Here is a 288,358-nt window from a genome sequence, read left to right on the forward strand (position 1 = left end):
TGTTTCCTTCCCCCTTGGGTGGGTGGGAGGGGAGAACCAAGCTTTCAGTTCAACATTTTCCCTGAATTAGGAGGAAATGTTCCTTTTTTATTCTGGAATGACACTTAGGATTTGGTGTATAGAGTTGCCTCAAATAATTTTAACAGAACATCTGGGATTTTGCTACTGGATTCCCAACTTGGTTTCTTTACTCTTGGCCACCAAAACAGATTTTGTAATTCCACTCAAATCAAGGGCTTCTTTTCCCTCTAGATAAATTCACTGTTGCCTCTGACTGAACACTCGGTTTGCCCTTTTTAGTAGTTGTGGAAATAAATAGCATGCTAGGCTAGCGTCCTACCACTGAGCTATACCTCCAACTCCCTGGTTTGTTTGAATCTTTGCATTGCACAGTTAAATCAAGGTGTAAGGCTGATCTACGATATGGCGAATTCTCTCCCAGAAGACACTCTAAATAATGCAGGCCTCGCCCCATTCCTCCCACTTCCTTGACAAAGCCACCTCCATCCACACGAGGGTCAAAGAAAAGTGAGTAGAGAAAGTAGGACCAATTGCGGTGAGTGGGTGTGGCTTCGAGTAGAGGTTTCCGAATACTCAGAGTTTTTGAAATTCAGGGTTTGGGAATCTAGTCCCTGAGCTGCTGAATCAGAATTTCTGGTGAGGCTGGTATGAAATAGGAGCTGAATTTTTCATTTTATCAAATTCTCCAGGGGGGAAAGGTCCCTGGAGAATGAAGAATTCAGGTGTTACATCCATCCCACCAACCCTTACCCCACGGGAGGCCAGGCCAGCTCTCAGTGTGCCAGGGTCAGAGGTCTAGGCCGTCCGTTTGCTCATCCAGGAATTATATATACATCGATCTCCAGCCTCAGTTCTAAACATTAGGATACAGCATAGGACAAAACTGCCATTAGCCATCCTCGCCCTCTCGAGGTGATAGAGCGCTGTAGCTCACTTGATCTTTTCGGCTTTAATAGCAGGTGCAGACCTGTTTCTGCCAGCACGCCCCACTGGGCAGAAAACTACCACAGTTTTGACCCGAGGGCTATAGGGCCAAGCGGGTGCAGGTGCGAGACAGGTAGCCTAAGAACAGTTTGACACCGGCGCACCCTGCCACCCGCTCTCGACCCTGGGTCGCACTGTCACTGTCTTCCAGGCCGCAGTTGCGCGTGCCCTGACTCAGGGAGAGCAAAGAGAACTCGCGGATTGGAGCCGGACGTGGGAGGCTTTTACAGGAGGAATGCAGGGTTGGGAAATTTAAAGTGGGGAGGGGGCATTAGAAACGTCAACTGGCCCCTCCTCACTCCAAACAAGGAAAACAAAAAAGGCTTCTGAGCTAAAAATACATTTAGAATGTCCCGGTGCGCAAGCGGGCGGCGCGTTCCAGCTGGCGGCCTGGCCCAGGGAGGACTTGGCCGCGCAGCCGCCGATTACACCCAGCTCGGCTGGGATGGCTCCGAGCCGTCTGCCCTGACGTCAGCGAGGCTCCGGGTCCCGCCGCCGCGAGATAGGCAAGCGCGGCCGGGCGCGGGCGCGGGCACTAATCACTCCCAGATGGCCCTAATAGCGGAGATAAAGACGGACGGAGCAGCCGGGAATAAATTTGTAATCAAGGCTCTACCATCTGATCATCAAAGCGACCCAAATGCCGGGAGAATATGGAGGAAATGTGCATGTAGGGGGTTGCGTTTTGGAGAAAAAAGGGGGCGCGCTCCTGGATGGACTGACTTGGGCAGGGTGCGCGACAGGAATGGAGAGATAAGTTTAAACTTCTGGGCGCATGTAACTCAGATTCTCGGTATACTTTAACTTTCTATAGCCCCACAGGTCGAAGCCACTTAGCAGTTACAAGCTAATTAGAACTGGCCAGTTGAGGTGCGGGAAGTACGCGTTGCTGCGTCCGTTGGGTGGTAAGGCAGCGTGCTTAGAACTCTCCGGCCCCCGGAAACGTGGGGTTGGTTTCCTCTCCCGGAGTGGTCCCTCCTCACTTTTTTAAACAGTTAAAAAAAAATGCATACTCTTTCCCCCATCCCCATAATCTCTACAGCAGCAATTCATTGCACTGCGGAGCTTTTTAGGGAGAGGACTGCTGAGGCCTCCAGCGGAGTTATGTGCCCTTTTTTTGAGGGAGGCTTCTAGGTTTTCTCTCCTCGGAGAGAAAGAAGGGCTCGGACAGGACCAGAGTCGGTTGTGTCCGGAAGACTCGTTAGCGCCCCCTCCTTGAGATCTGAATCTTAGGAAACAGGTTCCTCAAAACAACAGAATAGATGAGCATTGCTTAAGGTCCAGATTCAGTATTCTGAGGGGGAGCGCCACAAGCTTCCTTCCAGACCACCTCTGTTTTGGCATCCCACAGCCAGTCCCTTTTCTAACTCCAGGTACGTGGTGGAACTCACGCACCAGAGAGAGGTAGGGGAAACCGCCAAGGTAGCTGTGGAAGAGAAAACTGAGCTGAGCACGCAAAGTTAGAAACAGCGGTTGGTTAAAGCTCCAGGAACAGCGGTCTCCCTCCTTTCGTAGACCCGCTTTGAAAATGTAACCCTGGCTTTCCTGGCATCCTTTGCTGTCTACAGTCCCCTTACATACAGACAAGGGACCTCTTCAGGCCCCTTCAGGCCCTTCCAAATGGCCCGGGTTTCTCTGAAAAGGAATAGTCTCAGAAGGAATCCTGAGGCCACCTTCTGTTCCCTGTCTTTGCATTTGAAACACACACTTACCTTCCACACTTCATCGTGAGAATTCCGAGGGTGCCCAACTCTCACTCTCAGGTTACCTTAACACCTTTGAGAGTCTAGGCCCTCCATTCTCACCATCTCGATGCAACAGCCAGCAGTGTCACAGGTTAAAGGGATGGCACTGAGCCATCCTTTACTCCCATTCTTGCACTTAGTGTTTTCCAAAAGGTCGAGAGGCTACTCTGTGCCTTGCCACTGCTGCAATCCATCTCATTGCTGAAACAACCAGGTCACTGGTTCCTCCTACACCTGATTAGGGTAACGTAGGCTGGGAGAACCACCTTTGCTAGATGCCTGCTGCCTGATGACTATCCCACCCCAGAGCCGAAGCTCCATTTTCCCTCAGCCTCCAGAGTGTGGCTCTGGGAATTTAGAAGGCAAGCAGAACCCTAAGTGATTCTGGTTGTTATCTCAGAGTATCAGACTAAAAAAAATCCCCAAAACTGCTGTCAGTGCTCTGGCTGGGGTAAAAAGCCTGGAAAATTGAGACTGGGTGCAGGGAGTACGGTTGGGGCCCTACACTGTACTTTCCCAGAGTTCTTCACAAGCTAAGATTGGGTCTACAGAAGTACACACACACACAACACTCACAACCACAACAGGAAGAGCCCTCGGCCTGCCGGTGTTTCAGGGTTATCAGGCCTTCGGCCTGTGCAGCAGTCTGGGGCCCAGCCCTGACAGCCAGATCTACCATCAATTTACCTTCCGCCTCTTCCAGCTTCCCATTTAGCTTTTAACGTCAAATCCTACATTTTTGTCGGCTCCGGCCCTGTCTAGAGTGCTTGTGATTTCGCTGCAGGAGTGATTGCTCTTAACAAAATGGCAGCAACCACATTATCCAAGCAATTAAAACAGAGGCCTTTTAGACAGTCCCCACAAGCAGAAGCTTGGAAACTTTTTTTTTTTAACAAAGAAAAGGAATTGAAAGAGAAAGAAATATGTAGAAGAAAAAAGCATGGAAGTGTAAAGGAAACATACCCAACACACCACTCCCTTCTCTGGGATGTTGACAACAAGGGGACAGGTACTTTGGGTGGCTGAGGGCATTGGGACAATTGGATGTCTATTGACTGAGGTAAGGGATAATCTGGGGTGTCCTGTTGACAGTGGTTCAGGCCAGTTGGATTGTGCCTCCAGTTAGAGGAAGCCTGAAATGTCTGGACAGCCGGAGTCTTCTGCTTGCTGTGGTATGAGTCTGCTGGGTTTTTTGGCTGGCTGGAATGGCAAAAAGTATAGTGTGTGAGGACCTGGGCCAGAGGGAAGCAGAGGCTGGCAGGAGAGAGAGGAGGTGGACAGTACCTGACAAAAAGGCTGGGTATGGAACGTGGGCTTAAAAGCATGTATGCTGGCAGCTGCTACACAGCGTTCACGGTGCCACCAGGGTCTTTGGTTCCCCTCTATGGGTATTTAATAAATCAGGAAAAAAAAAAAAAAAAAAAAGCGCGTTAAACCAGCAGAGGTGCGTCAAGGCCCAGCTGGGAAGATCCCCTACCAAGGCATTGACAGGTACACGTGCATGATGAAGAGAATTCCTTTCTGGTTCATGTTTTTTAAAACCTCGCGGCTTCCTCCACCGTTCACTTCATCATTTTGGTAGTGACTCCTTTCTTCCACCTCTAGGACCTGGAGATTTTCTCCTAAGTGGATAAAAATAAAGAGGCAGACGGCAGCTGGAAGCAAGAAAGGGAGGGAGTCACTCAGTCAAACGACAAGAATGGCAAGAGCGAACGAAAACCTGGGCGCGCCTATCCCGCCCCCCCACCCTCGTGCTATAAACCAAAGACAAGTGTCTGTAAACACAGCCCCTTGCCCACCGGGTCGGCCCAGCGCCCGCTGACCTGCGGGTGAGAAAGTCAGATCGCTTTGGCCGAGTTGTTCAACCCCTCGCCCTCGCGTTGTCAGCCGCCTGCAGAAGTCCTCAGAGCCACCTCGCTCGTCTCTCCCGGGGCGTTTGCGAATTCGCCCACGCCGGCCTCATTGGCCGGCTGCAAGCGACCAGGTTAGAGTAGGCACCGGAGAGGCGTGGGACACCCTTGGGATATCGCAGGAGGGTCTGTGCCCGCAGGCGAGGTGCGAACATCACCCCAAGGATGGGTTTCCAAGATGGAAACCCCTCTGGCAAGCCTCTCCGGACACCAGATTTATATACGTGGCCGCTTCATGAAACAAACCGCTTTTTAATACGTTTCACCTTTCTTCCCTCCTCCCGAATCCCCCACCCCTTCTCCTGCACCTCCTCCCCACAGGCTGCAGAGTCTGTTCTTTATGGCACTTCAGTTTCTCTGGTTTCTAGGGCAGAGATTCAAGCTCTAGTCAAGCCCGCGGGAAAAGCAGGCCGCCAGGGACTTTCTTCCGCGATATTACAGGACTCCGGGAGAGCAAAACCCCCGACGGGGTGAAGTCCTGCGGCGGTTGGTAGCCAGGGGAGGGTGCCGCTTGCTCTCTTCTGGGCTGCGACCGGGAAGACTTCAGACACAGCAGTTAATATTGAGTTCCCTTGTAGTCCTTGTAAATCTAACCCACCCCTGGCCCCCCTTTAAATCTGTGGTCTGTTCGCGATTTCTTACTTGACGTAAAATTCCTTGTTACCTAATCATAGTTTTTTCAAAAGTCCCCCCTACCGCCCCCAATCGAGCTTGCCAGAAGAGAAGCCTCTGATCTAGACTACAAGCAATACGGCCTCCTTTCTTTCTTTTTTTCCCCCAATCCTTTCCCCACCCTGGGTAAAAGCCCTACATTTGAACTAAACCGCCCTTAGACTATTTCCTGCGGCTGCAAAAACACCCGGGATCGTCCTTACACCTCTTCATCAGAAATGCGCTCCCCAAACACCAAACCCAAGTCCCACAAATGGCATCTGATAGATTTCAGGAAACAAGACACCTTTCCACCTTCCCAGCCAACTGTAGCCATTCTCTGGTCCAGAGCCTCCTTCTAAAGACCACTCAGTGGTCTCCTGGGAGCTGGGGGTGGGTAGAGGGAAGAATACACCACTGGGATAGGGGCCCAGGCCCTTGGGCAGATTTCACCAGGAGCTTCTCTTCAACAGCACCTCCTCGCCTCTAGCACCGCAAGTCACCTTGATTGATTGAACCACTGACTCTTTCAAATAAAGTTGGAGGCAATTATGATAATTTAGTTACTTCTGAATATTTTAAATATCATGAAAACAAGTATAACAGCTTTGTTTTCAAAACTCTTTTGAGGTATCAACCATTAAAAGATTAGGGGTTTTGTAAAAAAAAAACACACACAGTGGTTTATTGAATACTTACAACGTTTACACCTTCAATATAATTAAATTCCACTTAGTTTTAGAGGACGGAAGTGCACAAACAGTAGCTGTTGGAAACATCTTTGAATAGGGAACACCACATATGAAACAACAGCACTAGGATACCGGACCCCATCGGAAATGCTAGCGGCCCTGTTTTCTGCTTTGAAATAAAACTTTATAATCCCCAGAATATTTATATCCAAAGGCCAAGTATTAAGGATACACTTCACACCACGCACTAGTGTCCGCTGTCTTTATCTGGAAGGAGCAGGGGAGGCAAGGAGGGGGCAATGCTGGTGTCTACACAGCCAGAGGGAACATTCAACACACAGAATCTAGGAGCCGACGGGATCCCTTACCACGCAGGAGTGTCCTCTTCATATTAAAATATGGAATGCTTTTCTTCAGATATCCACTTTGTTTTTGGAGGGGGAAGTGGGGAGCGGATGCCTCAAAGGGGGCCAAAGAGAGGGGGAAGGAAATTGCACATAAATAAACCGGATGATCCCAAATGCAAGAAGTCCTCAGAGCCGAGCTGGAGAGCTTGCAGGGAGTCCTGGGTCTGCTTCTGGCGCCTTGGACCCGACTCACTCATTTCTCTCCTCCTTCTCCTCTTCTTCACTGCTTGAGCTCCAGGGCCCAGACATGCTGTGGCCAGCCTGTCCCGGCCTTTGGTTTTCTTGTCATTGCGCTCACTGTGCTTTTCAAGATTTCGTTTCTGGGCAGAAAGGAAGTGAGGGCGAGAAAAGTGAAGAGAAATTCAGGGAGGATACTGATCCCCGACCACCCTAGCACTCCTGGGTCAGAGGACAACAGTGAAAGAGGGAGGAAAGGCTGGGTTTTGGGGGGGGAGGGTTTCAAATCCCAGTTCCTGAAGTAAGGCTGTGAAGGTCTGCAATGCCCTGGCTACCGCCAAGGCCTCCACGCTTGCAGGGCTCAACTACTGGATGGTGAATTTATAAACAACCGCCCGTTTTCCAGTCGTTTATGGAGGAACTAGGGATCTTTTTTCTGACTCCTTTTCTGACTTTCAGTGTGTGTAGGGGAGGGCAGCGGGGGTTCATGCTAAGTCTATCTTCTGTTTTCAAAAGCAATCCCAGATCCACTCTCTAGGAAAATTGGGGTGAAGGGCCCTCTGTTCTGGCCTGGGCCTCTAGTCCAGCAGCACTCAGTCTGCATCTCAGCGGTGCCGCTCTGCCAAGGCCTCTGAAATCTCTGGTTATTCAAGAGGTCACTCGGTTATGCAGGGATCAAAGGGCCGCAAGCCCCTAAGGAGAAATCTAGCAAATGGAATTACTTTTCAGGACCTTCGTGGCAATAGCCCTGTCCTGAACATCACCGCTATGAGCACTTGGTAGGAAACTCAGAAAAACTTTTAAGGGCTCAGTGTAATTTTGAGTTACTGCTAGTAACAATGACCATAGTAATATTTACTTTTTTGGTCTTAAATGTACAGGCTCATAAAACAAGAAATAGTGGTGGAGTATACGGATCTTGGAAATTACATCGTAGCCAGAGAGAAACTGGAGCTGTATTTTGAGGTTTAAGTACTTATTTAATGTTTACCTTTAGGTCTTTTGGGCATAATAATGAGAGCAACCATAAACTTTCTTAAGGCTCAGAATCAGTGGCAAACTCGTTTTTGGAGGAAGAAATGGGGTCAATAGTGAAATGATTGTAATGGAGAGTTTCTGGGTGACTTACTTTAGAAATAACTGAATGCAAGGTCGGATTGGAGGCCAAATGAAGGCTCTAACGGAAAGTGAATGAGAGGTCCGGACCGGTGCGACCGGGAGATGGATCCGGAACCAAGAGTTTGGGAGGCCGGTCCTAAGTGCCTGGGGGAGCAGCGATAACCGGAGGGAAGATCAGAGGCTCGAAGCGACTCTTAAGACCTTCTCCTCCTCCTGCTGATATCCTCCCCCATCTCCTCTACTTAAGCAGGAAACCATCCCACCACAACCTGGTGCAAACAACCTTGGCGCCGGACGCAGCCAAAGAATTCGGGCTGCCATTCTTCAGCCCAGTTGGAAAGAAGCGAGAGCAGCTAGCTGTTCCCTATTGCCCCGCAACCCTTACCGCCCTCTGTCCCACGGTACTGACCAGCTCCTTCTTCCTCTTCTCCTCTTTCACGTCTGTCTTTCTTGATCTCCGCCTTGAAGGCCTCTGCCTCGCCGTTCTGGTCGTCCTTGGCCAACAGGTCCATGAGGTAGGCGATTGTAGCTGGTGGCCAGGCGCAGCGTCTTGATCTTGGAGAGTTTTGTGTCGGCGGGCACATTGGGGATGCACTCGCGCAGTTCGGCGAAGGCGCTGTTGATGCTTTGAGTCCTGCGCCGCTCCTTGCGGTTGGCGGTGCCCCGGGCGCTTCAACGGGCGCGGCCCCCCCAGGCCCGGAGGCCCCGCGCCGGGCGGCACTCCCCGTAATGGGAGTGGTCCAGACCGGCTGCGCCGCTGGCCCTACTCGGGGCTGTAGGACAGGGCCATGCTGTAGTCGGGGGGCGACATCTCGGGGTGACCAATAAGCCAGCCATGGAAGTAGGGGTTCTCCTCGTGGCTGCAGCGGCTGGCGGCAGCGGCGGCGGCTGCGGCAGCAGCGGCGGCGAAAGGATAGCCCTCATGGTGCACACGGGGTGGTGGGGAAAACCCCGACCCAGACTCATTTCGCCCTCTGCAACCCTCCACGCGCCCCAGCGTGCGCGCAGCCCCGCCGCGCCCTTCCGCCCGGGCCCCTGCTTCGGCGCTCCGCGTCCTCCCCCACCCCCCACCCCCCAGACCCGGGGCGCCCGGGCCGGCCCGGCAGCCGCAGTGGGGGCTGCTGCAGCCCGGGCCCCGGCCCGCGCCTGGCCAGCCGGGCCGCCTCAGCAGCGCTGCGGCCACCAGCTCCCCATGGGGCGCGGCGAGCTGGTCCCGGCACCGTGCGCCCCTGGACGCTGCCGCCGCTGCGCGGGCTCCCCGCCTTCCTCTACAGCCGGCGCGCCGGCTCCTGCTTCCCCAGCTGCTGCGCGCAGGCAGAATCCTCTGGTGCTCATGCAAAAGTGCCTGGGCTCCTGCAAGGCTGCTTCGCGGAGTCGCGGGACTCCAACCACGCTCGGGACGCGTTCCAGGCACTGAAGCTAACCGGAATCCGGGGGCGAGTCCGAGCCCCAGGCTGGAGAGCCGGCCGGCTCCGCGGGGAGGCGGAGGGGTCGACAGCTCACTGCAAAGCTACCTCCATGCGACCCTCCTCTTCCCGCCCCTTCCCTCCTCCCCACCAGCCGATCTGGGTTCTTGGGCGCTTATTGTTTTAATGAAATTTTTGGTTGTTGTTTTGGTCCTTGAATGTGATTTTTAGCTGCGGGTAACGTGTCCTCACTCCTCTCAGGATCTCCCGGAGGGTATTCAGAGAGGTCTCAGTGCATCCATTTTCTCAGATCCTCTCCTTTCAGGGCAATGATTTGGTGCCCGGAAGGCGACTTGGAGCTTGAAGGCAGTGGCTTGGGCTCTCGAAGGGGTCTGCGCGGTGGTAGAGGGAGCTCCCGGGTGGCGGCGGCTGTTCTCCTGGGCTGGACGCCGTGAGGGGAGCAAGCGGATTTTCCCCGCAAGATCTCCATGTACAGTTACATCTTTAGGGCCGCTCGGGTTAATATATGTCGTCAGAGGCTCCTCACGCCAATCCCGGGGCGGTGGGGGCGGCGCTCGCGCACTCCGCAATAAAACTTTTGATGTTCACGTTGCTAATTGCTGAGGTCCTCTTCCAGGATTGGCTGTCCCTTCATAACCATAAGATAATTGAAACAAGGGGGGGGGGAAGGTTAAAAAAACTTTTTTTTTTTTTTATCAGCCAGAGGTTAATGCAAGTGTTAACAGATGCCTTCACTATTAAATATTTCCCCCCAAGTCTCACAATATTGGAGAATCTCAAATCAGTATAGTATCACTCTATTTCTTTCTGGTTAAAAAAGAAATGAACTCAGATAATACTTTCCGAATACTTTTGTAGGTAACAGAGACAGGAAAGTGAGCAGGAAGCCTAATACGGTTTTGTGAGGGAGACCGGAGAGCCGAGCAGCAGGGCGCGAGGACCCCTATGAAGGGGTGGCTGGTAGCCAACAAGTTCTTTTTGCGGAGGAGGATACACCGCGCGGCTGGGAAGGGTGCTTCCTTTGACCTGGCACAGGTCGGAAGCGCCAGACTCAGTGGCTTTTTACTTAGCCATTGCCGTTACCTCGGTCAGAGCTGTTTGGAGTGGCTCAGGTTATTGTGACAACTTGGGCAGATCACGGTTGGGACCCCCGGGGCAACGGTCATACTGATTGTAAATGCTCTCATTTCCACATTCTTCAGGGACACCAGCCCCAATCGGAGGACTTTGGAAGATTTCAAAGTGCTGGGTACCTCGATCCCCGAATCTGTGGTGTGGACGGTATCGGTGTTCCCTGGTTTAACTAGCCTGTTTGGTAAGTAACTGAATATTTTTTACAGCGTGTTCAGAGCTTATTTTCCAGTTTTTATGAACAAACACATAAATATATCTCTGCATTCCTGCCTCTCCCATAAAAGCGGGCATCTGTGGAAAGCAGGTTTAGTTATCGGAGGGGAACCATTAAACGCCAGTTTAAGAGGCAGGCCGAGAGGACGGCTCGTGGATGTTTAGACTGCTGGCCTTGGTGATCTTGAACGCATTATAAGAGAAAATGGATCTCCACTTGTAAGTCACCGGGCGGCGGGGCACCCGGGCCGCGGCGCCCGCGTGGCGTGAGCGTCTTGAGAAAGCTCTCCAGCGGCAAGGGGTGGGGTGGTCATTGGCGGGCGCTGAAATCATCCTTGATGCTTGGCCACAGCAGCAAAGAGAGGCCGATGTGTGTCTGAGGATTCTCCCCGCCGGATGGAGTTCAGGTGTGAAAAGGGTGTCAACGGAGCCCTCGGGCTGTAAATTAGAAGGAGTCGAAGGGCAGATGTTCAGAGGTTGGCGCGGGCGGGGACGGCCTTGGACCTCGCCAGGTAGCCCAAGAGAGACCAATGACTCCACCTTGGGAATCGCTTTTTGGGCGCAGGCACAGCCCAGCCCCAGGCCTCTAAGGGAACTTCACTCGAAGGATTCCTTTAGAATAGCTCTTTCCTTGCCCGTCGGCCCCTCGCACTGACCGTGTGGTTTTGGGCTGGGAGACAGGCCAGCACGAACTGGATAGCGTCCAACTCAGGGGCCCAGGCCCTGCCTGCCACTATTTCCCGAGAAGGAGCACCTAGAAATAGTTTGTTTTCAGGCTTGCGGGGCTGGGCAGGTAGTGGGAGGGAACTCAGAGAGGGATGTAAAAATCTCGGTTTGAGAGTCCATTCTTCCTTTCGGTAAGGGGTCAGTTTCCCTCGACGCCCCCCGCAGAGCGTTTTGAGGCCAGAACAGAGCACCGGAGTAGCTGAACCCAGGCTGGCTGGTAAGACCACGGGCTTGCATTTGGTATCAGAACAGAATAGCCACCTACACATAGCGCTAAACTCCAACTTGAGTGGGTTTGCAGTTTGGGGTACAAGGAGAGTCTTTTTAAGAACTGTTTCTCCAATGAAAGAATACAGGTAGTGTGGTCGGGGACTCTGTTTACATTTTCACCAGGAGGCAAACCGGGAATGTGTAAATACTGGTAGTTCAATCCTCTGACATTTGATACATTTAAAAAGTCTGTTTATAAAAACACATTTAGGCCTTGGGAGCAGGTAGACAAGTAAGATGGTTGCACTGGGAACAGATAAAAGTTTAGGGAAAGTAGCTGTTTGTCTGTTTCAGAAATGGAGTTTGGGGGGATTGAAGGAAGGTAGAAGAATTCAGAGGAAGACTGGGTTGGGGATTGAGAAAATGTTCATCACAGGCAAGTGGCCTCAATTGTGAAGAATCACAATTTGCTACTTTTAGTTTTCTCGTCCCTTTAAAATTGAAACCAAAAAAATGGGTGAGTCGATTTGTGGCCTCAGATAACACCTCAAGTGATAAAAGAAATGGACAATATGGGACAGAAAGCGGTGGTCATAAAAGATGCTAATCTGAACATCACCCCTGACAGCATCATTATCAGCTAATTACCATGATCTAGGGGTCTAAAGCTTCATGTTATCTCAATAACCCAAACCCAGGGGTTAGAGCCTTAGAAAGGTGACCCCTAAGTGGCTTAGAAAGAGGAGACAAATGGATGAACTCTCATGGTGTACCTAACTGTACCAACTGCTTCAGGGAGGCCAAACTGGTCCCGATCAACTGAACTCTAATCTGAGTGCATAGCTGTACACATTCACTTTTTCCTTTGAATGTCAACTGGGACATTTTGCTCCAGGAATCCCAGAATGCTGGGGTTAACCTGCTGCTTTGGGAAACTGTAAGACTAAGATGCCCGCTTAATTTTGCCCCAATTTTAGTGGCCTACCCATGTAGGAAGTAGCGATGGAGTCAGTGGTGGTGGTCGAGGAGAGGTTGGTGTGGTGATGAAGGGGTGTAACTTAGCTGTCAGCCTTGGAGCCCCACTCCTGGGCTGTCCTTGTGTGGCCTCTGCTATGCTACTACCCAAAAGATGCATATTCATAGTTTTCAAAGGGCTCAAGGAACTGTAAAGATGTGGTTGGGACTGCCCTGGGTGCTTTGGGAGAAATTCTAGGGAGTGGATGCTTTTTTTTTTTCTCCATCGGAGCTGAGGGCTCACCCAGGGTTTGAGATTGAGTCACAGCGAGGCATCCTAGGTTCAGGGGAGTGTGTGTGATTCTGGGTCCCACAGTTTGCCTGTGGCTGATGCCATACCCACTGTGCTGCCTTACATCTGCCTCCAGACAAAAAAGAAGAGCAGCATTATTTTGTGCCCATGTCTCTTGTCACTTTACATATATCCCACTGCTTTCCCTGGAAAGTATTCAAGGAGCATGAGAAAGGCTGAGCATTCCCTTGCAAACGTTTTGGTCTTGTGAGATACTACTTTTAAAACCAATCTGGTTTAAACTAAATTTTTTTTTTAAAACTTCAGTCTGTTTTTAGGGAAAATACAGATCTTTTCAAGGTATTTATTATTTCAAAGGCAAGGGTAATTTTGTATCTTGTGTTTTGCTCATGAGAATTCAAAATAAACTGAACCTGAGAAGGACCAGGCCAGAAGGCCATAAACACACATTTTATATTTACAGGAATTATGGCTCAATTCCCTTCATCATCTTTCAAATCTCTTTTCACCTGTTTTCCTAACTGAAGTAGTAGAAATAATTTTGAGCATTTCTTCGAAATATCTATAATAAAGTGGACTTCAGAACATGCTAAGAAGCTGAGAAAGAATGTCAAACCTGGATGGTGGTAGAAAACCAGAGTTCTTAAGGATGTCATCTCAGCCCCACCTGCTGAAAGGACAGTGCTTCTGGTGACACTGATGGCTCTGCATTCCTGTTTTGTACTGTGGTGGGACTGAGTCATTTTACATGTTAGCCACTTAGTCCCAGAATGTTTAGGACATCCAGAACAACAAGGCATATATCATCTGAGTGGTGGCAAAGGACTCCCTCTAACTGGGGTTTTGAAATCCCTCCTTTCTTGTTTTCCTTTTGGGAAGTGGTTTTTCTATTAACCTGGCAAATGACAATGACTCAAGTACACATCTACAAATAAAATCAAGTTCGATTGTACTTTTATGAATATTTTTAAAATGAAGGGCATGAGAAGCTGCCTCGGATTCTATGTCGTTTTGTTTCTTCCAGACAATTTCATTTTGGATTTTGGGGGGAGGGTGGCATTTTGGGAGTGGCTGTCTTCCCTCCAGTTCCCATTCCAGAGTAGCTGGGGAGGGGGAGGGACTGGTTCAGCTGTACTGATGGTTGTGGAGGACTGATGCTTGGGAATCCTTCAGTCTAGTTCTGATTAAGAAACACTTAAGTCAGTGGAGAAAACCAGGACTTGCTAAGTGCCTGTACATTTCTCCCTTCTCCCCCATCTTTCCTTTCTCCCACCTTCTCTCCTTCCTTCCCTTATAACTTACCCGGCAGCAGTGTTGGATTTACAAGATTTTTCCTGTGACTGAACCTGAGATTGGTATGAAAGAATGAGATACTGGTTCATTCATAAGATTTTAAATAAAATCTTAATATCTGGTATCACAGGCAGTAGAATTTCCATTTTCTCCAAGTAATCCAGGATGAGATCCCCATATTAACCTAGATTTGTTGCTACTCTGGAGTTTTCATTGATAAAGAAGGACTAACTCTTTGACAGATATTCAAGTCTATCTGTAAAGCTAAACACTTAGTCAGACTAAAGGCAAAGGATAATGCTACAAAAGGGACTCTCATAGCATAATGTATATACAAGGTAGATTTTATTAATGTTAGACTACTAGTCCTAAGAGGTATGATTAATCTGATCTTTGCTAATTCTTGGAACTTTGTAATAAAATATAGTAAAATATAGAGTTTAGAGCAACAGTGCCTAAGAAACTATATCCCACAGGATTTGTGTTGGTTACCCTCATTATTGTTTTAAGCAAATTACATACACACAGAAATATTTTGGGGGATGATGGTATAACTCAGGGGTAGAATGTGTGCCTAGCATGTGCCTGGTCCTGGGTTCCATTCTCAGCACTGAAAAAGGTTAAAAATTAAAAGTAATAATTTTTTTTCTTCCAAGCCGGGAGGAAATCATTTAGAATTCAGATGAGAAAGTAAATGTGATTTTGCGTACACACTGTATGGAAATAGTCATGAACATCAACAGCATGCACTGTAGTCTGGAGTTCAGAATAAAATACGAACGAAAATGGTAACTTAAAATGTGGGACTTTGGAGAAACTGTTATGTGACCAAAAGATTTACTTGTGACTTGAGGCCTCTGAGCTTTCCCAGTTCTAACAGTGGTGTTGCGCTCATTCCTGGGAATTTCTATTGTGTAGCTTCCTTTGCAAATGTACGTAGATGGATTTCTTTATCTATGATAGTTCCTTCCAACCTTTTCTACATTCTATAGGGTCTTTGCTTATAGAAAAAGGACTTGAGCCAGGATGGTTAGGTTTCAGGTTAACAAAAAGAAACACTTTTATTGTCAATATTAATGGCAAACCTCGATTTTTACAAGGGTTGGGTTTAGCAGCATGAGCAGATCAAAAGCAGCTTGGCTTGATTTCTCAATATTCTCTGGAGCTTAGACAATTAACTGCAATTTTGCTCCTAATGAAACAACACAAAAAAATGTTAGTTACAGAAATGTTAAAGTTAGCCTTTTGACAGACACTTTTACCTGTGTATAACATCTCATAATCTAGTGAATTTATCCACTCAATTCAATTTGAAATTTGAAGGAAAATTCTTTAAGAAAGTGTGTATGAGCAGTGTCCTCATTTGCAATGCCAGGAGCCTGTTTCAGTGTGTGCATTCCTTGCTTGCCTTTCTGGCCGGGTAAGGATCCGACAGACTGAGGTCTCCCTGGTAATTTGGGTACACCGAGTCTCCAGTTAATGATAGATAATCAGCCTTTGGGTCATTCGGTCATTCTCTTATTACAAACCCCTCCTGCTCTCTCTGATCTCCTTTCAAACTAAATTTCACACAAACAAATAAAGCAAGACAGGGACAAGTTCTTAAAAAAGAGGGAGAAATATTAGAAACTTCTGATACAGAACTCTAAACAAGGAAAGGCAAACTAAAAGAGGATAGGAAAGAAACATCTTATCAAAATGAACATGTTGTGTACAAAACATTAAAAGAAAAGGCTCTGGTTTCTGTTAAAGTGACAGAAAATTAAATAAAAATAATTGCAGGCAGAAAAGTTATAATATAAACAGAGAAGGCGGGATTGCTTGCTGGGAAATGCGCAGCACTAGGAGGCTAATTTGTTGTTACAGATTATGTTTCTCTGCTGTGATTGGAGAAGCACTACTTTCTTCCATTTTCCAGAACAGAATGGTTTTCCTTTTAAATACTTGTGTGAGTGCCCATTTAAGTTAACACAGGCCAAAACCTCGAGGAACGAAAAATGGAATTGCATTCTGCTTGCAGAGCATCTAACTTCAAACGAAGAAATTGGTCGCATACAGAAAAAGCAGAATTCCATTCAGAATACATTTGGAGACTTCACTAAATGGGTGTGACTGATGCTTTTTTCTGTTTTGCTGACAGAAGGCGCAGTTCATTCTTAGGGAAGTACAACTGAAACCAGTCCTCCCTACCCTCCTGGGGGTCTTCGCCTTTCCATTCTACATCTGCCTGTGACTTCAGCAAGAAACTTGATTGGCCAAGGTACACCTCAGATCAGAAAAGCCCGGGAATATGTGGCTCTGGTAGTTAAGCTTTCTGGTGAGAGCGCCCCTAGTGCCATTTTCCTGTCTCTGTCCTTGGCAGTAAGTACACTTTGGCCTAACCCAAGGCTCCAGAAGGGTCAAAGACTACCCATCAGGGTTACCCCCAAGCTTAGGGTTTTCAACTGTATGTGGGACTGAAGTTTTGGTTCAGGGTTTGATCAACCTGTGATTATTTAAGTTAGAAGGGCAGCCAGGAGATGGCAGTAGGTGGTGACTCCATAGTCCCCATCTGCGGGTCTGGAACCTGTGGATTTGCCAGCATCTCTCGCAAACAACTCATCTCCCTCCCATGTTGGAGAATCCATACTTTGTTGCTTACAGGCCCAACCTAAGTGTCACCTCCTCTAGGAAGCTTTTCTAGATAAGTGCTTCCTTCTTTTCCTAAATCAAGTCTATGCTTTTCCTTTGAGCTCCTTTCTCATTCATATTCTCTTTGGTAGTTCTCTGTACACCTATTTGTTGCCTCCTGCCACCTGTTTCTTTTTTGACAACCTGATTACTGTTCTGCACCAAAAGATGCCTTAGACACCCACCCCCCGACTCCCAAAAAGAGGTGTAGGGAATCTGGTATCCTATTTGCAGTCAGATTGGTTTCTTTTATTTGGAAATGTCTGGGGTGGGTGAGGAATGCGAGTGGTTTATTAGAGAACAGACCTTCATCCTCAAGTCTTTGGGAGAACTGGGGAAAGCTTCTTCCAGATCAGTTGGGCCTGCAGCATGCCTGGTCTGGTCCGGCCTCTCTTGTACCCACTCCCAGCACCCTGAGCTCCAAAATCGGAGCTGGGCAGGACCACCTCTCCATTCTGTGCGGACTGGATGTGATCATGCTCAGTGGCTCTAAGCTTAGTTTCCCCACTGGCACAATAGGGATAATGACAGAGACTTGGGAGTGTGTATGCCAGGTTAAATGAGATCAAGGCGCTCTCGATAGTGAGTCGCCTGATACACAGGCTGCGCTCAATAAGTATTCATGTTTTTCTCTTCCTGCCTCTTCGTTTTTTCTCACCCTTCAGCTACCAGAAGATCCAGCCTGACAGCGATTGGTGCCAGTCGGCCAGGTGTGTCCTTCCCGCGCCTCTACCTCTCGCCAGGGCATCTCTTCTGGCGGACTCGCAGTATCCATGCTCGCTGCCCTGAAGCCGCACAAAACCGCGGCTCCGCGACGATCGTCCGGGCCTCAGCCCTGCTGGATGATGGGCATAGGGCAGCAAGATGCAGGGCTGCGGTAGCGGCCCGGGAATGTCGGGTGGCAAGAGGCGCGGCCAGAGCTTGCGTCTCAGATTTAGACTCCGGCTCCCCAGCCACTGCTGTGGCTTCTGGGCCGCCCCCCTTCCTTCTGGTTAAATTCTCCTTTTGATCCCCACCCTCTCGGTACCCGACACGGAGGAGGCGAGTTATCCGCCCTTAGGCCAGGGGAGGTCACCGCTCGGGGAGGGGTGGACCCTCTGCTTCGCTAGCGCATCTCTGAGGACTTTTCGCCCTAGGCGGGCAGGAAGGGGTTAATGGCTCCCCTTTCCCACCCTAACTTCGGAGCCCCTGGTGCTGGGCGAAGGCCACTGCTTCCCTCTTGAGGTCTCATTAGGGAAACCCTCACCGCTATTTTCAACATTTCCTCAATCAAGTGCCTTTAAATAGAGCTGCACAAACAAATTGGCGGCAAAAGCGTAGATCTTGTCACGATTGAGACCAATCCAATATTTCAGCCTTGTTTGCTTTGCAATTACGGGTTGGCTTGTGGCTGCGGTGCCACCGGGGCAAATCTGCAGCCGTCCGCTTTCTCCTCCGCACCCTGCCTGGGTGGGTGGAGGAAGCGACCCGAGGAGGCAGTGCTGGGAGAGGAGGGGGCGGCGCGGGAGAGGCAGGCGGTGGGCGGGGGCGCCTTTCTGGACCCCCTTGCAAAGGGCGCGCAGAGCAGTGTCAGAGGAGACAGACATTTTAGGTTCCTGACTGAGCCACTGAGGTAGATACAATAACAATAAAGTGCATCCTTCACACATGCAAATCAGTGTTGTGGTCCTTATCAGCCTCCTTTCTGCCCTCTGCCCTCCTTCCCGTCCTCTACCCTTGTTAAGCTTTTCTTCAGTGTAAGTCAGTGGTTACTGGATTTCCCTTTTCTCCCTTGCTGTTCAACTTCTAGCATGATTTGTTATATTTTCCATAGCTGCTTATTCTTGTTTGACTTTTTGTGCAAAGTCACTTTAAATCTGCTGCAGGAATCAAGCTCCAAACCCTTTGGATGGGCTCCTGCAGGCATGTGGCTGCCTTCAGCCCACTCTTAATTCTTTCGGTGCAGCTTTTCTGTGTAAATCAGCCTCTTGGTGCCTTCGATCACCACGCAGGCTAGTCTAGTTTGTATCAGCTGAACAGTAGTTAACTCAAATCAGGGCCTAAGCCTTGTATTTCACAGACAATTAAATCTTGGCTCCCGTTTAACAAAATTGTAATATTTATTCAGCTCTATACTAAGAAGTACTTTTAAAGTAAAAAACAAATACTACATTTCCAAAAGAAGATCTGATAATAAATCTCTTTTTATGGATTCTTTCTGCCTAAGTGGAAACAACATGATTTACATTCCCAACAATCCCACACCCCTTTTCAAGCACAGCTGAAGTTATAAGATACTGGTTTTTCTTTTTCTTTTCTTTACTGGTTTTTATGTTTTCCCTCTCTCCTTCCCTTCCCTTCCCTTGCCGTCCATTCCTTTCTCTATTTTTTTTTCTTTCTTGTTTTTTGTTTTCTTTTTGCAACACTGGGGATTGAATCCAAGAGTGCTCTACCACGGAGCCACATCCCAGCCTTTTTAAATTTTGAGGCAAATGTCTTGTTAAATTGCCCAGGCTGGCCTCAATTTGCCATCCTCCTGTCTCAGTCTTCCTTGTACCTGGGATTACAAGTGTGAGCCATGGCTCCAAACAAGATGCTGCATTATTCATGGGTGTGCGTGTGCGTGTATGTGTGTGTGTGCATTTGTTATATTCAATTGAGTTTCAAGGGTTCACACCTCATCCTGACCCATATGATATGTAACAAGGATTATTAAACAATAAGATCTTGGAAGTGAAATCTTTTTTACATTGATTCAAGAACCATGGGTGTGAGGATAATTATTTTATGATTTTATACAACTTTCCTAATGAATATCCCCTTTCTTGTCAACTTCTGAAGGATGAGGAAAGTTGAGGCAGAGAAATATTCTTATGAGATTCTTGAGCACATATTAAAATATTCTTGATTATTTAAGAATGTGTGAGGTATATATCCACATTTGTTTGTCAGTGATCATATACTAAATTTGTAGTCATTGACCAGTAAATAATCCTTTTACACTTAAAAAAATTGTTTGATTTGTAAACTCTCCTGGATTGTATCTTCACTATCATGTATCACCCTTCTATTCTAATATTTTGATTTGCACTCATTCAAAGCAAATCTCGAAAATGATGGCTTCATAAATTTTTCAGTGACAAAGCTACAGGATAATATTCAAAGTCCATAAAGTCATGCTTACTGATGTATATTTCTCATATTTTCTAGCCAACTGATTGCTTTAGCATTTTAAGAAATAGGAAGCAGTAACTGGAAAGGGTACCATTTAATAAGAATTCTCTTCTCCCCAAAAGAATTGGTCTGGCATATTATTCAATGCACAAATTATACTATTACTTTTATGTGTGTTAATCTGTTTGGTATTAAAACTGTGGAGGGTCTTAACCATTAACATGTTTTGCCACACCACTTTCAAATGGGTGATCTCAGATAATTATGAAGATGTTGATGTTAATATCATGCTAAGTGAACAACTATGAAAATAACCTTAAAGCATTATTAGTCTCATATAAATGCCAACAAACACAATTGCACAGGAACAGGATCAGTTTTTTTTTTTTTTTAACCTGATATTATCCTATAAGGATATGGCTATATTTATTCCCTTTAAAATTAGAGCAGTTTTCCATTACTTTTTAACAGAACTTTCTTTTTCAACATAGTATTTTGCAATACCCATAAACCACTGCAACTTGATACTGACAGATATGTATTTTTCTACATTATTATTAACTTCTTTGCAAACTCACTAAAATTGAATAATATTTAAAAATATCAACATATAATGAACAATTATTAGGTTCTACATATTTATTTAGGTAAGCCAATGTTATTAAAATTAAAAACATGTGCTTGGCATATAAATGCTTCTTTAGAAAAAATTTTTTTTGGATGCACAGTTATTATTTTTTAAACTGACTCTGATTTTCAAATTCTGAGTTTGCACGCTGAACAGGCATTACATTGTTTTAAACAGTAGCTCCTGGAACAATATCTTCTTTAGAATTTTAGACTTTCAAACAATTGGAATTGGATAAATGCTTTCAGCTGGGAACACTTTCCTAATACCTTTGTAGGTAATAGGATTCTGTGTTTGTGCTGGGTGACAAACAGACAGTGTCTGGACAGACTGCCTACCCTGTGCAAATTGTACCAGAATTTGAAAATTTTTCTATGAGATTGCTTGTGACCCATTTTTTTAAAAAAAAATCTGTTAAAATGTGAAATTAGAGAAAATGCTCAAGTGCTTTTCTAATTACAGTTATAGAATGATGACTTAGGTAGGTAAAAAATAAGAAAGGAAGAATGCAGAAACTCAAAATTTAAAAAAGAAAGTGTGCTTAGGCAGGATCTGACTGTCTTTATCTTTAAATAGAAGAGTGAGGTATTAAATCCAAGTAGCCAAGTAAGTTTGGTTTTTGTTTTCTTCAATTCAGTGACTTTTAAAATTATTTTTTAATCATTGAAGAAACGAAACCAAGGAAATATATGTTCATTCTTGTATATGAGAAAATACTAGCTTACTTGATTTTCAATATTAGGTTAAAATGTAAAGACTCTAATTACAATGCCATTGTTTTTTCTAAACCAATGCTTGATGCAACAATTCTTGTCTAAAAGAATTTTTTTTTTTCCAAATGGGGATTGAATTGGAAAAATAAAGTGTATTCATGAGATGATGTCCATAAAATCCAACTTGCTGAAGAAAAAAATGAAAAAGCTTTTTGTGGAAGAAACAAGGTAATTTAGCTGTGATCAATTTGGGATAAACAAAGCAGGAAACTGCCTCCTTATATTCCTAGTAATTCTTTCTGTTTTTCCAAACGTTGTTAGGTTCTATGCATCTTGTGCTATTCAAGTAAAGATGATGTCAGTAATCAAATTGCTGAATCTAATCAAGTGACTATTTTTGCTTTATTACAAAATTTATGTATCATATTGGGCGGTTGAATCACTTAGTTGCATGAATGCTGAATTTTTCTTTTTTCAGATAGAGTGATATTTAATGAAGTGCTTATAAAGATAAATATCATGGTTTATCAAAGTTCACATAGTCATAGTAACGAAGTAGCATTTGTGCCTGTGTGGTGTGGACTGTGCTTTGTAAATTACGCTGCTTTAAAATCATGACCTAGAAATTTAAAATAGGGACATCTGAGAAGAGAAACTCAAGTCCTCAATTTACACAGCCAAGAACACACAATCATGTAAGAGAAATTGCACTCAGAAGCATTTCTCTATGGGCCTTGGCATTTCCTTTTCTTTCCAATAGTTCTATTTGCTGTTTTTTCACTACAAAGTTACAGAATTAGGAGTGACTGCTGTAACTCACTGGACTTTTCTCTGCCTAAACACCTCAATATCATGTGGTATTCATATAGCTACATTACAATTGAAAAGTTCCGTCAGATGTCCGTGAGTGTGTGTGTGTGTGTTTGTGTGTGTGTTTTTTTTTTCTCCTGTTGTTAAGTAGCTAGATATTTGGAAATTTTTCTCATTGCCTTGGATGCTAGTAGTTTTAACTTAAAACCTCAGATGCATCTGAGTAAATAATAAGCTGTATTACCTTTTATTTTATTGTTATTTATGTTCTGCTTAGTGTCGGAAATAATTTAAAACAGTTGTTTCAAGAATTGGTATGATGAATTTTTCAAAATCTCTTTGTAAGAATAATTCCTATAAATACAATTGTAATTTACTTTTGATGTTTAGAAAAAGATCAGTGATGTGTTCTGGAAATATTTTGATCCCAAGAGGAAACAAGATCACAATTAGAATGCAGCAGGATTTTAAAATTAGTTATGTCATAAAGAAATCTTAAAGATATTCCATATAGCTATTGTGGTATATGTAAAGCAGTTTAACATTGTGATTAAGAGCAGGGTCCCAGGAGACAGAGGCAAAGTTTTGAATCTTGACTACGAAAGTTATCAGCTGTATGATCTTGAGAAAATTATTTAGCCATTTTCTGCTTCAGGAATCACATCCATAAAAGGTTCTTATTTATTGCAGACTGGGTCATATTATCATAAGGAACATTTAGTAAGATGATTCACGCAAGGCTCTTAGTAAAGGGTCTGAAATAGTGTTTAATATGTGTCAGCCAATCTCTTTTGCATAACTGTGTGATATTCAAGACTGGCATGCCACAGGTACCTTTCTGAGAACCTTTAGGTGTGACAACGTTGACAGTACATGGATTTCATGAGAGTTGTATTGAGGAGCCTGTGTTGGTTTCCAGCCCTGAGGTTGACATGGTCAAGACAAAGCTTGCTGTCTTTAGACACTCAAGAAAGATAAAGGGAGAAGGTCTTAGAGATAGTAACTCACCAGACTGCCCCTGGAAATCTAGTTTTATGCCACCTTCATCAGGTGTATGGTCTATTAGTACCTGACACAAAGGTCTACTCTGGGGAAAATAACACCTTAAAGGAGTGAAATACCCTAGGTCAATGGTATTCCCACTTTTTATTACAAACTCTGGCAGTAATATAGCATGCACATTATTATATAATACATATTATGCACATTATAAACCTGTGCAAAAAAAAAAAAACCTAATACAGGGTAAGTTAGCGAAGAATTAGAGAATAGATTTAAATATTTAAGTGATATGCAGCACTATCAGCACTGGCTGAAAATCTACATTTCAAATGGTCTTGGTTATTTAAGAATACTTGACTTACTGCTGGAAGTATGTTGTGTTTCTTCCTTATTTTGTTGCTGGTTTAAAGCTCTTAACTGTGAGGAGGAGCAGAGTCATTTCTGCCGTTCTCTTCTTGATGGTTTATTCCTGCACTATTTGAATAATCTATAATCAACAGCTCTTTGTAGGAATATTTTTAAGCCCCTTGTCCATGGTGCAGATTTGTTTAGTGAAAACAGAATTATGTAATCTCCTTCCACCTAAGCGAGTCAGGTAATTTGTAACACATCTCAGCCTCTGAGACTACTTCTGAGATGGTAACTGCGTTATATTTAAAAATCTTCCTGCAAGTTTTTGTCTCACATTTGATCCCCAGCTTTGGCTAAAAATCAATCATGACAACACAAAATGCTGGCAAGGATGCAAAGAAACTGGAACACTATACACTGCTGGTGGGAATTTAAAATGGCATAGCCTCTGGAAGAGAGTTTGGCAGATTCTTAAAAAAGGAAACATGCAACCACTATGTGACTCAGCAATTGCACTTCTGAGCATTTATCCCAGATAAATGATGACTTACGTCCACTCAGAATGCATACAGCAGCTTTATTCATAAGAGCCAACAACTGGAAACAGCCCAGATGTCCTTCAATGGGTAAACAACTGTTGGCCATTCTGTTAACATTTAAGCATGTACTATTAACCACTAGTAGTACATCTATACTACTCAGCAATAAGAAGAAACAAATTATTGATAAGGGCAAGAACCTGAATGAATAGGGAATTGTGCTGGATGAAAACCAACCCCCAAAGATCACATTACTGTATGTTTTCATATAATGATCTTGGAATAGAAAAATTAAAGAAATGGAGAAAGAATTGGCATATAACAAGAATTAGTGAGCAGTGTGGGGTGGAAGGGAAGTGGGTGTGGCTATAAAATAAAGGGCAACGGAAAGGACAGGATGATGGAAGAGTAATGGATTTTAACTGTATCCATGTCATATCCTGGTGTACTAGGCTTCCCACATGTTACCATTGGGAGTAGCTGGTTAAAGGGTATGTGGGATTTCTATTCTCACAACTGCATGGGAATTTTAAATTATCTTAAAATAAAAAGTTAATTAAAAATGTCAACAAATCTTCAGGGAGTTCAATTCTGTACCTTCCAGAACTGACCTGAAAATAGGAGGAGGATGAGATTGAGAACAGGGGTTGTAAACTTTAGAAAGATTTTCAATATACTACTCAAACTCTTCTGAATTTTTTCTCTCTGATTTTTTTTTTTTTTGAGGGTACCATGGATTGTACCCAGGGGCACTTAACCCCTGAACCTCATCCCCATCCCATTTTATTTTTTATTTTGAGACAGATTTTCACTAAGTTGCTGAGGCTGTCCTGGAAGTTGTAATCCTCCTTTGTCAGCCTCTCAAGTCTGGGCTCACAGATGTACGCCACCAGGCCTGGCTTCCTCTGATTTTTATTGTAGATTCTAGCGCTATTTTGAGGAAGAAGAAAGAAAAATGCTGCCCATCAGAGAACTTTGGCTTTCCATAGGATTTTAAAAGCCATCAGCTGATTGCTTTACACATTAGAAAATGAAACTAGATTACATTAGATCTGTCACAGTCTATTTTTAAAGTCAATCAGAGAAGAGTTATACATTTTCATTTATTGTGGTTTAGATAAGAGTTGTCTGCCAAAAGCTCATGTGTGAGAAAATGCAAGAAAGTTCAGAGGTAAAATGATTGACTTATGAGAGCCTTGACCTAATTAGTGCATTAATCCACTGATGAGGATTAACTGGGTGGTAACTGTAGGCAGGTTGGGTGTGGCTGAGGTAGGGTAACTGTAGGCAGGTAGGGTGGGTCATGGAGGATGTGCATTTGGGGGTTCTATTTTGTCCTTGTTGAGTACAGCAATCTCTCTCTACATCCTGGTGGCATGTTCCCAGCTGCTTTCCTCGGTCATACTCCTCCATCATGATGTTCTGCCTCATCTCAGGCCCAGATCAAAGGGATCGGCCATCTATGGACTGAGACCTCTGATACCTTGAGTGTCAAATAAACTTTTCCTCCTCTAAAATTTTTCTGGTAGGTTCTTTTGGTTAAGCAGCAGAAAAGCTGACTAAAACATCATTTTAGTCTCTTCCTGACATAGTTCAATTTCTTCTTTTGTTGCCTTATTCTATTTGAATTCACTTCCCCCATATACTATTTAATCTAAAAACTAGTAAGTGTGCTTATTGATTAAATTAGAAAAGCCACACATTATTATATGCTTGCAGTATGCTTGGGTGTTCTTATTTTCAGAGAGTAGTGGAGATTATAAGAGTTAGTTAACAAATTTACTGGTGGTTTGTCGAGAAGACAAAGTAACAGCAACAGTGCAGAGGGTTGGTCTCACTTTTCCAGGCCTCCAGGGCAATCAAAAGCCTTTTGCAAACACCCGGCAGTACCGGAGAGTGATTTAGTCATTGGAGGGGAGCTGCTGCCATGACAAATAGGGGTTAAATTGTGAGAATTTTGGGACATATTTGGGTGAAGGATTAAATAAATCAGAGGACTTGCTGACAGCAAATAGTGTCTTTGAGTGACTGATTTGAAACACAGAATCAGAGAATTGAGATGCATCCCAGGTGGTTGTTGGGAGTTGGAAGAAGTCCCAATGAGTTGGCTGGCTGCACAGCTTCATTTCAGCGTCATTAGATAATCCTTAAGTGATGGTGTATTAATTGTTGCTCTAAGAAAAGATTATGCTAAAGAGAATGGTAGAATCAAGGCATATTCATTTAGGCAGCATTGGCTTCCAATGATTACTCCAATGATTAATAGGAGCTTTGGAAGGCTCTAGAACTGCTTTAATCAACTTAAAGGGCATTAATACTTTTTTTAAAAAAATGCATTTTTCGTTGTTGATGGACCTTTAATTAATTAATTAGTTAATCTGTTTATTTATATGCGGTGCTGAGAATTGAACCCAGTGTCTCACACATGCCAGGCAAGCGCTCTTCCACTGAGCCAACCCTCATTAATTCTTAACTGTCAAAAACAAGAAGAATTTTTTTTTTTTTTATTCCGACGAGGCATTTAAACTCTTTTACAATAGTGACTGATGAATACCTGGTGGAGGTAAGAATGAAGTATTTTCACTCAACTAACTTGCAGTGGAATGAGAGGTGTCTGGAGGGGAAACTGGTACCCCAGAGCCTAAAAAAAGTATCCAGCACTCATGGGCATTTCCAGGTGCTTACCAAGAGGAAGTGACTTGTACAGCAGAGGCTATGAAACAGGAGGACGCTCTGGGACAAAAATTCCCAATTCTATGTCTTTTCTGGTGAACTTAGTATGGCTTCACTTTATAGTTTTCCCAGAAAAAATACAAAGGAAGCAGAACAAAAACAAAAACTATCAAAATTTCAAAATTAATAACAATATGACCCAAACTAGAAGATGAAACCAGACAAGCGTTTGACCAGTGTTATTATGAGGTTGAGTTGAAGTCAGGAAAAGAATGATAAACTTTTGAGAGGAAGGAGGAAATCATCAAAGCCAAGAGAAGCTCAAAGTGGGTTTAATAGCCGCTATCCGATTGCGCCTCAGCCTTGGCCACTTCTGATGCAGCTGTTTCATTTTACGATGTTCTTGTTCCTATTCCACTCACGTGGCCCTCCACAGTGACCCAGGTGCACACTCCCAGGCATGCAGGCCACTCTCGATGGCCATAAAGCCCTCAGAGAGTTATGGCCAGGGCAGGGGTAGTGGAAATGCTAATTCAATATAATGGCTAGCTGAATCATCATCTGAAGTTAAGCCCAGTGAACAATTAGCAATATTGGGAGGGGGTCTCTTTGGATCTGTGAAAATTGCACTGATGGCATTTTGTACAAATTATATGTGTAGGTAAGTTATTTTTTAAATTTTTTGGCAGTAGTAGGAATTGAACCTGGGGTGCTTTCCCACTGGGCTATACCCCCAGTCCTTTAAAATTATTTAAAAATTATTTTATATATATGTACTTTTGGTAATAGGCTTGAACCCAGTGGTGCTTTGCCACTGATCTATATGCCTAGCCCTTACATATTTTTTTTTTACAAAAAGTTTTTGAGACAGCCTCTTGGTGAGTTACTGAGTCTGGCCTTGAACTCTGCCTCAGCTTTCTGAGTCACTGGGATTATAGGCATGCACCATGGGGTGAACCTGAGAAATTATTCATTTATTTGTTTGATATCAGGGATTCCAGGGAAGCTTGACCACTGAGCAACATTCCCCAGCCCTTTTAATTTTTTGTTTTGACACAGAGTCACACTAAGTCACTTAAGGCCTCACTAAGTTGCAGAGGCTGGTCTTGAACTTGCAATCCTCTTCTTTCAGACTCCTGGGTCACTGGGATTATGGGCATGTGCCACCACACTTGACTTGAGAAGTTATTTTTTGATGGAATTTGGAGAGTAGCATGGACTCAATTTTTTTTTTCCTTTTTAGTACTTAAGGGCAAGGGTAATTTCAGCTTCTCACTCCAGGAGATCATTTTTAACATTGCAAAACATCAGACCTTTTGGAAAATTCATTTTATTGAGTGGTGAGCTTTGTCTTTTCATTCACAAAAGGAGGATGATCTATGTTAGAGACAAATGTGCTTGCTGGGTGATGAACACCTGTATGGGATTGCACAAATTTTCAGAAGTTGGTCAAAGTCTGTTCCACCTTATGCTAGAAATTAGAGGTAATAATAATAATAATAGCAAAAATGATACTGGTGCTTCCTATGTGCTGGACTAAGTGCATTTCTCATATTAACTCATTATTTTTTCATAGTCAATGAAAAACTGAGGCACACAGAAGTGATCAGGGTGACACATTAGCAGGCGGGAATGAAAGCCACAAGGACTGGCTCCCTGGTGTGTTCTCTTATCTTCTCTCATTCACTCATCCATCACATACTTATTGAGCATGTAATGTACAAAAACCATTGGGCTTTATGCAGACAAAACTATAGTGAATCCAGAGAGGTGTCTTTGCCTTTGAATTTACAGGTTATTTGGCTTAATAAAGGCTAATGACTCACTTTAAAAGGAACTTGATGCTGTGAGAGGGTATCAATCAATGTTTGTGTGTATGCCCACTTTGACATGAGTTCCTTACTGAAAATAGAGAGCCTGGCTTCTGTACAGACTTGGTTGAGTGTGGGAAGATTGGCTCATTTCAGCATGCTGTGTGCATGTATGAATATGCTAACGGGAACCCACTATTTTGTATATTTATTATGAACCAATAAACATAAATACACTTGAAAGTTACAAAAATATGAATCCTCAATGTCATGTTTCTTCTTTGCTTTCTGCTGGTGTTTCAGGTTACAAGCTCCATGAGCAAGTTTCTCACCTGGGTATGATGGTTCAGGTGGCAATAGATGTACCTATACACAGTAGGAGTGGGAGTTGGGGGTGGGTGATCTTAGAACGCACTCTTGGTATTAACTCCTTTTTGCTTTGTTTTGATGTCCAGCTGTGCGACACTGGAATACGACTCTGGGCATACTAATTCAAGAATTGCCTCACAAGGGGATTTAGGAGATTGTCCCAACAACTTTCTTCTTTTATTCAAAGGAAGGTCCAAGCTATTTCTTCAAAAGATAGAGTCACATCTACTATCTTTGACTTCTTCTTAACCATTTTTTTCTGGATTATAATTATTATTATTAATTTATTTCTAGGAATCTAACCCAGGGCCTCTTGCAAGCTAGGTAAGCACTCTGTCACTGAGCTATATCCCTAATCCTGTAGGGATCTTTTGAAAACCTTAAGGCTATTTATTCCTGGGATTCAAACTCAGAATTAAGTGGAATACCTACATGAGGTAGGTAAGAACTTAATTTTTAAGACGATTATCTTGAATTTTGTCTGGAATCTCCTGTAGAGTAACTTCTTTGTAATTATGGGTTGGGTTCCCAAATTTGGGTGGTTGGAAATTCCTTCACTCATTCTTTGATAAATGTTTTTTTGAGACCTACAATAAAGTAAATCTGAGATTTTGGGGTTCACTGACTTTTAAAAAAATTCTAAAAAGGAAAATGGTAACTTTAGATTCATGTTAGTATTTAAGATTAGAAAGGAAAGCAGTGATTCAAATATTGTGCAGGAAAAAATTCATGACTTATTCTGCTCTGGAGGAGAATATTTAATTCTAATGCAAACTGATATGTAAAAACACATTTGGTAATAAGACAACATAATTTTTGTGAGAACATGCCAAATCATGAACAGTGAGGTCCAGCCCTGTCCGAATGTGTAAACATCAGGGTTATTCATACTCATGATAATGGGAGTGATATATGTATATAGCAAATCCACCATTGGAGGCCCAGCCATGTGAGCAGCTGTGTTCTGTGGGTTTTCACACTTGTGAGTGATTAAACCCTGCAGAATATAGTCTGTCCCCAAGTATTTGGTTCATGAAGAAAACTGGTAAAGTGAAATTGAATAAATCATCTCATTTCTCAAAAAGTAAGACCACTGGCCTGACACCTTCCTAACTTGCTACTGTCAACATGTTCAGTTTGGTTCTAATGGGAGCTATGATGGAGAAGGGGCACATTTTTAGGAAAGGTGATGTAGTATTAATAAGAATCAGATTCTGTTTGATATTCTCTGCAGTTATGTGTTATCTTTTAAATTATGTGTTCTTTATGTTTAAAGAAATGGAACCTTTCAAAAATAATAAATCCTTCTTTTCTGTAGCCTCAAAATGACAAAGATTTTGGATGATCAAAAAAAAATTGTCCTAAAGGTATCCCTGCTTCTAGCCCAACCTTAGTTGCTGGTGCTGATTTATAGCCAAAAGCACCACTTCATATTTTTTCCAAGCATCAAAGTCATAATGTGTTTCACAAATACTCAAAAGTGCTTAAAATCCATGAACCTCCATATTCCTATTTTTCATTCTTCTGTAAGTATGTATTTAAATTGGTTAAACAGATGGCTTTCTATTTTTGAAAAAGAAAACTGCTAAGAATATTCATCTCAAAATGGAGAACTCATAGGTTAAGTTTCATTTTGGAGTGCCCTTTTAAAACCACATAATTAACCTTTGGAAATGGGGGTATTTGAAGGAACAAGGAAAATCATAAAAAGATGATCTGACTAACACTGCTGTGGTAGACTTCTCAGGAGCAGAGATAATAATTCAATAATTTAATAATTCAAGACTTTGGAAAAATGTAAGAATCTATTAGTCCACAGATCAATGAAGAGTCGGAAGGGAGCATAGGAAAGAAACTACAGTGTGCAGGCAGGCCATGATTAATTGTTATCTAACAGTGAGTTAGTGAAGCTAAGTTAAAAAATACTAGAGTACCATGGGATAGAGAGGCAATTCAAATGAACAAGGAGAAGGGGCTTAAGCACAGAACTCATCCTGAAATTAAAAAAAAAAAAATGACTTTGAAACCACTCATTTTGCACTTGTGGTTGAATTTCTCATCTACCCTGGGCTTTTCCACATAGGATGAGTATTGCACTGAATCTATAAACTTGTCCATTCTTAGAAGTTGGCACCAGAATAAACATCTATTTCAAGACTAAGAAGAAAGAATACAAGCAACGATAGGTGTTGGAGAGAATGTGGGGAAAAAGGTACACTCATACATTGCTGGTGGGGATGCAAATTAGTGCAGCCACTCTGCAAAGCAGTGTGGAGATTCCCTAGAAAACTTGGAATGGAACCACCATTTGACCCAGCTATCCCACTCCTCGGCCTATACCCAAAGGACTTAAAATCAGCATACTACAGAGATACAGCCACATCAATGTTCATAGCTGCTCAATTCACTATAGCCAGATTGTGGAATCAACCTAGATGCCCTTCAGTTGATGAATGGATAAAGAAACTGTGGCATATATATACAATGGAATATTACTCCGCCATGAAGAATAATAAATTATGGCATTTGCAGGCAAATGGATGAAATTGGAGGATATCATGCTAAGTGAGATAAGCCAATCTCAAAAAACTAAAGGACGAATGATCTCGCTGATAAGTGGATGAGGACACATAAGGGGGGGTGGGAGGGGGGCAAGAATGGAGGAAGGAGGGACTGTATAGAGAGAAAAGAGGGGTGAGAGGGGTGGGTGGGAAGGAGAAAATAACAGAATGAATCAAACATCATTACCCTATGTTAATGTATGACTACGCAAATGGTATGCTATGTACAAACAGAAACAACATGTATTCCATTTGTTTACAATAAAAATAAATTAAAAAAAAAAGACTAAGAAGAAAAGAAATGTGGGAATCTAGGTTTCTGGACATCAGTGACTTAACCCATGAATGTGTTTGTTCTGAGTGGAATGTCCTCCCTGTTGGTAGAACTCTGTAACCAGAGGTCCTCAGACACACAAAACACACTAGATACTCAATGAAAGTTTTGGACTGATTGATGGACTATAGATTTTTTTTTTTCCCTCATGGAGCTTTGCTTGGACAGTTGCATTTCTGGTTCTATCAACTACTCTTCTTGTTTCTACTTCCCCTTTTAGCCTAAGGCTCAGAAGAACCCACGTCAAAGAGAGATCTCCTAATACATCTCACCAGGTAGTAATTACAATGGTTAATGACTTTATTTCCAAGTTGGTACCATATGAATTGTGTTTCAGAACTGAAGTTAGATCTCTCTGGAGGTGGTCATATTTTGGTTTCATATTTTGGTATTTGGCTTTGAAAATGCCACTGGGGCATGAGATACAACATATATAATTTATAGAAGGACAAAACACCCTACTTTAAAAACTTATTTTTTATCACAGCATTATAGTTACACATAGTAGTTGGGTTTCAATAATGTCATACATACATGGAATTTGATTTACTCTACTTTAATCCCCATTCCCCCAACTTTTATCTACCCTTGTCCCTCTCCCTTCTCCTCCCTCTACTCTACTGATCTTTCTTTCACTCATTTATTTATTTATTTTTGATTGGTGCTTTTTATATATACATAAAGGTGGAATTCCCTGTGGTACATTTATACATGCACATAGCATGATTTTGTTAGATTCATTTCACATTTCCTCTCCTTTCCTGTCCTTCCTCCCTTCCTTTTGATCTCCCTTTTCTATTTCACTGATCTTGCCTACATTTTTGTGATATCTGATCCCTATCCCCCTTTTTCTTTATTTAGGTCCAGTTTCTGCATGTGGGAGAAAACCTTTGACACTTGATTTTCTGAGTCTGGCTTATTTCACTCTATTTCTACCCATTTATCAGCAAATGCCATAATTTCATTCTTCTTTATGGCTGAGTAAAATTCATACATACCACATTTTCTTAATTCATTCATTTATTGACAGACAACTGGGTTGCTTCCATTATTTGGCTATTGTGAGTTGTGCTGCTATAAACATTGATATAGCTATATGCTATCACATGCTGATTTTAGATCTTTTGGATATATACTTGAGGAGTGGGATAGCTGGGACATATGGTGGTTCCATTTCCACGTATTAGAGGAATCATTATACTGCTTTCCAGAGTGATTGTACTATTTGCAGTTCCAACAATGTATGTGTGCCTTTTTCTCCATGTTCTCACCAGCATTTATTATTTGTATTCTTGTTAATTGCCATTCTGACTGGTGTGAGATGAATTCTTAGGCAACATCTCCTTTAATGCTTAAATACCAGCTCTATGTCTGTAGTTGGGTATAAGTTATGCTTGGCTGTGACACCTACACGTAGACATCTATCTACACAGCATTCAATTTTTTCTTTTTTGGTGGCTATTTAGCTCAGGTGGTCAGGGCACTGAACTAATGAGAACAAGGTCACAGGTTCAGTCTTTGTGTGGGCCAGCAAGGTTTGCTTTGTTCCATGGCCACAGACCTGGTCCAGCCAGCTGTCTAGCATATGTCTGCCCTGGGTCATAAGAGGACAGGGTAGGAGGCTGTGGATGGACAAGAGCAAATCCATCACCACCATTAGAAAAAGTCAAGCCAAGCACGTGTCCTACTAATGGGGGTCAATAATGTCTCATTTAAATGAGGTTGACATTTTATTACCTCTTGCTGAGAGGGTCTTTTGAACACCAAATTTAAACATTGTTGCTTTTTTTGTGTGGATTCATTTCTAATAAATGGAAAGCTGTACAAGGCCTCAGAGGAATAGGTTCCCAAATACACATTAATGACTTAAACACTTATTTTTAAAAATTTTTTTTAGTTGTAGATGAACACATACCTTTATTTTATTTATTTATTTTTACGTGGTGCTGAGGACCAAACCTGGTGCCTCACATGTGCTAGGCAAGCACTCTACCACTGAGCCACAATCCCAGCCCCCTAATGACTTACATATTTAACAAATTGATTTAGCATTAAGAAAAAAAAAGTTCAGTATGACCATTTGGTAGCCTTCCCTTTTTCTTAAACTATGTTTAGGATAGCGAAATGAAAATGCATTAATTCTTTACAGTGTTGATAATCACTGTTTTCATTCAAGAATGAAAACATTTTATTTGTTTCTCTCTCTCTCCCTTTTTTTTTTTTTTTTTTGTTGTTGTTCTGGGAATCAAACTCAGGGCCTCACACATGCTAGACAAATGCTGTACCACTGAGCTACATCCTTAGCCCAAGAATTAAAACACTTGAATTAAATTTTCTGATAATTAGACCATGAAATATTAGCAAGAAGTAGGTACGATTAATTCTGTACTCTTCAAGTTTTGGGCCATTACTCTGCTAGCACATTCCAGCTTTCACTTTTAGGCAAACATGTTCCCTAAACTACTTCATTATTTAGCATCAGATCTTGTTAGATTTCAAATTGGATCGAATACGATTCCATTCCAAAGTGCTCTGCCTCAGCTGTGTCCTCAGCTGGGTCTTTGTGAATGCTGCAAGTCATTTGATGTAGAAAGAAAAGGACAGAAAACAGAAGGAAAATTTGGCAAGAGAATTATCTATTGAGAATTCTTTTAAAGTTAATTTATTAAACATTGTGTCCGTGATAATAGAAATACATACAATTCTTTAAATAAGCAATATATTCATAAGGAGAAAAACTAGAAATATAAAATGGCATTGTGAAGAGTTTTGCCCCATCTCCTGTCCCCCAAATACCCAATTCTACCTCCCCAGTATAGCCATTTTTATCAGGTTTTATGTGCATTTTTCCAGAATTTCTTTGTGTCTTAAATTCTCCTTCTCTTAATAGCAAAAGTTAGCATAAATGTTGTTCTTAATTTTGCTTTTGCTACTTAGCAAATTATCTCAGAAAATTTTCCACATAATGAATTGCTTTGGAAGGCAGCAGGTAGAAAGCATCCTCATTCATTTTTAACATTTACCTATTTTTGTTACTTTGAATAGCAATGATGTAATTTACTTATCTAGTCCCTTAATGATGGACATTAAACTTCCAAGCTTTTATTTTTATGGAAAATGTAATAATAAATAGCCTTTATATGTATTCTATTACCTAAGTGCAGATAAATATATGTAGAATTAATTCCTACAAGTCAGATCTTCAGGTAAAAATGGAAATTTTAAAGAAGTAAAAGTCATCAAACACATATCACATTATAAAATCAAATATCTTCACTTTCAAGCTCTCTCAAGCTGTTGTTTCCTGGTTGTGGAAGATAAATTATTTTGCTTTTCCCACTTGACATTATAATATAGAAATTTGAAAGATACTATTTTTTTAATGGTACTGGGGCTTGAATTCAGGGGTGCTCTACCCCTGAGCCACATCCCCAGCTCTTTTTGTCTTTATTTTGATACAGGGTCTTGATAAGTTGCCTAGGCTGGCCTTGAACTTGCTATCATCCTGCCTCAGCCTCCTGAGTCACTGGAATTATAGACTTGTGCCATCTCACTGGGCTTGAAAGATATTAATTCTTAAACTGTAATAAAAATTTAAAAGGATAAGAGAACTACAATAAAGAAACTTTAACGACATGAGACCAGGGGTCATGATTGTCCTTCAGGTAATATCAGAGCCATACAACATTTTTATAATTAGACAAATTTAGGCTGGGCATGTTGGCACACACACGGTGGCTCGAAAGGCTAAGACAGAAGGACCGTGAGTTCAAAACCAGCCTCAGCAACTTAAGTGAGGCCCTAAGCAACTCAGTGGGACCCTGTCTCTAAATAAAATGCAAAAAAGGCCTGGAGTTGTGGCTCAGTGGTTAAGTGCTCCTGAATTTAATCCCTGGTGCCAAAAAAAAAAAAAAAAAAAAAAAAGTTTGTGTAACCTACTTACAATGATAGAAAACACTTATACAAGAAGTGTGAGTCCATGACACCTGCTTAATTGAAATATTTAGATGTGAGTAATGTTTTCCAGTTATGGACAATTTTCAGATATATTTATTATTATTATATTTTCAGATATATTTTACCTTTGGGTAAGGGGGGGACTCTTCTTTTATTGAATTGGAAATTTTATGAGAAAATAAGTACTAATAACTATTAATATTGAACATCTATAATATAAAAATGCCACATACAGATAATTTTATTTGAACTCAATAAAGTATGATATCAAGAATTGTAACAACTGTTCTAAATGAAAAAGCAGTAAGCAGAAATGAAGGTACAATTCAGAGAATGTAACCAATATTCCTTAGTGGTTCTTAACCTGTTCTATATATCAACAACACATTCTTGTAGCTAATGTTGTTGCTGGGCATTTACTGTTATGTATGACACTTCCTTTTAAAGTAAGGAGATTTAAGTAAGCCATGATGAAAGATAGGGTGAAGGTGGGGCACTGTAAGCCTGGGCTTTTTGGGGGCTATAGCAATCAGACTCCTTATTGAGTATTTATTGATAGATCTGCTCATTCACTGCATTGATTCATCCATTCCTTATCATATTTCATATTTATTGGGTTGCTAGTATGCTACTTATTGTGCTCAGATGTTGGAAAATGTAAGAATTACAAGGTGCAGATCATATTTTAGAATCTTGCAGGGGAAGTAAGCAATGGACAAGATATAATATGAGTGCATGATAAGTACCTCATTAATGGTATGAAGTGCTACAATAGCTTCAAGGAAGAAGACAATACTTTCAGTAGATAAGAAAAGATGATGTACTGGGTATGCTAGTGCATACCTGTAATCTCAGTGACTTCTCATGATGAGGCAGGAGGATTGCAAGTCTGAGACCTACTTCGGCAACTTAATGTGGCCCTAAGTGACTTAGTGAGACCCTATTTCACAATAAAAACTAAAAATGAGCTAGTGATATAGCTTGGTGGTTAAGCATCCCTTGGTTCAATCTCCTGTATCAAAAAAAAAAAAAAAAAAAAAAAAAAAAGATGGTGGTATTCGTCCTGGAATGTAAGGCAATTGGAATATCAAAAATAACACAATAGATTTAACTTCCAATGCAGAGATGTATTAGAAGGTTACACTGGTAGTTCATTGCTGGAAACTGTCCAACAGAAGTAGATGAAGGGTCTACTACTCTGCCAACTGCCCACCTTTCCTTGAAGCTGTGACTGATCATTCACACACTTCCATAGTCTGGTTCCCTGTTGTCACTGGGGTGGTATAATATTTTGGGCAGAGGATTTCAGTATTTTTCTAGGTGCACATGAAGGGGAAGTTTGCCTCAACTTTGTTAATGGCCCAAAAGATCTTTCTTTCACAATTTATTATATAATCTCATGTTGGTCAACTTTGCTATTACCTTTTTATGTAGTCCTCGCTTCAAAAAAATCACCAAGTAGCTTTAGTGTATTTGATAGTGCAAGCAAGCAGGTACCTGGGCATGTTTTCTTATGCATTCTCTTTAAACAACCCATTCTGACTCCCATTGCTAAGCTATTATGGTGCTTCTGGATGTAGTTCTTACCAGTTTTGCAACAGAAAAACTGTGGAAAAGATCTTTTTATGAATTGTTTGTTTTATTTAGTTATACATGACAGCAGAATGCATTTTGATTCATTGTACAACAATTGAGTACAACTTTTAATTTCTCTGGTTGTATGGAAAAGATCTTGATGAATTTGGAGCTGGAGAAAGGTGCAGGGGGAAAGAGGAATCTTTCTAAGAAGAAGAAACATGACAAGCAAAATTATGCACACAAGAAAGTTTCACTTTTCATGATAATGGTAGATATTACGTTTCTGTTTTTCAACTTGCTGCTATAATCATTATTCTTGTTGCTGTATTTTGCTAAGAAAGGCATTTGTAAATGAATATCATTAAAAATAACATTGTATTTGTTTTATATGAATTATGACACTTAAATCTGGCAATTCAGTAAGAATAATATGCTCAACTGAAGTTGATTGGATCTGTTGGCATATCACAAGGACAACTATGATGTTTAAGATAGCACTCTAGACCAGGTCTGTCTTGGCAATGATAAAATTTTCCATATCAACTTTTGGCAAATATACAAATTTTTGTAGCTGAAATGGGGCTAATGTAAATAAGGAACTGAATTTTAAATTTTCTTTAATTTTAGTTATTTTAAATTTGAATTTAGATGGCCCCCATGTGAGTGAATGGCTACTATATTGGACAGTATAGCTCTAAACAAAGGTTTTGAATGTATAGAATCATAGCATTTAAGAGCTGGGTTAGAGTTGACCTCATCCAGTACTGATGAAACCCTTTGTCCAAGGGCCCTGGGTAGTAGAATTAGAACCTGACCTTTTGATGTTCTGACTTCTACCTAGCTTGGTAGATTTTGGATCCCACCATGCTTTTCTTTCTAGTTATGCCAGTAGGGCTGTGGCTTTACCCAGTTAAAGATGGTTGGTTGATGGATTGAGAAAGTAAGGCCAAGCTTAGTATTTCAAATCAACCAACCAAGGTTTATTTGCTGGACAGGATACCAGGCATTAAGATTGGGAAGGAGGTTGTTGGACAGAAAGGACTGTAAAATGACATAAAGAAACCACAGTCCATTGAGGAAAACAGGATGCAGATAGATATATCTCTAAATGGTTTTTCTCAATGAACTCACACATGTACATGAACACACACGTGTATATATTCATATATTTCCATCTCATATGTGCATGTAATTACACACACATACACACACACACACACACACACACACCACATCTGGTAGAAGACAGTCCACGCGGACCAGATGAGAAAAATCCCAGTCAGGGTTATAGAAATTTAGGGAGTTCACTATGGGTAAGTGTTCAGGGACAGCTTTAGGGGCAAGATAAGGCTATATGTATATAACATGGATATATGTCTATAAAATATGGATATATATAAAATATGTGTATGCATATACATGCACACATATATGTATTTATTTATTAATTAGTGCACTATAGTTATACATAATAGTGGGGTTCATTCTGATATATTCATAAATACATATTAAGCATAGTTTTCTCCATTTCGATCCCCAGTACTTTATCTTTCCCTCCCTTCCTCCCTGTCCCCATCTCCTGATTCCCTTCCTCTATTCTATTGGTCTTCCTTGGTACCTTATAGTTATATATGAAATTGAAATGAATTGTGATATATTCATACATGCACATAGCATAATTTGGTCAACTTCATTCCCCAGTTCTGCCCCTTTCTCTCCCCCTTGGTTCCCCACTTCTACTTTTCTGATTTCCCTTCTATTTTCATGAAATATCCCCATTTTAATTCCTTTTTTTCCTGTCTAGCCTCTGCATATGAGAGAAAACATTCAACTTTTTGCTTTCTGGGTCTGACTTATTTCATTTAACATGTTCTCCAATTCCATCCATTTACCAGCAAATATCATAATTTCATTCTTCTTTATGCCTAAGTAAATCTCCAAACTGTATAGATAGTACATTTTCTTTATCTATTCATCTATTGATGAGTATCTAGACTGGTTTCGTAACTTGGCTATTGTAGATTGTGCGGATATAAACATTGGTGAGTATTTATCACTATAGAATGCTGATTTTGGTTCTTTTGGATAAATACATAAGAGGGAATAGCTGGGTCATATGATGGTTTCATTCATTTTGAGGAATCTCCATACTATTTTCCAAAGTAAGGTTTAACCTATATTAAAGAGTCTAAGAGAGGAGGTAAAAGATGACACAATGTCATTCAAATTCAATAGCGGTTAATAATGAAGCAAACCTTTGCTCCACAGTCAATTTTATATTCTTGCTTTCTGTATTAATTACACATTTATTTATACATCCCAATCAGTTCTATTGTCCATGGAGTTTTAAAATATGAACATAAAATAGTTTCTTTTAGGATTATTTTCAGAGTAGAAATTATATATAATTAATCAGCATTAAATTTATGTTTGTATTATTAAGTCATCAAGGCAAATGGTCATATTTTACTACATTTTTAAACTAGGAAAAACATATTGGCTATTATTATCTTGTAGGCATAATTGGGAGATCAAATTCTCACTTAGCTTACTAAAGTTTTAATTTAATACTACACAACAATATTGTCAGGGATTCTTTTCTCCATCATTGGCAAAACAAATAAGACTCAAGAGCTCAGGGAATATTCCAGAGTCAACAAAAATGGAAAGTATTAGAAACTTGATTGTGTTAGGTAAGGGAGACATAAATGTAAATAAAATGGGTAACAAAAAATCCTCTATGTAGATGTTTCTTAAAATCTTTTGCTTTTATTAATTGATTGATAACTGTGGTTCCGGGGATTGAATCTAGGGCCTCACACATGCTAATCAAGCACTCCACACCAAGCTACAAAACCTCCCTACAAAAATCTTTTGTTTTTATAATCTGAAAATATAGTATGTTCTTATTGAATGCACCTAGGAAAATAAAAGATAAGGAAGCAACTAAAAATTCCTCTTCATCTCACACAGAGCCATTGTTAATCTTTCTTTTCCTTCTTTACAAATATCCAGTTTTAAGTGTTTACTGTCTGCTTCCACTGCCTCTTGTGCCCAAGCTTGAGTTGTGAGAGCTGCCAGTTCAGGAAACACTGAGCTCACCAGGTTGGCCAGAACCAGAACCCTCCTACTGTTGGCTTTATTTATGGAGATCTAATTTGTTCTGGGGTCCTTCTGGAGTGGATTTCAAGGGTCATTTCTATTTTCAATTAAAAAAATTTATGTAATCATGTTGTTTTTATTTTTTGGACTTTCTCTGTGCCATGTAAATGGTTGAAAATAACTTCGTGCACTTTTTTGTTCTGTTTTGTTTAGTCTCAAGAAAGGCTTCCTGGCTTGTCGATTTGGTAATTTTTCTAGTGTTTGTTTCTGCCACAAATGGTCTCTTTGGGGATAATGCCAAAAATATTTGATCCAACTTAGGATACCTAAAATGATACTCAGTACTTACTAATCTTAAACTTTATAAATCAGTTTCTCATCCTCAGAGGAATTTTTAAAGATGTTGTTTCCTGCACAATTATAGCCTCCTTTGATCTCACACTACATTTGGTCTTTCAGATAAGGAGACCAATAATTCCTCAGCTATAACTTCAGCAACATAGATAACTATCATGCATCATGTGACATGCAGTTCATTATTCAGTTGTGAATAACCACCGTGGTCCTTACAGTAAATGTTTTACAGCCCATCTCTTCATGGCTCACTGAGTTAATATAACACTTATGACTATTATTGTGTCTAAGAGGGATAAAAGATTCTTTATAGCATTTAATGGCATGTAGTAATCAAATTAAAAACATTTTAAGATATCTTAGTAGAAGAGAATAATTATAGTGAAGTAAATCTACACGTGTTGCTTAGAGGGCCTCCTCTCTTTGATGTAATGAGTAATTCTCACTATTGCCTTTTGGATAAACTGAATGAATATGAAGCAGCAAGATTCAGTCTTCATAGATCTCATACTCAGTGTTTTCTGATGTTCTATCATTCCTTTATCCATTTTACAATGTCCTGTTGAGTTATTTGCCCTGCATAAAGACTTCTTTGGAATGTGGTAGAAAACAAAAGATTTTTTCAAGATCTGATCACATACTTAAGGACAATCTTCCTACAGTTTTCGGTTCACCAAATAAAGAATTAGCAGTTTGGCGATGGCTGGAAGAGCAGTTTTCTAATCTTGAGTCTTTGGCAAGCTGAAATTCCACCTGCTAAAGTTTAACAGTGTACAGATTGTTGTCGTGCAGATATTTTTTGCAACTTTCTGTTTGGTGCTCAATAAAGCAGATTGTATTACTGTGAGGGAAAAATTTAACTTGCTGCTTATTTGAGTATTAATCTATCAAAATATTTCCTGGACTTACTTTACAGTTGAACAAAAGAGCTATTGTACATTTACCATCAGCAAGTTCTTAGTTCATATTGATATTTTTAATTTCTTAATTGAATGGTTTTGCTTCCTAGCTTAATGTAGACCTTATTTTCAGATTATTAGTGAGGTAAGAAAAGGTTAATTTGTAGCTTGAATTGGATTTTTGTTACCATCTGAAAAGCCTTTTTGTAGACCAAGAGCATGTTTTCCCCTGGACTTTATTCTGACCACGACTCCCTCTCACCCACTACCCTCAAATGAGACTCCACCATTCCTTCATTTCTACTTCTAATCCAGCATGACAGCTACTTTCTCTGATAGTGCCCTCTCATTTTTTAGGAACAGTTGTTTCTCAAACACTTCAGGAGGGATGCAGATGTTTAATATGATAGCAAAAGAGAAAGGATGATGAGAGCCCCCAATTTTTTGTTATGGATATCAGAATAAAAATCTGGTCACAGCATAAATGTGAACTCCTGCTCAAAAAGACTTTTGTATTTTTTTCTGAAAAATCAATTCCGTGATAGTATACATTAGGTTTTTTTCTAATGACCATAGTTAGTGTAAAATTCAGATCAAAGTCTTTTAAAATTTGTTGTTTTTTTTTTCTCCAATCATCTCTGGGTCCTGTATGTTGTTGCTGTTGTTGTTTTCACTTCCCTTTGTGCAAAATTTTTAGTAGGAGAGGTTCAAAGTTTGATTCAATTTGGAAACTAATTAAAAAATTAGTTTGGACTAATTTCAACCTTAAAAAGACAAAATAAGAATTGACCTTAAATTCTACTGTTCTTCTGTACTTCTGTTCAAATCCACTTTGTTGGTGTGTGTTTATGTGTGTGTGTGTAGGATTTGTGTGTATGCATGAACTGTTGAAAACAAGAAATCTTATGAAAGAAATTATAGTGAATCAAGCCAAATTATTAGGTTAATTTGGCTAGTAAAATGATCTAATAGTTAATCTTTGTATCAAATTCCAATTGCTTCACCCACAACGTTCAAATATGAAATGATAATTTTTTTACTTCTATATAGCCTAAAGTACATAGGCACTGGGTACTACTAATGTTAGCAACCTAAGCCTGCCCAGGCAAGGTTTTGTCAGGATAAAAATCTGCCTAATAATGATTTTTTTTCATTATCTGATTCTTTGCAGCTGTTTGTGTGGATGATTTGTTTTGCTGAACAGTAAGGGTGCTGAAATAAAAAGAACTAGAGTATTAAAGTCAAAAAGACCTTAGTGAACTAGTCTTTTAGTTATGGGGGGACTTTGGAAAAGTCATTTAGCTTCCCTCTGACACATTTGTTTTTTAAAAGGAGTTAGTAATATCATCTCCCTTAGAGGGCCATGTGAGGAAAAAAATTAAATATGTGAAAGTGCCTACTGACACCTAGTACAGAGTGGGTACTCAGCACATTTCATGCCTATGGTATAAGGATAAGTTATTGATTAAATACTCTTGCAGTGTGGCATCAATCTTATTAAAGTTTCACATTGTCTCATTAATAGTCTATGTGGCCCCCAAAGTGGAATCTATATTAATGATTATGTCATCTTATCAAACTTAAATGAAGAAAGGAAGATTAGATGGTACTTTTAAAACTCGGTGGAGAGGGACCTGGCTATCTTGAGTGTTCTCTTTCTGGAGATCTTAATGGGTGTCTAATTCCTTATCTTAAACAGTGACTATTTTCTCAAATATTTTTATTGTGGACTCTCTGGGGCCTTACACAGCCTTCCCGCACCACTTGCACACCCACAATTCACAGCACAACCAGAAATTCATTTCCTTTCTCAAATTACAGTAAATCTCAGAGGACTGGGAGATTGAAAGGGCTGGAATGGAGAAATAGTGACTTCCCTCTGTTCACCTGGCTTGCTATTTTCCACCATTCCCTTGGAGAAGTTAAAGAGACTGGCAACATGGTCTCAATGACCTCCTCTGACCATCCCCTGTGTCCTCTTTGTGGTAGAAAAGGCTCCACCTTCTATATGAAAATCACTCCTGTGCTACATCCACAGCTCCAAGAAGAAAAACAGTTCATGAGGGACAGACACTATCCATGTATTGAATGGCATACCCTTTCCCAATTGGTGTCCTAACAGAGGCTGAGACCTTAAATGCCTTGACCCCTTGAACCATATTGTCTTATTTATGTCCATAATGGGTAATACCTTAAGGGATGAAACTCAGTGTCCTTGGAAACTTTATTTCTTCTCTTTCTGCAAATTTTTTCATTTACTTGCTAAGTCATGTGACCTTTAGTCTTATGTTCATTATTTAAAATGGGCATGACAATATCTGCCTCATGCAATTTTGTGAGCATTGAGAGGAGATTCTTTGCTGGCACACTGTAGATGCTCAGATACGTATATTCTCTCATTAACACTGCTAACAAAAATAAATTTCAATTAGGACTAGAAGAGCTTCAGGATCAGGTAGCTTTTTCCTCTTTGAGCAAAGAAAAATAATGCTAATGGAGAGGCATGATGGGCTCTCCTACCCTGTTTCTGCTGGTTTCTGCCTTTAGCATGTTGGGTGGAAGAATTGGACTGGCTTCTCCTACACCTGTTCTGTAGTTTAAGTCACTGCTGGTTCTGACAATTGCAGGGAGCTTTGGCCCGGGGAAAGCAGCTGAGACTGGTAAGATTTTCTCCATTGGATTCTCAATGAGCCATAACTCTTTCAGATTCACTGTTCACATATGGCCTCCAAGCAGATCTGGCAGTTTCCATCTATGATGCAGGCTGGGAAAGGTAGGGTCTGGAAAACTCATAAAAGCAGACTGAGTGGTAAAGGAAAATCAATCTTCCCCTGGTTTGGACCAAGTTGACGAGAATCATTCTCCCTGATTCTCCATAAATTGGAACAAGGCTTAGGACACTAATCCTACTGTAATACCATTTGAAGACGAACACTGACATTTGTGACATTTAAATAACAGTTGAGGTCTGCTATTAAACCAGGGCCTCCAACTGTTTAACCTTTGCCCTGTGTACTATTACCCGTGGTCCAGTGCATGCAAATGTACTTATTAATGCATTTTGACTTTCTGATGCCATAGGCTTATTTAGTTTGGCTAGATATGTTGCTTTATGCGAACTATGCACTGAACACAAAATTTGTTTTAAAACTTTTAAATGCAATATATTCCAAGGTTCTTTTTTAGATTGTTTTTGTCTAACTAAAGCTAGAGAAAAAGTTGTCAATTATCCAAAAATCTTCCTGTGGGCAAGCAAGTGTTTTCTTGAACTAAAGTTATGCAGAGTGATTCAAACCCATTCACTCATTCAATAGAATTCTTAAAGACTTTTAACATGTCATATACTGTGCTAAATCCAAAATAGAGAAGATGTGTCCCCTGTCCTTAATGAAATAAAGCTATGTGATTCTATTGTCAAACTTATGTAGTTATGTACCTTTACTTATTTGCTCTTATTTTAGTCTTTCCCTATTTGTACATACAACATCTTTACTGGTTTCCAAAAGCAGATTCTTATTTCAGTTAGTTATATTAACTGATAAATTTCAGATTAGGCATATGAATATTTTCCACACAGATAAGTTTTTAAAAAATTAGTGTTGGTATTAAAGACAAGGATAACCTTTCCTTTATCTCTTGGTAATTTTCCCAAACAGAAGAAAACACTTCCTAATGATAAAGATAATATTCTTTATCATTACATGCCATTTCTTGAACACAAACAAATTCACTTCACATCTGACAGAGTTGGGCCACTTTATTATCAGGACCACTTCAAGACCAATATTTTAGTTTGTCTTTATACTAAGTTAATCCCAACCTAGGATGGTGTTCAAAAGACCTGTGTTTGATGGTTGGTTCTGCTAGTTTCTGGGTGTCTGAAACGCAACACAATGTTTACCTTCCACAATCTCAGTTTCCTCATCCAAAAGATGGGTTAATTGGATTTTGTTGAGTTAGAAGGATCAGAGAAAATGATTGTGGTCAATGTAAAGTCTGGTACACTGCATTCTGTGTTCTGGTCTCATGATTTAAAGAGTCCCCTCAACATCTCATCTCTGGCCTTTCTCCAGCTCCAAACTTCCTCAAAGCACAAACTTTTCATTTCTAGGCCAGTGCTTCTAAATTGGGAGCAATTTTGCCTCCCAGGAGATATTTGGCAACATCAGGAGACTGCTCTGGTTGTTCAACCTTGCAAGGTCCGGGGCAGTACTGGCATCTAGTAGACAGAGACCAGGGATGCTACTAGATTCTAGAATGCACAGGAAAACCTCCTTCTTTCCCCTCAGTAAGAAAGACATCCAGTGGAAAAGATCAGTAGTCCAGTCATTGAGAAACCCTTCCTTAGACCATGCTTAGGTCCCCAGGACTCAAATTCTTTTCTCAGACAGCTACTTTCCAGCATCTGTGCTTCTCACACCTGGGCCAACGGGGTGACTATTTGGGAGGGATGAAGTGAAGCTTGGATGTGGGGTTTGGGGTGTCCACAAGCCTGTGTGAGTCCTCTCTCAAATGCCAGGGATGGGGAAGAGAAGGGAAGTAATTCTGGGGTTAGCTCTTTCCTGTCACTGTGTGCCACTGTGGAACTTGGAGGAGACTGAGGATTCTGAATCAAAACCTGGCCTTCCAAGTTGTTATGAAGGTACTTTTGTCAAGGTCAGAGAATAAAACACTTTATTAACAGTTTATAAGCTCAATTTATAACCTTAAATATTTAGACATATGGTATGCAGGATTTTGTTTGCAGTTTTGCTCTTGGTCCCACACATGTTAGGGATGGGTCTGCCTTTTAGATTTCCAAGACTCTGGAGCTTCCCTCCCTGTGGCTGGAGTTACTTGGTCTGCATCTTTCCGGCTTTGTCCTAACAGCTCACCTTTATTTAAGGCAGATGGTGCATGAATAGCTCTGTTGCCACGTAAGCCTTGTGCTGAAGCTTAGCTCCAGTTTGTTTTGGTTGCTAGTTCGTTCCAGAGTTTGTGATCTTCTTCATAGTTGAAACATTTATGGTGATGATCCTCATAATGATGTCTTTTCCTGAGAATTTTACCTTTAGCTCAGGCTTCAGCCTCTGGTAGACTATTGGTATCATTTGATCCAAGCAGAGACCTTCAGAATCTCTTCCAGGCACTTTGGAATTGATGTGCATAATCAGTCTCTGAGAGTGGTTTTAACTCAATGCCATAAACATGAGAGCTGCTGTTGGACAGCTGTCTTTCACTAGAAGGGAAGCCTGGAGAGAGAGAGAGAGAGGGAGAGAGAGAGAGAAAGATAGATACCTGACTGGGTTCTTTTTGGTTTTAGTGCTGGGGATCAAACCCAGAGCTGTATATGTGTTAAGTTCATGCTCTGCCAGTGAGCTATATCCCCAGCCTCCTGCCTGGGATCTTGATGGTTTTTCAGGACCTGGAAAGATCTCTGGCTTGCATCAGATACCTTAGTTCCTTCCAAAAAATTCTGTTTGCTTAAGCTGGATTGAATTGGTTTCTGTTATGTGTAACCAAAAGGAATTTGACTAAGTCCCTATTTTCCAAGTCCCTCTTCTGGTAACTTACCGCAAATCTTGACACCTTGCTTTGACTGAGGTCTGACTTTGCCCACACCATTGTACAGATGGGCTGAACAGTGGATGGAACCCACTGGTAGCTGTTATAGCTTGCCTGCTGGCAGGACACTCCTTTATCATCTGCAGTAGGGACTTGACTCCCAGGAGCTGTCCAACATTAGTGGGTAGACTTGGACCTGGACCTCACTCTTCTAGTCACAAGAAAACAGGGTGATTCAGGTCATATTCTTAAATGTGACATGTTTCATTCATGTCATATTCTTCAATATGACATATTTTATGCTCTGGAAATCTGCATCTCTAAGCTATGTCTATATACTTTTAAACATCCAGTTAAAGCTCCCCAAATAAATGGACAATTGCATTAGGAGAATTTATGAATAATAGATAACGAAACAATTTAACCTGATATGTGCAGTTTACCAGATGTAATCTTGAATACATATCATAGCTGACAAAGTGGTAGGAGAATATACAAATGAATGGTGAGATACTGGCACAAAGGCAAAACTCAGAGGACAGAAATGGTGTTGTTTCATTCTTTCAACTTTACAGAAAATAGAAGAGAAGTCTCTGTTGATGAAATGAATAGAAGTCTCTCTCTAATCACAAGGTATGAGGCTAGTAGTAAGAATCTTAAGTTGGTAAAGGTAGGAACCAGTGTTTCTGTGCAAGAGGAATATTGGAAATTGCCATTAAAAGAAATCTAGCCATGCCAATGAGTAGTTTCCAGAAAGTCACTTACAAATTCTATTATGTTACTTAGTGATTGTGACTTATGGGGTCTTCTGAGACAGTTCTTTCTTTTTTCTCTCTGCTGACTTATGGATTGAAGCCAACTTTCAAGAGAGCCCATGGATTCCTTAATATAGACAAATTTTTGCTAAAGACAAATAAGTTTTTAGATCTAGTGTAGTTTAGAAAATTAATTGACTGCATTGCTTGCTCCCCTTTCCATCCTGGCTGATGCTCTTTTAGTTTCCTCCCTATTTGTTTGTCTTTTTCTTCTCATCTTTGTCCAGGCTACTCATTCAATGTCTGCCAGATTATTTGGGCAAATGTATCTGAAGTTTTCTCATGTATAGACTCAGAATAGTTGTCTGGCTGATCTAATCATCTATGCTCATATTACTGTTGAGATGACTTAAAAAAAAAGGCAAACGAATTCTAAAAAAATTCCTTGACCTCCTAAATATTCTATTTATGTGTTTCCAGGTTTAACCTGGCTACAATCTTCAAGTCAAGTACAAAATCTAATTAGAGATCTATGGATGAAAAAGATATTTGGGGCCATGAAACAGAGAAATGTATGCCAGCAGTTTTATGACTTAATTTTGTTTATTCCTGAGATTCCCAATGTAATGGATATATCCAGGATCTTGTGAACCAGGGAATTCTTACTATGGTTGTTGAGTAACTAGATTTTTTTTTCAAAACTTTACCATGTGTTTTAACCAACAATCAGCAACAGTTGAACTCTCACAAATTCAACCAATTATAGGAGAAAAGTAAAAGACTAACCAAAGACCTGTGTCCACAGTGGAAAAAAAAAAAGATGAATCTTTTCATCACTCAACAGCATAGGGATGCTCCAAATATATTGGTCTCCCCTCCTTGGAGTTATTTATTGGTCAGAGGGGAGGGTGGACAAAACCTCTTTTGAAGTTAAACATCTTGCTTGGATGAGCAGATATGTTGCATCAAATCAAAGTAATAAAAAGACAAAATGCTTTATTAAATCTTCTTTATCACTATATTGTGCTCCAATAGGATGATCTAATTAAAGCCACAGTTGAGCCTCTTATTATTTGAAGAGGAGTTCACAGACTTTATTATAAAAGGTTTGCACAAACATGAACACATTGCTGTACTGCTTCCAAGGTCCTCAGGGGTGCCTCCTTCCTGTTTTCCTTTAATTGTTATGGATGTCTTGGCTGCCACTTCATGGTTCAAAACTAAATTAGTCCTTTTCATCTTCAAAGCACCTGTAAGGCACTAACATGATTCATTCTCATAATATCGCTCTGAGGTAGGCACTGGAAGTGCTCTATTCTTTTCAAAGACATGGAAACAAAAGAAAATAACTTAAAGTTGTGTTTATTTGAATGTTGATGATGAACACTTTGCTTTCTGGTTCTGAGCTCCCAAATGTCTAAGCTGGCACTTGGCCTCTGTGTTCTTCTCTGCCTCCCCTTAGATTCTGCCAATCATTCCTCATAGCAGGGACTTTTCAAGTAGCCAATGAATCACCACCATCATCAGAAAAATTTACAAAAGCTAGAGAGAATCCAACTAGTGATTGCTTTTCAGCTGGATGCTTTCTAGGACATCTTGATTTAACAAGCATTTGCTAGGTACTGAATTGTGTTCTCAATTCCTGATTAATGCCATTCTTGCGAAGAACTTCATGCAGGTTCAGGGGTCAAAAACTAGCATCTCCTTAGTTCATCATGGACCAGACAGTGCTCTTTTGCTTTACAGAGTTGATTCTGTGTAATTTATGTTACCTGCTTCATTGCTGAAGGCATTTGCATTTACTGAACTAAACCAGAGAAAGGAAGGATTACCTTATTTCCCCCCATTCAAGGGAAGTTCGGTAAATTGGCAAAACTGGTCAATTGTTGAATTTCTTTGACATCATCATTTTGTCTCTGCCCCCAAATTATCTCTTCCCTTTCTCTGTCAAATTCTTATTCTTTTATTACACTTAGCATTCTCAAAGGCAAGTAATCTAATAAAGAAACCCACGCTGAATTGTAAATGATTATGCCACCTGTAAGTTCGAAAGAAGATGGCAAACATGTCCGCTTCTCTGGCATCTGCTAAACCAATGGAGATTATTTTGGTGGGGAGCATAGCCTTTTCTTATTGTTGTTGTTGTTGTTGTTGGCATGAGTGGAATCTCTCAAATCATTAGAAGATTGTAAATTATTGGCTTTTACACTGTGTATGTATAAAGCAAAACTTAGTCCAAAACTGTTATTCCTAAATTCAGATGTTTACATCAGAATCTAGAAAATTGGAAGATATTAAAAAGTCAGTATTAAAAATATTAGTTCTGAAACAGTGTCAATTTACTTAGGCTTCTCTGTATTAAAGCACACAGGAAGATGTCGAATGGAAGAGAATGTTCTCGGATAGAAAACAAGAAAGCGAGGCAGACCCTTTTGCACTTTTGTCTTCATTCTGAACTGGGTGCTGACCAGCCTGACTTTGGGAATTTCAGATACAGATAGTGGAGGTTTCCAGACATGGTGAATGATCATAGACACAAGACTCCAACTGGGAACAGCAGCCATGAGTGAGAAATGTGACCAGTTCTAGTTGTAACCTATTTAAGTATGGAACTACAAGCCTGAAAGGTAAAAGCACAGAGCCACAGCCTGGCTGCCTTTTCACACGTGCCTCTGCAGTGTCTCTGTCCACTGCCTTTGACCCGATTTGGTTAAATCAACCTACATCCTCAAAGGCACAGGTAGAGTAAAAGCAAGTCACTTCTTGGGACCCTAGCATCTCAGTTAATTCCTTGGGTCTTTCATTTTTAATTTTTATAGGTTTTTAGTGTCAGTTTAACAATAATTTGTGATCAAGGTTAAATTAAAGTTTATTTTATTTTTAGTGACATTTTCACAACTAATTTGAACTTAGGTCTTTCGTTGTAGAAATATTTACAAAGAAATAACATCAAATTGCGTGGTATAAATGCCATGCCATTCAACTATGTAAATAGCAGCCAAAATGTTTAATTGAAAATGAAACACTGGTAGAATGTAAACACCATTTTTGTTCCAGTTGCTCTGAGGGTAGGCTTCCATGGCACAAATGAATGCAGTAACTGATGGTGGAAGTAAGAGTTCATAACAGGGTGCAATAACTCTTGTGTGTTTGGGAAGCTTTTTAATCATCACTGTGCTCTTTAATGCTGTTAGCCACTTCTCAACACACACACACATTTGTTGCCTAAAAGACTGGCCGTTTGGGACACCCTACAATATGCAATTTAACATGCAATTAGTACACAATTCAGTGCACATCAGGGATTTCGTTCCTTAACTCATTAAGCTTTTTCTCTGACTGTAAATTTGACATCTTTTCAGATCACTTCATTCTCTTAGGCCACTAAGAATAAACCCGACAACCCAGAGCATCAAATCGTACTTATCCATTTGCCGGTTCTGTATCCATGGATTCAACCAATCACAGACTGAAACATTCCAAACAAAAATTGTGTCATTATTCCCTAAATAATACAGTATAACAACTACTTACATATCAACTATGTGTATGATAAATAATCTAGAGATGACTTAAAGTTGATGGGAGCCTTTTTGCAGGCTATATGCAAATACTATGCTATGTTATATAAGAAACTTGAAGATCTGCAGATTTTGGTTTCTTTTGGGGGTCCTGGAACCAATGCCCCAAAGAATACTAAGGGACAGTGGTATTTGTATCTGTGTTACATGGAGCAATCTCCACTCCCTGAGCAAAACCCTCACAGGTCATTTCTTGACAAGCATAATATAGGAGGAAATTCACATACTTGGTTATGGGATAGGAATGTATAATTACTTTATACATAAACATGTCCATTTTGAGAAGGGGTGTTCTTTTCTAGATTTATGTGCTATAATATGTGGAGATGAAATCATAGTACCTTTGAGCCACACTTTGGCACAGGTGGAAGGCTATTTCAATGATCCACACTGGTTATATAGTTTATCTTTAAATCACATCAATGAGAGATCTTCCATTACCTTCCTTGAAAAATTGTAGTCAGAAAGGAATTATAACTTACTAAGAAAAACATAGATCTGGAGCCAGATCTTTTGAATTAACTGTGAAACCTTTCACAAGTAACTCAACCATTCTACCCCTCAGCTTTCTCATCAGTAAAATGGGTATAATACTAATACCTAGCTCATTATGCTATTGCAAGGATTAAATAATGAGAACAGTGTCTGGCATGGGTGATACTGTATGAATTCAATTATTATTCATTTAATTAGTGAATATTTAATAAAAAATTTATTATTTAGCATCTCCTAATATGCCCATCTTTCTGTATTACTATTATCTTTTATGGGAAACAATTCTTAAAGGAAGTAAATTTGATTTTAAGTTCCTACTACTTCTGTCCCCACAGTGAGGGCCACTTGTTGAAGATTTAGCATCTGATGAAAACTGCTCAGATCTGGCAAAATTCTTAGTAGGAACACTTTTTTTTCATTTATAGGGCAGCATCTGGACTTTAGTAAGCAAATATGCAGTGAAGTATTATTTTGACCTTTTAAAAAGTTGATCTTTATTTTATCCAAATGGTAGAAGTATCGTGAAGAGCAAACTTCCATTATTTAGTGGAATGTTTATATGCAAATACTGCTTTTACATGTCATATCTTACACAAAGAAAATTAAACAATAGACTGATAGGAATCGCCTCCAGTGGCAAATGGAAAAGACTTGACTTAAACTCACCAAACACTGGAGTCCACTTTGAAAATGCTCTTTTTCAGTTGAGAAATGAATAGATCTTGTTTCTGGCGGGAGGGTCAAAGGCCTCAAGATAGACTATTTTGCTTTCTGTTATAGCCATGTCTCTTCCTATGATTGGAGTTAGGCAAAGCCCAGGAAGCATTTTACGATCTCACTTGCTGCACCAAAGACACTTCTGATGTTTTGTACCATCCAGAGTCTTCAATCTCTGAAGCTCAAAGTGGACTTTGTCAGAAGTGGAAAATTTCATCCTAAATTGAAAGGCTTTTAGAAACCAAAGCAAACTAATGCATTTATATAAGAAAATTTTTGTCTGTCCATGATATTCATTGATACAACAAGTCTCTAAGTCTGGGTATAAAGAGACACCAGAATTTTACACTAATAACTTAGTACAATTAATGGTGACCAGTTTCAGGTTAATGTAACTTAAACTTTAAATAGCTTCAAGCTATTATGAAACTGTGTCAGTTCTATACTTCTGTAGGGTTTCACAAGTAAGACTTACCCTAATGCAGTTTGGTTTGGACGTCATCTCCCAACAGCCAGGGCAGGCATGCACTACAGATGGGTTGTGTGCTTCAGCATTTTTGCTGCTATTTTGGAATTAGAACTTTGACACTATTGGAATGAGCTATTCTAATGGCTTGGGAAGGTGGGGGAGGGTAAATCAACAGACACATAATTGGTTTCAATACTGTGTTTTTCAAAAGTGAAATGTCTGCAACAGCGTTATTAGCTGAGATACTGTAGATAGTTTTACATGTCAGGAACAATTAACACATATCCTGCGGGTCTGATTACTAGCGTTAAGGAAGTTCTGCTCTGTATAAACCCCCAAGCAAAACCTCCAGGAAAGTTAAAGGTCCCTGTTCTACCATTAAAATGGGAAAGTAATGTGCCCTTTTTTGATTGACTATAAACTTTGACTCGTGGGACTTTGTTCTCTAAGGTGAAAACAAACATGAGTAGGAGACAAGTTGTTTTCCTTAAAAATTCTTAAACCTTTAGTCAAAACCATTTATCAGAAAATTTCTTAAAATAAAATTAAACCAATATTGCCTCATGGTTAACACAGGAAAAAACAAGTTAAAAAGCCAAAGTGGATATTTTCCTTAAAATACAGCACAAAGGAAATTTTGCATGTTTAGGCCATTGCCCAGAAGAGTGATAAATTTGATATTTGATATGTGAAACCGTTGTAGGCATTGCACGAGAAGTTGTAATTATAAAAGATTTTAGGAGTAATTAAGTGATTGAAAGTGAATTTATGAGACGTCCTGATTATTACATATCATAGGTCCTTGAAATACGAAAGTAATTAGGTGAGATTCACACGAACACAGTAATTAAATGCGTTATTAGCAAGTGATGTAGAGTAATACTCAGATTCTCCATTATATGTGAGTACAAAGTCAAATAGTAAACCTGGCTTTCTGTTCCCGCTTCTTTCTTAACCAACTGACTAACCTGAGGCCAGTTTCCTCATGTGTAAAGTGAAAACACACAAGTTCAAACTTCCGTGGGCTCTGAAATTCCATAGTCCTAAGTATAAGCTTTTAATAAGATTAATCTTTGGTGTAGTTGCTTGATTATGCTTCTCTTCTTTTGGCACGGAGGAGAAAAGGAACAGGAAGAAATGTCATGTCAAGCAGACAGTATAATCTGAAGTGCCTGGCCTCCAGGTGGATTTGGGAATGCAGAAATCCACAAGGATAGTTCATATCCTTCCAGTCCAAAAATGACAGGTGGGAGGCGGCATTCTTCTAGTGACCACCAGCCAGGACAAAGAATAAGTCTCTTGATGCCACATGGAAATCCCGATGTCAAAATAGAAAGTGCTGGACTGAAGAGGTGATTTCTGCCTCCTTACAAGCAGCTCCAAGAGTTAGAACAAATTACAGAGCCTCCTCTTCAAAGGAGGAGGTAGGTAAGGCCTTCAAAGTTCTTCCCAGCTTTTACATTCTTTGATTCGAAGGAACCACGTTTTGGGAATAGTGACCCAATTTGTCTAGTAATTTGAGGTTTTCTTTATCATGTCTAAATTATGATTCCAAGTTATAAAGTAGAGATAATTCCAAGATTGAGACTAATTTTTCCATTTTAAATGATCAAAGATGAAGTCAAGAATTTTCCCTGAAGAAAGGAAATAAAAGAGCTAGGCACATGGTCAGGCAAACTGTGAAGTTGTGGGAAGATGGAGAGATCAGACTTTTGTTTTTTTAACCAAGTGCAAGAAAAGAGTAAAGTTAAGAGAGAGAGAGAGAGAGAGAGAGAGAGAGAGAGAGAGAGAGAGAGAGAGAGAGAGAGAGAGAGAGAAGGAAAGAAAGAAAGAGAAAGAAAGGCAGGAAGGAAGGCAGGAAGGAAGGAAGGAAGGAAGGAAGGAAGGAAGGAAGGAAGAAAAAAGAAAGGAAGAAAGAAAGAAAAAAAGAAAGAAAGAAAGAAAGAAAGAAAGAAAGAAAGAAAGAGGGAGGGAGGAAAAAACACCACAGGGAAGAAGTGGGGGAGGAGGAAGGAAATAGAATAAGCACAGCCTCTTGCCTTGCAGGTCTTTGAAGTGAGTCCAGAACTGCAGCAAAGGATTGTGGGACAGGAGGTCAAGAGAAAAAAGTAGATGGAGACCCTTTGTTCAGAGGTTAATAGTTATGTGTCAGAAGTGCTTTATCAGAGTAAAATGCCCTGTGCATTTTTAGATACTTTTTAGAGGAGTAAACCAATTTCAGTGGAAGTTTCCCAAGGTTCTTATAAAAGAAGAATTCTATGGTTTATAACCTCTCCTCAAAAGATATTCTGCAACTAGAGGGTCTGTTTTAACAGAAATAACAACAAACTGGAAGAGGTCTGATGTTTTCATATTTAAAATTATTCCAAACAAATGTTTTATTTCTATTCTGGGGTACAGAAGTTGGGTGAGTGAAGTAGCTGATCTGGGGAGTCTTTTAATTGCTTACCCACATCTGCAGTATTTCTACAAGTTCATTGCCATCTAGCTCTGTAAATTACAAATGACAAAAATGATCTTTTCTCAGACATTCTCATTCCTGAGTATTCCAGTCGAAGGTCAGAACTGAGGTAAATTTAAGTTCATTTAAGCAGAACCTATTTTCTTATTCAGGTAGTTGAGTAGACCATATAAAATTAGCAGAGGTTTACTATAGAAACATTATGAAAGTTTTCTGAAAGTGTAGAAGATAGTAACTCAGCTGGTATTTCCTTGAATGAATTATTCAAAGTCTTTAAATCAGTAGGTTTCAGGGAGGTTTTTTTTTTTTTTTTTTTAAGAAAATCAACATTTTCCTATGTTTGGCAGGTTTCTTTGTGTGAACGTGATATGGCTGAGTTTTTATTTGTATAGCTCTCCTCAAACGTGCAGTCACGCAGCCACTGGGATGATTAAGAGGGCTCACAGGAAACCTCCACCTCTGACTGTTTAATTTACCAGGACTTTTAAAAGCAAGCCTGATAAAATTCATAAATTTATCACATCTCTGACAGTTGATGACACTCATCAAGTCTATTTCTAAAACTCTTTGGTTCTGTGCTTTTGCAAAACCAGGTCACTGATGACAGACCTAATGCAGAGTGATCAAGTCATAACTAACCTTTAAGTGTTTCCTTAAAGGTTAAGACCGGAGGATCTGGATAAAAAGTAGCAGGATCCTTGCTCTGATCTTTTCTGACATTTCCCAAATCTGCAAGGCGGAGGGCACGATGCTGGGTTGGAGATAAACTGTTATGCTCTCTTAGCTCTCACAGAGGATCACTGGCAAGTTGTGTTTCACAGGAGGGGAAAGGAATACACACATATTTTATGCAAATAATATTTGATTCATCTGTGGGTTTATTTTATTGTGCTTATCAAAAAATGCTTATCAAAGAAAATTTGAGAGCATTGATGTAATAAATAATCATATAATTGCAAAATATTAAGATGCAAATTTCTGTTGTTTGATGTATTTCATTATTTTTTAAAAAAAATCTCATTCTGTGATGTTCTAGTAGACTTGTTACACAACAGTTGATTTAATACCATTTTAGGATCATATAAATGGTTGTAAGCCTAGTTAATCTGTGAGAAAGGGTTGCATTATCTCCTTTAATTGTTGGTGACAATTTCAAATAGAATGTGATATTTTATATATGCACTGATGAGCAAACTCCATGTTTGTCTGTTTTATAGGATCCATAGTTAGTTGTCTTTGTATTATCAAGTATCATTCTCTGAAAAGGTAGGTCAAGTAAGACTAGACTTAGTAATAGCCATGGTACTTTGAACACCTCTCAAATCAATAATGACAGAGGTAGCCGGATAGCAATTTATGAACCACAGTACTCCTGGGAAACATATTTCAAACCATAACTTCATCTAAACTGTTTATCGGCTAAGCTTGCTCAAATGTATGAAGTGTCAAAAAGTTTCTTTGACATTAGGCTTGTTATTGTCCTTTGATTTATATACCTAAGCAAAACGTAGTAAATAAAAAGATTGTTTGGTGGTTTGGTATTTTAAGGAAATGATTAGAAACGTTTGCCAGTGCTATTCATTTTATACAGTTTTTTTCTTTCCAAATTAAAAAAAAAAAAGTGTTTCCATCCAGGGAATGACTTCACAGTCATGGAACCTTAAATGATCATTATAGCAGTCAAAAATGCCAGTGAAATTGCTATGAAATATTTGAAAACTCTGATCTAAATGTGTAATATTCATATATAAAGCATTTGTCCCTTTTCTTGAATTTTGCATGCCCAGAAGTTCACAAAATGTCCTGTTTATAATCTGAGGCACATTTATGATGGTAAATTTGACTTATTAAAAGCTTGGTCATCATATCTTGGTTGGTTTTTGTGGAAACTTCCATATGGAAAAAACAAAGGACTATTCTTTTGAAAAGCATCTGTAAAGAAAATTCTTGGGTATAGATAAAGTGTTTTCATTTGCTTAGTAATGGGAATATTGAATTTATAGATTTTTTGATGGTACAATATTATAAAGGTATAGAATACATCAAAAGAAAAACAAGATAAATGGTTTTGAAAAATACTTCATTTAGATATTTTAGTCTAGTATTTTACATTGCATTTCAGTTTGAGGCTTTCAATTTTTATAATTACTTAACCAGATTTTCACACTAGGCAGCTTTAGACAGAATGTATATAAAAACCTATATATGTGATAATAAAAGTTGGCCAAGGATACTAAAGGATTACATTATGAGTTTTTAAAAGATTAAAATAAAACTTGTGCAAGTGGAGTTCACTTGCACAGTGAAGGGACATGAGGAACTGAATAGAGACAGACACGTTTTAATGCAAGAGAGACACATTAATGCTTAAATGAGGACTGTATCTGTTTCCAATATATCTCTTTTGAGCGTTTAACTACTAAGTTGATGGGCATCATAAAAAAGAGTCACAGATATAAAAAGACAAATGAGTACACAGATATCTATACCAGCACTGTTAACTTGTTAGTGAATCTGTTTCCTTGAAAACAGGACACAGAGAATCTGGGCATATTTATGTGCATTTAGGAGAATTAGGAGAAAACACTCCCCAGTGGAGTCAGAAGTTCTGATCTGCTATCCTTCAAATAAAGACCGTTTCCTAGGTTGGCCAATATTCCTATGGGGAATGCCTATTGATAAGTTATCAGATTCCTCTCCGGAATCAGCTGGTCAGGAAGGATACAGAGGGGAGGGGACAGGAGGGAGAAGGGATTCTGATAGTGGCTTTGTAAGATTGCCAAGGTAGGAGGAGCTACAAAATAGAGGAGGAAGAACAAAAGAGGTAAAGAGAGAGAGATGCAGGGAGGAAGAGAAAATAAAAGAAAAGCAGAAATTGCATTCAGGCTCGCTCTCTCTCTCTCTCTCTCTCTCTCTCTCTCTCTCTCTCTTCTTTTCTTTCTTTCTTGTACTTAGAATTGAAGCTAGGGGTGTTATACTACTGAGCCACATCCCCAGTTCTTTCAATTTTTTATTTTGAGACAGGATATTGCTCACCCTTCCTCCCCACAACACTTCCGGTGATCCTACCCAGGGTCTTGCACATGGTAAGCGAGGGTTCTACTATTGAGCCACACACTCAGCCCTGGTTTTGCTAAGTTACCCAGGCTGGCCTCGGATTTTTGGTCCCCTGCTTTGACCTCCTGAATAGTTGGCATTACAGGTCATCACCATCTTTGATGGCACCCAGGCACTTTTGAATGGGTTTTCCTCAGCTCAAGTTCATGGACTTCCCAAGTCTCTCAATACACTGAATAGTATATATATTTTTTGAGTGTATGTATGTATGTGTGTATACACACACACACACACACACACACACACACAAGTATGTGAGTGTATATATACACACATATATTTATATACTCATGTATATATTTATTTATATACATTTTTGGGGGGTGGGGAAGGAATTTCCTTTTCTTTGTTCTGATTCTCCAAGGGGTCCAAGAATCAATACATTTAGAAACTCCTATTGTAGTAGGATCATAACACACACTTTATAGATAGATGTCTTTAAAGGAGACATCGAATGCTTGAGATTGACTGTAGATGTTCCAAGAATTTTGCCTTCTAGTATTAAGTTGTGTGCTCTGGGAAGACTAGCCATTCTTCCAGATCCCTAGAATGTAGCTATTGACTATTTACATTGAGTTAAGTCAGCATTTTTCACAGTGGGTGTCCTGGGAGACACCCAGAAGACTCTAGAGAAACAGGGTAGTACAAGGAAAGGGCATTAATATGGAGCCAGATATTTCTGGGGCAAGGATACAATCTGGAATGCTAATGGTGAGAAATTGGTCAAGTTGTTCCCTACAAATGAAAATGATGATAATTACTTTACAGGGCTGCTGTAGAGATGAACATAAATGTAATTCCAGTTTACATCTATTGTGTACTTTCTATCTCCCACACACCATAACACATATTTTATGTGCTTTTCATAATTAAGGCTTCCCAGTAAGTTTGTAATATTGGTGCTTTATTTTTTTCCATTTTACACATGGGAAAATTGAGGCAGAGAAGTCCAGAAATTTGTTCAAGATCATGAAGTTAATAAATGGTGGAGCTGAAATGTGAAAAGAGGCCATGTGACTCCAGAGCTCATGTTCTTGAACCTTTGGACAGACTAAATGGGGCAAGGTACTCAGCTGCTTCTGTGTTGATGGGAGAGAATGCTATTCCTGTTATGAAGTGGTTGCCATGGCACTTCTTGCATTGAAGTTGTCCTATTTCTGACTCATGTATTGCTATTTCCCTCCATGTTGAACATTGCATATTCTTCTGTTACTTCTGGTTTCCAGATGACTCCCTGGGTTTTGTGGTTCTATAATTCTGAGGGAGAAAGGATGACAAAAGTCTTGTGAGTTTCAGAAGACTAGTTTCTTGTCACTTACACAAAATTGTTTTCTGGAAGCTTTAGGAGATACTTGGTTTTCTATTAGAATGAAATTGAATACTATAGAAGTATTATTTTGGAAACTTAAGACCCTATCTACTCTCCCTACCAAAATAAAACCCTGGAGATGTAACAACTATATTTTTTAATGGGGCAACTTCCTGTGGACAATTATATAATGTAAGCAGGCATTATATTACTTGGTACTTCACATTCAAAAAAGAAGTTCAGAATTTTTCCTCTTTTGGAATGTTTTCCTTTTTGCCCCCAGGGATATGGGTATTCATGGATGTGTTTAGTGTTCTTAAATCCTAGAAAAGCACACATATAAAAATGTAAGTTTCTTTTTCTGACAATCGAAGTTCTTTTCTTTTTTGTTCTTTCTTTTCTTAGTGCTATTCATCAATAAAATGACCAGTAGTGGCCTTATAAAAATCGTATTTTTCAGATTTTTGTGAAATTTGAAAAGGTACTTCACTGTTGAAACAGACATTTTTTTTTTCTTCTAGGAGATAATGGTTTTCAGAAAGAGTAAGAACACACCTAGAAGGCCTTTTCCTGTATGCCTGTTTTGGAAAGGTTATAGGGAGCTTCTTAGTGCTCAATATGCCTGTTCTGGAAGGGGCATATGGAAAGACCAATGAATGGGATTAGGTCTTCGGCTGTGCTTAAAAATAAGTTAATTTTTTCTCATAAATGATTTAAATGTAGCTTTGAGGAGGAAAAAGTGGATTAATTGATCTCTTAAAATAAATTGTTATCTCAATGCTTATTCTAAAGCTGAATTCCTTAACTTAGTTTAATTAATCAGTTATCTGAGTAATTTTATTTTTACTAAAGCTCAAATCAAGATGCCAGCACACTAATTAGAAAAAAACAAAAACAAAAACAAACAAACAAAAAAAAAACCATGGAAATCTTTGTTATCCACTGAGTGGTTAAATTGATGAACTATTTCAGCACTATACCCTTATGGCCTAAGTTCCCGATAAGCATCCTTGGGAATCTGTAATAAAGCCCTCTTGGCCCATATCTTTTTTCATATGTAATTTTCCTCATTTTTAAATATCACATTTTAAATCCAAGGAAATAATGGTGCCTCCTTGCTTTTCAAAGCTTTTGGTTTTCAAGTCAGAAAACAACAATGAGGCATTATTTATGAATGAGCTCTCCATTTGTCAGGAGCAATTTTATTAAGAGTACCGGAACTTCACAGTTTGAGACAGCATGAATAATTGTTCTCTGAGGCTCCTGAAAAGATAGGAGTGTAGTGTCTTGATCTATACCTCCCTCGCCACCATCTCTAGCTCTCCTCCCTCCTTCTCAGAAGCAGTGCACAGCAATGGGCTACACAACTGGTTTTCTCTGGTGCCTGGTGGAACCTTAATTCCTCCCTGTCAGCACATCTCTAGTCCACTCTCAGAATTTGGATAAGGATTGGATAAGCTGTTGAACTTCTCCATACTTTTCCAAATGAAATTCAACCTCTAGACCTTTGGGGGTTTACCCAGTCTTCCTCACTACCCTAAAATGAGTTTGGAATGAATTTTCTCTTAGTGGATTCTATTTGTGGGTGGGAGAGGTATCGTTGCATTGCTCAGAGTCATGAGCATTACTTCAAATAAGGCAGGAATGTGAGAATAGATGTGATCCTCAGGAAGGTGTGTCTGAGGAGGTGCTGGGAGATTCTGATCACCTGTTGAATGGAGATACTGTATCTCACGTGACAGAAGTCACCTCCTGACATTAGAGTTGTATTTGAGTGGTGATTTAAAAAATCATATAGCTGACAAAGAAATATGGAAGGCATTACATTACTGTGTGACATAATGAAATGAGTATGGAACATTTGAGATGAGTTACTGAGTACTGATTAGCTGGGAGAAAGGTGATAAAACATTAAAAATAATGTTTGCACAAATATATCCTAAAATGGACTATACCTCCTGTTGATTTGTTGCAAAGAATTCTTTTTTTTTTGAAAAATCTTATTAAATTATGTGACATGTGAATATGTCTCTAGGACCGTAAATGTTACAAGAATTGAAAAGAACTATTTTGGATTGCAAAGTATTTTTTAAAAATTCCCATGGTTAGCAGAGGTATTTTCCATAAAATAAGTTGAATTCCATTTTTGCATGTCTAGGGTCCTGCTTTCATGCCAGGAGCAGGTTATCATCAGGTATGTGAGGCACCTGGCACCTTTCCTGTTTCACCAGTTATGGCTCCATTTCATCCTGCATGCTTTTTTAAATACGTGGCTAGACCCCAGGTGTGTGTGTAAACATGCTGTATCTCCATGTAGTTGTTTTGGTAATGTCATAAATAATGGAGAGAATACATTAAATTTTGGCAGTAATAGTCCTTTGGATTAAATATGTTCTTCTTTCAAGATGAAACTTTTTCTCATAACAGAAAAATGTGATCACTAATCTCCTTCATCAAGAAACAAACAATTATGCAGGAAAGTAGCCTATACAGTCAGTGATGTTTCTAAAAGGTATGGTATTAAATCTACTTTCAGGAAGGTTATGGTCCACTCAGGAATGAATATAAGACAGATAGATGGTAGGGTGACTTTTTGTAGTGCGGCATAATGTAAGTGTCAACTGTGTAATACTAAAGAGCCCTACTCCAGGAGAAGCAGTGGTATTTAAGGCAGACAGGTGAATAAGCACTGGGACTTGAACCAAGGCTTGAACAGAGGGCAGACCTACTAGCACTGGAGTGGGAAAGATAATACAGACTGATTTAGACAGGGGAAAAGATTTTATTCTTGAAGGAAGACAGAATAGGCTTGATAACTGCAATGTGATTTGTAATGCCTGCTCACAGAAAAGTATATTTTCTTGACCCATTAATGATGGGCTTGCCTGTGTGACTTTCTCTGGTCAATGAAATATGAGTGAATCCTAACACATGATATGGCAAAGAACAAACTTTAAATGTGACTGCATACAAAATTTCAGGTTGCAAAATTAACATACACAAATCAGTAGCTTTCCTATGTACCAATAATGAATCTTCTGAGTAAGAAATCAGGAAAACAATCCCATTCACAGTAGTCCTCGCCCCCAAATACCTAGTAATAAGTGTAACCAAGGAGGTGAAAGACCTCAGCAATGAAAACAATAGAACACTGAAGAAATTTAAGAAGAAGAAAGAAGTAAACATGTCTTATGCTCATGGATAGGCAGATTTAATATTGTTAACATGGCCATATTACCAAAAGCAATATACAGATTCATTATCAAAATGTGAATGGCATTCTTCACAAAATTAGAAAAAATAATCCTAAAATTAATTTGGAAGAATAAAAGACCCAGAAATAACCAAAGCTATTCTAAGTCAAAAAAGCAATGCTAGAAGTATCACAATACCTGAATTTAAATTATACTATGGAACTATAGTAACAAAAACTGCATGGTACTGGCATAAAAACAGGCACATAAACCAGTGGTACAGAACAGAAGACACAGAGACAAACCCAGACAAATATAGTCATCTCCTTTACAATGGAGTGAAAAATACATTGTAGAAAAGACAGCCTTTTTAATGAATGGTGCTGGGAAAACTGGCTATCCATATGTAGTATGACATTAGACCTTTATCTCTCACCCTGCACAAAGGTGAACTTAAAATGGATCAAAGACCTAGGAATAAGACCAGAAACTATACAACTCCTAGAAGAAAACATAGGGTCCACACTCCAGTATATAGAGATATTCAACAACTTTCTCAATAGGAAATCTCAGGAAACAATGCCAAGAGTTAATAAAAGGGAGGACATCAAATTAAAAACTTCTGCACAGCAGAGGAAACAATAGGACTGTGAAGAGGGAATCTACAGAATGGGAGAAAATCTTTACTAGTTATTCTTCTGACATAGGATTAATACAAAAACAAAAAGAAAGAGAAATAACCCAATTAATACATGGGTGAATGTACTGAAAAGAAACTTTTCAAAAGGAGAAATGCAGATGGTCAACAAGTATATGAAAAAATGTTCAACATCATTAGCAATTAGGGAAATGCAAATCAACACTACACTGAGATTTCATTTCACTCCAGTCAGAATGGCAGCTGTCAAGAATACACAATGGACTATTACTCAGCCTTAAAGAAGAATGAAATTATGGGATTTGCAGGTAAATGGATGGAGTCGGAGAAATATCATCCTACGCTAAATAAGCCAAACCCCCAAAACCAAAGGCCTACTGCTTCCTCTGATAAGTAGATGTCAATCCATAATGAGAGGTGGGTAGGAAGAATGAAGGAACTTTGGATTGGGCAGAGGGGAGTGATGGAAGGGGAGGGGTATGGATGCAGGAAGGATGGTGTAATGAGATGAACATCATTACCCTAAGGTATGATTACACTACCAGTGTGACTCTGCACCACGTACAGCCAGAAGAATGAGAAGTTGTGTACAGTTGTGTACAATGTGTCAAAATGAATTCTATTGTCATGTATACCTAATTAGAACAAAATAAAAAAATAAAATAATAAAATACAATGATGTCTATAAATAATGTAACATATAGCATATTATTACATATACTTAATACATGAAGAAAAAGAACACAAACAATAGTAAATGCTGGAGAGGATGTAGAGAAAATGGAACACTTTTATACTCTTTGTGGGACTGTAGTACAACTACCTTGGAAATCAGTATGAAGGTTCCTCAAAAAACTAGGCATGGAACCACCACATGACTCAGCTTTACCACGCCTCATTTTTTTTCTAAAGAATTCAAGTCATCCTACTACAGTGATACATGTATACCCATGTTTATAGCAGCACAATTCACAATAGCCAAACTATGGAACCAGCCTAGGTATTCATCAACAGATGAATAGATAGAGAAAATGTGATGTGATACACACACACACACACACACACACACACACACACAATGGAGTTTTATTCAGTCATAAAGAAAAATAAAATTATGTCATTTGCAGAAAAATGGATGAACTTGAAAATATTATGTTAAGGAAAATAAACCAAGGTCAGAAGGGCAAGGTCAGGTGTTTTCTCTACATGTGGAAGCTAGAGAGGAAAAAGGAAAAGAAAGGTTGGGAGGGGAGTGGAATCTGATGAAAACTGAAGGGAGATCAGTAGGAAAAAGGGATCAGGGGAAGGGAAGAAGAAAGGGAATGGGAAAATACTGGGAATGGTATATTGTTATATTGTCAAATATATCAAATATATTGTTATATTGTGTGTATGTATAAATATGTATCAACATATCCCAGCATTATGTGCAACTATGATGGACCAATAAAAATATGGAAAAAAAATGTGACTGTGTTTTGCTTCTGTGCCCTGCCGTGAGTAGAGTGATGTCCCAACTAATGGCCACTTCCTGGGTATGAGTTCCAAAATGAAGTGACACATAGAGTTGGAACCTGGAGCAGGGTTCAAATGCACTAAAATCCTATACCTAATGTGAATGAGAAATAAATATTTACTGATGGATCCACTGACATTTGGGACCATTACTGTAACTGACTAAAGAAGGAAGGGAACCCAAGTTGATCAAAGGTGTTGAGACAGAAAGTTACATGTTTGAGGGGGAGCCAAAGGAAAAAAAAAAAGAAGTTAGCCTAGGGAAAGGAATTTTGTAGGAGGAGAATAAAGAAAATGAATTGGGCCATATTATCAAATCCTTGAATAACAGAGTAAGAACATTGACCTTATCTTATAGGCAGTGGGAAAACACTGAGGATTTTGAGCACAGGAGTAAAGCCACAAAAGAAGAATTTTAGGAATAATTCTTCAAAAACATTGTTAGGATTAAGTATAAAATGAGAGAGAACATGAGTTGGAGCAAAGTTTCTTAAGCATGTGCATTAAAAATGTTTCTGATTATTGTTATATCTTGCTGATTTATGCTTCCCTTAAGCAGTATGTAGTGTCCTTCTTTATCCCTTGTAACTAACTTTGGCTTGAAGTCCACATTATCTGAAATGAGGATAGATACTCCAGCTTTTTTGCTGAGTCCATGTGCATGGTATGTTTTTCCCCATCCTTTCACCTTTAGTCTATGAGTATCTTCTTCTATGAGGTGAATCTCTTGCAGGCAACATATTGTTGGATCTTTCTTTTTAACCCAATCTGCCAGTCTATGTCTTTTGATTGATGAATTCAGGCCATGAACATTCAGGGTTATTATTGAGATATGATTTGGTTTCCCGGTCATTTGGTTCATTTTTAAAATTTTATTTATTTATTTATTTATTTATTTATTTTGACATGACTTGGTTCCTCCTTTATTTGACAATTCATTTAGGATAATTCCTCCCTTTGCTGATTTGCTTCTTTGTTTTTCATCTCTTCCTCATGGAATATTTTGCTGAGAATGTTCTGTAGTGCTGGCTTTCTTTTTGTAAATTCTTTTAGCTTTTGTTTATCATGGATTTTATTTCATCGTCAAATCTGAAGGTAAGTTTTGCTGGATATAAGATTCTTGGTTGGCATCCATTTTCTTTCAGAGCTTGAAAAATGTTGTTCCAGGCCCTTCTAGCTTTTAGGGTCTGGATGGAAAAATCTGCTGATATGATGAATGGATAACAGAAGATATTAGGAAGGAAATTTAAAAATTCTTAGAGGTAAATGAGAACAAAGAAACATCATATCAAAATCTCTGGGACACTATGAAAGCAGTACTTAGAGGGAAATTTATTTCATGGAGCACATTTAATAAAAGAAGTAAAACTCAACAAATAAACGACCTAACAGTACAGCTCAAAGCCCTAGAAAAGAAGATCAGACCAGCACCAAAAGTAGTAGAAGACAGGAAATAGTTAAACTCAGAGCTGAAATCAATGAAATTGAAATAAAAGAAACAATACAAAAAATTGACAAAATAAATAGTTGGTTCTTTGAAAAAATAAACAAAATTGATAAACCTTTAGCCACACAAACAAAGAGAAGATGAGAGAAAACCCAAATCACTAAAATTTGGAATGAACAAGGAAATATCACAACAGACAGGATTGAAATACAAAACATAATTAGAAGTTATTTTGAAAATCTATACTCCAACAAAATAGAAAATTTTGAAGACATCAACAGGTTTCTAGAGACATATGAATTGCCTAAACTGAACGAGGAGGACATACACAATTTGAATAGACCAATTTCAAGTAATGAAATAGAAGAAGTCATCAAAAACCTACCAACAAAGAAAAGTCCGGGACCAGATGGGTTCTCAGCCGAGTTCTACAAAACCTTTAAAGAAGAGCTCATTCCAATACTTCCCAAAGTATTCCATAAAATAGAAGAGGAGGGAACCCTCCCAAACTCATTCTATGAAGCCAATATCACACTGATACCTAAACCAGACAGAGACACATCCAAGAAAGAAAATTTCAGACCAATATCCTTAATGAACATCAACGCAAAAATTCTCAACAACATTTTAGCAAATCGTATACAAAAACATATTAAAAAGATAGTGCACCATGATCAAGTGGGTTTCATCCCAGGGATGCAAGGTTGGTTCAACATCCGGAAATCAATAAATGTAATTCACCATATCAATAGACTTAAAGTCAAGAATCACATGATTATTTCAATAGATGCAGAAAAAGCATTTGATAAAATACAGCACCCCTTCATGCTCAAAACACTAGAAAAAATAGGGATAATGGGAACATTCCTTAACATTGTTAAGGCCATTTATGCTAAGCCCATGGCTAATATCATTCTAAATGGTGAAAAAGTGAAAGCATTCCCCCTAAAAACTGGAACAAGGCAGGGATGTCCTCTTTCACCACGTCTATTCAACATTGTTCTTGAAACTCTAGCCAGAACAGTTAGACAAACCAAAGAAATTAAAGGGATACGAATAGGAAAAGAAAAACTCAAACTATCCCTATTTGCTGATGATATGATTATATACTTAGAGGAACCAGGAAATTCCACCAGAAAACTTTTAGAACTCATAAGTGAATTCAGTAAAGTAGCGGGTTATAAGATCAATGCACATAAATCTAATGCATTTTTATACATAAGTGATGAATCTTTGGAAAGAACAATCAGGAAAACTACCCCATTCACAATAGCCTTGAAAAAAATAAAATACTTGGGAATCAATCTCACAAAAGAGGTGAAAGACCTCTACAATGAGAACTACAGTACACTAAAGAAAGAAATTAAAGAAAACTTTAGAAGATGGAAAGATCTCCCATGTTCTTGGATAGGAAGAATTAATATTGTCAAAATGGCCATACTACCTAAAGTGCTATACAGATTCAATGCAATTCCAATTAAAATCCCAATTAGGTACTTTACAGAAATAGAGCAAGCAATTATGAAATTCATCTGGAAAAATAAGAAACCCAGAATAGCTAAAGCAATCCTTAGCAGGAAGAGTGAAACAGGGGGTATTGCAATACCAGATCTTCAACTCTACTACAAAGCAATAGTAACAAAAACGGCATGGTATTGGTACCAAAATAGAAAGGTAGATCAATGGTACAGAATAGAGGACACGGACACAAAACAAATAAATACAATTTTCTTATACTAGACAAAGGGGCCAAAAATATGCAATGGAAAAAAGATAGCCTCTTTAACAAATGGTGCTGGGAGAATTGGAAATCCATATGCAACAGAATGAAACTAAACCCATATCTCTCACCATGTACGAAACTAAACTCAAAATGGATTAAGGACCTCAGAATCAGACCAGAGACCGTGCAGATTATAGAAGAAAAAGTAGGTCCAGATCTTCAACATGTCGGCTTAGGACCAGACTTCCTCAACAGGACTCCCATAGCACAAGAAATAAAAGCAAGAATCAATAACTGGGATAGATTCAAACTAAAAAGCTTTCTCTCAGCAAAGGAAACTATCAGCAATACGAAGAAAGAGCCTACAGAGTGGGAAAAAATCTTTGCCAATCATACTTCAGATAGAGCACTAATCTCCAGAATCTATAAAGAACTCAAAAAACTCTACACCAAGAATACAAATAATCCAATCGACAAATGGGCTAAGGAAATGAACAGACACTTCACAGAAGAAGATGTACAAGCAATCAACAAACATATGGAAAAATGTTCAACATCTCTAGTAATAAGAGAAATGCAAATCAAAACCACCCTAAGATTCCATCTCACCCCAATTAGAATGGTGATTATCAAGAATACAAGCAACAACAGGTGTTGGCGAGGATGTGGGGAGAAAGGTATACTCATACATTGCTGGTGGGGCTGCAAATTAGTGCAGCCACTCTGGAAAGCAGAGTGGAGATTCCTTAGAAAACTTGGAATGGAACCACCATTGGACCCAGCTATCCCACTCCTTGGCCTATACCCAAAGGACTTAAAATCAGCATACTACAGAGATACAGCCACATCAATGTTCATAGCTGCTCAATTCACAATAGCCAGATTGTGGAACCAACCTAGATGTCCTTCAATTGATGAATGGATAAAGAAACTGTGGTATATATATACAATGGAATATTACTCCACCATAAAGAATGATAAAATTATGGCATTTGTAGGCAAATGGATGACATTGGAGAATATCATGCTAAGTGAGATAAGCCTATCTCACAAAACCAAAGGTCGAGTGATATCGCTAATAAGTGGATGAGGACACATAATGGGGGGAGGGAGGGGTTAGTGTTAGGCTTAAAGTTAGGGTTAGGGAGGGGGGCAAGAATGGAGGAAGGAAGGTCTGTATAGAGGGAAAAGAGGGGTGGGAGGGGTGGGGGGAAGGGAAAAATAATAGAATGAATCAAACAACAATACCCTATGTAAATTTATGATTACACAAGTGGTATGCCTTTACGCCATGTACAAACAGAGAAACAACATGTATCCCATTTGTTTACAATAAAAAAAGAAGGAAATAAAGTATTATTTGACAGAGGGAAAAAAAACAAAAAAAAATGTTTCTGATGAAAACTGATCATGTTTTGGAAAGAGAGTGGAGTTCACATATAAAAATGCAAAGAAAAAAATCTAGTGGATAAAAAACTTTAAGGTAAAATCTTGGTGTGATCAGAATAACATGTTTTCCTAGAACAGAGAACTAGAACCACTGGCTCTGATATAAGGGATCCCACGAAAACCACGCCACAGACAGAGGACATCACATAAGATAACTTATTAAGCAAACAGAGTGTCTCCCTGCAGGGTAAGAGAGAAAATAAGAGGAAAAGAGAAAGGAAAGAGAAAGGGTGCTGCACTAGAGAGAGTGGAAAGCGAGGAGGAGAAATAAAGCAAGTCAGGGGGAGTGAAAAGGAAGAGAGAAAAAGATGGCGGTTGAATTCTGCCAGACTAACAGGGGACCAATAATGGAGAAGGATACTTGCAAGCTGACTGATGAACCAATAGGTAGCTAGGATGTTCACAGATTGACAAGTGGTTGGGAGGCAGGGAAAATGGCTGCAACGGAAAGGGCGGGGGGAGCAGTTTTATACATTACATCTGGTCCCTTGGCATTCTTCTCAAGATGGCAATTCTTTTTTTTGCCTCCTCAGTAATAGAGGTTGAATCTAAGGATATTTCACCACTGAATCCTATCCTCAACCCTTATTATTTTTTATTTTGATTTAGGGTCTTGCTTAGCTGTCCAGGCGGACCTCAAACTTGCATCCCTCTTGCCTCAGCCTCTATCCCAGAGTTTCTGGGATTACAGGTGTGCTCACCATACCTGGCTAAGCACATGATGGTTATAACTGCACCAGACGTGAGTTGATGCCTTCAAGACCTTCATAATTCAAGTCTGTCACTTTTCTTTGAGCATACATCCCAAGTAGGATGCCATCTTTCCTTGGGTCTGAAGATCCATTATTAATGTTTGTCTCATTATGGTGTGGATCTTATGAAATCATGGATAGATGTATTGAAGGCACAGCAAGTTCATAGATGTGCTGTTAATCTTTAAATCATCACATACAGAATCTACAAAACATCAGTGTGAGCAGCCTTTGCCACACACATGAACAGGGATGGAAGTTCACATTAAGGGGGGAGTCTAATAAATCAGAATGAGGCTTACCTGCTTTCTATTTTGCTCAATGCTCACCTGCTTTGTGCCCACTCATGCCTATTTCTTCCTCCTCCTCCTCTTCCTCCTCCTCCTCCTCCTCCTCTTCCTCTTTCTTCTTCTTCTTCTTAGTACTGGGGATTGAACTCAGGGGTGCTCAACCACTGAATCACATTCCCACCCCATTTTTTGGTATTTTACTTAGAGACAGGGTCTTACTGAGTTGCTTAGAGCCTCACTAAGTTGCTGAAGCTGGTTCTTTGAACTTGTGGTCCTCATGCCTCAACCTCCTGAGTTCCTAGGACTAGGCGTGCACCACTATGCCTGGCTCATGTGTATCTTTTGTATGCAAGCAGGATAATTATTTTGCATGGATTTTGCAAATTGTCTTGCATTTTCCTAGATGATGTATCATTTGACAAATTGGTTCATTGGGGGCAGATATCAGAGGCTCATGCCAATGACAACACAGCCAGAAAGTCCTCTAAATGTTAAAATTCTCATCTGGGTTTAGACATGAATTTATTCCATTTCTAATTCCTCAGTAGAGCTTTCTTGGTTGCAGTGAGACATTTTTATTTGCTCCCATCACAGTGTTTGCCTCAAATCTCATAAAGCCCAGCGTGTTACTGCTGTTCTGAAAGTCTCCTGCTTTGTGAGCAACATGTTTAATGAATTGGGAGTATCCTTGCACATTGCATTCACTTAAAAAGGGAAAATCCTTTTAAACAGCTATAGCTACAGAAATTCAATTTAGTTTATTTAGGAGGAAATGAGAGACCTGAATTGTAGCTGTGGAGTCTTACAATCTTTCAGACCGATAAAAGCATGGTTTGGGGGATGGTTGGAACGGCATGGAATTGCTTCAGCCAAAATTATTTTTGTGAGCATTCCCAAACCCACGATCATGTTTTGATAAGAAAAATCCCTTTCTCCACAAGTTCTCAGGTCCCATTCATTGGCCCCCTGCCCCCAATTCTGGAACCGATGTCAGGCTGTTATGTGGCTTAGTTCTTGGTGATATGTTTTCAATTTGAGTCAACTTGATGAGAGAAAAATTACTAAAAAGTGGGAATGAGCTGTGAGGTGAAGAGGGTTTTCCTATCAAAGTGGAGGTATTTTTAAAAGCATTTATTATTTCAAACTAAAACATTTATAGAAAGCTGTGAGTGTGAAGTGTATGATTACCAGTTGCAGCTTTGCTGTATTGAAAAACTCAAGTTCATGAGGAATATTCATGGAGGCTCTGGCTAGCAAGTAGTTTGTTCAAGGGAACAATTTAGTCCAGAAGTCCTGTCAGTTTAAAACAATAGTTTACTAACATAGTAGTAATGGGCAATTAGGATTCATAAATGTTGCCATGACCAAGACATAATTTGGGGTCTTGGACTGGAACAACTCTGTTATGAAGAGAACGGAATTTAAATGCTGTATATTTCTCAGTCTTACACATGAAATGAATATCAGAAGTGAGAAAACCACTCCTCCATTTTTCACATTTTATAGGTTCTGATGTAATACAGATATTTTTTTCTATGTTGAAAATTATGAATATCGTTTTTGGCACATTTGTTCCATAGTAAGGGAATACTTACCTTACAAGCGAAAAAGTCTGGCTTTAGCTGTGGATTAAAGAAATGTGGCATAGCTAAGTTGACTTTCTTAGGAAAAGTCAGTTTTGTGTGGTATTCTCTGGAAATTTGTTTGCCACATATAAAATTCTCATTGTACAAATTCTGGGACTCTGAGGGAATACTTACTCATTTTGGGTGAAAGCATTCCTTTTTTGTAGAGGTCCTTAGCAAAATCTCAATTTTTTTTCTTAGTTGTATGTTGTGAAATTCATCCCATGACAAAGCATTTGGCTTATTGTTGAATAAAAAGCAGGCTGCAAACAGTATTTATGGAATATGATCCTGCATACACATAAAATTTTATGTGAGCATGTGCATGTGTGTGGAAAGAAAGATGTCATGAAGGTTGTTAATAGTTAACTTGGGGTGGTGGGTTTTGAGTAATTATTATTTTCTTTGTATGTTTTTTTTTATAACGCTAGATTTTCTTTTGTTATTGTGAAAGGTGCCATACATTTGAAAGAAGACATATGTATAGTTTAAGGAATAATACTACCATGAATACCCACTGCCTAGCTAGAAAAATGTTGCTCTAGAAGACCAGCAGTCCTTCTGCCCCTACCTCTGTCAAGGAGGTCACTATCTACCTGAAATTTGTGCTGACCATTTCTTTACCTTCCTACACAGGTTAGTCACCTATGAAAGTGTCCATAAGCCATATAGCATTTTGATAATTTTGAACTTAAAATAAATGCACTCATACTGGATGTGTTCTTCTATTACTTTCTTTTCATTTATATTTTTGAGACTTGCTCATGTCAATGTGTATCTGATTTTTTTCTTTATAAGTGGAAAATGTCATTTCAATCACATTAAAAATAATGACGTTATAGTCATTTTGAAAAGGGAAACTCAAAAGTACATTTAAAATATATGTGTGCTGGCAGAGTGCTTAAATAACCATGCTTTTGTTAAATGAAATATTTTTGTCCATTCTTATATGTTCACCTATAGATGGTATAGATAACTGCAGTCAGAATGTGATTTTAGGAACCATTGGCTATACATCATTACAGAAAAATGCCTTTCTTCTTTCTCTTACTGGTCAGTCACTGTGCTTGAAATTTAACCATTAGCTCTTTTTTGCCCTGGGAATTTTAGCAAGTATATCCAAAAAGAAAAATTGTGTCATTGATATTCAACATGAGTTAGTTTAGCCAGTGATCAGCTTTAGTACTTGAAAAGTAAACAGCAGGTCTTGAGGGGCAGAGGAAAGGGACAGTTCTGCACCTGGAGATATTTAGAGGAGAGGTTTCAGTGTGACATTGTAATGAGGACCCACAATAACATAAGTGTCCCCCCATGAAGGGGGAAAGAAAGTGTGGTGTATACACACAATGGAATACTTACTATTCATCCATAAAAAAGAATGAAGTTCTGCCATTTGCAGAATAGATTGCATGTGGAATCGAAGAAAGTTAACTTATAGAAGCAGAGAGAAGAAGGTTGTTGCTGGGTGCTTGGAATGAGGTTTGTTGGGGGAGATGTTGGTCAAAAGGTACAACATTTTGGTAAGACAGGAGGAAAAAGTTCAAGAGATTTACTATACAATGTAGTGACTATAGTTAATAATGCTATACTTGAAAATTGCTAAGAGAGTAGATTTTAAGTGTTCTCACTACAGATAAATGTGTCAATCACAGCTTGATTTAGCCATTCCACAATGCATACATACTTTAAAACATCATGTTGCGTACCATAAATATATACAATTTTTATTTGTCTATTCAAAAAAAAAAAAAAGAGAGAGAGGGAGAAAGAGAGAGAGAGAGATCACTCAGTATTCTAAAGGTCAATGAGGACGGGGTGAGAAGGTATGTGAGATACAGAGAAAGGAGGTGGGAAGGTCGAATTAACCACTTACCACCTTGCCTATATGTAGTGACAAAGTACTTTTTGAGCCTCTATTATTTATCAGGCCTCATGCTAGACATTCACAATCCAAAATAAAACAGACACTAGCCCCTTCTTTTAAAGAACTCACTCTATTGGAGGAATCAGGTACACCAATAATCTTTGTACCACATCCCAGATGTCCAGTAAGGGAGTATGAAAGAAAATTTGACTGACTGCAGGGAGCTTTCAATGAGGCCAGGCTTCTGCTTGTGGGATGATTGTGGTGGCCATCCTGTCAGATGGAAGGGCATTTACAGAGGAAGGGGGAACGAGAGCACAGGGCTCCTGAGAACCACTAATAACTATGACTGGAGTGTTGGTGTCCATCCTTCATGACACATAGTATTTGCACTTGACCTCAGTCCATCTCTCCTATTGTGCTTTTCATATTATTTTCCTGAAATGACTTTCAGCATCATACTTTCCTCTTCTATACAAATAGAGAACTACATTAGGTCAACTACACTAAACTTTTTCCACAGAGATCCTGGCAAATGGGTCTTCTCAGATAAACAAGATTTGTTTTCATTACTAGAGTTGAATTGCAGAGTTCCAAAAACATTTGAGTTCCCGTGAATGTGGATGAGCTAACAATGAAGGTCTAAATATCAGAATCTCGGAGAACACTTATTAACTGATTATGATACATTCGAGTGCTTACAGGGATCAAGAAACTATATGGCCATGGCATGTTCTCAATCTATTGGAAAATAATTTAACTTTGCATGTATAGTATTTTGTTTATATTTATCTTAAATTGAATAACTTCATCATAAGTGTTTATATCAACTGCTTAACGACCATGCACAATATTTAGCTGCTTCATCTGTCTCAATAAAGTGCAAGTACATATAAGAATCATATCTAACTAATATATCATAGTTTTGAAGAATGTTAAATTTGAGAACCAGCAACCATAAACAAGAAAGCATCAAACTGTAATAATTGACTTCCTGCTATCTAGACATAAATAGAACTTGTCATGTAACTTAAATTTGATTCAGCAAATAATTATTGATGCCTATACTAGGCTTTGTGGAGGACACCACATTTTCCATGACATACCCCTTCTGCCCTCTGTAGTTGTTCAAGTTTCATGAATGTGGACTTTGTATTCTAGAATAAGAGAATGGGAAAATTTCCATCCTTCTTCCCATCCCTCACTTCCAACAGCAACCTTTCCATAATTTGAGTCTCCCCCATAGGAAATTCATACAAAGTTCATCAGCCCTGTATTAGTCCAGACAAGCTGTGAAGTGTAAAGTAGTGATGAGTACAGACAGATTTTAACTAGAAATGTTGGAGTCTACACTTCACTCCAGTCTTAATGTCATCAATCTAGAATTTCTGATACTCCAGAGAAAAACCCATGGATATTGCATATGGCTCTCAGATCCCATTCTCCTCACCCAGTCTCTCTGGGATCTCTCATTAAGGAATGACTGAGGAATTGCTGAAAGATTGTATTTAAAACCATCTCACTGTTTCTTTCCAGGTTTCCTCTAGGATGTACTAATTCTGAGGAATAAGTAGAAATAGGAAATTTTCTACTGCTTTTACCTCAGTCTAAACCATAACATCTTACCTGGTTATTCCATATTCTTCTAACTGGTTTCTCTGCTCTGTCCTTGCCTCTCAACACATCAACCACTCTCTCACTTGAGGGCATTTGCACTTGGACCTCTGCCTGGACCACTCTTCACACTATTTCTGGTTCATTTCCTTGGGTGTTCAGTTCTGTACTTAAAATGTCACATTCTCAGTAAGGATTTCTCTGGCTGCTCTATATAAATTTGTAACACCCACAATTTCATATTAAAAAATTCCTACTCATTTTTTCTGACTTTATTTTTTGTATGTTATTTATTGTCACCTGACGTATTATATATTTAAAGTTTTTACTTTTTCTATTCTCTGTATCCCACAATTAGAATGTGAAGTCAGTGAACTTTTTGTCTGTTTTCACATACTGTTTCTAGTGCCTGAATGCTACTGATATGTGGTAGATGTTCAGTATACATAAATAAACAAATGTGTAAGAAGAAGGGGCTTATTCCTACCTTATGTTATTTTTCTTAGACTAGTCCCACTCTGAAATTTAGTTAGAACAACACGTAGTTTTCATCTGAGTGAAGAGAAGAAACCACACAATTGCATATGGTGTTTTCTTGTTACATACCATAATATTCAGTTTGACTGTTGTCTCTTTTCTAGCTGAAAAGATTAAAAGTTTTGTAATTTTTGACTTTTCTCACATTTTGCAAGAGTCACTTTCATTAGAAATTGAAAAATTCACAGGTTTTCCAGAAATATCCCTTTTGAGAAAATGTTCAGAAATAGCTTTCAAATAGACTGTGTGTGTGTGTGTGTGTTTTACATATTCAAAGAGAAAAGAAATCTTTTAGTAGTACCGAGTATGAGACTGTTTTGCAATTGAAGTATGTGATTGCATTTCAAACTCAGTTCTTCATCTCGATCTTAAGATACTTGATAAAACATTGGGTCAGATGGATAATGACTGCTTATATTTCATTTTTTTTCTATCTGATCTCAAATAAGGCAGTAAGGAAAGAGTTTTGTCTGCAGGAAGAATGGGAAGTGTTTCAACAAATTTACCTTGCTATCTGTTTTTCAAATAAAACTTTATTGGAACAAAACCATGCCCATTTATCTGTAGATATTGTTTATAACTGCTTCCATGCTTAAATGGTAGAGTTGAGTAATTGCAATACTGTTCTTCTACAGCTTTTTAGATCAAGTGCTATTTCATAAGTAACACTGATTTTATAACTTTATTCTTTTATTTACCTGTTTTGTATATGTTTTTAATATATGATTGAAATTTGTTGCAAATAGGCCCTGTTACAATGATTCATTTTAATAAAGCTTTTTTTTTAAATACAACTATTTCACAATGTAAAAATAGGTAGCTTTAATACTATAGTTAATTTGGTCACCACATCAGGTTTTATAGAATCATCTTGTGTTTTGAATTTTCTTAAAACACAAACAGCACCTGTATCTATAGATTTAATGTCCTGTCATATTCTGTATCATCAATATAGATTATATTGAGATATAATTTGAGATGTGTGATAAGTAATCGAAATTAAGTACTACTGCGCTTAACATTTAAGAAGCTTTCAGAATGTGTTATTTGCATTTTGCAATCTCCAGAAAGCTATACTCAGAATATTTTTCATCTTAGTACAGTATAGACAAAGTGTCAAACTTTCTGATATTTGCTGGAAAACACAAGGATATGCAACGTTTTTAATGTTCAACACAACTCAATGATCTGAAGAAGCTGATGTCTTTGTGAGCACATTATAATCAGATTTACTTAGTGCTTTGGAAAGCAGAGTATACTGCACACAAAACAGGCTTAATTATGAAGCCTTTAAAATCACAAATAACAGAATGCATTTGGCACTGCACTGTTTTAGTAAGATCTAAAGTTACACCAAAATGTAGTAATAGTAGTAGTAGTAGTAGTAGTAGTAGTAGTAGTAGTAGTAGTAATGTTAATAATAAATCTATCCCATATAGGACTTTACTTGTGCCAGTTACTGTTCTGTATTCTTCCTGGGCATTATCTCACTTGTTCTTCACAAACACCCTTTCTTTCATCCTGCTGATGAGGAAACCCAGGAAACTGAATAAGAACAGAGAGAGGACGTGATATAACCAGACTTGACCAATCCAGACAATCTGCTTAGTCCTGAAGTCCAGCTCTTAACTTCTGCAGCATTCTACCACTCTAAGTATAATTTCAGTTAAGTACAATGGAGGGAGATACTTAAACGGATCCTCTCTTTTAATCTGTTTTCATGTTTTGCACAGTCTGGTTTAAAACAACATTCTTTGCAATCCTCTATTATGTCTTGCAGGTTTCAACCCTGAATCCCTTATATTTGCATACTTAATTGACTTTTATAGAATATCCCTTATAAGTAAAAATGAAAATCATTTTTCTGAGTATTACAGTTATCTTTCTCTTATTTGTCCTTTCCTTTGATTCTTAAATACTATGTCATCAATCTCACTGATTAGCCATGATTTAAGATGTACTTTCTTATTTAAAAAAAAAAAAAAAGAAAGAAAAACACAGAAATTCCAGTGTTGTTCCAGACAGCTGTATTTTGTTGAGATGACTTGGTTCTGGAAGGTGTTCATTCTACTGGACATTTCTGGAAACAAATATGTTAGCTTGATTTATGGTGCTGAAATAATCATTGTTATTTTACGGATTCTACATACTTCCATTGGAAGAATAACATTTGGAAAGCATCTTCCAATTGTCCAATTGTCCAGGCACCATTCCCTGCCCTGACTTATTTCAATTTAATTAAGCCATGTGGTACTTTGTGTCAACAGATTTGAGAGAATGCTTGCAAAGAGACTTGAAGGCAAAAAGTGTGATTTAGTGGGAATGCACATTACTGATACAATGCAGTTAGCTTGGGTATGTGAAGGTGATCTGCATGCATGGTGATCTGTAAGCACATTCTTTGTAAGCTTTTATGTAGAGCCAATCATTATTATGGTATTTAGACTCAATCTGGATGGGAACCTTCCTCTCCATGAAGTCCCATGACTGGGAGGAAACTAAATTGTTTTGCTCTGACTTTCTCTTTCTCCCAGCTCCTGGATAGTGTGTTGAATAAGCAAGAAATTATTATGCAGCCTCTTGAAGCTGAAAATCGTAGTTACCTTACCTGCTCAATGTACACCTCACTAGAGTTTCCACTTCTGCCTTTAGAAAGCTATCAAGAGAAGGAGGTGAATTTGGGCAAGTAGTTAATAGAGTCATTGAAGCTTATTTAAGTACTTAAATGATAAGTGACCTATCATTGACTAATTAGTAGACTACTCATTTCAGAAAACACTTGAGATGATACAGTTAATATGCAAAAAATGATTACAGATCTGCATAAATAGAATGTCAAGACCAGAGGAAATACAATGTGAAAGTCAAAGAATTACAACAGGATGACTCAAACCATATGAGTAAAGCTGAGGTCTATTTGGTTCTGAATTTCTGACGACTAAGGTGGAAGGGGAAACATGATTGGTGAAACATAAATTTAATTAACTGAAATAAAACTCTACAAATATTTCAGTGTTTTTATCCCCCCTTATGTTGAACTGTAAAAACCATTGTGGGTGTTGTGGACTGAATGTTTGTGTTTTCCCACTACCAAATTTAAGGTTGAAATCCTAATCCCTTTGGTGCTGGTATTAGGAGGCAGGCAAGGTCTTTGGAGGTAGTTATGTCAGGAGAGTGGAACTGTGAATGAATGGGATTAATGGCTTAAATGAAAAGGACTCCAGAGAGTCACCTTTCTGCAGGGTGGCATTATAAGGAGAATTCAGTCATTTGCTATCAGAAAGAGGGCTCTCACTAGAACCTGACTTTCTGGCACCTAGATCTCAGACTTCCAATCTCCATAACTGTGAGAAATAATGTTATTTATAAACCATCCAATTCATAGTAGTTTGTTATAGCAGCTTGAACTGCAGTTCAGGTGAGTCAACACTTTTGTAAGTCCCAGCATAATGTGTTGGTCATTTTAGGGAAATTATTTATTCTTTCCTGCTGCAGCTAATATAGCTAAATATATTATTTAACTACCTTAAATAGCATCTGAAAAGGAAAAAAATAATTTTTTCATAATGTAATCAATTTAAATTCAGACAATAATTAACTTCCTTGGCTGAATCTCACTGGTTGTATTCTTAATTTGTTATAAGAACCAGGTGTTCCATTGATAATGTCTGGAACTACATGGGGATAGTGTATCTTTTCTGTGTTTGTCTCTGCCTTTTCTTGTTTCTATACCTTTATTCAATCTGCGGTCTCTGTCTCAAATATACTGTTAAGAACTTTAAGGGTCTGATATATTATCCTCCAAGTGAGTCTGCCATAATTTCATAACTCAGCCAGAGCAGTATCCAGAGTTATGCATTTGTGTCAGCATCCCAAGCTCCACCTGCAACAGGGTGACCCAAAGAACCAGGTGACATTTGCACAAGCAATATGTTGCATTATAAGAGAGGAATGCTGAGCTTAAGGAAACTAAATGTTTTATAATGGGCAATAGGCATATATGTCTGGGGGGAGAATATGAATGAATTATCTTTATAAATATCTTGGAAGAAATAATTTGGAACAGTATCAATTTGTGCCTATGCTTGCAAGAAATACAGAAATTGAGATACCCAGGAAGAACAATCTCCCAACAATACTCACTCTTTTATATACATTTCTATACTATCCATCCATGAAACTACCACTTTCAGCATTCTCGGTGCCTACATTTTTAAGAAATGTTTTCACTCTTTGATTTTTTCATTGTAATTATACCCTCTACCAAAATTTTATTATTTATTTTCTCATGTATACCTCTATGCTTCTAATGGTTTCATGTAAGTCAGTATTTTTAAGGAGGGTTTTCTGATCTTTGAGGGCAGAAAATACCTTTAGAATTCATTTTTGTATCCACTGTAGTAGCTAATACTGTACATGGTATGTAGAGAATATAGATGAGAAGTATGAGAAAAGGCCAAAATTTGAAAGTATGTTCATGGTAACAAAATGAAAATTGGCCTTACTTCCAATTTGTCATGGTATAGTGGCTAAAGAAACAGAAATTCTAGGCTAAGAATCTGGAAGTTTTTGTGACCTCATAGCTGTGGCATCCAGGATTCACCAGCCAACTTAAGACTTGACTTTCCTGAAGTTTAATCTTGGTGTGTTAGTGATATGTTGATTTATCTCTGATTAAATACAGGGCATGGGAGGGTCTCTCAGGAAAAAAGTCTGGTTATGTTTTTTAATCCAAAAGTTTCTTGGACAAATAGGGCCTTGCAGTGTGCAGAAGACAGGTGGTAGCAAAGTGGAAGGCAACATTCTAGGTATGAATTCATCAAGAACAAGTCCATCGATATTGAAAACCAACTAAGGATATGCTTTTTAAAAGCCTTGTCAGTCTGGCTCCTGGTGCAGAAGCAGAGAATGAGACCAAAATTTGAGATATTTTCAGGGCCATGGAGATAAATTAAAAAAAATTTATAACTGCATTGATCTTGTAAAGTTTCTGGGCTACAAGTAGACAACTTATGTGATAACTTTTGATGTAGTATAAAGTCTTTGCCTGTTTCAGGTTGTCTTTATATATATGTGTGTGTGTGTGTGTGTGTGTGTGTGTGTGTGTGTATGTATATATATATACATATATATATATTTACTTTCTTTTTAAATATTCCTAATATCAAGTATACAACTGAAACTATAGTACAGGGAGTAACGGTTTCTTTGTCAAACTGAAATAAGGTAATTGGTACTTTTCCAAGATAGTCTAAAGGGGGCAAGTTACATTCATGTGATCTAAATCCATTGGTTAAATGCACAGGGATTAACATCTGTTAAAAGAGTTGTGCTTGGCATGCAGGTGTTTCAATATTTGCATTTAGTATGTGTTTCAGAAACAGCCTCTGAGAAAAACATTTATGTAACAATCTGGTGGTTTTATTGTCTAAATCTGTCAGGACAGTCATTTTGTTACTCAGACTTTGTGACCCTCTTGCAAGCCATAAACTATTTAACGAAGTGAGTATATTGAGAAAGATGACAGACTTTCAAGCTTTGGGGAAAGAGTATTATATGAGAAGAATCAGCCTTTTCCCCTGAGACTGTGCCTAATATGTGAACAGCAAAAACAATTACATTGGTGATTTCAGGAAGTCCAATAAATTCCATTGCACAGCCCCACTTTTGAAATATTACATCATTCAGCAAAAGTTTAGGTTCATATATTAGCTGAAATGAACTAATCATGAATTAATTGCCATCAGTTCAGTTTTGTGAATGGAGTGCAGAGGTAGGGCTCTGGTTTCAGCGTGGTCAGCCCTCTCCATTAACTGAGCCTGCTGTTGAAGTCTCACGGTGCCCATATTCAGAGGGTGAGCCGGATCTCCTCATTTCAGCAGTCCTCGCCCTCACCTCTCATTGTGGTGATTGACTTAACCATTCTGTAATCCACATTGTTAAAATAAGTTGTGCTCTGGTCCGTTTGTTTTGGAGGTAAAGTGGGGGAAATAAATGCAGTGCGTCTCCAGGGATTTGTGGCTTGAAGTTAGAAAGAAAATAGAGGAATCAATTGGTTTCACACACTGCCAGATCAAACCTCAGGAAAATTAAAACAGTAAAAGCTGAATTATAAGTGAAACCACACTTGGCTGTGATAGCACATGATGGCTCACTTTGTCTTAATTATTTTCTAAGTGCTTTAAATGTATTTAGGGTACATGAATATCCAGTCAGAAACAGTGCTTTGTGTAGAAATAGCTATGAACCTTTGATGGTAATGGCTGCCCTGTGGCTTGTCTTCATGCAATTAGGCTGCTTTTTTGACTTCTAGATGGGCCCTAAATCATGGTTATTTCAGTCCACATAGGGAATACACAGGGAAAGTATCAATGGATGCAGACTTCAGATACCTTATAGCTTCAGAGAATCATCTCCCATGTATGGCTGGGTGTGGTGGGAATGTATATGTGGGATGGTATTTAAAATTTTGTCTGATGCTTCTGGAATAGTCTTCACTTCTTCAAAATTTAGGCCAATAATGTGCTGTGTTATTCACCGAATACTATTATTTTCCTTAATTGCTGTAGCCAGACTCATAAACTCCACCTTAACCTGTTTCCTTCAGGTGGTTTCCAGAATTTTGGATTGAATTTATCTGAAAAGTCTCCTGAAAAAAAACCTGGGGGCTCTATATTGATGGTTAGGTTTCAGTTTTTTTTTTTGTTTTTTTTCGGATTCTGGGGATTGAACACTGAGCTACGTCCCCAGCAATTTTTTTTTTTTTTTTTTTTAATTTGGAGGCAGGATCTTGCTAAGTTGCTTAGTGCCTCACTAAGTTGCTGAGGCTGCCTCAGCCTCCTGTGCCACTGGGATTACAGGGGTGCAACACCACACCTGGTGGGTGGTTTTCAATTTTGCCAATTATGGACGTGAAAAAAAAAACTACATTTATCATTTAATAAAGAGTACATTTTAACACCAACACTATAGTCTTTGAAAGAAGAACAGTGCTTTCAATAAAGGCAATTTAATTTGTAAAGGAGTAATTCCATTACCTCTATTTCTTGTTCAGATGGCAATTTTGCCATAGATTGACATCTAGCAGGAAAATATTAAGAATCATTGATTTGGCCAGGCACAGTGGTACATACCTGTGATCCCAGCTAGTCAGGAGGCTGAGGCAGGAGGATCTCAAGTTCCAGGCTAGCTTTGGCAACTTAAGGAGATTGTGTCTCAAAGTGAAAAAGGACTGGGGGTGTGGCTAGTGGGTTCAATCCCCAGTAACTCCCCCAACATGCATGGACACGCACACACATGCAATCACTGCTTTGGTTTAGAGTCAGGGGATCAGAGGGCCGTGCCTGGGGCCAGACATCACTCCTTGTTAGCTAGTGGATTCTTTCTGTGCCTCCTCTCCTATAAGGAAGGGGTGACAACCCTTGCCCGGCTTTTCACACAAGGTTATTGTGAAATTTCATGTGGAATAATGTATGTGAAAATGTTTCTTGAACCATAAAGCATCATCAAAATGAGATGGTTTTATTGTAGATGTATGGGAGATTACGATCAGGTGAAAGAATCCTGTGATTGGGCACAGTTTTGGGCACCCGCTGAAGAATCACCTCCCCATGTTTCCAGATACTTTCCGTCAAAAGGAACTGCCTCACTTTAGGTGTGGCTCTGAATATTCATTTGTTTTTGTTGCTGATTTATCTCATTGCTCCATTCCATCTGAAATGTAAACCCATGGATTTGCTGCTCCTCTGCAAATGTATCCTTGCTTTGGCAGGAAGGTTAATTGATAGGTATCAAACATCATAGAATCCTTGGTTCCTGGGGGTGAGGGAAGGGGTTGGTTATGGAATGCATTCATGAAGTTGTTTTTCAGAAGATGTGTAGTTTGCTATATTCATGGGTTGCATCAGGAAAAACAAAAATCTAAAACTACTCTGTGGAGTCAATTTATAAGCTGTTTGTTAGGATATTATTTATTATAAAGATTCTTAAGTGCCCAAGTTAGGAAGGAGTTACAGGTGAGCTTTGAACTTCACTTTCAGTAGCAGCATGTGCTGTCTCTGCTCTCTGATAAAGTGTTTTTAAAATTAATTTTACAGACTGCATTTTGATTCATTGTACACAAATGGAGTGCATCATTTCTTTTCTATGGTTGTACACAATGTAGATTCATACCATTCTTGTAATCATACATGTACATAGGGTAATGATATTTGTCTCATTATGCCATTTTTCATACCCCCCTTCCTCTCATGTCTCTCTGCATAATCTAAAGTTCTTCCATTCTTCTCTCACTGCTCCCCCCCATTATATATCATCATTCACTTATCAGGGAAAACATTCAGCCTTTGCTTTTTAGGGATTGGCTTATTTCGCCTAGCATGATATTCTCCAATTCCATTCATTTATCTGCAAATGCCATAATATTATTATTCTTCATGGCTGAAAAATGTTCCATTGTGTATATATACCACAATTTCTTTATCCATTCATCTGTTGAAGGGCATCTAGGTTGGTTCCACAATCTAGCTATTGTGAATTGAGCTGCTATAAACATTGATGTGGCTGTGTTACTGAAATATGCTGATTTTAAGTCCTTTGGGTATAAACTGAGGAGTGGGATACGATCAATAATGTGAAGAGAGAGCCTACAGAGTGGGAGAAAATCTTTTCCACACGCACTTCAGATAGAGCACTAATCTCCAAAATTTATAAAGAACTTACAAAACTTTACATCAAAAATACAAAGAACCCAATCAATAAATGGGTCAAGGAACTGGACAGACATTTAACAGAAGATATACAGGCGATTAATAAATATATGAAAAAGTGTTCAACATCTCTAGTAATTAGAGAAATGCAAATTAAAACAACTCTAAGATTTCATCTTACTCCATTAGAATGGCTATTATCAAGAGCACAAACAATAATAGATATTGTGTAAAAGGCACACTTTTACATTGCTGATGGAGTTGCAAATTGGTACAGCCACTTTGGAAAGCAGTGTGGAGAATCCTCGGAAAACTTGGAATGGACCCATTTTTGACCCAGTTAAAGATTTTTTCTTTTTTTTTCTTTTTTTTTTAAAATGAGCTGTTCTGGATCTTTCCATGTAACATCCACCCTTAGTACTAATTTCTTGAGGAAAGAGATACTCCCACCACCCCTGTGGTGGCCCTTGAGAAAGATAAGAAGTTTAATCCCTCAGATTTTAGGGTTTTGGGGGCCAAACAACTTCAATGACTTTAAATATTTCTCATGTGGAAAAATTCAGAAGTAGTCATCTGTCCTGCTTCTTCTCTCTACAGTAAAGATCTGTTAATAAGTATAATGTTATCCCTTTGTGATAGGAGTTAAAAGTACTTCATCCTAATTTGTAATTAATTAATTTTGACTTCATTTATAGCATTTTCCACACATTACATTTTACTTGTTAAATATGTTGTATTTTTACCTTATACTTCTGGTTTTTGGTACAGTTAGAGTTTTCTTACTGCAAGATTATTTTAAAAATTATAATTTTCTTGTTAATTTTTTGGCTTTATTTTCCCCATTGAAATCTTTTACCCATTTGGATTTATTTGGCAGTAAGGAGTAAGACTAGGAATCAATCTACTCTTTAAAAAAATACCACTGACTTTACATTTCAACCTTCTATATTTTATAATCCAACTTCTTCCCATTAATGTGAATTTTGCCTTTATTATACACTACATGCTCATATATACACAACTTTACTTATGAACTTTCTGTTCTATTCCATAGATCTATTAATCTACATAATGTTTTACCACCATTAAAAGATATTTTTAGTTTTATGTAATATCTAGCAGGATTTAATTGCTTTTTTTTTAGGTTTTTCCTGATTATTCTTTTTATTTTCAAAATATTTATTGAGGTAATTGATAGTGATAGATTATGTTTAAATTGAACTATTTGATTAAATTTGGCATAGGCGTATGCACAATCAAGATAATGAACATATTTATGATCACTGAAGTTTCATTGTGACTCTTTGAAGTCTCTTTTTTCCCATTGGGTTGTTTGGTTTCTCAATATTGAATTTTGGGAGTTCTTTCTATGTTCTGGATAAAAATCCTTTATCACACATGTAATTTGCAAATATTTCTTCACAGTCTGTAGCTTGTATTTTTTTTTTTATCTTAGTCTTTTTTGAAGAATGAAAATTCTTAATCTGATGAAATATAATTTGTTAATATCTTTTTAAAAGATTGTGCTTTTGGTATAATTTATAATCATTTTCCTAATACAAGATCATGAAGATTTTTCTCAAGGGGTTTTATAGTTTTAGGTTTTATATTTGGTAATAAAATCCACTTTGAATTAATCTTAATGTTTGTATTTAGTATGGGTCAAAGTTCTTTTTTTCCATATTATTATTTGTATTCCAATTTCTAATTATTACTAGTATATACAATTAAAATTGATTTTTGTATGTTGATCTTATATCTTGACATCCTGTTAAATTCACTTATTAATTCTAATCACTTGTTTTTATGATTTATGAAGGAATTTCTATATAGATGATGATTTTGTCACTAAATGGAGGCCCTTTTCTCCCTTTGTAGTTTGGATCCTTTTTCTTTCTTTTCCTTGCCTTGGGGGAACTGGCTAGAACTTGCAGTCCAATGTTGAATAGACATGGTGAGTGAGGGATATCATTGCCTTTTTTCTGGTCTTAGGGAAAAAGCAGTCAGTCTGTCTCCATTAAATATGATATTAGTGGTAAGCTTTTGTTGTCTTGCCGTCTCTCAAATTGAGGAAGTTCTATTTCTGCCTCACTAAGAGTATTTATCAGAGATATTTATTGAACTTTTGTCAAGTACTTTTTTGGGCTTGTTGAGATGATCATGTGATTTTTCAGTTTTAGTTTGTTACAGGGTGATTTGCACTGATAAATTTTTGAATGTTAAACCAGTTTTGCTTTCCTTGATTGGACCCTATTTGGTAACATTGCATTATTCATTTTATATGGTTCCGGATTTGATTTGCTAAAAGATTGTTTAGAATTTTTACATCAATGGACATGGAGGATAGTTTTTTTTTTTTTTTTTTTTTTCTTGTAATGTAAGCCTGTGTTTCATATCTGAGAACTGGTCTCATGGAATGAATTGGAGTTCCTCTTCAATTCTCTGGTGGAGTTTGCATAGAATTGTCATAATTTTTTTCCTTAAATATTTGGTGGAATTTTCCATGAAGCAAACTGCCTAGAGATCTTTTCTTTTTTTCTTTCTTCCTTTGTGCGAAGCTTTCAATTATAAATTCAATTTATTTAACAGGCTATTTAGGTATCTATTTTTTTCCCCACTAGCACACTTTTTTTTTTTTTTTTTAATTACTGTAACTTCGTAAAAAGCATTAAAACCAGGAAATGTGAGACCTTCTACTATATTTCCCCCTCCTAGGTTATTTTGACTATTTAGGGTTTCATCAGATTCCATATAAATTAAATATTTGTACTTGAGTGAATTGGATAGTTTGTGTCATTTGAGAAATTTGTTATGACTTCTGTCTAACACATACAAAATTGTCTTTTATCTGAATGGTTAAACTTAATGCCAAAATGTTCTTGATAATATTTATTATTTTTCTTTTATTTTTGAAGAATATATATGATGTCAACTCCTATCATTACTGATATTGGAAATTTGGGTCTTTTCTCATTTTTCTTCCCTGATTAGTATGACTTATCTATCAACTTTATTGATCTTAAAGAAGCTGCTTTGGATTTCATAAATTTTTTTTCTCTAGCTTATTTCATTGATATCTATTCTGATTTTTATTATTTCTTTTCTCTTACTTGATGTCAATTAATTCCTTTGTTTAGTTTCTTAAGATAGAAGTCGAAGTCATTGACTTGGGAACTTTTCTTTAACCTGATACAGGTATTTAGTATTGCGGATTTATCTGTATACATTACTTTCATTGCATCTCAAAGATTTTAGAATGTGTTTTCTGTTTTTTTTTTCAGTCCAGTATAGTTGCTAATTTCTTTTTATTCATGGATTATTTAAAAGTATGTTAATTTCAATATATTTGTGGGTTTCCCTGACATCTTCCTTTTATTGATTTCTAACCTAATTTAATTATATTCAGAGCATTTATTTTGTATGGTTTTAAAATGGTTTACATTTATGGAGACATGTTTTGTGGTCCAGAATATAGTGTATCTTGAAAAGTGTCCCATGTGCAATGTGTATTCTAGTCCAATGTTGTCATGTGTATTATCTGTAAATACTAGGTCAAATTGATTTATAATGTTATTCAGTGTCTTCTACATCCTTATTGTTTCCTGCTTACTGATTTCATAAATTACTGAGAAATGATTGTTGAAATCCGGTTATAATTTTGAATTTATCTCTTTTTTATTGTCTAAAATCTTATGTCACCTAAGTCTCACAATATCCTGCAATGTAAACAGTATTATTCCCATGTGTCAGATGAGGAAATAGGAGCTCAATGGAGTTACATGGGTGACTCTGTGTCACTGAGTTTGCATGCCCAAGAGCTAGAATTCGGGGACAGGCTTATTTGAATCACAGGCCTATTCCCCCTGCACCACTTTATAATTATGTCTCTCAAAGGATTCTGGGTTCTGTCCCTCTCTATGGAGTTTATTTCCTGAAGATCCTTTACAAAAGTAAAAATTTTTGACTCTCAGGGATAGTGAATTAGGTTAATCAAAATACTTTGTTCATGACATATTTATCAATGGTTTCTCTATGAAGCTCTTTTATTTGTTTAACTTTCTGTTGCAATATTATAACAATAATGCAGTAAGATAATGATAATAAATAGAATAAATAATAAAAGACCAGAAATAGCCAAATTGACCTTGAGAAAAAAGAGCTAAGTTGAAGCCATCATGTTTCTTTTCTGTTTCTCTTCTTTCTAGTACTTGAACACAATTCTCTTGCATGATAGGCAAACACTCTACCACTGAGTCACATTCCTAGCCCTGAGGTATCACACTTCTAGATTTCATACTATATTGCAAAGGTACAGTAATCAAAATGGCATGGTATTTTTATAAAATGGATGTATAATCCAATAGAAAAGACTGGAGAACAAGAAGTAAGCCTATACATGTTCAGTCAATGGACCATCTATCAAAGGACCAAGAATACACAATGGGGAAAGGATAGTACCTTCAGCAATTAGTGTTGGGAAAACTTTATATCCATATGCAAAAGAATGAAATTAGACCTTTATTCTATGCCATACACAAAATAGAAACTCAAAATGAAAACAAACAAACAATACAGCAAAACCTTAAACACAAGACCTGAAACTAAATCTAGCAAAAAACTGAGTAGGAAAGCTTCTTGACATTGGGCTTGGCAATGATTTCATGAATAGGACACCAAAAGCACAGACAACAAAACCAAAAAGTAAACAAGAGAGGTTACATCAAAATAAAAAGCTCTGCACAGCAAAGGAAACAATCAACAGAAAAAAAGAAAAGACAAACTGTGGAATGGGAGACATTGTTTACAAATCATACATTTTGGATAAATAGTTTTTTTTAGCACACAGTCAAGTTTCATTTGCTTACATCTATGGTAGGTTTTTTCCCCTGCATTTTTTAATCAGTGCATTATAGTTGTATATATCAATAGATTTGTCGTTACATATTTGTACATGCACAAAATATAACAATATGACAATATAATTTTGCCAATATTACTCCCTGCATACCATATTCTGGCAAGGTGTTACTTATAGTCAGTGTTTTGCTGACTAAGAACAATTTTAGAGGAAGAGAAGTTTATTTGGGGGCTCATGGTTTCAGAGGTCTTAGTCTGTAGAAGACATGAGGGAGAAGAGCAGCTCAGTACATGACAACCAGGAAGCACAGAGTGAGAGAGCCCTCCTCACAAAGGACAAAATATAAATCCCATAGGCATGCTCCCCGTGACCCACCTCCTCCAGCCACACCCTACCTGCCAATCATTACCACCCAGTTAATCCCTGTAGGGGGATTAACACAATCTAATGATTAGGTTGACTCTCATAACCCATCATTTCAACCCTAAACTTTCTTGTATGTCTCACAAATAAACTTTTGGGGGACAACACATATTTAAACTCTAACAGGTGTTAATCCCCAAAATATACAAGGAACTCAAACAACTCAAGAGTTGAAATAAATCTATTAATTCAATTAAAAATGGACATTTTTTTCCAGAGAAGACCTATAAATGTCCCAAGGTATGTGAAAAAATGCTCCACATTCCTAATCAACACGAAAATGTGAATCAAAAGCACAATGAGATATAACTTCACACTTGTCAAGATAACTTATTTTTTTAAAAAGAATCCAACCTCATGAATATTGAATAGAATCAATAGAGTAGAGGAAATAAATCAGGGGGGGGGGAGGAGAAGAGGGAAAGGGGAAATACTGGGGAATGATATTGGGCAAATTATATTGTTAAGTAGTGTGCATATACAAATATATAACAACAAATCTCACCATTATGTACAATTATCATGCACTAATAACAAATATGGAGAAAAAGAGAAAAAACCTTGAACAACAAACAAAAAACAAAAGGCAAATGTCTGCAAAGATGTGAAGAAATAGGAACCTTGTGAATTATTGATGGGAGAGTCCTCAAAAAAGTAAAAACAATTACTATTTGAACTAGCAATCTCATTTCTGGGTATTTCTCCAAAATAATTGAGATGAGGATCTTGAAGAGGTATCAGTACTCCTTTATCAATTGCAGTACTATTCACAATAGCCAAAATCTGGAAATGAACTAATGTTAACAACAGATGAATGGAAAAGAAAATGTGGTATATACATACAATAGAATGCCATGCAACCTTAAAAAAAGAAATCTGCCCTATGTGGCAACATGGGTGAATTCCGAAAATACTAAGTCAACTGAAATAAGCCAGTCACAGACAATTCCATGATTGCACTTATATGAGGCATCACAAATAGTTGTAGATTTGAGTATAAACTCATAGAATCAAAGAGTGGAATAGTAGTTGTGAGGGGCAGGGAGAGATGGAAATGGGGAGTTAATTACTGGGCATAAAGCTTTAATCAAACAAGATAAAGAGTTCTGTAAAGCCTATAGCCAACCAACCAGAGGTACAACCAGGTATTATAGCAAAACATTTTCAGAGGGTCTCTTTTTATCACAGTGAAATAAAATATTATTACAGTAAAATAAAATGAAATAAAAATGGATTACCCGACAAAAAAGTTGAGACATTGAAAATGATTTTTTTCATTCAACTCAATAGCTGTTTTATCAACTTTCTTTCCATTTCCATCACTATTAAGCTAAAGTCTGATTATCCTGCCTTTGGACTATTTAAATTGTCTCAATTGGCTGACAGCCAATGTTCGTTTCTTCAACTCATTCTGAACATCACTGACAGTTTTTGACAGTATTCACGTACAGTTCTTGTTCTTCATTGTCATCAGTAGCAATAGCATTTTGGTCAGAATCTTTCATTCTTTCTCCAGTATCTCCCAGCTGACCTTTACAGACCTCTGCTTTGTCCTCAGTCCATTTCCTAATTATGTTTCACAGTATTTCTCATACTCTGCATACTCCAGACAAACCAAAGTGCTAATGCTTCTTACAGTAGCCCCCCATATTTTTGTCCTTAGCACTTCGAGCTATTCTCTTGCTCATTTTCTTCCAATCTCTCATCATTCAAAGCTATTTTCTTCATGGTTTTATTTTTATTTATTTTTTATTTTTTTATTTTCCCAATCTGATGTGATACATGAATCACCCATGTTAGTTGTTATGGTCCAGATGTGGTGTCCCCCAAAAGCTCATGTGCGAGACAGTGCAAGAAGATTTTGGAGGAGAAATGCTTGAGTCCTAGCCTTAACCTAATCAATGGCTTAATCCCTGATGGGATTAACTGAGTGGTAACTGGAGATAGGTGAGGTGTGTGACTGGAAGAAGTGGTTCATTGGGATCATGGCTATAGGGTATATATTTTGTATCTGGAGAGAGGAGTCTCTCTCTCTCTTTCTCTCTCTCGCGCTCTCTCTCTCTCTCTCTCTCTCTCTTTCTCTGCTTCTAGATCACCACGTGAGCTGCTTCCCTCTGCCACATTCTTCCGCCATGATGATCTGCCTCAACTCGAGCTATTCATGTTATGTTCTGGCTGAGTTGTTGTTTGCATTTTGCCCATGTCCTGAGACTTTCTGTGAGGCCAATTTTAAAAGTGATGGATTTCTTAATCTGGTGGAAGACATGTCTAGGCAGGATAGCATTCAGGAAGTGACATGGATATTGCTGGTGGTTTTTTGCCAAGTTTATTGTGATATTTGGGAGCATAAAGCAGAGCAGAAATATTTGAAAAACTTGACCTTGAAAGGCAGGAGTAAAACTAGGGCTAAGGAAGTTGCAGTTGTTAAAGATGTTACTGCCACTAAAGAAATGCTAAAGACTTTGCCCAGAGACAATAAGAAAGATAGCTTGAGGGCATCTCAGAATCTGGCAAGACCATACCCATGTCAGGTTTAAGGGAGTAAAAGTGAAAATTCTCCTGAGAAGAGACCAGTGGGAAATACTCCTTGTACAAGGGAGCCTAGGGAGTTTTTTTCAATATGCTCACTCATCCAAACATTCAGTGGCGGCTGCAGCCAGGGTCCTGGAGGCTTGGATATTGCTCAAGATGGCAGCAGACCTTGGCATCAACCACATGGTGATGGTTCTGCAGGAATGCAGGATGCTGAAGTTAGGGGGTCATGGAGGATTACACCAGGATTTCAAAGGTAGGTCCTGGAAACCAGGCAAAGTGCAGCAGGGTCAGAGTCCCTGCAGGCAGCCCCTGAGAAGGGAAGGTATGGAGATTTGAAGAGGAAGTTGAAGCTGCAGTGGAGACCCCCCAAGATTAAGAAATGCCAGTAACGTGGGAAAGCTACAGGAATTGAGCAGATACAAGCCAACAGAAAGGCCATTTGTGCTTCAATCAACATGGCCAGAGGGACAGAGCTACGCAAGTCCTTTGAACAGAAAATCACCATGCCTTGTGCCCCAGATGCCAGATGTAAAGCTATAGGACTTGTTTGCCAGCTGGATTTTGGTCTTGCTTTGATCCTATCCCTTCTTTCTATGCCCCTATTTTTCTGAATGGAAATGTTTACTCTGTAAACATTATATATTGGATACTTGTAAGTTGCTTTTAATTTTATAGGAGCTCACAATGAGACTTTGTCTTGAGCCTTGGAGAAGACTTTGGAGTTGAACGTTGAGCTGTCTTGGAACTGTTGAGAATATGGGGACTTTTGGGAATCAACTAAGTATATTTTGCACTGTCAGATGAGTGTGAGTTTTGGGGGGCCAGGGGGTAGAATGTTGTGGTTTAGATATGAGGCGTCCTCCAAAAACTCACATATGAGACAATGCAAGAAGGTTTGGAGGAAAAATGACTTGGTTATAGTCTTAACCTAATCAGTGAATTAATCCCAGATGGGATTAACTGAGTGGTAACTGGAGGTGCAGTGTGGCTGGAGGAAGTGGTTCATTGGGGGCGTGGCTATGGGGGTATATATTTTTTATCTGGAGAGTGGAGTCTCTCTCTCTGCTTTCTGATTATCATGTGAGCAGCTTCCCTCTGCCACAGTCTTCCACCATGATGTTCTGCCTCACCCTGAAGAATGGAGCCGGCCTTCTACGAATCCCTGAATAAAACTTTTCTTCTCTCCAGTTGTGCTGGTCAGGTCTTTTAGTCACAGTAGTGAAAAAGCTAAGACATTAGTGACACTAATATGAGGTTCTTATCACCTGTTAACACAGAATAATTCGTGTTCTTGTTTTATTTCTCTTAACAGATTGTAACTTTCTTAGAATGGGGATTATTTTAAATTTATTTTTGTATTTCTCATCAGCATGGTCACTTCCTTTTTTTCCCTTTATTTGAGAAGGATGGATGCCGTTAACCACAGGGTTTCTTCAGCACAAACCAATGACTTTTGCCCTTCCTTCTCAAAGTTTTTCTTCTTTAACTTTTTGTGGCTCACTGTTTCTCATCTGTGCATGTAGGGATGATGAGTGTGGCTTAGCAGGGATGGGAGGAGTAAAAATGAGGAAAGGCAGAAAGGTACCCAATGTATAAGGCTATGTCAATCATCTCTAAGGAAGGGAAGTACAAGAAAGTAATATAAGCACATCGATGCGGGAGAATATGTCAACACCACTCTCCTTATTTCGAGGGATGGAAATTTAACCAACCAATGAAAAGAAGGTGGGTAGGGAATCCAATTATATTTTATTCTTTAGGTGCTGTTTCTGGTTCATACTGAATCTTACTCCAACACATAAATCTTCCCCTTGAATAGCAGATTACTCTAATTCACTTAATACCTATTTTAAACACAAGAAATTGGATTAATGAAAATGCCTGAACTTGAGAATCCATCCAGAAATCTCCTCTATTTGATGAGCACTGTCCTGGTCATGCATATTCACAAACTGAAACTTTCTGAGGTTCCTTAAAGTTTCTCTTGTATAATTTCTTACTTTTTTCAGGACTCTGCAAGTTGTTGCTTTTTTTGAACTCTTTGCTTCCTGGGAGATGGTTTGGGTCACACTCCTCCTCTTGGTCAGTCTCAATGTTTGGTGCTTCAGAGCAGTGACTCCCGGTATAATCGTGCACATTCTAGTTTTTAAAGATCCATTTCAATTAAGTTGCTCAGAAGGAATAATTTTTTTCCAATATTTATTTCTGAGAAAATGCTATTAATGAAAACGCTGTAGATTCAGAGCTTTACCTGTACTTCAATAATGTGTGTATGGCCTGACCTACCACATGCTGCTTTAGCAGATTTACACCTTTGGTGGAAACTGATACACTGAAGCCCTTAGGAAAGAGGGAGGGAGGGGGAGTGGAGAGGAGGAGGAGGAGGAGGAGGAGGAGGAGGAGGAGGAGGAGGCGGAGGAGGAGGCGGAGGAAGAGGGGGAGACAAGAGACAGAGAAACTGATTTTATTTTTTGTTGACTCCTAAGCCAGGGAGAGAGGAAACAATCAAAAATGTTCATGACATCAATGTCTATGTGAAGCTTGTCATGTTACTAAATTGTTCAGGGTTTCTTTGGCATTTCTCTCAAAATACAACTTACAAACTGAATGTACATAAGACAAATTCTAGAGAATATTGTCAATGTTAAGGTTTTTTTCTTAGTAGTGGTAAGGTATGTGTGCTCTTGATCTTATAATAGAAATAATGACTTCAACTAGGTTTTCTGAGAAAATTAATGACTGACTGGGTTAATGGCCTTCAGTCAATCTCCTAGGCAGCCATTAATCCCCAGGAAATGCCCTGGGCCTTGATCATTATTGGGTAAATAATACAAAAGTGGGTAGAGTTCTCTTGTCAGATGGGAAACATACATTGTCCTTGTTCTCCCAGACCTCCTTTAAGACAGTAAGAATAACATATTAAGGGAAAAAAACACAAGAACTTTGCTACCACTGAAAATAAATAGTCTTATTTAAACAAAAATTATTAAACAAAATATTAAACAAACTTGATCTCTGTATGTTTGAGTAAGAAATAATGGAAAACAGCAAGCTCAGAATTCTTCAATTGGTTGTAGTTAGGACTACGAGTGAAATAAAATGTAGAGCCAAATACTGCACGAGAACATTGCGATTACTGTCATATTGGATATTTCAAATTAAAATGAGGGTTAAGTAAACACATAATCAACAACTTTAATGGCTACAAACAAAAGATACTATTAAAACTTGCATTTAAAATTAGACCTTATAGTCTAATAAAAGTATCTTAAGTAACTGCAATTTAAAAGATTCCGAATAAATGTTATGATTAATAGGGATATTCTTCTTATCTTAGAATATCAAAGGATTTTAATAGTTCTTTCATGGGTTATTTTGCATTCTGGGATCTTCAAGAAGGCAAATAGTAAAATGAAAAACACATGCAGGAAATTAGTATAGTAGTTGCCCTTGACTGCCAAAGGGGCTTCTATTGAGGCGCAAAAGCCTTAGATTTTCTTACTTTGAACAGAGACGTGATCGCCTACCACTGTCCCATGTCACAAGTTCAGTGCAGAGATTTACGCTGCGTAGATTCTCAGTAAATATTTGCAGAAGTAAATGCTTGTCTTTGCTCTCAGGGTTCTTTGCATATTTGGATAAATGTTGCAAAAGTTTTCTACTACAATGGCATTTATCTTTTACCCTATGATTTTTTTTTGAACCTGTTTATTTTTCATTATGTGCCTTGATTTTTGAGTTTTAGTTAGAAAAGTCTTCTGATATCCAAGTTTTAAAGGAAGTAATGAATGTTTTATTCTATAAATGTAGAATTACATTTTTCTTGTATTTTTGTATTGCAGTTTTGTATTTGGAATTCTGATCCTTCAGGGTTTATTTTGGTGTTTGGTGTAAGGTGTGAGCTTCAGTTTTATCTTTCTCCAAGTGACTCTCCTCTTGTCACAGTACTATTGATTAAGTAGCCTAGCATATCTTCACAGAAGTGAGATCCATCTCAATTACATTCTAAATTTCCCTCTGTAGCTGGATTTATCTTTAAACTTTTTATTGTGTTTCATCAGTGCAGTTGTTTTACATATGCCATGTTTTGATAGTTAGAACACCTGATAACTTCTCTCTTAGCTCTTCTTTGTAAGTGGCTAATCAGTTAATTTACATATTTTACTCTACAGATTTTAGAGTCAACTTACCTAGCAACACAAAAAAATATTGATGTATACTTTTGGAGAATCAAATTATGTTTATATTAACCAGTAGAAGGTCTGATATTTTTTTTTTATTGCATCATCTTACTGAGGAATAGGGTCTATCTTTCCATTTGCTCAACTCTGCTTTTGTCTTCAGGAGTGTTTGAAATGTTCCTTATAAAGGTTTTGTATATCATTAGGTTTACTTTTATTTTCTTGTTGATGTTATAAATGTTTTTTAATGACTAGGTTTTTGTACAATTTTGTATCCTATCAAATTATTTTATTTATGATAGTTTTATCATTGATTCAGATATTCCAAGTATTATACCATATACAGATAGAGATTATTTTCTTTTCCAATTCTAATTTCTTTTCCTTCCTTTTTTTTTTTTTTTTTTTTTTAAATGGTGCTGGAGATTCAACCCAGGCATTTCACTTCTGAGATGGATTCCCAGTCTTTTCAATTCTTTTGAAATTATTTTTTCTTATTTTCATGCATTAAAATAAGTTTAATTCTGTATTAAATAAGAAAGGGAGGGTAGCAGATATCCTTGCCTTATTCTGGAAATACCTTCTGTGTTTACCACAAAGTAATATGCTGGCTTTAGGGTTGCAGTAAACATATTTTATCAATTTGAAGAGAAATCCCTACTTTCAATTTTACAAAGTACTTTATCAGCAATGGGCTTTGAATTTTGTTGAAGTATATTTTATATTATGGTAAGTCACATTTTTCTTTAGATCTTTTTAAATGGTGCTTATACTAATGGATTTCCTAATATTAAACCACTCTTGCATTCTTTTAATAAATCCTGCTTGGTCGTGATATATTAATTTTTTAACATGCTGTTGGATTTTGTTTCCTAATAGGTTATTTGTGATTTTTTTTTTTTGTTCTGAAATGAAATAGTTCTGTTTTTTTCCTGACTGTGCCATTTTATTACATTTATGTATCAATGCTATATTTTCTTCATAATAAAATTTTTAGGAATTTCTTTGTTTTCTATGCTTGGAAAAATTTAAACAGCATCAAATTATCTAATCTTTGAAGGTTTGGCTGAATACCCCCATGGAAACATCTGTACTGGGTAATTTTTGAAGACTAGTTCTCTATTTCTGCCATGAAAATCAATATAATTTTTGTCTGTCTTTTTTCTGTTTTGAGAAATCTGAAGTGGGGTCTGTGGTAGGAAAATAATGGCTCCCACGTTCATGGACTGAGCTTCAGAAGCTGTAAATATGTTAGATTACTTGGCAAAAGGAATTTTGCAGATAGGCATAAGGGTAAGGACCTTGACATAGGGAGGTTATCCTGGACTATATAATTACTCGAGTGCTTGAAAATGGTATCCTTTTCCTTTTGGGGCAGAGATGCCATGTGAGAGGGACTCTATGGGCTTCCTTAGGGGCTGACTTTGAAGATGAAGGAAGAGCCTCTGAGCTAAGGAATGTGAGTGGCCACTAGAGGCTGGCATAGGCCTCAGCCAACAACCCAGAAGAAAACAGGGCCAGTCACACGGAAACAAATTCTTCCAACAACACAATGAGCAGAAGAAACTCCAAAAAGGAAAACATCCTCCAGTCTCCTTGATTTTGGTTCACTGAGACCTGTATAGGATGTCTAATCTATAGAACTATAAGATAACAATTTTCTGTTTTTTTAAGACACTAAGTTTGAGGTAACTTCTAATGGTAGCAATGGAAAGCTAATATTTATCTGGACAGACAAGGTGTAATTTGATAGCTGTATTTTCCTAGGAAATTGATTTAGGAGTTTGCAAATTCATTTTTATAGAATTACCCAATATGGACTTATGGTTTTCAAAGTTTTATCTCAAGTGGTTATTTCCTCTTTGCCATTTATTATTTGTATATTAGTACTTTCTTTTTCTTCAGTTAAGCTATCTAATGTTTTGTTTGTGGTTTTAGGTCATCTGAAATAGCAGAAAAGGCAAAAGGCTACATCTTTGTCTGATTTTTGCCACTAGACTGGCCCCATATCTCAGTGCTTTTGAGAGGACATGGGTCAGTCTTGTTTCTTGATAAATCTGCTTTAAAGAAATACCTTAAAATTATCTTTGCAGGACTGCTAAACTGGGCAAGGAAAAGTCAATTCTGAAGTTCTTGATTTTTTTTTTTTTTTTTGCCCCCAATTAGTCTCACTCTGGTTCTATCCACATATGGTATTACAGCCCTGCAGTAAATCAAATGCTATTCCTTGGCAAAGGATCACCAGTTTTTCAGTTAGCAGTACCTGTTTCCTTGATGGTCACTACCTGCCCACTACACTAATATCTCCTATTTTAAGTTTTGTAAAGGTAACCCAATTTCTAGGTACTAGACTATGAGAGTATGTCATCTGTTAACAAAATGAAGATAAAATCACAATCACTTTAAAAAGGCAAAAGTGCTTTCGTTTCTCATATAATAATCTAGGCATAAGCAGACCAGGTGTATAAATGGCCGCTGTGTTGTTTTCTTACTCTGTGATAGTCCCTGGGAGTTGTTCTGGTCAGTGTAGTTCCATGTGACTTGTGCCTCTATTATGCTCTAGGCCTGTCAGATGCATCTATCACCTCTGCTCACATCCAGTATGGCAGACCTAAGCACGTCCTACATTCCTGCATTCCTGTCTGTAAGGGAGACTGGAAGATGCAGTATGTGTTCTCTGTGACTGTTTGTCCAGATAAAACTCAGATTTAATGATATAATGGAAGAAGAGAATGGATAGTGAGGCCAACTATTGGTTTCTGCCACATCTTTTTTTTATGATTTTTTTTTTTTTTTTTTTCCATTTTCTTTTCTTTTAAAATAGGATCGGGTGGGGTGTAGCTCAGGGGTAGAGTGCTGGTCTGGCTTGTGCAAGGGCCTGGGGTAGAATTCTAGCACCAGAGAAAAAAATGTCAAAAAGAATGTTTCTTTGAATTTAAAGGCTCCAAAATTTTCACCAAGTAAGAATTCATACTGAGAGAAGTTTAAATTAGTATATTATTTCTATAATTTTTAATTCCCCCCAAAAGAAAATAGCCTTCTCATTGAAGATTTTAAATATTATAATGCTCATTATTTAAAAAATCAGCCAGTAAAAGAGAAAGGAAATATCATTAAAAATTTATGTATGTTGAAAAACAATCATTAACATTTCGATGACTAGTTTTCATTTGTATTTTTAAAAACATACCTGCAAATTTCCTTCAGTGAAGATTTTATACAAAGATGATCATACATAATGCTGTTTTTATTGCATAAACTTCTGAAAAACGTGTTTTTTTCTGCTTTGCTCATTGTCTCTTCTCTGCATCTGACTAACCCTTTGTATCAATATGACTAATTTGGTGTATACCTTTGATTACTTTAATTCATAGTCATATAATTAAATTCATGTATATTTACACACATATACACCAATTCAGGCACATTTGAAATTTGTACATATGTTCAAATATTTTGTTTAACTTATTGAAATAGGATCATACACACACACACACACACACACACACACACATATATATGTATATATATATATCCCCCCATCTTACCTTTCTTAATAGCATATAGTGAGATCCTTTTAATCATTGATGATAGGTTAAGATCATTCTTTGTAATTTTTGTGTGCTATTTCGTGGTATGGTTTTACCACAACTTGTGCAACGTGTTACCCATTAGTGAACATTCACTTCCCCTCTATTTTTTGCCCTGGTCCTAAAAAATCTGCATTAACTGTTCTTATTTACAAGTGCTTTATTTTCAGACAATCAATTTCCAGTAATAAGGTGTTGTTTTGAAGAGTGTACATATTTTAAATTTTAATAGATATTTCCATATTGTTTTCCCCAAAGCGACAATTCTTAGTTCCTCTAGTAATTCATGAATGTGTGTACTTACCCATATCTCCATCAGCAATAGATGTTATCACCATTTTAATTTCTATCACTATCATATGTGTAGTAATATCTCATTGCTACTTTTAACTTTTCATTTTACAATCACTGATTATGTATATAATCATTGATAGTTACAATCATTAAGCATAAAAAATTAGTATTTTAAGACTATTAAAAAGTAGCATAAAAACATGACATTTTTAGTATTTCCCTGATATATAGTACACTATGAATATATTTACAGAAGGCCATATCAGTTATTTGAAAACCAAGAAATTCTGTGTATGCTCTGGTTTGGATATAGAATGTCCTCCAAAGGAGGGCTCCCTTGGTGCAACTGGGAGGTGGTGGAATCTTTAACAGGTGGAGCCTAGTGGGGGTCTTGGGGTCTTAGGTCATTGGGGTTGTACCTTGAAGGGAGTTGTGGGACTTTGGTGTCTCTGCTCTTTCTCATATATGTAAATATATGTATATGTATGTAAATATATATGTGTGTATATATATGTATATATATATAGAGAGAGAGAGAGTGTGAGTGAGTGTATATGTATGTAAATATGTGTGTGTGTGTGTGTGTATATATATATATATATATATATATAGAGAGAGAGAGAGAGAGAGAGAGAGAGAGAGAGAGAGAGAGAGAGACAGTACTGGGATCAAATCCAGGTCCTTTTATGTATTGTGCAAATATTTTACTAGTGATCAATATCTCCAGTATCTCCAGTCCTTTTTTTTTTTTTTTTTTTTTTTTTTTTTTTGCTTTCCAGGTACCATGAGGTGAGCAGTTTCTTCTGTCAACTGCTTTTTCCATGAAATACTTCTTCCCTATGGACCCCAAAGTAACAGGGCCAATTAAATACAGACTGAAAACTCTAAAACTGTGAGCCATTATAAACTTTTCCTCTTTTTAAGTTGATCATTTCAGGTATTTTGCTACATTAATGGAAAGTTGGCTAACAATATGTGTGTGTGTGTGTATTTGTGTGTGCATGTGTATATGTGGTATCATATAATCATCTAACTTCCTTTTTTATTTTCAGAGGATTGCAAAATTTAAATAGCCTAATTAACTGGCTTTTAAAATTATTATTATTTAAACCAGCAGATGACTAAATAGTTGGTAAGCTTCTATTGCCAGGCAAGAGTTTACTATATGTCTCATTACTTCAAAAGGACACATATATCTATTTCTGCAATGTTTAACAATTCTTGGGTTATTTTTAATCTTAAGTGTTTTGGTAGTCAAGTTAGAAAAAGGTTGATTGCACACTCTTCCATCAGTACATGGGTCTATGCAGGAGACTCTGGTTCTGTCCTATACATTTAAAATGGGTGAATCGACCTAAGGATGAAGAGAAATAATTTTATCATAATTTAATTTAGATTAATGATAGTCTCAGTATAAAAACTTCACCTTGAATTAGGTGAAACATAGAATCCACTGATTATGTTAACATAATTGACTGTTAAGGACGAAAACAGCATTGCTAAGTATAAAAGTCTTGGGTTAGTGCTTAGAGAAGACAGAAAGGTCAGAGTGGGTATATTTTTCAAATAAGATTATAAATGTACATGTTATGTATATTTTACTTAAAATCTGAAATCTTACAAAACTGTTCCTTTTATGTCATCATGTCATTTTCACAATAATGTAGCTTGATTCACTTATACCACGTCCAAATTTTAAAATCTATGCAAGTATCTTGATGCTATCTCACATAGGCACTAATCACATATTTATTTCATAGTCACAAATAATGGGAAGCATTTTATTTAGCATAAAAAGGGACACAGACATCCTAAATTGCTCTTAGAAATTCAAAATGCATTATTACTGTAGCTGTAAATAATTGACACACATATTATAGATGTCTAATTCAAATGCATGTACCTGATAATAGTAAATGTTTTTTCCCTTAGTTGCTCTTAAATCTTTAGGGGTCTGTAGGCTGTTGTATAAATCGTTTGAGGAGGGTAAGGTGAATTTTTTAAAATGTAAAGATACACAAAATTGTAATCACTTGTTTCTGTGTGATAGAGATAGAAACTGATATAATTTGGTTTTCCTTGTGGCATTTTAAACCAGCAAAAAAGCTAACCTGTCTATAAAGAAACTGTGTTTTATACGTTTTATTATTGAATCCACCACTGCTTTGCTGACTAATAAAATGGAAAATGTGTGCTTTTATAGGTTTATAAAAAGGCAAACTATAGTTTCATGAAAAATATCTTAGACCGATTGAATACAGGTGGCTACTTGTTTAGACTTTGAAGATGTAAAAGCTTAGTATAGATGTCTGAAAAAGGTAATATGGCACAATAAAAAAAAATCTTCCTTTCTTTGCTCATCAATCCTTTGGGTATTCCATGTCAAATAAACGCTACAACAATTTATAGTCAAAGTACACAGTGGAAGTGCCAACGTTAACACTCCTTAGGACTGGATACCTGCCAGACTTTTCACACCAATATTTAATGTGAACCAAAATGTCTTTTCCATTGGAAGTGTGAGAAGGAACTTGCTTTCCTATATTTGGCAACGCGCTTATGTGAAGTATCAAGTCAAATGCCCGTGATGTTCTCTTTATTTCAACTATGATAAATTGTGTTCATTTGTTTTAAGTGCATGTGGCAGCTTTAGTGTTCCAACTATAAATTTTGGTTAACTTCTATTGACATGCTGTATTAAACTTAAGAAAAACAAATTACACTTCACCGGTTTTAATTGACTAAATGTGTCAAAAACACAGTAAGTATAACATGAGAGGTCGGAGCCTCGTCTACACTGTAATGGGTATCATGGCAGGGATCCAACTTTTCTTGTACATTTCATTTTTCATGAAGTTTCAGGACAAGGCATACGTTTAACATTCACTTCCACTTCTCATTTGTACTTCAAAGTTTATCAGAGGCTGTGTTACTACCAAGAACACTTTTCTCTTGTGCTATTTAAAGTTCTCTTTGCACTGACGTGTGTGCCCAGAGAATACTGATGTCCTCCTGTAAACAAGGCCTTGGGAATGGATTTTGGCATTGTGAGGAATGAAACGCTGATGTATAAGCACATTCATAGATCACTGGAGCACTCCATGGAAAGGTTCTGGTTTCCATATCTAGTCCCTTCTTCCATGACTGAACAAGGAGCCATGTGCTAAGGAACTGGATTAAATGTGGTACACCTACTTCCCTTGGGATCTTATTAAAGCTATCAGTTTTAATTCTTGGGCTCTAGCTCCAGTGGATGGTGTACATCTTTATTCCTTCAGTTATTTATTAGCTTGACACTTGATGATTACATACTATTCATTAAGCTCTAACTCTTCTGCTGCCTCTTCTCTCTGCTACCAGTGTTATCTTCTGGTGTGGTATATTTGGATCTACCTTCTCAAAATTAGCTCCTTTTTTAAGAGTTGAAACATTAGTTTCCAGTGTGAATTTATGGCTGGAAAAACTCAAAATAGAGCAGGTGTTTGCAATGTGTTATGTTTTGTATTGGAGAAAACAGGAATCGTAAATCTTAGAAGTTTATTCCATTTTCATCACTATAGGAATCTAATTCCTTAGCACATGCTTTACCAGCAAGACACTAGAGTTGAGGGACTGTCAATATTTATGCTGCTCTGCTGGACTGAAGGGAGGGAAGACTAAAAGAGTCATCCTTATACAACAAGCCCAGAGATTCTGATGGAACCAAAATAGGGGCGTAGATTTTCCTTGAAGGAAGGGTGAGGCCATCCCACCCTCTCCCACGCCCGAGGGCAGCTTTTACATCATGAAAATAGTGAAGCTGGCACTAAATTATGATTGGGAAACAGTCTATAAAGTGCCAGATAAAAAAACTTTTAGGTCTTGAGGTCCAGATGGTCTCTGTCATGGTTATTCAACTCTGCCATCGACAACACAAGTCACCCACATTATGTAAACAAATGTATGTGACTGCGTTACAATAAATTTATGGACAATGAAATTTGAATATCATATAAATTGCACGTGTCACGAAATAATCTTCTTTTGATCCCCCCCCCCCAACATTTAAAAACGTAAACACCATTCTTAGCTTGATGGCAAGATGGATTTGATCTGAGGGCTGTAGCCTTGCTCTAAACTAATATATTGGTTTCTAAAAGGTCCAAAAATTTAAAGTAGAGAAGTTTTATTTTAAGGCAATGTTATTCTCTCTTCTTTCTCATGCAGCACACATTTAATTGCAGTTTCTTTTCCTTCTTTCATGTTTTGATTAGATCATAGCTATATCTGTATTTGGTACTCAATCTTAAGAGGATCAGGTACAGGAAACACCATTTCTGTCCTGCCCATATCTGCTTGGCATGTGCACTCTCCTGCTTCCTGAATCAGGCATGTGTGACTCTGCAGAGCATTTTCTCTGCCCACTGGAGTGCTTTTAGCCTGTGGGCAGTGCATGTTGTAGGAACTGGCATGGAGGTCCTTTAGAAGTGGCTCTTGATCAACGACTGATAGAACTGGAGGGTAAATTTCTCTGGTCTGGGATATCTCTGAGGCATATTCTACTTTGTCCCTCCTCAATGGAACTCAAGTTACCCACAGCTGTCACCTGCCCACAAACTCATCCTTTAATGGCCTTCCTTTCTGTTTTACTTCCTTTCTTCTCTACTGGTGCTTCCCACGATCACCTCCTAAACCAAACACTTCATTGCTAGATCTAGAAAGAGCTTATATTCTTAAATGCAAAATTAACCTTTTGTAAATAACAAAGGTGGCTGCATAAGTTGTAAATTTTAGATCCTGAATTTCTCCTTTTATACTTAGGCCAAGTTTGCCACCCTTTGATTACAGGAGGTTTTTTCCTTCTTTTCTTTGATTTCCAGCTAAAAGTAAAGTTACACAGCTCTTGGCAGTCTGCATGATTGCATCCAAGAAGTGTTCAAAAAGTGGTGTGATATCTCCATCCAGGTCATAATACTATTGTTGTGCCCCGCACAGCATGACACAGAACACAAGAAAATAGTTCCACGGGGACATTCTGCTCTATCCCTTCTCTATGTCCATCCTGTGAACCTGCCAAAGAATATTTTTTTGTTTTTTGCTTTTATTGGTGCATTGTAGTTGGGTTCATTTTGACATAATCGTACATGCATGGAATTTAATTAACTTCCTTTCAGTCCCCAGTGCCCACTTTTCCCTTTCCTCCTCCCTCCCCCTATTCTCCTTCTTCTTTTCTACTGGTCTAACTTCCACTCATTTATTCTTTTTATCAGTGTTTTACACATATACATATAAAGGTGGAATTCACTGTTGTATATTTATACATGCTCTATGTATACCTTCAAGACAACTCACTTTTTCTTTACCATTGTGAAGTATGGAATTTGAATGAATTAAAATAATATGCCTTTTTCTAAAAAGTATTTTTAGATGTTGATGGACCTTTATTTTACTCATTTATTTTTATGTGGTGCTGAGAATCGAACCCAGTGCCTCACACATGCCAGGCAACCACTCTACTACTGAGCCACAACCCAGCCCCCCCTTTTTTTTTTTGATACCAGGGATTGAGTTGCTCTGGGCCTTGTTAAATTACTGAGGCTGGCTCTGGACTCGAGATTCTTCTGTCTCAGCCTCCTGAGCCACTCAGATTTCAGGCGTGCACCACCATACCTGGCTAGCATGGTCTATTTGACAACCAAATCTTTGATAACTTTCACTGTGCATCTAGTCTAGTGTAGATTTCCTTATGGCCCCTTGTACCCTGATCTATCCGTTCACTTTTTTTTCCCTCAAATCATTTGTGTTTTATGGTCTGGAATAAGGTTATTCTAGAACACACACACACACACACACATACACACACACAATTATTTTTGGAGCAGTCTTGGAAAGAGTTAAGTTTTTCCTTTGTAATACTCTATCCCTACATGCTCCTTTTATTAGCAGGAAGTGTGGACATACTTTCCTCACTCACATTCTTCCTACAGGCTCCTGTCTTTGAAGAGTACAACCCCTCACTACTTGTAGTGGAAGTGCAGATGGACTAGAGATGACAAGAAGACTTTTTAGGCTAAAATTTTATATAAGATGACTAAAAGCAAAGGAGAAACACGATAATCCTTTTTATGGCTGCAAAAGGGGTGGTTTCTGTAACACCTGAGGATCGCAGATGCTGAGCTGATTGGAGAAGTCTATGCATAACTGATGCCGAACTGACCAAGTTTGTATTTTTCTTAGAAGAGCTTCTGTGACTTCAAATGGAATTGCCAGATTTTCAGGAATGCAGATTTGAGTAGATAATTATCACCACATTATCTCCCAATCCCCATGAGATGTTTAATCAACATTTACTTGAACTGAACACACAATAGGTGGTCTGGCCTGGAGAGTATGTGAAAGGCCAAGATAAGAACCAGGAAGACTGATACGGTCCAGAAATTGACTTTTATAGGCTACACTTACCCACTTCTAAATGAAATAGATGCATTCATATAGTTTTATAACTTGAGTTTGAACTTACAGTGAAATAATAAGGCCAGTTTTGCCCCGCAGTTGATCTAGATAATTCAGGAAGGAAAAGCCCAGTTAAAAAGAGTCCAACATTGGTGGAAGGTATTAGATGAAATCCTCTTATTTAACATTATCATAGATATGAATTTGGAGAGATTAATGGATTTTTCGAATTCATTTTGTATGTAGACAAAATGAATACAGGAGGCTAAAGGTTACACAATGAGTAGGATGCATTCTCTGGCTTAAGCTGTCTACAATCTAGTGACTTCAGGAATAGCATCAAAATTTGTACAGGAAAGTCCATCCCCCTCTTATGTTGATGGATTCTGGCCTTCCACTGTAATGTGGAAAACCCATATGTGATCTTGGCTTTGCCTGGGTCACAAGTTTATATCAACTTATCCATTCCTTCACTTATTCACTCATCACTCACTCATTTACTCAATATTTGTTGGTCACATACTTTGTGTTAAGTGTTTCAGATGCCCTCATAAAGCTTACTATCTTATCTTAAGGACAAACCAACACAGATTTAGGAATGCATTAATAATCTTAGCAATCCAGAATTTGTTAAAATTGAATAATGGCATTATTGAGTTTCAGAACAAACTGTATGTGGAAGTTAAAGGATGGCAGGTTACAGTCTTTAAGGACTGCTTGCTGACAGCATATCACAACAGTTATATGAAGACAGGACGTCGTCTATATATCAAAATTCAGCCCAGTAAGTTTCCAGATTTTCTTCTGGTCATTTGAATAATTCCTCAGATAAAGCCTTTTACATTATGGATGGATATCCGCCACCACACGATCACTGCCTATCTCACTTCATCATTTCTTGGGATTCTCAGCTGCACTTCATCATATATCATCGCCTTCGAGCCTGCTCTGGTCACTCCATCTCACACTTCATCACTTCTTGAATTCTTTGTGAGCTTTCAGTTCTGTTGCAGAATCCATCACTGCTGTCTACTCATTCATTATTTGCAGGTCAAATATAAATTAAAACATTGATATCTAGAAAAGTTCTTTTCTAGATTTCACGAACTCAAACAGGGACTGATCAATTGTTCATTATCAAAAAGGAGTAATTTATATGGTAAAATGTGGTCCAGAAAGCACTATACAGTATTATATAGTTGCTAGATATTATTCTACTCTATATTGGTTCTACAAACCTGAGCAGGCAACTTATTAGTAGGCCCCTTCCTTACATTAGACTAAAAGGAGTAATGATACCTCCTGAATGCCCTGTTGAGATAACAGCCTCATGGGCTGGTTCATGGAGCTCTTGGTGGTGTAAGATTCAGTGACCTTTTACTTTGAACATATTTACACTGAAATAATAAGGCCAGTTGAACACATTTCAAAGTGTCGAACAGCACTTTTTTCTCACTTTCTTTACCCTAAACAGCTGTCCTTTCTTTTATTCTGATTGACCAATCCAGACTGAATGTTTGTGACAACCAGGATCATCAGAAAGAAATTTTGTATATAAAATTAAAAGAACTATTGTCATATGGATCACAGTTATTTTAAGTAGAATTTCCTGAGTGAATTATTTCTTTAAGTTTTCTAGTGAAAATTTGCCACAATGTGGGCCTCTGTATATGGAAACGGTCATAGCAAACATAATATTTTTACTCACAGTCATTTAGATTGTCATCTACTACTATATGTAATTTTCCATTCTTTGATGACATGATCTCAAATTGCCCAAGCAGATTTGCCATTACTCCCTGCCCACTAGAATAAAAGGTTGTACATTTTAAAGTTCAACAGTCACAAAGGTTACTGTAATCCTTTTTGTCATTGAGTTTCATTGTGGTTTTACAGGGCATACTGGAGACAACACTTTCATGATACAAGTGAAAGGATCTTCTGGTTTTCTCATTTTAACAATTCAGTAAAGTTGTATTCATAGACATGTGATACCTTTTGTTGATGTGACTAATTCATTATTTAATTAGTGCTGACTTAAATTGAATTTATACTATTAGAGAAGGGAAAATGCTTATCCAAGATACTTTTATTGTTATTTGGGATGGTATTTATTATTTAGAATATTATTTCAGCTTAAAAAAACAAGCTGCTGCAAATTAAGGATTGCTAGCCTTTACCAAGGTCTCCAGAAATCCTTCATTATTGTTAAGGTACTAAATCATGACAGATAGGTGGGTGTGGTCAATCTTTAATTTAAAAAATATATTTTTTAGTTGTAGATGGACACAATATTTTTCTTTATTATTTATTTTTTTATGTGGTGCTAAGGATCGAATTCAGTGCCTCACACATGCCAGGTGAGCACTCTACTACTGACATATTTTGTTTTAATCTTGCTCTTTGGTCTGTGGAATTTAAGACTTTTTTATTCAGATGATGATGAGAAAGCCTGTCCTTTGCAGTACTTCATAACAATTTATAGAGAAAATGTTATTTTTTAGAAGCAAAGCAATGCATTTCATTTACTTTAATAATTGCCAGAAATTGTAACTGATTTGCACTATGGTGTCCTTTGGCATTTCATCTGATGGTTTGTAACAAATGGATGGATGAGTTTTAACTTCAGAAATGGATCCTTTCAATTTGATTTTAGAAATCCTAAAAAATTAATGTTAAAGTTTACAGAAGCAGAGTGTACGATGCTATATTATCAACTGTCTACAAAAATATTCTTAGATTTATCTTCTGGAACTCAGAACTGTATGGATTTTTTAAGGTAGGTAGAGTGGGTAGTGTGGTATTGACATATATAAGTAAGTGAGAGTTCATCCAAATGCAAAAATACTTAATAAAACATTAGCAAATCATGCTCAACAACATGTTAAGATTACACAATATGACCAAGTTGATTTTATTCCAGAGACACAAGAATAGTTTAACATGTACAAATCAATAAATGTAATTCATAACATAGATAGAACTAAGGACAATAATCATTTAGTCAACTCAATAGATGCAGAGGTCATTGAAGAAATTTAGCACTCATTTATTATAAAAACGCTGAAGAAACTAGGGATAGAAAGACCCTACCTCAACATCATAAAGGCTATATGTGAAAAACCCAAAGCCAATCTCAGTAAATGGAGAAAAACTGAAAGCATTTCCTTTAAAACCTGGAACAAGACAAGGATGTACATTCTCACTGCTTTTATTTCATATACTGCTAGAAATTATAGCTGGAGAAATTAGGCAAAAGAAGGAAATAAAAGCGATAAAAATAGAAAGGGAAGAAATGGAATAAATCAAATTATCACTCTTTGCAGATGATATGATCTTTTACCTAGAAGTTCCAAAAAACTTTGCCAAAAGACTGCTAGAGCTAACAAATTTTGCAAAGTAGCAAAATCAACAAAGATCAATAGCTTTCCTATATTCCAACAATGAATATGATGAGAAAGAAATCAGAAAAACAATTCCATTCACAATAACCTCAAAAAATAAATACATAAATATCTAGGAATAAATCTAACCAAGGATGTGAAAGACTTCTACAATGAAAACTATGCAACATTGAAGAAAGAAATTAAAGACCTTAGAAGATGCAAAGACTGACCATGTTCATAGACAGGCAGAATTAATATTGTTAAAATGGCCATATTACCAAAAGCAATATACAGATTCAATGCAATCCCCATCAGAATACCAATTACATTCTTCACAGAACCAGAAAAAAAAAGTCCTGAATTTCATTCGAAAGAATGAAAGACCCAAAATAGCAAGCAATTCTAAGCCAAAAAAGCAACATTGGAGGCATCAACATACCTGACTTCAAGTTATACTACAGAGCTATAGTAGCAAAAACTGCATGGCATTAGCATAAAAATGGCACATAGACCAATGGTACAGAATAGAAGACAGACAAACTGACCCAGATACAGTCATCTGATCCTTGACAAAACTGCCAAAAACATACATTGGAGAAAATACTACCTTTTAACCAAGTTGTTCTGGGAAAACTGGTTATCTATATGTAGAAGAATGAAACTAGACCCTAATATCTTACCCTGCACAAAAATCAACTCAAAATGGACCAAAGACCTAGGAGTTGGACCAGAAAGCATGCAAATTTTAGAAGAAAATATAGGGTCAACACTTCCGTATGCAAGCACAGGCAATGACTTTCACAATAGGACCCTTAAAGCTCAGGAAATAATTGCAGGTGTTAATGAATGGAATGGTATCAAATTGAAGAAAGCTTCTGTACAGCAAAGGAAATAATTAGGAACGTAAGGAGAGAACTTACAGAATGGGAGAAAATCTTTGCTAGATACTCTTCTGACAGAGGATTAATATCCAGAATTCATAAAGAACTTAAAAAAAACTTAAGACTGAAACCCCAAATAACCCAACTAGTAAATGAGAAAATGAAATAATTCCAAGAGTTAATAAATGGGATGGCATCATATTAAAAAGTTTCTGCACAGCAAAGAAAACAATTAGGAGTGTGAAGAGAAAAGCTGCAGAATGAAAGAAAAATCTTTACTAGCTACTCTTCTGACAGAAGATAACTAGAATATGTAAAAAAACTCAAAAAATTTCATATCAAAACTCTACCAAATTAATTAAATGACACTTAAAAGAAGAAATACAAATGACCAACAAATATATGAAAAACATGTTTGACATCATTTGCAATGAGGAAAAAGCCAATTAAAACTACACTGAGTTTTCAACTTACACCAATAAGAATGGCAATCATCAAGATTACAAACAATAATAAATGCTGGAGAGGATGTGGAGAACAAGGAACATTTTTACACTGTTATGGGACTATAAATTAGTGCAACCACTATGGAAATCATTATGAAGTTTCCTCAGAAGACTAGGAATGGAATCATCATATGAATCAAATCTATCACTCCTTGGTATTTATTCTTAAGAATTAAAGTCATCATACTACAGTGATACATGCATACCAATGTTTATAGCAGCGTGATTCACAATAGCCAAACCGTGGAACCAGCTAAGGTGTCCATTAATGAATGAATGGATAAAAAAATGTGGTATATATACACAATTGAGTTTTATTCAGTCATAAAGAATGAATAAAATGAAAATAAGTCATTTTCAGGAAAATGGATGGAACTAGAGACCATCATGTTAAGTGAAATAAGTCAATCTCAGAAGGTCAAGAAGTGTATATTTCTCTCATATACAGAAGCTACAGCAGAATAAGAAAGGTGGGAGTGGACTTCATGAAATTCAAAGGAAGATCAGGAGAAGAAAAGCACCAAAGGGTGGGAAGTGGAGAGGGAGGGGGAAGTTTTGGGGAGTGATATTGGCCAAATTGTATTGCTATATTTTGTGCATGTACATGTAGGTGACAACAAATCCCATCATTATGTACAAGTAGATGCACCAATAAAAAGAGTGGAAAAAATTAGTGACTGATGTGACAAACTGTACATGGACAGAAAACTTGTCTTATGATTGTTTTCACATAGCAAATGTGGGATGACTTGAAGGATGAATTTTAAAAGGCCCACATCAGTCAACAAAAGCCTGTCAAAAGGGGGCCAAAATTATCATCTATACTGTGTTTATTCCAGAAACATTTCTTGAGTCCTTTCAGTGTGATAAGCACAGGCAATGGAAATAAAAATAGAAATAAGATACTATCTCTGCTCAAAGAGGGAGCTACATGGAAATAATAAAAGTGATAGTAGTGAGAACGATAGTTGCCAAAACTTATTGAATACTTAAAGTATGTCCTATTTAGTTATATGGTTATCCCCAGCACAATGATTCTGTAAGGTATCAAGGGCTCTGATTTACCAACAAACCATCTCAGAAGGTTCAGTAACTTGCCTAAGTTGTCAGAGATCAAAGGGAGAATTTAGATTTGAACTTTGTTCTGATCCTGAGTCTGAACTTCTCATTTTGAAAATACCTAGGTCAGATCATATGTATCATTTTAGGTAATACTAAGTAGTTTACATTTATTCATTTATTTTTAATTTAAAATATTGGTTTATTTTTATCATGTATAACATGATGTTTTGAAGCATATATCCATTGTGGATTGCTTAACTGTAGCAACTAAAATACATTATCTCACAGTTATTATTTTTGTAGTGAAAGCACATAACATTTACTTTCTTTACATTTTTCAAGAATGCAATATGTCTTAATTAGTTGTAGTCACCTAACTGTACAATTGATCTCATGAAATTTATTCCTCCTTTCCAACTATAATTATGTATTCTTAGATCAACATTTCCCTGTCCTCCCACCCCTTATCTACTCTAGCCTCTGGTAATCACATTTCTTCTTTCTACTTCTATGATATGAACTTTTAAAACTTTTTTGTATGAGTGAGGTCATACAGTATTTATTTTTCTGTCCTTGGCTTACTTCACTTAACATGTCTTCTGCATTCAACTATATAGTCCCAAGTGACAGAATTTCTTTCTTTTCTATGGTTGAATAATGTTACATTTGTGTATATATACCACATCTCTTACCCATTTATCCATTGATGGGCACTTCATTTTGATTCCATACCTTCCATCTTGTGCTGTGATAAACACGGAAGTACAGATACTCTGTGAGGTGCTGATTTCATATCCCCAGTAGTAGAACTGCTGGATCATATGGTAGTTCTCTTTTTATTTTATTTTTTTGAGAAGGCACTATGTTGTTTTCCATAATGGCTGCAATAACAGTACCTAAGTGTCCCCAACAACAGTGTATACGAGTTCTTTTTTTTCCACCTCCTCACCAATGTTGATTTTTATCTTTTCTGTCTTTTTGATAACAACCATTTTCACCATAGTGAGAGGATATCTCATTGTAGTATTGATTTTTCTTTTACCTGATGATTAGTGATGTTGAGCATTTTTCATTTACTTGTTGCATGCCAAGTGGTTTAGATTTTATTCTGAAGGCTGTTGAAAGTTGCTGATGTTCAACAACAAATAGCATGCCAGAATTTGGGTTTTAAAGAGAAACTTCTGACACTAAAATGGAGAATGAGATCAAAGTAGGCAAAACTGGAGGCAGGAAGTTATTGCAGAAGTTGAGATGGGAGAGAGGAAATCCTGGTGTAAGAGATGGCAGCGGGGAAAGGAAGGGAAATAAATGGCTTTGATATATTCAACAAGGGGTGGGTGCAAGAATAGTCAAGAATGACATACAGAATTCTTATTTAAGGAGACAATTAGAAAATGATATCAGTGCTATTTTACAAATAAGAAATACAAAGAAATTAGTACTTAAAATTTTTATCTAAAGATTATACAAGTTCATTATAAAAGCTAGATCAATACAAGAAGGCAAAAAATGAAAGTTAAATGTGTCCCAAATGTTAGAACTCAGAAATATTCATTATTAGCTTTTGGCATACTTCATTCCAGACATTTTTCTATGTAGATAGAAAGATAAATTGTAAGATTTTCTTAACTTCAGATGACTAGTTCTCGACTATAAGGTGTGTTAGTTCTTAAAAGTTCATTCTAAAGTTAAGATAAAAGATTATAGAATATGTCATGAGTGATTCTGACTTTATAATTACATGTTACATCTCTAAAGAGCATCTTATAGGTTCCAACTTAATTTTTAACTTGCTGACTTGAGGTGTACATAAGACATGCATATGGAATTGCCCTGTAGTCAGGAGCATTTACAATCTTGGGCCTATAGTGAGATCAGGACTGCAGACATTAATGCAGGAGATGTTATTGAATAAAAGTAGTTAAAACCCTGAAGAGGGAACACTGGGTTGGTATGTAGAATCGAGAAAGCCTGAGGATAGAGCCCCCTTATTTAAGAGATAATTTCCCAAGAACTGTTTTTTTTTTTTTTTTGTCAGAAGAAAAATCAAAGAGATATGGTGTTAAAATAACCAGGGAGATAATGTGAAAAAGTTTTACTCAGGTTCAAATGTCATAGAACAACCAAGAAAGATAAGGTTGGATGCCTTTTTGCCATAGCCATTTGGGAACAGAACTGACAGCAATTTGATATCATTGTGGCAGAGAGGGAAACAAATTTCAGCAAGCGAAGAAGTAAGTGGGAGACAGTGTCAACTCTTAAGGACTTGGATGCGAAGGTCAGAGGAAGCTAAAGAGTTTGCTCAAGAGAGGTGCTGGGTTGAGCAGGGACTTCCTTTTTCACACAGTAGAGGCTTGAATATATTATATGCAAAAGGTAAAATACTAAACATAAGAAGAGACTAAAAGAAAAGAAAGCAGGGACCCTGAGAAGGTGAGAGGTGGGGTTGCAGGACACCTCATTCATTGTGACAGAGGTGTACAGACATTATATATACTTACAAAGGAAAGTAGGACTTGAAGAAAGTTCCACCTATTTGACATGTTTTCTAAGAAGATGGTAAGATAACTTTCTGTGAATGATAATGATGAAGTTTGAAAACTGAGTTTAGGGAACCATGAAAGTAAAGAGTAAATAAGAAAGCTATTTATGGTAAAGAAAAAAAGGAGCAGGCCTGTCAGGCTAGAACTGCTGATTGGCCCAAAGGCTTGACCAAAGTTGAAACTACATTTCTACTTGGTGCCAGATTTCTTGGTTCTCAGAACTTAGATGTAGAAGTGGAACAGATGAATAGTTAGATGGATCCAGTGGTTTTGTTCTTTATGAGTTGGGAAAGAGACTGACAAGATCAAGGACTATAGACAAAGGACTATTTGAAGAGATAGGCCATGAAAGTTAGGCCACATAGTGGGGAGAAAAATAAGGAAGAAAAACAGGTTTTTTGGGTTCACCATAGTTAGTTATGGAAGAGAGTGTGGAATCTATAAAAAGAAAAGGTGTAACTCAGAGAAGTAAATGTGATGGCTTATATTTAAGAGATGGGACATTTTCCATTAGAGTGGGATACTTAAAAGTCAAAAGCAATTTGTACATTTTTTCATGAAAAGGAACACTGTAACTGGGAAACCTACTTGTGTTAGTCAGATTTTCATTGCTGCGACCAAAATACCTGACAAGAACAACTTAGAGGAAGAAAGGTTTATTTTGGGCTCACAACTTCAGAGGTTCAGTCTATGGTCAGCCAACTCCATTGTGCTGGGTCTCAGTGAGGCAGAACACCAAGGCAGAAGGGCAGTGACGGAGGAGGGTGCTTACCTCATGGCAGCCAGGAAGTAGAGAAAGAGGAAATGGCTGTAGAGAAGATGGACTCTTCCAGGGCATGCCTCCAGTGACCCACCTCCTCCAGACACACCCCACTTGCCTACAGATACCACCTAGTTCATTCAAACTAGGATGGACTGTTGAGTTTATAGCTCTCATAATCCAGTAATTTTTCCTTTGAATAGTCCTGCATTAACACAGGAGCTTTTGGAGGACACCTCATATCCAAACTAAAACACCAGTGTTGTAGATTGGAGATAGTATGCCATCTCTTGTAGGCACACAGCTCTTGTAGACTCATCCTAGGCAGCTTAAATTCTTATTTTGAACACAGATTTTAAAATCCTAATGAAGTCAGAGACCTGATGTATTTACTCTTCTGTAGTAATGACAAGATTTCTAGCTCAGGCTTGGTGATGATAAAATGTTGTATGTGACAAACTAAGACAAATTATTTCTTTGAAATCTGGGTCAGAACATCATTGTCAGTTTTTTGAAAATTTCATCAAATGTAGTTTGAATGACTTTAAACTTAGAAGAAGGGCAAAACAGGAATAGTCTCATGAAAAAGAAATATAAACTTAGAGAACTTTAGCCATTTTCATCATTGATTCAAAAAGTCAACATTTTTATAAAATGCCACAAAGTAAAATAATTATATGTCAATTAATGTTTTTGATTTTTAAAAGCAATTGAATCTTTCCTTTTTCTGAGTTAAAGACTTATCAACTCACAAGCACTAAGGCCCTGAATTCAATCCTCAGCATCGCAAAAAAAAAAAAAAAAAAAAAAAAAAAAAGACTTTTCAAGAAAGATGAAAATAAGTAAACAATTCTAACCAGATGTTTCTGTAATCCTTTTGAAAGATTGGTCAGAAACAACTTTTTCATTCCTGATTCAGGAATAACTTCAAATTACTTCTATAAAGAGTGATATATGTCTAGATGATTACATTTATTCCTGATTCTTTGTTTTGTTAACGAGACTTTTCCAAGTTCCTCTTGAACCCAAAGGAACAAAAAAGGAGATTGGAGGCATAAAATTTGTTATTTCCCACCATTAAGTTAGATAATTTTCTTTCCCCTGTAAGATTTGATATGCACTCATTTTCTAATGTGCCAGGAAAGCTGGACTCACCTCAGAGGTCTCATTGCCTGAGTGAATTATTTTAAGGTCACAGTCTCCTATATTTTGTCTTGAATTTATGTTTGAATCAAAACCAAGCTTTTAATTCATATTAGATGTTGCTGACCAGAAGTTTCTAATAATTCCCCTCATCTTTCGTTCCCCTCCTTTATCTGTATTCAATATACCTGTTAATGAAACTTGTGCTCTCTTCTTTTTTTTCCTTTTAGGGTATTTTTAAATTAATTTTTAAAATTTGTTCTGATTAGTTATACATGACAGTAGGATGCATTTATGCATTTTGCTAAATCATACATAAATGAAGTGTAATTTCTCATTTTTCTGATTGTATATATTGTAGGATCACATCAGTCATGCAGTCATATATGTACATGAGGTTAGGTGTGCTAGGTGTGTATTTTATCACTGAGCTACACACCCAGCCCCCATAGCAGGGATTTGAACTCAAATCTGTGTCATTTTGAGGCTTTTTTGTACTCTTCACTCTCATACTACATCAACGTGACCAGCTATTTAGAAATATCTTTAATAAGTCACAAAATGAACTTTGCTATGGAACATTTCAAAGCTCAAAGTTTATATGACTATTTTGTTAGTAGCCCTGTCTTCACATTACTCTACACTGATGCCCAAAATGACTCCATTGTGTCTGGAGAGAAAAGTATTTCTCTTCATGTGGGCTATGCCCTGGGAAACAAATTCACATGAAAGAGACAAACAAGCTGGGTATGGTGGTGGACTCCTGTAATCCCAGTGGCTTGGGAGGCTGAGGCAGGAAGATCACAAGTTCAAAGTTAGCCTCAGCCACTTACCAAGGCCCTGAGCAACTTAGCAAGACCCTGTCTCAAAATAAAACAAACAAACAAAAAGGGCTGGGAGTGTTGCTCAGTGGTTAAGCACCCCTGTTTTCAAACAACAACAACAACAAAACGAAGACAAATTGGATGGATTTTATTTGCAAAATGAAATTTCAAACTATTTTTATAAAAAGGAATATATGTATAGAGGATTACAAATATTAATCATTTCTAGAAGATGTTCCCCTTGGCTATATAGATTTACTTCAGAGGTCTGTTAATAAATTCAAAGTTTTTAAAATCAGAACAAAGAACCAATGTTCTTAATGGACCTTCCTTTATACCACTATAGCCCATCAACCTGGGAGGCTGAGGCAGGAGGATCACAAGTTCCAGGCTACCTGGGCAAATTTTTTTAAAATTTATTTTTATTGTAAACAAATGGGGTGCATCTTGTTTCTCTGTACATGAAGTAGAGGCATATCATTTGTGTAATCATATATTTACATAGGGTAATGGTGTTTGATTCATTCTGTTATTCCCCCCCCCACCCCTTCCACCCCTTTTTTTTTCCCTCTGTACAGTCCCTCCTTCCTCCACTCTTGCCTCCCTCCCACCCCCCATTATGTATCATCATTCGCTTATCAGTGAGATCATTCATTACCTGGGCAAATTAATGAGACCCCCATCTTAAAAAAAATAGGGGGCTGTAGCTCAATGGCAGAGCATTCCTGGGTTCAGTCCCTGGTACCAAAAAAAAAAGTGGCATGTGAAGTTAATATCAATAATATATGAATATGGGTTAATATATGTGACATAATATATACATAATATATATCCAAAATATAATTATTTCAATCTTTGGTCTATATAAAATTATTATTTTTTTTTGTATTTTTTTTTTTATTGTAAACAAATGGGATACATGTTGTTTCTCTGTTTGTACATGGCGTAAAGGCATACCATTTGTGTAATCATAAATTTACATAGAGTAATGTTGTTTGATTCATTCTGTTATTTTTTTCCTTCCCCCCACCCCTCCCACCCCTCTTTACCCTCTATACAGTAGTTCCTTCCTCCATACTTGCCCCCCTCCCTAACCCTAACTCTAACCCTAACACTAACCCTTCCCTCCCCCCCATTATGTGTCATCCTCCACTTATTAGTGATATCATTCGTCCTTTGGCTTTTTGAGATTGGCTTATCTCACTTAGCATGATATTCTCCAATTTCATCCATTTGCCTGCAAATGCCATAATTTTATCATTCTTTATGGCTGAGTAATATTCCATTGTATATATATACCACAGTTTCTTTATCCACTCATCAATTGAAGGGCATCTAGGTTGGTTCCACAGTCTGGCTATTGTGAATTGAGCAGCTATGAACATTGATGTGGCTGTATCTCTGTAGTATGCAGATTTTAAGTCCTTTGGGTATAGGCCAAGGAGTGGGATAGCTGGGTCAAATGGAGGGTCCATTCCAAGTTTTCTAAGGAATCTCCACACTGCTTTCCATAGCGGCTGCACTAATTTGCAGCCCCACCAGCAGTGTATGAGTGTACCTTTCTCCCCACATCCTCGCCAACACCTGTTGTTGCTCGTATTCTTGATAATCGCCATTCTAATTGGGGTGAGGTGGAATCTTAGGGTGGTTTTGATTTGCATTTCTCTTATTACTAGAGATGTTGAACATTTTTCCATATGTTTGTTGATTGCTTGTAGATCTTCTTCTGTGAAGTGTCTATTCATTTCCTTAGCCCATTTGTTGACTGGATTATTTGAATTCTTGGAGTAGAGTTTTTTGAGTTTTTTATAGATTCTGGAGATTAGTGCTCTATCTGAAGTATGATTGGCAAAGATATTCTCCCACTCTGTAGGCTCTTTCTTCGCATTGCTGATAGTTTCCTTTGCTGAGAGAAAGCTTTTTAGTTTGAATCTATCCCAGTGGTTGATTCTAGCTTTTATTTCTTGTGCTATGGGAGTCCTGTTAAGGAAGTCTGGTCCTAGACCAACAAGGTGAAGATTTGGACCTACTTTTTCTTCTATAATCTGCAGGGTCTCTGGTCTGATTCCGAGGTCCTTAATCCATTTTGAGTTTAGTTTCGTGCATGGTGAGAGATATGGGTTTAGTTTCATTCTGTTACATATGGATTTCCAATTCTCCCAGCACCATTTGTTGAAGAGGCTATCTTTTCTTCATTGCATATTTTTGGCCCCTTTGTCTAGTATAAGAAAATTGTATTTATTTGTTTTGTGTCCGTGTCCTCTATTCTGTACCATTGATCTACCTTTCTATTTTGGTACCAATACCATGCCGTTTTTGTTACTATTGCTTTGTAGTAGAGTTGAAGATCTGGTATTGCAATACCCCCTGTTTCACTCTTCCTGCTAAGGATTGCTTTAGCTATTCTGGGTTCTCATTCTTCCAGATGAATTTCATAATTGCTTGCTCTATTTCTGTAAGGTACGTCATTGGGATTTTAATTGGAATTGCATTGAATTTGTATAGCACTTTAGGTAGTATGGCCATTTTGACAATATTAATTCTTCCTATCCTATATAAAATTATTAATGAGAAATTTTACTTTCTTTTTTCACACAGTCTTTCGAATCCAGTGTTCATTTTACTCTTCAGAGTATACCTCATTTTGGACTAGCTCCTTTCCAAATACTCAGTGGTCAGTGCTGTGAATGGCTACTGTCCTGGACAGCACAGTCCTAGATCTACTGTTGAGAATTTAAGAGACACTTTCACCCATCTTTGAAGGATGTGCAAACCTTTTTCTAAGGTGGATGGTTCTGCAGATGACTGAGTTCACCTGTTGTATGTCACTTACTTTAAGTTTCAGTTTCAGAATTTGATATGTTTTCACTTAAAAGAAAAACTTCATCTGAGGTTAGGGTCTTTCTACTTACACATTGCTGGTGAGCAAAGTGCAATACAAGGAAGTTATTACTTAATTTTCAATCAGGCGTTATTTTCCTACTAAGACTTACTAGAAATATTCCATTTCCTTTAATAGATAGTTGTGAAATTGCCTGCTACATGCAATGTATTAAGAGGGAACAAATGTGTATGGAACTTTTTAAAAAAATTAATTAATTGTAAGTATTGAAAATCTCTTAATGGATTAAGGGAAGAGTGCTCCCACCTAATATGTGTGATGGTGTTTTATCTTTTAATAATCCTATGTGCTTTATACAAGTTAAAAAATCTGAAGTTTGGAGGTTTTAAGTATGTTTTCCCAAATCAATCACATAGTTCATAATGGAGAAGTTTCATATCCATATTTGTCTAATTTTAAAGGGTTTGTGATATGGTTTAATCTTACTCCAGTGCATGCTTGATATTTGAGAAATTTCAGATGTGTATGAATAACCTGAAGTTCGTATTTTTCTTGTAGACATTTAAGCTTCACTCCCAAGAGCACAGGTTTTTGAGGAGGATTGACTTGAGTTCAAGTTTCAGCTCTTCCACTTACTGGTTTTTTGATCTTGGGAAATTTATTTAAACTTCAGAAGTCTGTTTCCCCATTTAGAAAATGAGCATCATAACAGTCCCTATCTCTTTGGGTTGCTTAAGGACTGAGTGAGCTAATTCAGGACAAGCACACTGTGCAAAGCTGATATGAAGGACTCACTGAACGTCAGCTGCTTGAGGTTTCTATCATTGGCAGTGACAGGCCTCGTATATACTCATGGTTTCAATTTGCAAAAATTTTCTCATCTTCTCAATACAGCACAATACATTTTTTTATATGTTAACTATGAGTAAACAGATAAACCCGAAGTGTGTTTCCATAATCCACTGTACAAACTGTATTAGAGAATGAGAAGTTTTTAGAAGTAGATCTGCCATTCCCCAACAGCTAGGGCAGTGGACAACACATTTCTCTTTCTACCTAGGAACTAATAGCTTTATCCTTCAAAGGTGGTGACTTTGATTTCCCTCTGAAAGATACCCCAATTCGACAATGCTGCTTTAGGATTTGACTCATCTAAAATGAGGTAGAAGAACAGGTTTTTTCTTTGGTTGTAGCTTATCATTCAAAGTTCTTTTCTTGCTTTTGCTATGGCCAAAGATCGTATTCAGACAGTGCAACAAAAACAACAAAAATCAAAATGAACAAATGACCACAACAAAAGCCAAGAAAGAAAGGGCAAAGAGCTTCTGTCCAGAGTTCAAATACTTCCACTCATCAGTTAGTCTTAACCTTTTCGATAATTATATTATGTGCAACAGCAAAGACACAAAAGGGGATAAAGGTCTTAGGAGCTATATTGATAAACTATGTGCGGTGCTCAGAAATGGCATGGAATATCTTGTTTAAGCTGTAAAAATATATTAGCATGTCATGTTATCTTCATAAATTCTTCTCACACATAGGGCGGGTGGAGTTCCCGAATCCCAAGGCACATTACCATTTCGGCTGGCCACTGTAATCCATCAATTGTTTTGTCACATATTTGCAGGCTCACAGTTGGGACTGAGGTATTATGATTCTGGAGGGTTTGATAATAGGTGAATTATTAGCTGTTGGGGACAGATTTGTTTCTGAGCCTTTCTGTGGCCGTCTTTCATATAGAAAGGCAATCATTCTCATGGAATTTGCTCCCTCAGACTTAAAGAGATTCGAATATACCTTGTAATTTTTTTTCTCAGTAAAATTTCATTAGTGGTTAATTATGACTGGTAGAGTTTTCCGGAAGTTCACCAAGAGTGTTGAGAGTTCAAACATGTCAAATTTTAAACAGTCTTGCTATGGGAAAGCCTGCTGTATTCTTTGTCACCATGTTTAAAACAGTTTGTTTTTAGAAAATGAAAAGATGTATATAAAACTTTCTAGGCTGAACAATCTTACCTTTGGCTTTTTGATCATTTGCCTAGGATAGTCTGATTTTGGGTAAGAAATAAATAATTCATTCCTAGGTGTATTTAAATAGCATCTAACTTTGATAAATAATGCTAGAAGTAAAAGGCCTCTCTCTGTCTCTCTCTCTCTCTTGCAGTGCTAGAATCGAACCGAGAGCCTTATATATTTTAGGCAAGCACTCTACCACTGAGCTACAATCCCAGTCTCCCAAAAGATTTTTGTGGATGCTGCAAATCAGGTCAGATGAATTCAAAACTATGCTTATACCCAGTTGGGCCTATCTAGAAAATTCTCAAAGGAGCTAGATCATTCCGAAAGCAGAATCAATTTCTCTTCCAATGATGTACATTTTTGAGAAACAAAAAGAAAATAAAACACAAAGGAATACAATAAACTTCTCAATACATTTTTTCCAAAGTTTTAGTTTTCTATTTTCGAAGGTTATCTTTAGGCTAAGCACTTTATTTCACATATTGTCACTAACATGAAAATTAGCTTCATGATTAAAATATTATGAATTGCTTATATTTTTTCAGTGAAGGTGGAAAGATAAGGAAATAAAAGAGTGTTTCCTAAAGGTCAATACAAAACATGTTACATTAGATTAATAAGATAATCGAACACCTTATTTAAACTATGCTGAACCCAAGGTTTTTGATGGGAATACATTTTAGACTTTTATGCTATTTTTTCCTCTCTAATGTACTGGAGACTGAGTTTATCTGAAAACAGCACTTACAACTCCCTGGGTTGGAAGAAAGAGAAGAAATGACAAAACTTTAAGATGGAGAAGAAGTCACCTTGGCAGTGAAGCTTCCAAGTGGCAGTTGAATCTATTGTGAACATTTCAGAATACTGGAGTTGATTGCTGTTAAATATTATTCAATTTCTGGGATAGAAAAATTCTGTGGGTGAGGGACATTTCTGTTTCAGCAAAGAATGATCTGGAGTAAAGTTCGGGAGTTGAAGGGGTTTAGTCAAAATGAGGTATGTGTCACAGATTATTTCTGATGAGTTATTTTGAGCCCTCTCACCAGCCCTGAAATTCCTACCAATGTAGAGTCCTTGACCTAGGGCAGACTCAATCCTAGATTTTATTTAAAGTGCATGGTGGGGGATACTAAAGAAATTTTAGTTCATAGTATAGAAATTTATATCCTACTTGGGGGAAATAGCACTCAACAGGAATAGATAGAGGGGGAAGACCAAAGAGGATTTGAGGTGCCATGGAACATTTGGAGTCAGGTAGATAATGAACAAGGATGATGATAACCAAGGCATATGGGAATGGGCAAGCTGATAGGTGTTGAGAATTTAGATGGCACTTCAGCCTCTTAGCTATTTGTTTAACTCAACCACTCACTCAATATGTGTTCATTGGGTGTCCACCAAGTGCTAGGAGACTTGCTGTGGAAGGCAGGACTGAAGAAAAGCAATAGTGCTGCCATCTTGAAGTTTAAGGTCTAGGGGCAGCAGGCATGGTAACAAACAAATGTATATAAGCACACTGTGGTAACTCATAGGAAAGAAATTCACAATGCTATGAGAAAGTTCAGGGTTGTGATAGAAGAGATATTTAAGCTGAAACACAAAGGATATATTTATTAAAATATCATGCCATACTTTGGACACAGGATTTACTAAAATTAGATCAGGTACTCTGCCTAGTTGTTCTTCTCTGGTCATGAGTCTGATAAAGAAATAAAGAAATATTTAGGACATTGTCTTTCACTTAGCAAGTGCATCAGTCAGGGACTGGCAGAAAGCAGATGCTGCCTGCAAAATAGAGAACTTGAGGGCTTAATAAGGGCCTATTTACAAAGAAGGGATGAAGCGTAGGGAAACCACAGGGATAGAGCAGCACTCCCAGGGCCAGAAATAGCAGAGCTGCCATAATCCCAGGACAAAAGGAATGAAGTAGGGGGAGCTTAGCTACCAAAATTTGGAAGAAGAAAGTAGAGAGAGGGCAGTTTCCTTGAGAGGTGCAGACCTTGACTGAGGGACACAACAGTGTGATGTGCCCCCGGCCTCCCCCCAACGTAAGAGTCAGGCAATACATCCTCAGATCTCTCTCTCCCCTTCTCTCCAGCTGGGATTGCCCCTTGGCTGGATCTAACTGGAAGCAAAAGGATGACATGTTCCATGCAGGTCTGCCTCTCAGTGTCATTTAATTTCCCTAAAACATGAGGATCTCAGTTAATTCTTACAGTGGCCCTGTGAGGTGGGTGGGGCAGTCCTGATTAACTCTTGTTTCACGTAAGAAATTGAGCCTTAGAAGCCAACTAACGTGCCAAGGTTCTATGGCTGAGAAGTGGTAGAGGTGGCAGAAGTCCAATTCCATTCTATAATAAAATCACAGCAGTTTCCAAGAAGATTTTGAGAGAGGATCTATCTGGGTCTTTTATTCTTCTTAGGAAATTCAAGTGTTGGGATAATCAGGGAGCTTTTGAGTAAGTTTTGTTTACAAATGTATCCAATGAATAAGTAACTTCTCTTTTTCTGTGTTATGTTTCTCCAGAGAAACAATTGGATATATGTAGACATATGTATAAAGAGACTTATTATGAAGGATTAGTTCATGCATTTATGGGGCTTGAGAAGTTCCAAAAGTCGCTTCTGTAAGTTTGAGACCCAGTGAAGCCAGTGTTATTGTTCTAGTGCAAGCTCAAAGGTTTGAGAACTGGGAGACCCAATGGTGTAAGTCCCAGTTCAAGACTGAAGGCCCCCAAATGGGAGCTCTGAAGTCCAAGAGCTGGAAAAGATACCTCTGCTCAAGCAGACACAGAAAATGTTCCCCTTCTCTGCTTTTTTTCCCCCCCTCTTGAGTCCTCAACACAGTGGAAGACACACACCCACATTACTAAGGACAAAGCTTCTTTACTCAGTCTACAGATTCAAATGCAAATCTCTTCTGAAAACACCATCACAGACACACCCAGAAGTAATATTTCACCAGCTCTTAGGGCTTCCCTTAACCCAGTCAAGTTGACATTAAAGTAATCATCACATTATCTATACTAAACTCCTCCCTGAACTTCGCTACTCAATGAAACTTAAGAACTCAAGCATCAATCCTACTTTCTGAGCAGTCTTACACTTAACTGTATCATTGGTGTAGGCAATGTAGTTATTGTAGAAATGATTACATGCAGCTTTGGATAGTTTTCCATATTGTGTCTTACACTTTAGTGCATGTAATCATTATCTTTCTGTTATGCCTTTTGCTCTGGGTGCATATTAGCTATGTATTTTTTTTCTTTTTTTTCCCACATTTTTTTATTGCTGCATTATAGTTGTACATAATGATGGGATTTGGTGTTACACATTACACATGCACACAATATAACTATATAGTTTGATCAATATCAGTCCCTCATACTACTCCCTCCTTCCCCTCCTAACAGCCCCTGATCTCTTTCCTCTACTAATTTCTTTCTAATTTTCATTAGATCTGCCCCTCTTTCTTTTTCTTTTCTGTTTTTTTTTCTTTCTCTTTAGCTTTCACAAGCAAGAGAAAACATATGACCCTTGACTTTCTGAGTTTGGTTTATTTTGCTTAACATAATGACCTCTAGCTCCATCCATTTTCCCACAAATTATATAATTTCATTTTATTTATGGCTGAATAAAACTTCATTATGTACATATACCACATTTTCTTTAGTCATTCATCCATTGATGGATACCTGGGCTAGTTCCATAGTTTGGCTTTTGTAAATTGTACGGCTATATATATCACTGTAGTTTGATGACTTATTTCTTTAGGATAAATAACAAGGAGTTTTCTAGCTGGGTTACATGGTCATTCCATGCTTAGAATTTTGAGGAACCTTCACACTGATTTCCACAGTGGTTGTACTAATTTATAATCCCAACAGTGTAAAAGTGCTCTTTGTTCTCCACATTCTCTTCAACACTTATTGTTTGTAATCTTGATGATTGGGATTCATATTGGTGTGAGATAAAATCTTTGTATAGTTTTGGTTTGTATTTCCCCAGTTGCTAATGATGTTGAACATATTTTTTGTATATTTGTTGGCCATTTGTATTCTTCTTTTGAGAAATGTCTGCTTGATTCATTTGCCCATTTATTATGGTTTTTTGGTGTTAAGGTTTTTGAGTTCTTTATATACACTAGATAATATTCCTCTGTCAGAAGAGTAGCTAACAAAGATTTTCCTCCCATTCTGTAGGATTTTTCTTCACATTCTTAATTGTTTCCTTTGCTGTGCAGAATCTTTCTTGGTGCCATCCCATTCATTGTCTCTTGGGATCATTTCCTGAGCTTTAGGGGTCCTACTGAGAAAGTTGTTGCCTGTGCCTACATGCTGGAGTATTATCCCTATATTTTCTTCTAGAGTTTGCATAGTTTCTGGCCTAATTCCTAGGTCTTTGATCCATTTTGAATTGATTTTTGTGAAAGTTGAGAGATAAAGGCCTAGTCTGATTTTTCTATGTATGAATAATCAGTTTTTCCAGCACCATTAGTTTGAAAGCTGTCTTTTCTCCAATGTAGTGTTTTTAGCAACTTTGTTGAAGATCAGATAACTGTATCTATATCAGTTTGTCTCTGATATCTGTATATATCATCTCTATATAACTGTATATATATCAGGTTGTCTTCTATACCATCGACCTGTGTGTATATTTTTATGCCAATACCATGCAGTTTTTGTTACTGTAGCTCTGTAGTGTAAGGTAGGTATTGTGATGCCTCCAGCTTTGCTTTTTGGCTTAGAATTGCTTTGCCTATTCTCAGTCTCTTATTCTTCCAGATGAATTTTAGGACTTCTTTTTTCTGGTTCTGTGAAGAATGTGATTGATATTTTGATGAGGATTGCATTGACTCTGCATATTGCTATTAATAATAATATGGCCATTTTAACAATATAAATTCTACTTGTGAAGATGGTCATTCATTGCAACTTCTAAGGTGTTCTTGAATTTCTTTCTTCGATGTTGTATAATTTTCATTGTAGAGGTCATTCTACTTCTTGGTTAGATTTATTCTAGGTTTTTTTTTTTTTGAGGCTATTACGAATGGATTTGTTTTTCTGACTTCTGTTTTTAGCAGAGTCATTATTGGAATATAGGAAAGCTATTGATTTGTGTTTGTTGACTTTATAACCTGATACTTTGCCATATTTATTTATTAGCTCTAGCAATCTTTTGATAACGATTTGAATCTTCCAAAGATAGGATCATATCATCTACAAACAGTGATAATTTAATTTCTTTTCCTTTTTATATCCAATTTATTTCCTTCTCTTGCCTAATTTCTCTGGCTAGAATTTCTAGTATATCAAATAGGAGTGGTGAGAAAGGACATCCTTGTCTTGTTTCAGATTTAAAAGGAAGTACTTCCAGTTTTTCCCTGTTTATTCTGAGGTTGATTTTGGGTTTTTCACATATAGCCTTTATGATGTTGAGGTAGGTTCCTTCTATACCTATTTTGTTCAGTATTTTTATAATTAATGGATGCTGAATTTTGTTGAAGGTCTTCTCTGTATCTGTTGAGATGACTAAGGTCCTTAATTCTGTTTATGTAGTGAATTACATCTATTAATTTGCATATATTAAACCATCCTTGCATCTCTGGGATAAAACCAACTTGGTCATGTTGTATAATCTTCTTCTTATGTTGTTGAACATGATTTGCTAATTTTTTTTTATTAAGAATTTCTGCATCTAAGTTCATCAGGTATTTTGTTCTGTAGTTTTCTCTCCTTGATGTGTCCTTCTCTGGTTTGGGTATGAGTGTGATACAGGCTTCATAGAATGAATTTGGAAATGCTCCATTCAATTTTATTTCATGCAATAACTTGAGGAATATTGGCACTAGTTCTTCTTTAAAGGTCTGGTAGAATTCAGCTAGGAATCCATGTGCTCCTGGGTTTTTCTTTCTTGAAAGGCTTTTTATTACTGCTTCTATCTCATTATAAATTATTGGTCTGTTTAAATTTTCTATTTCTTCTTGATTTGGTTTTCTTGATGCAATTTTCAGATTGTAAGTGTATAGAAATGTATCAATATTTTCTAGGTTTTCCAATTTATTGAAGTATAAGTTTTCAAAATAGTTCCCAATGATCTGTTGGATTTCTGATTTCTGTGATGTCTGTGTGAGTTCTCCCTTTTACTATCTAATTTCATTAACTTGTTTTTTTTTTTTTTTTCTTTTTTTCTCTTGGTTAGTTTGGCTAAGAGTTTATCAATGTTGACCATCTTTTCAAAGAATCAATTCTTTGTTTCATTGACCATTTTTATTGTTTTTTTATTCTCAATTTTATTGATTTAAGCTCTGATCTTAATTATTTCCTTTCTTCTACTGGTTTTGGTTTGTTCTTCTTTTTTAAGGGTCTTGAGATGCATCATTAGATTGTTTACTTGGAATCTTTCTGATATTTTTATGTAGGCACTCATGGCTGTAAACCTTGCTCTTAAAATTGCCTTTAGAGGTTCTGGTATGTTGTATCATTATTGTATCATGTGAGTTTAAGAATTTTTCAATTCCTCTACTGATTTCTTTTATCCTACCCATTCATTACTCAAAAGTGTATTCTTCTACAACTGTGGAAATAAGTATGGAGGTTCCTCAAAAGAGGAGGCATGCAATAACCATATGACCCAGCTATACCACATCTTGGAGTTTATCCTGAAGAATTAGAGTCATTGTACTACAGTGATACATGCATGTCCATGTTTGCAGCAGCACAATTCACAATAGTCATACAATGAAACCGGCCTAGGTGTCCATAAATGGATGAATGAATAAAGAAAATGAGATATATGTACACAATGGAGTTTTATTCAGCCATAAAGAAAAAGGATATTAGGTAGAGGGGAGTGAAGAGAGGGGAAGGGGTGTGGGGTTAGGAAGGATAGTAGAATGAAACAGACATTATTACCTCTTGTACATATATGACTAAATGACCAATGTAATCCCACAATATGTACAATCAGAAAAATGAGAAATTACATTCTATTTACGCATGATCTATCAAAATGTATAAATGCATTCTACTGTCATGTACAACTAATTAGAACAAATAAAACCTAATAAAAGAAAAAAGAAAAATGAAATTATGTCATTTTCAGGAAAATGGATGGAAATGTAGACATTCATGTGAAGCAAGATAAGTCAAACTATGAAGGTTAAGGGTCATATATTTTCTCTCAAATGTAGAAGTTAGAGAGAAAAAAGGAAAACAAAGGTGAGAGTGGATCTCCTAAAAGTCAAAGAGAGATCAGTGGAAGAAAGGAACCAAAGAATGGAAGGTGGAGAGGCAGTGGGAGAAGTGCTGGGGAGTGATATTGGCCAAATCGTACTGTTATATTGTGTGTATGTACAAATAAATTACAACAGAGTCTGTCAAAATGTACAAATATAATACACTAATAAAAAAGGTGGAAAAGAAGTGTATTGTTCAATCTTCATGTATTTATATAATTTCTGTAGGATTTTGTCTTGTTGATTTCTAATTTTATTCCATTATGCAGGAATTGTATCAATTTTGTTTTGTATTTGCTAAGAGTTGCTTTTTGTCTTAGAATATGGTATATTTTGTAGAATACTCCATGAATTTCTGAGAAGGAAGTGTATCCAACTGTTGTTGGATTTAGTATTCTTTAGGTGTCTGTTAAATCCATTTGATAATAATAATATTTTTCAGATCCAAGGAGTCTTTCCTGAGTTTATATCTGGATAACCTGTCCAATAGTGAGAGAGGTGTGTTGAAAACACTCAGTATTATTGTACAGGGGTGTATCTGAGGATTCAATTTGAGTATTTTTTTTTTCTTTTAACATAATTAGTTGCACACATTTGGGGCATAAATATTTATTATTATTGTATCCTCTTGTTGAATCATTTCCTTTATCAAATGAAGTAATGTTCTTTGTCTCTTTTGATTAATTTTGGTTTGAAGTCTGCTTTGTCAAATATGAGAGTAGCTATTCCTGCCTATTTTCAGGCTCCTTTTGCGTGGTATATTAATTTTTGTTCTTTCACTTTTAGCTTGTGGCTTTTTGCCTGTAAGGGAAGTCTTTTGCAAACAACATATAGTTGGGTCCTAAGTTTTAATCTTTTCTGCCACTCTGTATTTTTATTGGAGAGTTGAAACCATGTATCTTCAATGTTATTATAGAGAGATATTTTTAATTTCTGCCATTTCATTTATTGATGTTTACATTGGTCCTTTTTCTCATTTGATTACCTATGAATTTTGTTGAACAAAATACTTTATTCATTCAACTATCACTTTGTGTTCACTATAAGGCAGGGACTGTGTTAAGCACCGCTATGCTATAATTTATTTGCTATTTATTAACTTAATTCATTTTTTGAGTGCCTGTCATTGGCCAGATATTTAGAAATAGGAATAAAGTGAATTAAATTTCTGGTTTCATGAACCTAACATTTTAGAAGGGGAATAAATGATAAAGAAATAAGTAACCAATTGATATATGTGTGAATATAAACATGTTTTATATCTTAGCATCATGTTTTTATCTCACAGTCCTCCTAATCCTCTTACCAAACCAAACTTTCCCTGCCCTTATGTATTTAGTAGAAATGTTTCTTGAGTATTATTTGGGACCTATGAATCAAGTAGCAGTATTTTATATTCTTATATGGAGAAATAAATAGACAACATATATATGTATATATATATATATACACATATATGCACATGTGTATATGTATGTAGCTATGTGTATATATATATATATATATATGCAGGTATGTGCATATGCATGTATATATGTATGTATGAGCAAAACAAAATGAGCCAAAGCAACAGGGATTAATAGGGTATGGATGTAGTATGTTTTAGAGAGATGGTTAAGAAAGGTCTCTAAGGAGATAGCATTTGAGAGAGACCCAAGTGAAGTAAAGGAGGAGACAAGCAGAGTTCCTGGTAGAGGGAAGAATGATTTCAAAAGCCTAAGATTGGGATGTCCTTCGCATGTTCTTGACACAGCAAGAAGGCAAATTGTGGCCATCAGCCTTGGGTGACAAGGAGAGATTCCTGGAAGTGACGTCAGAAAGATAGGCAGAGCCAAGCTGTGGAAGAATTTAAAGGATTTATTCCTATGTGTGATTGGAAGACATTGTAGAGGGAGTTTAAGTAGGGGACTGATATGATCTGATATGTGGGGAATAAGACAAATGATAAGGATCCTGAAACATCACTAAAGAAACCTCAAAGTTCTATTATACAAGCATTCATAGACAAAGGAATATTAGACTATGAAATTTGAGAAAAGAATTTGCTAGATATTAAAAAATCAGCTCTGTGTATGGTCTATTTAGGGTGCACATTTATGTGATTAATTGTGAGGATGGTATAACACAATTTTAAATGGAAAATTACAGCCTCAAAACTTATAAAGATGGGAAATGTAGCATTTATAAACTGATCAATCAAATAAGTGTCATTATTCATTGGAGAAATTAAAGCTATAGCAATTTTGATTTTTAAAATTCTATATCTTTATATTCCAAACGATAAAGACTTGATTTAAAATCTCTATATAAGAATATAAGTTACCACTACCTGGATTGTACATTCCAAACAATGCTTAAGAATAATTTACAGTAGATATTTTCCTTATATTGGGGCAGGGATTGGTTGGTAAGAGGATTCAGAGAGTTGTGAGACAGAAATGTATGATGTTAAGGTATGAAATAATCGACGCTTCCTTTTTTTTTTTTTTAATCTGTCCACTGATGGGACCTTAGTGCTGAAATTAAGGATGCGGGGTTACAAAGTTAATTGTGAAGCTAAAGGGAAAGTCAACTGGAACAAGACAAAATAATGGTGGTAGCAGCTAGTGTTCGTCCAGTGCTAGCCACAGTGTGAATATGTGCACTACGTTGGTATTGTAAGGGCTTCAATTAAAGGTTTTCCTTATCAGAGTTCTTTTATTACTAATTTTTTTTGGCAATTTATCATATGTATTTATGGGATACAAAGTGATGTTATGATATATGAATAGGTATACTGTGTGGAATGATTGAATCAAGCTAATTCACATATCCATCACGTTAAATGCTTATCATTTATTTCTCTCTAACTGCCATTTTGTACCCTTTGAACAATATCTTCCCATTTATTCCACTTTCCAGCCTCAGGTAACCACCATTCTACTGATTCTTTTAGTTTGATTGTTTTGAATTCTACACGAAAATGAGAATATGCAGCAGTTGTCTTTCTGTGCCTGGTTTATTTCAATTTAACAACATCCTCTAGGTTCATCCATGTTGTTATAAATGAAAGAATATTTTCTTTCTTTTTCAAGACGGAATAGTATTCCTTTGTGCATATAACCCACATTTTATTTACCCACTCATCCATTGTTAGATGCTTAGGTTGATTCCATAATTTTCCTCATCAGAGTTATAAACTAAATGAGCAAGAAAACAAATTTGGTCAGAGAGAGAGAACCAAATATCATTTTAAGATGACTGAAGCTAATATCAGACCATGTGGAATGAAAGGCTTCCACATACTGAGCTCTGGAATTAGAGATTTTTGCATGCAGGCTCAGATCATGTGGGTCAAGTATGTGATTTTTACAAATGAAGAGCAGAAGAGAGGAGAGGAAGAATGTTCTCCCAGGAAGAGGGGAGCAAGGCGTGCTGGGTTATGTAACCATGCCTTCTCTTTCAAAGTCACTAGTTAGGGGTATTTAAGGCAATGAGTTCTCATGGACAACACAGAAGTGGGAAAGAACTATTCTCGGTAGTAATAAATGTATTAAATCTCACAGCAACCCTATAGAGCAAGTCTTACATAGTTTAACAGATGTAGAAACAGAGACACAGAAGTGTGAAGGACAACTTTCAAAGCATGTAGCAGAAGCAGCTTTGCACCCCAGTATTCTGCCCCATAGTGCCCATTCTCACCTATCACATCCTCTGGCTTCTCTAGAGTTTTTTGACCTGTGATTTCTTTGAAAAAAATGGGGAGTTTAGACGAAAAAATTCTTTCAAAACTCCTTTTAACTTTAAAATGGTCTAATATACTTTAAAGTTTATGGTAGAATTATCTGGGTGTGTGAAGTATTTTACACTCCTTAGGCAAAGGATAATATGGAACAATGTTATATACAACTTACAATATTATTTGGATGAACAGTCATAGTAGGCAATTTAACCCAATTCTGTGTTCAATGTGGAAAACTTAACAGTTTAAAAAGGAACAGACAGATGGAATTTTGCTAATGCGTCCAAGAAGGAAATATGATTTCACATGCATATTATAAGCAAGTTTATGAATGTAGTCATGGCGTCTGGAACCTAGGTAGGAAACTATGATGAAAATCAGTGAAGTAAAATATCAAAATAAAACATCGCATGACAACTCTTAATGGGGAGTAGTGCTGGCACCTTTAATAAAACCACTTGGGAATATTAACGTGACGCATAAGTAGCTGAAGGGTTCTGAATTTCCCTGGCGATATTCATATATCATGAAGTTAAAGTTAGCTGGCAATAACTCAAGAAGCGACATGCTTCGCATACCACTAGTGAGATGCCAGAGTTGGGATCACCAGCAGTAAATTGTGACATTTTACTTTGTGTAAATAAGTAGATTCTTGTTTATGATTTTCTAAGAACTTGTTTGGAGTAAAGATTTAGGATTACAATCTCAATTAAGGGTGGAATGTGTGATTTAGGTAACAAACTCACCTTTGTGTATGTGAAAGCATAAACGTATAACCAACATGTTTCCAAAAAAACTACTTTTGGTGCCTTCCTGGTAGCAAAGAAATAAGTCCACATTTTAAACATACTCTGGGCAATTTAGAATAGTGTTTTTTGATTGAAGGCTTTTTGAAAAAAAAAAAATCATCTTGAATTAATAAGCTTCTAAAAATGGCTTCAAACCAATATAAGTTCTAATTATGGAATTAATAGTTCAAGTAACTTCAATTTCTGTGTAAAATTAATTTGGCAGTTGGCAAGAGTTAAAAACGTTTATTGGAAAACCTCTATTTAACCTTTATTGAAATGCTAACTGAGCTTTTCTCTCCTCTATCACCAAAAAATTTCAAAAGAATGGCGTTACCTTTGCTAATTAAGGATAGATATTTTAGGTGAGAGTGACTTTAAAAACATTTTGGTTTTTATTCATTCAATTTTTTTTAAAGTATAAATACTTAACTTATAAATGCCATTCTCTTTTAAAACGTAAATTATTATTATTTTTTAAGATCAGGTCTTGTTATGCTACTTGGGCTAGACTGGAAGTCCTGGGCTTAGGAGGACCTCCCACCTCAGCATCTCAGTAGCTGAGACTACAGGCACTTGACACTAGGCCCCATTTGCATCCTCATTAGTAGAAATTTCCCCAGAACTCTTCTGTTGGTATCTCAAGGGTTCATTCTGAAATATTTATTTTCTTTTGGTTAAAAAGAGATTTTATTTGCCTGTTGCAACTACATGTATACTCGCTCTTTTCAAAATGTGTGTGTTTTAAACTGTAAGGTGAAATTATTTCCTTAAAAATTATGGTATGAATGGGATACTGTGGTTCTTGATTTAAGGGTAGAATGATTTTTTTTTTCTAATTTAAACATTAAATAATGTGTTCCTATATTGAAACATAACGTTACCTCATTAATATGTATAATTTTTATGTTTTTTATGTGTCAGTTAAAAATAATTTAATTGAACAAAAAGTAAAAAGGAAGAAAAAAAATTACCTCTTGAACAAAAAGGAATGATTTGTTAATGGTACAATTTAATTGATATATTATATGATTCTCTTCTCACGATAGGTTTCTTTTAGTGCCTAACCTCTCAGTATAGAAGAAATGAAGTAGTAAAGAGAAGAGTTGACATGTTAGACATTTAAATGACAAATATTAAGTAGTGTAGAGAAAAGTGGTTTGATAAAAAATATATATATAAAGCACCAGGATTCTTTCTTTATTTCAGAATTACAAAGTATAATACAGTCTCTAAGTATGTATAGCTCAAGATAAGCAAAAGCAACATTGTTTGACTCCTAATAAATTGTTGATGAATTGTTAAAAACCAAATGAATATCAAGTAGCAAATGTGAAAATGTGCATGTGTCACATGAGTTGATATGCATTCAATAGCCTCATAATATCCAGGGTGCATGGGCTATGGAGGAGACAAGAAAGCGGGTAACTGCCTGAGTGAGGCTTCATGTACTGCTTATTTTGAGAACTGTGACTTATACCTCTTGTGAAATATTCTCCTGTGATTTCTCCACCTATAAATAACTTGCTTTGGGTCTGATGGCTTCTAATCAGTGAATTATGATTGCTGACTGGGTCTCAGTTATCAACAGCAGCATTTATGGGGCATTTAATCCTCATAACAACCCAGTGAAGTAAGGATTATAATTACCTTCGTTTTTCTCATGAGCAAACCAACACTGAGACCATCAAACAATGCAAATATAACATATTTCTTTTGCTCTTGCTTTTTCTCTTGCTAGGTTCTAGGCACTGTACTGGTACTGAGGACTAAAAAGAATAGGAAAGTATCTGTGTTCTCAGTCCTTTTACAATCTGCTGGAGAAGACAGACGAATTCCCAGGCAACTACAACATGGAGACCAAGAGCTAACATTTCGAGTACTATATTGGTGTGTTACAAGATACAGAACACATTCATCGAGCTTGAGGAAACTTTGGCAGGCAGAAGTAACAGAGCAGACTGAAAGAACTCTCTTTCTTGTGTGTAGCTTGCTAGTGAATATGGACTGTGTTCACCTTTACTCTTTTAGCTCTACAAGGCTATAGTTCTTTGTAGCCATATTATAGCTTACCACTATACCACACGCGAAACTACTCCTCTCTTTTGCACATGAATGCCAGAATAGACCTTGCATTTATTTTCAGGGCTGTGTTTAGGAGGGTGCTTATCTATTGTGCCAAAGAAAATATATACTTGAGAAAAATACTGAATAATTTTCTAGATGTGTGGAATCCACAGCTGGTTGTTTATAAGATCGAGTTACTATTTATAAACTCTCAATTTTAATATGTTTTAGCCACCGAAAACTGTTTTGTCATTTTGAAATGTTTTAACATTTAGAATTTCAGCATTACTTGTATTTTCCAGTCACATAGATAGAATGACAACATGAATTCAGAGTATCAGTCATCTGTAGATTTGTCTAGAATTAAGAATGAAATGCCTAACATACTTGGTCAGTGAAGTTTTGAGTAGTGGGAACAGAGTACCAGGACATGGCTGCCCAACTTCTCTCTTCGAGGAACTTCCTTCTCTTCCCTCTAAATTCACATGGTTGCCATAAATGCTGCCATGTTTAAAATGTGACCATTGATTGGTTCAGGGTGGGAAGAAGATGGAAGTTGGGCTAATCTTATTATCCTACTATTTGGTCTTGTCATAGATTAGGTTCGGCTAGTCAGTCTATTCTGTTTCCACCCCAGCTGGATGGACTACACTTCATTTCTGACATTAACTACCTAGAATTAACAGAGTCCACAGTCTTAGGAGCTCAGTCATACACAAGACTGCTCTCAGTTCAAACAATAATTTTAAGTGGGTACCTGGGCCACCCATGCTTCTGACTGACTGATATTTGGAGATTCCTGCAACCCCCTTGAGTTTATCAATTTGCTACACAGAACTCAGGAAAGTGCTATACTTACAATTTAAATTTTACTGAATTTATCAAGGTCAGAGAGTTCTAGATTGGAGCTTCCAATCTCCCCCAAAAGTCAGGATGTATCACCCTTGCAGCATGCGCATCAATTTTTACATCATCAGAAAATTCTTCTGAGTCCTGGTATTGAAAGTTTTTGTTGGGATCATATTATCTCTCTGTGATGGACTAAATCATTGGCCATGTGACTGTACTCAATCTGCAGCCCACATCCTCTCCTTGGAGATTCAGTTACTGAAAATTCCAACCCCCTGATTATGTACTTTGTGACCAGTTTCCATTCTTCAGTTAGCCAGGGACCTACCATGAGCCACTTTATTAGCATAACAAAGATAGTCTTATCATCAAGGAAATTTGGAAGGTTTTGTTGTTCTGTACTGGGGACTGGGGTCAAAGTTTAAATATATTATTATATGACAGAGTCTATATTTAGAAATTCTAGTATTGAAATTAAGAGAATTCAGTCTTTTTAGACTCCTATACTATGAGATAGAGGCATAAAACTGTTGGCTGCCATTTCCCACGAGAGAAAAAGAAGCCAATATATGTGTGTGTGTGTGTTGGTGGGAGGAATGCAGAGAGAAGAGATGAATGTGGAGAGTCCTTAGAGAGTTGAGTCTATCACTTTTTCCTTGTATATGGTGTGTTTGATGTTCCACATTTTCCTTTCTAAATATCCTTTCCTTCTCTGACTTCATCTAATTTCACATGAGCTCCACCAACTCCTAACAGAACATTCTATCTAGTATAGTGAGCAGGTAACATTTATAAGTTAGTGGAAGTGTTATGTGTACTTGAATAACATGAAGCTCCACATAAGAACATGTAAAAGGGGCTGGGGAGATAGCTCAGTTGGTGAAGTGCTTGCCTTGCAAGCATAGGACCCCAGGCTCGATCCACAGCACTGCAAAACAAACAAACAAACCAACAAAAAAACATGTAAAAGTCCAGGTGGGACTTATATCCACGTATTCCATATAAGACAGAAGGTCATAGCTGCTTTGTGCAAATGATGATCTTGTTAACTATTCTGAACAAGTTGGTTTGAGCAAATGGGAGAGTGTTTAGCCACAACATGAGAATCCTCATTTTGGAAAAATATTCAGTCTCTAGGGAATATGAGAGAACACATTGCTTGACTCTAGATTTTGCTCATTCTCTCAAAGCAGCTGTGACTATATGATCAGTGTGTGGAGTATGTTTGCCCCACCCCTGGTTTTTGCATATGTTGGTCTCTCTGCTTGCAATGCCCTTTCCTGAGATATCTGCATGGCTCATTTCACACACTACTTCAGTCTTTTGCTCCAGTACAGTCTTACTAATTCCTCCCTATCTACCCAGTCTACATGGCTCCCTTTACTCTTCACCCTGTTTTATTTTACTTTAAACCACAGCATCAGATATGTTGACCATTTATTTGTTCACTTAATTGTCACCTGTCTGCCACTTTAGAAGGAAAAATCTATGAGAGAGGGGCATGGACTGTTGTGAGTATTGTTTTGTCCTGGCATGTAAAAGAGTAGAGTACAGGTACATTGTTGACATTAACAAAATTTTCTTGACTAAAAAGAGGAACAAAGAATTGCTTCTGTTATTTAGTAACTTTTGAATATGCTTTCTATATTTGGGGAGAACTTTCTGCCTTGGGATTCTTGCCTCCTCAAGAAGGCATCAGATACTTTATTTCCAATCCTCAATTCAGCCAGGGTATCAATCAGATGTACCCTCAAATACTCTTGTTCAGAAGGCAGCCATCTCTGGAAGCATGCACCAGGAGGGACGTGTGGTTTTAAAGGCCTTAGTGGTATATGTGCCAGTGGCTAATGCCTAGTGCCAGTGCAGTGAGGTGCAGTGTCTGTGCCTAGTGTTGTTGGCAGTGGATTTTCTGTGAAACAGTTCTGCCTGAGTTTGGGAGTTTTGTCTGGCTTCACAGCCTTTAGGTTTTACTTTTTCCCTTTCCCAGAAAGTCGGTGAGCCACTTTAAAAAATCGATTTCTTTTCTATTTAAACTAGCTTAAGCCGGTTCTGCGGTCTGCAACTGAGAAACCTAAATGATTCACAGCTGGTTTAAATCTGGATGACTTATCCGAGTCTATAGTTTTAAAAAGCAATTTAGCCACTGACAGAGTAGAACACTCTTTTAGAGGACCTTAGTGTTCATCTAGTCAAGTAACTTAAATATTTTTTTTCCCTTGGAGTTATTTCTTTTAACAACACTTGATAAGAAAGTGGGTACTCAATTGGCAAAACTGCTCTGATGGAAAGATGGTAGGTATCAGAGACCTAATACTCTCTTCCTTTATAGTATCTCAGATTCTCCTTGGATTGCTTAAAACACTCCAGAATATCAGTACCAATAATTGAACTTCCTAATTTCCTAGAAGAGGAAATGGGTACGTGGAAAAGTATAAAGATCACACTGATAGTGATAGGATAGTAACTAGAACCCAGTTATCTCTACGCAGTTCAGAATTTTTGTACTATACTAGAACCCCAAAAGAAAAGAAGTAATGCTCTTCTTTAAAGTTCTTTTTTTCTCTCTGCAAATATCATTTGAGTAGCAAAAGAAAGATCCTATTCAAATTTTGATTCTAAAATTGAAAAGTTTTAACAGAATCAATTAAAAAATATTTTCATAGAATATTTGAGAATATTTAAAAAAAGTAATTTAAAAATGGATATGATCCTTTTCATTAGGATAAAACCCTGTTTAAAGGTTTTCCCTCAGCATATGATAAGTACCATACATTATACTTTTCAAATTCAAATGCATTGAAAAAACATGTCAAGTTCAACAGTGAGACACTGCCTCATATCTGTTAGGATGGTCAAAATCTAGACACTGACAATATCGAATGCTGGCAAGGATGTGGAGCAACAGGAACTCCCCTTTATTGTTGGTAGGAATGCAAAATGCTATAGCCACTTTGGAAGACTGATTGGTAGGTTTTTCTTTCTTTCCTTTTTTTTTTTTTTTTTAACAAAACTAAACATATGCTTACCATAAAATCCAGTAAATCTGTTTCTGGTATTTATCCAAATGAACTAAAAATGTGTGTTCATACAGAAACTTGCACATTCATGCTTATGGTAGTTTTATTCATAATTGCCAGAGCTTAGAAGCAACCAAAATGTCCTTCATCAGGTGAATAGGTAAATAAACTGTGGCACATCCAGATAATAGATTAGTTTATGCTAAGAAGAAAAAAAACTATCAAGTCATGAAAAGACATAGAGAAACCTTTACTGCATATTACTAAGTGAAGGAAACCAATCTGAAAAGGCTACATATGGTGTGATTCCAACTATATGACATTCTGGAAAAGAAAAAAAAACCTATGAATAGAGCATAAAATCAGGCATTGTCAGGGGTTGGAGTCAGGGAAGGATGAAATGTGGTACTCAGGGAAGGATGAAATGTGGCGCACAGAGAATTTTTAGGGTAGCATACTCTGTATGACACCATTATGGTAGATGCATATCAGAATACTTTTGTTAAAATTCATTGAATGTACAGCACTGAAGTGAAACCTAATGTAAACTATGGACTTTGAGGTATCCATGTAGGTTCATCAATGGTAATGAATGTACTTCTCTGTGGGTGGGGATGTTGATAATAGAGGAGGCTGGGAATGTGTGGGAGTAGGGAACATCTGGGAATCTTTATTGATCTCTCAGTTTTTCTCTGAAACTGAAACTGCTCCAATAAGTCTTTAAACAATAATAATAACCACAAAAGCCCCAAGTTAAAAATATTAACACATGTTAAGTGCATCTAGATATATTTATCCTTTTGAAAGTCTAATATGGACAAATAAGTCAAACAGATATGTTTTCCTTTCTTGTTTCAGTGCGCATGTGTGTGTGTGTGTGTGTGTGTGTGCATGCACACATGCACACGTGTGTTTTCTATGGCAATTCAGACACAGTAAAACAAACTCTACAACTTGTGAAATGAGTCCTTTCATTTATAAGACCGATTCAATTATATCGTGAATAGAGGATCGATTTCTGTTTGTCCTAATTTTTTTGAACCTAAAAGAACAAACCACTGCAAAGGAAACATGATTAGCTCCCAAGTTATCTCAGTCACAATCCAGGACATTTGTAATTTTTGTTGTTAGAATTACCTGACTCAGGGTAAACTCCTATGCAGGTATCAAACACCTTAACAACTCATTATTGGCAACATCTTTGATTTTCTCTTTACAAGTGATAATAAATTTTGCTTGGTGATTTGGAAGACTCTTTTCTTCTCTTCATTTTTTTTTTTTTTTTATGATTCAGCTCCCCAAGGAGTATAAGTTTCCATCAAATTGCTGTCCACACTAGTACCACAAAGCAACTCTTCTCTTATGTCATATTTTTTTCTGTTACTTTTATAAGCATTTAAGTTTTTAAAGCTGTGCCTTACTTGAGAGTCTTCACTTTTAAACTATTTTTCACAACTTATAAGTGAATAAAATAATTTGTCTTTAAATGAATTTATAGCTTTCTAAGTTCCAAAGAGGAAATGGGGAGCTCATCAGAGATCTAGAACAATTTCATGATTGATGCATCATTAACTTTCATGTAAGTGATAAAAATAGGCTGAATACATGATATTCAAATGGATTCTGGGCTCACAGTTCAGGATCTCTCCCATGGTACCATGACCCTCCACCCCTACCCTCCTCACAGGCACATTTGTCCATCCTGCCTTCTCCATAGAAATTGTCATTGCTGCTGTTGGCACTGGACATATGGAACGCTCAAGAAGCCAAAGCTTTAAAAATTTTTTTTCCAAATATATTTTTTTCAAACGATTTTTGTTCAGAGAATATTTGGAAGAGCCAAGTCTATTCAATTCTCTTATTCATTTTGTTAAGCAGTTACACTAGTTAAGTTTTATTACAATGCTTTTAAGTAGTCTTTGTTTTTGGCTTTTATTAGTACATTACAGTTATACATAATAGTTGGGTTCATTTTGACAAAAGCAGACATGCATGGAACTTCATTCATTCCATTTCGGTCCTCAGTGCCTCCTCTTTCCTTCCCCTTCTCCTTCCCACTATTCTCCTTCCCTTACTGGTCTTCCTTTCATTCATTCATTTATTTGTTTTTAATTGGTGCTAGACATATATGCATAAAGGTGGAATTTATGGTGGTATATTTACATGTGCACATAGAATCATTTTTGTCAAGTTCATTCTTCATTTCCTCCCCTTTCCTGTCTCTCCTCCCTCCCTCACAATCTCCTTCCACTCCACTGATCTTCCCTGTATCTTTAGGGTACCTGACCCACGTTTGTGTTCCTTTATTCTACTCTACCCTCCACATGTGAGAGAAAACATTCCACCCTTGATTTTCCAAGTCAAAGCTTTGATGAGTTCCACAGCTCTCAGACAGAATTCAGAGGTCTCCTGTCCTCTGAAGACCATGGTTGTTTTAGACTTGACAGCGAATAGCTGACAGGATGAAGTTTTTCCTTGGAGGCTTTATGTCCCCTCTTGTAAAAAGTCTAGAATTTCGTAGATTAATAATTTTGACTCCCAAAGCCAAATAACCAAGGACTACTACAATATTAAAACAGTATTTATGTCATATATGTAATCTAAGTATAAAGTACTACTTTATACTTAGATAAATTGACCTATTTTTTGATTTATTCAATTATCAAGTGACTACTACTCTATAATTTTTATAATTATAAATTTAAGAATAAATAAATGTATTTACCCATTCTTTTGCTATATTATCACTGATTCCTTAATCTGCTGGGTATCATTATTCAAGTTACTTCACAATGAAATTCAAACTTCTATCCTTGCTCAAGTGAATTTAATATTGATCTGTATAAAGGAACTATTATCCTGTTGTGAACATTAAATGTGTTTTAAAAGTGTAACTTACCGATATCTTGGCTTAAACATTTTCCAGTGTTAAACAGGTTGTTTGACCTTTCTGCATTCACCTGAGTAATATTTTAGAAATGGTTGCCTTGGACAGGGCCAGAGGGGCCTCTGACCTGGGCTTGCTCTTTGAAGGATCTGTATATCATAAAAACAGGATCCTCCATTTGGCTCAAGGGAAATGCTTCTCCACATTTCTGGCTCCATCCCTCTTGCCATGTAAGCTTAGAGATCATGCCATTACCAATCTCAGAGACAGTACTTCGGAGCTGTGAAACAAAAATGTTTAGGTGAGAGAAAACATAAATTTGTTCACCAAATTCTTTCTGTTTGATGGCAGGGATACAACAGGTTTTTGAATATTGAAATATTTATTTATCAGTAGTACTATGTGTCTATAATCTTGGTTTTCCTCATTGCTATGAGCCAAATTTTGTCTCCCCAAATTCATAGGTTGAAGCCTTATCTCCATTGTGACTATATTTGGAGATAATGCCTACAAGGAAGAAATTAAGATTAAATGTGGTCATAATGGTGGAACCCTAATCTGATAGGATTAGTGTCCATATAAAAAGACACAGGAGGGCACATTCTTACATTCTCTCTCTCTCTCTCTCTCTCTCTCTCTCTCTGTCTCTCTCTGTCTCTCTCTTGTTCTTCTCTCTCCACTCAGACAAAAAGCCATGCGAGGACATATTAGAAGTTGGCCATCTATAGTATTGGCACCAAAATAGACAGGTAGACCAATGATACAGAATAGAGGACATAGACACAAACCCACATCTCATACTAGACAAAGGTGCCAAAAATATGCAATGGAGAAAAGATAGCCTTTTCAATAAATGGTGCTGGGAAAACTGGAAATCCATATACAGAAAAATGAAACTAAACCCCTATCTCTCACCCTGCACAAAACTCAACTCAAAGTGAATCAAGGACCTTGGAATCAGACCAGAGATTCTGCACCTAATAGAAGAAAAAGTAGGTCCAAATCTTCAACATGTCAACTTAGGATCAGACTTCTTTAATGTGACTCCCAAAGCACAAGAAATAAAAGTAGGAATCAATAAATGGGTATGATTCAAACTAAAAAGCTTTTTCTCAGCAAAGGAAATGATCAACAATGTGAAGAGAGAGGCTAAGAGTGGGAGAAAATCTTTGCCACACGCACTTCAGATAGAGCACTAATTTCCAGAATTTATAAAGAACTCAAAAAACTTTACACCAAGTTTACAAATAACCCAGTCAATAAATGGACTAAGGAAATGAGCAGATACTTCATAGAAGAAGATCTGCAAGCAATCAATAGATATATAAAAAAGTGTTCAACATCTCTAGTGATAAGAGAAATGCAAATCAAAACTACCCTAAGATTTCATCTCATCCCACTTAGAATGTCTATTATCAAGAACACAAGAAATAATAGGTGTTTGTGAGGATGTGGGGTGAAATGTACACTCATACATTGCTGGTGGGTTTGCAAATTGGTGCAACCACTCTGGAAAGCAGTAAGGAGATTCCTTAGAAAACTTGGAATGGAAACACCACTTGACCTAGCAATCCCACTCCTTGGCCTATACCCAAAGGACTTAAAATCAGCATATTACAGTGATGCAGTCATATCAATGTTTATAACAGCACAATTCACAATAGCTAGATTGTGGAACCAACCTAGATGCTCTTCAATTGATGAATGGATAAAGAAACTATATATACACAATGGAATATTATTCAGCCATAAAGAATAAAATTATGGCTTTTGCAGGTAAATGGATGGAGTTGGAGAATATCATGCTAAGTGAAATAAGCCAATCCCAAAAAACCAAAGGCCTAATGATTTCTCTGATAAGTAGATGATGATACATAACTGGGGGGAGGGGCAAGAATGGAGGAAGGCCTGATTGTATAGAGGAAAATAAGGGGTGTGGAGGAGGCAGGGGGAAGGAAAGATAATAGAATGAGATGAACTTCATTACCCTCTGTGCATGTATGATTACACAAATGGTGTGGTTCTACTTTGTGTACAACCAGAGAAACAAAAGTTGTACCCCATTTATGTACAATGAATCAAAATAAAAATAAAAAATAAAAAAAAGAAGGTGGCTGTCTGACAGGCAGGAAGAGAACCCTCACAAGACATGAAACCCTTCTGGATTTTCATCTAGAAGCTTTGTATCCTGTGGGTATTTTGTTATAGAAGACTGAGCTGACTAATACATTTGCATTTCAATTTCTGGATCTGGAGTTAGTCATAATTTAATGAGATGTGCCCAAAGATGTACATGGTGTCTGAATAGCATTTTCAATGTTAAATAATTCATGTTATTGTAAAATTTATGTGTATGTTATAGATAAAACACATCAAACGTAACATTAATTCTTTACATTGGCAGCTAGATGGAAATAAAACACTTGATTGTGAAGGGTTTCATTTTTATAAAAATGTTTAGTGAGAAGTACTTCTATTGTCAAAAATTAAATTTAAATTTCAATTCATATATTTTCATTTACATTTTAAAATTGATCATTATTTTATTTGGTTTTTAAATTTTAACATAGTATAATATATATATATATATATATTTAGAGGTAAACAAACATGAAAAGTAATTTTAAGTTGCAAGTTGAACATTCCTTTTCTAAAATTCTTGGAATCAGCAATACTTCAGATATGGGATTTTTTCAGATTTTGGAAATTTGCATATACATAATAAGATATCTTAGGAATGAAATCCAACTTTAAATGAGAAATTTATGTTTCATATATACTTTATATATATGTCTGAAAATAATTTCATACAATGTTAGTGTGCCTGCATGATCACTGTGATATATGACATAAGGTCAAAGTGTGAAATTTTCCACTTATGGTCCCAAAGCATTCAGATTTGAGGGCATTTTGGGTTTCAAATTTTCAGATTTGGATGCTCAATGTGTATTTATACTTAGATATTTGACTGCCTATATTTTTATGTATTGTCTATGACTGCTTTCATGTCACAACATCAGAGTTGATAATTGCCACAGACACTGGTTTGCCTTCAAAGCTAAAAATGGTTATGGCCTTTTATAAATAAAATTCACTGACTCTGCTTTAGACCAACAAGAATGTGTTCAAGTTGAGCCCAGTGCAGTGGCACACACCTGTAATCTCCGCTACTTGGAAGGCTGAGACAGGAGGATTGCGGTCAGTTTTTGCAGCTTAGTGGGACCCTCAGCAATTTAGTGAGACCCTATTTCAAAATGAAAAAATAAGAACTGGGAGGTAGCTCAGTGGTTGAGCACCTCTGAGTTCAATTCCTAGTAGAAAATAAATAAATAAATAAACAAATAAACAAATAAATAAATAAATTTTAAACATGTGCTCAATTTAAAATCATTATAAAAATATGAAATACAGAAGTGAAACTTAAAAAAGAAATAAAAGCTAAGAAGCAAAAAGAAATGTTCAAATTAGTGCTTCAAATTTAACTAACTAGAAGCTGGGAAAGTGAGCAGACTTTTTTAGAGAACAACCGACATAAAACTTGCAAAGCAGGACATTACAGATTCTTTTCTTAAAGATTTAAAGAAAAGGAGCTAGGAAATTATTCTGATCAAATTCACACCTGAAGAAGGTCAGACAAAAATCATCACTGTCAAATTTTTCATTAAATGAAGCAGTAACCACTGTTTAGAACAATGAGAATGAAAGGGAAAAAAATCATTCATATCAAATTTATAATTCAGAGACAGCAAATATAACTTTAGTCTGCTCATTAGAAGTTGAAGAAAACTACATTCATAAAATCTGAAAATTGGACCAGAAAGTCAAAACTTCTGGAGCTTTCTTCTGTTTATTGGATGATGACTCTGGAAAATGGCTGTCACATCCTGACATGAGTGAGTCTATTTCTAGCAAAACATAATTCCATTCAAATCAACAATTACAATTTTCCGTTGGATAAACATGGCGGAAAATTTATATTTTACTTTAAACTACAATTCTTTCAAATCGTGAAAGAAGCTCTTTCACTCTAAGTTCAAAGGCAGAGTTTCTTGTTACCATTGTTACATATTTCTCAATCAGTGTTCATGATTGGTTTTGGCAAACGAAGATATTTGTAACTGGAAACACATTCTTGATTAAAAGAACATGAAGTGTCATGTGCACAAAAAATTAGCAAATACTAGGACTGAAAAAAAAAAAAACAGACCAAGTGACAAATAATTGATATTTCTCAAACCAGTAAATACAGAAAAAATATAAAACATTGTTATAATGTCCTTAAAAGACATTGAAAGATGATATTTTGTGTCTAATATTTAGCATAATACAATGAAGATTATTATAGAACTAATATGGAAAAATGGAAAACTTTTAGGAATAGGAAAAATGTTTTACAAATTTGTTAATAGAATGGTTAAACATGATTGAAAAATACTGGAAATTGACTTCTCTCTTGGAGAATTCAAATTTAATCATTAATTTATTCAGTAACAAAATGGGAGAAGAAAACACAATTAAAAATAAATATTCAGTTTAATGATTTCAAAAGTCATATTGAGAAGCTCCTCAAATCAAATTGTGGTTTTCAAGAGAACATGAACTGTGCATTTAATTTGCAGTGTGTATTATTCATGTTGCTTGCTACCAATAGTCCTAACAGAAGATAATGACCATCCTTAAAAAAAGAAATTTTGGCTACTTTATTTTTAAAAAGATTAAAATAATTTAAAAAAATAAATTTTAGAGATGATTTTTGTAAGTTGCAAGAAATTGCATGTGAAATATGTAACAAATGTGACTTTCATTAAAATTAAAAGGAATTAAAATGAAAGGAAATTAAAATATTACATTTTTTTGACCATGCAGAAAGAAGATTCATGCACAAATATTTCCAAAAGTAATTAAGAATGATTATTATCTAGCCAATGGAAAGAAAGTTATGGTTCAAATGAAGAGAGAACAAATTGAGCAAGATATTCTTGGTTTTGGTTTTCTTTGTAATATTGAACATTGAAAATTGAAGAAAAAAAGGAGTCTAAGAGATAATTATAAGGCTGTCTGTAGATGCTGTTTTAAGATACTTTGAAAACCCATAAAAGTAGTAGTTATAACTAAACCTTTTCATAATATGTTGGTGATAATTATAACATTTGGACATAATTTGTTAATTTCATATTTTATTTTGGAATCTAAATATTGCTTCAAAGTGTTATTGACAATTTAAAAATGTTACTGACAGTTGTTATTGCCTCACAGAACAAAGTTTCTCCAAATTAAAATTAACCAAAATTTATTTAAGAACTCAATATTCAAATTTTTGAATTTCAAATATTCGAATACTTGAAAATATTCAAAGAATATCTGATTTGTCTGCCACTGAAATATAACTGTATGGAAACCTGGATTGTAGCAGCAGCAGAAGTCAGTACACGGACACTTTATGAGACAAACATTTTTAAATCAATTACATTATTTCTATTTTAGTACTCACACATAGCTGGCCCATCAACAGAGCATCCAGACATGCACAATAAAAGCTGAAGTTCAGTTTTCTTTGATATTTTGTCAACCTTCAATCATAGACTAACCATAGCTTTCCACATATTTACAAATTTTGAAGTTAGTAAGATATATTAGTTAAGTAGGAGAACAGAGCACATTAACTATTTAACAGTCTGTTGGCCAGTGTAAAAATCACTGTTTAGACACAGGTGCTTTCCTTTGTAGCCTTGTTCCAGACTGTCTTGCATGAAAGGTTGGCCTCCCTTCTTTATAGGTTATCATAAGAAGCATGGGATGAGATAAAATGTGGAAGAACATTGACAATAGGTGAAGTGATGTGCTGGTGTCTTCTATTATTTTTTTCTTTCCTAATGCTGCATTTCAAATAGGTATATGGTTGCTGATTCTAGGAAGTGGGGACATTGCTCTGCATTCAAAATGCTTAGGTATTTTCTTCCTAATTTCTTGCCTTTAGCTTTCTTGACTAAAAATATTTTGCTTTAAAATGGACCCATGTGCGTGGGCTTCCCCTGTTGAAAATCCCCCAAAATTTGGGTTTGCTTTTTCTTTACTGCTTCCAGGGAGGAGCATTGTCTTACCTTCTAGGAGGATCAGTAATTCAGACCTATTCAATTGAACCATTGATCCTAATAAAGGCTAGGCTATTATATTTAAGCAGTCATTACATATTTCATATGCCAAAGTTGTAAAAAATAACAAAGGCCTATTATCTTGAGTGTGGGAAACCAAATCATTTTTTAATATGTGATTAATTGTGTGAACTTGGACTTTTCAGTAATGCAGTAAGTGGTATTCCATGGGAACTTTCCCAGCATGTATCCAGTGTTGTAAACAAAAAGTTAAAATACAGCTAACACTCTCCCTGGCATTCATTAGCATAGCAAAGAAGGCAGGAACTAACCACATTTTACATAAAAGGACTTTAGAAATCTGTGTCTGCTTGCATTAGCACGATTCAATCAGCGGGTGCCAACTCTAAGAGTAGAACGATCTTTATTTATAGGCCTATCACCAAAATGTGTTCTTCATTAATTCATATTTTTCTCAGCCTCACATTACTTCTTGAACCCATCCAGGTGGTTTTTAAATGTCGAGCGTAATTTAAAACTGAGCAAATTCGTGCTCACCCTCTTTTTCAGAACTTAAGAAGAACTGAATGGAAATCTCCTTACCATTCATTTAATATTTTGCCAATTTCTTTACCTTTAATTAACCTGAAGAATACTGCAAATGCAAGCTTGCTGAGCCTTTTGAGTTAAAATCCACACCGAAAGGAAATAAACCTTGAATGTCTTGCCAAAGGTATTTAGAAATATATTTCTCACAAGATTAAAGCTGAAAGTCCAAAGTAACTACAGTTTATTCCAACAATACCATTCAGTGAAACTTTGTTATGAAGAACATTTCCTCATATATGACATTCGTTAAAATAGAAAAGACCTCATCTAAAGACTCATAAAGTGAGATTTCCTCCATATAATATTTTCTTGTATGTAATGTTCAAAAGTGTAGTGCCCTGGAAAACATTACAAAGGACTTTCCCTGCAGACCTATGCTCGTTGTTAAATTTATTTTGGGTTGTTTTTCTGGTTGGCATTTCATAGTTCCTCACAGACTCAGGATTCAGTGTATATGTACTAGAAAAAAAAAAAAAAAAAAAGCCTTGTTTGCCTATTATTATACTATCAATTGGAAGTGCTGGAGAAAGTCTACTTTTCTGGGTGAAGGCCTTTGAGTCCAAAATGTGCTCTGATAAAGCTTCAGACATGCCCTTCTATCCCCTCTGCCCAGTGAAATGTATTATATACTCCGTTCTCTGAGACTAATGTTACCCTGGGAAAGAAGCTTCATGAGAAACTTTTGCTTGTAAATTAAGGTGACCCTCTCCCATCTGGACAGATATGTATTTGCCCATTATATTTCTATAGAGCATTTTATAGGCAAAGCCTCCATTTAAAAAAAAAATGATAATTGATTTGTATTGCTATGGCAAATTTATCAGTATCCACCAGGCTTAATGAATGGTTTTGTTAGACAATGAAAACACTTTTCTACTTTGCCACAGGGCTCTCTAGTTTCCAGGAACAGATTTCAAGTGTATAGATAAATGAATATAATAAAGTTTGTGCAGAGATAATTTACCTTCTATTATTAAATTGTTGGGTGTGCGTGTTTCAAAGCAAGTGTTACTGATTCCCAGCACAGCAAAAATAAATAAAATAAATGAATAAATAAGGTAAATGTTAACTCCAAAATGTCTTCTCATACATTCACTGATTTATTTATTCAAACATGTGTTTTGAGTTTCTACTATTTGCAGGCGATAACGAACACTAGGCATAAGAGTGACACTGTTCCCATCCCGCATCTCCACTATTGCCCACCCTCATCACCGTCTACGGTAAGCCCCTTTACACAAAACTCTTGGCACACAAACTTAGGCAGATGAGGAGGGTGCATGGTGGGTAGTAATTAATCTGAAACCCAAAGGAGACAGGACCAGCCAAGGAAAAGGGTGACTGAAAGTTAAGAAGTTTCTCCCACAGAAGGAGCAGCATTTACAAAGACTCAGAGGTCAGAGAAAATGTGTTTGAAGAACCAAAAGTTTGAGGTCAAGTTTGAGGAAGGAAAAGGGAGCCCATGATGCCAGATTTCATATCTCTTTTCAGCATGCTTCAAGCCAAGCAAATTATTTTTAATGTTAGCTAAGGTAAACTGTAATAAAAAGGTACATCTGCTAAGCAAATTACAGAATCAATTTCAAACTCAACTGTACCACTTGCGCATTCAGAGTTGGTTGCCTGTGCATCCTTGCCAGGCTTGAAATCCGGACCTGCTCAGAGCAAGGAGAGGTTTTTAAATGGTCTGTGATTGACAATGGCGCCAAGAGGATTTTACCCCAGCTGAGGCTGTATGGTTGAGCCTAGTGCATGGACACAAATTTGCAAAGTGAAAAGGTACCTGCAGGTGTGCTATAGTGTAGTTGCCTTCCTCTACCCCAGGAAGTAAGGGCAGGCCTGCCCAGGGCTTCTGAGCTGACCTTAGTGCCTTGCTCCAGCCCCTTCTCCTGTGGAGAATGCCTCTGGATTCTTCCATGAGGAGGAAAGGCTGTGACTCAGAGATTCTGGGCTTCCTTGGCTCCTCAGGCTGGAAAACTGTGAGAGATAATGGAATCCAGGTGTGTGTCCTGCATGCAGGTTTAAATGTTTTCCTTTCTTTTCAAAGCAGTCAAGGACAGAGGTCATTGCCTCTTTGGGAGAAAGCCCTGAAGTTGGTAGCTTTGATGGCATTGCTGTGACATCCATGGAGGAGGATCATTCAGGGCAGTGTTATTGGAGATGGTGGTAGAAAAAGCTGGCAAACTTTCCTGGGGTAGCTGCTGTGGATTATGGTTCATCAAGGAGAGGGTAGTGTGATCTTGCCCACGGTAACCTCAGGGTCTTTGTTCTAGGGAGTTTGTTCCAGGTTCAGTTGACAGGACAGCAGCAGCAGATTCAGCAGGTTACTAATAAAAAGAAATTCAGATAACAGCTGCTGAGGGTCATTAACAAGCACTGACTCAATCCTCTACCATGCCTAGGAGATAGGCACTATCATCATCACCAAACTACAGATTCAGGCACTGAGGCACAGAGATGTTAAGAAACTGGTCTAAAGTCACAAAGCAAATAAGCAACGAAGCTGGGATTTGAACATGAGTACTCAGAAGAGATTATAGAAAGTCACTTTGGGTACAGCATCTTGCTGTTCAAAAAGTTGAGGGTGAGAGATACAACTGAAAAATACACTTTGAATGACAGTCTAGTCTAGTAACTGGGAATGCATTGATCCCACAAGGGTGAGAATTTTATAGTTTAAAGGAAGGAAAGGAAAGGGGTTTTCCTCTGTGAAATCCCATGTTTTTCCTTTTATTATGTCATTTATGTTGGGCGGGTCCCAGAATGTATTCCAAGCAGTTTGAAACTAAAAGTAGGAATCATGGACGGGGTCTGACAAAGATCTCTAAAAGCTGCCTGGCAGGGCCTGAAATCCAGTGTTAAGTTATGGTTTCCCTGAATGCTGACGAGTTTTTCTTTTAAAGAATTCTCTCAAGATATAAATGTCCTTTTGGAGGATCAATTTAAATTCCTTGAAGTAATGATAAATATGTGTCACTGTATCCTGAAAAAGTTTTCAGAGTATGGAAGGTTCAGGAAGCAGGAACGGGATGAAGACACATGAGAAGGGGTTCCTGAAGAAAACATCAGTAAACTAGTGCTTCCAGAAATCTCTGCATTTATAAGTGGTAGCCTGATGACATAGGCTACCATAATTTCCATAATATTGTGATCAGCAATATGTATACATTTTATTGAATGGGTCCTTTAATTGCAATATTTTTTAAAAAAAGAATGTTGATTGTTATTTCAAGAAAAGCTAATTATTTAGGAACACAGTTAATCATTACTGGTTTTGTCATACCTTTTGAAACTATGGTGTACCAGATAATGAGAAAAAGAGTGCTTACCTTAAAATATATGTCTCCTACCATGGAGGAAGTGGTAGAACATCATAAAATAAATTGCCAGTCTTTGAAGCAATCAAATGTCTCTTTCCAATGTGGTTGTTGTGATTATATGCCAATAGTGAAAGCTATTAATGTCTAAGATAGATGTTGTATTTTCAACAATATTCAACAAACTGTTGAATTTATTTTCTTCTGTTACATCTATTACTTTGTCAAATTACAGTTAAGGAAAAAATTATAATTATGATCTTATAGCATAGGTAAGAATAAACAAAAAATTCAGAAAATTACAAAAGAATCATGGCCCAGGTAAAAACAATATATAATTAAAACATAAAACCCAGAGTATTTGTGGGCTAATGCAAAAATGTCTGTTTTCAAATTGACTTTTTGGTATTCAAAAAGTGGAGGAATAATAGTTGTAATCTTGAGTTCATGATTCTGTAAAACAACCTGGGTTAATGACACCTTCTGTACCTTCTGTACCCCTCTCAAGGCTATGGTGAGAATTGAAAGAGACTGCATGTGAAAGGCATTCTTTCCTATCATGGGTGAGGTATGGTCATTCAACTCTTTATTCAGAACCAGTGGGAAAGGAAGACAAAGGGTTAAAAATGGCGGCCATCTCTGCTCACCTGTCTGGAGACAGTGTGGCTAAGTAAACAGCTATCCCTCTCAGACAGAGTGTACATATCCTTTAAGTCCATGAAGCCCATAAAAATTTCATCACAATGTATAGGTGCAGTGTTCTGAATGGTGGGTCTACATCTCTATTCAGCTTCTCAATCCTCCCCAATCCCAAAGTGTGCAGAAGTTTGCAGTGTGCACTCTCTGGGAGGAGGTATTTTCTGTATTTTTTTTTTTTCCAAATGATCTGAAAGTTAAGAAAAAAAAAAAACAGTATTATGGAATGTTTGATTTATGGAAACTTCATCAGATTCAAGACCAAAGAATACAGCTCTATTTGGAACATAATCCTTTGCTAGAGCCTCACCCATAGGCTATGTACCTTGAGTCAATTGATTCACCTTAGATTTGATTTGAAACTTCAAAATAATGTACTAATTCCATGGCATGGCATGAATTGTCACAGAAATAATATTTGCATGACATTCTGGATATATCACATGGAATTTGGGCATGTACATATGGATACCAGTGAAAAGTTAATTTTGTTTTCTTTGCATAATTATAAGAAAAGTAAAAACAAAGATACTATTAAATATTGAATTTATAAAGTCCATTCAAGTAAAATATATTCAGAAGTTTTAATGAGAAACTTGAACTTGCTTTAGTTTATCAGGGTTAATGCTTGAAATGACTGCATGAAAATTTTGACCAGTACTTGTAGATAAAAACATTTTCAATTTTTAAATATTCCTCATTGATGAAAATTTAATTAAAAATAATTTGGGGATTAATTTGTTTTGACACACAACATGATTTTGTTAAATTTATTCCACATTTCCTCCCCTTTCCTGTCTCTTCTCCCTCCCTCACAGTCTCCTTCTTCTTCTCCACTGATCTTACCTATATCTTTATGATATTTGATTGCCCCTTTCCCCCCTTATTTTGCTGTAGCTTCTTCATTTAAGAGAACACATTCGATTCTTGATTTTCCGAGTCTGGCTTATTTCATTTACCATGATCTCCATTTACCAGCAAATGTCGTAGCCTCGTTCTTCTTTATGGCTAAGTAAAACTCCCCTGTGTATATATAACACATTTCTTAATCCATTCACCTATTGACAGGCATCTGTGCTGCTTGCATAACTTGGGTATAGTGAGTTGCATTGCTATAAACATTGATGTACCTATATCACCATAGTATGCTTATTTTAGTTCTTTTGGATAAATGCTGAGGAGTGGGATAGCTGGGTCATATGATTGTTCCATTCCTTTTTTTTTCCCCCTGAGGAATCTCCATCTGCTTTCCAGAGTGGTTATACTAATTTTCAGTCCCAGAAACAATGTACGAGTGCATATTTTCCTCCACATCCTCACCAGCATTTATTATTATTTGTATTCTTGATAGTTACCATTCTGATGAAATACCAATGTAGTTTTGAATTGTATGAAATGATATTCAAAGTATCTGATAATTTTCCTTTCATTGAAAATTTCTTATGGTAATTTACATACTATTCTAAATCAAATGGAATATTTTCATTTCAAGTATTTCAAATTGATTAAGCTCTAACGTCAGAAATGTGTGTGTGCATTGTTAGAGTATTCCTCTTACAGCTAGTGTCGACAACATTAAATGGACCATCAGCTTCCTATGGGCACAGGAATTCAAACTATGTGGAGCTTAAGAGTTGGAATCCCCACCAGTTGTTGATCATACCAGGAATCCCTGCCCTGCCATCCTTACCCAATTTCTCGAGTACTCACCTGTGATGAATGCTTGAGCTCTGTGCCTTTCTACCTGTGCTGGTGTGGTTCAGACTTCATTGGAAGCTCTTGGCCCCTAATTGGACGGTGGCTGGCTGTGAAGTGGATGGACAGGTGGTAGAATACATGTTTGGCCAAGTTTTGAGCACTGAAGAAGGGTAGGAAGTACTGGAGGATCCTCATTCTGCTTGCTGCTACTGGGTACAGGTTGGGAACACAGAAGGAACCAACCTGGAATGAGGCAGCTTGATCCTTAGGGATTGGGGGTTCTGAACATTCCAGGCTCTGTCCTGTCCCTGAGGGTGAGAGATCATTTTCTCCACACAGGGCATGCTAGCAGAAAAACTCCAGAAGAGGGTTTCTAAAGCTTTGGTGTTCGGGCTGAGGCTATAGCTCAGCAGTAGAGCACTTGCCTAGCACTTGTGAGGCACTGGGTTCCATTCTCAGCACCACATAAAAATACATAAATAAAGCTTTGGTGTTCAACAGAATCCCTGCAAGGCTTGTTGAAACACTGATTGTCCTATCAATAGTTTCTGATTCAGTAGGTCTAAGGTGCTGCTTGAGAATTTGAATTTCTGAGAAATGTTCAAGTAATGCTGCTGGGGAAGCCAGACTGTGGGTACTGCTGCCATAGAACACAGTGTTTCTAATAGAATTTTAATAAATTTTTCCACTTTCTTTAGATAAATCTCTAAAATCAATCTTTAAAAACCTGTATCCATCTGTCTTCAAGAAAGTTTTAGAATGTACAGAAGATTCTTACCATTCATAAATTAAGAGGTGCAGTTTTGAATCTAGGAGGGCAACCCATGTAAAATAATTCATAAATAATTTCTCCAAAACACAAATTTGAATTTCATTTTATGTAGTCAAGGTGCATGCATAAACTTGTAATCAGTAGCTGTGAGTGAATCTATTTGATGTGTCAGTGTCAATAAGCCAAACCATTTTTGTTTGCTATTCATGACTATTGTACATTTTAAGTGAATGATTATATATTTTCATGCTGGGCTCATACACTAACTGGTCCAGGGGAGCAACTGCAACAGAGCAGAGTGATCTGATGGGAGACCATGGTGAACTTGGCTTGTGACCATTTAAGAACAGATCCTAAGAGAACTTCAGTTGATGGGTGCCAGGTAGTCACATGGGTCTGATATGTCACGTCTTCTAACTTTCAAGAGAATCTAGAAATGCATATATTTACATGAACTTCCCCAACTTTTAATGTCAGCTCTCTGAAGGTTCAACAAAACACATTTGCAAGCCAGATTTAAGTTAGATTTCACTATCCAATAATGCCCCCACAATTTGAACATTAAAGATTTTGGAAACATTGCTTTTGTGAATGTCAAGTGCTCATTGCTCAATATTAGGAAAGAGTTTAGTGTGGTTTAAATATGTGACTGCCCTTTAACAGCAGTTTTATTTTAAGAAAGGAAAGAAGTGTACTATGGAATTTCATTCTTGGGGCAAGAGATGGAGTACAAGCTTTTCCATAAGAGTAACTCAAACTTTAAAAAAAAAAAAATATGTATTCCATGCCACGAATTCAAAGTCCTGTGCCAAGCAGAGATTGTGTACTCTGTACTGAGCCTTATCATTATTCACATTCTTTTACTAGCCTGAAAATCATTTGGGGAAACAAACCTCAAGTTGTTGAAAGTAGATATAATTTTCCTAAAATGAAACAATTTGCCAGTATAATATTTTTATCCAAAGGCCAAAGTTACTGTGTGACAGCTCAGGTGTTCATGTCAACTTCCAATTATCTAGAACCAGGCTGTTGGATTTTCATATTAATTCTCCTTTCCTTTGTACCTCCTCTATTTTATTGCTCCTACTGTTGCCATCGCCAGTCTGGCAAAATAGAACCATAGTTTGTGGTTTTACTAGCAATTCTTTTTAAGAGTCAGGTTGAGGGGCTCTTGGAACCAAAAGCTTAATTTGAAGTTAGGGTTTTGGCATTTTTCATTTATATATTTTCCTGCCAACCCTGCTTTTATTTAAGTAGCTAAGGAGGACTGGGATTTGTTTTTCTTCTCTTTCCAAAACACCCAGGATTTTTGATATTTTGCCTCGAAGATGGAAAATGACTGATCTTTTTATAGGAGAAGCAGAGAATTAATGCAGGCTATCAGTGAGCGCTAAGCGTAGGACCGGGATGTGGTGGAGTCAGGGATGGATGACTTTGATAAATCATCTCACATCCCTAGGCCTCAGTTTTCTCAATCAGAAAATGGGTTAGACGGACAAAAGCAGCGAGTTTTCCCAGGGGTTCTCTTGAAGCCCCAGCATTTCTCTCCAGGTAACTTAGAGGCGTTGGAGGAATGTAGGCACCTCCATTTCACAGAACAACTCTGCTTTGACCTGCACAAAAATTTATACTATTAAAGTTTGAAGACCACAATTTTTGAGAGTCTTTTAAGAAAATTTTAAGATGTGTCTACATTTTGGGAAAAATGTTTTTGTCTCTCGCAAATCTACAAGTTGCACCTAAACCTCAATGTGGTAGTATTAAGAGTAGTATTGGATAGTATGTTATAGTACTTGGGGGCATGATTGATTCATGATGGTGGAGCTCTTATACGGGGATTAATGACCTTATAAAAGAGCCTCGAGGTAGCATGTTTACTCTTTCTATTAAATTGAGGAAGCAGGGAGAAGGCGCCATCTAGGTGAAATGGGTCCTCACCAACGCTGAATCTGCTGGTGTCCCCGTCTTGGATTTCCCAGTTTCTAGAACTATAAGAAATGAATTTTTGTTGCTTAAAATTTTACCTAGCCCAAGGTATTTTGCTATAGCAGCCCAGAGAGGTTAGGACAAAGCCTGAGTTTACACATCATGGGGCCTCTGTGCTACAAATCTTCCTGTGCACTATTTCAGCACACCTCTTCCCACCTTCAGATGACTAGCCAATCCCTGTCCATTTTTAAACTTTTGATGGAAAGTTAAATATGCCATTAATTCCTCAGGAGCAGGAATTCTGTTCACCCTACTCCCAGCTGTATACCATATTGTCAGAAGGACGTATTGGAAAAGTATTTTTTGATGCATTAGGTACATGTTAATAGTTTAACAAGTGAACTTGTTGGTATTAATATTGCTCTTCACACCTAGGTAGGGAGAATACATTTCTATTGATATACTTCCTCCTCTCTATCAGGATGAGAAAATCTAATATTTGTAAATTTAGAGTTACTCCCTACCCCAAAGTTGCATCGAAGTTCCTGGGATTTTGTTAGTGCTGAGGTATAAGGAGGTGCAGGCATTCTAGCCCCTGGGCCAGGTCTCAGGTGTTGCTAAGACAATACCTGCATGGCCACCTCTCTGCTCTCTCAGAGATTATATTTCTTCTCATTAGGCCAGACTCCTTATTATTAATTTTAAAAATCTGGTTTCAAGAATAAACATTAACATTACCCCTTTAAATCAAAATTTCTGCTATGGGAATTCTCCTCCAAATATTTTTTTAGAGCCTATGTCTTTTGGTTCTCCTAAGACTTCAACTCTTTTAGAGGTATCTCTTTTTTTTTTTTTTTTTTTTTTTTTTTTTTTTTTTCCACATAAGGGAGTTTGTTAAGCAAACAAAGTGTCTGTCTCCCTGCAGGGTAAGAGAGAAAATGAAAGGAAAAGAAAGGGAACAAGAAAGGGCACGCGCTAGAGAGAGTGAAAAAGCGAGGAGGATAGAGAAAGTGAGTAGGAGAGAGAAGCATGAGAAAAGATGGTATCTCTGTTTTTATTTTCAGCCTTTTGACACATCCTACCCCTGCTGATGGACACAGAAGGTTCTTGATGCTTGAGTAGAAGTTGGAACTGGTGTGGGTGAGGACAGAGAAAAATAAACATCTATACAAAGAAAAAAAAATCATTGAACTATAAGTCTTGAACTGCCTGGCTTTCAAAAATTGTGATGTTCTAAGAGGCTGGTATTCTCTTAAATATACAAATGAATTCTATGTTTATTCATTAAACATTCATGCTATCTCAATATAAAAATATTTCAACATACTTTCAATGAAAAATTGTATATTTCCCTAGTTGTCAAGTAAAAATGATGCATCTAGAAAGATGCGACATGCTGCATTTCATCTCCTCTAGCACATTATTGCATATATGTGTTCGCTGCCGTGTCTCACACATAGATGTTTGGTAGTCTCAAGAAAAATTTAGTCCAAATGTACATGTGGTAAAAGTGTTGGGGGGGGGATGAAGTGACACAAATAACAAACCAATGAAGAAAGACCACTTTCATAGAGAGAATTACTAAACAATGAGACCATATTTGGGAATGACTTTAAAACCAACCTCATTGTCAGTTTCAGAGGGTTAAAGAGAAGTATCCTTTTCATGAAGTCTTATTTTTCTTTCCTTTTGATTAAACACCTTTGCGCCAGCTGTCAGTGGATCTTCTATTATGATGAAAGTTTATTTACTATTGTGATGATATTTAAAATACTAGGAATTAGAAGAAAATTTCAACTTCTGAATTTAGTGTAAAAGTGACATTTGATATTAGTTCAAAAAGTAAAACTATTTCTGATCTCAGAGCACCTAGATACAATATTCTCTTGCTCTTAAAAAGCATAGTGGAAGGGGAATTAAAAAGAGGAGAATGGGAAGCTTTTAAAGTAATTAAAACTTATCCTGACTGATTGGCTTTATCTTAAAACTAGGGTATTTTCTGACAAAGGAAAATCAGACTGGTTGCTAAAAATAATGTGAAGATTCCACATTCCAGTGAGTTTGGTTAAGATAAAGAGGAAGCTCTGTGGCTCCTTAGACTTGCAGTCAGATGTCAATCTAAGAAAGTGGGGTTTACATAATAAATGGAAACCAGCTAGAGGTTGTGTGTGGCAGGATAGGGCAGAGCCTGTGTGTCTAGAAGATGCACGAAGAAAACAGTGATGATACCTACCCATTGCCTTCACTCCTGAACTGGCCTGGAACTACCCAGGGACAACTTGCTCTGAATGTCTCTCACCACTCTTTAGCAAGTACAGACTTTCTGAAAACAACAACAACAAACCAAACCAAACCAAAGCAAAACAAAACAACAACAACAAAAAACTACCAAGTTTGTTTCTTAGGACACCAGTGCTAAGTCAGAACAAGAAAATGCCTTCCCAGAGTGAGTGCTTATAGAGGGAAGGCAGAGGTCTGCTATCCCTAAGGCAATATCATAGAAGTGGGAGCCAGTCAAGTAAGGAACAGACTGAAATGATTGAAGACCAGTAGTCATTGAGAGCTCTGTGGGACAAAACTTTTCTCTCACATTTCCCTGAAGTATATGGACATCATAAAACCAAAGAATAAAGTTAAGCCTCCATGTTTCAAGATAAAATATTGAGTCTTCAAAAAATAAAAATTTTCTTTTCTGTGTTGAGACAGATATTCATGTCATAAGCAGGACTGACATGTTTTTCTGGTCTTTTACAGAAAAAGATATTTATTTTTAAAGTTCACATATAAAGATTGTGTCTATTTATGGTATATCATATGCCATTTCAAAATATGTAAACACTGTGAAATGACTAAATTAAGCTAACATATGCATTACCTCACATACTTACATTTTGTGTGTGGTGAGAGTACTTAGCCATTTTCAAGTATTCGATACGTTGCTACCAACCCCTGTTACCATGTTGTATAATGATTCTTTTGAACTTACTCCTCTAACTGAAATTTTAATGTTAACTCAGCTGAAGTAAGGACACCATGTGATCTTGTTCCTCATTTTTTTATTAATGGCCAGCACTTATTTTTGACATACGTTGTGACTGAATTTTTTGGAAGAAACTAAAGAGAAATATGCAATATAATAAAAACAATGTTCAAGTAATTAGAACAAATAAAATTTTAAAAAATAATAAAAACAATGAAGCTCTCTAAATATAGATTGATATCATTTTCATATTGTTGAAAATCAATATGGCTTCAGGTTAATGGGAGTGGAAAGACGAGCAATTTTTAAATTTACTATGTAATATTTGTTCTAAGAGGTGGGAAATATGGTAGGAAAAAACAAAGAAATTTTTGCCTTTGTGCTATGTGTGTGTCTACACCCCCCCCCACAATATCAATTGGTAAGGAATGCACCAAAGATAAATAAATCAGAATAAAGGAATAGAGAATGATGGAAGGGATGACAATAATATTTCAGATGGAATTGCTGGGGAGGCCTCCCCAAGAAGGAGGCATTAGAGTAGAAATGCAAATAAAGTGGACAAAGAACCATGAAAAGTCCTAAGGGAAATATGTTCCAGGCCAGGGAATAAAACTGTACAAAATTCTGAGAAGGAATGAACATGGAATCTTCAAGGGGTGACCAGAGGACTTGTGTGACTGGAGTGAGCTGTGTGGAGTGAGCAGTGGTAAAGATGAAGTTGAAGAGGAACCAAATTATTGGTGGACTTTCAATAAGCAATCTGCCTTTCATTCTGAGTGTGTTGGGAAGCATTTGGAAGGTTGAGTAAAGGACAGTGATATTGTTTATGTCTAAAGAGGTCAGTCTTTTCTTAGATGGAAAGTAAAATTTTAGGGGGGCAAAATTAGATGCTAGGAAATTGGGACCCTGAACATAGGAGCTGATGGATTTTACTAGGGCAGCAGTGGGAATGGTAAGAGGCAGTCAAATCTGTGGCATTATTTGATTTCCAAGCCAAAAAGGATTTGTAGATGAACAGGGAATGAATGTGAGGGAAAGAAATATGTTAAGACGGCTCTTCAATTTTTACCTGGTCAACTGGGTGAATGGAATCATTTTATGAGAAAAACAGGGTTGAGGAATATAGAGTTCTGCTTTGTACCTCTGAAGTTTGAGATGCCTATTAGACATCTATGTGAAAGTGTTGAATAGGGAGATGGATATCTGGGTCTGGTATTTAGGGGGAAGGCTGAAGCTGAAGATCAAAATTAGAAAATCCTGGAGGTACAGATTGTTAATTGGGAGTGAGCATGGAAGGAAAACAGAAGAGGGTCTGTGTGATGTTTAGTCTTGACTATCCACCTGGTTGGGTTGAGAGATGCCTAGGGTGTGTCTGTGAGGTGTTTCCAGAGATGATCAGCATATAGAATACCAGATTGAACTGAGGGACTCCCTCTGAATATGGACATCACTGCCCAATAGGCTGGGGGTCTGGATCGAACAAAAGTGGAAGGAGGAATTCCATCATTGTGTGAAAGCTTGAGTCTTCTTGGGTGGGTACATCTGTTGTTATTGGAATCACCTGTGGACATCAGACCACAACTTCTTCAGTGTTTCAACATGGACTCACACTAGCAACTCTCTGGGGGCTTCTGGGCCTTCAACATCTGACTGGGGCTGCCTCATTGGTTTCTTTTGTTGAGGCTGTAGCTTCTTGGACTGAGCAGCTTCTGATCTCTCTGTTTCTCCAGTGTGCAGATGGTCATAGTGGGACTATCCAGTCTCTGATTATATGGTCAATCGAATAAATCCCCTTTTATAATGATATGTATATATATATATATGTATGTATATGTGTGTGTGTGTGCGTTTTATTGATTCTGCTCTCTAGAGAACACAGACTAATACAGTATACAACTGAGTTGTTCATTGGGAGTTAGAAGACAGATGAACATAGCTTGTTGTCTGTTACTTCATCCTATTTCAGTTGGTATATCTCTTCTAATCCAGAGGAAATAGCTGAGGCTTAACAATGAGGATTAAATTCACTGTAGTGGATTTAATATCTGAGAAGTCCTTTGATTACTTCTTAAAGACAGCAACCAAATTAAAACCCCATTAAAAAGAAAATAATATGGCACATGATAAGGCACAGAGCTGTCTTAGCATGAGAAATAATGTAGCATAGTATGCAGAGTTGCAGTATAGAATCATAAAAACTAATTTGGTGATCATTAAAAACATTATTTATGTAAATATTACAAAACTAATGTATGAATGCACATAATAAAGCCAGATTCACTGGTTTTCACTTTAGACAGAAGAGTTAAGGTTTCTCAAATTGTTTTGGTCTCATGTTTTGGGAGGCATTTAAAACCAATTTGCTTTAAAAATTTTTTTTTTTTCCTAGTGGAAACATGACAAAGGATGTGTACAGGCCAGTCATAAAACACAAGAAGAATACATATTAAGCTTCAATAGTAATCGAGTAAACATCAACTAAGATGAAATGCAAATTTTAATATTCTGGAGTGGCAATGACTTAAAAGATGATTATATTAGCACTCTACTACAACATTAATGAGAATATAAGTTAGAAAAATTTTCTAGAATGACATGTAGTATGTATCAAAAGCCTTAAAATATTCATATTATTTTTGAGGGTAATCATGCTTCCAGAAATCTATTCTAAGAAAATATTCTGAGCTAGATAATAAAATATTTATTGCAGAACCATTTGTGAAGGTGAAAAATTGAAAGAGCTTTAGGGTACAGGGTTAGAGAATTGACTAAAAAAGACATGGCATCTTTATGTAGTTTCTCAACATGTTTTGAGGACATTTAATGACTAAATGCTTATTGCTAAATGCTAAGAGAAAAGCAGATTACTGAATAAATTTCAATTATGATGCTAATTGTGTATGTTAGCACATGAATGTATATATATGTGTATACGTATATACACACACACAGAAAAAAATCTTGAAAAGACTTTTGCCAAGATACTTACAATGACTTTCTCTGGGTGGTGAAATTGAAGTGATTTTTATTTATGTTTGAAATGCTTTTATTAGTGCATTATAATTATACATAATAATGGGGTTCATTTTGACATAATCATATGTGCATGGAATGTAGTTTACTCTCAGTCCCCAGCACTTTCTCTTTCCCTCCCTCTTCTCTCCCCTGTTCCCCTGTGATTTTTAAGTTGTCCAAAAATCTTTTACACTTTCTCAAATGTCCACTATATTTACATATTACTCTTATATTTAGAATTTTAAAATTTGTGAATTTTCAGGAGGAAGACAACATTCTTAGACACTTGTTTTCCTTCGATTACCATAATATTGTGAGATTTGTTCTCTCGTTTTCCATTATTGGACATTTGAGGTTTAGAACCCAGTAACTTTAAAAATTGAAAGAATTGTGTGATTTATATACAAAAAGTTATCTTTTCTTTTTTCAGCTTGATATTGTGTTAGTGCTCCTGCCTTCTACTTACCTGACATCTCTCTTACACTGCAATCATAGGGCATACTCTAAAAGGAAAGTGGAATTTGTAACTAACTAACTGGTGGTCATCAATGCTGAATTAGGTGATTCTGGGTTGACACTGTATACATGTTAGATAGTAAAATACATTGCATAAATGTTAAATATGCTGAATCAATTAATTGTTTCCTCTTTGCTATGCAGGCTTTAATCTGACAAAGCATTCTAATTCCAGAAGATGCCTTAGGCCAGAAACTTCCATTCTGTAAACTCAAGTTTAATCTGGAAATTGTGGTAGGGAGAGCCTTCAATTCCTAGCTACGAATTTAGTCACAGTAAAGGTCCTTTCCTTTAATTAGTGAATAGAAACCATCTGAGGAAGCCATATGAAAAAACATTGTAAAATTCATGTTAGATGATGATAAGGCAGAATAGTGATCTTTATAGAAAAGCTTCAACTTCTAATAAAAATATATGTATCTGTGTAAGTATGTATGCTTATTGTACATAGCCAGCTAAGATTTTTTTTAAAACTTATAAACGGTATATAGGTAAAAGCTCATAAGTGTGCTTTCAAGAAGAATATTTCTGGCCTTAAGAATAACTGTACAATGACTCAGTAGAAAATAATATGCCAACATGGCAAAGTAATTGAAGCAACTCTGTATGTAATTGAAGCAAAAAGAAAACAACTTTTCCCAAATCACCTTTAACACGTTCATTTCCCCTGAATGACCCAGATAATTGCCATAATACTTCATTTCATTTTGACTACAGAGACCTGATTTTTACATTTTGTTTTCTATGTAGAAAATGGTGGGGTGGGGTGGGGGGAGAACCCTTTCCCTTATGGAATTTACCAAAAAATTGAAAAGGAAGTAATTCACTCAAAAGTTGAAAGGTAAATCAAGGACCTTCACTTCTGTCAGAAGGACTCTGAAAGAGGACTTTATAAACATTGGAGGCATGTTTTACTTTTTTCCATTTAGTGCCAAACTGTTTTCACCCATTTTGGTGAAAATAATCTGATGAAAGCATTATTTTTAATTAAATAAAAAGCAAAATATCTATATAAGATTATAAATTAGTTTGAGTACCTTATTTTTAGAAGTTACATTGTCAGGTCACCCTGATATTTCAGAATTTACTTCTCATGTGAAAAAAAAAATGAATCACACTTTTAGTATGATTTCAGAATGTTTAGTGCCTGAGGCTAAAGAAGAGTTATAAACTCTGAGCAGAGTGTGCATGTGGGTAGCCTTTGAGGTGGGCTTGGTGGACTGCACCTAATAGGGTTTATTTCTAATGTCGAGTCTTTCAGGACACACACGGGAGTATTCTTTGGCTGTTGTCAGAGTGAAATACTTTAATTACCCCATCTGGCCTCTGATTGTTTACAATCTCCTCTTGAGGTTGCAGTATGCTGAATTGTACTTAAAACACATAAATAACCCTTCAAAGGTGGCTCAGGGAGCCTGAAGTGGTGAGAGACTTCTAAGCGGAAAGGATAAGCAAGGTCTACTGAGTCCTTTCAAATGTGGGTATTACAGTTTATTTAAAACATAGAGCAGTCTAGACTAAAGAATGAAACCTCCATGATAATTTAGCTAAAAGAAAAAGTACAGGCACTGCTGAAAATAAACATTTTTGTAATTACCAAAGACCCTTAATATCTTAAATACCAAAGTTGGTGCTATTTTGAGGATGTAGCTTAGGGGGAGCAGTGATTTGCAATCTTACTAGTCTCTAGAAATAAACAAATAAACCAGAAACCAAAACAGACCATAGGGTGACACTTGAGTTCTTAATCACATTGGCTGATTGGAATTGCTTAGGTGGTTCCAACATGGGAAAAGGCCAAAACTGTGAGGTTAATGAAAGATTGATTACCTGCCTTGTTTTACCCTTTAAATGCTTGAATTCCAATGGTTTCAAGTATTCACTCATGTTCCCTTTATTTTCCAAGCATACCATTTACATCACAGAATTGTACATTTGGCATTCTTTATCACAAATTATAATTCTACACCAAAGCTTGCAATAAACCAAATTGGATTAAGTCTCCTGTACCTTTTGTTGGTAGGAACTATTCCAGAGCTGAATGAAAGTGGCTTTGACTGATCTCATGGTGCCTTGATTTGTCTGGCCACAATGACTGGCTTCTGTCTCCTCTAGAAAATGGCTCTGAAGTGAATGGTTTTTATTTATGTTGCTTCATAGCCACTGTAGGCTTTATTTTATTTGGAAATTTATATTCTTCAGCTTTCCCTGCTGACATATCATTTCCTATTTTCATCTTTATTATAATCTTTATTGTAATGATTTTGGGAAAGAAGTGTCTGGCATACCATGATCAACACATTCCTATTGACTTGGATATCTGGAAATGAAACTAATACTTGAAAGAGGTTTTCATGAAATTGATACAAATGTCACCTTTATAATGAGTTAAGTATATGCTGGGGGATATACAGTTAACATCTATAGGTTCATGTCAGAAAACTCTCATTCACTACTCTCTAGACCTTTTACTAGTCATTGTTTCAGGAAGGTCACTGGCACCCTGTACCCAAGGCAGAGTTGCACCCACAATGAATTCTGGCTTATTTTTGTTATGAATGATGAGAGCATTTGTGGTGACCCTTCTATTCTCAGGTTGCTGGTTTATGTATTTGGTGGAAGGTAGTTATCCCTTAAAGAGATGTATGAGAGGACATTTAAAGTAAAACTTGAATGTAATGAGGAAAACTACATATATGTACATAAAATGTATGCATACACACATATATTATATAGATATAAAACCATATATATATGCATATATAAAAACTATATACATATATATGTGTGTATATGAAACCAACTGGAACTTCTAGAGTTGAAAAATGAAGATCTGAAATTAGAGATCCATACAGAGACTTAGTAGATATTAGAGATGCAGAAGAAAAGATCAGAGTACTTGAAGACAGAGTAATGGAAACTATTTAAAAATTACAAGAGAGAAAAGAAAGGGGTAAAAATTACTAGAGTTTCCGTGACTCATGGGATAATATAAAGGGTTGTAATAGAAACTAAAGTTCCAGAAAAGGAGATATAAAATAAATAATTGAGAAATAACATCTAAAACTCATCTAAACTTGCTGAAAGCTATAAATTCACAAATTCAAGGAGAAACGAGAGTAAACCATGTCAAATACATCGTAATCAATTGCTGAAAACATGGTCATGAGAAAAATTTAAAAGTAAGCAGGCATGAGGAAGACACAGTAAACAAAAAGGAATAAAGATAAAAATCACCACTGACTTCTTATCAGAAGCAAGGTAAGGCATCTGAAATGCCAATGAGAAAAAACCCAACACTCTGTCAGATCTTAAATCTATATTCCATGAAAATATCTATTAAAGATGAAGCAAAATAAAGATAAACAAAAGTCAAGAAAATTCATCACAGACTTGAATTATCATAAATGTTGAAAGAAATTCTTCATGTTGAAGGAACATGGTATTCAATAAAAACTTAGAATTACCCAAATATAAAATACATATTAATAGATAAATATATATTAGCAGAGGAATATTACTAGAGATGAAAATAAAAGAATTGATTCATCTATAAGACAAAACAAACCTAATGTGTATGAATCTAATAACAGATTTAAGATATATTAAGCAAAAACTGGCAGGACTGAAAGCAAAACTACACAGATTTAACAATTATAGCTGAAGATTTCAGCACTTATACATAATTAGTAGAACAAGCAGAAATAAAATCACTAAGGATTTAAGACTCAAATGTCATTACAACCTATTTGACCTATTTTATATTTACAGATGAGTACATTCAACAATGACAGAATATACATTCCTTTCAAGTGCATTCAGAATATTCATGAAGTTAGGTATATACTGGGTCTTAAAACTAGTCTGAATGAACTAAAAGACTGAGGTCATACAGAGTGTATGATCATAACAGAATTCAACTGGAAGTTGATTACAGAAAGATGACTGGAAAACAACCAACTCTTTGAATATAAAACAATATATTTCTAAGTAATGCACAAGTCAAAGAGGAAATCAGAAACTTTTTTGAATTTAATGACAATAGAAACATAATATGTCAAAAGATGTAGGATGCAGTTAAATAATATTTAGAGGGAAATTAAACATTGAATGCTCACATTAGAAAATAACCAAGCTTAGAATCATAAGTTTCACCTTAAGAAACTGGACAACAAAGAAAAATTAAAGCCAATATTTTACATATAATTTCCAGTGATCTTGGAACCCTTTAAAACGTATCATAAACTTTAGGTTAAGAATCCCTGTTCATTCACTATGGAAATCAGGATGGAGTTTTCTCCAAAAGCAAAAAGTAGAATTACCACACAATCCAGGTATACCATGACTTAGTGTTTATCTGATAGTATTAAAGTTAGATACTTTAGAGATACATGCATGACCATGTTGTCACGGTAAAATTCACAATGACCAAGTTATGGAATCAGTCTAGGTGTCTGTTAAGAGGTAAATGGACAAAGAAAATGTGGTTTATATAAAAAATGGAGTTTTGCTTGGCCATAAAAATGAAATTATATCATTTGCAGGAAAATAGATGAAACTGGAGACCATAATTTTGACTGAAATAAGTCAGACTCAAAGTGAAATGTATCCTATGTTTTCTCTCACAGGTGGATGCTAGAGGGGAAAAAAAAGACCCCATGAAAGTAGAAGGGTAACCTTTAGGATAAAAGATAAAGGGAGGTGACAGTGTTCCAGAGCAAAATTGAGCAAATTGTATTTTTCTGTATATGTGTATATGCAACAGTGAAACCCACCACTCTGTATCATTGAAGTGCACCAATGAAAAATAAGTAACTATCAAGAACACAGGATAAGAATAAAGATAACAAGTGCCAAAAACTGAGCTAAAAAATAAAAAAATAGAATCCTTGGTCCTCAACGACCAATCCTAAATTTATATCTCAATCCCATTTAATTAGGCTTGAATGCTTTCAGCATCTAGAGTTAAATATTTTATAGGTGCCTAAAAATCAAAACTTCCAAAAGGAAATGAATTAACCCTCCCTCCATCCTCCTCTCTTCTTCCCCCTTCTTCTGACCTTCCCTTATCATTTTTCTTCCTTGTCTAAACTTAAACTATGACTGGTTACCATCCACTCAACTGACCTTGTCGAAATCTGCATCTCTCCAAATGCCCAGACCCCACAATAATGACAATTCTGTTTGACATGGGTTATAACCCATACAAGTCCTGGGTGTCGCCAGCCAGTAGAAAGTTTGAGGATGCAATGGCTACAAACTTGATTCTCCAGCACCAAATAAGCCAGGGGCAAGGCTGCATGTGCCAAGTGAAGCCTAGGCATCAGTGCTGGGCCTCACCCACAACCCACAGATCATCACAATTTCCATGTTCTCCCAAAGAAAGTGCTAGTGAACCTGCGCTCCACACCTTCCCCTTGTCCTGTGAGCATCAGCTGCCTGAGGAAACCAAGCAGTCAGGGCAGAAGGGCATCAGAAGTTTCGGCCTGACTCTCCCTGATCTCCACTCCCTGCGTGCAAGGACCCCTGCTCCCTGAATTGCCTCCCAGCATGACCCTAGGTCCCACATGCCCAACTCCAGAGGGATCCTCAGTAAGGGAATTGCAGCAGCAGATGGCACAGGCAATTTCTCCTGAGATACCTCCAAAGAGCAACCCTGGGACAACACCAAAGGCTGGAAGAGGGTGACCAGGATTGCAGCCTGCTTTCAATGACTATGTTGTTGCATGCCATGTGTCAGCATAAATGTTGCCCTTCCCAAGGAGGCCTGAAATGTGCTAGATCCAGAAACATGGTGGTTCCATGTAGATGCAGAACCAAGACACACGAAACCAATGGAGAGCCAGACAGAGCACCCTGTGCTCTGTATATTCTGACATCACGGCATGGCACATGGACTCTCAACAGTTGCAGGAGCAAGGTGGGCATACTGGCTGAGGCTTCTCTGCCCAAATTCCAGCCAGGTACACCTCTGGATCCACCTGAATGGTAGAAGTCTCCTCTGCCCCCACCTGTGAGAGACATCTCAGACTGTTTTTCCTGGGACAATTCCCCCTGCCCTGTTCTTCTCTGTCCTTTCTCCCATGCTTCTGGGATGGCCAAGATGTTTCTTAAAAAAATGGTTTCTTATGGGGGTAGGAAGGATAATAGAATGAATCAGACAGTGTTACTCTGTGCTCATATGTGAGTATATGACCAGACCAGTTTGAGTCTACATCATGTCCAACCAGAAGAATGAGACGTTATACTCCATTTATGTATGATGTGTCAAAGTGCACTCTACTGTCATGTATAACTAATTAATGGTTTCTTGCTTTTGTATAATAAAATTGATGTTCAAAGATAAGAAAAATTTAAGACTGGTTAAAAGAGAAAGAGGGTGCCTCAGAGTGAGTGCAGGGGCATAGCAACCATCCTCTGCACCTTTTGGACCACTGTGCCTCCCTCTCCTATTCAGGGTATATACTCCCCTTGAGTCAGTGTAGATAAGAACTCACTTGCCTTAGCCAGTGTTCACAGGAACTCACTTGTTTTAAGCCACTACAGATGGGTACTTACTTGGCTTGAGCCAGTGTAGATGAGCACTCACTTGGTTTGAATTAGTGTGGATGGAGACTCCCCTTTATCTAGTGTGGGTGGAGAGACTCCCCTTGAGCCAGTGTAGACATGACTCACTGTGAACTGGTGACCTGGACCAGAATGAACCCCTCTTCCAGTCATCAGGCCTGAGGTGTGTGGAGAGGGTGGGTAGCAGCAGAAGTCACATCTGAGAAGGCACAGGAGACCATATCATTCCCATAATCCCATGTGCACAAAGTGAGATGTGGCTAGCCTGCAGCAGTGGCTGGCTGCTTCACCCCCTGGCATGCAGCCTCCACACCAAAATCTCCTTGTGGCTTCCGCTGAAGGTAGTGGAGAAGCATCAAAAGGGATTTGAGGTGTGGAAATGTCAAACTATCTTACACTATTTACATAAAAGTAAAGTGCACCAATGTGGAATTGCTCTTATCTTTGGTTTCTATCGACACTGAGTTTTATAGTTCACTCAGCTAATGAGTAAGAAATGCTCAGGTTAGTCAGAAGGGGCAGGCTTTGTGCACCGTCCAACCCTGACACATCTCTAGCCAGTAGAAAGTTCAATGATGCAATGGCTACAAACTTGATTCTCCAGCACCAAATGAGCCAGGGGCAATGCTGCGTGTTCCAAGTGAAGCCTAGGTATCAGTGCTGGGCCTCACCCACAACCCACAGATCATCACAATTTCCATGTCCTCCCCTGATATCTACTCAGGGTTGTGGCCCCAGAGCTGCTCTGGCAGCTTCTTACTGACCACTGGGGATACCTTTAAAAAAAAGTATGCCTCTGTAGTTTTCACTGTAGAGGTCTTTCACCTCCTTGGTTAGATTTATTCTTAAGTTTTTTTTTAAAGAAGTTATTGTGAATGGGATAATTTATCTAATTTCCTTTTCAGCAGATTTGTTATTGGAGTAAAGGAACGTAAAGGAACACACACACACACACACACACACACACACACACACAAATGTATATATATCTTGTATCCTGCTGACTTTGCAAAATTTATTAGCTCTAGAAGTGTTCTGGAGTTTTTGAGGTCTTTTAATAGAGGATCATGCCATCAGCAAATGGATAATTTGATTTCTCCTTTTCTTATTCCATATCCCTTTAATTTTCTTCTCTTGCCTGATTTCTCTGACTAGAGTTTTAAGGTCTAAGTTGAATAGGAATGGGAGAGTGGACATGTTGGACATGTTCCTGATTTTACAGGAAATTCTTTCAGATTTTCTCTATTCAGTATGATTTTGGCTTGGTTTTGTTATATATAGTCTTTACAATACTGAGATAAGTTCTTTTCCCCCCTAGTTTATCTCGTATTTTAAACACGACTGGGTGTTGCGCTTTTAAAAAATTGATTGCCTATTTTATTCAGCACATTTTAATAACTACATATATATATTTTCTCTCCCCCCCTTTTTCTGGCTGGAAAAATGTAATGCACAAAAATACAATTTCTCTGACAATATTTGTAACTTCTTTCATTTCATGTATTTCTCTAATTGTAGCAGGGTCAGCTTCAATTTACCATATGAAAACTTTTTTTATTATTACCTTTTAAAATTTGTTCTTTTTAGATATACATGACAGTAGAGTGTATTTTGATATATCATACATACATAGAGTGTAACTTCCCATTATTGTGGTTGTACATGAGGCAGAGTTACACTGGTTGTGTATTCATGTATGAACATAGAAAAGTTATGTCTGATTCATTCTACTTTCTTTCCTATTTCCACCCCTCCCTTCCTTTCATTCCCTTTTGTCTAATTCAGTGAACTTCTATTTTTCCTTCCCTCTCCTCCATTGTGTATTAGCATCTGCATATCAGAGAGAACATTTGGCCTTTGGTTTTTTGGGATTGACTTATTTCACTTAGCATAATAGTCTCCAGTTCCATCCATTGACTGGGAAATGCCATAATTTCATTCTTCTTTATGGCTGAGTAATATTCCATTGTGTATATATACCACATTTTCTTCATCCATTCATCTGTTGAAGGGCATCTAGGTTGGTTCCATAACTTAGTTATTGTGAATTGAGGTGCTATAAATATTGATGTGGCTGCACCATACTACAGTAGACTGATTTTATGTAGTTCGGTATATGCTGAGGAGTGGGATAACTGGGTCAAACAGTGGTTCCTTTTCAAGTTTTCTGAAGAATCTTCATACTGCTTTACAGAGTGGTTGCACCAATTTGCTGTTCTACCTGCAACGTTTGAGTGTACCTTTATTTCCCACATCCATGCCAACATTTATCGTTCCTTGTATTCTTGATAATTGCCATTCTGACTGGAGTGAAGTGAAATCTTGGTGTAGTTTTTATTTGCATTTCTCCAGCTGCTAGAAATGTTAAACATTTTTTCATATGTGTTGAATGATTATATTTCTTCTTCTGTGAAGTGTTCAGTTCTTTTGTCCATTTATTGATTGGGTTATTTGTTTTTTTTGGAGTTAAGTTTTTAAAATTCTTATATATTCTGGAGATTAATACTCTATTTGAGGTGCCTGTCGAAAAGATCTTGTCCCATTCTGCAGATTCTCTCTTCATGTTCTTGATTGTTTCCTTTACTGTGAAGAAGCTTTTGAGTTTGATACTATCCCATTTATTGATTCTTGATTTCACTTCTTGTGCTTTAGGAGTCTTGTTCAGGAATTCTGTTCCTTAACTGACATGATGGATATTTGGGCCTACCTTTTCTTCTAGTAGGTGCAGGGTCTCTGGGCTAATACCTAGGTCCTTGATCCACTTAGAGTTGAGTTTTGTGCAGGGTGAGAGATAAGGGTTTAATTTCATTTTGCTACGTAGAGATTTTTAGTTTTCCCAGCACCATTTGTTGAATAGGCTATCTTTTCTCCAATGTTTATTTATGCTACTTTTGTCTAGTATGAGGTAATTATATTTATGTGGGTTGTCTGTGTCTTCCATTCTCTTCCTTTGGTCTTCATGTCTGTCTTGGTGGCAATACTATGTTGTTTTTGTTTCTATAGTTCTGTGTGTAATTTAAGGTCTGGTCTTGTGATGCCTCCTGCTTCACTTTTTTTGCTAAACATTGCTTTGGCTATTCTGGGTCTCTTATTTTTTCCAAATGAATTTCATTACTGTTTTTTATATTTCTATGAAGAACATCATTGGAATTTTAATGAATTGTGTTAAGTCTGTTGGGTGCTTTTGGTAGTATGGTCATTTTGACAGTATTAATTTTGCCTATCCAAGAACATGGAAGATCTTTCCATTTTCTAATTTCAATTTCTTTCTAATCTTCAATTTTTTTCTTTAGTGTTCTGCAGTTTTCATTGTAAAGGTCTTTCATCTCTTTTATTAGATTGATTCCTCAATTTTTTTGAAGCTATTGTGAATGGGATAATTTTCCTAATTTCTCATTCAGTTGATTCACCACTGATGTCTAACTAAGAACATAATCGATTTATGTATGTTAATATTATATTCTGCTACTTTGATGAATTCATTTATTAGTTCTACAAGTTTTCTGGTGGAGTTTTTGGGTCTTCTAAATATAGAATTATATTGTCAGCAAATAGTGATAATTTTAGTTCTTTTCCTATTTGTATCCCTTTAATTTTTTTCTTCTGCCTAATTGCTGTGGCTAGAGTTTCAAGGACTATGTTGAGTAGAAGTGGTGAAAGAGGGCACGCCTGTATTGTTCCAGTTTTTAGAGGGAATATTTTAGACTTTTCTTGATTTAGGATGATGTTGGTTTTGTGTTCAGCTTAAATAACTTTTACATTGTTGAGGTATGTTCCTACTATCCCTAGTTTTTCTAGTGTTTTGAACAGAAATGGATGCTGTATTTTGTCAAATGCTTTCTCTGCATCTATTGAGATAATCATGTGATTCTTGTCTTTAAGTTTATCAATGTGATGAATTATGTTTATTGATTTCTGTATGTTGACCAACATTTTATCACTGGAATAAACCCTACTCGATCATGGTGTACTATTTTTAAATATGTTTTTATATGTGTTTTGAAAACATTTTATTGAGAATTTTTGCATCAGTGTTCATTGATCTGAAGTTTTCTTTCCTAATGTGTCTTTGTCTAGTTTTATTATCAGGGTGACACTAACTTCATAGAATGAGTTTGGAGGTGTTCCCTCCTTTTATATTTCATGGAATAATCTGAGGAGGTTTGGTGTTAGCTATTCTTTGAGGGTCTGGTAGAACTTAGCTGAGAATCTGTATGGCCCTGGGCTTTTCTTTGTTGGTAGGCTTTTGATGGCATCTTAAATTTCATTGCTTGAAATTGATCTGTTTAAATTTTTTCTATGTCTTCCTGCTTCAATTTGGGTGGATCATCTGTCTCTAGAAATTTGTTGATGTCTTCAATATTTTCTATCTTATTAGAGTATAAATTTTCAAAATAGAATCTGATTATCATTTGTGTTTCAGTAATGTCCATCATATTTCCTTTTTCATCATGAATTTTAGTAATCTGAATTTTCTCTCTCTTTTTCTTCATTAGCTTGACTAACAGCTCATCAATTTTCTTTACTTTTTTCTAAAAATTACTTTTGTTTGGTCTATTTTTTGAATTTTTTTTTTTGTTGTTTCAATTTCATTGATTTTGGCTCTGATTTTAATTATTTCTGGTCTTCTACTGCTTTTGGTGTTGATTTGTTCTTCTTTTTATAGGACTTTGAGATGTAATATTAGGTTATTTATCTGGTGACTTTCTAGTCTTTTAATGAACATGATCAGTGTAATGAACTTTTCTTTTAAAACTGCCTTCACAGTATTCCAGAGAATATCATAAGTTGTGTCACTATTCTCATTTACCTCTAAGTATTTTTTTATTTCATCCCTGTTTTATTCTACTATCCGTTGGTCATTTAATAGTGTGTTATTTAGACTCCAGGTGTTAGAGTAGCTTCTACTTTTTATTTTGACATTGTCTTCTAATTTCATTCCTTTGTGATCTGATAGAATGCAAGGTATTATCTCTATTTTTTGGTATTTCTTTAGAGTTGCTTTGTGGCCTAAGATATGGTCTATTTTAGAAAAGGGTTCATGTGCTGCTGAGAAGAAAGTGTATTCAGTCATCAGTGGATGAACTATTCTATATATGTATGTTGTAGTTGGGAGTGTTGACTGAATTATGGGTCTTGAACTGTTGGGTGACAGAGGCTGTAACTGTGGCCCACTTTATGCTTTGAATATAACCCTTGCTGCTCTGCCACTGCAACTTATTTTAAAAATAGACCTGTTTCTTTCTTTTCCTCTTTCCCTGCTCCTCCCTAATCTCTCCCCTACCTTAATCCCAGGGGAGACAGGATTACCTTTGTTCCCCATCCTAGACAGAGTTATCTGTCTTTGAGCACACACCCAACTAGAAAAGAAGTAATCCAGACTTTGGGGATAGTACCAGAAGATTTCAAAGAGGACTATTTCCCAAATTAACAAGTGAATTACAACTGCAACAGAGAACATGTGGAATGTAGCCTTTGAATCCCTGTTTAAAAGCCCCCTGTTTCTGTGATGGGCAGAATTACAGCCTTTGGGACAGAACTCTTCTTTGTCTTCTTTGTTAGCAAAGCAATAAACTTTCTTTTTCCTTTTTCTCAAAATTGTGTCCTTGTTAATGGATGGTCCTTGGGGACAAGGACAGAGAGTTTTGGCAACAAGGCAATACCTCTTTTAGGAACTTTCAGTGTGAAGACATTGATTTGAGACTGCCAGTTGCTATGGTGATGACCTGTTCAATAGGAGGGTCAGAGGCAGACCTATTCAGTTTTTGACCTTGAAGTTCAGACATTACCTGCTCCGGGATAGAAAGTTATGGGCACAAACTGAAAATCATAATTGGGCTACTCATATTCATGACCTTGGTTCTGCTTGCTTTGAAGAAATTTTCTCACAATAAGCCCTTTGATGTTAAAATCTACATAATAGGTTTGTGGTCATTGCTTTCCTACCAGAGCTGTTAGTGAACCACCCAGGATCTGGCTTTTTTTCTATTTGTGTGTCTGTTTGTCTTTTCTCCATTCCCTCACCACCCCCAGTCTTGGAACCCAAATGAATGGCCTTGCAGGTCATGGCATATTAAGTCTGAATTATTAATTATAGTTTTTAGTTCTGTAGCTTCTTTATTTAGTTTTTGTTTGGAGGATTTATCAAGTGGTGAGAGAGGCGTGCTAAAGTCACCCAGTATTATTGTGCTGTGGTCTATTTATTCTTGAAATTGAAAAGGGTTTATTTGATATATGTTGATGCTCCATTGTTTGGGGCATATATATTTATGATTGTTATATCTTGTTGATGTATGATTCCCTTAAGCAGTATAAAATACCCTTCTTTGTCCCTTCTGATTAACTTTGGTTTGAAGTTCTCTTTATCTGATATGAGGATAGAAATCCTTGTTTACATGATCCATGGGAATGATATGTTTTTTCCCATTCTTTTGACTTCAGTCTGTGGATGTCTTTGCCTATTAGGTTAGTCTCGGAGTTAGCATATTGTTGGGTCTTGTTTTTGAATCCAATCTGCCAGTCTGTGTCTTTTGATTGATGAGTTTAGGTCATTTACATACAATGTTATTATTGAGATATAATTTTTATTCCCTGTCATTTTGACTTATTTCTTGGTTTTAGTTTGAATTAGTTTCTTCATTCATGATTGTTCTTTTAGAGTAGATGCTCCCTTTGCTGGTTTTCAATTTTGTTTTTCATTTCTTCTTCATAAAATATGTTAATGAGTATGTTTTATAGTGCAGACTTTCTAGTTGTGAATTTGTTTAACTTTTGTTTATCATGAAACATTTTTATTCCATCATAAATTCTGAAATTTAATTTTGCTGGGAATGGTATTCTAGGGTCGCATCCATTTTCTTTCAGAACTTAATATCTATTATTCCAATACCTCCTAGTTTTAAGGGTATGGGTTGAAAGATCAGTTGAGATCTGGATTGCTTTCTCTGTTAATGTTTCCTATTATTTTTCTCTGGCAGACTTTAAAATTCTATCCTTATTCTGTATGTTAGGCATTTTCATAATAATGTGCCTTGGTGTGGGTCTGTTGTAATTTTGTATATTTGGGATCCTGTAAGCCTCCTATACTTGACTTTTCATTTCATTCTTTAGGTTTGGGAAATTTTCTGATATTATTCCATTGAAAGAATTGTGCATTCCTTTCATTTGTATCTCTGAGACATCATCTCTCCCAATAAATTTAAATTTGGTGTTTTTAGGTTATCCCATATTTCTTGCAAGTTCTATTCATGGTCTCTTAACATCTTTTCTTCATGGTCAACTTTATTTTCAAGATTTTATATTTTGTTTTCATTGCCTGAGGTTCTGTTTTCCTAGTGATCTAGTTTGTTGGTGATACTTTCAAATGAATTTTTAATTTGGTGTACTGATTCCTTTATTTCAAGGATTTCTTTTTTTTTCTTCATAATTTCTATATCTTTATTGAAGTGATCTTTGACTTCCTGTATTTTCTCTTCAATTTCACTCTTTATACCATCTTTTACTTTACAGATCAGTGTAACTATGTACATTCCAAACTCCTCTCTGACATTTCTTCCACTGTGGTGTTGGTGAATTCTATTATTGAAGTATCCTGATTTGTTTGGGGTGAGTCATTCCCTTGATTTTCCATGTTGTTTGTGTGTCTACCTATATAACAGTATGGATTTGGGGCAGTAGAGTTTATACCCTGTGGACTTATAGTGTCCCTGAAGGTTTCCAGTACCTTACTATTTACGGGGAGAAAAATGCCAACAACCAATGCAAACAATACAGAGCATTAAACCAAATAATTACTGCTATGACATCTAAAATGTTAATTGTCACAATAAACAAAAAGATACAATTAATTATTGCTTAAAATAAAAATATTAAATTGCAAAAGTGTTTACAATTTTGAATGGTGGACAGAGAGAAAATAGAAGTGATATAAGATGTGATAATTATGAGTGAGGAGAAGAGAAACTAGAAGTAAAAATTTAAAGAAAGTGTAAAAGAGAGGACAATAGAAATAGGCTTCAACAGAAGAAAAGAGAGAAAGAGAATCAAGGAAAACAGGTAGGTAAGTGAAAAAGAATATATATAAAGTAAAAATTAAAAAGTTAAAAAATAAAAATAAAGACATAAGAACACAAAACAAAACTGAAATCTACTAGTCAATTGTCCCAGTCCTCAAAATACTGAGCCATGAAAAGTGACTTGCTTCAAAAATGCTAGAAATGAGAAAAAAAAAATATGAGTATATGTAAATGTCCATAAACCATTAAGGTCACAATTAAACAGAGAAAATAATAAAATAAAAAATAAAAAAAAAAATCTCAATGAAAATTAAAGAATTTGTTTCCATTGGAGTTCAAAAGATTCTCAGCTTCCCTTCTCAACAGTATTAGTTGGGTTCATCTGAAGTGTGATGCTTTCTCTACCCTCAGGGTGGGGTTGCTGGAGTGAAAGAGGTAATCTTGTAGATGGAACTCCTGGAGGCAGGGTTTAGGCTTGGTAGGCTCCACATTCTTTGCTAAGTGCCAGTTGGTCTGGAGATTTTAAACCAGCACACCTCCAGAGCCCAGCAATTTCTGGTACATCCTGGATGACTGCACCTCAGGGATCTCCCCTGGGTTCCACTTGTGTAACAGAGGAGCCAATTCTTAGTCCACTCTGTCACCTCCAGGCCCCACATTTCTTGGTCTCTTGCTCAGTCTCCAAACTCAATCTCTTGCACTTCTGCCCTTTTGAATTCCTGGCCCGGCATGTCTCTCCCAGTCATTCCTGTAACCATCCAGTTTGGAGAAGAAGGGGGAGAGTTGGTGGGTTTCCACGACCAGTTTCCCCTGTGTAAACCCTTATCCACATTTGATTTTCTCCTGGTCACTTAGACACCCTCTATGTCATGTAGTGTGGGTTTGCCAGGCCTGCATTTTGGGTCAAACTAAAGTTTGCCAAGAATCAGCTCCCCTAGCTTTAGCCTTTGCACTGCAACTGCAAAATGGTTTCTTTCCCTGTCCTCTGTAATGCAACTCAGAGAGATATGGTTTCTTTTCTACACAAGGATATTGTTCAGCCCACCTTTCAGTATAGTTGGTCAGTGTCTTTGATCTCTAAACTCTTCATATCCAGATATACCTCAGGCCTCCTAAAAATGTGAGTTCCTTTGATTCCTTTATCCTTCCACTGTGCTTGCAAAAGGACAAGCTCTGGGTAGTGCCTCTGGCCACACAACAGCTGTGGCACTATGCATTTCTTCCTTATTTTATTATATTCAACCTCCTGAGTCCCCGGTTTTCTTTGAATGTTCAGTATTAAATCTAGTAAGGTCCCCCCTTTTATTTCACCCACCTTGCTGAAAAGCTGCCTACCTGCTTTCTTGGCTTCATGCCATGGTTCAGCCAGGAAGGCACCCTCTCTATTCTGCCAGCTTGAAACTCCTCTAAAATGAGTTCTTAGTATAAGAATTATTATGGAATTCTTAATTACCTGGGAAAATATGTAATAAAAAATAATGTAACTAAATACTAAAACTTAGTAGGCATTCAATAAATATTTCTGTAATACATATACTTTTCCTGTGATTATATATTTTCACTTGTCACTGTATGGAACTCTTATATATTTTTCTCTATTCTATTGACAAAGAGAAGATAATTTCTTTTTTTGTTAATAAGTCTTGGTGCTGTTTTGAATAGATCATGAAGTATAATTAAATATTATACTTTTCTCAAGTTTTTGTTTATTGTATATATCCCTTTCACTGAGGAAAATTCTGAGCATGGAGGTATTGATATTTGCTTGACTCTGTGATGTAAATACTTTAACATCTCAACGGAATGCAAATTGTTGAGTTTTTGACTGTGCTATGCCATTTAGCTGCCTTTTGTTTTTGCATTGTGGAGTTGTAGTTACCCATTACCCACCGTCCTCTTACTATGAACCTTCTAATCGTAAGTACTAAAGTTGTACTGTGCCATCACCAAATGTCCAGCACCAGATCCTTATTAGGTTAATATCAGATCCATTAGAAATTAGAAGGGGTCAGTGTGCCCTTTTGGCATGGTTCTCATACACTATATTCTACTTCAGTGGAAAAACAAAATCATTAAAATAACATTATGCACGAATAGTCATTAAACCATGTCATCAACATTCAGTTTATTTAACCACGTCTGGGGTTTGATGTATTTGTACATTGAATTATGCCAATAAATGGCAAAGGAGTTTGGGGTGTGTGTGTGTGTGTGTTAAATTTATGGTCTTGTGCTTATAATTTCTGTTTATTTATAATACAATAGAAAGAAAATCAACTGTAAAATCAACTGTGATCAAGCATAGCTGAACAATGTTATTGTGTCAGCACTAACTGCAAACAAAACAATTTAAGAAGTGTTCTAATTATAGCACATTTAGAAGTGTTCTAAGCATAACCAAACTATCGTCAAACCTAATTCTTGAGCTATAAGGAGGAAAAAAGTAGTAGTCATATGGAGAAAGAATTGGATCCAGACATACTGACACTTTAGAGGTATTTAATTTTTCATAAATATAGTAATCTAATAAGAGACTACTACCAACAAATTAAAGTTTTAATTTTAACAGATCTGAGTATTTTAATCTGATTTTAGCGTTTTTTTTTTCCCTCTCATTTGGATCAGTCATCAGTATATTGATATCATTCACTCATTCATCAAACTTTTCTTCATCCAGTTTATGTTAGAGACTGTGTTGCTGGGGCTCCAGAGACAAATAACTCATGGTCTGTGATACTAAGGGAGTGAACCATAGGTAGAGGCTGTGGGTATTCCATGTTCATCTTGGGGGCATCCTTTCCTTTGAGGAACCTTAAGTCTTCCTTCCTGGTCTCCATTGGAGGTGGACCTCAATCCTTGTGCCTCTTTCTGGAGTCCCATAGATATGGTAAAGGAATGCCAAACACAGCTCTGGCTTCCCTGATTTGAATACTTCACTTTAAAATATTCAGAATATTCAATGTTTGGCTCTGGGTTATCATCTTTTCTCCAAATACATACTCTAAATGCATTTAGTTTTCTATAAGTCTCTTCCTTAATCTGTAAAGAAGCTTCATTGGTGCATTGAATTTGTTACCATGCAGTGCAAAGGAACACTGTCATTACGATTGGTGCCATCTGAAATATACAAAAAGAGAGAAGCATCCAGCAGGCTGAAGTTTTAGAACCTCTCTCCTGATTCTTGTGGGCTTATCTCGGGACAACCCTCTAGGGTGGTACAACTCACATGCCAGTAGAATAGATAATCTATGCTTTTACATTTTTGTTTTGTTTTGTTTTAGTTTTTAAAGATTTTTTTTTTTTAACTCCCTTGACCCCAGGAGATTAAAACCTGTTTTTTTTTTCTTCTAATTTACAGGCAAACCACTTCAATAGGACATGGCTGGTGGCCATATGATGAATACAGTAATTAGTTCAACAAAGAAAACCAATCACAGCAAGCTTTGACTATGCCACCATAGATAGTGCTTTGATGATAAACAAGAGAGGATTGCAGAGTAAATGATAGTAATGTTTATAAAAAGGTATGTTTCCTTTAGTCATTTATGGATATTCAAATCATTAGTTCTCATCTGTTCAATATGAAGTCCATGGCATTTGGAGGAGGTACTTAACTCTCAATGTATCATTTTATAGCAAAACTATGGTGTTAATATTAATAATCTAATAAACTTTTGATTGAGTAATTGTGTTGCTCTCATCTGAAACTCCAAGGTCTAGACTTTGGCTGGCATGGCTTCTAGAACCAGCGCTGCTAGTCAAAATCATTAGGTGGAGAGTAGTTCAAATATGCCAGAGGAAAAAAAATCAAACCCATCTTATCAAATTCAAGTCGACCAAACATATTAGAATCTCATAAAGGATTGTTAGCAATTTCTGGGAAAGAACACATAGCAGTTTTTGTTTTATTCCATTAGATTTTATCTCATGAATCTTCCCACCCCTAGATAATTTCCTTAGCCTTGATATTTGCAGAATCAAAGTTTAAGTCCCCCTGTCACCACTCCTCACATGCAGGAAAAGCACGTGGTATGTGGTTAGGGATCCTCTCCATTTATGATTCCTTTGTATTGAGGGTGAATGAAAGGGAAGGCCAAGTATAAGGTTAATTTACACACTTTGTTCACATTTTACTGTTTAATCTCTGGGAAAATGAAATACTCCATAGCTTTTCACAGACTTGAGAAACCTGCCTTTGGGATCATGTGAACTCTGTGATGAATATTTCTTCTGGAGAGAGCTACAACACTTTTTTTTTTTTTCTTCTCATTTTATAAGCTATTTTCAGTATTGTTACTACTTAAACACGTAGATAATCAGTGCATGTGCTGTCAAAATGTAAATTGGTTGAATTTCTGAACTGAAACTTGTGGTTAGGTGCTAAAATTAAAATTAATTCAAATGAACAAGACATTAGAGATGACGACAGTTGCAGAAAGAACCACAATATACCAAAAGCTCTGACTTCTAGAGGGAGCTATAAATTCTTCCTCAAACTATTGTTTTAAGCTGAGATAAAAGAGAGCCTCGACCATCTGCTGCACTGAATAAAAATGGAATTAATGTATTAAAAAATTAGAGATTGCTACCACATCGAGGTAATGTCACTACCTATTTCTGAACATGAATCCTGAGAGCTAACTGCAGCCACTGAAGCTGTATAATCATGAAGCTGGAGAGTAAACATTGGAAATGTTTCTCAGTGGTTTTTCTTTTGGAAAGCTTTTACCAGCATGTCAGTAATTTAAAGAAAAAATACAGGGAAAGGGTTAAATCACAGGGCTACCATTCCTCCAAAGCTGCTCCCCATGAATCTCTTGACTTTCAAACAGTAGGGCATGGTCTGACTCTTAATATGCAGAAGTCATGACACTATCCAGGAAGTTTATCGTAAGGCTTGTACGGTTATATTTAGCCTGGCACCCAGTATTCCACTGCATTTACAACACAGTATGATCTCCTCGTAGAATACCAAAACGAGCTATTTATATCAAAGGAAAAAAGCTGAGGAACAGTTTGGAAAAAAATTAAAATGGGCAGTAAACATTATTTTAATTGCTCTGCAAAAAACTGTTTTTGCTCTAGTTATTTCATTTCACTTTGAATTTGGATTCGAACTTAGAGAAAAATAGAATCTCTAATTCAAATGTAATTGCTTGTTATGGCTATCGCAGAAAGAGTATTGTAGTGGGAAGAATTTCTAATACGGAATAAATCACTACCATTCCATATTCTTATCAGATTCAAGGGAGACCCAAACTCAGGCTCTGCTCTTGATTTGTGTTGAGTCAGAACAAAACCCCTTAATCCTTTGGTGGCTATTTTTCTTCATGTATAAAATGAGTAAGAGCCAGGTGCAGTGTCGCACACCTGTAATCCCAGTGGCTTGGGAGGCTGAGACAGGAGGATGACAAGTTCAAAGACAACCTCAGCAAAAGTGAGGCAGCAAGTAACTCAGAACTGAGTGAGACCGCGTCTTTAAATAAAATACAAAATAGGACTGGGGATGTGGCTCTGTGGTCAAGTGTCCCCGAGTACAATCCCCAGTAACCCCCCAATATAAGTAAGATAATAATTACAACCTGCCTATGGGTTAATATAAAGATTAATAAAATCAAAAATAGAAAAAAATCAATCGTGGCTAATATTTCTTTTAGGAACTGGCAAACAAATGTATTACCAACCTGATATCTAATTACAGCCCAAATTCTTCAAGTCAGTAGTTAATTTTCAGTGAGTCTTCTGAACATGCCACCTCTTAGTAGGTATTACATTGAAATGGATTAGAAGTCTAAGTTTTAAAGTGGTAGGAAAACCTTCTTGCCCTCATACATGCTGTTCATGTATCATCAGAGTGATTTGAATAAAGTGCAAAATTTAACATTTTACTTCAGTGTTAAATATTCCTTAGTAATTTCTCTATCACATTCAAGATGAGCATAATATTCACAGTGTTGCATAATGCAGTTCTTTTTTTTATTTATTTTAATTAAAAATCATAAATTTACATAGGGCAATGTTGTTTGATTCATTCTGTTATTTTTTCCCCTTCCCCCCCACCCCTCCCACCCCTCTTTTCCCTCTATACAGTCCTTCCTTCCTCCATTCTTACCACCCTCCTTATCCCTAACCCTAAACCTAACCCTAACCCTAACACTAACCCCTCCTACACTCCCTTATATGTCCTCATCCGCTTATCAGCGAGATCATTTGTCCTTTTGTTTTTTGAGATTGGCTTATCTCACTTAGCATGATATCTTCCAATTTCATCCATTTGCCTGCAAATGCCATAATTTTATCATTCTTCATGGTGGAGTAATATTCCATTGTATATATATGCCTCAGTTTCTTTATCCATTCATCAACTGAAGGGCATCTAGGTTGGTTCCACAATCTGGCTATAGTGAATTGAGCAGCTATGAATGTTGATGTGGCTGTATCTCTGTAGTATGCTGATTTTAAGTCCTTTGGGTATAGGCCAAGGAGTGGGATAGCTGGGTCAAATGGAGGGTCCATTCCAAGCTTTCTGAGGAATCTCCACACTGCTTTCCAGAGTGGCTGCACTAATTTGCAACCCCACCAGCAATGTATGAGTGTACCTTTTTCCCCACATCCTTGCCAACACCTATTGTTGCTTGTGTTCTTGATAATCGCCATTCTAATTGGGGTGAGATGAAATCTTAGGGTAGTTTTGATTTGCATTTCTCTTATTACTAGAGATGTTGAACATTTTTTCATATATCTATTGATTGCTTGTATATCTTCTGTGAAGTGTCTGTTCATTTCCTTAGCCCTTTTGTTGATTGGATTATTTGTATTATTGGTGTAGAGTTTTTTGAGTTCTTTATAGAGTCTGGAAATTAGCGCTCTATCTGAAGTATGATTGGCAAAGATATTCTCCCACTCTGTAGGCTCTCTCTTCACATTACTGATAGTTTCCTTTGCTGAGAGAAAGCTTTTTAGTTTGAATCTATCCCAGTGGTTGATTCTAGCTTTTATTTCTTGTGCTATGGGAGTCCTGTTAAGGAAGTCTGATCCTAAGCCAACAAGTTGAAGGTTTGGACCTACTTTTTCTTCTATAATCTGCAGGGTCTCTGGTCTGATTCCGAGGTCCTTAATCCATTTTGAGTTTAGTTTCGTGCATGATGAGAGATATGGGTTTAGTTTCATTCTGTTGCATATGGATTTCCAATTCTCCCAGCACCATTTGTTGAAGAGGCTATCTTTTTTCCATTGCATATTTTTGGCCCCTTTGTCTAGTATAAGAAAATTGTATTTATTTGTTTTGTGTCCGTGTCCTCTATTCTGTACCATTGATCTACCTTTCTATTTTGGTACCAATACCATGCCGTTTTTGTTACTATTGCTTTGTAGTAGAGTTGAAGATCTGGTATTGCAATACCCCCTGTTTCACTCTTCCTGCTAAGGATTGCTTTAGCTATTCTGGGTTTCTTATTTTTCCAGATGAATTTCATAATTGCTTGCTCTATTTCTGTAAGGTACACCATTGGGATTTTAATTGGAATTGCATTGAATCTGTATAGCACTTTTGGTAGTATGGCCATTTTGACAATATTAATTCTGCCTATCCAAGAACATGGGAGATCTTTCCATCTTCTAAGGTTTTCTTTAATTTCTTTCTTTAGTGTTCTGTAGTTCTCATTGTAGAGGTCTTTCACCTCTTTTGTGAGATTGATTCCCAAATATTTTTTTTTTTTTTTTTTTGATGCTATTGTGAATGGGGTAGTTTTCCTAATTTCTCTTTCTGAGGATTCATCACTTATGTATAAAAATGCATTGGATTTATGAGCATTGATCTTGTAACCTGCTACTTTACTGAATTCACTTATGAGTTCTAAGAGTTTTCTGGTGGAATTGCATAATGCAGTTCTAATTGTCTTTTGTCAGTTCTGGCTACCACCACCCCTGTGTGTGTCCCATCTGTCCTTTACTTACACCAAGCTTCAAAAATCTCCCTGAATGTACAGAGCTCTCCCAAACCTTCTTGTCCTCATGTGTGCTGTTTCCTTTTCCTGATGGGCCATATTCTCACCTCTGCCCTCACCAACCTACGTTAATTTATTTACCTTTAAAACTCATCTCATATCACCTTCTTTATGCACCTTCCAAATGCCTGACAGAATGCTAACTTTGAATGCGTCTGTCTCCCTAATATGCTTTGGGCTCCTTAAGTGTAGGTTACCTATTATAGAATCCCTGTATTCCCAGAGCCTAACTCAGAATTTGCTGACTGGATAAATGAATAAGTGAGTACAATTCCAACATGAATTACACAGCATCTCTTTAGAAGCATCTGGAGTTTGGTATTACTAATAAATTAAACCACTCCAAACATTTTGGGTTTCAAGAATCAAGCGCTTAATCAAAACAACAGCTTTGTTTGCCCTCACTAAAGGCTGATTTGGGGGACATTTCCTAGGTATATGGCAATAGTACACTAGCCCAGGCAGTTCTGGACAACCACAGGCCACCCTCCTCTTAGAGTCTTACCCATTAAGTTTATGGCATGACCAAGAGTGGACAAGAACACAGACATAAGATCAGATCCCCAAGAGGGGCAGAGAAAGAGCTGATCCAGGCCTGTCTACATTTTGTTCCAAACCCATGTATTAGTTAAGTCCATGCTTTTTCCTGGGGAAAAAATTAGCATCGGGACAGAGATTCCAGAAGTGCTACTTGAATGGATACTGGCCTACACCAGGACATGAAATTAGCGGCAGTGAGCTCCCTAGTTGCTCTTCAATGGTACTAACAGCTTTCTTTCCACATGCCTTTTCTGTCAATGGAATTGCTTTTCACTAGTGATTCACACATAATTAGAAGGTCACCATTCCAGTTTAGAGCTCATTTCCCCAGCGAGCAATTGATAATGATCCTCCAGCTTTATGGTCTCGGTCCTATAATTGGCTATTGGCATTTTATACTTAGAAATTTGAATATCAAATTAATACCTGATCACTTCAAAAATTACAAATGACACACATATAAAAATATTAGCTTCCCTAGAATTCTCTCTGTCTTCCAACCTTCTACCCTGTCTGGTGATAACTGTTTTTTACATATGTTATCTTCAGTCTTTTCCTAGGTATTTGTAAATGTTTAGGCATAAAGATTTTTGAAACCACAAATATTTGACAATATTTGGTAGCTATTTTTCTATGTTAATTTATATATTTACCTAATTCTTTTTAACATTCCATAATATGAATGTTTTATAATATCCTTCAGCATCCCCTGAGATATTGAGGTGGCTTCTAACTTTTCACTGAAAAAGAATATAGACTCTATACACACATCCCTTACTATTTCTATAGGAAATCCTCCTATACATCAAGGAATTTATACATCATAATTTTGGTGGATATTTCCACATTGTGCTTAAAACAATCAATACTACCAAATTTTCATTTTCAATCTTCTGAGTTTTTACCAATTAAGTAGTTGAAATATCTTTCTTTTTCATTAGTTCATTTTAGTTATATATAATATTAGGATTAATTTTGACATAATTATATAAGCATGGAATATAATTTACTCTTAATTCAGTCCCAGTACTTCCCTTTTCCTTTCCCTCCTCCCTAATTCCTTTTCCTTGACTCTACTGATTTTCCTTCTATTTATTTATAATTTTTAAAAAATTAGTGCTTTGTGGATACACATGAAGGTGAAATTCACTGTGGTATATTCATATACATACATAGGAAAGTAAGATCAGAATCATCCATTGCTGAAACATATTATACTTTCTACTTCCTTTTTAAACATGATATTAAACATAATTTTGTATGGTTGCCAGTCTTTGGTACTTTCTCTTCTGTCAGATCATAACGTAAGTTTTGTCCATTATTCTTTGGTAGTTTAAGTTTTCTATGTTATTATGTTCTTTCTATATCTGCTAAATACAGGTCAAAATTTTCTTATGGAAGTAGTTTTTTTTCCACTTTGCTTGACAGTTGTTTTTTTTTTTTTTTTTTCCACAGATTTTAATGCCAATAGTTTCATAGACTAAATTTTCATATAAGCATCGTGTTGTTTGGGGAGTTTTTATTTGGTTCCATTGACCTATTTATATTTTCTTCACACTATTATAATTCTTTAATACCCTCATTTAATAATAATAATCTCTAACATTCTCCAACATTTATTAAGCCTCTAGTGTGTGCCAGTACCATCTGTTAATCTTCACAACTTCCTTAAGTGGTAATCACTATTAGTACCATTTTACATATTAGGAAACTGAGACCCAAAGAGGTGAAGGAACTTGCTCAGGTTACTTACTGAGCTGGAGGGAGACCCACATCTCTGATTTAAGTTCAGTGGTTATTTTGTTGTTGTTATTGTTTGTTGTTGTTGTTGTTTTAGAAAAAGGAAAAGGAAGTTTTATTGCTTTGCTACCAAAGGAGAAACATAGGGGACTCCTGTACCAGAGGCTGTGATTCTACCTACCATCAGGAACAGGGGTAATTTAAAGGTTATATTCCAGGTGTTCCCTGACATGGTGCTGTAATTCCCCTGTTAACTTGGGAGAGAGTCATTTCATAGATTTTCTGGTGCCATCCCCAAAGTCCGAATTCCTTCACTTCATTCCTGTGATGGGTGTGTGCTCCAAGACAGATAACACAGCCTAGGATGGGAAAGAGAAGTAATCCTGTTTCCCCTGAGATTAGGGAGGAGGAGGGAGAGAGGAAGAGAAACATGTCCTTTTCCTTTTTTTTTTTTTTTTAGCTTTATAATAGGATTTTATTAGCATTTATAAAATATATTTCTACCTAATAGTGACCACATCATAAGAGATTAATTTGAAAACATTTCTACACTAATTTCACTATCTATAAAGGAATATTAATATGAACAGCTGATCTTTTAATTCAGTCTTAGAGAAGTGTTTATTCACTAATAAATTTTATTTGTTTTCTCTTTTAAAAATCATCTTTTCATCTTGCTGTTTTTCCCTGCAGCTAAACTAGAAATTTGTACTTTTTCCCCTAAAAAAAAAAAGAAAATGAAATGACAAATTCTTTCTTATAAACTACATTCTCTGATTTTCCTGTCAGCCTGCTTCAAGAAAATCCATGTGTTCAATATGCTTGCTCGCAGTTTGGCCCATATCAAATGGTTGAGAAACATATCCTTTTAAAAATAAGTCACAGTGGCAGAGCAGCAAGGGTTTTATTCAAAGCATAAAATGGACCACTGTTACATTTTCCCCAGTGTTAATTTCTACATTCTATTTCTATGAAAATGGGTGAAGACATCTTCAGGCTGCTTCCTGTCGAGGGAGGATGAAGCTGAGGGAATTGAACCAAGTCCTTGTTCTCTACCAGGTGGGTCATGGGGCAGCTAAGGGTATTCAGCATCAGGGCAATCCAAAGATCCACAGGGCAGATGGCAGGTGAGTAGACAAGGCATACATAGGGCAGGGATTGTAGGCTCTCGACCTTGATGGCTTTCCACAGACTTGGAGTATGCCTTGAAATTTGGTACAGGGAGCTGCCCCCGAGTGCTCTTCTGTTTCACAATTTTCTTATGCATTTATTCTTATAGAACTGACTCTGTAGATTCACTCCATAAATTTTATGTTACCTTGTCAGGTTTCATGAAAAACTGTGTTGTACTTTCGTGTTAGTCAGCTTTTCATTACTATAACAAAAATAGCTGAGACAGTTAACTTGTAAAAGGAAAAGATTTATTTTGGCTCATGATTCTGGAGGTTTCAGTCTAAGATTAAGTGGTCAAATTATATTGGGGCTTTGAAAAAGGCAGAATACATCATGGCAGGAGCATGTGGCAGAGCAAACCACTTATATCACAAGACAAGAAGCAAACAGAAAGAGGAAGCATGCCCCCATGAACCAAAGGATCTCTCATATAACCCCATCTCCTAAAGGTCTGGAGAACTTTCCATTGGTGCCACCTTGGGACCAAGACTTTAAATCACAGAACTTTGGGGACATTTGACATACAAACAGTAGCAGATTTTAATAACAATTTGTTCATTTAGATTATTTTGAAAAATAAATGTCATTGCTAAAATTCACATGTTGATGCCCTAGCCCTAATACCTCAGAATGTGAATATATTTGGAAGTGTTTAATTTTTTTAATTTGTTCTAATTAGTTGTATATGACAGTAGAATGCATTTATACATTTTGATAGATCATACATAAATGGAGTAATCTCTCACTTTTCTGATTATATGCATTGTAGGATCACATCAGCCATGCAGTCATATATGCACACGAGGTAATAATGTCTGCTTCACTCTACTATCATTCCTTCACTCATACCCCTTCCCCTCCCTTCACTCCCATCTACCTAATATAAAGTAACTCTATTCTTTCCTATCCCCTCCTCCCACTGTGAATTAGTATCTGAATATCAGAGAAAACATTTGGCCTTTGCTTTTTGGGGTTTGGTTTGTTTTGCTTAGCATGATATTCTCTAACTCCATCCATTTACCAGAAAATGACAGAGTTTCATTCTTCTTTAAAGAGGATAATATTTCGTTGTATATCTACACACCACATTTTCTTTATCCATTCATCTGTTGAAGGAGCATCTAGGTTGTTTCTATAGTTTAGCTATTGTGAATTGAGCTGCTATATACATTGATGTGGCTGTGTCACTGTAGTATGCTGATTTTAAGTCCTTTGGGTATAAACCAAGGAGTGGGATAATTGGGTCAAATGGTGATTCCATTCCAAGTTTTTGGAAGTGAACTTCTTAAGGGAGTATTAAGTTAAAATGAAGTCATTAAGGTTGGTTCTGATCCAATATATTTGATGTCCTTATAAGAAAAGGAAGTTTGGACACAATCAGGTACAGAGGAAAAATCACAGGAAGACACAGAGAGAAGATGGCAATCTACAAACCAAAAAGAAAGCCTAAGGAAAAGCTAACACTGTTGAAACTTTGATTTTGGACTTTTGACCTCCAAAACTGTAAGTAATTTTCTGTAGTTTAAGCCATGTAGTCTGTGATAGTGTTATGGCAACCCTAGCAAATAAATAAACTATTGCCATAGTTTGTATCTTCCCATCTAAAAAATGTCTTATAGTTTCACTTATTTAGTCCTTTGTAAGGGTCTTCTTTAGTTAGGCATAAATAATATCTTCAAGTACATATTGATATTTATTACTGATTTTGTTGTTTTGTTGTTCTTGTGATTTAGATATATTTTTCCTTGTATTCATAATTGGTTATTGTTTTTTGAATATTTATGTTTTATATGGCTACCTCACTGGACTTTATTATTAGTTTTAATGATTTTTCAAGTGATTGTCTTGGAGTTTTTAGATAGGCGAATATAGAATATGTAAATAAGGGCAGTTTTGTTTTGTTTATTTCTGATATACACATTCTACTTTTATTACACTGACCAAATGCTCCATCATAATCTTGAATAATAAGGTTATTATAAGCAACCCTTCATAGCTCCTGATTTAATTTAGCAATTATTAATTATGATGTTTATCAGAGATTTTTATATCATTTTCAAGTTATTAAAAGTTTTCTAGGAGTCTTTATTTTTATTAGCAAAAGGAATTATAGAATCTGCTTTAAAAGTGCTTTAAAAATAACCCTATAGAATTTTCTCTTTTCATATGTTGAAATAGTAAATTACATGGGTTGATTTCCAAATTTAAGCCATCTTTTGCTTGCAAGAATAAGCCTGTTTGTTCATTGTGTATTCTTTTTATAATTCACTGCTGAATTTTAACTATTAATATTTTATTCATGAATATTTCTGAAAGATATGTGAGGGGTAAATTTTTCTAGTTGTATGACTAAAGATTAATTTTGCCCATAGAGTTGAATTATAATTTAGCTGGGTATATAATTCTAGATTCAAAATAATTTTGAAGAAATTGGTCAATCATATTCTTATACCCAATGTTGTAGATGAGTAATTTCAGTCCAGTCTAATTCTCTCAGCTCAGAAATACTAAAAATAATGATATAATAATAATGATAATAATAATAATAATAATTTGATGTGAATCACAACAAAAATGGATTAAAGTAGAAGTTTTAAAAATTTTGTATGAACTATTTTTTTGTACCTTATTTTTAAGTTTTTATGCTGTATAGTTTTCACTGTAATATATCCAGGTAACATATGATGAAGGGAGAAAATGAACATATTTCATTTCTTTATTTCATCAGTATAATCTAATAAAAGAACACTAAAGTCAGAGAGAAGTTATGAATAATTGTCTTACCACTGAATGGGAAGTGATTAAGGAAAATACTACTTTGTTAATAGAAAAGTGAGAACAAAATTCAGGTCTCTTAACCATAAAATGTTTAGTATTCTCCTTTGTAAAGAGTTTGCTGGAGCAAGGGAAAATTGGATCTTTTGCTCAAATAATAAAGAAACTCAGCTGTTATAAGATTTCTAGAGGCAAAGCCACCTTGAAATGCACAGGTATTTTGGCATTTACTTGTTCTGGACTGTTGATCTACTAGACTTGGAGCTGAAACCTATTAAAAATATTGACTCTTTTAAAATCATTATTTATCTGTGTTTAAGTATATATATGTGTGTGTGTGTGTGTGTGTATATATATATATATATATATAAGGTTTTATATATATATATAAAACCTTAGAAACTCTTAATAATTCCTAAGGATATTTAAAATACTGATGTACACTAGGAGCTTATTTCTCTGTATTCATTTTCCATATTTGTGCTACTTCTTGGTTTGGCATTTCTTTGTTAGGTATGAATTTATTATATCTAGGCTTGAGGTTATACCCAACAAAGACCTTTATTTATGAACTAATTATTCTTCAATTTGTCAAACAGATGATGAATCTAATGGTCAGGCTACAAATTGCCCTAGAGCTCTTCAAGCAAAATAAATGGGATGATTCAAAGGAATAATGTCATTTTCCTCCTTTGTCATCTTATTTCCCTTATTGTTACATTCAGAAGCCTTGCATATCCACTTGAGAGCATAGTGCAGAAATAAACAGAGAACATTCATCATTAGTTTCTTGAGAGAATCAAAGTTACTACTTCAAGTGATAGAAATATGTAATAATAGGTGGAAAATACCAATTACTACTTTTGTGTAATTAAGAATAGAATAGCACCAGATGAAAATATTAAAGAAATAAGAATGGCATATTCATTTTAGCACATATTAAATGTTAATCAAATAATCTAGACCCATCTTCCAGTTGACTCACACACTGAATAGGTTGATTTAAGAATACAAGATTAGGATAAGATGTTTTCAGTCTTATAAAACTAGTTTCCACTGGACAAAGGTATTTTTAGAATCCATTTGAGTGTATTATAGTTCTGCTGTTACTGGGCCATCAAATGCAGTTTGGCACAGCATGATGTTTCAACAGTTGCTCAAAGTTAACAACAACTATAGAACCTTTTGTGATCGGCTGGGGTTATTTTTAAACCTAATTCCAGATAACTTGGAGAAGTGCTGTTCTGTATTCCACGTGGTAAACTCGGTGATATTTCTCATCGAGGACTCATTGTATGCATGCCGTTATGCTGGATTCACTGTGAACCCCTCTTACCATCAAACCACTGGAAACAGAACCTCAGAGCAAATGGAGAGTCATGCTATTTTAATTAGGAAGATCACACCTCATTCATTTAGGTTATCTCTACTGCATGGAAGAATTTATTTGTTTGCTTGTTTTTTGTTTTTTTAGAAAAACATGTTTGCATCTATGAAGCTGTGATATAATTAACCACCACTCTTTCATATGCTGGGCTCCCTCATCAGTGAAACCACCCTATGTGTAAGTTTCTAGGGAATTCCTGGGAGAACTCTGTATTCATTTAACTTGATGACAAAACAGCAACATGCTAAATAATGTGATTAAAGTTGTTAAAAGCCAAAATAAACACTTATAATTATCTCAAGGAAAAACGGTGTCAGGTAAGTGCGGGCTCTATAAAGTGGGACTCCGTGTGCGTCTTTAGGTCCTGCTGCACAATAGATCATAGTTAAAGGTCTGTTAACAGACCTCTGACGGCTGAGGTGGGTAGCTTGTGGTTTTTTCTGAAACCTATTGGCATAATGTGAATTTATGTGTGAGGTGCAAATTAGAAGTTGCTTTCTATTGGTGCCCTTGGCAGAACAGAATTCATACTGTAGGGCTAGCAGCAGGAAGTACATTGCTTTGAAATTACCCAGCAGGGTTTCTACTCCTTGCTCTTGCTGCTTCTGAAACAGGGGTCTTATATTGTCTGGCCATGATTAAAATCAAAGTGTAGGCTTCTTTGCTGGATGCCAGTAAACTTAGGTGAAAAACAGAAACAATCTGGAGTTTTAATTATTTTAAAATGCAATGTAGGCAAGAAACAAAGATGAAAGCATTTTTGACTAATCTATCCCAATTATTTCACATAAACGGATTAAAAAAAAAAAAAAAAAAAAGGAAGGCCCACAAAAAGAGAGAGAGGGTTTGCATTCACTAGAGACTTTGTAACATATCTCATGGCCATAAAGTATATCTGTGCCAAGTATGCCATACTCTTGAAACTTGTAAAGAAAAGTGTCCAAACATTATGATACTTTGGGGTAAATAGAGAAAGAGATGGATCTTTACCTTATTTCAAATATAAGATGCTATGTGTATATGAAACAAGCCTTTAAAGTACAGATTAGAATTTCCAGGTTAATTGCTAACCAACTTCAAATAGTCCATTTATGGGGGGAACGATTTCTTTGCTATAAATAATACTTGTCAAGTTCCAGAGGCTGAACAGATAATTCCTATTATGCCCATAGTTCCCAGACTGGCAGACTCTGGATCTCTGCTCTTACTATCATTTTGTACAAACCAGATCTCAAATATACAGTTAAAATTAGAAGTTAATGTGTAGGATTTTTGGAAAACCTAAATATTAAAGCCATGCATAAGTGCTGAGAATTCATGCGTTAAGTTAACAAATACTTGCTGGGTACCTGGTGTGTGGCAGGCACTATGATAAAGATGGGCTATAAAGGTGAACCAAACATTTAAGGGAAGATTGAGCATTAAACAATTATATATGCCTGTTTCTCTGGAAACTGACAAGTTGAGGAACCACAGTAGCAATGGTGCTACTATCTGACACATAGCTATTACTCTACCACAAAGAGAAATGTGGATACTACATTTCCATCACAGTTGGCCCATATTTTCTTTTAAAGACATAACCAGGGGAAAAACCTGTTTTGATTGCAAGGTAAGAAATGGCTTTAGGAAAAAAAAAAAAAAATGGACATGCAGGTCCTCCTTCTCCGTGAAAAACTTATTCGTTATCAATGTATTGCCATACCTCAAATCATTCAGCCATTGCAAAGAGTAGGTGTGTAGAACCTCCACAAAACCTCAACCAATCCTATGGTCCAGATGTCACAGGCTGTGTCTTAACTGATGGAAGCTACTCAAGGTCAAGGTTATGGACTATCAAACCTCTAGGCAAGGGGGAAACCCAGTCTTCAGGTGCTCTTCCACTTGAATTCAGGATGCAAAAGAGGAAACATAGTAAAACAGTTAGGATGGAGTGTCTTTTCCAACTGAGCAGTAATACTCTTTTGTTGGACAGGTATAAGAATAGAAAGTTCAAGCTGCCTCGGGTTAAAAGAAGTTATGTGGAATTTGGCTGCTTAACATTTATATCTGCTTATAAAAGTTAGCTCCCATGGGTGAATACAGATTTCTTTTCAGAATGAGGAGTTGTTTGAAACTCTCTCTCAAAGTCTCATCCTGATCAGGTTTTAACTGTTCTCAAGCCAAACTTTAATTTACTAAGCACACTAATTCGGTTCAGGAAAACTTTCCATAGCATTGGTGGAATCTAATGTACATTTGCAGAATTCCATCCCAGCAGCACCACCTATTGTTGTCTTGTAGCTCTCCTACTAAACTTCACAAGTGCCTAATTCATTTATTTCTCTGGGCATCTCTGAGAAGTACCCAATATATTTTCCATTTTACTGGTTATAGGGTTAAGAATTCAAACAGTGGTGATGTTTCTAAGTTGTAAATCTTGCTTTGTAAATAAAATGAAGTTTGCAGGACTGTAGACGTTAAGCAAAAAGATAATGTAGAAGCAATATGCTTAGAAAATATTTATGGATATCGAAAGAATGTTTGGCAAATAATATCCAAATTACATTTTTTTTTTTTCAGTATTGGGAAATGAACCCAGAGGCTTAGCATGCTAGACAAGCACTCTACCACTGAGCTGTGTTTCCAGCTCTTTTATTATACTACCAGCGCTTTTAGTTTTTATTTTTGTTGAGATAGTGTCTCACTAAGTTTCCCAGTCTGGCCTTGGATTTGCAATCCTCTAACTTCAGCCTTTCCAGTAGCTGGGATTACAGGCATGAGACACCTTAACAAGCTGCACATGTATGTTTCTGAAATTACTACTCACTAGGCACTATGATTCTAAAATTAAAGCCAGAATTATAATTGGAATAAGACAAGAGAAGCTAAATGACATTTCTGCCCATCTTTATTTTAATCAGAATATAACAAATTTATTTATCACATATAAATGACATTTTCCCAGTGGAATTTAAAAACTCACTTGTTATAAAAAATATTATTTGCATTTACAGGTAGAACTGAAATTTTGGGAGTGTCAAAATTAGGGCCATTATGGAATTTCTCAACATTATTTCCAAATTAAGGTAGGATAAAGAATTTTATACACTCTTTATCTAATCTTTACAGGTATTTATATGCATGTGGATAATAAACCGTGTTTTTTGTATGCCATGCTTATTTAAACCATGAAAACAATATTAGCAGAAAATTATTAAGCACCATAAGGAGTATTTTCACTCATATTATATCTTCTAATCTTCTCTACAGCTTCCTATGGTAGGTAAGGTGACTTTGAGTCCTCAGCCCTCATCTTTCTCACTGAGAATGCTGTGCTTGATATTTCATCTTCTCCTGTGGGTTAAGTTACCATCTATCATTATGATGAAAATTTCAAAATGTGTGCCTATGTCCCTTACGTATCTATCAACCTCTAGGAAAAAAGAAAAAAAAAAAAAAAAAAAACTACATATTTGAAAGTTCCACAAGCATCTAAAACTCAGGACAAACTCATTGTCTTTCCTGTCCAAACTACTCATCTTCCTATATTCCTTATCTTAATTAATGCTGTATCATTCATCCATTTGCCTGAGCCTGGAATTTATCTTAGACTCCCCTTTTCATTTACCCCTTCACCCAGTCACGATGATTACATTTCCCCCAAACCTGTGAATTACTCCCTGTTTTTTTCAGGCACCTGGCTCACTATAATAGCTCACTCTTTCTAATTTGACTTTCTTTGCTGCTGGAGAGAAAATTATAAAATTCATGACTCTTAATAAGAAGCCACATGCATGATTTATCATTGCAGTTATGATGAACTTCAAGATTTTACACAAATAATTTGATTCCACTTTGGAAATATGACCAGTGACAAATTTCTCAGTTTTCTATCCTACCATTGCTGATCACATTTGTTGTTCTTACCATGTAAGATATTTAGTACCCTCAATGTTTCAGCTCTAAGGGTGGCTTCTTATTTGGAAATCTGCTAAAATAACTCATTATGTTATTTGAATTAAAGAACAAAACCACATGATTATCTACATAGATCCTGAAATTACATTTTAAAAACTCATCACCCATTAATGGTTAAACTTGTAAGTTAGGAATTGATGAATATTTTAATATGATAGTAAATATAACCATCAGATTAAAGTGAATATATTAACTAATGAGGAACAAGATTAGAGACACTTTTACTAATGTCGAAAACAGGAAACTAAACTGGATATCTCAACTATTATTTAAATTTAATTGAAAGCAATAGCCAATGTCATTAGACAAGAGAAATTGAAGGTATAATAATTGGAAGTGAAGAGTTAAATTATCACAGACATTAAGATTATTTATCTTGAACAATCCACCCCCCCCCCCAAAAAAAAAAAAAAAAAACCAATCTGGAAAACTACTGTAAATAAGAAAATTTAGTATAGTAGCTAAATATAAAATTAACGTAAGGAAATCAATAGCCTTCCTAGGAAGTTAGTAACCATAGAGGGTATAATGAAGGAGCAGACTTCATGTCTGATAACAAATAAAATAGAATAAAAGAAAATCAAATACAATTCTTAGGCTTAAAACTAATAAAAGTGTACAAAATCAACATGAGGAAAACTATAAATGTGCTTAAAAGACATAAAATAGACTTAAATAGAAAGACATGAGATAGTTGTATACAAGAAAATTCAACATCATAAAGATGTCAGTACTTCCTAAATTACTTATTGATTTAATTTAATCACAGTAAAATAAGATTATTTTCCTTCTGGAGCTATACCAGTTGAATATAAAGTTCATATGGAAGAAAAGACAAGTAACAATCATCAGGAAATTCCCAAAGAGAACAATGCATTTCTTTTCTTAAAACAAAACATAAAGTCTCTATGATTAAAAGCCCATGGTATTGGTACTTCAGTAGACCAAAAGATCAATGGAACCAGCATTAATAATGTAGTAAGGTCAATTAAATACAGTATTGATAACAAAGGGAAACTAGCCTTCTCAGTAAACAGCTTTGGGTCACTTGGATAACCATGTGGATAAAAGATAAATTACATCCATTCATCATACCATATTGTAGATATCAAAACAGATCAGAGTTCTAAATGCACAAACAAGTTTCAGAAGCAATAAGGGAAAAGAACAATAAATTGGACACAGATTAATATCTCAAACACATAAAATGCTTCTAAGGATTGAGAAAAGATATTCAAAATCTCTATAGAAAAATGGGCAAATGATACAGATAGTTCATAGGGAAAGAAACAAAATGATCCTAACACATATGAATAGATGTTGAACATGGTTCATAATATGAGAAATACAAATTAAAAAGATACTGAGATACCATTTTTACTCACCTGATTGGCAAAGATTATCCATTATAGAGGTTTTGGTGAAATAAGTATGTAAAATGGTGTAAGCCTCAATGGAAAGGAATTTAGCATCTTTAAATGAAACTGCTATACATTTACTCCTCAACTCTGTAGCACTGCTTCAAGGAAACTATTCCAAAAATGCACATTGGCATATGGTCAAGACTATTCCCTCATGGAATTACTCATAACACTCACAGTTGAAATCTCTTAAATTGCAATAAGGAACTGGTTCAGCAAATTAGAATACATTCATACATGGAGCATTGGACCTTTTTGTTTAACAAAGATGTCCCAAGTGTTTATTATTTTTATTATATTAAGTAGGAATAATTTGGATGGTTATTTGCCAACTTAAAACCCCCACCAATTTCCTAAAACACAGTAAATATCTTATATATGTAATAAATTATCAAGTAAAGAGGTAAATTGTCTTAAAAATTCATTTCCTAATAGCCAAATAATTAGTGTGGTTAATGAGGATGGTATAAGTCACCTTAGATGGTGACTTATAGTTGAACATGACTTCTCTTAGTTTCAACAACAGCACTGAAGCATATGTCCTGTTGAAAGTCTGTGTATGTTTTTAGCATTCTAACAACTATTTGGGAGAAGAGTCAAGATTCACAAGCCAGGGTGAAGGGTCCTTACTGAGGCAACAGTGGGGAGACAGAATGCAAGCCAGAGCATTTCTTCCTCCTTCTGCCTACCCAGTCTCTCTACCACCTTCTGTTGGCAGATGCTAAAGAAAGCTGGTAACCCCAGCATCACAAAGGAGAGTCAGTCTGAGATTGGGGGACAATAGCTTCGTAACTGATGCTGGGAAAATTGGAGTTAAGACTTTACATGTGACGAGGAGGATTTGCAAGGAAATTTTAAGAACCAAAGGACATTGTAGTACAAGGTTGTTTGAGTACCAATGAGGCCTGACACATTAGGTAAAACTATTTCTAATGAAATAATGTAGGCAAATAGCTTCAGAAATATAAAGTGCAACGCAAGTGTTGTTATTATTGGTGCTACAATTTCATTCTTAACCAAAATAGGGGTATTTGATTTTAAAAAGTTTACAAAGCCCAAGATGATCATGAGGTAAATTTAGAAATATAGAAATAATAATTTGCTATTACTTTCTGTAGTTGGGTCAATTTTATTTTAGTTTGAAAGTTAGGTGAGTTGCAAGCTTTTGAAATCACACACATTTCTATTGATTCAGCTGTAATAACATAAAGAGTTTTGTGGATTCTTGCAAGATTTGAATTAAAATTTCTATCATGATTTGTCTACTTGTTATATATTGACTATACAGGGCACTGAATTACTATACTATATGATTACATGATTGATCTTATTAATGGGTGTCTTTGTAGTGTAATAATTTTGCATTTGTCCATTCATCAAGGATAACCATGGCTAATGCAATTATAGATTAATTTTAAACTCATTTTTCATAGTCATCAATTTAGAGATAAGGATGTAATTATGTTGATAAGTGTATAAACTGATGGCTGGATGCCAATCAGATTGCTTCATGCTCCTAAATTATTCTACAATGTTACTTGTGGTGAATATGTTGATTTGAAACAAAAATTTGGGGACTGGAGTCATGCTAACAGAGCTGTGAGTCATTTTTCATTTCAAAACCCTCATATAGACCCAGAAAAGGTATGTGAAACTATTTCATGAGTCTAACTAACAAAATTACAGATACTGTATATAGTAGATAGAGTCTGTAATAAGAACAAAGCAACTCTGATGTTTCATGAAAGAAATAAAACCTAAATCAATTTAACAAAACATTAAGTGCTAACAGGTAAACCTGATTTGTTAAAATAGGATTTCTGGTAATGGTTACTTCTTTAGGGAAACTAACAAATGGAAACATTTATTTACTTGGGAAGACAAAATATTTGTCTAGGTAACATATTACAGGTTCTCAAAAAGAATTCAAAACATCTTGACTAAAATGTTGCAGGTGGTTGAAATCATTAAAAAAAAAAAAGAAATGTAGTGAAATTACCCAACCAAATGGGTCTTATAGGAAAACAGTCACTTATTCAGATATAAGAATAATATGCAAAGGAAATGGATGATTTTTAATAGAAAATTGGAATCGTTTTAATGGAGAATGCATCAAGTATCTGTATTATTTTTCCTATATGTAGAATGTAGTTATAATTAATTAACAAATATTTGTTAATTAATAATTTAATGTATAAGGCTGCACTAAAGACTTCTGTAGAGACAAAGACTTTAATGGAAGATATTGTCAAGGAGTTTGTAATCTAGCGATGGACATACATGTTAAAAGCAAAGTAGATAGTGTCAAGAACTGACAATGATGAGAGATCAATGAAAGGAAAGAGCATATCCAATTAGAACAATTAGGAAAAACTTCATGAAGAAAAGAACATGCAAATATGGCTGGATGCTGTGAAGAGATAAATAAAATAATACAAGAGATATTTATTTTGTACTAGGTAGTGTCTTAAACATATATACATATGTGTGTATGTGTACACACACACACACACACATACACACACATACACAGAATCCTCAAAACAATCACTGGAAATAGTATTCTTATCACCACTCCACAAAGGTAGAAGTTGATTGCCCCAGCTCTCAGAGTAAATGGGGAGATCCAGAATTTGAACTCAGATTCACCTAACTCCAGACCCTATACCTTAGTCACTTTATTACACTGCCTTGTAAAGAAGAGTTGTTGACAAAGGCAAAAACTGAAAACCCTATGTCTACATTCTATATTTCATGGAATTTATATTTAACATGACATTTGTGCTTTACCAAAATGATGTTTGAAAAGATAACATTGATTGGTAGCAATATAATAAAAATGCACATCATTATATTCAGTTTAAAAAGCAAATGCAAAATTGCACATGTACTTTGTTTATAGCAATGTCAATATAGAATAGACTCAGTGAATGTTCATTGAATGAATGAGGAATGAAGAAAATCTATATATGCTTAAGGGTAGAGAATGGGCAACTAATATATAAAAATGATTAGTTATTGTAGAATAGTGGGACTTTGAGGTCTTCTCTTTCTTTCATTTTTAATATTGCATATGGTCAGATCTTCCAGGTTTGAATAGAAGATAGCCATTATTTCCTTATCATTAGCAAAGACTAATGACTTTAACCTAAAAGGATAGATGAATCAATCTAATATTAATAATCAATAGAAAATTATTTTGCTGAGTATTTGCCAAGATACACAATTTTTTTCTGAATGGGGTTTTTCACCTTTTATTTTTTTCAGTAGTGAGGAATACAATCTGATAACATGATGTATATACATCATAATTCGGGCATGCACAATTGAGACCATATGAGGCAATGATAGATTTCATGCTGGCTTCTTTTTTTAATTTGCCCAAATTGAAGTCTTATTAATCATTTGCTAGTTTCATGTAATGGAACATTCTTCAAACAATAGCTAATGATAGAAACAGAAGAAATGATGAATGAAAATGGTCAAAGTATTCAATGTAGTAAGAGTTTAATTTTTGTCTTTAACTAAATGAAAATATATTTTATTTACTCAGCTATAAGGAACTATAAAATACTAATACAAAATTGCTTTATAATTATTTGATTAAGAAATAGCATTTATACACATATATGAACACATAAACACTTACCAATGAAATTGATTAATATCTAGGTCTGGAGCATCATTATTTTTTCTCATTATAAAGGGACTTCCGGTGGAAATAAAACAATGGTTGATTGTGTTGGGTTGACCTATGCTATAGTTTGGACCTTAAGTGTCTCCAAAGGGTCCTCCAAGGTCCATGTGTTTAAAGGCTTGGTCCCCCAGATGACACTGTTGGGACTTAGTTGAACTTAGTATGAGGTCTGTAAGTCATCCGGGGTGTGCCTTTGAAGGGAAATGTGGGATCCTGATTCCCTTCTCCTTTTTTTTTTTTAAAAACTTCCTGATTATGAGATGGGCAATTTTGCTCTGTCTTGTGCTTCTGCCATGATGTATTACTTTACCACAGGCCCCAAATTATGAGGCCAACTAATCATAGACTGAGCGCACCAAGACTGTAAGACCAATAAGCCTTTTCTCTTCATGAATTAATTATTTCAGGTAATTGTTATATTGATGGAAAGGTGAATAACACTCTCTATTTACTGATTTACCATGAAGATGTCAGCTTTGAATGGGACCAAAAGAAAGAGAAGGCTTTGTGGCTGGTCCAAGTTGAAGTACAAGATACTCTGTTACATGGGTTTTATGACTGGGCAGATCCAGTGGGACCTAAAAAGTCTATGGCAAATAGACATTGCAAATAGAATGTTGTTTGCAGCTCCTGAAAATTTCCAGTAGAATACTTTAGGATTTTGAAAACAAATATTTTTCCTCTTTGAGAAATAGCTTCTGCTCCCAACTTGGCTACTAATTCCTGGTAGACATTGAATATCTTGCTAAGATGTACCAGGTGCACAATTGACCTGATTTAACATATCATAAAGTTTGGTTTACTCCAAAGAACTGCATTATCTAATGGTGATGGTATAAAAGATATGGTACTCAAGAAGTTGCTGAAGGCATAATATGCTATTTCTCAAAAGAGGGTCTGATTATCTTGGCACCTACATATGCTACTCTAATCTTTTTTTAATTGTTTAATCTATTTAGTTAAACATGACAGCAGAATGCAATTTGATGCATTATACACAACTTTTCATTTCTCTGGTTGTATGTGATGTAGAGTCACATCATTCATGATCACATGTACATAGGGTAATAATGTTTGTCTCATTCCACCATCTTTCCTTTCCTTTGCTTCTTCCCCTCTTCTCATTTTCCTCTACACAATCCAAAGTTCCTCCATTCTTCTCTTACCTGCTCACCTCCCCCCCCCCCCCCCCCCCCCGTTATGTATTAGCATCCAGTTATCAGAGAAAACATTTGGCCTTTGGTTTTCTGGAACTGGCTTATTTCACTTAACATGGTATTCTCCAGTTTCATCCATTTACCTGCAAATGCCATAATTTCATTCTTTAAGGCTGAGTAAATCCATTCATCTATTGAAGGGCATCTAGGTTGGTTCCACAATCTAGCTATTGTGAATTGAGCTACTATAAACATTGATGTGGCCGTGTCACTGTAGTATACTGATTTTAAATCCTTTGGAGTGGGATAACTGAGGAGTGGGATAGCTGGATCAAAGGGTGGGTCCATTCCAAGTTTTCTAAGAAATCTCCATACTGCTTTTCCAGAGTGGCTGCACCAATCTGCAATCCCACCAGCAATGTATGAATGTACCTTTTTCCCCACATCCTCACGGATACCTATTGTTGCTTATATTCCTGATAATAGTCATAGGAGTGAGATGAAATTTTAGGGTAGTTTTGATTTGCCTTTCTCTAATTACTAGATATGGTGAAATTTTTTTTCATATGTTTGTTGATAGATTGTATATCTTCTTCTGTGAAGTGTCTCTTCAGTTCCTTAGCCCATTTATTGATTGGATTCTTTGTATTTTTGTTGTTTAGTTTTTTTGTGTTCTTTATAAATCCTGGAGGTTACTGCTCTATCTGAAGTGTGTGGGAAAAAGATTTTTCTCTCACTCTGTAGGCTCTCTCTTCATGCTATTGTTTTTGCTGAGAAAAAACCTTTTTAGTTTGAATCCATCCCATTTACAGATCCTTGCTTTTATTTCTTGCATTCTGGGAGTCTGGTTAAGGAAGTCAGTTCCTAGGCAGACATGATGAAGATTTGGGCCTATTTTTTCTTCTATTAGTCAGAGTCTCTGGTCTTATTCCTAGGTCCTTGATTCATTTTGAGTTGAGTTTTGTGCAGGGTTAGAGATAGAGGTTTAATTTCATTTTGCTGCAAATGGATTTCCAGTTTTCCGAGAGCCATTTGTTGAAGAGGCTATCTTTTCTTTGTTGTATGTTTTTGGGCACCTTTGTCTAGTATGAGATAACTGCATTTATGTGAGTTTGTCTCTATGTCTTCTGTACTGTTGTTCTGTCTGTCTATTTTGCTGCTAATACTATGCCATTTTTGTTACTATTGCTCTGTAGTATAGTTTAAGGTATGGTATTGTGATACCTCATGTTTTACTCTTCCTGCTAAGAATTGCTTTGGCTATTCTGGATCTCCTGTTTTTCCGAATGAATTTCATGACTGCTTTCTCTATTTCTATAGGTTGCATCATTGGGATTTTAATTGGAATTGTATTGAATCTGTATAGCACTTTTGGTAGTATGGCCATTTTGACAATATTAATTCTGCCTATCCAAGTACGTGGGAGATCTTTCCATCTCCTAAGTTTTTCTTTAATTTCTTTCTTTAGTGTTCTGTAGTTTTCATTGTAGAGGTCTTTCACCTCTTTTATTAGATTGATTCCCAAGTATTTTATTTTTTGAGGTTATCGTGAATGGAATAGTTTTTCTAATTTCTCTCTCAGAGGATTCACCACTTACGAATAGAAATGCATTAGATTTATGAGTGTTGATTTTATATCCTGCTACTTTGCTGAATTCATTTATTAGCTCTAGAAATTTTCTGGTGAAATTTTTTTGATCCTCTAAATATAGAATCATGTCATTGGCAAATAGTGATAGTTTGAGTTCTTCTTTTCCAATTCATATCCCTTTAATTTCTTTGGTCTGATTGCTCTGGCTAGAGTTTCAAGGATGATGTTGTATAGAAGTGGTAAAAGAGGGCATCCCTGTCTTTTCCAGTTTTTAGATGGAATGCTTTCAGTTTTCCTCCATTTAGAATGACATTGGCCTTGGGCTTAGCACAGATAGCTTTTACAATGTTGAGGAATGTTCCTACTATCTCTATTTTTTCTAGTGTTTTGAACATGAAGGGGTGCCGTATTTTATCAAATGCTTTTTCTGCATCTATTGAAATGATCATATGATTCTTTTTTTTTATCATATGATTCTTAACTTTAAGTCTATTGATGTGATGAATTACATTTATTGATTTACAGATATTGAACCAAATTTGCATCCCTGGGATGAACCCCACTTGATCATGGTGTACTATCTTTTTAATATGTTTTTGTATGTAATTTGCTAAAAATTTTTTTAAGAATTGTTGCATCTATGTTTATCAGGAATATTGGTCTGAAGTTTTCTTTCCTTGATGTGTCTTTGTCTGGTTTTGGTATCAGGGTGATACTAGCTTTATAGAATAAGTTTGGAAGGGTTCTCTCCTTTTCTATTTCATGGAATACTTTGAGGAGTATTGGTATTAGAAGGTCTTGTAGAAATCAGTTGAGAATCTGTCTGATCCTGGACTTTTTGTTGGTTGGTAGGCTTTTGATGGCATTTCTATTTCATTGCTTGAAATGGATCTGTTTAAACTGTGTATATCCTCCTGATTCAGTTTGAGTGGATCCTATGTCTCTAGAAACTTGTTGATGTCTTTGAGATTTTCTATTTTGTTGGAGTATAGGTTTTCAAAATAGCTTCTGATTATGTTTTGTATTTCAGTAGTGTCTGTCGTGATATTTCTTTTTTCCTCATGAATTTTAGTAATTAGAGTTTTTTCTCTCCTCTTCATTAGTGTGGATAAGTGTTTATCAATTTTGTTTATTTTTTTTCAAATAACCAACTTTTTATTTTGTCAATTTTTTCAATTATTTCTTTTAATTTCCTTGTTGATTTCAGCTCTGATTTTACTTATTTCCTGTTGTCTAATACTTTTGGTATTGATCTGTTCTTCTTTTTCTAGGATTTTGAGATGTAATGTTAGGTTCCATTTATTTGTTGACTTTTTATTATTTTAATGAATGAGCTCAGTGCACTGAATTTTCCTCAGTATTGCTTTCATAGTGTCCAGATATTTTGATATGTAGCATTGGTGTTCTCATTTACTATATTTCATTTACATGGGCTTCCCTTCCTTAAGTTACTACCAACTTTAGATTTTCAATCTGGTCATCCTATTAAAATCATCTTATGATAGTACAGTTACTGATGGAACTCTGGGGAGACAGTGAGGCCTATCCTTAACCCTAAGCATAGATAGGTCCTTTTTCCTGGGGGACAACCAACTACCCATGGGAAGTTGGTAACTTTGAATTCCTTTCATTATGGAAGGGGTAGCTATTTATACTACTAGAATGCATTTTTACTCTCTATGTATGGTTTTGCCTTCTTTGTTTATAGTTCCTTTGCAAGTACTACCATACCCAGACTTTCTTAATAACTGCCAAGTGTCCTATATAACATGGTGAAGAAACTCATTTAATGGCCAATGATATGAAGCAATGGGCCCATATCTATACAATTCACTGGTTCTACCCTGTACTCCTTTGTCTTTGGCCTACTGAATGTCCCCCAAAATATTTGTAGTGGGGGACTTTTAGAGATGCTCATACTGTTCAACTTACAGCTTTGTTATTTAAAACTGACATCTTCATGGTCAATCAGTAAGTGGAATAATGATATAGGTAAAAAATCATGAATTTGATCTTTATTACTTACAGTATGATTGGTTAGTAGGTTGCTGTTTTCATTTGCATTTCTTTTGTAGTTATGCTTTTAAAATGAGACCAGGATCCAGCATTCACTGAGTCAATGTTTACTATTATTTTAAGGATTGTTTTAATATACTGTTCAAACATGAGAATATTTTATAAACTAGTATCAAGTGGTTTTTTTACTGACATTTTGGATGAGGTTAGTGCTCTAATTAAATAAGGATATTAAGAACTGGACTTAAAATTATACTTGGATTCTGATTTTGTTTAGTATAATCTTTCAGGCCAAATAGCTTTATGTATGTTTTAAAGATTCTAAATCAAAACACCAATATTAAAGTTGGAAACTTCTTCAAATGCCTGTCAGAAGTCTTTAAGAGTATTTAAGGAAATAGTGATGTAATTTTAGTACTTCAGCAAACTTTGTATTGCTTTGATTACATTTTAAAAAGCCTGTTGGTGTCAAAACATAACTAGCTAAAAATTTTAGCTAAAGGATACTTTGAGTAAGACAGAGAACCTATTTTATGATAACTGGACTTTTTTATGAGCAGACTTCTGTAAAAATCCATTGAAGGAAAATGTCAGCTAGATAAAGACATACTATTAATATAAACAGTTAAATGTTCTGATCTAAATATGGTATACTCAGGATAAAATTAGGCCAAAAATTAAACAAAATATAGCAAGTAGCTTAAAAAATATGTAACCTAGAGGTTAACATAAGCTATTCTGAAATGAGTAGATGAAATGTACAGAATGCATGGAGCTAAAGGTGAGCATTACAGGCATTGAAAAAATTTACTTTCTTTCTCTCGAAGGGGAAAAAATGTAGTTCAGTATAATCTTTTCCATAATAGGAAATAAAGACTTAAGGGCAAAAGTGTAATGCTGTGATGCAGAAAACTTACACCTGTATCTTTCCATATCTGCATTAATAAAACATAGCCCAGCAAAAAAGCAGCCTGACCTTTTTCATTGACCACATCAGGACAGTCTTCCTCTGTGAAAGTATTGTAATGAATGCCATATAACCTCAGGATCTCCCAGAACCAGGAGCCAGGAGAATTTGGTTTAAGTCATAGTTCTGCAATAATTATGTGATTTTGAATAAACAGTTCCCTTTTTGAACTTTAATTTACTTGTATGTAAAATGGACACAGTAACTTCTGTTCTATCTGATACTATGAGTTACTAAAAGAATCAAATGAAAATCCTGGCACACACCTTTGTGAAATGGAATAATTAATGAAAATACATGTATCAAGGAATTTTGTACATTCTCAAGTGAATGTGAATTTAAGTGAAAGTGAATTTTTAATTTTTTTATCCCAAGAATACAATCTAATCTGAGAAAAAAAAAATTATTTCAAGAAGAATGCCTACAATATTTTGTTATGATAAAGGTTGCTTTATATTTAAATGAATGCAATAGTAGTGAGTTAGGATGGTTGTCACCTGGATGTCATTGAATATTCTGCTTCATTGACAAAAGCTTCAAGATGCCTTTGGCATTGCTATGGATTAAATGCACTGATTTCAAATGGCACATGTGAGAAAGATGAACTCAGCTCTTTGAGAATCGGTTAAGAAATATTTTAGTATAGGAATTATCAGAAAGAGATTCTAAGTGTTTGATATCTGTTAGGACTTGGCTCCACCATGAGGAGAAAAGGTTGGCATAGCTGAAATAGAGGTCTGGACACATCTGGCTGTGCTAATATTTGCTTTTAAGTTTCTGGATTATTGAGAAGTTTGGGAAAGTCCTTGGTGATGGTATGGGGAAACTAGGATGGCCTTCAGATGGCTAGGGGTGGTGGCTGTTACAACGATATGTTAGTGATCAACTTTTATCAACTGTTTTTGTTATCCTGGCTACTTGTCCACAGAATGGCTAATTCAAAAGCCTATAGGAGCCAAGTCCTCAACACACCTGAGGTATAAGCATGAATTTTATGGTAAACTGGATACATGTGAAGAGAGAGCTGCTGATCTTCAGTTGTCAAGGGGAAATGCAGACTTGGTGGATATGCATATAAAACTTCTTGAATTTGGAATATTGGCAACACATTCAATCTTTTAAAAATCCTGTATAGGCCAAATAAAGCATGAGTATGTATTGGATTTGACTTCCTTGTACCCCTTTAGATTCAGTATACATTTAAATTCTAGCATGGTCCTGGATAAGAAAGTGGTTAGAAAAGAAGCATTCTGAAAGGGAGGAAAAGAAGAGGTAAGGACCCAGAAACAAAAGCCCATAATTCAAAATTTCCTCAGCCTGGCCTCTGGATAATCTAGGTAAAGGGAGGAAACTATCCATTCTAAAGATAAAGATAGTGATCTGAAATGGTGACAATTACTCCCATCAACTGATGGACAATCTCTCCCACAACCTGGAGAGGATGACAGTTGAGTAATGTCAGGCAGGTTGTTCTCCTTATTGTACTGATTATTGTCAAATTATTACTTCCTATGTCATGTCTTACAGAGGAAAGGTTTCTCTAAAAATTATCTTAAACACATAAAAATATCCTTTCACAGATGTATCTTACTCATTTTTAAGGAAGAGTGGTGTGAACTCAAGATAAACTCAATATTTTGGAGAACCAAAATATTTTTAAAACAACATAAACTGTTTTTATAATCCTTCAGGTGATTTAAGAATTTACATTTGGCTCTTATTGTGGAAAAATCATATTAGTTTTGATAAACATGAGGCAATGCTCTTGTTCAGAAATTGATAGGTTCATTTCCAATGGAATTAAAATGATCTGTTACAGAATATTTATAAATTGCACTAAGATTTGACTTGAAAGACACTTCATGGTGGTCTGGTTTGCTAGTCCAAATTCAAAGGGTGGAGAAAGTATCATTCTTTAATGTGACGATGTCCTGCACATATCTTCATGTCTCTGATGGGGGAGTGGGGAAACGGAGAATAGAAAAAGAAAAGGGAAAAATATATCCCACACCAAACATTGGTGCATCCAAGGATGATTGGAAAAATTAGACTACCTGTGTATCACCAATGGAGGAGCAGCTACGGTTGACCCTGGCACAGCCTACGAGGAGAACATGTTTATAGCATGAATGAGTCAGCTGTGCCTTATTTTTGGCCAGCTCTGAGATCTTCTTTCATTCTTTTCCATGGCCCAATTTTAAGTTGTGCTTAGTGATGAACAGTGTTGATAATACTGTAAGATAAAATTAACTAGGCTTTAGGACATAAATAATGTGAAATAATGTGAAATGTCTGCTTTTATGTGCGAAGTGATATTATCCTTTTCGTATGTGGACACTTGAGAAAATAACGTATTTTATCATATGTATTTGGAAGTAATAAAAATCGAATTTCTTTTAAGAAGCTTCTTTGTTATAAAATCCAGACCTCACTCAGACTGGGATACTAAGAGTCACATTTAGGATCAGCTCTTCTGCTGGCTAGAAGTAGACAAGTTGCTTCAGCATTTTGGGTGTTAGGTCCCTTCTTGGTAAAATTAGAGATAATAGTGCTTGTCTTTCTAGCCTCATCGATGTCTAATAGAGGGGTTTTTGAGGAAAGGGAGAAAGGACCATAGTGTAAGTGAGCCTGAAGGTAGAATTTGTACAGGCTCCAGGGTTCAGCAACCTGAGGAGCTTAAGATAATTTCAGGGTTAGACCTGAGAAGATTTGCAGGTCACCAGTGTGTAAGTTGTAGTAGAGTGAGCTGGTTAACAGTTAATGAATGGGAACACTCAGAGACAGCAGACTAGAGGCCACAGAATTTTGCAGAACACTGAGGGGATGGATATGAGTATCCATATTTAGCTCATGTCTCTAATAGAATGAAAGGCACTTTTTAGTTTCTTCTTGTTTAATTATTCTGATTAAGTTTATCAGTCTCTTTCCAAGGAGGAAGAACTTTCTGAGTTCAGGAAAATTCAGTACCATTAGGGAGGTTTTAAGGTAACTGTACTCTTTTTTGGGATCCCAGGGTAAGAGAAATTCCCCAAATTCCAGGAGTGGGGAGGAGTCAGAGTTCCCTTGTATGGCATGACCAAACAGAAGAGGACTGATGCTGGGAGAGAGAGGGATTTAATAAGGATTTCAATCATATCCTAAAGGTGGGAGGTTTAGTAGCCAATATCAGAAATGATTTTAATGGTGCCAGTGCACATATGGATTTCTAATGCTTCTCCCTTAATAGTGAAAGGAAATAAAACCCCATAATATTCCTGTCAATCTGGTAATAACATGCTTGATGTCTGCCATTAAAATATATCCAACTGTGGGTTTTTGCTGAGCCTTCCAATCCACACAGATCCCAAGGGCCATGAGAATTTGGACTTCACTCTTGTATTACTGGATTCCAACTTCTTAGCCAACTTGGGGTCTCTCAGGGTTCCTCATGATGACCTTGATGTTCTCCATAGAGAAGCCTGGTCACTTTGGACTCTCCCTTTCTTCATTCTGGACTTCATTAGAAAGCTGTAGGCTCTGTAAACTTTTTCTTTTCCCTCATCTACCCCTCCTGGATCCTGCGACCATTATTAGTTTCAGATTTTGGTTTAGACCAACAGATTGCTGGTATCCTGGCTAGAAGGAACGGGTGAGGCAGTGAACCACCCATTCTAATGTGCCCAGGACTGGAGTGTTCCTGGGATGTAAGACTTTCAGTTTTGAAACTTGAAAAATCCCACAAATCCAGACCAGTTGGTCACCCTAGAAGGGGGAGAAAGAGGAAATGCAGGATTCCAAACTCAGTGTGGAATATTTACACAAAACCCAACCCTTTTACACTAAAAAGATTAACCTTCTCTTAGCATATTTCCTATGACCTTAGAAGAAACTCTGTCTCTTTGTTTGCTTTCAGAAATATGCGTGTCTTAAAACCCTGTAATAAATCCTTTGCTGCTTAAACCAGCTCTAGCAGATTTTCTTTCCTCAACTGAACTCTGCCTGACTCAGTACCACTCATCCCATTTATGCTGAGATTTCTTTCTCTAATGAGCTAAAATTCATTCTAAGAGAACTTCCACCTGGGAGTTCTGTGTGGTTTTTTTTTTTTCTTGTCAGCTATTTTTCTACCTTCTTTTGGTAATGATATCCTTTTTCCTTTGGAGAACCACCCCATCCCTGGTTTTGGTCTGGGTAGGGCTGACGTTACACTCAGGCCTGAATGACAAGGGACGTTTTCTTTTCCTGACCAGTGTTGGTTTGGGTGCTGGCATGTGATCACCAGGGCTAATGAGGATTATCTTTTGGGAATTTCACTTGAACTACTGAGAAAGAAGTTTGTTTTTGTTATGTATGACTACTGTGGGGACAATATAAACTTAGACTTTCCAGTGGACACACAGCTCTCTTGAGAATGAAGCCAACAGAGAAGAGATCAAAGTTGCAAAGGAGAGAAAGAGACTGCAGGTTTATCACCTTGTTGGAGCTTCTGGATCTGGTCATGCCTGGAGTGGATTTGCAGTTGTGATATTACTCTGATTTGCTTATGTGACTTTCAGTTGTGTTTCTGTCATGAGACACTTGAAAGTACTAAATAATTCAACAAGATAAAATGAAATTTAAATTTATAAACAAATAAACTTGAGGTATTGTTACCATGAAATAATTCACTTATTTAAATACATAAATTGCATTTAATGTATGATTCAATTTTAAGTATTTGATTGGCATATACTCTTTCAGGAATACACAGTATTTAAAGTTCTTTCTCTTAGTTTGGTACTATTGCTACCATGATGGCTTGAGCAAGTTACTTAACCTCTCTGTATTTCTTTTGGCTCATCTGATAAATGTAGCTAATAATAGTAATTATCTCATATAGTTACTATGCATAGAGGGTCAGAGAAGTAAGGACAGTAATCTGGTACTTTAATAAGTGTTAACTCTTGTTGGCAAGCAATGAACTTGTTAGTTATCTTTTCTCTCATTTAAAATTATTTTAATGCAATAGTTCTCAGATTAGATAAGAGTATGTAGCATTACAAATATGTAAACAAATATATAAAACACTTATATATAAGGAATATTTGAAGTAGTTAAGTAAATAAATAGATTTAAAAGAAAGGAGAAAGGAAAAGAATTATAGAAAAGATAAAACATTATTTTTATGTGTTGTCTGGGTTATTTTTAATTTTTGCTCACTTAAAAATTATTGTACTATTTTTTCATAAAAGATATGATCTTCAGTTATATATTACTAATTTGTTTTATAGTTAAGATAGATGTATGTGTCAGAGAGTTGATGTAAAAAATAATTTGTTGAAGATTGCTGCCTTGTAATAAGCAACATGATAAGTAGCATAATACTTCACTGTCCTTGCTTTCTAAAAGGGAATAAAAGATTAGAATTGGGTCATATATCCAATGTGAAATATAGGGTATTTCAATTAAGATTCAAGTTGACTTTTTAAAGTGTTGTTCAAGTCAAATGCTACCCTATGTCAATTGCTTCCAGCTGCCGAATGAGTTTGTAAAGTTATAGGGCATTATAACAACATTGCCTGCAACACTTCTTCATTTCACTTTTAGAACATAGGAGATAAATCATAAAATGCATCACAGTGCATCAAAATAATAATCAATAAATAAACAGTAACAATAATAAATAGTAAGTGAATAATATTTACCCTTCCTTTGCAGAAATATGTAGAAAACATGGGTTGAAATGTATATGTGAACTCCCAAAGGCAAATCACCAGTTACTTTCAATGTTAATCTTATCTTACACCTTCCCATCTATATTTAAATATATTTAGTACAGGTGCTAAATCTTTTTTGTTTTGTTTTTGCTTATAGGTAATTTTCTTGGAAAATAATGGCAACATTGTTACATTTCAAGACCAAGAAACATGAGAATTTTGATTCATGCTATTGTCATTTCAATGAAATCTCACTGAATCTTATGTGTATGGAATGAAGAAAAAAATAGTAGCACCTTTCAGTGGTTAATCCCCATACTGCCTTACTCTGTAAACTCTTCGGGTCAAAAGAAAAATTAAATGATATTTTGAAGCAAGTGTACACATATAAAAATTTCTTCCAGGATCCAGTGGTCTCAGATAGGATTGGAAAGAAAAAAAAGTTCATTGCTGGACAGGGGCTTATTCCCCATTTTTCATTTCTGTTTGTAATTCCTGTCATCTTTGTTTCTTATGCTTTGGCTAAAAAGGGCGACTCATATTTATTGGAACTGGGTTTCAATAAACATTATGCATTATGGTGAACCAAAGAGAGATTTATTGATAATTTGTCACTTATATTTATGAAAATGTAGACCCCAGAGCTCCAGAGCTGGTAAATCATATTCTACAGCCTCAACGTGTTAGAACCCCCCACCCCCCACCCCCCACTCCATTTACTGCCAAAAACACACCGTACTGACTGACTGCCCCATACAACCCAGGTCCTGGTAATCATGCTCATGTTAATACAAAATGAGGGGGAAAAAAAAAAAAAAAAAAACACTGTTAGAGATTTATTTTTTGTTTCAATATGTTTTCAATTTAATTCCCAAGTTGCAGAAATAATAAACTGATAAAATATAATTAGATGTGAGATTACAACTTAATGAGGCCAGAGAAGGGGCAAGAATGTAAGGGAACAGTAGACCGTGTGGAATTCTTTTTTTTTTTTTAATTTGTTTATTATGATACAGCTGTCTAGAATTTTCACACAGTTTCCAGATGCGGGCAGCTGTTAGTCCTTTGCTATTAAAGAAACAAAGGTTCAGAGTTCATGTTGATCCACTTGTTCTAGACTAGAGATGCTTAAGATGACACTTCACTAAGCTGCAGCCCCCTGTACTAGACAAGCTTGTCAAGATGGACATTGTGTTCACTTGCTTCTTGCTGCTTACTTATCTCTTCTGGCAACCACTCCAACAGCAAGCTGCCCCACTCTGCCTAATATGTTTATCTCCCATGGTGATGTCAGCAGAACTCAGTAAATCTAATATTCATGCTCAAGCAGATTTGTTGGTGCTCTTTGTTTATAAGAATAGGCCCTGTATCGCTCTCCCAGCTGCTTCCTCTAGATATGTGGCTTTGTGTTTCCAGTTCCCCCTAGACAGAACTTGGGTGAGGAACAAAGTACCTACCTATCTTACTTCAACCTCTTTTTTCCCCACAAAAATTGAATTCCAATGTGTTTTTTTCCACAGATGTGACTATAATCACCTCTCTTTCCATTTGGCCAATTCTTTTGGACATAAAATCTTGGCAGTACTAAAATAATGCACATTTTTTCTTTTGTGAAGAGATAATTGAGGGAAAGAAATAAAATCAATTATATATTTAAAATATATAATTGATGCAGAAGAACATTTCTTTTTTTTCCTTTTTTTTTCTTTCCTTTGGTACTGGGGACTGATCCCAGGGGCACTCCACCACTGAGTTACATTGCCAGACCTTCTGTATTTTATTTTGAGGCAGGGTCTTGCTAAATTGTCCAGTCTGGTTTCCAACTTCTAATCATCCTGCCTTGGCCACCTGAATAGCTTAGATTACATGTGTGTACCACCACTCCCTGCCAGCAGAACATTTATTAAATATAATGCTCCTACTTGAAAAATCTCAACTCTTGAAAAATGCATGTATGTTTCACATAGAAATCTACAAAAAAAGTCATATATACTATGCTATAATATCTGAAGTTCTAATCACCTCATAATTAATCACTATGTTTCAAGTTTCAAACACTTTTTATCATTCAGTGGCAAATATATTATGGGAGAATGGGGAAACAGTCATACCTATGGCTGCAGATTTCTTTAATAGTTTCCAGGGCACATCTTGTGCTCTTTCATGGAAAAATACTGATTGAATTTTAAATCAGTAAACATTTGAGTTCAGATAGTTGGAAAACTATTAAGTAACAGATGTGGAACTTAGTTTTCATCATGATTTTAAAGTTAATAATAATAGTTTTAATTAATAATTGTAATAACTTTTTGTCACTGAGACAAAACACCTGAGAAAAACAACTTAAAGAAGAAAGATTGTTTTGGGCTCACAGTCTCAGAACTTTCAGTTCATTATCTGTTTGGTCCATTACTTTTGGACCTGTGGTCAGGTAGTGCATCATGGTGGAAGGGTGTGGAAAACCAAAGCTAATCAACTCATGGTAGAGGGGAGGACAGGGAAGGGGGAGGAAAGGACCAAGGATGAGAAATAGTCCCCAAGGATATCCCCAAAGGACTCACTTCCTTCTCCTAGGTCCCTCTTCTTATTGTTTCCATGATCTGCCAATAATCCATTTGAATTATGAATCCATCAAGGGATAATCCACTGATAAAGCTAGAGCCCTCATAACCCAATCATTTCCTAACAACGCCACCTCTGTTTTGGCTACCAAAGCTTCCCTACATGAGACTTTGACATTTCAGGTCCAACCATAACAACTAAGTTGTATGTAATTTTATGTAACTTTCTACTTTTAGATAATGAAATACCATCTATTTGTATTACATCACAAGTTTTCTTATTTTTATGTCTTTTGAGAAACAGTACTAAATGTTAATATAGACCAATTAAAGTGCTAATTTTACACCCCAAGTTCTTTATCTTTTTCAAGACCATCATCAATTCTGCTTCTTTTGCTCACTCTGCAGGCAAAATATAGTGTCAGATTGTCTTGTCATTTTTAAAAAGGACATTTTGTATCCAGCCAAATATATATCACATCTATGTTACAAGAAATTTTTTGATAGTCATTTGAATAAGGGCTTGTGTTAGCTTTGTGTTGTTGTGGCCATAATACCAGACAAAAGCAACTTAAAGGAAGAAAAGTTTATTTTGGCTCATGGTTTCAGAGGTTCAGTCTGTGGTGGGCTGATTCTATTGCTCCGGGCCAGAGGTGAGCCAAAATATCATGGAGGGAGGGCAAGGCAGAAAAAAAAACTGCTCAGGTCCTGGCATCCCAGAAGCAGAAAGAGCAAGCACAAAGAGCCAGGAATAAAATATAAGCCCCAAAGGAACACCCCCAGGGACCTAACTTCTTCCAGTTATGCTGCACCTGCCTACAGTTACCACTCAGTCCATTCAAATTATTAATCCATCAAATAGATTAATGAAGTTACAGTATTCATAATCTAATCATTTCACTTACTGCAGGAGATTTTGGGGGACCTCACATCCAAACCATAACAATGCTTAATTATATACTGACCTCATACACAAGTATTTTAGAGTTTAAGTTCTCAGATAACTTGACACTGGTCCTATAAAATCTTAGTGTCCTCATTTTATGAATTTATAAATTGATATTTATAGATTTAATGTCATGCAAAATGCCCAGGTTGCAGTACACAGAAGGCAATAGCTTTATAATAATTATTTTTATATGAATTTATGTGATATAAATTTAAAAATTAAATTTTAAAAGAATACCCACATTTTAAAATTCTGCATTTTAAGTAATAATGATTGAATGTATTTTAACATCATCTGACTGTCCAGTCTACGTGATTAGAGTTTACAAAAATGGCTAACGAAATCTAATCTCAAGTAAATAGTTTTGGTTGTTCTTGATTTTGCATTTTATTATAGACTTTCTGTTTAAAGGAATTCATTGTTGAAGTGTGTGTGGGGGGAGAATCACAGTAATTAAAACTGATGTTGATAAAGTCCAGAAAATCCTAACTAGCTCTGTACCTCGGAAAAGAATCCCTGACTGTCCTACCATGTCAGAGGAAAAGTAACTTAAGATTTAGTTTGAGCTCAGCTTCCCAATTTCTAAGAGCACTTGAACTTCCAGGGTGGTCAGATGAAGGCATCAGACTTATGAGCATTCTACCTCCTGTCCACAAAAGCAGACATGAAAACACATGGACTTATTAAATCTATAGGTCATCCCAGGAACTCTGTAGTTGTGACCCCTTAGTATTTGTGTTATTAAGAAAGTTTTCCTTTGCAGGTTTACTTAACTTTTGCAATAGATTCATAACAAGAGCAATAACAAATACTTATTGTTTTTATTTGATCTGAAGGCACTGGACTGAGCAATATAAATTTGATATTTCTAATAATCTGTGGTGTAGTTACCATTAATATTTCCATTTTATAGATAAGAAAATGGGAGAGAGAGATAAAGAAATTTTACCCAAGTTTACTTGGTTATTGTGACTGTATAGCCTGTATGACACCCTCTCCTTCAGTGGGATCAGGACTTGTGACTTTACAGATATATTAAGATCCCTAATTAGTTTACTTGAGGAAGGAATCTTCCTTCATAAAGGAAGGAATCTCACAAGGTCAGATAATCCCTTCGAAAGGAATGGGCCCTTCCAGAAGGAGGGATGAAGGCATTTGTGGAACCTGACGGTGACCTCCAATGCTGACAGCATGCCCAACCAACAGCTAGCATAAAAACAGACTTCAGTCAAATAAACCACAAGGAACAGAGTACTGCCAACAACTTGAATAAACTTGTAACAAGACCCTAATCTCCAAATGAGAAGCTAGCTCCAGCTGACACCTTGATTTCAACTTTTTGAGACTCTCAGCCCAGAATCCAATCCCATCCTGCCCTGATCACTGATCTGCAACACTGTGCTAATAACTTAGAATTTTAGGTTGCTAAGTTTGTGTGATTTGTTATGCAGCAATAGAAAACTGAACACAGCGATTAACTTGCAAAGCTAAGATTATCACTTGGGTCTGTCCAACACTAGAACCTTCACTCTTTTTCTGAAGTGGACTGATTTACTATATTGCATGCTCATCCTCTACAATCTTTGTTTTAAATCTTATTCTTTGGCTGTAGGTTCAAGATCAAAGGTAGGCAAAATACCTTGGTAGCAGTCTAAGGAAGTAAGAGTAGGAATTGGTACTTGGCTGATTCATGCTGACAGGATGAGAAAGAGTAGGCTGGAGAATTTATGGATGCCTCCATATTTGATGTCAACAGTGTGATGTTAATATTGAAAACTGACTTTTTATGTTTAAGCTGATATCTTTTTGGAATCCTGTATAAACTATAGCTGATACGAGCATCACTTTGGTATGTCATTAAACAAAATGGTGGTATATTAGCTGATGTGTGTTTTTTGATGATTTTGCCACTATGTGTTCCTTTATAAATTATGTGATTAATCACACCTACTTTCACTTCTCTCTGAACACATAAGAGATAATTAGAAGGTAAGCAAAAAAGCTTGAGCATATGAATTGCCCTACAAGACTCAATTGTGTGGGATTACAGGATACCATCTTGCATGGATTTGCAGCAGAGGGGAGGTGTGTTTTGCCTAGCTGGTGGTGGCAGACAAGTTCTCTAGTCCGTCTGATCCATGGGCAGTGGAGCAGGCATGGGTACATCAGGATGTCCAGACCGAGCGGTTGGAGTCATAAGCAAGTTTACCATGACCCAGGGCAATGTGATGTGAGAAGAGCTCAATGTTTTATGTGTGCAAGACAAGTATGGAAATCCCTGAGACGAATATTGGTTATTGTTTGGAGTGTGAGTTGTGACCTGTGAACCAGGAGCCAAAACCGGAAACCAGAAACCAGATGAGCATAAAGTGTCTCAGAAGGCATCAGAATGGGCATCTGAGGTACAAGCAGCAGACACTCTGTTCCTTCTTCCGAACAAACACACCCTTCAGCTTTCTGGAAGACCCTAGGGCTGAGGCATCATTCTAGGGATGAGACCTTAAAATATCTTTTATTGCCTCCATTCAGTGAGATAGAGATTCTAATTAGAAATATTTTGTTGTACAGCAATAAAGAAAATTGTTTTTTGAAAATTTCGGTTTGGGGTCTATATATGAGTAACTGTCCAATTTCATTGATAGTAATTGGTTTTGTCATTATCATATCAATCACCATCAATACCATGTATCTACACCTGCAGAGAAAATAATCTGTCCAAGGGTGTGTAATAAGTTACTGGCTACAACCTCACTAGACTCGAGTGTTTTACTTAGTTTTTGTTTAGTTTGTGTTGGAATAAAATTTTCCTCAATTATAGAAAACTAAAGACTCAGATTTATTTGTTTTCTTTCTGTTTGATTGTGTTATGAAAGATGGGGGACAAAGGATATCCATGTGGGTTGGGTGTTTAATGGAACGAGGCATGCAGGAAATTATCTGGATCTTAATAAAAAGGTTAGATTCAGAAAGATAGCGAAAAGAAGAAGGAGGAGTGTGTATTCTTGGATAAGTGGACAGAGAAGTGGAATGTAAGTGGCACTTTAGAAGGATTGACATGATGGAAGGGGAGGCTTAATGTCTAGAAATAAGTTAAACAGGAAGGTAGTGGACTGCAAAGGAGCATATGGCAGTATGAGTCCTTGCAAGTCTTGAAAAGGAAAGTGGAACAGGCAATCGTTAAAGCATTTTAAACTAATGGCAGAGAAGACAAATTAGAGACAGTGTGAAAACGGAGAACATTGTCTTTTCCGACTAGAATGAGCACAGGACCAGGAAGTGGCACCTCATAACAAGAAATACAAATTTATTTTGTTCCTCTACAACTAGATAGTAAGTTCCCCAAGGACAAGGTGTACATACCTTGTTGGTATGTATTCACTGTTGTGATCCTAGGACTCTGTGTATGGTAGATGAGTGAGTTAATGAAGAAAACTATCTATGAATTTATACAGATGAAAAAAATTGGAGAGGAATTTCAAAGAAGGAATTGATTTTACAAATACTAAGAAAAGAAACATGAAATTTCTAATCTGGTAAATTTAGTGAGATGTGAAGATTTAACAAGTTATCTTACATACTTGATTTCTGCCTGGTTGACTCATATAAATGCTCAGACTGAAATTTCAGAGATCTGTCCCTTCCTGAATTGGGATGAATATGTGTGGACTTTCCTTTTTGTGTCTGGTTCTACCTCCTTTATATAAATATTTTGGTCAAGGGTACTAGGACTGTCTCTTGATATGTTAAATAAAAACATAAGGGAATTTAAAACATCCCCTTTTCTTGTTTTTGAGAAGACTCAGCTTCATTTTAATTCATTTTCACAGACACTTGTCCCTGGTTTCTGCGTTCCCTGATGCCACTTCACCTAGCAGAAACCAATGACTCAAGAACAATTGATGACCAATTGGAGTCACAAAAGCCTTGAGATCTGATTAAAAAAGACCCTGATTTAAAAAAAAAAAAATTGGTGAACCATAAGCAATCTCTGGAAGTCTCTGGAAGAAAGATGGTTGAAATATGTTTAACTTTAGTTGAAAAGTCAATCCACAAAAATATAATAGTTCCTGAAGTCTAAGCATTCATGACTGGCTAGGAGCAGACATTCCAACATCCTCTTCCCAGAGCCTGGGATGTTAAAATGCCATTTAGATCCTTGAAGTAAGCTGATATTTTCACCTCGTAAAAATACCTCTGCATGTTCACCTGAGAAGAAGAAAAAAGTGACATTTTCTGGTGACTTTCATGAAGAATCCCAGTACCCTTTTTCAAAAGGAAGAAATGAAAAAGTCTTCATTTCCAGATGCTGGGAGATGGGAGGGAGGGAAGAATTCGTGTCCTTAATTTTCTCAACAATGTGTTTTTTGTTTTTTGTTTTTTTTCAAAAAAGTGTAAAATAGTACGTGCATGCGTGTGTGCTTATGAACAGACATGTCAACACTCCTTAGCGATCACCCTAAAGTCTGTTTTTCTTTTTTCTCTTTGATTCCTTTTCTGCTTGCATGTCATTTGAATATAGAGACTTCAGTAGGAACTGAATTCTGTCTTATCAATTAACTACCCTTGAATTTCCTATATGTCTTCTCTCTCTGATGTTCAAATCCAGTGAAAGATGCTGAACTTTTAGGAGTATCTACATGGGACATTCCTATTTTGTCACTGCTGGGGTGCAAAAGCCGTGCATCTCATTTGCTGGTCTCTCTCCTCTATTGAAATCAATATTCAGAATGTGAAGTCCTACATTAGCTCTGAATATTTTAACCATTCTGTAGCCCTTCAGCTGTCCTGTAGTGTCAGTTTGTTTTCTATTGCCCTGACATCTTACAATGCTAAGTGCTCAATGACAGCCGGTAGAGGTTTCACTGTAATCCACCTTTATCCATTAACAGACACTCAATCACTAAAGCGCTTACTAGACTAAACACATTTATCCAACCAAATCACACTTTACAATGCAAATCTGCCAATCAGACCCCAGCTATTAACAAGCAACTGCTTTAAAGGGATTTTGGTGTTTGTGCTGTGAAGAGCCTGCTTACCTCCAACAAACCACTAAACCAAATTAACATAGCTGTATCCTCATAAAAGAAACCAGATATCCTGTTGTGAAAATAGAGAGCTTGGTGGGACAGGCCTCCTTTGATGGCTAACAGTGTGGCAGACAAGGCTTCAGACTTCAAATCTGGCTACCACAAAGTCATTACAAACCTCCAGCATCAAGCTTTTGATAACTTTTAAAAGCAAAATAAAAATGTAGCATTGGGTAACTCAGTAAGTCGTCAACTTGCTCAGTTACTATTATAATTGCAATAAGTGTTGTAATTGTTGGATAAGGCTCCTTAATTCTAATTGCTCCTTCAACCAAAATCATGTTGTAAAAGTGCTTGCATTAGCCAAAAATAAAATCCAAGAGACACAAATGTGGTAGTAATAATAATTCTTTTTATTGGCCTGGCAGAGAGGAAGAGAACAAAGCTTTAAAAACTTCAAAGTTCTGACCAGAAAAAAAAAAAAAAAAATTCAGAATTGGAGAAACTCATATACTCTTTGCCCCTTTATTAGACCAATACTTTCTAAGTGGTATCACCCCAAGTCCGGGGTTTGACAACACTTTTTTTCTTGCAGTCTGCAGAAAAGTTACACCATCCATGTTGCAGTACTAATTTAAGATTTCTGTCACAAACTACACAACGCAGTCCTGTATATCCTCACTCAGGACCCTTAATCGCTTCAGACTTACTGGTATTATACCTCCTTTAAATACCAATATTTTAAGGCAGCTTTGACACTTGGTAGGGTTTGAGGTAATTTTTTTCCTCCACTTAGCTAGCAAAAGAAGAAAGGTAGAATTTACTTGGGGTTAAGCTACAGACACAAAGTAAATAGTAATTCGTAAAATAATAGGCCATTATGCTGTGTAGAAAAAGCATGCTACTGTATCTCAGCTCCACACTTCGGGTACTAAAATGAAATATGAATTTCCAGTCTTCACTGTTTATCAAAAATAATGAGCACTTTCTTATTTTAGTAGACTTTATAGGCACTTCTGGGGAAAATATTATGTGTGGCTAGAACAAGCTTTATTTTGGAGGTCACTCTTCACTCCAGAATAATTTCCAAAGTGAATAAACCACACGTGTGTGTTTTCCCAAAGATCAGCTGAGTCTAATCTTCAAGCCAAAGTAGAACACTGTCAGGCAGCAAAATGTCAGTAGTTTGCTAGAAATATTTTAGGAACACAGGTATATTCCTGAAGTAGGAATAATAAAATTCTTGCTTGTAGATATATTTAAACTTGGTGGCCTGTCCTATCCTCATCTCTCATGTTACAGGAATGAGTTGAAAAAGAGTTACTAGATGAAGTTTGAAATATTTGGGGGCAGATTTTTGCTCTAAAGTATGTGTAAAACTAACTTTGTGGCCTATGTATTTTAAAAATGAAAGAAGAGCAATTATCAATGTTTTTGAATATTAAAGATGTATAAGTTTTCAGCATTTGAATTAATAACATGAGGAAACCTAGAGATGTAAGTATCCCATTTATGTCAATGAGCACCAAATAATGTTCTCATAAAATTGCCTGCACTGTTTACTTAAAAAATTGAGACTGAGATCTGAAAATGTGTTTCATGGACAAGCATGGAGTAGTGAAAATACTCAGTAAAATCAGAATGAATAACAATGTTGTAAAGTTTGGACTTTGCTTTAAAATCCTCTTTCCTCCAGATTAAGCTATTATAAAGGACAACATTCGTAAATATGACTATAATGCTGGTATTTTTCCAAAGCTGGGGATCAAACCCAGGGCCTCACGTATACTTGGCAAGCACTTTACCACTGACCTACATGCCTAGCCCTCAGGAAAGATTTTTAAGTCATTAATTTGGATAGGAATATTAACTGTTCAGTATTACATGTTGAATTTTGAAACTGCATTTTTCTAGCAACAGTGTGTGTCATCTAGTAAAAATATGGATAATGTCAGTAGTAAATAACATAGATGTGAATGCCATATTGGAGAGGTAGAAAAAGCAGGAAATGTTCTCCATCTTAGGGATGTTTGTGGTATAGAATTATAAAGACTTTTATAAAATATTTAAAAAAAATGCACAAGTATAGTGTGTGGGAGAATAAAGGAAAGAGAGAAGAGACAGATTGCAGAAAATTCCCAGCACTGGATTATAAACTCATCCTGAGAGAGACTGTTGTTTTCAATTCTTAACATCATTAGTGTTGGGCGCTGCACAAGGAGGAAATCAATACATTTTTTGTTGATTGAATGAAGAATATATTTCTTGCAAGTGAGGTTGACAACAGATTTTTAAGGAAGAAAGACTCATGGAATGCAGAGGTAGATTTTTTTGCTCAGACCACTGAAAGGGAAAGGTCAAGAGAGAGTGTATAGAGAAGGGGCACGTGGGTGAGGGGGTGTCATGCGACTACAACCTGGTTTCCCATGCTACCCAGGGACGTCCGACAAAAAGCACATCCTTGAAAACACAGATTTAGAATGGGGTCACTTCTTCGAAAACGTCAAAGATTCTTCACTGGTATCCCCTTTGTAGGGTAGAAAGCAATACCACCTGCAGTCAGCCTTGGAAGAGATGGGGGTAGCTGGAGCATCCCTGATGTGGACCTAATGAGAAAATGATGTGCTGTTACAGAAGAATGTTCAGATGTCAAGTTTTGTTTTATCATCTAATAATCTAGAAATCTCATAATCACCGTGGAGGACACTCAGGATTCGAGATGGAGGTCCACTGAGGAAACTGACCACTGAGGCCTTTTGTATCGGCCTCATCTGTTGCAGGTTTCTAAGTTCAGTATCACCCGTGGTCATCCTCTCCACACCCTACACAGCAAAACCTGTGTGTGTGTTTCATGGTTGTTTTATTTCATTTTTTTCTTTCATTCTGGTAGTCCAGAAGTTTCTTTCTATCTCTACATTTTCCTTTAAGTAAGGGAAAGTTCAAATTGTTAGGCCGTTTACTGCTGATCGTCTCTGGGATGTCACAGAACCAAAGTCTGTTGTTGACCATGGTTTCCACAAGCCTAACCATAAGACAATGGAGGTTTGAGGAAGAGTCAACAAGTTTAAAGATTTGAGGAATGAGGGATTTTACTCCCAAACCAGAAAGCATTTCTCTGGATGGGAGAGTGTGAGGAGAGAAGGAGGGAAAAATATTTTTAAGAATAGACCTTGGTAGATCTTAGGGACAGAAATCCTGTGCCAAGATCTAGTTAGACTCATAGGGATTGGCTTTGAATGCACAGGGGATTCATGGACAGGACCACAGATTGGGCAGGCCATGCAATAGGTCTGGTAGAGGCATACAGAGCCACAGATAGCCCTGTGGAGAGTCTGGAAGGTGAACTAGCATGGTGGGACATGGTGAAGGGACCCAAGAGCTGAAGAAGCCGCATGAACAAAGAATGAGGGGCACCTCAGCACCTAAGTGGATGGGTGAATAAGAATCAGCTGGGACAACAGACTTTCTGGAATGTGCCTCAGTGGATAATTGACATCAAAAACCAGAGGTCACCCTTTTCAGAACTTGGCACTAGGTACTGTCCTAGGTTCTAACCCTGAAAAACAATGGGTGGTTGTCCCAGTTGACAGAGGTTTGGTTTATGCTACAGAGATAGAGCAGGAAGCAAAATATAAGTTGTGCTGAGTTACTGAATGGAAAGCATTTGGAGTGTTATACTGCTTGTCAGCTGTGAATTTGTAGATTATATGTCATTAGTGTTTCTAAAACTATGAGGCTAGTACATCTGGAAAAACAAAAAATATTCCACTCTTTGCCTCCTGCCAAAACCCCTGATCTTAGCATTGCACACATGTATAAAGCATAAAGTGGAGATCCTCTGCTTCCTCTGCCCCCACCAACTTACACATGAACACCAGCTCTGCTCCTCTCAGAGAAAAGCTGTGAATGAATATGTTTATTCTTTCAGAGACTATTAGATAAAAATAGGCATCCTCATTTGACATTAGAGAAACAGAAGGAAAGAAAATTTCACTTTCACCAGTTACTTCTCATGTTAAGGTTTTATCATTGTTTTAAAGAAGCCATGAAACCTGCCAAGTTCCCCCACCATGACCTGCCTTAATGATAAGTAAACGTTTTTGCAGAACTTTGACCAGGAGGGAGGTGGATTGTTTGTTTTAATGTCACCCAAGCAGCTCTGATGATGTATGAAGTTATGGAAATCTCAGGGAAGGGAAAACCCTACTGATGCATGAATTATGTTAATTAAACAATGGGACATTTAATGTTGTTCAACCACTGGGAAATTAGGTTAATGTCAAGTAAACCTTGGGCTTTAGTTCAAAAGACAGATCTCAAGCAAACTGAGATAGTTCCTTCCTGCTCTCAAGATCTTATCTTTTCTTAGAAGAACTTAATATACCTTTAATCCTTGCATTGTGGTAAAGTTTGCAAACGAGGAAAAGATATCATTTGACTATTATTTGCATTAGAATAATGGCAAGTAAAGGATTTTCCATTTAATGACTTTCATCAGTGTAAATATCTATTTTGAAGAAATTCTGCGACTATACGACATATATTATCAATATGTTTTACAATTAATAATGATTTTAGCCTATGAAATAGAATCTTGTTTCTTTTTTCTTATACATCACTAAGATACATGTTAACATAATCACAAAAGCAAGAAATACAATTTGCTCTAACTCAGTCCTCAGAACTGTCTTCCTTCCCCTCCTCCCTCCACCTGCTCCCCTCCTCTCCCTTACTGATCTTTCTTCAAGTTATTTATAGCTTTTTAAAAAATTAGTGTATTGTGAATATACTTGATGTTGGGATTCACTGTGTTATATATTTATGAATGTATGCAAAAGTTGGGTCAGAGTTATTTCATTGTTCTTCCCTTTTCTCATCTCTTTTCTTCCCTCTCAATTGTTTTTGTCTATTCCACTCATCTTTTCTCTATTTTGATGAAATTCCCTCTCCCATTTTTTTCATTTCTCTCTCTTTTTCCCTCTTCCTTCCCCATTTTGGATTAGCTTCTGCATTATTAAAGAAAACATTTAACTTTTAGAGACTGGCTTATTTTACTTGGCATGATGTTCTCCAATTCCATCCATTCACTGGAAAATGCCATAATTTTACTCTTGTTCATGGCTGAGTAATAATCCATTGTGTATTTATACCACATTTTCTTTCTTCATTAATCTGTTAAAGGGCACCTTGGGTCATTAAAGATGTCTGGCTTTCTGCTCTCTTTAAAGGCTTTATCTTTGGTTACCAGTCAAGGCATTCAAATTTGGTAAAATTAAAAATTCTATTTCTTAGTTGCTAGCCACATTTTAAGTTATTGCTTAGGTCATGCAGATATTGAACAATTTCATCATTTCATAAAGTCCTATTGGAAATCATTGTTCTTCAGCTTTGGCTGTGTATCCATAGGGGTGAACGTCTAAAATATTATTGAAACAATTTCATTATCTACTGTGAAACAAAACTTTCCTAGGAAGAGTGTGTGGCTATCATTCTATTGATTTTCCAGTTTTGACTGATTGGATGACTGAACAATAGGACAAATTTTGTACTGATCTTAATGTAGGATAAAAGGAACAACTGAAATAAAATAATGGTTTATTCTACGATTTGAGATTAATAACATTTTTTTATTGGTCAATGTAAATGCTGATTACATAATTATTCTTAATTTAATCTTAGTGTGCAAATCCAAATCACATTTCTAAAGAAAAGAACACTATTCTGCACCAGAATATTTCCTTTCTCTTTTAATATTTATTCTCTGTGCTTAAAAAGAACTTGTGAAGATATCATCATAAGTATTTATCTATTCAGAGTGCTTAAAGTACCCTCTTGTGCTCTTATACATTTTGCAATTAAATAATCCCTGTTTCCTTGTGTCATAATGTAAGCAATTCTAGGTTCAAACTTATTTGGAGTTTTCACATCGAGTCAGATGAGAGAACCAGTTCATTTTAAAGACTAATCTTTATGTCCATTATCTCTACTTTTTCCTGTGTTTATTTTTAAAATCCAGCTTTACTGAAAGTTTGTAGAATAACGACTTACCATAAGGAAATGAGTCAGTGTCTCCGAGAAATAAGAGGATGGAGTTCTGAGTGCAGTCATGCCTGTTGAATTCTAAGTTGTGGATTTGTGTGGTGGAGTGGAGAAACTAAGTGAGCTATTCTGAGGAAATGTGTGGGTCCTGGGAACCCAAATACACCTTTAAATTCAAGATGACTTTTTGGAGTTGGATTAATAAAATAAGATTATATATTTCAAAATAACTACTAGAGAGAATTTAGGATTTTCTGAACACAAGGAGATGATAAATGTTTGAGATGAGGGAGATGCCAATTATCCTGATCTGATTATTATTCATTGTACACTTGTGCTGAAATATCACACTGTATTCCATAAGTATATATGATTATTACATGTCAATGAAAAAATAAGACATAGTAACATACAAGAATTGGTACTTAGGATGATATCAATGCACATTTCCCTGTACATGTAGATGCACCTTATTTACAAAGATTTCTTCGGTCTTGAGATTTATTCTAAGTAAAATATTTAAAGGTGAGCTATTTTATTACTATTTTCTCTATACTCTTAAAACACACTTTTGTTGTTTTGAGTTTTAAAAATATATATTTAAAATGTAGCTAGCAGCTTATAAATTGGTGTAATTTTTCCTCCATTTATACAAGAGTCGACCCACATTTCCTATGGTGTCCATTCTCTTTCAAAATACTTTTCTAGTGGTTGCAAAAGTGAAATATGGTCAAAGTTTCCTCTCAGGTATAGAATTTCATGGTATTAAAGCAAAGTAGGAGTCACTGTAATTATGCTTTTGGCTTGGTGATTTTAAGAGCGAAATGATTTTTTTAGCCTTCAGAAACAATTCCTTTTCATGTTCTAGTTGTAATATATATTGTAGTTGGTGATTACTTTTTTTTTTTTTTTTTTTTTTTTTGTTGTGCTGGGGATCGAACCCAGGGCCTTGTGCTTACAAGGCAAGCACTCTACCGACTGAGCTATCTCCCCAGCCCCTGGTGATTACTTCTTTCACGTTTATTTTTTAAAAATTGTCTAGATTGACTATTCAAAAGTACCAAGAGAAAATGACTCACTTTATATTTCTTTTTGTGATGCACTTTAAACTCTAAATTCTAAATAAAAACTTCTTAAGAAGAGCTAATACATTATTATGTGCAGTAACCCCTGGAAATTTTTAATGGCCTAGACAGAAAAAAATGTATATTTTATGAATAGATGTTTTATGATTTTTTCCCTAAGACAATGTTTTTATGTATATAATATACTCTAATGATTAAAACATTTTGTCTGAAGTAATGCAGTTAGGGAAGATAGAATGGTAAAAATGTATTTGGGAGTATTGATTTTATAAATTGGCACATTATGTTAATTACTTGGAGTTATTAATCTCTACTTATGTGCCTCATATTTAAGAATTAAATGTATATTTCTCAAACAGTACATAGTATATATCACAGGTATCAAATGCCCTTCTAGATGATTCTACATATCTTATCTCATTTAAATCCCACATGAGCTTTCCTAGTGTTAATTTATTTTATAGACAGAGAAACTGAGAGTAAAAGAGGTTCTGGTTTGCCCAAGGGTACTCAGATAAAAAGTTCCAAAGTTGAGAGACAAACCTGGAGTGTCTGACTTAGAGCTTTTACTGCAAAGCACTGTGTAATTGAGGTCAATTGTATCCTCATTATGCAAGGCAGAAAAAAGTGATTAGAAAAATAACTAGTCCAAAATAACATAAATAAATCAGGGTTTCAACTGAATCTGCCAATTTCAAATTCCAGTTTGTTTGGCTATACCATACTTGGATTATTAACTCAAGCTTAGCCAAGAGGCATAGACCATCAGAAGTGAATAAGAATGAAAACAGGGTAGGTAAAGGCCTGCTTGGAGTGCCTATGGCTGATTCTTAAGTGCCTGTAAACTTGCCCCATAACTTAGAAGTTGTTCTGTGTCTATGGATCCTTTCTTTATGGTGATACTGATTCCAGGAGCAAGCATCTTCAAAGCTGTTGCATAAGGCTTACATTTTCAATCAAGTGGAAAGCTAGTGAGGTCCATAAGAATGTTTTGGTTTACATTTCTCTAGTTCTGGAGATGTTGAACATTTTTTCACATATTTGTTGATAGATTGTATATCTTCTTCTGTGAAGCATCTGTTCAGTTCCTTAGCCCATTTATTGATTGGGTTTCTTTTTTTTTTTTTTTTTTTGGTGTTAAGTTTTTTGGGTTCTTTATATATCCTAGAGATTAATGCTTTATCTGAGATGAATGTGGTAAAGATTTTCTCCCAATCTGTAGGCTCTCAATGTTTGTGAGGATGTGGGGAAAAAGGTACACTCATGCATTACTCCTGGGAATGCAAAATGGTGCAAACATTATGGAAAGCAGTATGGAGATTCCTCAGAAAACTTGGCATGGAACCACCATTTGACCCAGTTATCCCACTCCTTGGTTTATATCCAAAGGACTTAAAATCAGCAAACTACCATGACACAGCCACATCAATGTTTATAGTAGCTCAACTCACAATAGCTAAAATAAGGAACCAACCTAGATGCCCTTCAACAGATGAATGGATAAAGAAAATGTGGCATATATTTGTGATGGAATATTATTCAGCTTTAAAGAAGAATGAAATTATGGCATTTGCTGGTAAATGGATGGAGTTAGAGAATATTATGCTAAGCAAAATAAGCCACACCGAAAAAACCAAAGGCTGAATGTTTTCTCTGATATGAAGATGCTAATTCACATTAAGGTGGGGTGATAAGGAAGAATAGAGTTACTTTGGATTAGGTAGAGGGGAGTGAAGGGAGGGGAAGGGATATGGGGTAGGAAGGATAGTAAAGTGAAACTGACATTCTTACTAAGTGTATATATATGACTGCATGACCAATGTGATCCTACAATATGTATAATCAGAAAAATGAGAGATTACACTGCATTTATATATGATCTATCAAAATATATACATCCATTCCACGGTCATGTACACTAAATTAGAACAAATATAAAGAAAGTTTTTAGAAAGAAAAAAAAATGTTTTGGGTCTCATAGTTGCTGCTTGTGATGTTTGCCTGGGTGAATTTGGGGTCTGGTCTTTTATTTGTACAAGCAGGAATTTTTAGAGCTTGGCTGGGAGGTAACCCTTGAGATCTTAAAATGTCATTTAGAATGTCCGATGCCATCCTCAGTCAGGATCTTCTGCAAGAAACACAGAATTGTGTGATATTGAAAAAAGGAAAACAGATTTGAAAAGAGGATTATCTTTTTTTTTTTTTTTTAACTAGGGAATAAAAGGGAATGTGTACCTACCTGTGATTCACCAATCTGTTGGTCTTCTGCGGAAGACTACTTGAACTCCAGACTCATTGTTCAATAATTAAAGATGAAAAGTGAAGGACAGCACACACAGGGTTTTATAGCAAATGATGAGAAGCAGTACTTTTCTGATGATGATGATTCGTCATGACCTTTTGACATGCTGTACAATGACTAACGATGCTGATTTCTGACCAGTAGGTTTTATGACAATTTGGATGGCTGTCTTCATATTTTTAATTCTTGAGGGAGAAAGATTAAAAGAATGCAGAGGAGAAGTTTCTGCAGAGGGTAAAAAGTATGGAGTAGTAGCAGAAAAAAGAAAAAAAGGCCAAGTTTTATGGGTGATAAGAGATATAGACCTAATTCCAGGAAACATGAAAAGAAAATTTGGATATACCAGATACGACATGCATCTGGTGGTTTGCTAGCTGTTATTCTTCTTCAGTAACAGAAACTGAGTCATAGGAGAGCAGTTTTTGAAACTTAAATGTGGAGCTATTTCTACTTAAAAGTAAATGTAATCTTTTACAAATGCTTAAAAGGTTTTCAGTGTTTTGGAGCTCTCTCATGAGGTTCTCACTGCAGCTGGAGTCAGGAAATATTAAATACTTCATGAACAACAACGTACTGGTTCATTGGGGAGATAGTGAAGAAACATGACATATGGTGGTTTGCAAATCAATAGTGAGGTAAAACCATCAAATGTGAAATAAATGAGTAATGTGAACACACATTTTAACAGGCATCAAACACAGGTGTATAGGAAAGGGCAGGTGCCCTGGAGGAAAGGGTACTGAAGTTGGATCTTGATGGGTGGGGACCATGGACACTACCAGAGAATGGTTCAAGAACCAAAGAGGAGTCTCCTTTCATTGAACTTCCTTCAATACTTCCTTTACCAAAAGGTGCTTAACTCTCTTACTATTTCACAATTCATGTTGAAGGAAACATGTTATTTTGAAATTTTCACTTACTTAAAAAGTTTTTCAGTGGGTTGACCATTTAGGATAGTCCCAGATTTTCCCTTTAGATTTTGCCTCCTTCTTATAGTTTATATAAATATTGATTCACCCTAGACATGAGTTATGGGCAGGAAGATAATTTTTTTTAACTATAGAACATAGCATTCCAGTAAAACCTCATTTCTGTTGATGAATGGCTATTGGCATACAGAAATCTGGCATGTGGTTGAGAAGAAGGGCTAGAGCTGACATGAGAAAAGCTTGACAAGGAAACCATAATCCCCCTTCAAAATTCACTGCTTATTAGGGGAGCTAAAATGATTAACCAGCTGGAGGTTTTGATGTATGGAGAAAGATTAAAAGAATTACATGTGCGTAGGTTGGCTGAAGAGCTAAGGAGTGTGTGCATGTGTGTGGGGGTGGGGACTTGATAGTCATTTGCAGATAATTGAAGGTATAAGCCCCAAAGAAGGAGAGGGATTGTGAAGGTGGTCTTTTGGGGATTATCTAAGGGTAATGAGTGAAACCAGGAAAAGAAAACAAACATTGTTTCATCAGGCAGACTTTCACAATGGGTGATATTTAAAAGGTCATAAAATAATCTCCCATGAGAGGAGGTGAAATTCCCATTCCTTGAGTCATTTAGGGGAGGCCTATAAAGTTTGGGAAGTATATGATGGGGCTCTCGCAGGCAAACCGATTTGGTAACCAAGAGCATCCTTTTCCCCTGATATTTTACAGCTCAATTCTAAGATGAATCAATTGGTAAACAATAAATTTGGAAACTCCCCAGAACTGGGTCTATCTTATCTCACTGATAATTTTCTTCAAGTAATAAGACATGTTCCCCACCTCTTCCTCTTCTGATCTCCACACACTGTCCTTGACATTATCATTTCTTCAGGAACATGAAGGTCCAGGGAGAGAGGAATTGCAAGATTAAAAGGATAAGCAGCATATAATTCAGCCGTTGGCAATATTAATGGCCTTTCCCTGAAAAACAATCTCTTTTCCAAACATGACGGCTATTAGATAATGAGGACTGCTGACAATGTGCTCTTCAGGGTCTCTCAGCACTAACCAGTGTTTGAACCATGACACTCTTGTAAATGAGATTGATCAAGGCTAGTCTTTCTCCAATATCATGACTAAACAGAATTTCTTTCTGGTGACTTTTAATAATGAGGATAACAGTGTATCTATGTTTATAATTTGCAAAAACTAAAAAAGGTGGAACCTTAGAATACTTTGATTTAATGCCAGTGGAATAATGAAGCAATCCCATGAACTTGTAGAGTTCTGTGCTTTGATCTCAAAGTTTCTTATGTTCTTTCTTGTGGGAGGAATGATAAATGATTCTCACATAAAGATTTATGTACTTATTTTTCTTTGCAGTGTTGTTCATATAAATAATCACTAGAAGTAACCTAAATATTCAATAGTAAAATAAAGTTGTGTCATGTCCTTTGGATAGATTGTCACAGATGCAAAATTCATGGTTTTCAAGAATATATAATGACATGCAAAAATGCACATGATAATGTTGGAAAAAGGAAGCAGGGCATTCAAATACAACAGCATCCTAAATGTACTTACATAAAAAGATAAATGGATAGACATTTATCTTGCCTTTTTGCCTCTGAGTAATGAGAATATGAGAAATACTAATTTTCTTCTTCATACCCATTTATACATTCTGCACTTGATATATGTAACTAACATCCCTATATTTAAGCAAATTTTATCTTTAATATTTAAAACATAGGCATTCGGATATGAGTTTTTTTACCAAGCAATAGACAACATACACAGAACTGAAAGTGAACTTCTCTACCTAAAAAATAAACAAACAAAAAAATTAGTCAGAAACAAACACTTGTGGTATGTCTCTACAATTTAAAAAGTAAGAAACCAGTTTTTGGATTTTTTTCATCCAAAATATCTCTATGAATTGAAACTAGAAAGTTGAAGATGGATGTATATCATCACTTCACAAACTACTACAAAATATTCTAGTATATCAAAATATTTTATTTTTACCTCAAAAAAGTCTTCATTAGCATGTAATATTAAATATTTTAAATAACCTTAACAAAGATAAATGGGTTAACAGTCTTCTCCTTCTTTTTCAGTGCTGGAAATCAAATCCAGGACCTTATGCACACTAGCCAAATGTTCTACCACTGAGCCACGTCACAGCCCTCTAGTCTCCTTGACCTTAACACGAATAGGCATATTTCTTATTTCTCAGGAAAGGGGTATTACAACATCACGTTTGACCATAAATCAATAGAGGGGTTACTATGAAAATCAGGAGAAACCCAAAAGTTTTCCATTATCACCTGTATGACTAAGTTTGCTCTCGTTATCTTTATGATTTAACATTATTGTAGAAGATTAGAATTATGAAAGAGAATAATTATAAGAATTAGAAGAAAAATCATCATATGAAAAGTAGTGAGAGGTATGAAAGAAATTCTTAAAACTATCAGAAATTAAAAAATTTATTCATTCCATAAATACTTACTGTGTTTCTGTAACTGAAGAACTTTCACTGTTCTAAACTTAAAATCTTATACAACATAATAAATTTCTGTATTTGCACACTAGATATTATAAAATTAATCCTTACATGAAATCCTTACATAAAATCTAGTGGTTTTTTTTTTTTTTTTTACCAGAATAGAAGCAATGGCCTGGTGCTGTGGTACACTCCTGTAATCCCAGCTGCTTGGGAGGCTGAGGCAGGAAGATCGCTAGTTCAAGGACAGCCTGGATGATTTATTGAGAATTGTCTCAAGATAAAAAATAAAAAAGGCAGGGGATGTAGCTTAGTGGTAGAGCATGCCTGGGTTTAATCCCCAATATTAAAAAGAAAAAAAGCAATGAATTAAAAATATAAACTAAAGATTCCCAATATACTTATTAGGGTGATAAAAATTGATTTTTTTTGTAATAATATAAGTGATTATCTTAGTGTTTTCATTGATTTTTCTTTCATTTCTACATTGGTTTAAGATGTCCTATTCAATCATATAAAAATATATGTACACATGTGTACATATTCTATTTTGTTAATCTGCCTCTTCTACTTTACATATGAAGAGGAAGAGGGACAGAATGAATACCTGTAATAATTCATAAAAGTTAGTAACCAATTAATTTTAATAAACATTTAAATAACAAGTTAATAAACTATTTTTTTTTAGGTACAAGTTAATAAACTATTTAATGAACTAGAAAGCCAGGATTGAGACCAGTCTAGCTTCCAAGTGCCACCTCTATTTAACCCACCGTCCTGTACCCGAATTTTCCCCTACTTCCCTGACTCAAGAACATATATGTGGCAGATCTCTCTGAAGGTTTAGTGCCATTGAAGGTAGATAGGTACATTCAAGGCAGCAAAGCCAATCACTTGCAGCTGAAGGATGGAAGGATTGTCCACCTCCTATAAGTTCTGCAGCCAGTAGGAATTTCCTTACTGGTTAGTGGTGAACTAGGTCCCTAGGAGGAAGGTCCCTTTCTTGTCTTTTTGCTCTTTCTTTTCTCCTTCCAGGTGCTAGAGTGTTCACCTTTCTGTTGAGTAGGAGTTTGGTTTTCTTCTCCTTTATTCATGCATTCTGTCCATAGTCTGGGGCCCTCATCCAGAAAAGCTCTCAATGTTTTTCTTCTTTTCTTTTCCTTTTCTTTTTAAACAAAGGGCCTTTTCTTCCCTAAAAGTGGTTCTGATATTAGTAGTTAAACTAGTTAAATTATTCTTTCTTTTATTTCCCCATTGTATACTTCTGGATCTATGACGGATCCCTGCAAATTGCCAGCCAAATTCATCCTCCCTTCTCTTTTGCTTTTTCACCCACACTCATTGACTGATCTTGCTTTATTTAAACTTTTGATGTTTCATTCATTAGAGATTTTTGCATTCATTTTCATATTTAAAAATTATTGCATCAAAATACAATTTATCTTATTTCCTCTGTCTTTTTGCTCCCTTGCCTTTTGTAGCCAAGGCAAGTAAGTGCTCACTTGTCTCTCACCCCTTCCCTTCTCATAATACAGAACCAGTTATTGGGCAACCCAAAAGAAGCAAAACCACATCATAGGACTTAGCAAGATTTTTTCTAACAGATAAAATTTAAATAAATTTTAAAATTTTCCCTCATGAAACTAGAATGATTTGCCAATTTTTTTTTTATCATAGATCATTTCAAGTCATTTCAGCTAGATAACAGTTGGAGCATGGTCCATTTTAAAATTTATTTGTCCATGTGTTGGGGAACTAGCAGCACTTGTTGACCAACCTCTGTTCATTTTTTATGTCTTTATCAGTTGCAGTATATTAGAGAAAGTTTCTGGAATTTGGGAAGACCACTTAGTTCTGAAAAAATAATCTAAATAATTTTGTACAGAATCTATTTGTAAATCTCAAAATTACAAAACCCTGAACTTAGATTATTTTATTTTTAGAAGTTACCCTATTTTATGTAACTATAGAAACACTTGCTCTTGAGAGATTATTATAGATGATTTTTTACATGGCTTCAGCTGGATTATTTAGTGTGGAGGAAGGTAACAGAGGAGAACAATTGTGAATGATTTGGGGGACCATCCACTGCATCTGTCATTTAAAAACTATAACTATTTACATATGACCTTTTGGATGTTAAGGGAGAATTGTTATGAAAGTGTAATTAAGTTTTGGAAGTGTTAGGACACCTTATTAAATAAAATAAAAGTAGAATAGGAAGAAAGTAGGCAGAGCTGAAGACCAGTCTGAGGTCCAAATGTGGAACATTTGGGGACTCAATTTTCTATATTTGAGTTATGTATTTAAACCAAGCAAAGGGAGGTCTTTAATAGAAACAGGTTGAGACAAAATATTTGTGTTGACTCTCTGCACCCAGTAATTGAAGCTCATGAGATGACCAGTATGGCAGGCAGCCCAGCTTCCCTCAAATAGTCCTTGGTTCACCTCCAAGTGACCACTGGTGAACAGGGTCTTCTTACTGTGTTATTAATTAACCCTGGCAGACCTTCAACATTTTCATTTCCTTGGCAGAAAGTGGGCTTCTCCCCAGTGTTCTCTGCTGCCTCGGAGACTCTGCATATCTCTGTGCCAGCACTCCACTGAAGTCATTAAAATCATCCCTAACTGCAGATGTTGCAACAGTCTTGGAAACAGAGAAGCTTCATCCAGGTGGCATTTGTTTTCTTAAAAAAAAGTCACAGAGGGTTCACTGTCCCCCCTTCTGTTCTGGAAATAGCTATGGGAGTTTCTTGTTGCAGTTTTTAAACTTTGGGAATAGAAAAATCAAAGAGAATAACGTAGCCATGGTAGTTGCCTTATTAATCACCTGTGGAAATTAGGTTTGTGGACTAAACACAGAGCTGAAGAGTTAGAATCACAACATTTTGGAACTGTATGGTTCAACCTCCACATACACCCGTCATCTTTATACTATCCCCAGGAATCTTGTCATTCAAACAGCTGAATTCTTTTATTAACAGGAATCCTTTATTATATCCTTTATTGTAGTCAATTTCATTTTAGGGGAGCCTATGATTCAAAGACAAAACAGAAGCTTTAAATCATATAACTGAATCTAAAACTTGGAGTTGATACTCAGAAGCCATGTTGTTTTGGGGTCAGGAATTTACTTTTCGAAAACCCCAGCTCCTTATTTGAGAAATCAGCATTAAATATCTACTTCAAAGGGTTGATATGATAATTCAATACTAGATAATAGCATACATTATGTGAAATTCCAGTCTAAGTTGCTAGGACTGGGGTCACATTTCCACTCTTATATACAAGTGGCAGTAGTTTAGCATTATACTCCCCCTTGACAGTAGGTGTTTGGGTCTTTCATGGTGCAATTCCACCTTATTGCCATGAAAGATTTGGGAAATTGAGTAGGCCTGGATGTTCCACAGCCCCAGTCAAGTGTGGTTTTCCAGGATTTTGTGTGCCCTGCTCTTCCCTGGGCCATTGATGCCATTTTGAGGAGCCCCACTGACTTTGTTCTGGCTCCTGTTGTTCTCTCACACACAGCATGGCGAGAATCATGAGGTACAGAACTTGCTCTCAGTCCTACAATGTTTAATAAAATATTATTGGAGATTTAGGGTAATGGGTGGAAATTTCATCAGTAAAAACTGAAACTAGCTACTAAAAAATGGTTTCTGTCAGGTCCATGACAGGTCTCTCCCACTGGAGACCCTTCACCAGGCCCCGGGTTTGCCTCACTGTGGCAGATCTTAGTCTGCCTTTGCTCCTGGCCTGGTCATGTGGCAGGGGCCACCTTACCAGCTACAAGAGGACAGGCCTAGTGTAATTTCACCCATTTCTAATTTAGTGCTTAACTCCTCGTAACCCTGAAATCAGAACATGTTTCTGTTCTATTCCACCTCCAAGTCCTCAATCTGTTCCAAAGTTTAACTATACTCGGGAAGGAAGATGGGCCAAGGGAATTCCGACTACACTCCAGGGAGGTTTTTATTATGTCTTTTACAGTATAGAGTACAGTCCTAAACATAAGATTTCTAAACAATGTATTAATCCTGTGTTCGTATTTCCTGTCAAAAACAGTCTTTTCTCCAACTTGAGATGAATACCAAGCCTATATTTTTTCTGGTTAATATTATAATAAATAAATAAATAAATTTATATATATATAACATAAACATGATATATTATATATATAATATTAGCCATAAAATATATACACACATATATAATATTTATATATGATGTAATATATAAAATATTATGTCTAACATGTGTAATACATACATATATATCAGTAGAGGAAATTCTAAATTGATAGTTTAAGAAATGAATATTTCTTAGAATAATAATAATGGGCCACAGTGGTACACACCTGTTATTCCAGCTACTCATGAGGCTGAAGCAGTGAAGATCACAAATTTGTGGCCTGCCTAAGCAACTTAGGGAGACCCTGTTTCAACATAAAAGATAAAAAGGACTGGGGATATAGCTCAGTGGTAAAGCATCTTGGTTCAAACCCCATTACCACAAAGATAAATAAATAAACAAACAAAAATTAATAATCATCTGAAGTTTTAAGTGAAGATTATACTATGACCTTAGTTTTTATTTTCCATTGCTTTCAGAGGAATAACTGCCACGATAATAACTGAACTTCCCTCATTAAATATAGCTCTTTAGCTTCATAGGCAACACATTCACATTGTCACAAATCTTTTGTTTTTTTCTCCAGAAAACAGTTTTAACCTACTTCTTAACATACATAAAACTCATTGGGTTAAAAGAAACCCAAAAAAGGAACAAACTTATTTTAATATTTTAAATAAAGTCTGCTTCTCACAAAAGAGAATGCTGCTTGAACCTTTATTGATTTTTCCTATTCTTATCCAGGGTCTACTTAGTGACACAGGGATATGTGTTATTATATTCGTTATCGATTTAAGCCTATTGGCACATACTAGGTGTTCAATAATACCTCTTTCTTTTTCTGTTATTTAAAAACTTTTCCTTCAGTGGTACCAAATTTGTTTCTTTAACATTCTTATTCATGGATCCTGTTTCTGTGTTTGGGAAGATATACTATTTTATACCTTTTAAATTGCAGCCCAAACTCTGGGTTTCTACCTCTGGAAAAGGGCAGCACAGATTGAACCTTTTATCTTAGGAAGTGTTATGGCACAAAATATGACAGAAGAACAACACACCTGTTCTGGACATAAAGTAAAAAATGGAGATTTTTATGGGTTTGTTTCCTTGGATGCAGAAGGGAAACAAGGAATTTTGATAGTAAAGGGCTGCTGACCATTCTTTTGGAAAGGTAGAACCAGTAGTTCATGCTCAAAACATTATTTAGTGCATGAGGTGTTACACATCTAAAATTTGGAACAATCTATGGTAAAATGATTTTTATTACTTCTCTAACTTTTCTCTAGTAATTTCTTTCTCCACCAATATTTGCCAGTGAGAAGATGAGTCTCATGCAGTGAGTCTTCCCACTGTGTCACATTTAGGCTAGCACAGACTATTGTCTTTGATATCTTATCACTTTAACAAAATAACAAAACATTCCTTTAATGAAACTCACTTCCTCTTGGCCACCCATCTGTCCATCTATTCATCCATAGATTATTCATGATATGGTCAACTCTTTGAATACCTTAGTGACTTACTCTATGACTCCCCTTTCAAAAGATCAGATGTGTACTGTGCATACACAGTACGCACAGTACTTGTGTGCCTGGGTGTGTACATGTGAGTGTGTCTGTGTGATGTAGACATGAAATCTAAAAGGACTCTCCTTGACTTTGATCTTACAGTTGCCCTGTCCACTCTGTACCCCATTGGTACACTGCCAAGTCATAGAACAACTGCAAGTAATGAGAGATAGCAAATATAGCTATTTTCATTATTTAAAATAATTTCCACAAATTAGACAATAGATTATTAGGAACAAATTTAAAAATTAATGGAAGTCTACATGAAAAATGTAGACATATCTTTTTGTTTAAAAGGTCAACTATACAGATGATAACATAGGACAATATGGTGGAACCACAGAACCTATAAAAGAGATTTCAGAATTTTGGTTTACTGTATTCAATTCTATAATGAGTCTTTAATACCTAATACCATTTTAGTCTGTATTCCTAGAGACATTACTATCTGGGGAAAGAGAAGTTTTAGTATGCTTCTATATCCTATCCAGATTGAACCTGGGATACTGTGTTCCCCTCTGAGGAGTTTACTGTGCTGAGATATTGACAAACGATATCCAGAGCAGATCAACTAGGATAGTACAATCACAGAAAGACTAGCAAAGGAGACTCAATAGAAGGACTGGAGGTATTTAGCTGGGAAAAAAGATTTACAGACAGATGATCATGATTTTTAAATATGTAGAAGGTTGTTGTTTGATATAGCAATGAGGTGAAAATCCTAGCTTCAAATCTGGATTTGGAACACAGCTTTGTATTACTAATATTATTATTACTATTATTATTTAGTATTATAATTATAATCATTATTTAATACCTATTTAGTCTCTATAAACCCCTTTTGTCATCTAGAAAATATGGAAACTATGAAAGCTAACCATTTCTCAGGTCAGTTGTGATGATTAAATGCAGAAATATAGACCAAATTCCAATTGCCATGGTTGGTGCTTCATAAAGCCTTGATAAATGGTAATGATTGTTCCTGTGGTTGCTTTTGTTAATATTTCCAGATGGCAGAAATAATATCAAAGCAAGGAAATTAGAAGATTGGCCTTAATAAATACAAAAATGCAAAAATAAATTGAAAACATGAAAATAAGAAAGAAGTTTCTCAAAAAATTGAGTTTGTAATAAATAGGAAGTTCTTCAATGCAGGAGTATGGAAGTCAAAATTGGGTAACTATTTATTCAATGATAAGTGATAATTGAACTATATGAACTCTTTGGAACTTTCCAGATGAGTTTCTACAAACTTCTTAGAATGTTTAGAAGCAAAATAAATTATGATTTGTGCATAATAATAAGAATTAACTTCTTTGGTAAAAGTATCACTTAAAATTATTTTCTAATCCAAACTGAATTTGGCTTGGACATCTTCAGAACACATGGCTTCATCAAACTCTTACTTAATTCATATGTACTTTTTGTTGTTTTTATTTGCACTGCTATTCAGAAAATATTTAGGATGCTTCAGAATAAGGCTTTTGGCTGAAGAAAATCTAAATTTGGAAACGTTACACATTTTTCAAAACAAGCTGTGTTCTATCAAACAAATCTTTTTGGATTTACAGAAAGAACAAAAATCAATTTTGTTGATTTCAGGCTTTTGCTGACACAAGGAAGGACATACCAGAGCAAGCAGATATTGACAACGAAAGCTAATGCAATGTTTCATTATTTTTCTTTTCTCTGATATTATCTAAAGATATAAACACATAGCTGATGATAATCACAAAGAAGGATATAATAAAATTATGACAACAACAATGATGCCTGGTGAGGTGAAACATTGGATATAAGAATAATTTTTTTTAACAAAATGTGTTACCTACGCAATAGACAATTAATCAAAAAATAATTTGTACATGTCTTTTTATTCATCCATTTACTCATCTTAGGAACAGAAGAGTTCCCATTAAGATTTGTTGATCACGAACCACATTTTCATATCATGTCATCCTGGAAAATATGCCATGGGTGTGTGAACCAGGTTTTAGAAATCTACCCTGCTGGTGTGCCAGGTACCTTTGAAGCTTCTGCCTTTCCTGAATTGATTTCTTTCTTTTTTTTTTTTTTTTAAATCTATTCTACAACTTTTCAGAAAATTAAAGTAGAAAATCCAATGAGATGAACAGAGAATATAATTTACTTAGTTACTATAATTACTAAATACTGAATTATAATCAAGAGCAAATTTCAAAAGTCTTTTATAGGGAAACGCTAAAATTATTAACAAAATGCCAAGTAAAATGTCAGTTGCGTTCCTTCTTCATGAACAAGTGAGACACATCATCCACAGGGAAGGGAGAATGTAAGAGTATGGAGGTAGGTGGAGGAGACTTTTTTCTTCTTTCTGTTTCTATACTAAATGATCTGTTTTTTAGGCGCATTTGGTTATTTTCCCACACTCTCTTCTGCTCTCAAACAAAGGAACATATTTAAAGAAGCCATTTGGATTTTGTGATTAGATAGAGACTTTTCCTGAAGTGTTACTCCTGGAGAAAAATAGCCTCAATGATAGCTTGTGGTTAGTCTTAACTGTGTGTTCTTTCTTCCATCAGCCCTCATCTCTAGATATCTGCATAAGTTAGAGTAGAGCCTAAACTGAATTTCAGTAGAACCTTCACTCACATTCCTTTACCTCAACAAACAACGACAACAACAAAAACAACAACAACAACAAAAAGAAATGAGGACTTTGAATTTCCTGCTTCATTTTGTCTTCAGGACAAAGGGAGTCTTAAATTCATATTTTCATATGTATGTATTCTATGAACTTGTTTAAAGACATGCTTTTGATATATTGCTGATTTTATTTAAACATAAGATCTAATTACTTCACATATCATGTTTGCTATGTTTACTGATCTGAACTCTTCTTAAAATATTTTAAACTGTCTTACATATATATCCCCTAAATTCAGTAGTATTATATCATGTTAAAGATCCAATTAGAGAATAGAGCCAACATTTACATACTAGTATAAGTTTCCTTGTTAGTTTTCTTGGACTCTAGCATCAAACTTAAAGAACAAATTGCACACTTTCAAATTTGTAAAATTAACTTGCTTATTTTTAAAAGTTTAAAATTACGAATAAGTGAAAGCTTTAAGATTAATACTCAGCCACAAAGACTCACTAGAGCAGATTAATTACACCTACATTTATAAAAACTTATATTGTATCATTCCCTCAAAATATTTAGCCAGTAAAATAGAAGAGTTTAAGTAAAACTTTCCAGATCTTTTTCACAGCAGATTACGCAACTGCTTATCTTGATTAGAATTCAAAATGTTGAGTTTCACAATAGGACTCAGACTCACAGGACATTACATTATGACTAAGCCTGTTCCAGCAATTTTCCTCCTAATGATATACCAAGACAAATGACTTTGTATGTCCATCAGAAGACATGACAATTTTATTCAAAATAGAGAAAAATCTGGAAAAAAGAGAACCCTTAATACTTATCAATAGTAAAATAGGTAATAATTGTGATAATTAGACAGAAAATGAAACATCAATTAAAAATAATGATCTACTGTTTCAAGTAGCAGCATGCATAAATCTCACCAGACTTAGTGATGAATTAAAAAAAAAAAAAAAACAGAAATAGAGGCATACACATTATAAAAGAAATAACATGAGGAATTAGAAAATACTTTGAAATGAAAACAATACAAATGAAAACAATAGATACAAATGAAACAAATGAAAACAATAGATAAAACTTTAGGACTTACAGGGAAATGTATAGCTCTAAATGCCTATGTTTAAAAAGGAAAAATCTTAAGTCAATTACTTAAATTTTCATCTTGCTAGGTGAGATGGTACATACCTGTGACCCCAGCAGCTCAGGAGGCTGAGGCAGGAGGATAGCAAGTTCAAAGTCAGCCTTAGCAGTGCAAGGTGCTAAGCAACTCAGTGAGACTCTGTCTCTAAATAAACTACAAAATAGGACTGGGGATGTGGCTCACCTTAAGAAAGTAGAAAAAGAAGGGAAAACTAAACCCTAAGGAAGCACAATGCATACTAGAGAGTGATGTAGAAACAAATGAAATAGATCATAGAAAAGTAATAGAGAAAGATCAATGAAACCAAAGTTGATTTTCAAAGTCTTCAATAAGATGAAATTATTTAATAGCAACTGATCCCAGAAACACATAAAAAGAAATAAGTACCCTGAGCAAGTGGAATTTATCTCAAGAAATATGTACCCTGAGCAAGTGGGATTTATCTCAAGATTTTTCAATATATGGAAATCAGAGAATGTATTAGACCACATTAATAGAATAAAGAGCAAAATCACATAATCTCAATATGCAGAAAAATCATTTGACCAAATTCAACATTATTTCATGATAAGAAACACTTAACGAACAAGATAGATAAAGACTATCTATGAAAATCTCACAACTAACACTGTATTTAGCAGATTGGGTATTTTCCCCTAAAATCAGGACCCAGCAAAGAATGTCTGCTTTCATCACTTCTATTCAATATTGTATTGGAAGTTTGGTCAGACAAGAAAAAAAAATGAAAGTCATCTAGACAGAAAGAAAATGTAACAGTATCTCTATTGTAGAACGTATGATCTTGAATGCAGAAAATCCTAAAGAACTGAATAAAAACCTACTAGAACTAATAATCCAGCTTGGCAAATGTAGAATTCAAAATCAACACACAAAACTCAGTTGTATGTCTATAAAACATCTATAAACAATCCAAAACTGAATTTAAGAAAATAGTTCAATTTGAAATAACATAAAAAGGACATAATTATTAGGAATATCTTTAATAAAAGAAATTAAAAGCTTGTGTTCCGAAACATAGAACATTAGTGAAAGAAATTAATGAAGACCTAAATACAGATGCTCCTCAACTTACAATGAGGGTATGTCCTCATAAACCCATCATAAGTTGAAATTTTGTAGGTAAAAAAATTCATTTAATATACCTGACCTCCTGCATATGCTAAACCTGGCAACACAGTCCACTACAGACTGTCAATTGCTTATCCTCTTGACTGCATGGTTGAGTGGGAGATGCAGCTGTTCAGCATGGAGAAAGAACATTTTAATCACATCTTGTTAGTCTAGGGGAAAAAATATCAACATTCAAAATTTGAAAAGTGGTTTCTACAGAATGATTATCATTTTCCCATTATTATAAAGTAAAAAAACTAATCATGAGTTAACTATCACTAAGTTCATTAAGTCAAGGACCTATTGGACCACACCATAACATTTTTAAGATGGCAGTGCTCCCAGAATTGACATACAGATTCAACACAGTCCCTACCAAAATCTGTTACCTCCTCCCTCCCTTCCCCTCCCTCCCTCCCTCCTGCTTCTCTCCTTCCTTCCTTCCTTCCTCTCTTTGCTTTTTATTTTTGCAAAATGGACATGATTTCATATGGATATGTAAGGGACCCAAAATTTTCAAAAACAATCTTGAATGAAAAACAAATTTGGGGAATTTCTACACTTACTGATTTCAAAATTTACTACAAATTTATACTGATCAAAATTGTATGGTACTAACATAAGGATAGAGTTTAGATCAGTAAAAAAGATTTTAGTGTTCAGAAATTTACTCCTATGTTTACAAAGGAGGTAAAGCAACTAAGGGTGGGGAATTGAATAATCAAAAAATGATTCTGGGACAACTGATCTATACATACAAATAATGAAGTTGGATCCCTGCCTTGTATCATGTATAAGCATTTACAAATGCTTTTACAAAATTGGTCATTGACTAAAATGTAAGAGCTAAAATCATGAAACTCTTGAAGGAAAACATCAGGAGTAACTTTTGATGACTTTGAGTTAGGCAAATAAAAATGGACACAGGAAATGAATGGTCATATCTTTAAGGAAGATATACAGATATATCATACCTATATATAAGGAAGATATATATTTGTGTGTATATATATATAAAAGATATATATGTGTGTATATATATATATGAAGTATATCATAAGGTGCTCAAAATCACTAGTTAATAGGAACATAAAAATCAAAGTCGAGAGACCGCTTTACACCCACTTGATGGCTATCAAAAAAAAAAAAAAAGGCAATAATAACAGGTGTTGAAGAGAATGGGAAGAAATTGAAACCCTTACATATTGCTGCTGGGAATAAAATATGGAGTCACCACTTTGGAAAACAGTTTGGTACTTCCTGAAAAAACAAACAGACTTACCATATGATTTGACAATTCTACTTGTAGGTATTCTACCCAGGAAAGAATTGAAAACTTATGTCTTCATAAAAACATGAACAAAAATGAAAATATTTAGCAGCATTTTTCATAGTAGCTCAAAGTATAAATAATTTAAATATTCACTAACTGTTGAATAGATAAAACAGAGTCTATCCATGCAATGGAGTACTATTCAGACCTTAAAAAAAAGAGAAGTACTGAAGTATGTTTACCATATACATGAACTTTGAAAACATGGTGCAAACATTAAAGCAGCCAGACATGAAAGGAATTTTTATGAAATGTCTTGAATAGGTAAAGTCATTTATAGAGAAGGTAAATTAGGGGTTTCCTGGGAGGAGAGAATGGGAATGACTGTTAAGGGGTATGTAGCTCTTCTGGGGGCGATATAAATATTCTGGAATTAAATGGTGGTGATTGTGTCACAAATTTGTGAATATGTTAAAAAAAAACACTGAATTGTGGTTATATATTTATAATTTATAAAACTGAACTAAAATCAGAAGACTATGTAATCTATGTAATATGATTTCATTTACATGAAGTATAATAAGAAGCAAAAATTAATAGTGGTTCTAGAAATCAAAATAATGGTTATCTTGGGGATTACTGATATTGGTACATTACGGGGTATTGAAAGTGGTCTCTTTATCTGAGTAGTGGTAATAATATATATCCATATTATATCACCATTTATATCTAATATGTATATATAAAATATTTATATATAAATAACTATGTTGTACACTTAACAAAATGTTATAAATATTTATAACAAAATGTTATAAATAATTCAAAGGTTTCATGTTGACAGATAAATATTACATTTACTTATAAGGGCCATGGTTTTTGATCTTAGGAAAAATAAAGTACAAGTGTATATAGAAAGGCAAATTTTATTATGTGATTCATAATTTACAAATAGAACATTTTTGCCTCTGATACATAGTGAATGCTTAATTTAAGACAGTCTCCTCTGCTTCTCTCATTTTCTTCTCATATTTATTTATTTTTATACTAGGGAACATATTGATAATATATGCCTATTAATATTATAAATAAATAATTTACTTTTCCAACTCTGAATTCTTTTTACATATGACAAAATATGATCATTTAACATCACTACCTAATGTTTAAAAAGTGTAAAGTGAATATAAAAGAAGTATCAGTGCAAAAACTAACCTCATAAATAATGAAATGTGCCAGTTTCTACATATTTAACAGCATCTGGAAAGAACAAACTGTTTCTGCTTATCACCAGAACTACTTATAAAATGTTATATTTATAAAAAGAGCAATAAAGCTTGCCAATTACTATAAGTGAGTAATCTTTGTAGGATTAAAATAGCCTTTAATTGTTTATAAAGACAAAATTTCTATGATTGATTGTATTTTAATTATCATTAAACATTCTTTTTAAATTAACATTTGGCTTTGGATTCTCAATGATTCAACTCTGAGACTATTAATATTGGTTAATTTTGATTGAAATGCACCAAGAAACTTCATGTTCTTAATAGCCATGATAATAGAGGGAAGTTTCATTCTTTTTTTTTCTAATTTTTGTGTTTTGGCTTGACTCAAAGTCTAAATAGATATCATATTTGGCTTAAGGATAATTTCAACATGTGTTATAAAGCAAAAGTAAAACTTAAAACCTCCAAATCTATAAAATTTCAATTTAGACTTGATAATTTAAAAAAGATAATATCCTAGAAAAAATGGAGTTGCATAACTCATTTTAAGACAAATTTTCTACTGAACAAAAAAAATCATACTTTGATATGACATTTGCAGACATAGAATACTAATTTGATTCATACACAGTGATGGTTAATTTTAATGTGTCAACTTGACTGGGCTAAAGAATGCCCAGGTAGCTGGCAAAATATTGTTTCTGGTGTGCCTTTGAGGGTGTTTCCAGAAGAGATTAGCATTTAACTGTGAACTGGGTAAATTGGGTGGCCCTTCCAGAGTGTGTGGAAATTCTTCAATCTTTTGAGGACCGTATGACCAAAAGGTAGAGGAATGGCACATTTGCATTCTGCTTGAACTGGGCATCCATCTTTTCCTCTCCTCTGATGTTGACATTGGTTCTCTGGGTTCTGGCCCTGTGGGCTTGGAGCAAAAATACACTACCTCCTTTCCTGGACCTTCTCAGCCTCTGTAATCTCATGAGCCAACCCTTATGAACCAACCTCTTTAGTTTGTTGGTTCTATTTCTCTGGAGAGCTCTAATATACACTCTCTCGTTTAAATATGTCAAACTTTAAAATTTTTAGTAGTAAAAAACATTTTCCAGTCAACTCTAGTTAAGACTTCAGAGAGCATTAAGCTTACAACATTGAAGAACCAAATTTAGCGCTGACTTTTTGAACTTCTTTTTTTGAACAGGATTATACTATTATGGTCTAAAAGAGCAGATGTCCAAAATAAAAAATCTTTTGAAGTTTCTTTTCAAGGAATTTTGGACTTTATTTACACATTACTTTTTCTTTGTCCACATGTATAAATGTTAAGGGAAAAAGGGTGTTGAATATATGTATGTTTAATGATGTAATTATAGCCTGAAGAGAGTACATTTTTAATATATAATAAAAGATAGTCAAACACATGGAATTATAACTGATCATATGTAAATATAGAAAGTTATAAGCTTCTTTGCCTTTCTGAGGCAATGTCTACAGGGCACCTAGAAGACAAGAATTTAAGAATCTCCCTCCCTCCCTCCCTCCCTCCCTCCCTTCCTTCCTTCCTTCCTTCCTTCCTTCCTTCCTTCCTTCCTTCCTCCCTCTCTCCCTTCCCTCTTGTCTCCTTACTCCCATCCCTTTTTTTTCTTTCTTTTTTTTCTTTCCCTCTCCTCTGGCCCCACTTTCTACATGGCTGCTTGTAACTTGATATGTCTGGCTGTGTACTAGTTTTAATTTGTAGATTTAGAGAATCCCAAACACTATTATTATCTTCAATTTAGTTTTCTTCTATCAATGAAAATAAAGTCATTTTCCTATGTATAAATCAAGACTTAAACCTACAACTCTACTTGAGTATCAACTTTATTTTCTTTTTCCAGTGGCAACTAAAAAAAATATTTATTGCTAGTGAAGGTCTTTGAGATTCATGTGTGAAAATGTAATCTCAAATTGTTGACCCTTTTACCATTTACAAAAATGTTCTGGCCTGCATTTTTTTTCTTTAGAATGAAAATGCAAAGTTAAGAAGAGATTAGGCGGTTAAATTTAGATACTATTATCAGTGTGGGTCAATGACCTAAATTCTTCTGGGGTGGGGGTGGGGCAGCTTCCATTTTGGCTACTGTGCAATTACCAGAGATTGCCATTTCCCATGCTGCTCACAAACTGAGGCACGTGGATTTGAACAAATTTCTACTTTCCTTAAGAATCCTTCAGACTTTTTATTTTAATAACATTTAAAAACCACAAGTTCATTTAATTATTTAAGGACAGATTTCAGGATTTAGTAACATTACTAAGCAAGATTTATTAATTTTTCCAATAATTGAAATAATTTTAATTTAAATCAAAGTCATCTAGGTTAAGTAGGGAGGTATTTTTTTCTATGTGAAAAAATAACAAGACCTTGTAGGTCTTATTAAGCCTGTATTAAGCCATTGTAAAGGTTTTCCTTGGCTTTGAATGTGAAATATTATGTGGTCTACAAAAAAGTGGCAAGGACTTCCTTAAGTTTTCTACTTGTTAAGTGGTCCTGCTTATAGTTTCTATGTGCCCACTTCAAAGCAGTGTTCTGAGTACTAAGTAATAAAACTAGTTTTGTTAAACTTTTTTTTTTTTAATTCTGAGGTTAAAATAGAAAAGCCATGTTCAATATTAATTTTTCTCTTTTGCAAAACAATGTATTTATGCTGCAGTACTCATCTTATTTCTGCAACTTCAGGGAAATGACAAGCTGGGGTTTCAGAAGTTCTGAGGCTATATTTTGATATTTTAATAGGCCTATTGCCAGCTATGATTAGACACTCAATAAATAATCGAATTGAATTGTTTGGGTACTTTCATCGAGGAGAACATAATATAGATTTCTTTTTGTTTTTACTTTAGAAAATTCCTGGAAAGTCTTCATTAAGTAGAAAACAAAACAAACCATAAGACCCACAAGGAATAAATAACAAAATTGACTTTGGGGCTATGGAGTTTGACTTAGCAGCTTGTACTCTATCCTTTATAACAAAACCTTTCTGCTAATGTGAAGCAGCTGTGGCAATTTCACAAAATGGCCTAAACTGTTGAAAAGCCATTAAGAGTCTGATGTACGTAGAATAAAAAGGTTCATTCAGCTTTTTAAAAGGTTTCCCAATATGGAGTGTTATTTTATTTTATAACCAAGTCTTAGTCATATTAAGTTTAAATGCCACAGAAAATTTTAATGACCATGTGGCTGGCTTTCTTTTTTTTTTGTGTGTGTGAAATAGTGAGAATTCTTCAACATACCTAAAATTCTTTCAGAAAAAAATTGGTACAAATCTGTAAGGCACTCTGTGCAAGTTCCCACTGTAAAATGCAAAACTCGAGAATTTAGCATCACATATGAATTGCCATTTATGTTCGTAGTGGAGCCTAAGTAAATTAAAATCAATTTCTATACATAGAGTCTCTGGAAATAATGAAAGTCACTTGCTCTCCTAGCCCTTTAATAGATCTAAACCTTAATTATTAGCTGTATATTTCCGAGCTTAGGTTTTATAAATTATATGATTTTTCAAAATGTTTGAATCTTAAGAATGTATGAAGGATTTATACTTGCATTTCTCATTCCCTTTTCTCCTCTGGAAATGATAGCTATATGATGCTCTTTATGCATTTACATGTTTTACTTGTCATCTTGATTTTTAGAAAGTCTCTCTTTGTATTAGCTTATTAATGCAATCTGCATTCTACATGATATACCTGAGGCAGGTGTAAAATGATTTTCAGCAGATTTATAACTGCATAGCTACAAGAGATATAAATGTGTTCCTTAAAATTGGGTTGTGAATTGTCATGTGTTATTATGATGCACACACCTGTTGGGGCTTAGAAAATGATGCCCCAAAGTACATCACTTTGCCATACTGAGCGCTTTGAACTATAGGAGACTCAAGGTCTCTCTGACCTTTGCAGCCACCTCTGTCTCTTGCCCTGTTTCCTTCATGAGTTGCAGAAAGTGTCCTCTGAAGTTCCTGTATCTGGATTTTCTAGAAGGAATGCAATTGTCAAGAACCCCACCCCCTAAAATGTCATCAAACTGAAGACTAATTTCCAGGAAAGGTGGCTAATGGTCAATACCACTTATTATTTTGAGAACTGCCACCTGAGAGACTTTATCTGTGTAGTAAGATAATCTTTGTTCATCATGTATTTCTTCCCCTCACACTCCCAACAGCATGCCTCAACAGTTCTCCAACAGAAGTTCTCATTTCCCTCTGTTGCTCAAAATGCTATTTAAGCTTTAACCACCTGGATCTTCTTTTAGTTTCATATTTTGTATGGCTCCTGTGTGCACGCTTAGAATTAATTTGTACAGTTCTTCTCCTACTGATCTTTGTATTGTTGGTTTGTTTTGTAGACTCAAATGATTGAATCTGAGTAAGAAAGTCCCTTTGTTGGACTTACTGTGATTTGGATGTGAGGTGTCCCCTAAAAGAGCCATGTTAATGCAGGAATGTTCAGAGGTGAAGTGATTGGATTGTGAGGGGTGTAGCCTAATCAGTCCATCCTAGTTTGAAAGACTGGGTGGTAACTGGTAGGTAGATGGGGCATTGGCTGAAGGGTCACTGTGGGAATGCCCTGGAAAAGTGCACCTTCCATGTAGCCCCTTCTCCACTCCCTCAATCAGCTTTCTGACCCCATTATGAGTAGAGCAACTTTCCTCTGTTGGGCCCTTCTACCATAGTGTGCTACCTCACCTTAATGCCTAGAGCAATGGACCAGACATTTATGGACTGAGACCTCTGAAACAGCCCCAAATAAACCTCCTCCTCTATGCTGTTGTTGTTGGGTGTTTTGATCACAGTGCTGAAAAGCTAACTATAGCACCTAGCTTAGCCAACTTTTAATCACTATGCCCCAAATACCTGACAAGAACTGTTTAGAGGAGTAACTTTTTATTTTGGCTCATGGTTTCAGAGGTTCAGTCCATGGTCAGTCAATTCCATTGCTCTAGGCCCAAGAAGAGGCACAGCATCATGGAGGGAAAGCATGGCAGAGGAAAGCATCTCAAGACATGGTAACCAGAAGGTGGAGAGAGAGAAAGAGAGAGAGAGAGAGAGGGAGAGGGAGAGGGAGAGAGAGAGAGAGGGAGAGGGAGAGAGAGAGAGAGGAAGAAGCTGCAGGGAAGATGAACCCTTGTAGGGCAACAAGTACTTTAGGATTATAGGGTAAGATTAGTAAAAGGAAGGGCTGCAGAAGTCAGTGGAAGCAAGATTTTACTTGTTACATTCTAGCCTTTTAATATATGGTCATTGGCTAACAACAAGAGCAATCTAGATGAGCTACAAAATCATAGTCTTCAAAACTTACCAGAGAGCTGAAGATACAATAAATCTGAAATGAACTAAATTCTAGAAATTCATGAGACTTTCCTAAGAGAGAAAACCCAAGTTTTCACCCCAGGGTCACTGCAAATAAGAGGCAAATGTATCACAGATCGGAGTAAGTAAAAGCCAGCTCAGCTTGTAATGAATTTTCAATAGCCATCTGTAGAATAGAGTGAAGGAACCTCTTCCCTGAGTGAGTCTATACTCACTCGTCATCTCTTTCCCACAGGACTTTTATTGGGTGCACACGTTGGAACAGGGCAGGAAGCTTAAAGAGGCAAGCCTAGGTCCTCACTTGGTGCATCAAACTTTCTACAGTGCACTGTACATTGCAGTGACCCACTGAAAGCTGAAGGGCATCAGGATGGAAATTAACCTCACGTAGTTTGGAAAGTCAAGGATTAGATGTAAAGCAGGGCCAGGTCTCAACATCTCACTGCCACGTCCTGCTGAAGAGATTACACCATGGTGAACTGGATTTAATTCAAGCTGCAACAAAGCCCCAAATCATCTGAATTAAAGACTGGATGGTCCATCATCCCACACTTTACCCTCCGCTGTCCACGGCAGGTAGAGGACTGACAAAGAAAGGACATGCCCTTTTCTGAGGGTAAAGACTATTTTTTAAAAAAATTCAGTTTCATTTTTTTCCCCTTTATACAGAAATCTGTCATACAATAAAACATTATATGACATTTGAAGAAGCAGGAAAACATGACCCATAATTGAGAGAAAAAAATAGCAACAGAAACCAACACATGGCTGGTCCACATATCGGAATCAGTGCATAGGTTGTTAATAGCTATAATAAATATATAAAAGGGTCTAGTGGGAAAGACCTGATAGAATGATTTGCAGGAAGGAGTAGAAGAAGCAAGAATGATCAATAACCCTAATGAATTACTTCGGATTTCTTATTCGATAACTTGTAAGAAATAATTATAATTAGGTTTGGTGAAGAAACTGACACTTGGAAAATTTGAAAAAAATTTGCTATGTCTCTCATGTTGAGATAGGATGCTGAGACTGTTTAATTCCAAATCTGTGAAATTCCATCATTTTGCCATACTTTTACTATTTTCAAAACATTTTTGGACATATCATGTTCTTTTTTCTTTTATTATTATTTTAAATTCAATCAATATTAAGAAAAATACAAATTAGACTTGAAAAACAAGGCTAGTGCTGCTCACAATTTTTCTTCCCACAAACAATTTGTGATGAAACTAGTGATATCATGCATATCTACCAATTGCAATTAGTAGACATAATTCTAATTATTTTATTGGAGCTAATGCATTTCAATTACTCTCTAGTTCATGTTGTTTTCAATAGAAATTCATCTTCAATAATTGTTTTTTTCTTGGCGCCAAATACAGTTGTATTAAAACTTACAATTTTATCAGATTAAAGATGATTTATTTATTCATTTATTTTTTACTGAATAAAGAGAAAAAGGTTAAACTGCAGCTAGAGGTTTGCTTTTGGGGTTTAATATGCCACCACATCCTAATTAGAGTGGAGTGAGAAGACTACTTAGGTTATTCATAGAGGCTAGGTTGGAAGTGATTCAGTTTTGACTATCATAACTGATGTGTAAATGAAAACAAGGGAGATATCTGTGGGGAAAAAAAGATAAGAGATGGGACTAGACAATTGAACCTGGTTTAAATGGGGGGAAGAGTCAATGAAAAGGCTAAGGAGACTTGAAAATAAAGGAATAATAGAAACAAATGAGGTCAGTGAACGATGACCACAGTGGAGAAACCAAGGCAAACTCAACTTTAACACATAATGCAGAGGAGGACTATGTCTTTGCCAGAAAATGTCAGAGAATCTCACAATTCAAAGGATTTCTTTAATGAAATGAAAAAGTCAGCACAAGTCACAGTGATGGGAAAAGAACAGAACCAAAATTCACATAATGTATCATAGGTTAACTTGGCCTTTTCCCTGTCATATCCTATTTTTTTTTAAATGTTGATTTAAAAAAAAAAAAAAGGAAAATTAAGATGAAGTAGCTTTGGATTGTACCACACTGTTTTTACTTGCTATAGTGCTATTTATTTTATTTTTTCCAGATCTTTTCACACATAATCAAAATTTAATTGAAAGAGGGAATATTTTATAATCCTTTTTGTTCTATAATACCCAGAAGTATTGCCCTGGGCAGAGGGTACATGGTAAAATCACATTAATTAATTCAAGTTATTCAATTATTCACATTCTTATTTCTTGTTGCTATGGAAATTACAAAGATGAATAAGACACTGCTCTGCCCTCAGGTTGTTCATGGCCTCTGGTTAAATGATTGATGTTGCAGTTTGGATCTTGGAAGGCCTATGGGTCAAATGCTTGCTTCCCAGGGTGGTAATCTTGGGAGAAGGTGTAAACTTTTGGGGGTGGGGCCTGCTGGGAGGCCCTTAGATCAATGGAGCTATGCCACTGAAGGGGCATGGGGAACCCTGGACTCCTCCTCACTCTCTTGTTTCTTGGCCATGCAGTGAATGGTTTTCCTCTGCTATATGCTCCTGCTGTGATGTGCTGTGCCTCCAACCAGAAGTCTAAAAGCAATGGGTCCACCCACACCTGGGGCAGAACTTCCAAAACCATGAGTGAAAATAACCTGCTTAAATACATTTTGCTGGAGTGATGGAAAGCGAACTCAACTGACATTAATGACAGGTGGAAAACAAAGACATAACTTTTTCTTTTTTACAATGTTCTGGCACTTGTCTTAAGTCAAGTGTAACTTTACTCTGAATTCAATAAGGTAATATATGTGAAGTAGTTTAACACAGTGATTGGCATGTAAGTAATCTTTGAATAATGGTCAGTTATTTTATTTTTGTTATCAGTTTGTTATAAAAACAGAGCAGAAGAGTGATCTGAAGTCCTTTTGCTTTGATAAATATTAGTACATTTTCATTTGCACCACACTCTAAAATGTTATCTTAGAAAAGTACAGGAAACGCATTCCAAAGATCTTCAATAGTATTTTCAAAAGTAACTTCGGTAGTCTGAAACATAGTTAATGTGGGTAAACGAGCTGTTAAATCAACTGCTGGGAGTTTTCCTTCGATAGTCACAAACTAGTTTGCACTGCCTTTCAAAAACTTTAGAACTTACTTCATGTACCTGTCCTATGAGCCTCAAGTCTAGCTTGGTCATTTTTGCTATTTCCATAACTAGCTACACATTGTATGTGCATATATGTATTTGTGAAGCCTAGAGCTTACACTATTTTGAAGTTGCTCTTTAAGAACAAGGGTTTGGAAAGAACCTATGCAAGTGAGGAGCCTTGACACCTAAGCTTTATTAGCTTCATGATAAACTGACTTCTGCTCTATCAGTTTTTAAAAATGGTTTTATACATAGGACTTAACAAAATTATTTTGCTCCATCTATAATTTACCCCTGTTTCAATGCCACTATCTTGCCTTTTGTTCAATCAGTCCATCTTATTAGGGTATGAGAAATGCAGCTTCTGCTGGTTTTATGTGTATAGGCCCATGGAAACAAAATTTGAATAAAAGAAATAGAGAATAACATGTATTAAATTTCTTTGGGGATAGCTATGTAATTTCTATAGGTCTACTTTTAGGTCTACCAGGTCTCCTTTCAATCTTTTTCTCATGAATGCTAGACAGAGGCTCAACCACTGAGCTACATTCTCAGCCATTTTTATTTTTTAATTTGAGACAGGGCCTTACTAATTTTCCCAGGCTGGCCTTAAGTTTGTGATTCTCCTGCCTCCATCTCCCAAGTAGCTGTGATTACAGGTATATGCTATGTGCCCAGCTTCAGTTCAAAATCTTTTAAAAAATTCTGTTGATAGAATCAAGAGCTTGTTTTCTCAGTTACCTCTTAAGAAAGTCTTAGACAAATTCTATGGATTTAAAGCATTCTGTAAATATATTGAACAATAGTTAAATACCAGGTTTCTGCCAGTAATTTATCTATCACCCCCTTCTGTTCTTCAATTACTTTATATTACTCTGCTTTCACTTTTTTCTGTCACCTTCTGCTTGTCTTGAACATGGTCCACCACGGACTCTGGTAGTGAGAGCTTAACTTCTATGATACCATAGTTTTTAGGGGGTATGTTGAGCATTGTATTCTTAAACATCTAAGAATAGCTTTAGTAGATTTAACCACTTGACTTTGAGCCACAGTTCAATTTTCAACTGATATGATGGCACCTTTTATAAGGAAAGAAAATATGAGACCTATAAGTCAATTGGGAGATAGAGTAAGTGTTCCTATCTGACATCTTGATTAATATGACTATGTCAGGCTTATTTCAAAGTTCATAAGTTCATGTCAGCAATGATAACAGCAGCCATTAGTGATGACACTGAGACTCTGAGACTTTAATTAGGATTTCCTTTGAAGTTCAGGGGATCTAACCGCCAAAACAACTCTGAGATAGAATGGGAAATAGAAACAGGAAAACATTAAAACATGAATGGATATGATTTACTTCTTCACCATCAAGCTTTTGAAAGTGCTCAGGTTATTTCCATTAGTTATGAAATTTTGATATAAAATGAATATTAAATAGGAGTCACAATTTTATTTTCAGAAAAAAAGATTGTAATACATTTTGAGAAGATAGTTCTTTGTAGAGGGGAAATGTACCATTCATTTTTCTCCTTGAATAGACTACATAACAATTTCCATATGGTTGCTTTGTCCAGCTTGCCAATGATCATGGAATGACCACATGGGGAAGTTATTAGACATGAATGTGTCTAGGACATAGCAGAGTTTCTCATGTAGTAGTCCTGAATCACCTGTAGAAGTATCACCTGGAATAATTATTAAAAATCCCCATTTCTGGATACTACCCAAAATTCTACTGTATCAGAATCCCTGGAGATGGGGTCTAGAATTCTGCATTTAAAATTGGCTCTCCAGCTATTTATTATACCTACTAAAGTCTATGGACCGGTACCTTCTGAGTGTTTAGTTTTAAATGCTGTGAAGGGATTTATGAAATTTACTTTCTCTTTACTTTGAATTCAGGGAAAAACTGGTATTTTTTATCTTTGAACAAAGATGATATTAATCAAGGTGAAACCTCAGTAGACACATCCCTTCCAGTGAAATGTTTCCCATGGTTATGGTGATATTCAGAACTTCAGGAAAGTTCTCCCAAAGCTCAGTCAATTATGAAAATATTCTGAGGATTGCTTAAAACGTAACATAATTGAGGTAATTGGACCTGGCATGCTGAACTCTGATGCCCCATTATGCTCACAAAGAGAGCAGGTTTGTGGGCAAATTGCAACATTAGAAGCCCATTTGGAATATAATAAACCTCTCTTTGGATACATACCTAGGTATAAGCTCTTTGACTTGCCAGTCCAGTGTAAAATGTGTCCAAACAGGAATGCAACTAACTGGGCCTTGCCATAGCTTAGTCAAAAGATACTCTGTGCAATTGAGAGTCAGAAAGTGACCGAATCTAGAGTTTGGTAACACTTCAGCTTGTTTTTATAATTTCCATTTAAACTCCTCAAGATTATGCTCAGCCATTCTGTATGTTTGCAGATCTATTTTTGTCTCATGTGATCTCCTGTGCTCTTCTTACACTAGGGACCAGAGGTTTATTCCATGCTCAGATGGCTCATTGGTCCAGTTGCTTTCTTAGATCCTGTCCCAATGTTCTTCCAGAGGAAGCAGAGATCTCCAGTGTGGGATTGACAGCGTAAGAAACTGGCTCCTATTTCTGCCCCAGAACCAGTTATTCAGTTTGGATCTTTGTCTTGTCAAGGTCTGAGGCTCAGATTAGCTGTTATTACTATTTCTTTATCTTTTCCCCAGAAATATTGGAGATGGTAGGAACTCATATTGAAATTTGGTGTTGTTGTTGTTTATTTTTAATTCTGATGCCCCATAATGCTCACAAAGAGAGCAGGTTTGTGGGGATTCACATCGCCTGTTTTTGAGTATATTTGATAATAATCTTTGAGAATATTTAAATAAGAACAAGAGAATGGGAACTAAGGGTGCCACTACTCACTCAGTTTTCTTCTTGTAAGTCTTGATGTTTATTTTTAAAAACAAACTTAAAATGTCAATAATTTAAGATGAGCAGAATCAAGACAATTATTAATTGAAGGTGAATAAAAATGTCATACGCAAAAAAAATCATATTAAACTACATGGTGTAGGTCATGCATAATGTTCATATACTCAAAATAATGTGTAAAGCGAATACTGATGTTACTAAGAATAAAACCGTAACTAAATCAGGAAGATGAAGAAATTTATGGGTAGGGAAGCAGAGAGGGCATATAAGCTAAAACCTCATGTCCACACTAGGCAGTCAATAAGTACCTAACATTCAAAAGTCAAGAAATAGAATTATAGACATGTTATTTAGGAATATGAAGTAAACATCAAAATAAAAGGGTAAGTTAGTTGAAGTTCATTGCCTCTGGGGAACGGAAATAGGGAGGTGGGAGGGAGTGAGGTGGAGGGGCGATGGGTTTTTTTTATAACTTTAAGGAAACTTTTGACCTTGTATGTTGTAAATATGTACAACTTGAATTAAAATTAAATTACATAATGTTATTTAAGAACTCCTTTATTTTAGCCCTTTCTCTCACTTTTCCTCCTGACGAGCAGATTTTGATGGAGGGTAACATGTATCTCTAACTGGTTAATCAGTGTACATGAAAATCTGGCAAAAGGTACTAGATTTTACAATTCAGTTTCTTTCTTTTCTTTTTACCATCTCGGGGTTGAACCCAGGGTCTAGTACATGCCAGGTAAATGCTCTACCATTGAGCTACATCTCCAGCCTTCTTTTATTTTATTTTGTGTCAGGATTTCTCTAAATTGCCAACGCTGACCTTAAACTTGTGACCCTCCTGCCTCAACTTCCAAAGTAACTGGGATTACAGGTGTGCAACACCACAAGAATGGCTACCAGTTTCTTTTGGATCAATTTCTAGAACCAATGTTATAAACTATTTAATTCAATGACTCTCAAACTTTGATGGCCAAGGACAACATTATATTTCCACTCCCGGCAACCTCCCCTGCCTTTTTGGCAGGGGGAGGCCAGTGTTGGGGATTGAACCCAACAGTGATCTATCACTAAGCTACATCATTCAAACCTTTGATTTTATTTTATTTTGAGACAGGGTCTTGCTAGGTTGCAAAGGGCCTTGCTGAGTTGATGAGGGTGGCCTCGGATTGTGATCCTCAGCCTCCCAAGTTGCTGGGATTGTAGGTGTGAGTCACCATGCTCAGTTACTTCCAATCCCTTTGGACCCTAGAGTTTGAAATATTTTGCAGCTTTTATTAATATTTTATTTTTCCATTTTATTTGTTTAACTGCTTGAAGGTCACGAATTAGAACTGCTTTTAAGAGCTGTAATTGTTATTAAAATGAGATGATTCAACACTCCTCCAAAGCAAAGAAAAGTAATGTTAAAACAACTTACATACTACTCTTAGTAACACGACTCCAAGACAGTACAATTTCCAACAAACAAATAAATGAGCTCGAAAGTGTCAGAGAGCAGAAGATGTTTTGTAAGAATGTTGTAAGGGTGGTCTAGTAACAGGGGATCCACTAGATTGGGATGGCTAATTAAAGGTTGCTTTTAAACACATTTTACATCCAACTGAATCAGAAGGACAAGGAAAGAACAGTCATCTGAAGTTCAGAATAAAAGGTTCCAATCAGAGGGATCTTCCACTGAAAAGGAGTGAGCTTGTCTAGTTTGCAGGACAATGAGAAGTCAGTGTGATTGGAGTCAAGCCACCACAGGAGAGAGTCATGATGTGAAGAAGCTAGAGGTGTAGGCAGAGACCAGGTCATGAGTCTGGGTAAATGATCTGCATTGGGAAGCCAGTGAAAAGTTTTAAGAGTTTAGGTCATGCATTTTTGTTAGGAATATTTTATACCTTGATATAGCATAAGACTTTTTTTCTTTTTTCTTTTTTCGTTTTTTTTTTTTAGTACCTGGGAATGAACCCCCAGGGGTGTTTAACATTGAGCCACCATCCCCAATCCTTTTTTATATTTTATTTGGAGACAGGTCTCGCTGAGCTGCTTAGGGCCTCACTAAATTTGCTGAGGCTGACTTTGAACTCTCGATTCTCCTGCCTCAGCTTCCCCAGCTGCTGGGATTACATGCATATGTCACCACATCCAGTAAGATACCACTTTTTTTCCTTCTCTTGCCTTCCCATTTTATTTTTTCTCATTTTCTTTAGAAGTCATACAGAAATAAGATAGAAATTTAATAATATGGCCATTATCTACTGTGTTTTTCAACTTTGTTACCATGACAAAATACCTAAAATAATCAACTTACAAGGTGGAAAGTTTTATTTTAGCTCATAGTTCAAAGGTTTCCATCCATGATTAGTTGGCCCCATTGCTTTTGGGCTTGTGGTGAGGCACATCATGGGGGGGAGCATATAGCTGAGGAAATTGCTCACTTAGGGGAATTGGGAAGCAAAAAGAGAGACAGGAAGAGGTTCCCTAGCCTCCAATATTATTCCCTCCAAGGGTATGTTCCTAATTTCCCTTCATCGGAACCCATCTCCTAAAGTTTCTACCACCTAGCAATAGCACCATAGGGTTGTGACCAATCCTTCAACGCATGGGTCTCACTCTCCAAACATTCTCTTATTAAGTGAATTACTGTCCATCCTTGAGGACTCATCTTGGTGTCTCTTTGGTTAAGCATTCCCAGGTTTCTTTAGGCATTTTAAAGACATGCACTGCAGTGATCACATTGCATTGCTATTGTGGCTCTACTGCATCATCTTCACTGCTCGTGAAATCTTCCCCTGAATAATGTGAGTTTGTACTTCTGTAAGGATATATGCTATTTCGTGAGGTCCCATGAATAAAACACGATGCCTGCCACATAGTAAGCATATAAGAAGTGTTTGTTGGATGGTCATAGAAAGGACTCTTAACTTGCGAATGTGTAGCAGAGCTGAGAGTAGCACTGAAGTCTTGATTTACAAATAGAATTCTTGGAGAGAAATTCTGGGTCTGCTCAAGTTGTTGAAAATCTGTCATTCCTGTGGACACGGTACATGAACAGATTTATAAGTATCTATATTAGAGTTCACAGTCAATGAAGTACAGATAGATTACAGGCAGGGCAAGATAAAGGTCTCTTCATTGAGGTAGTCTGATCTTCACTCCAGTAGGCCCTACGTATGTTGCCATTTACTATTCAAGCCATGAAGTGGAAAATAGTTGACAGCACTACATATAACCTGAACAAGAGTATATTGAACAATAATGAAAAGAGTTTGGAGATTGATTGCAAGCATGAGTTGAAAAAATTCTGCAGCCTACAGTTAGCTAAAAAGAATAGTGTGTGCATGAGTAATGGATGTTTTTGTTTGTTAAAGCTTATATACAAAGTCATAATTTTCCCCTGGGTAAATTACTAAAACAGCTTTGCTTTAAAGTACAAATCAATCTGGAGTCATTGAAAATCATTCAAAATGTCAGTTACAGTTTTAAAAGTTGTTACAGTTATCTCTGATTTATGTTGAACAGGCTGAAGAAGAAATCTGTTAAACTTTGAGAATTTTGCTCTGATTCCATGAAAGCAAGGAAAATACAGCAAAATTAACTTCTACTTGGTCAGGGGTTAGTTTATTTTGTCAAAGTTAATATTCATGATGATTCAGATTGGCCTCAACTTGAACAGAGCCAGTGGGGTTACTTTGCATTTGCCAAACCCTCTGTGAATGAGCAAATTCCACATGTAGACAATTATATGTGGGAATGTAGGTGCATGTGTATATGTGTGTGTGTGTGTGTGTGTGTGTGTGTTTGTGTGTGTGCTTATGAGAAAGCTAATTAATTCATGCCAATTCTGTGCAAAGGAGTCAACACTTATAAAGAAAAAAAAATTTAAGCACTAGGGATTAAACCCAGGGCCTCCCACATGCTAGGCAAGCACTAAAGTATGTATGTGCCCAGACCTTTAAAAAGCATTATCTTGAGACAGGATCCCACTAAGTTTCCCAGGCTAGGCCTGAACTTGCAATTCTCTTGCCTCAGCCTACTGACTAGCTGGGATTACAAGTGTGTGCCACCAAGCATGACTTATAGTCTTTTTAAGATAAAGCTTCTTCCTTAGACATTATTTTTCCCCTCCAATTAACTGACAAAATCTATGAAGGTCTATCTAAGTAAGAATAAACTTTATCTAAGAACCTGTTGAAATTCTACAAATATTGATTATTTCAAAGTATATTTTAAGGGTGAGATTTTTTTCCTAGAGACAATAATGGTGTTTACCAGAATTTCTTTAATTAGCTCAGAGTTACTAATTGAGTGTAACATGATAGGAACATAGTTTTTGATTTCAAAAGTATGATTTTATGGGTGAAAAACTAAAAACATTTAATAATATACTTTTTTTGAAATCCAAAGACATTCTTTCTTGGTCCCTCACTACTGATATCATATTATGCTCTTCTTAAATTTCATTTCCAGAATTACATTGTCTGTTAATATAATTAAAAATAATATTGTTCTTAATATGTTTTTTCTGTAATCCCTAAATCAAAATGAGAAAATATATTTCTAGGTTTTTAAGGAGAACTTTTACAAATTTTAGCAGAATCATTTAAAATAACAATCAAGTGCTTGATTCTTGGAAACAAATGTTGAGGATATTTTAGGTGATTTATTTCATTTGAGGTAAAGTTGTGGAGGGCAAATTTACTTTTGTACAATGCTTAAATTGTTTTTGGTAGAATCTCTCTTCAGGGGAATTCATTTTACTCTTTGTAACTCCAACTAATATTTGTGCTTTATACTAAAAATTAAAGCTTGATATATTTCATGTTTTCTTTAAACAACTCAATTAGATGACTAAAGCTTATTGCATTTTTATTTGATGATTTTTATTCTTAAAAGGAGTGTTCTCAACAATGAAGATAAAATGACTCTTTTTATGAAGAGCCTTTTTTTTTTTTAAAGGGTGCTTTTGAAGGGAAAAATCACACACTTCCTTGTGTTATATAGCAAGCATCCTGTGTGTTATTTAGAGATCCTTTATCATGGAGGGTGGTCCAGTGGTAATTTACCAGGGAAGAGAAGGAGTGTACAAAAATTTAATTATTATTTGACCTCAAATAATTATATGCCTCTAAACTAATTAAAGAGCCAATTAACAATGCACCACTAATGGACAGTCTGCTCCTTGCATGACTCACTCATCTTTCACAAAGAATAAGTGATTTGTATTAGAAAAGAGTTGTTAAGGATGTCTTTTGGGATAACTATGGCTGTCATTGCTATGTTAAATCACAGGCCCAACCTCTGGATAAAAAGAGACAGGCTTATCAAGAGCCAGGGAAACAGCAGCCCTAGCCTGATAGCCCTGACTCAAAGCCTTGTTTAAAAGCTATGACTCAGTGCAGGGCAGGCAGGGAGCTCTGTTCCTTTCAGATCCTTCTCAACTGGCCATTCAGACTCTAATGTTCAGGTTGCGTGCCTCATGCTGATTATTTCTGTGAAGTCCCTCACAGTAAGCTTTATTTTCTCCCAAGCATTCATCTTCATTTCCTCGTGAATGAAGGGAGATTTCAGTGCTACTACTGTCTGCAGAGCAGAGCTAATAGTTCAGTCAAAAAAAAAAAAAAAAAAAAAAAAAAAACAGCTGAAGAAACTGCTAGAAGAATGTTAATTCTAACATAGAGGACTTTAATATGTCATTGTGTACAGATGTTTGCATTGAGTGTGCTTGTGTAGCTTGTACGGTTTCTTCTTATGGCCAGAAACAAGATATCCACAAGTACAGAGATCACCTAATTTACACGTGTTATTAAGTGGATATTTTTCACTTTTATTCTGGCGCATTTTACAACTTATGGTTCCTTTTATTCATTCCATCCTTTCTTATGACTAAACTACAAACGCTTTTTAAAAAAATTTCTTCTTTATTCGATGACAGATTTCTATAATGGGTGAATCAAGAGGCATCAACTAAGAGATCTAAAGTAAGTATTGTTATATTGTCAACAACAACACAATAGTGACAGTAAATGTGCATACAACAACGGAGATTGTGGATTTCTGGGAAAACTATATTCCTGGTGGTGATCTTGCTCCTCAGAGCCAGTTCATTACTGCCACGCTTAGAAAGAGGCGAAGCTTGAAATTCAGATTTTTTATGTGAATTCAATTGACTTTTAAAGGTTGGCAACTCATTTAACAAATTTTAAACACTGCAAACTGACAACCAGTTTGCAAGCTGTTTCTGGCCCATGAGCTGCCAATTTGTAACCTCTGATTTAAACTCTAAAATTTTAATGACATCCTTTATTTCTTTTTAATTTACTGAGACATGATCCCTATTTTGTGTTACTTGCCTGTCAATAGAAAGGTTTGCAAACAGCAATTTAAAGTTTCGGTCAAATATAACAATTACAATTTTTCTAAGTAAACTGATATAAATTAATAATTATCACTATTTTGTAGGTCAGAAAAGAGATGCTGAGGGTAATTACATGATTCAACCCAACAGCATGAAGCTGATAGATTCATATCTTCTAGGCGCAAATCTTTTGCTTTTTCCAATCACCCTGTGCTATGAACTGAATTGTGTTCCCTTCATCTCGAAATTTTGTCCAAGTCCTAACCCCCCCATGCAACTGTATTTGGAGGTAGGGCCTTTAAAGAGGTACTTAAGGTTAAGTAATGTCACAGGGGTGGGGCTAATCTAATAGGACTGCTGTACTTATAAGGGATACCATGGATGTATGTGCACAAAGGAAGACCACAGACAGGAGAGAGTCATCTGTAAACTAAGAAGAGAGGCCTCAGGAGATACTAAGCCCACTGACAACTTAATTTGGTGCTTCCAGTTGCCACAACTGTAAGAAAATAAAATTCTGTTGTTTAACCCCTCCTCTCCCCAAAAAGAAATGCAACAACTACAGCCTCTTTCATTCAGATGATCAGATACTAATTGCTTCATATTTTCTGCAATCCAACAACCCTCCTATCATCTATCATATCCAGTTCAAAATATTTGAATGTAAAGAAATAACTTCTATTAACCCGCAAGTATCTGATCTTGTATAATATGTAATAGGGGTGTTAATATATTTATTGAAAATGGGTGGTGGAAATGTCAGTATAATTAAAATATTTCCTTTTTCTTCTGAGTGGTGAATGTTGAGTGGATATACATGTTGAAATCTTCAAAACTTCATGAGAAAAGTGCAATCATTTTCTTAAAAATAATTTGTTCACATAAACTATTTTTTCCTACTTAAAATGTGAGAAGAAAAAAGGTTTGTATTTAGACTTAGTAAGGTATTTAATTTCAGCCAGAGATTATACTTTTTCCATTCCTGTTTTCTAATTACATATTTTGACTTAGTTGTGAAAATGCTGTTAAAAAAGCTAAAAGAAAATGTAGGAGAAAAAAAATTACAAGAAAAAATATAATTAAAAATAAACTTGTAAAAGTGCCATTAGTATGACTATGCACTATTAAAAATAACTGAAGTATTACTCTATTACATATTATGTGGAAAAGTAAATAGCTAAGATGATCCAAGTATGAAACAGAAAATAAAATAATATATATTATAAGAAGAAGTTATTTTAATTAGAAATTGGATTTTAATAATGAGTATCTTCCAGTTTTTTTCATAATGAGGAAATTGAGTAATACACAATGAGAAAAAGTGATCCCTTTGGAAAAAATTTAAGGCATGGACTTGGGTTAAGTGATTGTAATAGTATATAATGGGAAGAAAAAAATAAGGATTAAGAAGTTAAAATATATCCTTAATATAGTATTCTTAAATAGAAACAGACTATCTGCAAATCTAAAAATAGTTTTTTTGGAAGAGCAAAAATGTGTATTTCTTACCTAAAAATTAAGATTTCTATAAAATTAAAATTTGATATTATGAAAAGAGACATTCATTCCCACAGTACACAAATAAAGGCTATGCTTGCTGTCTGTATACAAATGACAGTGATACTAGAAAGTGTTGGGGGAAAGAAGGAAAATGCCAAAGTGGACAGCAGATATTTGAAATGCATGCTGAGGTACATTCATTATGGATACACACAATTAATCCTTCAGAGACTCTTGCTCACATCATGCTTTCCTTACCTGTTCACTAGCTCACACCTGCACATTAGGAGTACACCTGGTTGAAATGTGAGTGACTCCCAACACCAGCTTGTTAAAACTTTTTCTATAAATTTTCCTCTTTAAAATGTAGCAAAAATAAATTCAGAAACAAAGAAACACACCTACATAAACAAGTAGATCCCTGAAAAGCATAAGCAGCCACTGGACTCAACCAAAAAGCACAGGTGGAAGGAGAGTTTAAAGGGCCTTGGAGCACTGTGAATGTTTTTCAGTGTCACAGTTATAGAAACACCTGGTTTTGCAAATGGGCTGATCCACCGGGAAATTTTTTCAATGTTCAATGGGTCTCAGAGTAGTTTTAATACATTGAATAGGGGCTACATGCTGACACAGAGTGAGACATATCTGGGATCCCAGGCCAAGGACCATGGTAGCTGTCCTTCTGTCCACCCAATAAGACTTTACTATGCATTTTTCCCTGCTCCTATTAGTAGCAAAACTCAACACCTTCTGAAACCTACCTGATATGGAGAACATACTGAAATTGAAATTAACCAGTTATTTGATGTGAATATGTTAAGAACACATTAAGAAAAATAGTAATCCAGGTTATTGTCTGGGTAAGGAGTTGCTATTTTTCTCTTTCCCTCTATGTAAATGATCATGATTGTATAGTGACAATAATTTCAGTGAGAAAGCAGAATGGTGGCACTCAGATGTCACATACTACCTTGGGGACATATCAGTTGATCATCTTGATCTCAATTCTTGCTATAAATTCAAGATAATCTAAATATCTAATATGCTTAATTTTGTATTTCATAACTATAATCATAACTCACATCTATAATCACTGAAGAAATGTCTACATACAGTATTCAGTTTGGAATTCAGTTTGATAGCAGGGCTAGAAGGCAAGAAATTTATAAGACCTAAACAATATTTCCATACATAGGAATACTTAAAGAATACAGATAACTAATTGGTATTTTAGAAGCCCAACACTTAGTTTCACACTTTGTACAAGATGAGAAGTGATACCATCTAATCCTGGCAAGTATAGAAAAGTTATTTAATGTTTTACCTTCCAACTAAATTCTGCATGGGATGGGTGCAGTACTTAGTTTTGAGTGTTGTAACTTTTCAGATAAATCTCCAGATACACACTTGTTAAGATGTAAATATAAAAGCATAAGTAAAATTTTCAATTCAAAATAAGTAATTCTGGTTTTATCTCTATCACTCTTCTCTTCATTGATAAGGAAAATAAGGACGTGAATGAATTTCTTTCCCTTGTTATCTTACAGAAATGAGGGGACAACAAGTGTTTATTCACAAGAAAATATGGCCTCACCTGTAGCAAATTATGTATGTGGGTGGGTGTTTCTCCTCAAAGTTATCAAAGAGGTTGGCTAAGACCTGGAATGTTTGATATGATGTCAAAAGAGTAATAGGGAGCTTGGAAATAGTTGTAAGATCTTCAGCTCTCACTCTGATTGGCAGGGGAAGACCTGGAGGCTTGTAGCAGTGGAGTGACATGCTTGCTTTAAGTTTAATTTTCACTGATTATAGCTTTTGTGAAAGAGGCAAGAGCAGAATCAGGGAGAGAGTTAGGAGGCTACTGTAATAATCTAGGGGAGATCAACAGTGGCTTGGATTAGGGTGTCAGTGCAGGATGTTGTTAAGAGGTGTTAAGATCCTGAGCTGCATCCCCAGCCGAGGTCCACTATATTTTTGACAGGGTGTCAGATTTAAATAACAGAGCAGATTTCAAATCAGAGAGCAAAGGAAGTGTCAAGAATAAATCTGACTGTTGTAGCCTTAAAAATTGATTTTAACTGATATGAGCCTATGTCATAAAATAATACATGGAAATATAATTTTTTTATTAATTGTATATTATTATAATTTAGTAGTGACTCAACTATGCAACTATAGGGTTATTTTTATCTCTCTAGTATTATACACAAAGTTGTAATTAGTATTCTTGGACACAAATACTTAAATATGTATCTGTTATTTGTTTATGATATATTCCTTTGATCAGATGAAAGGGCATGAATTTTAAAGCTCTTGATATATATTGCCAAATCATTTTTTAAAGTTTGCAGATACAACTATTATGTTAATGCAAAAACAAAGGGCATTTATTTTCCCCTCTCCTTTTTTCTTGTAAAGAACAAATAAATTTCATTTTTTGAACACTGAATAACACTAGCTATGATACTAAGTATTTTATGTATCTCATCTTCTTTTATTTTCATGGCAACACATGATGTAGATATTCTTGTCTTATTTTACACTTGAGGAAATAATCTCAAAGTAAGTTATCCAAAATAATTTAGTTGATAGTGTCTGAACTCAAATAACTGTCTAATTTTAATAAAAGTCTCATACTATTAATTGTTTTGACATTTTGTCTTCTTTTAAAATTTCTCTGCACTTGTTTTCCAATGTATTTATGATAAGGCATCTTTAGTAGGTTTTTTGAAAACCCTGCTTATCTCAGTCCATTTTATGTTGCTGTAACAGAATAACAGACTAGGCAATGAAGCAAAGAGGCTTCTTTAGGCTTACTGTTCCAGAGACTGGGAAGTCTAAGAACACAGCCCGGCGAGGCCTTTGTGATGGTTCAACTCTTAGCAGTGGTTCAACTCTTAGCAGAAAGCAGAAGAGTAAGTAGGCCCATGGAGGAGACCGCACGTGAACCTTGATCTAGAATGACCTGCTCTTGTAGTAACTAATCTAGTCCTTCAAGAAGGTTAACCCAGTCCCCCAAGAAAAATGCTAATCAGTTCATGGAGACTCCACCTCCATGGCCCAAACACCTTCCACTAGGACTCACTTCCTGACTCTGCTTTATTAAGGAATTAAATTTTCAACACATGAAGTTTTGGGGCACACACTTAAACCATAGTACTAGCTGGTCTATATTTTAATTGAGATGTTGGAACCTTTAATACTTTATTATAATTGATACTTGATTTTACTTCCATCCCTTAATTTATTATACTTGTTTTGTTTTGCTTTTTCTTTGTATGCCTCCTTAGAATTGTTTTACTTGTATTTACTTGTTTGTACTTGTATGTAAATATACCGAGGATAGTATATCCACCTTGAATTTTTTTAATGAAGAACATTTTTTCAAAGACATATTTTAATTTATATTTTCTCAATCCTTAATTTCATAGCTTTGGTTCACTTAATTCTTAAAACGCTTTCTTGTACCTTAAGAAATTTAAATGCTGTATTTAAAAAAATGAATACAATAATATCTCTTGTTCTATTTATTCTTCTAGAATAAAGGGAGAGCTAGTAAATATTTCAGCTCTGTGGGTCATATGGTGCCTATTGCAAATACTCAATTGTGTTGTTACAGTACAAAAGCAGTTATAGACAATGCAATGAGCAATGCATATTTGTGGTCCAACAAATCCTTGTTTGCAATACCAGATAGGACACCAGATTTGGTCCACAGTTTATAATTTCCCGACTCCTGTGTGAGAATCTTCACACTCCTCCATCGAGAGATGGAGATCTATTCTCTTCCTCCCAAATCTGGGAAGATCTCTTTCTTTTTTATAACCAATAGAATGTGGCAGGTGTGATGTTGTATGATTTAAAAGAAAGGGTAAAATCTGCAATGATATTTCTGCTGTGGGTGCTGGAAGCTTCTTCATTTTACAAAACAAAAACTGTTGAATCAATTGCTTTCCAAGCTATCTTCTATGAAATATTCTGGAATTGTTAATGCTCAATCAAAAAACATTCTAGCATAATATTCTGGAGAGGTGAGGAATAAGAATGCCATTTTAGTACTAAATTAATTGAACAATACTCTCTATTACTTATACTCTTAGGATTACATTGAAATTCCCTTATTTTGTGCAGTTTGCCTCCAAGATATATTTTAAAATATAAGATTTAGATTTTTGACTAAGCATTCAGAAATTAAATTCAACCTGTAGGTGTATTTGAAACTTTATGACTAAAATTAGCTGAAGTGATAAAATATTTTGCACACAGCCAATCTTAAATCTAATGAAGGTGCAAGGGGAGTAATTAGTAAGGATGGGGTAAGAACTTTCTCATAAATTGTATTCTTCTTTCAGCCACCACAACTGGTTACAGTATTTAACATCTAAGAAAAAGTCTTCAAAACATAAACTTCTCTTTAGTAATTATGCCAACATTCAAACAAAAATTATCAGAGGACTTCAATTTGTTCCTTTTCACTTTTGGCAGTAATTGGTTCTCCTTCTTAAATAACTTCATCTACATTAATTTTACTACTTTATATAGAGATTAGTAATACCACAGATTAGCTCTATTTTAGCTTACTTAGTATACCATTTACCATTAATAGCAGTAGCAGAACTAAAAGTATTGGAATGCTACAGTGTTAAATTTTACTATAAACTTTACTTTCAAGTGTCAGTTATATTATATAATTTTCTTCTGTAAGCCTTAAAATTTCACTTTTTTTGCGGCCAAATACAGGATAAAGCACATCCTCTGTAAAATGAGTCCGATTTGCACTTCAAGTTGATGATAAAATAGCCAAAAAAATTGAGTTTGAAGCATTGATGTGGTGAGTTACTCTAAGGAGATGCGTGTTGAGAAAATACATTACCCTTCTCCCCTGCCAAATTTTACTGTGAATTGATTTTCAATTTGAACTTAGGTTTGTAATTATACTATTTTATCTCATATTGGTATTAAAATAGAAGTCACTTATTTAAGATGGTGTTTAAAAATCCAATTAGGTAGTGATTAAACATTTATAGTTTTATATTTTATTATATTGGAAGGTAAGTAACTGTGTATTCACATATAAAAATTTAAGAGGACGGGGTGTAATCATTTTATAAATCAGGAAATAATGTTGGTATGTAATACAGTGTATGATCAAGCGAACTAGAATGAACAGATCCCTCTCCAGGCATTAACATTTCTCAGGCAGAAAGGACAAGAAGTTTTTTTCTCAAGTAAATCAAACTTTTAGCATCAGGGAATATTTCATCGGCAAGCAGCAGGTACTTCTTTCCCATTACCAGCAGCCTCCCTCTCTAATTACTATGAATAACCCAGAAGATACAAATCTCTTGAACTGTAATTAGTATTTGATGGTTTCACTCATGTTTGTTATAAAAAGTAAAGGATATTAAATTAAAATTCTTACAACATTTCTTACTTTCATAAATAAAAATGAACAAATGTTGGTTTTTCATATGAATTGTTGGAATATTTTACTTGGAAATAGTTTTTTTGAAGAAAAAAATAATGTGGCAATCATTTTAACAGGTTCTGAACCACATTGTAAGGATAACTTGCTTGCATTCCATTAAATTTCTAGTTGTGAGTGGCAGATGCCCCTGATCATCAGGTGATGTTAAGTCATCACAGCTTCATATGCATCATGCTTCTGGTATTCCACAGACATCAGAATCTTTTAAAAATATCTGACAATAGGAGAACACTTGATAGTTAAGGCAATTCAATTCATTACAGATCAGAAACAATATCTGAATTTCTTTAAATATGTATTCTTTCAGCCTACACCATTTTAATAGAAATTCCTGAATGATGAAATTAAACCTTTCCATTGTTGAAATGGCATTAATCTCCAGAGACCTCTTCAGTCAGCTTATCTTATATGCATTCTTTGCTATTGTTACAGAACATAACTTTCCTTTTAGGGACAGAAGATTGTAAGAAATTCTCAATGGTATTACTCATAATAAATATATGCCCTGTGAATGAACAATGTTTAAAATCTGTCAAATACTACCAAGAATTTTTTTTTTTAACTTAAGTCTACCAAAAGGCCAAAGAGAGGTGCTTATATAAAAAGGCGTGTTCACTTCTTGGTCTATGAATTCCCTTCATTTAGAATGACCTTTTAATTAAAGGTAGTACGCAGAGGTAAAGACAACACCAATGTGGCATTGTGGGTGTTTTGCCGGGCTTTCTATCAACCCTGGTGCATGTTAGTTTAGCTTCTCACCAGGGCTCTGTCTGTGGGAAAGCACCTAACACAGAGACTGGCCTCACAGGCCAGGTATGGCTTCAATAGACTATGCCACTTACCAGAGGTTATCCCTATGAATTGCCATATTGTAGGTTTAAAAAAGTTTTGAAATGTCAGCTGTTTCATATTGTTCAACTTCATGCATGTATGACCATAGGAAAGTTAATTACTTTAGGGCTGAATATCCTCATGTATAACATGGATTTTATTTTTTATTTATTTATTTATTTATTTTTTTGCAGTGCTGGGGATTTTACCCAGTGCTTGCATGGCAAGCACTCTACCAACTGAGCTATGTCCCCAGCCCTAACATGGATTAAAAAAAAAAAGTTTACCTGATAGAATCATTACAAGAATGGAATGTAGTGACGCATATAACATAATATTCACAGTGTTGAGCAAATGGCAGTTCTTTCAATAAAAGGCAGTTACTGTTAGAGAGATCCTACTGCGGTCATGGCAGTAATATTGGGGTTTAACAAACAGGGTTATCACAGATAAAATCAGCATTAATGACAGTTCCTTTAGGAAACAAGCAGAAATACCACATTTCCTTCTTCAGTGCATGATACTTGAGTTCCTAGGACTTCATGACAGGAGTATGGCTAAGTTAACACTTGCTGATTTACAGAACAGTTTTACTGTTTGTTGTCTCCAAGCAGGGGGCACATTCACTATCTTTCATTGCAGTTTGAGGAGTTTCAAGAAATTGACAGGACATCTGACCTGGGAATATTATTTTTGGTGTTTTTTCTTTCTTTAAATTCTTTCTATATTCACTTAATTCTTTTATTTTAGGTTCCTCTTGGAACTCTAGATTAATACAGACTGGTGAAAGAGTCTTCATTTGGTGCAATTACTTGATCACGCATTCTTCATCTTCACATCTCTGACTGACCTTCCGGGTCCACGCCCCACTCCCTCCGTGTGACCCTCCATCAGGAGCTTCCTTGAGGTGCGCAGCTACTTCAGTTGCAGAAGACATCTTGTTAATGCCCAACACTTCTGTCTCTGTTTCTCATTTGTGTATGTACTGCTTCAAGTTAAGAAATGTAACACTGATAACAACCCCTAACATAATTATCAGGCTCTGGCAGTTTCCAGAGGAAAACAGAAGTGCCCAGCACATAATGCAAGTTTTATCTGTCTTAAAACTTACTTATATTATAGCTTTCCCTCCTTCTACCAGAGGAAGCCAACATTCAGGAAATTTAAGTAATTTTTCCTATATATCATAAAAAGAAACGGGGAACTGGTTTTAGAACACACGTTTATTCTTATATCAAAGCATCGTTCGGGATTGCATTTCCATGTTCTCCCATTAAACCTAGCATTTATCACTGTAAAATCCATGTACTTGTCTGCCTCTTTCCAAACTGAGGGCAATTTAAAGGTAGGTAACATTTTTTTTGACATATTTTTAACTCCAACCCAGGTATGTATTTAACAAATAACTGAGAGTTTATTTTCTTCATAGTCCTGTTACTGGATACCTTGAAGGTGTTTCAGATTTTCTGATTTTTGCTTTCTCCCTAGCTACAGCGTTTGGTGACTCTTAATTGGATCTTGGCATCTCCCAGAGATCTTGTATTATGGGCTCTTCCCTCCCAGCCAGTTGTCTTCCCTCAGATCACAGGTAGAACCAGGCCCCAGATGGGGGAGCCCCCAGGTTTCACCTGCTCAATCTTGATCGTGCCAGGAGCAAAAAGGAGCAGAAAATGAAAAGAAAACACTAGACCAATCTGGACTTGCAAAGAAATCTCAATAGGCCCCAGAGAAACATTATGATAACTGACATCAGAGCAGTACCTGAGAAAGGGGTGAGACACTTGTTTTTCTACGGAGAGAAGAAAGCCTTCTCAAAGTCCCTGGAGCAGTTCACCCCAGAGATGTGAGTCAAGCAACAGCTGGGTTTATTTACTCTAATGTTTATATTTATGTTTATGTAGGAGATATGTAGACTTATTTCAGTTCAAATTAATATGCAAGTTTGTAAAGGAATTGTATTCCTTTAGGCTTGAAGCTCTGCAAATTGAGTTATTTTGGATTTTGTTTCATGCTTCCATAATAGTCCTCCTTTACTCCAGGGTGGTAGACCAGATGCCATGGTACACGTCTACGATCTCAGTGACTCAGGAGGCTGAGGCCGGAGGATTGCAAGTTCAAGGCTAGCCTCAGTGATGGGCCATGGTCTTGAAGATACTATCAATGTTCCCTATCTCTCTATTACTGCTCTACAGGGAATCCAGAGACCAAAAAGATCTTCATTATTATTGTTATCATCACCATTTACTGAAGAAGTGGTTATTAGGCCACGTTTTGGTGGAGATATACAGTAAGCAAATAAACATGTCATAGGTCAAGGGGGGTGGTAAGTGCTCTGAGGGAAAATAAAGCAGGGCAAAGAAGTGGATGCGAGGTACTAGGAGGAGGTATCTATTTTATATGGGGTGTGAAATCTGATTTCTTTTGGTGAGATCATATTTGAAAAGAGATCAGAATGAAGCGAGGAAGTTTGCCACATGGTCACCTGGAAAAAGAGCTTTCCAGGGTGAGAAAACAGCAAGTGCAAAGGCCCTGGGGGAGAACATTTGATGTGTTTGATCAAAAGCAACCTGAGTGGAGGGGAAGGAGCCAGAGAGAAAGTGGTGGGAGATGATGTCAGAGAGCAGATAGGAGCCATATTAAAGTGTTTGGCTTCTACCCTTAGAACAATGGAGGAGTGATGTGACCTCTCAAAAGGAGAAGAGAAAGGAGAAGAGAAGGGAGATGGAAGCAAGGAGATCAAGTGGGAGGCTACTGGAAATAATCCAATGTGTAGGAGACAGAGGCAGTTTAGGCCAGGGTGGAAGTAGCAGAGGTGGTACTCTGGAGGTAAAGCCAGTAGGGTTGACTGACGTGTTGAGGAGGGGAGCCAAGGATGATTCTATAGTCTGAGTAATTAGGAAAACTCTTGCTGTTGACTGAGATGGGGAGAGGTTGCTTGCGAGGTTTTCTGAGTGAGCAGGGAGGCAGTGACATTTTTCAATTCCTAGTAAGTAGGGGAGCAGCATTTTCACTTTAAATTTTAAACAATCTAGCTGGCTTTAATTTTGGCATGGAAAGTCTGACATTAATCTGCTGAGAATTTCTTTTGGAGGACAGAGCTTCTCTTTAAGGAGATGAGTAAGATTTTTATTCATCGTAACTCACAGGGACAATACATTGAAGTTGGTCATGATTAAATACAAAATCTCTAGAGTTGGTCTGTGTATACAGCTGTCTCACGGATTTCCCTCCTTGAATAACAAGGGGTGATTTTCTGGTGTGTTGAAGCCAGAGGGCATATGGTAAATGTAAATCGTGAACCAGCTATCTGGGATTTTAAACATTGGGGCTTAGATTAATTTAATGGATGTACTTACTGAGGACCAAAGTACTAACCTGTGGGAGATTTAGATGCAGGAATTGAAGACTAGTCAAGATGTCCACTGAGAGAGATTCTGTTTGCTGTGATGGCTTAGGCACGTATAGGTGGCTTTCCTGTAGAACATAAATATGTTCAAGAAATCCTTCTTCAACCACACAGAGAGACCCATTCAGCACGAAAGGCCACCTTTTCCTTCTCCTGACTGCAACTGATAATTATTGAGTTTGGATTTACTTTTCATATATTAGCTTAAGATCAACTTTCTTTAACAATGGGTTGCCTTCCTTATTTAATCAATACAGTCAGAAACTTGAATTTGTTTAGTTAGAGTAGTTAGTAACCCGCCCCCCGCCACCCATGGCCATTAATGTTCTCATAGGAAAGAGACTTGGTGGTCTCATCAGTCACACATGCTGATAGGGTTCCTGTGTCCTTAGCTTGTGTCGAACAAATGCCTGTTCATTAACCAAACACCACAAAGAAAGGCTGAAATAAGAAAACCGAGCCCTAGGAGTAACAGCCTGCTAAAAAGAGGTGAGACTCCCTGGCCAGCAGCCTCCACAGAGCAATCGTGTTTCTAAACATAGAAGCGATTTTAGGGCCTTTTTCAGGGCAGGGAGACAATTACTGCCAAAACAGAAAAGGCAGTGTCTCTATACCTCAGGCACCAAGTGAATTCCCTCCCAGCGAGGACTACAGCCGCAACAGTGGCTCATCAGTTTGGCTGGCCCGCATGAGGCTAAGGATTTCCCTTGGTTGTCTTTGAGTTGTTTGAGTGTGTCCCCTTAATTGATGGATGAGCTAACTGAAACAGAATGTGAGCCACAGGAGGAGTGCTGTGTGCTTCACACTCTGGCTAACAACAAAAATGTACTGTGTTCACTAGAGATGGGAGACTTCAATAAAAATAAAGTTAATAACATTTGCAACTTCAGAATATCATTTTTGAGTTGTCTTGAAATTCTGGTTACATTTGGAAAGAATCACTTCACATTTATTAGAGTGTCAGGGCAGGAAAATTATGGATTAATGTTCTCTCCAATTAAGCTAGAACTCTTCGCCCTGAATGCACGTGATTTCCACAAACAGCTTCGTGGGGCTCCCAGACTTTGCTCATTAATGACTACTTAAGGGCATTCCTTTGGACTCCATGTCATCTACCTGCACTGATGTGTGTTTTTCAGGATTCCGCCTGAACCCCCATCCCATGAATGATCTGCAGGATGTTGTTCTTTATCTGCATCCATCCATAATAACTTCCACCTGAGTTTTAAAAAAATATAAGATCTTTCTAGACTCAAACATCTCTTATCTCCTTGACCCTTGTCCCGCTCATCTTGACATTGCTCAGCTCTGGGTAGCCTCAGGTTTCTTTATTCTCCATGTTTGCTCCTGGGCTCCAAAGTAAACCACAAGGATTGTTTCAGACTCGTGCATCCTCCAGGTCCTGGCCTCACCTCCAGTCTCACATTAAGTCACTGACTTCACTTCCTACCTTGATGCAAATGAGATCACATCATGGGAATTCTCTCCACTTCATACCTCCTGCATTCTTAATCATCCTGTCTTCTTTTGTTCATTCTTTTTGTCTTGCCTGGCACGAAGTAGGAATTCAATAAATATTTGTCAAATGAATAAGTGATTGCTTCTTGATCCCAGTCATTGAGACAAATGGTAGTCCTTTGCCCTGCTTCCTTCCCCTGTATCCTTCCCTCCTCCTTGTAAACATGATTAATTTTCTTTGACTTAACTCTTTCTCTTTTAAAAAAGACATTTTTTATTATGCTGGATTGTAACAAGAAAAATACAAATAATTTTATGAAATAAAATTTTGAATTCTCTCTCCGATAACACTGATAACATTTGGGTATATTTATATTACTTGTTTCTATGCTTCTCTCTCTCTTTTTTTTTCAAACTAAATTGCTCCTTTATTTATTTAAAAACATTCCTTTTAAGCCTCTGGTGTCTTCTACTTACTGCAATACTTCTTAACTGAGTCACTTGGAGCAAGTCACTTAATTTCTTTGAGGTTAAAGCTATGCATCTGTGAAACTAATAAGATCCACTTATGTAGTTATATTGTGGAGATTATAAGTAAGACTTCAGCATTCGGCCTGGCACGTAGCAGTTGTTGAGTGAACGTTAACTCTTGTGATTTCCCCTCTCCTTTCACTTTTAAGATTCTTTTTATTTTCTTGAAATCAGTGGAGTAGAGGAAGGGGAATGAGGAGTGGGGAGGAGGCATGGGAAAGGGGAAGAACAGTGGAATGAATCCCACCAAACCTTTCTATTTACATATATGAATATACCACAGTGGATCCCTCCTTCATGTATATCCACAAGGCATTAATTTAAACAAAAAAACTATAAATAAATAAAGATCAGTAGAGTAGAAGAAAAGGATCAGGGAAGGGAGGAGGGAAGGGAAAGGGGAAATACAGAGGTCAGGCTTACCTAATAGAGCAAATTATATAGCATGCTTGTATAACTATGTCAAAATGAACCCTAATACCATATATGAATAAATAAAGTAATAATACATAAATAAAAGTTAAAACCTACAGGGTAATACAAATGTATCTTCTTTCACTACCTCACTTTACCAAATATTACTATTCATTTTTAACAATTACTATTATTCATTTCTTATGTACCATTTGGCATATCCAAGAGAGTACAGGGAGCATAGATCTATGTCACAACAGAACAATAATGTGATCACTTGTGAACTTCTAAACATCTTAAAAACCACATTACCAATATTTCTACCTTTTGTATTTGATGCCCTTGCATATGCAATTATCTCCTTCCGGAAAGTCCTCTGTTTACAGAAATCCATCCTCACACTGCAGGCAGACTAAAGGCTACCTACTCCTTGATATCTGTCTTTGCCTTTTTTGTTCTCTCAGCCATCTCTGTCATTATGCCATACCTAACTTTCTGCTTTGTAAGGTAATTATTTATATACAAATATTTTCTATTAGATTGTACAAAAGTCTTAGTGGCAGAAATTGTGTTATTCATTTTTAGCAAGTCTCAAAGAATATTTATTGATAAAAAAACTGATCTCATAGGAAAGAACACCACACTATGATGCTTTTAAATCTTTAGTAGAAGTCAGGTTCCAGAACAAAGAACACAATGACAGGAAGCAGTGAACTAGACTTATTTTAAAATAATAATAAAATTATTATTATTATTATTATTATTATATTGGGGATTGAACACAGGGGCACTTTGTCACTGAGCCACCTCCCCAGCCCCCTTTTAAATTTTTTATCTTGAGTCAGGGTCTCATTACGTTGCTTAGGTCCTCACTAAGTTGCTGTGGCTGGCCTCAAACTTGTAATTCTTCTGCCTTAGCCTCCTGTGCTTTTGGGATTACAGATGTAAACCACCACACCTGAGGAACTAGACTTATTTTGACATCAAAATAACTACCTATAAGGAGTCATTTTAAGGATGTTTAAAGTTCCCTTTTCTGTTTCCTGCATGAGATCCTGCTTCTGTCACCCTGGCCTTCAAATTTTGCATCTATTATGTTCTTAGAGGGGATTCATATTCCCACTATTAGAGCTGTTTGAAAAATTCAAGAATTAGCTATAGAAAACCACAATAAAATGTGTTTATATTAAAGTAGGACCAATATAACATTAACAGATGATTATACACCTAGGGATATGCTTGTCCCCACAAAGAAGGGTCTTAACAGGAGAGAAAAAGGTAACATTTTGAGAAAGAAAAAATCATAAAAGGCCTCAAATTGGCTGATCTAGAAGGTAATCAGAAAATGAACAATATTGGGATGATCTGGAAGAGAATCACTATACAAAGGTCCTGAATTTCACCTTTGGATAAGGTCAAAAAATGGAAAAAATAGGGTAAGAGTAAATTGGTATAGGATTAAACCTTGGCCTTCTTAACAGGATCCTTTCTCACTACAAAATTTTATAAAATACATTAGTTTTATCATCTATAAGTTCTGAGTTCTATAAAATTCAGTGCTTTTTGGAATCTAAGAACTTGAGAACTATTATATATCAGTAATATACAGTAAAAATGAAAGCTACATAATTTGGAATTGTCTGGCTCACTTGCTATTCTTACTGCATGGTAAAGTTTCACTTAAGCACCTTCTAGTCACAAATGGAGTCCCTGGCGCTGGATCGCCCTCCTCCTGCAGATATCTCACGTATTGGACAAAATATTTTCAGGTATTGGATAATGGAAGATGATTCTCAAAAGAGTGGAAAGTCATACAGTGAGCCTTGTAATTCCCAGTCTCTTCTAAGAACTGCTTTTCCAGGTAGCAGTGGGCAAAGGAAAGTCTGAGAAAGCACAGCGATGATTCTGAGTTGAAGAGATTAGGTTCTGGGAAGGCAAAGTGGGCCACTGAAGAGACAGAGCTGTGCAGAGAAGGGATTACGGGGACCAGTGCCACCGTGCTGTGCATTGTGCTGAGGCTGGACTGCAGACTTACAGGACTGGCATGCATCCCTATACAGAAAGGCAAGACCAACTGAGACTTGAGGGTAGCTACTAGGGGGTTGGGAGGAGGAAAGAGGAAATGGGAATACAGCAGTTCTATGGGAAGAACAGGGCTAGGAAATGTCAGAGATCTGGACTGGTCATGTATTCATATATGAACATAGGAAAGTTAAACAAAAAATTCTTATATTTGTTCCTCTGTAGATTAGGTACTTTTCTCTCTGGCTTCTTTTGACAGTTTCTCAGTTGGCCACAGTTTCTGCCATGATTTCCACTCCTGAATATCTGCTCTGGGAAGCCGTGACCCCTTGGTGTTGCCTGTCTGTTCCTCCAGGCTTGGGGGTGGTAGTTTGCATGTGACCTATTCTACAAATCCAAGAAGAACTTTTGATTTTTCAGTTTGTTCATATTTTTAATTACGGTTAACATGGAGTGTGACTTCCAAGCTTCTCACATAAAGGGTAGGAAACCAGAATTTCAAGAGCAACATGTTTAAACTACTGAAAGAAGAAACTGTCCAGCCAGAATTCGAAGGGCAAATGTCTTTAAATAAAAATTGAAATGAAAACAAAAATTTCAGACAAATAACAATGGAGAGGATTTGTAGCTACCAGACCTATACTACAAAGAGTAATCAGTAGGCTTTAGATGGAGCAAGATGATAATGTGTGGCAAACAAAATGTACAAGTAATGATATACAAGAAATGGTAAGTGAAAAAGACTATAATTTTTCTTCTCAAGATTACTTAAAAGATCACTGAGGCTTAAAGAAAAAGTGTCAAAAATATGAGGTGGAGTATAGATGAAGTAAAATACATGCAAACTGTCTTGCAAGATGGGAGGTAAACCAATGGAATAATACCATTTAAAATGCATACATTTGTGAAGGTAGAGCAGAACATAGGGAGAGTCAGGTGTAAATAAGAAGAGGAAAGAACAAAGTGCAAATTGTGAAGAGCCAAGGAGAAAGGATTGAAAGTACGGGGTTTAAATTGATCCTAAAAAGACTCTGAAAAGTTGTGAATGTATATTGTGTGTATTGTAGCAATTTTTTTAAAAATGACACAAAAGATTGCCAATAGAGGAAATGAGTAGGATAAAAATATAATAAGTAAGTGCAAAGAAGCCAGGAAAGGAACAATAAAAACAAAATGAAATAGCAGAAGGACAAATGAAAATGTAGTGCAAGAGTAGACATATGCCAATCAAATCATACATCACTACATAGGGAAGAAAGAACAGAGAGCTTCAGCTTCATATGAGACCCCAGGGATGCATGCTGATTATGACACAGGCAAGTATGTCGGAAACATCCATGGATTTGTATCCCTTATATTCATTGGCAATCAGTGGGAATCAGTTTTATCTTAAGGAAGTTCCTTCTGAAGATGATGGGAAGACTCTGTTTATGGAACACTGATTTGGGGAATTTAGTGATCATGTGAGCATTGTTAATGGGTCACAAGAGATCTTCAGTAAATGGCAGCTATCACTTATTGACAGTTGGTAGAAGGAGAAAAGGATAAAAAAAAACATTTTTATATAGACTTTTATTGTTTGAAATGTTTTATCTAAAATACTTGAGTTTCTGAATGATATAAGGGACATTAAAATAATTACCGTTCATCTAGTATCTTAAATGTAACTAAATGTCATCACTGTGGATTCTAAATTATTATGCATTCGTTTTCTGTGGCTGGATATTTCATAATTTTTTATCTGTAAATACATTTGAAGACTTCTTGGAACCTGATAACAAGCTACTTCATTACCCTATAATGATATTGATGGTGGCTTCCATTTAACTTTAAGAACAGAACGTTTGTTCCTTTATTAAAATGGAGAAAGTATTTGTGATCTTTAGAAAATGTTTGTTGACTTCATGGGTCTAGGCCTACCAAAGTTTCCATAACCCTCAGAGTGTTTCATGTGGAGATTTCAAGAACTGTCATTCTATGTGTAAAACAAAGAATTCTAGGGTCCTGCTTTTGAACCTGTAAAGGGGTTTGTGTATCATTGAGATGCTGCACTGATACATTCCTGTAGCCACTGTTGATTGTTGTTATGGAGAAGGATATTAAATATGAAGTAGAAAAGATTATATAAAATTTTGGATTAACTACACTTATATAGATTGAAATCACTTAATATCAAGGAAAGGCCCAATGACAAGAAACTAAGAAAAGGTTTGGAGAGGTGTCTATATTGGAAGAGTCTTGAAGTGCTAGGCACTAAAATTGGGAAAAATAAAAATGGATAGTAAATGTGTAAAAGTAATAAACAGCAGTGGGGCACGGTGGTGCACACCTGTAATCCTAGCAACTCAAGGGGCTGAGGTAGGAGGATAACAAATTCAAAGCCAGACTCAACAACTTAGCGAGGCCCTGTCTCCAAATAAAAAATAAAAATGGACTGGGGATGCGTCCTCAGGGGTTAAGTGCCCCTGGGTTCAATCCCTGTTCCCAAAACCAAAACAAAACAAAGCAAACAAACAAACAAACAAAAAACCCAAAAGCAGCATCTATTAGTAAAACACAAAATGTGTGACATTCTTCTAGGTGCTTTACACGTGGGGAGTTTTATATAGGGCTCACCTAAACAAAAACAGAAACACACCTTACGGGTTTCTCCTCCTCCTCCTCCTCCTCCTCCTCATTATTATTATTATCATTTCCATTTTACAAAGAAGAAAAAATGGTGTCAAAGCTGAATGCAGACTTTCTTGATAGATCCCAAAGATAAGGATCATCTGATAATTACCAACTGGGTTATAGAAAAGAAAGTACAATGCCAACGAAGTGAAATTTATGCAACTCATTATCTCAAGAGCTGGTTTGGAAGGGATCTAAATTAATTTAAAAGAATTTGGAACAGTTTACAAACCAAATAGAAAGAGCTACTGTGAGAAACTGCATACATACTTCTAAGATTGATGTCAAGAACACCTGCATGTGGCATATCACTTGAGATCGGTGCTGAGATGTGGGTTGGATAGAATATGAGTCTAGTATTGAAGGATCATTGCTCTGTTTTCATTTGTTAGAGGGTTTTATTGATTAAAATTTGTTGACTATGTCTTCTGTTTTTTTTTTTTTCTGCTGGAAATTAAACCCAGGGTCTTACTTATGCTAAACATATACTCTATACTCTACTACTGAGTTATATTCCTCAGCCCTGCTATATTTTCTCAATTACCTTAGTTTACCCACCCATTAAATTTATTTTTATTTTAGCTTCTAAATATATATATATATATTATAAAATAGCATTAAAGGATACAAATTTGTCCTTATAATCTATCACCCCAATAAAGCATCCTAAAATTTATATTTCTTCCCAAAGTATATTTCTTCCTTAGCTGTATTTATAATATGTTGTGTGTGTGTGTGTGTATTACACTCTACTTTTCAACTACTCTTTTTAATAAACAATTTTCCATGATATTTCAGTTTTAAAAACCAGAACATATAATACCTTACTTAAAATGAATGGACATTCAGATTACTTCAATTTGTATATAATTGTAAGTAAAGTAATAATAATCACTTTAATTTATATTATATTATATTATATTATATTATATTATATTATTAGTATGGATCCTTAGAAGCAGATTTGTTATTGAGGTTTATACCACTAAAAAAAAAAAAGTACTTGTTCTAGTATACCTTAACTTTTAATTAATGCTAGACCTTTAAACATCTACAGATGCCTCATTCTTTTTCAAGATTTTTATGAGTTTTCATCTTGCTGTTAGTCTCTTTTTCACTTGGTTATTAATACCTTGTAATATGTATCATGATTTTTACTACATGTTGTGAGTATGCTTATTAGGCTAAAACTGAAATGTACAAAAATTTTATTTTCTATGACCAGAACTTCAGACTCCATGATTTCATCCATTTCATGGTAGAAATTAAATCAATATCAACTCAAAACAAAACCCAACAGATTTTGTCCCA

The 288,358-nt window shown here is 36.4% G+C and overlaps 2 protein-coding genes across 13 annotated transcripts; one reads left to right on the forward strand and one right to left on the reverse strand.

Moving 5' to 3' along the window:
• Positions 1 to 5,845: 5,845 nt before the first annotated feature.
• On the reverse strand, positions 5,846 to 9,614 carry HAND2 (heart and neural crest derivatives expressed 2). Its single transcript, XM_079142366.1, is given in 8 exon segments — positions 5,846 to 6,729; positions 8,116 to 8,154; positions 8,156 to 8,230; positions 8,232 to 8,372; positions 8,374 to 8,432; positions 8,435 to 8,471; positions 8,473 to 8,639; positions 8,642 to 9,614. Coding segments are annotated over 8 exon segments (648 nt in total). The 5' UTR covers positions 8,673 to 9,614; the 3' UTR covers positions 5,846 to 6,630.
• Positions 9,615 to 9,986: 372 nt separating this feature from the next.
• On the forward strand, positions 9,987 to 217,090 carry LOC306662821 (uncharacterized protein). Of its 12 annotated transcripts, XR_013764268.1 has the most exons (8): positions 10,105 to 10,245; positions 10,336 to 10,448; positions 87,183 to 87,258; positions 179,853 to 179,948; positions 183,717 to 183,882; positions 193,175 to 193,320; positions 196,067 to 196,156; positions 216,621 to 217,090. XR_013764268.1 is itself a non-coding variant. In XM_079142964.1 (3 exons), the coding sequence occupies exons 1-3, from the start codon at positions 10,079 to 10,081 to the stop codon at positions 17,653 to 17,655; spliced, it is 624 nt and encodes a 207-aa protein (XP_078999090.1). In that variant the 5' UTR covers positions 9,987 to 10,078; the 3' UTR covers positions 17,656 to 31,087. The 12 variants fall into 12 exon arrangements, 1 of the variants encoding a protein (XP_078999090.1); XR_013764269.1 differs by lacking the exon at positions 87,183 to 87,258 and having other exon boundaries at positions 193,180 to 193,320; positions 216,621 to 217,089; XR_013764264.1 differs by lacking the exons at positions 87,183 to 87,258; positions 196,067 to 196,156; positions 216,621 to 217,090 and adding an exon at positions 101,965 to 102,077 and having other exon boundaries at positions 10,079 to 10,245.
• The last annotated feature ends 71,268 nt before the right edge of the window (positions 217,091 to 288,358 follow it).

Source organism: Sciurus vulgaris (genome assembly GCF_902686455.1).
Source record: "Sciurus vulgaris genome assembly, chromosome: 5".
In the NCBI taxonomy this organism is placed as follows: domain Eukaryota; kingdom Metazoa; phylum Chordata; class Mammalia; order Rodentia; family Sciuridae; genus Sciurus; species Sciurus vulgaris.

Coding starts and splice junctions, on each gene's coding strand:
- LOC306662821 (XM_079142964.1), top strand. CDS start 10,079: ATGAAGGGGTGGCTGGTAGCCAACAAGTTCTTTTTGCGGAGGAGGATA. Junction 10,246..10,335: donor AGCTGTTTGGAGTGGCTCAG/GTTATTGTGACA, acceptor CACATTCTTCAG/GGACACCAGCCCCAATCGGA. Junction 10,449..17,311: donor TGGTTTAACTAGCCTGTTTG/GTAAGTAACTGA, acceptor CTCACCCTTCAG/CTACCAGAAGATCCAGCCTG.